This window comes from Neofelis nebulosa, chromosome 11, assembly GCF_028018385.1.
Source record: "Neofelis nebulosa isolate mNeoNeb1 chromosome 11, mNeoNeb1.pri, whole genome shotgun sequence".
NCBI lineage: Eukaryota > Metazoa > Chordata > Mammalia > Carnivora > Felidae > Neofelis > Neofelis nebulosa.
Genome location: NC_080792.1, coordinates 65,869,790 through 66,121,117, shown reverse-complemented (window position 1 = coordinate 66,121,117; position 251,328 = coordinate 65,869,790). Strand labels below are relative to the sequence as shown.

General features: G+C 47.5%; 5 protein-coding genes and 1 long non-coding RNA gene across 16 annotated transcripts; 3 read left to right on the top strand and 3 right to left on the bottom strand.

The window, feature by feature from the left end:
- Positions 1 to 30,808: 30,808 nt before the first annotated feature.
- LOC131490516 (uncharacterized) lies at positions 30,809 to 34,716 on the top strand. The gene is made up of 2 exons (XR_009251115.1): positions 30,809 to 33,385; positions 33,633 to 34,716. It is a non-coding gene; the product is annotated as an uncharacterized LOC131490516 (long non-coding RNA).
- A 28,989-nt stretch (positions 34,717 to 63,705) lies between these two features.
- On the top strand, positions 63,706 to 83,303 carry ZNF74 (zinc finger protein 74). 2 transcript variants are annotated; one of them, XM_058692935.1, is made up of 5 exons: positions 63,707 to 64,199; positions 64,591 to 64,676; positions 76,149 to 76,275; positions 76,705 to 76,800; positions 77,527 to 83,303. In XM_058692935.1, exons 1-5 carry the CDS (start codon positions 64,166 to 64,168, stop codon positions 79,188 to 79,190), a joined length of 2,007 nt encoding a protein of 668 aa, XP_058548918.1. In that variant the 5' UTR covers positions 63,707 to 64,165; the 3' UTR covers positions 79,191 to 83,303. The 2 variants fall into 2 exon arrangements, with proteins under 2 accessions (XP_058548919.1, XP_058548918.1); XM_058692936.1 differs by lacking the exon at positions 76,705 to 76,800 and having other exon boundaries at positions 63,706 to 64,199.
- Positions 83,304 to 103,016: 19,713 nt separating this feature from the next.
- SCARF2 (scavenger receptor class F member 2) lies at positions 103,017 to 114,930 on the bottom strand. 4 transcript variants are annotated; one of them, XM_058692914.1, is made up of 11 exons: positions 114,637 to 114,930; positions 109,667 to 109,725; positions 109,458 to 109,559; positions 108,746 to 109,265; positions 108,421 to 108,639; positions 108,149 to 108,277; positions 107,446 to 107,549; positions 107,245 to 107,362; positions 106,909 to 107,039; positions 105,559 to 105,780; positions 103,017 to 104,741 (listed from the first exon to the last, which is right to left on the bottom strand). In XM_058692914.1, the coding sequence occupies exons 1-11, from the start codon at positions 114,807 to 114,809 to the stop codon at positions 103,840 to 103,842; spliced, it is 2,679 nt and encodes an 892-aa protein (XP_058548897.1). In that variant the 5' UTR covers positions 114,810 to 114,930; the 3' UTR covers positions 103,017 to 103,839. The 4 variants fall into 4 exon arrangements, with proteins under 4 accessions (XP_058548897.1, XP_058548898.1, XP_058548899.1 ...); XM_058692915.1 differs by having other exon boundaries at positions 106,909 to 107,024; positions 114,637 to 114,928; XM_058692916.1 differs by having other exon boundaries at positions 105,559 to 105,711; positions 114,637 to 114,921.
- A 3,738-nt stretch (positions 114,931 to 118,668) lies between these two features.
- KLHL22 (kelch like family member 22) lies at positions 118,669 to 160,790 on the bottom strand. 2 transcript variants are annotated; one of them, XM_058692937.1, is made up of 7 exons: positions 160,687 to 160,790; positions 153,717 to 153,982; positions 143,205 to 143,370; positions 137,324 to 138,042; positions 130,056 to 130,248; positions 122,482 to 122,715; positions 118,669 to 119,628 (listed from the first exon to the last, which is right to left on the bottom strand). In XM_058692937.1, the coding sequence occupies exons 2-7, from the start codon at positions 153,941 to 153,943 to the stop codon at positions 119,263 to 119,265; spliced, it is 1,905 nt and encodes a 634-aa protein (XP_058548920.1). In that variant the 5' UTR covers positions 153,944 to 153,982; positions 160,687 to 160,790; the 3' UTR covers positions 118,669 to 119,262. The 2 variants fall into 2 exon arrangements, with proteins under 2 accessions (XP_058548920.1, XP_058548921.1); XM_058692938.1 differs by lacking the exon at positions 160,687 to 160,790 and adding an exon at positions 160,608 to 160,681.
- Positions 160,791 to 171,854: 11,064 nt separating this feature from the next.
- LOC131490505 (mediator of RNA polymerase II transcription subunit 15) lies at positions 171,855 to 239,569 on the top strand. Of its 6 annotated transcripts, XM_058692932.1 has the most exons (18): positions 171,855 to 172,002; positions 195,179 to 195,266; positions 209,148 to 209,199; positions 210,943 to 210,972; positions 212,468 to 212,680; positions 221,230 to 221,477; positions 222,579 to 222,905; positions 223,981 to 224,106; positions 226,403 to 226,527; positions 234,510 to 234,662; positions 234,760 to 234,887; positions 235,106 to 235,240; positions 235,333 to 235,396; positions 236,274 to 236,340; positions 236,862 to 237,022; positions 237,121 to 237,287; positions 237,747 to 237,845; positions 238,531 to 239,569. In XM_058692932.1, exons 1-18 carry the CDS (start codon positions 171,935 to 171,937, stop codon positions 238,665 to 238,667), a joined length of 2,388 nt encoding a protein of 795 aa, XP_058548915.1. In that variant the 5' UTR covers positions 171,855 to 171,934; the 3' UTR covers positions 238,668 to 239,569. The 6 variants fall into 6 exon arrangements, with proteins under 6 accessions (XP_058548915.1, XP_058548910.1, XP_058548912.1 ...); XM_058692927.1 differs by lacking the exon at positions 226,403 to 226,527 and having other exon boundaries at positions 234,526 to 234,662; XM_058692929.1 differs by lacking the exons at positions 223,981 to 224,106; positions 226,403 to 226,527 and having other exon boundaries at positions 234,526 to 234,662.
- A 713-nt stretch (positions 239,570 to 240,282) lies between these two features.
- LOC131490512 (coiled-coil domain-containing protein 74B-like) lies at positions 240,283 to 246,104 on the bottom strand. The gene is made up of 7 exons (XM_058692945.1): positions 245,771 to 246,104; positions 244,518 to 244,559; positions 242,184 to 242,346; positions 241,180 to 241,357; positions 241,023 to 241,105; positions 240,870 to 240,941; positions 240,283 to 240,716 (listed from the first exon to the last, which is right to left on the bottom strand). Exons 1-7 carry the CDS (start codon positions 246,018 to 246,020, stop codon positions 240,578 to 240,580), a joined length of 927 nt encoding a protein of 308 aa, XP_058548928.1. The 5' UTR covers positions 246,021 to 246,104; the 3' UTR covers positions 240,283 to 240,577.
- Positions 246,105 to 251,328: the final 5,224 nt, after the last annotated feature.

Below are 251,328 nucleotides of genomic sequence, written 5' to 3'. Positions count from 1 at the left end.
ATTGAGGATGCTGCCAACCCTGTTCTTTGGCAGTCCTGGCCCTGGCCACCATGAATGCTCCTAGATCCCCTCTATTATTCATTCATTCATTCATTCATTCGTTGATTGCAGCCTGTCTCTCTGGAAGGTACAAGGAGAGGTGAGAATTTGGCACTCTGTCAACCCCCCAGACAACCCCCCCCCATTCCTGCTGAGTCACCGGGCCCCCTGGGACCTCTAGCATCTGTTTCTGCTGGTCCCTAGAGCCTCGTTAACGATACTCTTGCCCTCTTCCCCTTAGTAATTAAAATACTGCAGGCCAAAATACCCTGGATTCCTTCCCCAGGCCTGCTGGAGTCAAGCTGTGTGACCCAGGGGCTCTGCCTTCTCTGAGCCTCACCTGTGAAATGAAGGAGACCCCTAAGATCCCTGGGAGGGGACAGCAGGAGGGCTGGGAAAGGCTGGGGAGAGCAGAAGTAGACAGACTCCAGATTTGTGATGTGGTATGAGAGCCAGGAAGGGCAGGGCTGGGCTGCCTGGGGAGACAGGGGCTATGAGGTTTTCCCTGACTGTTGAGGCTGATGGAGAGATGTGATATGAACAAAGCCTTTGCTGCGGCGAGGAGTTCACGATCCTACAGGTGCTGCAGGATGAGGTCATGGCTGGTGGTACAGTCCCAGAGTCAGGTTGTGAAGCATGACAGATTGCACAGGAGCAAGTGTAGAGTGGGAAGGGAGGCCCCAGGGACCCCGACGAGCCCTGAGAAGGGCTGCAGAGGTATTGGTGAGGAGTGAACAGGCAGCTGTGGTCAACATGACCCTGAAGCCCCTGAGGTCAAATCCAGCAATGGTCAAGAAATAGGTTGTGGAGACCCCAGCCCGAGCTTCATGGGTGGAGGGACCAGCAGAAGCTGAAGATTAGAGGTGGGGGAATAGGTTGGGGAGCCCTTGCCCCAGGCTGGTTGGTCAGAACAGAGGTAGCTTCAGAAGGAATGGGCCAAGAAGGGACAAAGCTACTGAGCCAAGGGTACCAGCACACAGGCCTGCTTTCTGCTTCTGCTTTCTGGAATATCCTAATAGCCCAGCCTGCCCAGCTCCCTGCACTGTGCAAGGCCCAGCTTCTTCCCCATTCTGGCCCTGTCTGTGTGCCTGGGCCAGGGGCCAGGTCTGCTGGGGGTGAGGAGGCTGGCTGTGACTGTGGGAACACCAGCTCCAGACACTGTCCCCATCTAGGCTCTGTGCATTCAAGTGGGCCCTTCTGCACAGGCAGAGTTGGGTGATTCGTGGGCTTTGCCACTTATTAACTCATTAATGGTTCGGGGCCCCTGCAGGGCCTGTGGAGGAGGGAAAACCCTGAGGCTCTGCCTCTGCCTGGAGAAAGGGGGCGGCCTCCATGGGACTTAACTGTCGTCACCTTTACACTCTGTTGCCATTAAACCCTGGCAGCCACCCAGAGAAGAGATTTTATTTTCCAAAGCCCAAGGACCAGGTGGCTTTGTATGTGGGAGGGGACCTGATAGCCTCAGAGGGGGCAGGGGAACCTCACAGTCATCATGGGAGTGTCTAGAAATGCAGATGCCCAGGTCACCCCCTCCCCTGACCCTGTTAGGTAGAACTGCTTCAAGGCAGGGTGGTATTTGTCTTTTTCCACCACTGTCTTCACACCACGTTCTGGCCCATCTTGGGTCTCAGTGAAGGGGGCACATGGAAATGCAGGTGGGGGTCCGTGAAGCTGGCTCTGAGGGTCTGTGTGGGGAGGGAGACCCCTGAGCCACCAGCCACCCTGGGAGGAAAAGGCTTTGGAGCTGGTCCTGGAGGGGGCAGTGCAGGCACAGGGCCCAGGGTGTGGGCTGCTACTTTCCTTTCTGGTCACAGACCCTGGGCCTCAACATAGACTCCAGAACATAGGTGCCCACCCATTCTCTACTCCAGCCATGCTGCTTGCTCTAGGAGCCAGACTGACTAGGCCTTTGGCTGTGAGCAAGCAAGGCCAGCTTGGCTGGGACCTGGACCTTGGGCCCAGGGCACTTAGGAAGGGAAGGCTGTGGTGCCTTTTCGGCCCCCAAAGTGCAGGCCATGTAGTAGAGGTTCAGTGGACTAAGCCAGCAGGTCTGGCTTGGGCCATTGTTCAAGACACCATTCTGGGCTGGTTTGTTCTGCCTTATGGGCCTCTGGTGGCCCTATTGCCTCGCCTCAGTGTTCCCCTTATCAGAGCCCAGGTAGAGTCTTTCCTGGCCAGGAGATGGTGAGGGTGTCAGAGGTGACAGATGTTGGGAGGTGTGCAGGCACCATGGGAGGCCTGTAGCCTAAAGGGCGTATCCGTCTACTCTGGGGCCCTGCTGCCCAGACCCCTGAGCTGCAGCTGTCTCCTCATTTAAAGAAGGGGCCAGAGGGTCCGGGGCTTCCTGTGGGGACTGGACTTGGGCACACTTTGCCCCTGAACACCCCCTGGCTACCAGGCCCTGGAACTGTGCCTTGGCCTGCTGGTGGCTCTGGCTACCTAGACATTCCCTAGGAACTGTCCTGGGGCAAGTGGCTCTGCAGGGGACAACTCATTACCCAGTAATGACCTTGTCTGACCTCAGTAATGGCTCATTACCTGGTAATGACCTTGTTTGCCTCATCCTGGCGTCAGCAGCCCTAGAATGTCTGGCCTGGGTTGGCTCTGACAAGTCAAGACCGTGGCCTTCAACCTCCTAACTTGCCCCAGATGGGGCATCAGGCCTGCCAGCATCTGTGTGCCCTGCAGGCCCAGGCTTGGCTTCCAGTGGGAAAATTCTGGGTTCCTGACCCTACCCCCACTTCAGCTGCACAACCTGGGCAGGTGAGCCCTTTAACCTCTGCGCCTCACTCACCCACAGGTGGGGCAAGAGGGTCCTCATGGGGCAGTGAGGTGGGCTGCCTCTAAGGGACACTCTCTGCTCACACAGGGCTCCTCAGGGGCTCCCCTTCTGCCAGCTGGCTGGGGGCTCCAGTCAGGGCCATCCTCACAACCACTGGTCCCTGGGATGGCCCCTCGTCTTGCCATTCCTGGTATAGGAGACTATGAGGGGGGTCCGAGGGGTGGGTCAGCCTGCTCCATCAGGGTCCCCTCCACCCCCTGTGGCCAAAGGTCACTTTTCTGTCCTCATCTTTGATCTTTTAGCAGCACTGACACAACTGGCTATGCCCTTCTCATGCCCTCCTGGTGACCCCAGACCCCGGCAGACACCTCTCACTCCCATGCCATCCCCCTGGACTCCCATACCCCCACCTGCCTCACTTCTCCAAGCCTCAGGTTTCGCCCTTGCCTTCTCAGTGGGAGCCTGATCAACCTAAATTCTGGTTAAGACGCGCCTCTGCCCAACATGAGCTCCCACGTCACTCCTGCAGAGCCTGGGGTCCTGTGTGCCCCCAGGGTTTGGACCGGCCCCTCAGTGATCTGCTTCCTCTTGTCCACCCAGCCAGCATCCCACCTCCAGGCCATGCACGTCCTGCTCCCTCAGCCTCAGGTCCCAATTTACACAGCCTCCTAGAAAGGCCTTCCCTGACCCGGGGGCCCTTCTCCATGCTACCCTTGCATCTGTCTAGCTGGCACTCACCAAGCTTTTCAGTTCCACCTGGAATGTTGGGTCTCTGGTCTCTATCTTTCTTTGGGTTTGACTTCCAAGAGGGCAGGGGACACCCTTGCATCCTCAAGGTCCAGAAAATTGCCTGGCACAGTGGGCACAGCATAAATCCACTATCCGTGAGTAAAGGTGTCTGTACTAGGATTGGCTTTGAGTAAGCACTCAGTGTTGGCTTTATTATTTCCAGGCCTGCAGGGCTAGGGGTGCTCATGGCAGTGCCAGCTGTCAGGGCTGGCTGTGTCTCTAGTGTTCCCTGTCCAGGACAGGGTCCTTGCTCAGCCCAATCCTAGGGCCTGGAGTTGGCCCTGACCAGGCTCTCTGCCCTCACCTTCCACATGTAGAGGCTGTGTCCCACTTCTGTGGCATGGTGGGATGGCAGGCGAGGGGATAGGGAGCATATAAGTGGGGGGTTTGGTGTTGGGGAGCAGGCCTGGGACACATAGGGGGAAGCAATTCAGGGTGCTATTCAAGCAGGGAGAGAGTGTCAGGGCAAGGAAGAGTTAGGGGAAACATGAGCTGGAGGGATGAACTGAGGGCAGTATGGGAGGGTGTATGTCACAGGAGGGGAGCCCTGGCTCTCCACCTACCCCACTGAACCCCCTCTGAATCCTTTCACAAGTCTAGCTGAGGGAGGGAGAAATGGGACTGTAGGTATAGACTACTTTCCAAGATTTGAACCGGGTCATGTCTGACATTTATGTGTATCCTTGTAAGTAACACCCACATTAAGATCTTCCCTCCTACACAGTCCTGTCTCAAAATTAAGTTTGAAGGAAATAAATTTTCTCTTTATTATGTGTTTAATGTACTGTATAATAATGCAAAATACCATGTAACGTATATACACTAAAAGCATCATAACAGAGCAACTACCTGTGAATCAACTACCCAATCCAGGAATTGCTTCAGTACAAGTGGCTTATCTCCTTGTCTCCAAAGGCACCTTCTGTCCTGAATTGTGTGTTTCCCTGGATTATATATATATATATATTTTTTTCATGTATGTACGTTTTCATGTATATCATTTCATATGTATACGTATAAACTTTGTGCCACTTGGTTTTGCTTGTCTTTAAATGTCATAAAAATGACATTACACTGGGTGTGCTCTTCTGGGATTCATTACTAACATTACTTCTGAGATCCATTAGGTTGTGTGGTGTGGCGGTCATTCATTCTTTTTCACTGCTGTATAATATTTCAATTGATTTATCCATTCTCCTGTCAATGGATATTTGAATCATTTGTGTTTTTTGCTATTAGTAACTGTACCTCTGTGGACATTTTTGTACCTGTCCCCTGGGACCCATAGACAAGAATTTCTCAAAGGAATGTATTGGAGAATGGACCTGGTGTAGTACCATGCAAATATTTGAGAAAATGTCAAATTGTTCATGAATACCCACCCTCACCAGCCACATGGGAGGATCTCTGTTGGATCACAAGTATCTAACACTTGGCCCTGACAGGATTCTTGTATTTTGCCAATCAGGTGGGTATTAATTGATATTTCACTTTGTGCTTCCTTCATTACTGGTGAAGTTGTGCAACTTTTCATATGCTTATTTGCCATTTATGGTCCCAATTCTGTGAAATGCTTGTTCATGGCTTTTACCAATTTTCCTATTGAGTTGTTTTGGGTTTCTTTTTTCTTATTGAATTATAGTTGTCTTATTTAACTCACTTATTTTAAAAAAATATTTGTTTATTTTTGAAAGAGTGAAAGCGGGGGAAGGGCAAAGAGGCACAGAGGATCTGAAGCGGGTTCTGTGCTGACAGGCTGACAGCAGCAAACCTGATGTGGGGCTAATATGCACAAATTGCAAGATCATGACCTGAGCTGAAGTCAGACACTGAACTAAGCCACCCAGGTGCCCCTTCATTTATTTTTGTCAAAATACGATTTGCAAATAAATAGTATAGTGCACATATCTTAGATGTACAGGTGTGTTTTTGTATTCATGTTCTCTCATTGTCTTAGTCTGATCAGGCAGCTATAACAAAATACCATAGACCAGGTGGCTTATAAACAACAGAAATTTATCTCTCACAGTTCTGAGACTGGAAAATTTAAGATCAGGTGCCAGCATGGTTGCCTTCAGACAAGGGCCCCCTTCTTGGTTCATAGCTCATGCTTTCTGCCTTGTTCTCACTTGGTGGAAGGGGCTAGAGATCTCTCTGGAGCTTCTTTTGTAAGGCACTAATCCTATTCATGAGGGCTCCCCCTTCATGACTTAAGCACCTCCCACAGACTTCACCCCCCTAATGCCATCACACTGGGGATTAAGATTTCAACATATGAATTCGGGGGCGGGGCACACAAATATTTAGACCATAGCATCCATGTACCTAACACCCAGATCAAGATGTACATTTATAGCACCCATAAGTCTCACTCTCAGTACCCCCAAAAAGCAACTGTTTTTAAGTCAATAAACTTTATTTGGAATGCTCTTTTGTCTACTATGTGTACATGTGCAACTCTCTTTTTCTATAGCAAATGATTTTGGAACTTTCTTTGTGGTGGTGTTTGATGAACAGAAATTTTAAGCTTTAATGTAATTATCAACCGTTTTTTTATTGCTAGTGATTTTGTGTCTTGTTTAATAAAATTTTTCTTACCCAACAGCAATAAGATAGCATTCTATATTTTCATTTAAAAATTGAAAGTGTTGGGGCGCCTGGGTGGCTCAGTCGGTTAAGCGTCCGACTTCAGCTCAGGTCACGATCTTGCTGTCCGTGAGTTCGAGCCCCGCATCGGGCTCTGGGCTGATGGCTCAGAGCCTGGAGCCTGCTTCCGATTCTGTGTCTCCCTCTCTCTCTGCCCCTCCCCCGTTCATGCTCTGTCTCTCTCTGTCTCAAAAATAAATTTTAAAAACCTTAAAAAAATTTTTTTAAATAGTATTTTCTACCTGCTGTATAATTAGTATAAAAACTTAGCTTATTTTTATATCATAATATTATAGCCAGCTGCATTATTAAACTCTCCTGTTAGTTCTGGTAATATGTAAATTATTTTAGGCTTCGTAATAACAGTATAAAGGAGAGAAAATAGAGCTGTATGAAAGTTTTTGTGTACTACTGAAATTAAATTGTTGCTGTATGATTGCTATAAATTAAGATGTGAATTATAATCCCCAAGGCAATCACTAAGAAAACAACTAAAATATTTGTGGTAAAAGAAACAAGACCTTAGAAAATATCTGTTTAACATTAAAGAAGGCAATAATAGAACTGAGTAACAAATAAAAACATACAGGATATAGAAAACAAGTGGCAAGATGGCAAATGTAAGTTCTTCCTTATCTGTAATCTCATTAACTGTAAATGGATCAAACACTTCCACTAGAAGGCAAATATTGATAGAATGGATTTAAAAACATGATCCAACCATGTGTTGTCTCTAAGAGACTCAATTTAGGGGCACCAGAGTGGCCCAGTCAGTTGAGCATCTGACTCTTAATTTCATCTCAGGTCATGATCCCAGGGTTGTGGGATCAAGCCCACGTTGGGGTCCATGCTGAGTGGGGAACCTGCTTAAGATTCTCTCTCTCTCTCTCTCTCTCTCTCTCTCTCTCTCTCTTTCTCTCAAATAATCCAAAAAAAAAAAAAAAAAAAGGAAAGAGAGACTCAATTTAGATTCAAAGACACAAATAGGTTGTGAGGAAAAGTAGGAGGAAAAGATATTCCCTGCAAACATATAACCAAAAGAGAACTGAGTGGCTATACTAATATCAGGTAAAATAGACCTGAAGATAAAACTTGTTACTAGAGACAGGACATTATAGAATGATAAAAGAGTCAATCCATCAACAAGATGTAACCATTTCAAATATATAGACACACAATAAATACACCTAACAATAGCCCCCCCCCACCAAATACATGAAGCAAAACTTGACACAGTTGAAGGGAGAAATAGACAATTCAACAATAAGACTTAGAGACTTTGACACCCCACTTTCAATAATGGACAAAATAACTGGACAGAAGATCAGCAACGAAAGACTTGAAGGAGAATAGAAAGCAACTAAACCTCACAGAAAACTATACAGTGCTCCACTCAGCAACAGCAAATGCATATCTTCTCATGTAGACATAGAACAGTCTCCAGGATAAACCATAAAACAAGGTTCCATACATTTAGAAGAAATTAAGTAGGGGCGCCTGGGTGGCTCAGTTGGTTGAGTGGCTCTTGATTTTGGCTCAGGTCATAATTCCAAGATCATGGAATTGAGTCCCATGTTGGGTTCTGGGATGAGTGTGGAGGCTGATTAGGATTCTCTCTCTCTCTCTCTCTCTCTCTCTCTCTCTCTCCCTCCCTCACCTACTCATTCTCTCTCTCTCTCTCAAATAAAAAAAAAATGAAGTAATACAAAATATGTTCTCTGAACACAAAGGGATGGATTTAGAAATAAAACCCAGAAATTTGGAAAATTCACAAATATGTGGAAACTAAGTAACAAATTCCTACATACCCAGTTGGTCAGAGAAGAAATCACAAGGGAAATTAGAAGACATTTTGAGGTTAATTAAAATGAAAGTTCCAGATACCAAGACTTAATTGATGCAGCAAAAACACTGTCTAGATAGAAATATATAGCTATAAGCACCTACATTAAAACAGAAGAAAGCTTTTTTTTAAGATTTAATTTTTAAGTAATCTCTACACCTAATGTGGGACTTGAACTTACAACCCTGAGATCAAGAGTCACACGCCCACTGGCTGAGCCAGTCAGGCACTACCCCCACCAGCAGAAGGCTTTTAAATCAGCAACACAAATTTCTACCTTATTAAACTAGAGAAATTAAATTCCAACTAAATCCAAAACAAGCAAAAACAAGAAAATAATACATATTAGGGTGAAAATAAGTGAAATGGAAAATAGAAAAATAGAGAAAACAATGAACACAAAAATTGGTTCTTTGGAAAGATCAACAGAACTGACAAATCTCTAGCTAGACTGGTTAAGGAAAAAAGAAGACTCAAACTGCTAAAATCCAAAATGAAAGAGGGTACATTAATACTGACCAAATAAATGAAACAGACTAATTCCTAGAAAGACACAAACTATCAAAGCTGACTCAAGAAGAAATAGATCACCTGAATGGACCTAAAATAAGGGATTGAGTTAATGATCAAAAAACTTTATGGGGCGCCTGGGTGGCTCGGTCGGTTAAGCGTCTGACTTCAACTCAGGTCACGATCTCGCGGTCCGTGAATTCGAGCCCCGCGTCGGGCTCTGGGCTGACGGCTCGGAGCCTGGAACCTGCTTCCAATTCTGTGTCTCCCTCTCTCTCAGCCCCTCCCCCGTTCATGCTCTGCCTCTCTCTGTCTCAAAAATAAATAAATGTTAAAAAAAATTAAAAAAAAAACTTTTTACAAAGTCTATGCTTATTGTAATGAGCACTGAGTAATGTATAGAAATCTTGAATCACTGTATTGTACACCTGAAACTAATATCACACTGTATGTTAATTTTAATTTAGAAAGAAAGAAAAAGAAAAGGGTGGAGGGAAGGAAGGAGGGAGGGAGGGAAAAAGAAAAAGAAAGAGAAAGAAAGAAAAAGAGAAAGAAGGGAGGGTGGAAGGAAAGTAGGAAGGAAGGAAACTGGAGGGGGAAAAAACACTTCCTGTAAACACAAGCTCAGGATGAGATGGCTTCACTGGTGAATTCTACCACCTGTTTATAGAATTACTTCCAATCCTTCACAAACTCTTCCAAGGAATACAGGGGAGGGAAACACTTATCAACTCATTGTATGAGACCAATATCATCCTGATACCAAAGTCATCACAAGAAAAGAAAACTATAGACCAATATCTCTTATGAGTAGGACAAGGGGCAGGGGGAAGAGGGTACTATCTTTCCAGAATGTCTCTTAGCTGATAGGGGGAGAGAGAAATGTTAGTTTAACTGGCAAGTGATTATAAGTATGGATGTGTTATAGATTACAAGGAAATGTGTGTGATTTTAAAAGAGACAACAAACACTGGAAAGAGGTTTTAAACTTGCAGACACACATTGCCTATGAATCCTTAGAGGCCTGTGTGCAGCTTTCTTTGACAATAGGGCTAAACAAATGAGGAACCAACTTTCTGTTGTCTATCCAAAATTTGAATACTGAAGCCTTGAGGCCTCTGACTCATGGTACCATATTTTGATGTTCAGAGATCAGAGTCTTCTGCTCCCTGGGACATGTCACCATTCATTCATGTTGTAAAGGGCCTAAAGGCACAAGAATGGAGGCAGGGCCCTGGGCTGACACATGCCACCAGCCCCAATACCTAAGACTCTTGTCTTTCCCTAGCAAGATATCAGGATTCCAGGCCTGATGTGATCTCCTGGTTGGACCAAGGCAAATTTCCGTGGATGGTATGAAAGACATCTCTAGGGGGCCTTCTCCAGGTGAACAGATGAGAAGAAGTTCTGAATACTTACACACAAGGCCGTCCAGCAAACGAGCGGTTTCTAAACATGTGGCCACAGAGCGTTCTTCCAGGGAAATTTGGGGCTGCTTCAGGAACACCAAGTTGCCTCAGCCTTGCCTCTGGGTGCCACTTTTTGAGCATGAAGTTTCTCATGGTCCTATTTGCTCTGTTCTACAATGCACATCCTTCCATCTGTGCTCTATAAATGGTGTCTCTTCCAGCCTGCGCTTTTCTTCCTCTTGCGTTTCTCTCAGGTCCTACTGTCATACCTTTGCAGACTGTCGCAGACTTTGAGTCTGGAGTTCTCTTGTCCAGCAAGAGAGTGGATGCAGAATTGAATATGAGAGAGGCTAATGTCCTTGTCCAAAGTAAGGGTCCTTGCTCTGTATTTATTAGGATCAGAAGGCTTACAAACCTGATGGACGTGCAGAGACAATAAAACAGTGATCATTAACTCATGTTAGAGAAAAGGGCTAACGTGTGAGAGAAAAGGGCTTTCAAAGGTATGCAGTGTCAGGGGTTAGGGTGAATACAAATCAAGGTCCCAGCGCCAAGCAGATGGCCATTTACTGCAGGCACCAGGCACTATGTCTATTTATCTTAACTTTTCTAGGAGCTAAGTCAGATAGAGCATGCTACCTCAGGGTTAACAAGGCATTTTTCTTGCTAATTAGCTCTGGGCATTTTCGCCCTGCTGTAGCGGTTTTTCACCTCTACCTGTTCTCGGACACTTTTGTCCCATGGGACTGGCTTTCCGCTCTATGCTTTGTTCTATGCTGGGGTGCTTTTGCCCTACCTGTTCTCGGACACTTTTGTCCTGTTAAGTGGCTTTCTGCTCTAAGCCTTGTCAACCCATTGGTGCAAGTTCAGGGAATTCTTAAACTTATTCCCCCCAGCAGACTTGCTTAACTGTGCTGTCATCTCTTTTTGTGTTGAGTTGGGCTGTGCCCTTCTCTGCCTTCTCTGTACTTAGTTCTTTCTGCAGTTCCCCTTTCCCCTGTCACAAATGTCTGTTTCCATGGCTCCAATTGTTGCCCTTCAATCCTCCACGAAGTACTATTTTTATTTTCTGCCCCCATCTAATATACTTATTGGACCCTCTGTAACCACTTTTTATCCCTTGCTCATGTATCACAATGGCTCTCACTCTCAGTGCTCAAAATTCCATATGTAACTCATATAGGTTATTATTTGAAAGCTGACAAGTCCCACTAAACTTACACATGTTACAATTAGTTTATGCTTCAGTTTCTCCATAGAAGTTTCTTCCATTACAGAGATTTTGCATGTGTAATTTCTTTCAGGCCAAGAAATAAGAACTTGAACCAAAGATTCAAGTCTGAACTACATTATTTCTAAAGACTTTTCCCCATGGAATAGCAGAAAAATTCAAGTCAGATGGCATTTTGTATTCCCTAAGTGAAGTCTCAGATTTTGGTGATTACTTAGGGTATCACTGGAGAATCCACCTGGTAAGCAATTTTTATTCATAAGAAAAAGCCTGATTCAGAATGTACTTAAATTTAATGAATTTGGGGAAGACTTTAGTCTGAATTCAAACCTTATTTAATGGAAGTGTACACCTAAGGTTACATAGTGCACAACTGTAACAATGATAGCAATAACTTCACACAACCCAGAACCTAATCAATCAACAGAGAAGCTATACAAGTGAAAAACAAATATAGTGAGCATGGGAAACACCTCAGCTGCATTACATATCTTCCTCAAATTCAGAAACATACTGGACTTTCAGAGATATACCGCCTCACACTGGAGACAAAACCTGCAATTGCAGTGGTATAGGTACACATTCAATGATAGTGTATATCTTATCTTACTGAACATCAAAGACTCTCTCTATATATATACTAAGATATATATGTATATCTTATTATTGAAGTATAATTAACATACAATGTTATATTCATTTCAGATGTATAATATATCGATTTCACAATTCTATATATTACTCAGTGCTCACCACAATAAATGTAGTCACCATCTGTCCTAACCATATGTTATTATGATATTATTGTCTATATTCTCTATGCTGTGCTTTTCATCTCTATGACTTATTTATTTTATACCCAGAAGTTTAAACCCCTTAATCCCCTTCACCTATTTTGCCTATCTCCCCAGCTCCCTTCTCTCTAGCAGCCATCAGTTTATTCTCTATATTTTTGAGTGTGTTTCTATTTTTTGGTTTCTTCATCTGTTTTGTTTTTTAGATGCTATATGATTCTACATATAGGTGAAATCATATGGTATTTATCTTTCCCTGTCTTACTTATTTTGCTTAGGATAATACTCTCTAGGTCCATCCATCTCATCTCAAATGGCAAGATCTCATTCTTTTTTGATGGTTGAGCAATAGTACATTGTATATACAGTAAAACCTTGGTTTGCAAACATAATTCATTCCAGAAATATGCTGGTAATCCAAAGTACTTGTATATCAAAGCGAATTTCCCCATAAGAAACAATGGAAACTCAGATGATTTGTTCCACAACCCAAAAATATTCATATAAAAATGATAGCAATACTGCAATATAATGCAAAATAATAAAGAATATACAAAATATAAAGAAAAATGAACAAATTAACCTGCACTTACCTTTGAAAACCTTCGTGGCTGGTGTGAGGGAGACAAGAGAGAGGAGGGTTATTGTGTAGGACAACTTTCACTAACACTAATGGAATCACTGCTGTCTGTTGGCTCAATGGAATGTTTTTCTTTTCATGCAGCTTTAACAAGGAACCCATCCAATGACAATTGCTTTTGCCTCCTTTTGAGGATTTCACAGAAATGTGACATTGCATTGTCATTAAACAGGTTTATGGCTCACACTGCTACAGCCTTATTTGGGTGGTGCTTTTCTACAAAATTTTGCACTGTTTCCCACATTTTACACATCTCCCTAATCTCATTTGAAGTGAGGGGGTCCTCTGCCTTGTTCTCCTCCTCCTCTGCAGATGAGATCTCCTCCATAACCTCTTGCTGTTGCCCATGATGCAGATCCATCAATTCACTGGTGGTCAGCTCTTGGCCATGTTCCTTCACCAGCTTTTGAATGTCGTCCTCATTCACCTCCAGTCCCATGGTCTTCCCCAAGGTCACAATTTCATTGACAACTGGCGGCTCCTGTTTATAAGCAAGCCCTTCTAAGTCATGTCCAAGAACACAATCAGGCCACAGTGTTCTCCAACCACTATGGCCTGAGACCAAGCATCAGAGATGATCACCCACTCTCCTACAGCAAGAGAAAGAGAGAACCATTGGCTTTAGTTGTGATCGTGTAACTTTCGGTGTAATATACGACTTGTATTGCAAGACATCACTCATTTGTCAAGTTAAAAATTATTAGAAATGCTTTCTCGTCTTGCAGAACACTCACAGAACAAGCTACTCACAATCCAAGGTTTTACTGTATAATATTTCCTTTATCTATTCGCTTATTAATGGACAATTAGGTTGTTTCCATATCTTGGCTATTGTAAATAATGCTGCAATAAACACAAGCGTGCATACATCTTTTTGAATTACGGTTTTTGTTTTCTTTTTTATTTTACTTTTTTATTTGAGTCTAGTCAACACATAATGTTACATTAGTTTCAGGTGTAGGAATGAAATCTTATTAATGGAATAAATGTGAGAGAGCCTTCAGTAATAATTTCTCCTAATTAACATCAGAGAATTTGTACTGGAAAAATGTTCTACAAATGCTGAAATGGTGGGAAATCTTTCATAGATTTCACACATTATACAGCACACATGCAAAGAGACACCATATGAGTATAATGTAAATGAAAATCATTCAGCCGGCTGGGACTTATCCTTCATCCAACTTCAGAGTCATAGTAGGGAGAAACCCTATGAATGTAATGAGTGTGGAAAAGCTTATAATCAAAACACTTACATCATGCAACATCAGAAGATTCACAAAGTGAACGCCTACTAATATAATCAATGTGGGAAGGCTCTTAACTAAAGTACCTGTATTTCTGTGAATCACAGAGCTCATACTGGGGTAAAGCTCTATCAATGTCATGAATGTGGCAAAGTCTATAATCATAGGTTATCCCTTATTCAACATAAGAAGATTCATACTGGAGAAAAACTATTTGAATATAAAAAAATGTGGGAAAGCCTTTACTCAGAGCATTCAACTTACTTTATATCTGAGAGAAGTCCTATGACTGAACTGAATGCAGCCAAGCCTATAGTCATAAATCATAGGTCATAGGTCATAGGATCCTCAACTTAAGAGGATCCATACTGGAGAAAAACCTTTTGAATGTAATGAATATGGGAAAGTATTCTGATGGAATACACATTTTACTCAACACCAAGAATTCACACCAAGAAAATCCTTATAATTGCAAAATGTGGTAAATCTTTCAGAAGTACATACCTTAATCAACATGAGAGAACTCATACTGAAGAGAACCCCTACAAGTGAAGTAACTGTTGTAAATCTTTTGGTCAGAGTGCGTATCTGACTCAATGCCAGAGGATGCATACCAGGGGAAAACCCTATGAATGTATGAAATGTGGGAAAGACTTCATCATAAGTGCCACCTTGGGGCACCTGGGTGGCTCAGTCAGTTGAGCGTCTGACTTTGGCTCAGGTCATGATCTCACAGTTCATGAGTTTGAGCCCTGCATTGGGCTCTGTACTGACAGCTCAGACTGCCTGGAGACTGCTTCAGATTCTGTGTCTCCCTCTCTCTCTGCCCCTCCCCCACTCGTGCTCTGTCTCTCCAAAATAAAATAAACATTAAAAATTTTACAAAAATAAGTGCTACCTTATTCAACATCAAGGATTCATAAGAGGAAGAAGTCTTAAGAATGTGCCAACATGAATTCAGACAAGAGAAATTCAACAAATATATTTAACGTGAGAAATATTTTAGCTACAATGCAAACTTCTCAACATCAGTGAAAGATCAATCCAAGAGAGTTATTCTATGAATAATGATTGTGAGAAGTACTTCATAGTATGTCATTTATACAACATTATCTGTTTCTAATGAAGGATTCCTATGAATATGTCAAATTTGTAAAATATTGTAATGAATTTTTATCTCTTACTAAATATTAGGTAATAAACACTGGGAGAAACTACAAATAACATATTTTCACCACAAAAATAATCAATAAAGTGAGCCCTTTCTCCAAGTACTTTTGATTAACTTTCTAGAAAAATGTAAAAATAATGTATTTATATTTTTATAACATCTAGAAACAATGTTATAAATGAGGAGGGAGTTTAATGTTACAGATATGATGCCCAGTTTTTAAGAGAAGTAACTTTGAATTTGACAAATATTAAAACTGGCATGTCAAAAGCCTATACAGTGCCCATCTCCAACATTAATCTAAAATTAATTACTCTAGACACTACAGTGATCAACCCTATTATCTTGGATTTACCTTAATATTACAGTGTACTACATAGAGTTCTTTCCTATTTGGCAATTCCCAAACTATGCTGCAAAAATTAGAGAAGGGATTTTTTTAAAGACAATTTAATTCAGATGTTTTTCTTTGAAAATTATAGGTGACCCTTTGATACCATCTGGAATTACCTTTTCTGGTTTTCTATGCTATTATGTTTAACAAACACAAGAATAAAAAATCAAACTTCCTTTTTTCCAGCTGATTGAAGGGGGTAAGTTTTTGTCCCTTTTAGCTAATCAGGTTAGCATTAGCAGGTGTAGCTCAAAGAGATCAGTATGCAAATTTTATGAGACTTAATAGCTAAGATTCCTTTACTGCCCTTATTTCTTTTTTGCTTATTACTTAACAAATTCAAAACTCTTACAACTCCTACATTCAGCAAAAACAATTCTCTTTCTCATCCCAAGACTTTTTCCTTAAAAATAACATTTCAACTATTTGTAGAACATGGTTGTTTTTCCTTTATAAGCTTTTATTTTTTATATTTTTTATTAAAAAAAATTTTTAATGTTTTTATTTTTGAGACAGAGAGAGACAGAGCATGAGCAGGGGAGGGGCAGAGAGAGAGGGAGACACAGAATCTGAAGCAGTCTCCAGGCTCTGAGCTGTCAGCACAGAGCCCGACGTGGGGCTCGAACTCACGGACTGTGAGATCATGACCTGAGCTGAAGTCGGATGCTTAACTGACTGAGCCACCCAGGCGCCCCTTCCCTTATAAGCTTTTAAAAATTAATGTCTATGAGTTACATTATAAGGTAATTGGAACAATTTTCTTAACTCATACGCTGCATTTTATGCATCCAAATGGACTATATCCTTCCAAATGGCCGAGATAAAAGGGTCTGTGCCAAATCCTGGGTTATATCCATTGCTCAAAATGCCTAAAATTCTCTTTGTTTTTAAATTGCCCTGGAGTACTTTTCAGGCCAGGCAACCAGCTAATGTCATTTCATGCCATGGATGCTTTCCAATGGTGCTTTCCAGATTTTCTCTGCCTGAGTCTCTTGACCCTTTAGCTACTCAGCTGAGGACAATTGAATAATTTCATTTTGTTGGTGTGAATAACGAATGAATTCTCCCAGAGTTAAGTGGAGTTGTATCAGTCAGCTAGGGCTACCATAACAAAATACCACAGATTGTGTTGCTTAAACAACAGAACTTGCTTTTTCTCACAGATCTGGGGGCTGGAAGTCCAGGAGCAGGATGCCAGCGCAGTTGGACTCTGGTGAGAGAACTCTTCCTGGCTTGCAGACAGCTCCCTATTTGCCATGTCCTCACATGTCTGGTGTTCCTCCCTCTTCTTATAAGGGCACTAATCCCATCATAGACCCCACCCCATGACCTCACCTAAACTGAATTACTTCCCACTGCCAAATACCATGTCACTGGGGGCTAGGCCTTCAACATATGACTTTTGGAGGGAACACAAGCATTCAATCCATAGCAAGAGTGCTTCATTGTGTCCATGTCAGAGCTGACTAGCCCAGGCACACAGATTGTTAGTGACTTGTCGACACCACAGACACAGCTTGTGGAGCCCTGAGGGTGTGCATCACCATAAATCAGATTGTTGTGTGTCCTGAAAAAATGAACAATTAATGGACAAGATTTCACAAGGCCCATGTCTTCCAGGCACTTGGCTGCACATTGTCACTTCCTTTTGGCCATAAATTAAAGGGCAACTAGTCCTTCCGGACATTATGCCATAGGGTTTATCATTTTATTATGAAAATGCTTCTAAAATTTGATAAGAAAGTAGTGAGGGGAAGATGATAGTGGAGTAGGAGGACCCTAGGCTTACTTCCTCCCATGAATACAACTAGACAACTATGAAATCATCCTAAATGCCCTAGAAATCAGCCAGAAGACAGGAGAGTAAACTCCACAACAAAAGGTAAAGAGGCCACATCAAAGAAAGTAGGAAATACAGAGACAAAGTTTGAGAAACAGATCGTGGCCCCACAAGGGAAGGAGGTGAGTTCATGGAGTAGGATGAGAGACAGACTAGCACACAGGGGAACACAGGAAGAAAACAAATCCCCACAGCAATTGGCTTGGAAAATGAGAGGGGCTGAATTTTGTGATTCTGGAAACCAGTGGAGCTTAAAGCCTGGAGTTTTAAAGGTCAGCAGAGTTGGCTAGGATAGAGCCTTGAGGGCATTGGAGCTGCTCTTGGGGAGCAGGCAGGCAGACAACCCAGAGATATACAGGGCAGAAACAGCAATCTGAAGAATGCCTTGGACACACAGTGGAAAGGTTAGTTGCTCATCTCAGAGTGTGTCCCAGAGAGGCAGTGTTCATGGAGAGACTCCTCCAGGAACAAAGGAAATAGCCAGTGCCATTTCTCTCCATGTCTCAGCATAAACACAGGGCCACTTGCAAGAACTAGCTACCACTGACACTTGCTACCTATCTTGCTTACACCAAGCCCTGCCCTCCACACTCCAGTGGAATCGCCTTTCCCACACTTGCCTCAGTCCCAGTGTAGTGGGCTCCCTCCCCCAGAAGACTGGCCCAAACCCCTGCCTACACCACATCTCCAACCAGGGAATTTTGTGGGGCCTCGGTCTGGGCAGTGGTGGAAATAGACCCACACAAGCAGACCAGAGCACACCTCATTAAAATGCACCACATTCAGGCCAGGTACCAAACACTGCCCACAACAAGCAAAGAGCTTCTGCAGACGACGGGCCTGAAAGATAAAGTGGCCAGGATAAAACAGCAGAGCACACACAGCACATGTTGGGGACACTCGCTGAAGTGCCAGGCCCTGGGGAACAGGAGACATCACACAGTAGGGTACTACAGGACCTTTTCTCATAAGGTCATTACCCTAAAGAACGGGAGATATAGCTGACTTTCTTAACACAAAGAAACAGGCACAGAGATTAGACAGAAGAATTTGTCACAAATGAAAGACCAGGACAAGGACAGGGCCAGAAATCTAAGTGAAACATATATAAGTAACATTCTTGATAAAGAATTTAAAGTAATGACCATAAAGATATTCACTGGACTTGAGAAAAGAGTAGAAAACATCAGTGAGACCCTTAACACAGAGATAAGAATAACATAGCAGAGAAAGGGCTCAATAAACGAAATGAGAAGGATGCTTGATGGAATGAATTACAGTCTGGGAGAAGCAGAGGAACAAATTAATGACCTAGAAAACAGAGTAATGGAAAGTAATCAAGCTGAACAAAAGAGAAAAAAGAATTATGCAAAACAATAATAGACTTAAGGAACTCAGTGACTCCGTCAAATGTAATAACATTTGCATTATGGGAGTTCCTGAAGAAGAGAGAGAAAGGGGGTAGAAAATGTATTTGAAGAGATAATAGCTGAAAACTTCTCTAATCTGAGGAAGGAAACAGATATCAGATCCAGGGTGCACAGAGGGCCCCCAACAAAATCAACAAAATCAGATCCACACCAAGACATATTATAATTAAAATGGCAAAATATACTGATAAAGAAGTTAAAAGCAGCAAGACAAAAGAAGACAGTTACACACAAGGGACACCCTATAAGGCTATCAGGGAATTTTTCAGCAGAAACCTATCAAGGAACTCACAAAATAAAGGTATATAAAATAAGACACCATATACCTAAAACATGGGGAGAGCTGGAGTAGAGAATGGGTTCAAATTTAAATTACCATAAATTTAATATAGACTTCTATATGCAGAAAAGGTTATATACAAATGGTAACCACAAATCAAAAACCACTAATAAATATGCAAAGAATAAAGAGAAAGAAATCCAAATATACCACTAAAGAAAACCAGCAAACCATGAAAGAGAGAAAGACAAGAAAGGATCAGAGAAAATCTTCAGAAACAACCACAAAACAGGTAATACAATGGCAATAAATACGTATCTATCAATAACTACTTTGAATGTAAATGGACTAAACACTCCAATCAAAAGATATAGGGTGACAGAATGGATAAAAAACCAAGACCTATCCATATGCTGCTTACAGGAGAACTCATTTTAGACCTAAAAACACCTGCAGATTGAAAGTGAGGGGGCTGGAGAAACATTTATCATGCAAATGTATATCAAAAGAAAGCCAGAGTGGCAATACTTATATCAGACAAAATAGACTTTAAAACAAAGACTAACAAAAGACAAAGAAGGGCATTATATAATGATAAAAGAGATGGGAATGCAAGCTGGTGCAGCCACTCTGGAAAACAGTATGGAGGGTCCTCAAAAAACTAAAAATAGAACTACCCTACGACACAGCAATTGTACTACTAGGCATTTATCCATGGGATACAGTTGTGCTGTTTCGAAGGGACACATGCATCCCCATGTTTATAGCAGCACTATTAACAATAGCCAAAGTATGGAAAGAGCCCAGATGTCCATCAATGAATGAATGGATAAAGAAGATGTGGTATATATATACAATGGAGTATTACTCGGCAATCAAAAAGAATGAAATCTTGCCATTTGCAACCACGTGGATGGAACTGGAGGATAGTATGCTAAGTGAAATTAGTCAGAGAAAGACAAAAATCATATGACTTCACTCATATGAGGACTTTAAGAGAGAAAACAGAGGAACATAAGGGAAGGGAAACAAAAATAATATAAAAACAGGGAGGGGGACAAAACAGAAGAGACTCATAAATATGGAGAACAAACTGAGGGTTACTGGAAGGATTGCGGGAGGGGGGTTGGGCTAAATGGGTAAGGAGCACTAAGGAATCTACTCCTGAAATCATTGTTGCACTCTATGCTAACTAATTTGGATGTAAATTTTAAAAAATTAAAAAATAAAATTAAAAAAAATAAAACACACACACACACAAATTTTAGATTAGACACTGTACAAGAAAGCTATAAAATTTCCCGAAATCATATAGCTGATATATGAATGATAGACTTCCCCAGATTTGACCATAAACCTCAATATATACATGACATTACAAATGAATTGAGAAGCTGAGGAAAATTCTTCTCAACTATCACTAGTAAAGAAATTTTATTGAGCCATGATGAAAGAAAATGTGAATTATCTTTCTATTTCTCACATAGAAAATATTACAAAATCATTTTTTATGAAGAGACAAATAATTGTTTAAATGTTGGGGAAAAGTGTTAAAGAGGTGTGTGAGACAGTTAATTAATAAAAGAAAAAAATACTTCCTTTTGAAAAAATAAATAAATAAAGGAGATAATCCAAGAAGATATAACAGCAAAAGTGGTTTTCTGGTTTGCTGGTTTGGGATGCAGCAAAAGTGGTTCTAAAAGGGAAGTTCATAGCAATACCAGCCTGCATCAAAATGTAAATATCTATGCACCCAAATACATGACACAAATAATAACAAACAAAAAGGAACTAATTGATAATAATGCAATAATAGAAAGGGACTTCCATACCCCACTTACATCAATAGACAGATCATCTAAACAGAAAATCAACAAGGAAACAATGGCTTTGAATGACACACTGGACCAGATGGACTAAACAGATATAATCAGAACATTCCATCTTAGCAGAATACACATACTTTTCAAGTGCACATAGAATGAAATAGATTGCAAAGTAGGCCACAAAACAAACTTCAAAAAATTTTAAAATATTGAAGTCATACCATGCATCTTTTCTCTAACCACAATGCTATGAAACTAGAAGTCAAACACAAGAAAAAATCTGGAAAGGCCACGAATACATGGAGGTTAAATAACATGCTACTAAAGAATGGGTCAAGTAGGAAATACAAGAAGAAATTAAAAAGGAAACAAATTAAAATGAAACCTTTGGGAAGCAACAAAAGTGGCTCTAAGAGGGAAGTATATAGCAATACCAGCCTGCATCAAAATGCAAGAAAAATTGTAAATAAACAACCTAATCTTACACTTAAAAGAGCTAGAAAAAGAACAACAGGGGCGCCTGGGTGGCTCTCTCACAGTCAGTCGTGAAATCAAGCCCTGCGTCAGGCTCAGCACTGGGTGTAGAGCCTGCTTAAGATTCTCTCTTTCTCCCCCTCTACCCAACTCCTGCTTGCTCTCTCTCTCTCTCTCTCAAAAAAAAAAAAAAAAAAAAAAAAAAAAAAAAAAAAAAAAAGAACAAACAAAACCTAAAACCTTCAAAAGGAAGGAAACAATAAAGATCAGAGCAGAAATAAATGATGTAGAAACTGAAAAAACAACAATAGAATAGATCAATGAAACCAGGAGCTCGTTCTTTGAAAACAATCAATGAAGGGGCACCAGGATGGCTAAGTCAGTTGAGCATCCAGCTTCAGCTCAGGTCATAATCTCATGATTCATGAGCTCCAGCCCCACATTGAGCTCACTGCTGTTAGTGCAGAGCCCACTTCGGATCCTCTGCTCCGCCCCCACCCCATTCATGCTCTCTCAAAAATGAATAAACATTTATTTAAAAAAAGAAAAAAAAATCAATGAAAATTGATAAACCTCTAGCCAGATTTATGAAGAAAAAAAGAGAAAGGACTCAAATAAATAAAATCACGAATGAGAGATGAGAAATAACAACCAACACCATAGAAATACAAACATGGGGCGCCTGGGTGGCGCAGTCGGTTAAGCGTCCGACTTCAGCCAGGTCACGATCCCGCGGTCCGTGAGTTCGAGCCCCGCGTCAGGTTCTGGGCCGATGGCTCGGAGCCTGGAGCCTGTTTCCGATTCTGTGTCTCCCTCTCTCTCTGCCCCTCCCCCGTTCATGCTCTGTCTCTCTCTGTCCCAAAAATAAATAATAAAAAAAAAACGTTGAAAAAAAAATTAAAAAAAAAAAAAAGAAATACAAACATGAGAATATTATGAAAAACTATATACCAACAAATTAGAAATGCTAGAAGAAATCCCTAGAGACATACAACCTACCAAAACTGAAACAGGAAAAAATAGAAAACTTTTAACAGCCTGATTACCAGCAAAGAATTGAATCAGTAATTGAAAAACTTTCCACAAAAAAAAAATTAAAAATTAAAAAAAAGGGGCGCCTGGGTGGCGCAGTCGGTTAAGCGTCCGACTTCAGCCAGGTCACGATCTCGCGGTCCGTGAGTTCGAGCCCCGCGTCAGGCTCTGGGCTGATGGCTCGGAGCCTGGAGCCTGTTTCCGATTCTGTGTCTCCCTCTCTCTCTGCCCCTCCCCCGTTCATGCTCTGTCTCTCTCTGTCCCAAAAATAAATAAAAAATGTTGAAAAAAAAAATTAAAAAAAAAAAACTTTCCACAAAAAATCCAGGACCAGATGGCTACACAGAGAAATTCTACTGAACATTTAAAGAAGAGTTAATATCTATTCTTCTCAAACTATTCCAAAAAATAGAAAAGGAAGGAAAACTTCCAAATTCATTCCATGAGGCCAGCATTACCCTGATACCAAAACCAGATAAAGACACCACCAAAAACAAAAAAAAAAAAAAGAGAGAGAGAGAGAGAGAGAACTAAGGCCAATATCTCTGATGAATTTAGATGAAAAAATCCTCAACAAATACTAGTAAACCAAATCTAACAATACATTTTAAACTCGGGGAGCCTGAGTAGCTCAGTCAGTTAAGCGTCCGACTTTGGCTCAGGTCATGATCTCGCAGTTCATGAGTTCGAGCCCCAAGTTGGGCTCTGTGCTGACAGCTCAGAGCCTGAAGCCTGCTTTGGATTCTGTGTCTCCCTCTCTCTTTCCCCCTAACCCACCCACACTCTGTCTCTCTCAAAAATAAATAAACATTAAAAAAATTTTTTAAATCATTCACCGTGATCAAGTGGGATATATTCCTGGGTTGCAAGGGTAGTTTGATATTTGCAAATCAATCAGTGTGATACATCACCTCAATAAGAGAAAGGATAAGAACCATATGATCATTTCAATAGATGCAGAAAAAGCATTTGGCAAAGTACAACATCCATTCAAGATGAAAAAAAAAACCCTCAATACAGTAGGTTTAGAGGAAAGATACCTCAACATAAGAAAGGCCCTATATGAAAAACCCACAGCTAACACCAGGAACAAGACAAGGGTGTCCACTCTCACAACTTTTATTCTTTTTTAAAAAAAAAATGTTTTTAAATATTTATTCATTTTTGAGAGAGAGAGAGATTGGGGGAGGGGCAGAGAGAGAGGGAGACACAGAATCTGAAGCAGACTCCAGGCTCTGAGCTGTCAGCACAGAGCCTGATGTGGGGCTCAAACCCACAAACCATGAGATCATGACCTGAACCGAAGTCAGACACTTAACCGACTGAGACACCCAGATGCCCCTCACCACTTTTATTCAACATAGTACTGGAAGTCCTAGCCACAACAATCAGAAAACAAAAAGAAATAAAAGGAATCCAAATCAGTAAGGAAGAGGTAAAACTTTCACTATTTGCAGATGACATGATATTCTATATTGAAAACCCGAAAGACTCCACCAAAACACTGCTAGAACTGATGCACAAATTCAGTAAAGTTGCAGGATACAAAATCAAGACACAGAAATCTGTTGTGTTTTTTTTAATGTTTATTCATTTATTTTGAGAGAGAGAGTGTGCAGAAAGGGGCAGAGAGAGAGGAAGATAGAGAATCCCAAGCAAGCTCCACACTGTCAGTGCAGAGGGCCCAATCTCACAACTTCAAGATTATGACCGGAGCCAATATCAAGAGTCAGATGCTTAACTGACTGAGCCACCCAGGCACCCCAGAAATCTGTTGTATATCTATACACCCATAATGAAGCAGCAGAAAGAGAAATTAAAAAAAACAATTCCATTTATAATTGCACCAAAAATAATAGAACACCTAGGAATAAACCTAACCAAAGAGGTGAAATACCAGTACTCTGAAAACTATAAACACTGATGAAAGAAATTGAAGATGACACAAAGAAATGGAAAGACATTCCATGCTCATTGATTGGAAGAACAAATACACACACACACACACACACACACACACACACACACACACCCCAAAACAATCTACAGATTTAATGCAATCCCTATCAAAAGACCAACAGCATTTTTCACAGAACTAGAACAAACATTCCTAAAATTTATGTAGAACTACAAATGACACCAAATAGCCAAAGCAATCCTGAAAAAGCAAAGCTTGAGGCATCACAATTCTGGACTTCAAGATACACTACAAAGCTGTAGTAATCAAAACAGTATGGTACTGGCACCAAAATAGACACATAGGTCAATGGAACAGAATAGAAAACCCAGAAATGAACTCACAATTATATGGTCAATTTTCAACAAAGCAGGAAAGTATATCCAGTGGGGGAAAAAAAACAGTCTCTTCAACAAATTGTCCTAGGAAAATTGGACAGCAACATGCAAAAAAATGAAACTGGACCACTTTCTTACACCATACTTTCTTACCCCATAAATTCAAAATGGATTGAAGACCTAAATGTGAGACCTGAAAACATAAAAACCCTAGAAGAGAGCATAGGCAGTAACCTCTCTGACATCAGTCATAGCAACTTTTTTCCAGATAGGTCCCCTGAGGCAAGGGAAACAAAAGCAAAAATAAACTATTGGGACTACATCAAAATAAAAGGCTTCTGCACAGCAAAGGAAACAAGAAACAAAACTAAAAGGCACCCTATGAAATGGAAGACATATGACATATCTGATAAAAGGTTAGTATCCAGAATATATAAAGAACTTATTTAAAAAACAACTTATAAAACTCCCAACACCCAAAAAACAAATAATCCAATTTCAAAATGGGGAGAAGACATGAACAGACATTTCTCAAAAGAAGATACACAGATGGCCCATAGACCCATGAAAAGGTGCTCATTATCACTAATTGTCAGGGAAATTCAAATCAAAACTACAATGAGATATCACCTCACACCTGATGGAATTGCTAAAATAAAAAACTCAAGAAGTGAGAGGTGTTGGCAAGGATGTGGAGAAAAAAGTAACCCTCTAGCACTGTTGGGGGAATGCAAACTGGTGCAGTCGCTGTGGAAAATAGTATGGAGTTTCCGCAAAAAGTTAAAAAAAAAGAACTACCCTCCAATCCAGCCATCATGCTACTGGGTATTTACCCAAAGAATACAAAAACAATAATTCGAAGGGATGCATGCACCCCTATGTTTATAGCAGCATTATTTACAATAGCCAAGATACAGTTATAACCTAAGTGTCCACTGATTGATGAATGGATAAAGAAGATATGGTGTATATATAATGAAATATTATTCATCCATAAAAAGAATAAAATCTTGCCATTTGCAACGACATGGATGAAGTTGGAGAGTATAATGCTAAATGAAAGAATTCAGTCAAAGGAAAACAAATACCATATGATTTCACTTGTATGCGGAATTTAAGAAACAAAACGAATGAGCAAAGGGAAAAAAGAGAGACAAACCAAGAAACAGACTCTTAATTATAGAGAACCAAACTGATGGTTATCTGAGGGGAGGTGGGGGGTGGGTGGATGGATTAAATAGGTGATGGGGATTAAGCAGTGCAGTCAATAATGAGCAGTAGAGGATGTATGGCAGTGTTGAATCACTATATCGTACACCTGAAACTAACATAACACTGCATGTTAACTAATTGTAATTAAAATAAAAGTTAAAACAAATAAAATAAAATCTGATAAGAAAAATCACCAGTAGATAAATGGGAAAACCACAAGGTGAACAGAACTCGCAAAACGGAAAACTTGAGTGGATCATGTTTGATAACATGATTGTGAGGCCTTAGTGAGGGTGTTGTAAAAGGGTCAAATAAACCTATATTCCCTATCCAAAAAGTGTTTCTCTTAAATGCAAAAATGATTTATGCACAAAGCTATTCATCAGTACATTATTTATGGTAGTTTCGAATTGGATCTAATGTCACATCTAACTGTAAGAGAGTGGTTCATGTAGTTATTAAACCTTAGGACATCTGGGACACCTGGGTGGCTCAGTTAGTTAAGCGTCTGACTCTTGGTTTTGGCTCAGGTCACGATCTCGCAGTTTCATGAGTTTGAGTCTCATGTTGGGCTGTGCGCTGGCAGTGTGAAGCCTGCTTGGGATTCTCTCTCTCCCTCTGTCTCTGCCCCTCCACCTCTCATGCTGTCTCAATAGATAGATAGATAGATAGATAGATAGATAGATAGATAGATACTTAAAAAACAACCTTAGGACATCCACTTACTAGAATGTCCCAAGGCTGCCATTAGAAATTACATTGATGAAGAGTAGGAAATGGCAGAAATGGCTTATAGGACAAATTAAAAGATTATATATTAAACTCTGCCTATCTCTTAGGTCTTGTGTCTGCTTTGCTAGCTCTAGTTTAGCCAGACTGGCCTTGTTTCTTCTCCTGGAACATACCACGCTCAGCCTCTGAGTAGCTGCATCACAGTCCTTCACTTTATTCAGGGCTCTGCTCAAATGCTACCTCTGCTCTGCCTACCCTGACTAAACTCTCCTCCATCCATCAACTATTTATCTAGTTCCTCTCTGAAGTGCCCCTGACCTTGCTTTACTCTCCTTTATTATCAGACATTACATCGTAATATTTGTTTTTGTTTATTTGTTGTCTGTCTCGCAGACAAGAAGGTAAGTACGTGAAGATGAACACTTGACAAACTAGCGTCTGCCATGCATATCACAGGAGTTTAGTGGGTATTTGTTCTTTGCCCTTTTCTTGCTGAGTTATGTGCTCTTCATAGGTTCAGAATCTTTTCTCCTATGCTGCAATATCCCCAAGTTTATCATTTGACTTTCAACTTTCTGTATGGTTATTTTAGATCAGTATACATTTTAAGTTCAAGAGAGTCTTTTATTCAAGAAATTCCTCTTTAATCTAAAGATGATATAAATATTTGCTTATATTTTTATTGTTTCCATTTGTCCATTTAACTTTTTAATCCATATGGGCTTATGATGTCAGATATTGAGTCTTCCCCCACAAATTTAACAATTTTCATTTATGCTCTGTGGAGAAATTCTTCCTGTTTATTCATCCATCCATCCACCCATCCAATGTATGTCTTATTACCACTATATTTTATGAATTAAAATATCATACTCTTCATTTGGTCTTCTGAAAAACTTTAGAGTCAAATTACCCATCATGACAAAAACATCCCTATGAATTTTATTAGAATTGCTTTATATTTATGTATTAAATTAGGAAGAGTGATGGCCTTTTCTACATAATTCTTCTCATCTACTACTATTTATTTAGGTCCTCTTTTAAGTTTGTGTTGTTTTCTTCCTATAGGTCTCATTCATGTTTTTGTTAAGATTTCTGTTTCTTTGTGTGATAAAGATGTCTAAAGGTGTTATTTTCACTCCTCCTGCTATCACTGCTTTTCTTGCTGTCTTTTCACTCACTTGACCAATAGAACGCAGTGGAAGTGATGCTTTTGGACTTCAGAGATTATTAGTTCATGAGAGGACTTTCAGATGAGTTTCTTAGAATGCTCATTCTTTGGTGTCTCCTCTTGGAAGCCAGTCTTCATGCTGTGAGCAGCCATGCCTCCTGGAAAGGCTATAAGATGATACACCGCCTGTCAACATCTCCACTGAACTCCCAACTGACCAGCAGCATCAATCACCAGTCATGTGAATGTGCCATCTTGGATGTTCCGGCCCAGTAGAAGCCTCAGAATACTGCAGCTGACATCATGTAGAGCAGAGAACTGCGTGGTTCACCACAATTTTGTCAGAAATAATGAGTCATTGTCTTGAGCTGCTAAGCTTTGGCATGATTTATTACACACTAATAGAGTACTAGTATAGTTGGGGTATTTTACATTTCTGGTGCTGTTAATGGAAATACTTTTCTGCATATTTTATGACTGGTATCACTGGAATATAGGAAAACTGTTGCTATCTGGCAAACTCAAGTTATCTGACTGTATTTAATCATTTTAAGGTCATCGTCTTGGATTTTCTAGTTACATAATCACATATCTGAAAGCATAATTTTGTTCCCTTTCCAACGTTAAATCTCATTATTGTGTTTGAGTTTTATTGTAGGCACTTGAAACAATAATGATTTTATCCAGGTTTGTTGTCTGATTTAGAGCTTTCATGGAAATCCCTCTAGTGTTAGATATTCTTCCTCAAGTTAATGAAGAATCCTTCCATGCCTGGCTTATAGGAATGGATATTCAGTTTTATCAAATTCTTTTCTAGAGTTTATTGAAATGATTTAGCAATCAAAAGGAGAAAACAGAACACTAAATGGTGCTGTACTGTTTGAATTATCCAAAAATTAGTGGCTGAAAACAGAGTCCTTTTTTTTTTTTTTTTCCCACCTGTGAGTCTGTGGATCAGAAATTTGAGCAGGACTGAGCAGGGATGGTTTGTCTGCCAACCATGGGAATCAACTCACGCAGCTGTATTCAGCCAGTGGCTGGGTAGGGGATGTAAACTCTAAGTCATCTCATTCACATGTTGGAAGCTTGGGCTAGGCCGGGACCCTTAGTTATCCTCCATGTGGCCTCTCTTTCCACATGCGCTCTCTCTCTCTCTCTCTCTCTCTCTCTCTCTCTCTCTCTTTATATGTAGTTTCTCTCCAGCAATATACCCTGCACTCATTTACAGCTGAACATTCTGTTGATCAAAGCAAGCCACAAAGCCAGCACAGGTTCGGAAGAGGACATAGCCTTACCTGTGTGAAAGTTTAAAAATGGCTGCAAATTCTTTGACACTATTCCCATTGACAGATGGAGGGTCTGTGCCCTCTTTTTGCATCGGGAGGGCTTCAGTGCATAGATAACGTGGAAAGGATGCTATGTGATTTTGGAGGATAGACCGTCTTCTGCCTTGTTCTCTTAGAATGCTCTCTGTTCTGATGCTTCCTGTCGTGTTACTCCCTCTCATGCTGTGAGAAGCTCAAGCCCATGAGGAGGCCACGTATAAATTGTCAAGTTGGCAATTCCAGCTGAACCCAGCCTTTGAGTCATCGCAGCCCAGGCTTCAGATATGTGAGTGAGGAAGCCTCCAGCCCTCCCCTCCCCTGCCCGAGTACCTGCAGCCATTGAGTCATCCTTATTGAAACTCTAGGAGTTGTGGCTGGAGACAAGCCAGCCCTGCTATACCCTGTCCAAATTCCTGACCCACAAAATGCATAGGTCTCCTTCACTGGCAGTTTTACACCAAGAAGTTGAGGGCAGAATGTTATGGAGCAGAATTTGGTATCTGCAAGCAGAGTGTTCCTTTAACACATGAGACAGATGACATGTGGCACTGTGTTGGGGATTGAGTGGTAGGCAGAAGCATATGGGCCTTGAAGAGGCTGCGGCTCAGGACTTGAAGGAAAACAAAGAATGTGTAATTGGAAGCTGGAGGAAAAGGAATCATTATTCTGTGGTGGTAGAATATGTAGCAAAACTGTCACTGTGGCAAAGTGGAAAACAGTAAATATACCAAATGAACCCACGGATCTGGCTAAGGCAATTTTCAGGAAGAGTTGGAGGTGCCACCTGGCTTCTTCCACCTGTGAACAATAAAAGGAGAGAGGAGAGAGATGAAGTGCTAAAGGAGCTACTTAGTTTTCAAGTAGCATTGGAAGGAGATGTAAAGGGCCTAGGCCAGTTTTCCTAGCCAGAAAAGGAGTCCCAAAGTAAGAAAGAGCCTCAGATCAAATCCAGGGTACTGTCAGGAAAACACAATTTCATGGTAGAGATGAAGCCAGGGTTAAGAATGTGGCCGGGATCCCGCCTTCCTAAGGATGTGCTTTGCATGTCTTCCCTTTTAAAAAATATGACATCTAAGATACTCTAAGATCTTCTAAAAGGTATGTTGCACAGGAGCTTCATATGGAGCTCAGGTAGAAAAGGGGTTGGTTGTGTTGAGATTTTTAGGCATTTGGTTTTTGTCTAAAGAAGTGCATTTATTAGTTGATACATAAGAGACCCACAAAGTTTTTACAATAATTCTATCAGTTTGGACTTAAAGAGACAGAAAGACCAAAATGAAAAGGTGCCTTTGGATCCCTAAACTTCTATGGGCAGGAAGCAGCCTGAGAGAGCTAACCAGGTGTGAACACAGGCTATTTCCTATGGAAAACGAAGGATGCCTCAGAGGGCAGAACGAGGGGTATAGGGAATCAGCACCAGGAAGGAGGATTGGACCTCAATCAAGAAACAACAGGGGTTGGGGCGCCTGGGTGGCGCAGTCGGTTAAGCGTCCGACTTCAGCCAGGTCACGATCTCGCGGTCCGTGAGTTCGAGCCCCACGTCAGGCTCTGGGCTGATGGCTCGGAGCCTGGAGCCTGTTTCCGATTCTGTGTCTCCCTCTCTCTCTGCCCCTCCCCCGTTCATGCTCTGTCTCTCTCTGTCCCAAAAATAAATAAAAAACGTTGAAAAAAAAATTAAAAAAAAAAAAAAAAGGAACAACAGGGGCACCTGAGTGGCTCAGTCTGTTAAGCAGCAGACTCTTGATTTCAGCTCAGGTCATGCTCTTGTGGTTTGTGGGATGGAGCCACAAGTTGAACCCTTCGCTGACAGTGCAGAGCCTGTTTGGGATTCTCTCTCTCCCTCTCTCTCTGTCCCTCCCCTGCTCATACATGCATGCACTCTCCCTTTCTCTAAATAAAAATAAACGTTAAAAAAAAGAAATGACAACATGTGTTCAGCTGGATGTTAGAGTCACTATGGTGTGGCTGCTATGGTGAGTGTCGTGACCCACCCTTTACTTTATCAGAATGATAGTGTTGACTGCATTTATCCCATGCCTGTCCCTCCATCAGAAGCTGGGGGGGGGAGGGTACAGCTAACACATCTCTTTCATTTACACGTCTTCAAATCAAGAGAAGTCACACCCAAAGTCAAATGAAGAACTACATCCAAGGAGCCTTACCTGCACTTGTACCTGATTTAGATACTGGATTTAGATTCTGGACCTTGAACCTGAGCCCAGTGCCATAATAGGATAAGACTTGGGGGCAGGGCTTGCAAGGGGTGAGTGTATTTTGCATGTGGGAAGAATGAATGTAAATACTTTTTGGTCAAAGAGCAAACTGTGGTGGTTTTTAAAAATGGTCCCAGGGGCGCCTGGGTGGCTCAGTTGTTTGAATGTCCAACTTCACCTCAGGTCGTGATCTCATGGTTTGTGAGTTCAAAGCCCCATATTGGGCTCACTGGTGTCAGCAAGGAGACTCCTTCAGTTCCTCTGCCCCCTCTCTCTCTGCCCCTCCCCTGCTTGTGCTCTCTTAAAAATAAATAAAACATTTAAAACAATAAAAAGAAAATAAATAAAAATGGCCATAAACTTTCTGACAAACCTCACATTGAGAGGTAGACTCTGTGCCCTGTCCCTCTGAATCTGGGGTGGTTTATGACAGCTTTCACCAACAGAATGTGGAGGGAGTGATGCTGTGTGGCTCCCAAGACTGAGTCAGAAAAGTCTGTATGCCTTCTTGGGATACTTGCTGTATTGCAGGACGCTCCCCAGAACCTGGCCACCATGCTGGGAGGAGTCCACACCACATGAAGAGACCGTGATTAGGTTCTCAAGTTGAAAGTCCAGCTGAGCCCCATCTTTGCATCTTCCCACCCAAGTGCTAGTCATGCAAGCGATAAAGCCTCCAGATAATTCCAACCCCCAACCATTTGAGTCATCTCCAACTATGACAGTCTACCTGGCTGAGACCTCAGTCATTGTGCAGCAGGGATGAGCCCCCATGCCCCATCTTAATTCCTGGTTCACAGAATCCACAAACACAATAAACTGGTAGTTGTTTTACATCACTGAATTCGGGGTGGTTTGCTTATAGCAACAGAACGCCCTCCTGCAGGGAGATGTAGCCTGTACACATGGAGATAGGAGGACTCGTTGGTAGCTGTCTTGATGATCTCCTACAGAGCTCTTTGAGTCTCAGCCTACTTCAAGACAGGCACAGTTCACTGTGGGGGCTCAAGAGAGGATCACAGAATTCAGTGGCAGGAAGTAGAGCCAAGGTACACGGGGGGCTGGAGCTGAGAATGGGGCCTGCAGGAATTAGGGCTGTGCCGACCTGCTCTCTCTGGGACTGCATGGGTTCTCCTCCCCCATGTGCCTTGTGGGAGCCTGTAATGGCTCCTGGCCCCACTGTCCTCTAGGACCCTCAGTCCAACTGGGCACACTGGCTGCTCCCGTGAGAATTCCCAGTCCATGGTTGGGGCAGGGGGGTTGGCTTGGGAACCAGGCCTGGCTGTCTCTGACCAGGGGTCCACTCTGGCCCCCAAAGCCAAAGCCAAGAAAGGGGGTCCTCTCCAGGTGTGGGCAGGGCAGACACTCTGACATATGTCAGTCATCCAGATGGGCGGACATATTTTTGATCAGGGAGAAATAAAAATAGGCATTGTTGGCTGTTAATCGCTTTTTTTGTGATGTCTGAGGTAACTAAACCTTATTCTCCAATCTTTCTCTTCCTTCCTTCCTTCCTTCTTCCCTCCCTCACTCTCCCTCTCTCTCTTGTTTCATTCCTCCCTCCTTTCCTCCCTTCCTCCCTTTCTCTCTTTCTTTCTTTCTTTGTTCATTTTCAAGTTGCTCCCAGGGAGAAGGGGAGTAGAGGCTGATCCCTGAGCCCAGGGAGGATCTTTCTCACATGGGGCTTACTCCAAAGTGTTCAGGTCAATAGGACTTGTGGAAAAGAAGATGAAAGTGGGAACTGCCTGGAGACCTGCCTGCCCCTCACCATCATGTCCTGGCCCTGATGCTTGAGGGACTTGAGGGAGAAAAGCAAAAGACATGCTTCTGACAGTCCCACTGAACTTCACTTGTCCTTGGTCAGTAAAGCAAGGGAAGCACCTTAAACACTGTCTGGAAACTTCTTTAGCTAGATCACCCAGTTTATTAGGTACATTTTCTACTTTTTGAGTTACTGCAGGTGACTGTGTAGCTAAACTTTCTGCCACTATGCAGAATGGATTCCTGTCTCTGACTTTTAAAAGACATTTTCCTCCATTTCCTTTAAGCTCTCATCTGAAGTATCCTTTTTTTATTTTTTTTTTAAATTTTTTTTTCAACGTTTTTTATTTATTTTTGGGACAGAGAGAGACAGAGCATGAATGGGGGAGGGGCAGAGAGAGAGGGAGACACAGAACCGGAAACAGGCTCCAGGCTCCGAGCCATCAGCCCAGAGCCTGACGCGGGGCTCGAACTCACAGACCGCGAGATCGTGACCTGGCTGAAGTCGGACGCTTAACCGACTGCGCCACCCAGGCGCCCCTGAAGTATCCTTTTTTTAAAAAAGTATTTACTTATTTAAGTAATCTCTACTCCTAATGTGGGGCTTGAACTCACAACCCCAAGATCAAGAGTCACATGCTCTTCTGACTGAGCCAGCCAGGCGTTCCATCGTCAGAAGTATCCTTAAAGACCATCAGACTTCATCTAACAGATTCTTCAAAGGCAATCGTGATTTCATTACCACCCATATCAAAGTCCTTCTGGCTTCTGACCTTTGCTGGTTCCAAAACTTCTCCCACATTCCAGTTTTTGTTTCCACAGCATCCTATTTCTAAATAGTAGATATAATTATCTGCATTAATTATACATACAGTAAAACCTTGGTTTGAGAGCATTAATTTGTTCCAGAAACATGCTTATAATCCAAAGTACTTGTATATCAAAGCGAATTTCCCCATAAGAAATAATGAAAACTCAGATGATTTGTTCCACAACCCAAAAATATTCACATAATTCAAAATACTGTAATATAATACAAAATAAAGAAAACACAAGATATAAAAAAATAAATTAACCTGCACTTACCTTTGAAAACCTTCATGGCTGCTGTGAGGGAGACAAGATAGAGGAGGGTTATTGTGTAGGACGACTTTCTTTCTTTCCTTTTTAAAAATTCTTTTAATTTTTTTAGAATTACGTTCATTATGTCTAATGGAATCACTGGTATGCATTGGCTCAATGAAATCTTTTTCTTTTTGCACAACTTTAACAAGGAACCTATCCAATGACACTTGCTTTTGCCTCCTTTTGAGGATTTCGTGGAAATGTGACATTGCATTGATGACCACTCACAATCTCACACAGAGAGACAGAGAGAAGAACCATTGGCTCAGTTGTGATCATGTGACGTTCAGTGTCATGTACTACTCGTATTGCAAGATATCACTCCTTTATCAAGTTAAAATTTACTAGAAATGTTTGCAAGTTTGGGGGAGTACTCGCAGAACAAGTTACTCGCAATCCAAGGTTGTATTGTACCACTCTTATCTGTATTTGTTATCTATTGCTGTACAACACATTACCCCTGAATTAGTGACTTAAAACAATAAACCTGTGTTATTGTACCCCATATCTAGCTATTCCTGTGTTGTTCTGGTTCAAGGTCTTTTATAAGTTTGCAGTCAAGATGTCACCAAGGGCTGGAGGGTCCACTTCCAAGAGCATTCCTTTTGTGGGTGGCAAATTAGTACAGGCTGTAGGCAGGAGGCCAAAGTTTCTTGCCATGTGGAACTCTCCACAAATTGCTCAAGTATACTTAAGATGTGATGTTGGCTTCCCCCAGAGTGAGTGATCCAAGACAGCAAGGTTGAAGTTTCAATCAATGTCTTTCATGACCTAGCTTCATAATCTATATACCAGTATATCCACAATATTATTTTTGTTACATATGTCCGCCCTACTCAGTGTGGGAGGTACTACACAAAGATGTGACTACCAGGAGACAAGATTTATAGAGGTCATTCTGGAGGCCAACAACCACAGCAGGGAGGCCTGGGCACAGCTGTGCTGTGCTGATGCTGGCTGGGTAGAACTTGTGGCCAAAGCTGCAGCTGGGGTTCAAGTCAAGGAGGGTGAAATTGTCAGAGCACTGTGTCAAGGGTGGGCCACCACCCGGACTCCTTCCCCTGCTCCTGAGGGTGGACCAGCATCAGGATCACTGGGCCTGAGAACAGGGCTGAGGATTTCCCTACTTCTTCCCCCGTCCCTTCCTGGGACCCCAGGTTAGGGACAGCAGGGGCAGGAAGCCTAGTAAAACTCTTCAGTGCCCACCCACCACCACTAGTATCCTGAGGGCGAGGTGAATGAGCCTTTCCCGCAAAGATGAACATGGGCCAGGACCTACCCAAATCCACCTGGAACTGACAGGATAATTCCACGTTCCTGGGTACCACCCTCTGGATACCCCTGCAGTTAGACACACAACACATCGGCCCAGCATGATACCGGAACTACACTTCCCAGAAAGCTGTGCTACAAGTTCGTCTGGATCTGGAGGTCAGAGCGGCTCCGGGACCCCGATGCCTTCTGGGAAATGGAGTCGTCTGTCTGCGCAGCACAAAAGCTCCCGGGACTTGTAGTTCGTGTCCGGTCCGCGCAGGCGCACTTTCCCGCGACGGTGTTAGGCCTGTTCCTTTGTGGTGGTCGTTGGATTTCTGTGGGAGGCGGGTCCGCCCAGTCTGCGAGACAGCTCTTCGTACCCGCTGGTTCCAAACCTCTGAGCCCGAAATCGGCCTTGGTCCCCTCACTCGGAGCCCCGGGAGGAGCGCGGGTGATGGGGCGTGAGCGCAGGCTGGAATGTGGGACGCTTGCTGAGCCTACCTGACCCCGACCCTGGAAGTGCGCAGGGGGCTCCGCGTGCGTGACCGTGAAACCGGAAGTGCGTGTGTGACCCCACGGGGCTCCCAGGCAGGCTGTCCCTTAGCCCCAGGAACAGGACCCGTGCCTCTGGGCCTAGCCTGGGGCCGGAGGTTGCAGAGCTGCCCACGCGTCCGGGGAACGCTGCCGAGGGGCGCGATGGAGACCCCTGCTCCAAAGCCCCAGGAGACAGGTACAGCGTCGCTGTCTGTGGATTTGTATTGGAAGAGACCGAAGGTGAATTTTGCTGCTGTGAAATTCTATACAGAGAACCCAGAAACGAGAGCTGTATGAACGTTGATGAATCTTACCTACCCAAAGTTAAGCAAAAAGACTAACAAAATGATTACGTTTATACCAAGTGCAAACACTGGCAAAACAGAAACTATTGTTTCAGATGTGACTGTAAAGTTAAGCAAGGAAAATACTGTAAAGGCCAGAGAGTGTTTAGCTGGGGAGTGTAGGAAGGTGAGGGAGAGAGATGATAATAGAAAAGGTTACCAGGACAAGGGCCCGGGGTGTTTCTGGGACACCATTAGTATTTATTTCATGACCTGTGTCAAGAATTCCCTGGATGTTCTCTTTACAACTGTCCGTTCCAATATTAGGTTCTTGCACGCCCTGTGTGTGTGTATCACAATCAGAATCTTTTAAAGAAAACCACAATCCCATTAGGCTGGCTATTACAAAAAAAAAAAAAAAATTAATAAAAAATAACATGCCAGCGTGAATGTGGAGAAATTGGACCCTTTGCACTGTTGGTGAGAACGTAAAATGGTGCAGCCACTGAAAAACAGTTGGAAAATTCTTTAACTTTTCTTTCAAAAATTAGAAATAAAACTACCATATGATTGCTGGGTATATATCTAAAAGAATCGAAAGCAAGATCTGAAAGAGATACAGACTATGTTTATAGCAGTATTAGTCACAAGAGCCAAGAGGTGGAAGCAACCCAAGTGTCCATCCACAAATGAATGGATGAACAAAACTGGTTTATCCCTACAAGACAATATGGTAAAGCCTCACATGGTGTGACATGGATGAACCTGGAAGGCATTATGCTAATGGAAATGAGCCTCGTCTCAAAATAACAAATGCTGTATGATTCCACTTATGTAAGGTCCCTAGAGTAGTCAGGTTCATAGAAAGTCCAATGGTGGTTGTCAGGGGCTGAGTGGAGGAGGTATGGGAAGCTGTTGTTTAATGGGTCCAGAGGTTTGGTTTTGCCAGATGAAAAAGTTCTGAGATTGGTTCCTCAACCACGTGAATATACTTAACACTACTGAACTGTACACTTAGGAATGGTTAAGATGGTGGATGTTTTGGGGGCGCCTGGGTGGCGCAGTCGGTTAAGCGTCCGACTTCAGCCAGGTCACGATCTCGCGGTCCGTGAGTTCGAGCCCCGCGTCAGGCTCTGGGCTGATGGCTCGGAGCCTGGAGCCGGTTTCCGATTCTGTGTCTCCCTCTCTCTCTGCCCCTCCCCCGTTCATGCTCTGTCTCTCTCTGTCCCAAAAATAAATAAAAAACGTTGAAAAAAAAAATTTAAAAAAAAAGATGGTGGATGTTTTGTTACGTGTGTCTTTACCACAATTTTGAAAAAGTTAAGGAATGTTAATAAAATAATGATTAAGGTGTTAGTGCGAACTGAAGTTGAAAAGACCCTGGGAGTCCAAGGAACACTGAGTCGCATGGCCTGTTCATGCCCTGATGGGTCTGACAAGCTCTCCTTGTCCAGGAAGGGCATCCCTGAGAAGCCTACTCCTAAAACCCCTGCCTTGGGGGGCCTGGGAAGGAGCTCAGATTCAAAAGTGTGTCCAGGTAGTTGGAGCAATGGTCCAAAACTTGGGTCACAGGACACCGTCCGTCCATTTGTCCATTCCCTGAACACTTGTGTGGTGCACTGTGTTGGGGGCCTGCCCTCAGGGCCATGGTTCTGAGTGACCAATGGAAAAAGTGTTTGGGTCTTGGCCTGGCACACACTAGGCCCACAAGGAGAGGGAAGAGCTTGTGCATATCCAAAGACAGTGTCAGCATCTGTGTAACGGCATAAGTAAGGGGGTCTCGTGAGCTGTGATGAAAATATCTCTCCTTTATTGTAAAGAAGCATCCAGTACAAGTAACGCACAGGTGCTAGAGAAGTGTTAGAAAATCGAAACAAGCACAATAAATATTAATCCCCCAAGGGGCACCTGGGTGGCTCAGTTGGTTAAGCGTCCGACTTTGGCTCAGGTCATGATATGGTTCATGAGATGGAGCCCCGCATCAGGCTCTGTGCTGACAGCTCAGAGCCCAGAGCCTGCTTCAGATTCTGTGTCTCTCTCTTTCTCTGCCCCTCCCCTGCTTGATCTCTGTCTCTGTCTCTCTCAAAAATGAATAAACATATAAAAAAAATTTTTTTAATATTAATCCCCCAAGCCCCAGAGAGAGCTCCTCTTAACTTTTTGGCAAACATTCTTGTGGGCTTTCCCAGTCATATTATGCTAATTATTTTAGTAACTATATTATATAATACTTTGAAACTGGTAAGCCCAGTGGAATGTTCACATAGAAACAGTACTAATGGAAACCAATTTGACAATAAATTTCAATATTTATTGAAAAAAAAAAACAATTCCATACATTAAAAAAAAGAAAAAAAGAAACAGTACTAAGCAAGGATCTAAAATGATCTCAGATGTCAGGTTGATAGTTACTAATTTGTAAGTATTATTTCTCCCTATTTTTAACAGATGTTTATTTATTGGTGCGCTTGGGTGGCTCTGTCGTTAAGCGTCCGACTTTGGCTCAGATCATGATCTCACGATCGTGAGTTTGAGCCCCTTGTTGGGCTCTGTGCTATCAGCTCAGAGCCTGGAGCCTGCTTCAGATTCTGTGTCTCCCTCTCTCCCTGCGCTTCCCCTGCTCACACTCTGTGTCTCTCTCTCTCAAAACTAAGCATTAAAAATTTTTAAGAATGTTTATTTATTTTTGAGAGAAAGAGCACACACACATTAGCGGGGGAGGCGCAGAGAAAGAGGGGGACAGAGGATCTGAAGCAGGCTCTGTGCTGACAGCAGAGAGCCCTACGTGGGGCTCGAACTCATGAACCATGAGATGACCTGAACTGAAGTCAGACGCTTAACTGAGCCACCCAGATCCCCTCTCCCTATTAATAAATCCCTCTTGTCCCACTTTCCACCAACCACCCATTCCTTTTTTTTTTTTTTTTTTTTTTTTTTGCCTTTAAACCAGAACTCCTCCAAAGAGTTATTTTTGCTGTACCTAATTACTCTCTTCCAGGTCTGTCTTGAACCCATCTAAGCAGATTTATGCCCCTGCAATGGTAACACAACTATCTTTGTCAAGTCCACCAGCAAATTCTATGTTGTTTGATCTGTCATCACTGTCTTCTCTTGGCCGTGGGACAGCGCCTCTCCTGGTTTTCCACTTGCCTCTCCAGGAACTTCTCAGTCTTCATGTTGGTCCCCCATAGCCCCTAAGATGAGAGACCTCTCTCCCCAAGACCAGAGGGCCTCAGGGCTGGGTCTTCAGAAGCCTCCCCTCTTCTATAGCTGCACTGACTTTGAGGAAGCGTCATCCAGTCTTGCAGCTTTTACTGCCACACATGTGCTGATAATTCCCAAATTTATGTTTCCTGCTCAGATTTCTGCTCTGAATTCCAGGCTCACTACTCGCCTGCCCACTTGGCACTTCCCCTTGGATATCTAATACCCCTGGAACTTAACATGTCTATAAGGACTCCTGCTCTCCACACAGACCTCCTCCTCCCCCTGTACTCTTTCCCATCTTAACAAATGATCATTTCTTTCTTCCAGCTGCTCAGTCCAAAAATCTTGGAGTATTTCTTCACTCTGCGTTTTTTCCTCACATCCTGCCTTGGATCCATTCACAAACCCTGTTGGCTCTTTCTTCACAAGGTATCCAGACTGTGCCCCTTCTCAGCTTCCCCCCTGCTCAGCACCACCCCTCCCTGGATCGTTGGATTAGCCCCTACCTAGTTTCCCTACTTCTACTGGTTCTCCTCTAATAGCCAGATGATCCTGTTCCAGAATGAGCCTCACCATGGCCTGTGAGGTCTTGTGCCATCTGGTCTCCAGTTCTGAGTTCCAACCTCATCTTCTGTCACTGGCTCCTTCACTCTGCTCCGGCCACACTGGCCCTTCTGCTGTATCTGGAACTCAGTAGGCACACTTCTACATGATAGTCTGTCTGCTGGCATGCTTTTCTCCCAAATACCCACGTGGCTTGTCTCCTCATGCTTTGTTACCCTCTCATCAGGAAACCTTTTCTGGGGGCGCCTGTGTGGCTCAGTCAGTTAAGCATTAGACTCTTGATTTCAGCTCAGGTCATGATCTTACAGTTTGTGAGTTTGAGCCCCATGTCGGGCTCCATGCTGATGTTGTGGAGTCTGGTTGGGATTCTCTCTCTCTCTCTGTCTCTCTGCCCCTCCCCTCCTTGTGCTCTCTCTGTCTCTGTCTCTCTCTCTCTCAAGATAAATAAATAAAAGAAAAAAAAAAGGAAACCTTTTCTGAACCTCATCTCTAAAATTGTATCCCCTCCCCCACATTCTTTATCTCTCTACTTCATTCGTCCCTTTCTCTCTTCACGGTGTGTGTTAATTATCCCTGCATAATAAATTACCACAAGATTTAGGGACTTAAAGCAACAACAAACATGTATTATCCCACACTGCTTTTGTGGGTCAGGATTCACGTGGATCAGGATTCACGAGCAGCTTAGTTGTGTGCTTCTGGCTTGGGTCTCATGAGATTGCTGTTAGACCGTCTGCCAGAGCTGTGGTCGGCATTAGTAGTAGGAGGGCCAGGAGGGCCTGAACTGTAGTAGTTCAGGCAAAAGGAGACTCAAACGTGAACTCTGGCAGTGGGGGAGGTGACAGGGAAGAGGGATTTGGGTTGATGAGACTGTAGGGCTTGATATCAGAGCACAGAGGTGAGGCTGAAGACCCAGCCTTGGAACCTCCCATTTCCAGCCTGAGCAGCTGGACAAATGGAGGTGCCATGTCCTGAGATGGGGACACCCAGTGAGTGGATGATGTGGGTGAAATGTAATGAGTCAGATGCTGGCGACGTGCGGAGGGGGAAATCCAGGCCACTGCAGACTCAGAGCACCAGGGAGGGGACTGGGGTGGAGAGAGGATTTGGTAGCTGCCCTAGTACCAGGGAAGGGTGAGGCTGTAGACTCTGATGAGGTTCTTTCAGGAGACGGTGTGACGGTGATGGGTGGGACAGAATGAGAAGAGCAGGTGCAGGAGACAGAGAGGAGCTAATTTCTTTTTAATCTACTTATTGCCATATAATTTAGATGCAATAAAATGGGATGTGATGGGATTTGGCATACAAATCTGTGTACCTACCACCCCAGTTAAGGCAGGGAACATTTTAACACCCCAGGAAGTTCCATTATGCCTCTGTACTCAATTCCTAGTATTCCTCACCTCAGGCAACCCCCAGACTGATTTCTGTCATCATAGAATTTGCTTTAGAACTTCATGGATTGTGCGTCAACTATACTTCAATTAAAAGGAAGGAAGGGAAGAAAGAAAGAAAAAGAGAGAAGGAAGGAAGGAAGGTAGGCCAGGAAGGGAGGGAGGGAGGGAAGGAAGGAAGGAGGGAAGGAGGGAAGGAGGGAAGGAAGGAAGGAAGGAAGGAAGGAAGGAAGGAAGGAAGGAAAAGAAGGGAGAGAGGGAGGGAGGGAGGAAGGAAGGAAGGAAGGAAGGAAGGAAGGAAGGAAGGAAGGAAAAGAAGGGAGAGAGGGAGGGAGGGAGGAAGGAAGGAAGGAAGGAAAAGAAAGGGAGGGAGGGAGGGAGGAAGGAAGGAAGGAAGGAAGGAAGGAAGGAAGGAAGGAAGGAAGGAAGGAAGGAAGGAAGGAAAAGAAGAGAGGGAGGAAGGAAGGAAGGAAGGAAGGAAGGAAGGAAGGAAGGAAGGAAGGAAGGAAGGAAGGAAGGAAAAGAGAAGGAAGGAAGGGAGGACTTCATTGAACCATATTTTATGTACCACTTTTCATCTGGCTTTTTTTTTTAATTATTTCATTCAACTAAGTGTTTCTCAGATTCATCCATATCATGTGTGTGTATTAGCAGTTCATTCATTTTTATTGCTGTGTGTTATTCCTTGTATGAACATGCCACAATTCATTTACCTGTCAATGAGCACTAGTTTTTAGCTCTTATGAGTCAAGCTACTATAGTCATTTGCATACAAGCTTTTCTGTGGGCATATATTCTTATTTCTCTTGGATAAACACCTAATAGTGGAGTAGCTGCTGCCTCATAGGATATGTATATGTTTATCTATGTAAAAAAAAAAAAAAAAAAAAAAAAAAACTCTGAAACTTCCAAAGTGGCCAATCCATTTTACATTTCCACTAACGATGTGTAAGAGTTACATTTGCTCCAGATCTTTGCCAGCACTTGGTATTGTCAGTCCTTTTAATCTTGGCTCTTCTAATGGCATGTGGTGCTTCCTCACTATGTTTTTCATTTGGATTTTCCTGTTGGCTAATGATGGTGAGCATATTTTCATATGCTCATATCACCACTTTTATATCTCATCTTATGAAGGTCTAAGTCCCTTGCTCATTGTTTTTATTAGGTTGGTTGATCTCTTGTTTTGATATATAAGAACTCTTTCTTTACTCTAGATGTAAGATCTTTACCATGTATGTGTTATATGTGTATAGGTATGTGTTATCATGTATGTGTTCTGTATGTGTTATATCTGTATATTTATATGTATTGTCTGCATTACCACATATATAGTGAATATTTCTTTGCAGTCTGTGGCTTACTGCCTTAGGATCCCCAGGGCCACCCTCAGGCTTGACGTTTCACTAGAAGGGCTCTCATAGGACGCAGAAGTTATTGTCTCATGCTTGGTGCCTATTACACCAAGAGAATACAGAGTAAAATCAGCACAAGGAAAAGGTGCATGGGGCAAAGTCTGAAGGAAACTATGCACAACCTTCCATGCATCCCCCACCAGTGGAGTGGCAAGGGATGTCCCTAATTCCCTCAGCAGTGAAGCGTGACAACATGCGTGAAGTGTCACCAATCATGGAAACTTAGCCAAGTCTAGGTGTCCAGTGTCTGTATTGGAGGTCAGCCACGTAGACATACTGCATGACTGACCTGTCACTAAAGCTCTGGCCTCCCAGATGGGAAGTAGGTGTCCACCATGAATCACACTGTGAGTGTAAGCTATCTAGACAATCTGGCAAGGCCAGGGTGCCTGAAGGCCTCAGGCTTGCAAACACTTTTCTTACCCAACAGACCATTTTAGGAGCTCAGTTCCCAGGAGCTATCCAAGGGCCAGTTCTGAAAACATGCCTTCCATGGGAATATGCAGGGTGTGAGCAAACCAGGCCCATAGAGTTAACCCTTTCCTACATGCCCCCCTTTTTATTTTCTTAAGGATGTCTTTTATAGAGCAGACACTTTTTAAATTTTGGTGAAGTCCATTTTATCAACTTTTATAGCTAGTGATTTTTGTGTCCTACTTAAGAATTCTTTGCCTACCACAAGGTCACAATGATCTCCTCCTATATTTTCTTCTAGAAATTTTATAGTTTTAGCTCTTCTGTTTATAGCTACAATATAATTAAAATTAATTTTTTTGTATTTAGTAGAGGTCAAGGTAATTTTTTCTTCTGACAGTTGTATCAGGAAGTATCCAACCAGGAGACAGAAACTGCACAGTAGTATAAACAGGGAAAGTATAGTATAAAAAATTTTAAGTATAACATGGGATTGGAGTATTAAGGTAAATAAGAAATAAGAAGACTGTCACATCCTATGACCTTGCTTAGTTTATTTATTCAGTTTTAAAGTTGTAGCTTTTCTGTGGAGAAAATCACATTGTCTGCAAATACAGTTTTACTTCTCCCCATCTAGTATTTATGCATTTTATTTTTTTCTTTCCTGTTTTATTTCACTGACTAGGACCTCAAGTACAATGTAAAATAGAAATGGTGAGAAGAGACGTCCTTGCCTAGTTCCTAGTTACCCTATCAGGGTAAAAACATTGATTATTTATTTAAACATTATTTATTATGATATGAGTTATAGGTACTTTTTGTAGATGCCCTTTATCAACTGGGTAACTTCATTACTGGTTTGCTGAGCATTTTCATCATGAACTAGTGTTGAATTTTATCTAATGATTTTATGCATCTGATAGTACAATTTTTCTCCTTCATTCTCTTAATACAATCTTAATGTGATTAATGACATAAATGTTCTAATGTTAAACCAACATTTTGTTTCTGGGGTAAACTCCACTGAGAGATGTGCATACATATACACCCACACATACACTCTTATGCATATATATACACCTACTAGTGATTTGCTAATATGTGGTGAGAATTTTTGTATCTATGTTCCTGATATTGGTGTTTAATTGTCTTGTAATGATTTATCAGGTTTGGGTATCAAGGTTATGTTGGCCTCATAAAGTGAGTTAGGAAGCATTCCCTTCTTTTCGATTTTCTGACAGAGTGTATGTATTTTGCCCTTAAGGGTTTGATGGCATTCATTCATCATTGAAAACCGTTTGGGCCTTGAATTTTCTTTATGGGAGGAGAAGGTCCTAAGAGAGAAGTGGTCTACACTATAAATGCCTCGTAGAGATCAGAAAAGGTAAGAAACCCAAGGAAAAAGCCCTGTTGTTTCTTCACAATACAGAGCCACAGGTGCACAAGTGGTCGTGTCCTTTGTGCCCCTGTTGGGGTGCTGGGGGAGAGGTGAGCGATCCTCTCTGGACAGATTTGAGCCCCACAGGAGCAGGCACTCATGTGTCCTCTCTCTCTCTCTCTCTCTCTCTCTCTCTCTCTCTCTCTCTGCAGCTCTTCCTGGAGCCAAGGCACAGGTGACGCTGAGGACTTTGCTTTCTGTGCAAGTGGGAGTCAAGGAGGTGTCTATTCTTTCATGAATTGACTTCTCTGACCTTTGCATGTATATTTATTGGGGTCATAATGTTTATTTAAAACCTACTTTGGCAAGGATGTGGGAAAAGGGGAATATTTTTGCACTGCTGGTGGGAATGCAAACTGGTGCAGCCACTCTGGAAAACAGTATGGGGCTTCCTCAAAAAATTAAAAATAGAACTACCCTACGACCCAGCAATTGCACTATTAGGTATTTATCCAAAGGATATAGGAGTGCTGTTTCAAAGGGGCACATGCACCCCAATGTTTATAGAAGTGCTATCAACAATAACCGAAGTATGGAAAGAGTCCAAGTGTCCATCAACTGACAAATGGATAAAGATGTGGTACATATATACAATGGAATATTACTCAGCGATCAAAAAGAACAAAACCTTGCCATTTGCAACAATGTGAATGGAACTAGTATATTATGCTAAGTGAAATAAGTCAGGAGAGAAAGATAAATATCATTTTTTCACTAATATGTGGAATTTACGAAACAAAACAAATGGACAGAGGGGAAGGGAAGGAAAAAATAAGATAAAAAGAGGGAAGCAAACCATAAGAGACTCTTAATTACAGAGAACAAACAGAGTTGCTGGAGGGGAGGTGGGTGGGGAAGGATTCTTGGTAGCCATTATTAATATTCTCCAGATGAGCCTATAGTCAAATATTTGGAAAAATATATGTTCAACAAAATATTTTTCATTATATTACCCAATTACTGAAAGTTTCTGTTCTTTCATTCCATTTTTTCTTAAGGAAAAATCAACACACAAATATACAATGTCAGTCTCCCTCTGTGATCTTTCCTGAAGAATTTATTCTTCAAGTATATGGTTAAGGGAGTAACCTCTACCTTTAAAAGTGCCTTTCTATTTCAGATACTGAACTTCTGAAAGGAATTATCATGAACATGAAAGCTAGATGAGAGAAGCTCTTACTCAATAAGATCTGGGTAAATTAATTCCCGAACAGATCTGCATTTTCTCATCATATTTGTCTTACATATTCAACCAGAAACAAAGAATCAATTTACAGCCAAACCAAGTGTCTGTGTCTGCATTTAAAACTTTAAATGTATTTATTAACTTTCAAAGCCTCCTGCCCACATGGGTAAGGATTTCATTTGAAGAACAGGTGGTTTTTTATAACGTTTATGTTGTATACTCATCCTTTCTTGACTCATTCCTATTAACTAAAATGATTTAGAACTTTAATAGGCACTGGTAACTTGTTACTTTTGAAAAATCAGGTTGCAAAATTTTATTACAAATTAAAATATCTTTTAAAAATTCTCAAGTTGAGGGGCACCTGGGTGGCTCGGTCGGTTAAACGTTCAACTCTTGATTTTGACCCCGGTCATGATCTGACAGTTTGTGATATCAAACCCCATGTTGGGTTCTGTGCTAACATCATGGAGTCTACTTGGGATTCTCCCTCTCTCTCTCTCTCTCCCTCTCTCTCCCTCCCTCCCTCCCTCCCTGCCTCTCCCACGCTCACACCCTCTCTCAAATAAATAAACTTAAAAAAAGTCTTAAGTTGATTATCTGCAAAATTTTAAAGTTGTAAGTATTTAGTTGAGTTCATTCTCATTACTGGGATTACATTTCAGCTTGTACTTGTTGGATGAACTAAACCAGATGAAGGAGAATGTGGTGTTTACTCAGCCATTGTCTGACTATCCTGGGGGGACATGTTCTCAGCTGGTGAACAAGCTGTCTTTGTTCCTTTGCCCTCGTGCATTTTGGGATTATGTGGGTGTCTACTACAGTGACTGGGGCACTGAGGTAGCTGCTACCCTGGTCAGATCTCTCAGGCTTTGTCCTCTCATGACTTTGGTGAGGATGCCCTGCGATAATGTGGCTCAGCCATCACACCTGGTCTGGCCCCCTGGCTTCTGCTGCCTTGGGCCACGGGCAACATCAGTGGATCTGCTTTGGTGAGGAGGCTCCATTCATGGCAAGGTGGGCACCACCACTTGTAGAGTCTTTGTCTCATGGAGAAGAGACCCCCCCACCACTCATGGGGTCTCCAGCTGTGGTGATGAGCACACTATTACCTGGGGAATTTCTGCCTATGGGGTCTCTACCTCTCTGGGATAGGGCATGTCCTCCAGTGGTGGAAATGATGCTGTTTAGCCCAGCTTTGCCCTTGACCTCCTCTTTCCCTCTCACTCTGTTCTGACAACTCAAGTATTCAGACCTGAAAGCCCACACTGGGAGTTGGGGGGAGGAAGTGGTCCTGAGGTCCCAGGAGTGGATGAGCACAGGGAGACCCCAGGGAGGGAAAGAAAGGGATCTGGGTGGGTGCAGGACAGAGGACTGTGAACCCCAGTTATTCAAGGAGGAGAGAGATGGGGAGGGCCCAGGGGTCTGAGCAGGAGGGGCCAGGAGAGGGTGCTGCATGCAGATGGAAGAGTAAGAAGGAAGATCCACACAGTTGAGGTGCAGAGCCACAAACAAGCTGTCCTTTGGCATCGTTCTGCACATCACAGCACAAAGTCCCCTCTCGTGTGCTGTGCCCTGACCAGCCTTTCTTCGGTAACTTGTCCTGTTTCAAATTATTTAATAGACATACTTCCTCTTTATCTATCGCTTCATCTTAAAAACAACATCCCTCTCCCTCCTCCTTCAAATATAATTTCTACCCTGGAATTTCTAGGAATCTTTTTCTTGATCTTCTTTATGGTCCTACCGCATATGTCCCTAAACAGTAGACTGCTCAATGCACATGTTTCAACTCTGTTAATCTGCCAGAGCTGCCATAACAAAGTACCACCAACTGTGCAGCTTAAACAACAGAAATTCATTTTCTTGCCGTTCTGAAGGCTGGAGGTCCAAGATCAAGATGCCATCAGGGCTGGGTTATGGTGAAAGCTCTCTTCCTGGCTTGTAGATGGCCCCCTTCTTCTTGTGCCCCCACATGGCTTTTCCTCTGTGTGCATATACTCCCAGTGTCTCTTCCTCTTACAAGGACCCATTGGTTTAGGGCCCCAGCCTTATGACCTCATTTAACCTGAATTTTCCCCTTAAAGGCCCCATCTACAAATAGTCACATTGTGGGTTGGGACTTCAACATATGACTTGGGAGGAAGGGACACAATTCAGTCTGTAACACTGAATAAATGCATATTCTATGGATTCGTCTACAATTTGCTGTTTTTGCCCTTGACCTCATAGTCCAGCAATTCTCGCAACTGTCTAGCTGTCATTACTCTCCTGGAATTTCTTACTGCACAGACTAGAACTTCTAGGAGAATATCGTCATAGACTCAGTGTTGGTGTCTTGCTGTTGCTTGAACCAGACTCACTAAATGTCTGGTGTTCACATTCCCACTGCCTAACACTTCCATGTGTAACACCTCATGACCCAGTGACATTCCAGGACGTGGCTGTAGAATTCACCCAGGTGGAGTGGGAGCATCTGGGCACCACTCCGAGGGCACTGTACCAAGAGGTCATGCTGGAGAACTATAGGAGCCTGGCTTCCCTGGTTAAGAGTGGCCCTGGGCCCACCATCTGCACTGGCCTGGGGGGCAGCACCAGGCAGCACCCTGGGAAGGACAGGGGACACAGTTGCCATCTGCTCAGGTTGTCTGCCTAGCTGATGGGAAGAGGGGAGATATCAAGTAATTTAAATAAGTGATTTTTTTATATTAAATAAACAGATATAATGGATTATAATGACAATATGTATGATTTTAAAAGATGCAACAGAGACTAGAAAGGGGTTTTGGACTCTCAGAGGCACAGTCTACTAACAATCCTTGAAGGCCTGTGTGCACCAACTCTGCCAATATGAGTTCGTGGATGAGGAGTGTGTTCTCTCTTCTCTATCCAGACCTGAGGCCTCTGAACCATGGAGCCATATTTTGATGTTCAGAGGACACAGACCCAGGGCATTTCTGCTATGTATCCTCTGCATTGTAGGAAGCAAGAGGCTGAGGCTGCCCCCACCCCCACCCTGGCGTCACCCATCTTTCATGCTGCAAAGTTCCTGAAGACAGGGAAAAGGGGGCAGCCCCTGGGCACACACTTGTCACTGGCCCCAACACCTGTACATCTTATCTTTCTCGGGCAGGGTACCAGGATTTCAAACCTGATGTGATCTCCCAGTTGGAGCAAGGCGAATCGCCATGGATGCTGTGGAGGGACATTCCTAGGGACCCCTCTCCAGGTGAAGAGATGGGAAGGAGGCCTGGGGGCTCACACAGAAGGCTGTCCAGGAAGCTGGAAATTTCTAGAATCACAACAGAGAAATCCCCAGGGGAAATCAGAGCTGCCTCCAAAACAGTCCCTGCACAGAAGCTGCCTCCTGCCCCTCCCGCTCCTCTCCTGTATGAGCCCTGCCCCTTCAGGAGTTTACTTTCTGTCTAGGCCCCTCCTACCCTGCACTGACTTTCTTCTTCCCTCTTCTTGGATGTGCCCCCCCACCCCGCCCCCCGTGCTGCCAGGCATCCTGCCCTCTCAAGAGAAGCCCATCTGTGGTCAGTGATGCTGCTTTCACCTCCCTCCCTTTCCTGTCATCTGTTTGGTCACCATCATTTCCCTCTTAATCTACCTTGAATGTTAGGTAAGTCTACTAGGAATGTCCACCACCTGCCAGAATCCACACCGTGGTTTTCTGCTTCCTGCTGCATTAATTTCAGCAAGACTTTCCATAATCACTCCCCACTTCGCCTGGCTCCTCTGTTTCTTCTCACACCTCCTCACCTGTGTTGGATTCTGCGTGAGTCCTTTTTGCCCATAACTTGCTTACTTTGTGACCTCCCTAGTCAATTCAGCAGTGATCATGTGTTGCCTCTGAAAGCAGCAGGAGAATGGGTGCAAGAGGACCATCCTTACAGACCTGGTGAATTGGTGTTTCAGGGAAGTTAACTGTGGCAGCTTACCAGATGGACAAATAAGGAGAAGAGGCTGAGAGATTAGTGGTGACATTTCATAATGACCCAGGCACACAGTGACTTCAGGTTATACCTTTATCTGCTTTTCTTCTGCTGGTCCTTATTCCCATGATTCCCCTAATTGCTGCCCCCTTGTCCATTCTCAGTCCCAGTTTGCCCCCTTTAGTCATTCCAGAACAGCAGTCCTCATTCATTTCACTTACCAGCACCCCTGTAACCATGTGTGTGTCCCTATTCACTTCTTCCTTGCTCCTGTGTACAGTGGCTCTTGGTTCACATAACATTTGAAATCAGTCAAAGCACCATACCTCTGGAAAATCAAAGTATGAAAGTAATAGTAACATATTATATGTAGCTTTGACTAGGTCACACTTTTTGTCTCTCTAAATAGTCAAGTATCCTCCATTTTTAAAAATTTCTTTCAGGCCAAAAGACCAGATATAGAACTGCAGAGTCAAATCTAAAGCAAGTAATTTCTGAAGAATTTTCCCAGGGCATGATAATCAATAAAAGTAAAAGAAATAGAATCTGTTACTCCACCAGAGAAGTCCCAGAATTGCTTGGCTGCTTAGAAAGCCATCCAGGGCAGATGGCATTTACCCATAAGAAAATCCTGACTCAGGAGACCATTCGTGAAGATAATGGATTTGAATTTAGACAGCTATCAAACTTTGTTACTCAAAGTACAATTCCTTCAGGGAAAGCAATGTGTAAAGATGACAGTTACAACAGTATCTTTTCACATAACCTACATCTAAGTAATCATCAGAGAATCTACACAAGTGAAAAGCCATACAAACGTGATCAATGTGGGAAATACATTAGCTGTGGTTTGGATCTCGCTCAACACCAGGGTGGTCATATTTTATTAGATATCAGAAATTTGATGCTAGAGAAAAGCCCTTCAAATGCAGAAGTTGTGATAAATCTTTTAGCAGGGGAACACAACTTATACAACATGAAAGATGTCACACAGGAGAGCGACCATATGAGTGTAGTGTATGTGGGAAGTTGTTCAGCTGGGACTCATCTCTTATTCTACATCAGAGAACTCATACTGGAGAAAAACGCCATGAGTGTAGTGAATGTGGAAAGGATTTCAGCCAAAGTACACGCCTCACACAACATCAGAGGATTCATACAGGAGAGAAACCTTATGAATGCAATCAGTGTGGGAAGGCCTTTAGCCAAAGTTCACATCTAACTCTGCATCAGAAAACTCATACTGGGGAGAAACCCTATGAGTGTAATCAGTGTGGCAAAGCCTTTATTCAGAGCATTCAACTTACTCTGCATCTAAGAACTCATTCTGGAGAGAAACCTTATGAATGTACTGAACGTGGTAAAACCTATAGTCATAGCTCATCTCTAATGCAACACAAGAGGATTCATACTGGAGAAAAACCCTTTGAATGTAAAGAATGTGGAAAAGCCTTTACCCAGAGCATTCAGCTTACTTTACATCTGAGAACACATACTGGAGAAAAACCCTATGAATGTACTGAATGTGGCAAAGCCTATAGTCATCGGTCATCCCTTATTCAAATAAGAGGATCTATACTGGAGAAAAACCCTTTGAATGTAATGAATGCAGGAAAGCTTTCTGATGGAACACACATCTTACTCAACACCAGAGAATTCATACTGGAGAGAAACCCTACAAGTGTAATGAGTGTGGGAAAACCTTTGGTCAGAGTGCATATCTGACTCAACACCAGAGGATGCATACTGGGGAAAACCCCTATCAATGTAAGGAATGTGGAAAGGCCTTCACTGTAAATGCATATCTTGCTCAACATCAAAGGATTCATAAGAGAAAGGAACCTTTATTATGTGCCAATCACAAAGAAATTCTGACTGGAGAGAAATTCAGCAAATGTTTTTAATGTGGGAAATATTTCAGCATAAACACAGGTGTTCCTCAACTTGAATATATATATAATATATATATATATATATTTATATATATATTTATATTTTTTAATATATTTTTATATATTTTTATTTTTATTTTTAATTTATTTATGTAAACTCAAGTTAGTTAACATACAGCGTAGTATTGGTTTCGGGAGTAGAACCCAGTGATTCATCACTTACATATGACACCCAGTGCTCACTCCAACAAGTACCCTCTTTAATACCCATCACCTATTTAGCCCATCCTCCCCACACACATCCCCTCCAGCAACTCTCAATTTGTTCTCTGTATTTAAGAGTCTCTTATGGTTTGCCTCCCTCTCTCATTTTATCTTATTTTTCCTTCCCTTCCCCTATGTTCATCTGTTTTGTTTCTTAAATTCCACATATGAGTGAAATCATGATATTTGTCTTTCTCTGACTGACTTATTTAGCTTAGCATAATTACACTCTAGTTCCATCCACATTGTTGGAAATGGCAAGATTTCATTCTTTTTGATTGCCAAGTGATATTCCATTGTATATATACACTATATCTTCTTTATCCTTTAATCAGTTGATGGACATTTGGGCTCTTTCCATAATTTGTGTATTGTTGATAGTGCTGCTATAAACATTGGGGTGCATGTGCCCCTATGAATCAACATGAATATATTAATAAAAGAGAGAAATACAATTATGGAACAATACAATTGTACAAATACAATTATGGAAAATATTTTACTTCATGTATTCAATACTAATATGCTCATTATAAAACTAAAAAAGTAGGGGCATCTGGTGGTGGAGTCACTTCAGCTTCTGACTCTTGATTTGGGCTCAGGTCACGATCTCATGGTTCGTGGGATTGAGCTCTGTGTCAGGCTCTGCACTGACAGCATGGAGTCTGCTTGGGATTATGTCTCTGGTCTCTCTCTGTGCTCCTCCCACTTTCCCTCTCTCTCTCTCTCTCAAAATAAATAAACATTAAGAAAAACTAAAAAAGCAAAAAATGTGTGAAATGTTTTAATGTAATATGACCTCTTACTGAAAGCTAAAGGAAAAATACTGAGACAGGACCTTATAAATAATATCTTTAAAACCACAGAGTTACGGGACACCTGGGTGACTCAGTCAGTTGAGCGCCTGACTTTGGCTCAGGTCATGATCTCACCGTTTGTGGGTTTGAGCCCCACATTGGGCTCTGTGCTGACAGCTTGGAGCCTGGAGCCTGCTTCAGATTCTGTGTCTCCCTCTCTCTGCCCCTCCCCCACTCATGCTCTGTCTCTGTCTCTCAAAAATGAATAAACGTTAGGGGCGCCTGGGTGGCTCAGTCGTTGAGTGTCCGACTTTGGCTCAGGTCATGATCTCGTGGTTTGTGAGTTCGAGCCCCGCGTCGGGCTCTGTGCTGACAGCTCAGAGCCTGGAACCTGCCTCAGATTCTGTGCAAACCCCACCTCTCTACCTGCCCCCCCCCCCCGCTTGTACTCTGTCCCTCTCTGTCTTTCAAAAATGAATAAACATAACAAAAAAAATTTTTAATGAATTAACATTAAAAAATATATATTTAAAACCACAAAGTCACACATGAAAGTTAAATCTTTTTATACATCATGCTGAATTTCTAGAAAAGGTGTAGAAGTAATGTCTGTTAAATCTATAAATGATGCTATATTTATTGGAGGAGGCCTCACATTTCAAATCTGATGTCCCCTGTTATATATATGGAGCTTTATTTATTTTTTATTTAACGTTTATTTATTTTTGAGACAGAGAGAGACAGAGCATGAACGGGGGAGGGTCAGAGAGAGGGAGACACAGAATCTGAAACAGGCTCCAGGCTCTGAGCTGTCAGCACAGAGTCCGACGCGGGGCTCGAACTCATGGACCGCGAGATCATGACCTGAGCCAAAGTCGGCCGCTCAACCGACTGAGCCACCAGGCGCCCTTATATATGGAGCTTTAAATACCACAGATCAGGGGACAGCAAACTGTGGCCCCTGGGCCAAATCCAGCCTGCACCTGTTTTTATAAATAAAATTTTATTGGAATACAGTCACGTCTATTTGTTTATATATGGTCCATGTCTGCTTTCGTTGTATGAAGGCAAAGTTGAGTAGTTGTGACACAGCCTGTATAGCTTGTACAGCTTTTAGGGCTGCTATAAGAAAACATCACAAAATGGCTCAAACAACCGAAATTTAATGTCTCACAGTTTGGGAGGCTAATGTCCAAGATCAAGGTGCCAGTGGGTTTGGTTTCTTCTGAGTCTCCTCTCCTTGTCTTGGAGATGGCCATCTTCTTGCTGTGTCCTTACATGGCCTTTCCTCTGTGCACTTATCCTTGGTGTCTCTTCCTCTTCTTATAAGAACACTGGTCCTTTTGGGGGCACCTGGGTGGCTCAGTCAGTTAAGCGTCCGACTTCAGCTCAGGTCACGATCTCGCGGTCCGTGAGTTCGAGCCCCGCATCGGGCTCTGGGCTGATGGCTCAGAGCCTGGAGCCTGCTTCCGATTCTGTGTCTCCCCCTCTCTCTGCCCCCCGCCCCCGTTCATGCTCTGTCTCTCTCTGTCTCAAAAATAAATAAATGTTTAAAAAAATTAAAAAAAAAAAAAAAAAGAACACTGGTCCTTTTGGATTAGGGCCCCACCTTATGACCTCATTTAACTATAATCACATCTTGAAAATTCCTGTCTTTAAATATAGTCACATTGGGGTTCAGGGATTTGTTTTAATTTGTTCAGATTGCTGTAACAGATATACTGTAGACTGGGTGGCTTAAAACAACAGAAATTTCTCACAGTTCTGGAGAGTGGAAAGTCTCAGGTCAAGCTATTGGCAGAGTCAGTGTTTGGTGAGAGTCCATTTCCAAGTTCATAGATGGCCATCTTTTTGTTGCGACCTCACATGGTGGGAAAGATGAGGGATCTCTCTGGGGTCTCTTTTATAAGGGTACTAATCCTATTGATGAGACTTTACTTTCATGACCCAATCACCTCCCAAAGTTCCCCACTTCCTAGTGCCATTACTTTTGAGGTCAGGATTTCTTTTTTTTTTTTTTTTTTATTTACTTATTATTTTGAGAGAGAGCACATGCAAGTGGGGGAGGATCAGAGAGAGAGGGAGAAAGAGAATCCCAAGCACACTCTGCCTGTCAGCATGGAGCCTGATGCAAAGCTTAAACTCATGAACCTTGAGGTCAGGACCTGAGCCAAAGTCAGATGCTTAACCAACCCGAGCCACCGACATGCCCAGAGGTCAGGATTTCAACATGAGTTTTATAGGACACAAACATTCAGACCATAGTAGGCTTCAACATGTATTTGGAGGGAACACAATTCAGATAATAACAAGCCTGTGAAACCTAAAATACTATCTAGCCCTTTACAGAATAAATTTCCTGAACTTGATGGTGTGGATAATAAACTATAATATGTCAACATTCTACACTGTATACAAATATCTTTAAAAAAGCAAAGCTTGTAAATTAGGCAACACAATAGTCCTAAACTGTACCATATAGAGAACTTACTTGTTTTGTAATTGAATTGTTTTGCAAAAACTAGAGAAGGTATCTTTTTCCTGAAAAATAGAAGGCAGAAGTGTTTTTCTGAAGATAATTTTATGTCTTCTCTAATTGATTATTTTTGTAGCAAACGCTGTTAAGGTAACCTCCTATTTCTCCCATTGGTGAGAGTGAAATCCCCCACCCTGCATAATATAAGACAGCTAAATGCATGACACCTGACACTGGCCTGATGCCTGAAAGAAGTTTATTACTCACATATATTCACAGTTGAGGGAAAGAAAGCACATAAACACCACGCGTAGGTTGCACTCAGGAACAGAGCAAACCATTAGGAGTAATGGGAGGCAGCAAGAGAGTGAGCTGTTACCTGGTTTCTACCAGAGAATGTGATTAGCTCCTGTGAATAATTCATGGGCTGGCAGGGTGAGGTGAGTTAGGACAATGATAGTGAAACTACATTGTGATAAACAAAGTTTATCACAACACCTTAAATTCATATTATACTACTTTACAGAAAACAAAGTTATAATTTCATTTACTCCCCTTTACCTGGATTTACCTGGATTAGGAGCCTTTCCTGTAGGGCAAGGAGCATGTTGGCAAGAGCAGAGGAATCCACGTTTTGGCCTGGGGGGCCCTGTGTGGCTCAAAGATGTTCAGGCAATGTGTGAAATTTTAATTCTTACACACAACATTAGAAACCAAGTTTGTCAGGGGAAACTTTCAGTCTTAGATTACCAATCTAATTTGCCTTACTACTAGCAAACCCTCATTACACCAACTTTTTCACATAACTTTTTCAACTTCATTCTTCTTCCAAATAATCCCAACCTTTTTTTTTTCAACGTTTTTTTTTTTTTTTTTTTATTTATTTTTGGGATAGAGAGAGACAGAGCATGAACGGGGGAGGGGCAGAGAGAGAGGGAGACACAGAATTGGAAACAGGCTCCAGGCTCCGAGCCATCAGCCCAGAGCCTGACGCGGGGCTCGAACTCACAGACCGCGAGATCGTGACCTGGCTGAAGTCGGACGCTTAACCGACTGCGCCACCCAGGCGCCCCCCAACCTTTTTTGATCCTTTGCTTTTCTGTTAAAATTTTAAAGTGAGCCTGTCCATGTCTACCCATAAAAAATGTCTTATTTTCTCAAATGATTTTTTCCTTATCGAGGACATTTTTTTCTCATTTACTCTGTTAATTAAGCTAATTACATTGACTGATTTTGAAATGTTAAACTAACTCGCATTCCTTGAATAAACGCCACTTGGTCATGATATATTATCCTTTCTAAAGTATTGCTGGATTGGATTTGCTAATATTTGAAGACTTTCACTTCTGTGTTCTTGCGTCATTGTTCTGTAATTTTCTTTCTTTGCAATGTTCTTGTCAGATTTTGGCATTAGGATTATTAAGCCTCTGAAAATGACCTAGGAAGTGTTCCCTCCTCCCTTTGTTTTGTAAAATACTTTCTGGAAAAACTAGTATAACTTAGTCCTTATATGATTAGTGGAATTCACCACTTGAGTCTGAAATTTTATTTCTAAGAAGGTTTTAAATTATAATTTTAGAGGGTTTCTGTTTGTTTTGTTCTGTTTTATAGGGCTATTCAGATTTTTTTTTCCTCTGTCCGATTTGGTAAGATCGATTTTTCAAGGAATTGTTAATTTTATCTAAGTTGTCAAATTTGTTGGCAATTTGTTGTTAAATTTGTTAATAATACTCCCTTATTATCCTTTTAATGCCGAAAGTATAGGTGTCTCTCTTCTTTCACTCTTTATATTGGTAATTTGTGTTTTCTCTCTTTCTTGGCCAGTTTTACAGGGGGTTACCAGTTTTATTCAACTTTTGAAATATTCTGCTTTGGCTTTGTTGATTTTCATTATTCATATGTTTTGTATTCCATTGATTTCTGCTCTTGTTTTTTACTTTCTTTGGGTTCATTTCTTGTCATTTTTAGTAGCTTAAATTATGTTTTCTAACCTTTTTTTCTTTTCTAATATATGAGTGTCCTCCAAGTACTGTTTTAGCAGCATCTCATGAATTTTGAAATATATTTTCATAATTTATCTTAAAATATCTTATTTCCTGGGGTGCCTGGGTGGCTCAGTCGGCTGAGCGTCTGACTTCAGCTCAAGTCATGATCTCACGGGTTTGTGTGTTCAAGCCCCATGTTGGGTTTGTGCAGATAGCACAGAGCCTGCTTTGGATTCTCTGTCTCCCTCTCTCTCTGCCTCTCCCCAACTTGTGCTCTCTCTTTCAAAAATAAACATTAAAAAATTTATATACAATTTTTTGTCAGGTTAGCTAAGATACAGTGTATACAGTGTACTCTTGGCTTGGGGAGGACATACCCGTGATTCTTCACTTACATACAACACCCAGTGCTCATCCCCAAAAATGCCCTCCTCAATTCCCATCACCTATTTTCCCACCCCGCCAAATTGTTTTAACTAAAAAATATTTTATTTCCCTTATGATTTCTTCTTTGATACATGGTTATTTGTAAGTGTTATTTAATTTCCAAATATTTGGGGATACTTTAGTTATTTTTTTGCCTTTGATATCTATTTTAATTCCATTGTGCTTTGAGAAAATCCGCTGTATGATTTCAATTATGCTGACATTATTAAACTTGTTTAACAGGACAGCATTAGTCTATCTTGATGTATGTTTCATATTAATTTGAAAAGAATGTGTATCCTGCCGTTGTTGGGTATGGTGCTCTGTACATGTCAATTAGGTCAAGTTCATTAATGGTATTATTTAATTCTCCGAATTCTTTTTTATTTGGCCTATGTGTTCTATCAGTTGCTGACAGAATTTTTCAAATCTCCTTGAAATGTTTGCAGATGTGTCTATTTCTTCTTTTACTTGTGTAAAATATTTATTTAATGTACTTATTAAATTTTAATTTTTGATTTAATGTATTTTGAAGCTATATTTTTAGCTGTATAAACATTTAGGATTATGTCTTCAGGAAGAACACACTCTTTTATCATTATTAAATGTCCTTCTCAATATCTGGTAATACTCCTTATCTTTAGGTCTACTTTTTCTGATCTCAGTAGCCACTCCATCTTTCTAGTGATGATTGTTTTTCACAAAATAATTTCTTTGTATCCTTTTCCTTTCTATTTTTCTGTGTCTTTATAACTAGAGGGTATCTTTTATAAAGAGCATATAATTGCATCTAATTTTTCTTGCAGAATGATAATCTCTGCCTTTTAAAAAGATTTTATTTTTAAATAATCTCTACATCCTTTGTGGGGCTTGAACCCACAACCCTGAGATTAAGACTTGCATGCTCTACCAACTGAGCCAGCCAGACACCCCAGTAATCTATGCCTTTTAGAGAGTGTGTTTAGTCCACTAACTTTAATTATTGGAACAGTTTGCTTCACGTTTACTATCTTTGTTATGTCTTTGTCCCTTATCTTCTTTGTTCCCTTTGCTTCACCTTTTATACCTTCTTTGGATGAATTAAGGAATTTTTAAGGTTCAATTTTATCTCATTTGTTGGCTTTTTAAGTATACCTCTTGCATGTTTCTTAACAGTTGCATTACAATATGTGTTTTTAGGGGCGCCTGGGTGGCTCAGTCGGTTAAGCGTCCGACTTCGGCTCAGGTCATGATCTCACAGTCCATGAGTTCGAGCCCCACGTTGGGCTCTGTGCTGACTGCTCAGAGCCTGGAGCCTGTTTCAGATTCTGTGTCTCCCTCTCTCTCTCTGACCTTCCCCCATTCATGCTCTGTCTCTCTTTGTCTCAAAAATAAATAAACGTTAAAAAAATTAAAAAAAAAACCAATATGTGTTTTTAATTTATCACATCTTAAATTAATATTATACTACTTTACAAAAAACAAAGTTATAATTTCATTTACTCCCCTTTATGCTATTATTGCAATTTATTTTACTTCTTCATATGTTATAAACTCAACAATACTTTATTATGTTTTTGCCTTAAACAATTTATAGATTTTTAAAAAACTTTAATTTTCTTTCATCCAAAAGAAATTCATTGACATCTGCATACTGCCTTTAATGAATTCTCTCAGGTTTTGATTTTCTGAAATATCTCAATATGTATTGCTTTTAACTTTTAAATAAGTTTTGTTGAACATAGAATTCTTAGTTGACAAGTAGGGTTTCTTTGTTTTTCTTACACCACTGTGAAGATTTCATTTAATTGTCTTCTGGCTGCCATCATTTCTGATGAAAAGTCATCTGTAATTATTTTTTATTGTTTCCCTACTGGACTGTCCTTTGTTGTTATTTTTGCCTTCCATCCTTTGTTTTCAGCAGTTTCACTAGGTTTCACTAGGTTCTTTTTTTTTAATGTTTTTATTTATTTTTGATACAGAGAGAGAGAGCATGAGTGGGAGAGAGGCCGAGAGAGAGGGAGACACAGAATCTGAAGCATGCTCCAGGCTCCGAGCTGTCAGCACAGAGCCCGCCGCGGGGCTCGAACTCACAGACTGCGAGATCATGACCTGAGTTGAAATCGGATGCTTAACCGACTGAGCCACCCAGGCGCCCCTTCACTAGGTTCTTCTTTATGTTTGCCCTTTCTGGAATTCCTGAAGTTTTTGGATTTCAGGGTTAACGTCTTTCCTCAGTTTGGGGGAGTGGGGAGGAATATGGCTGCTATCTCTTAAGATAATTCTTCTGCTCCATTCTTTCCTCTCCTTCTAAGACTCCAATTACATATGGATTAGATCAATGATTCTCAAAGTGAAATGTGGTATAAGAACTTCTGGAATTCTTCAAGACCCTTTTAAGAGATCCACAGGATAAAAACATTTATTATAAGAATATTCTCATAAGCATTCAATGTAGTTTTCTAGAATCTATATGATGTGTGATATCACAAAAGATTGAATGCTGAAGCACTTTTGAAGATCCAGCTGTCTTCTATTATATTAAGGAGATTTGCATACACACACACAAGTCAAATGGTGCCACTCTTCTCACTACTTCTGTTTTGGAAAATACAGTATTTTTATTTCATTTTTAAAATATGTCATTTATGTTAAAATTTGTTATTGGCTGTGTGCCCCCTCCCCAACTCATGTTGAGATCCTAATGCCTGATCTGTGAGAATGTGACCTTACTTAGAGATAGGGTCTTTGTAGAGGCAGTCAAATTAAAATGAGGTCTTTAGAGTGGGCCCTAAGCTAACATGACTGGTGTCCTTATAAGAAAGGGAAATTTGGAGACAGACACACACACAGGAAGCATGTCATGTGAAGATGAAGACAGAGATTGGAATAATACTTCTATAAGCCGAGAAATGCAAAAGATTGAAGTAAGCCACCAGAAGCTATGGAAGTCATTCAACAGATTCTTCCTCATAATCCTCAGAAGGAACCAGCCCTACTGATAACTTGATCTCAGATGTCTAGCTTCCAGAGCAATGAGACATTATGGTATTTTGCTACAGCAGTGCTAGGAAACTAATACAGCATGTATTTGGCTTATTGTTTTTTAATGAATTAATAAATATTTCTAAAATTCTTCAGTGAACTGAAGAGCTCTTTATACTCTTAAAATTACTGAGAACTCCAAAGTGTTTTTGCTTATGTGAGTTTTATATATATATATTAACTGAGCCAACTGAGCCACCCAGGTGCCCCTAAACATTTTTTTAAAAAATGTATTTAAATAATAGAACCATTCTGGAAGCCCTCAAACTCTGGACTATGTGTCATTAGCCCACTATCTGCTTGAGATTCATTCCTCTGTGCAAGTTTGTAGCTGCTATTGGCAAGAGGATTAGTCTGCTAACAAGCTACCTATACAGGTACTTTGAGAAGGTATTTAGGTTATAACACCAAACATTCATGTAATAAGACATTATTAATGTGTTTTTGTCTGTAAAATTTCCCATTTTAAAGAGTTTTTTAAAATTCAAGTATTATTGACATACAATATTATATTATTTTCAGGCATATAACATAGTAAGTTGACATTGGTATACACTGTGAGATTTTTACTTTTTTTTTTTTTTTAATTTTTTTTTTCCAACGTTTTTTTATTTATTTTTGGGACAGAGAGAGACAGAGCATGAACGGGGGAGGGGCAGAGAGAGAGGGAGACACAGAATCGGAAACAGGCTCCAGGCTCCGGGCCATCAGCCCAGAGCCTGACGCGGGGCTCGAACTCACGGACCGCGAGATCGTGACCTGGCTGAAGTCGGACGCTTAACCGACTGCGCCACCCAGGCGCCCCGAGATTTTTACTTTTAAAGTGGCATATACACCCATATTTCTTTGGAATTTCACATGGCCCTGCTAATCAGCCCTCAGGATTTCACATGGATGACCCTCAGGAGTCAGAAAGTAACCTAGGATATCTCTCTATCTAAGAGTCTTACAGTACCTATTCTCTATTAAATGCCTTTCACAGCTCCAGAATTCTACAGTCAGTAGAAAGCAGCAACTGCATCCTCCAATCCACTTCTTTATTTTAGACTGGACACATCCCTGTAGCTACTGTCTTGTTACTTTTCAGGACTGGTAGGCAGAGATATGAGTGGGCAGCACACTTAATATGGAATCCCTGGGATGGTGCTGATTTACAGTCACACAACCAGATCCATGAGACCCACAGTGACATAAATATGTACACAGGAGCAAAGATACATAAAGATACACACACTGATGAGCACTTCAGGTACACACAGACACACTGAGTGACATACAGAGTAACATATACAGCATACACACACTCATAACTGGACCTGTGAAACCCACAGATTTACAAAGGTGTGTATCTACCCAGACACAAACTAGAATTGTGAGAGAACAGCCACACACATACAGGTTTACAGATTCACCTGTACAAGACATGCACACACTGTTACACAGAACACAGACACAGATGATTCTCTGAACCATCCACAAATAGTTACAGGCAAAAACACACAGAGGGGCACAGGAGCAAATACACACATAGTCATTCACTCAGACCTGTGAGACACACACACATACACGAGCACATATCTATACAGACTCAGACCAGACCTGTAAGTCAACAGCTATATGCCATCACATACAGAATCACACCAGACTCACAAACCCACAAGTGCAAATTACACTTCCATGTACAGAAAGCTTACACACATACACACATCCAGACACATACCAGAACTGTAAGAGAGCAGCCAGATACAGGCCCGCAGACCAGATTGCATGCATACACTCTTTCTCAGAGGCACACCCATATACACACACACATGAGAAATGAGGCAAGAAACACACAGAGTCAAAATGAACATAGGGTGATTGTGCAACAGATACAAAGAAACAAGATCTGAGAGACCCACAGAGACACAAATATATATACACAGGTTCACCTATACACAAGGACTCACACGATAACCAGCCCTATAATACAACAACCACTCACCACCACACTCACAGATTCACAACCAGACTTGTGAGATTCAGATACACACAGTCTCACACCCACCCAGGCTTTTGCCCTGGGGTTGCTATTGAACACTGTCTGCACTGAGCACAGCTCGCTGGTGTCAAATGAGACCCTGTATGGCCAAGCCTACCTGTAGTCAAGGTAGGGGTCTGAAAAGTTTCCAGTCTGCCTCACCCCAAACTAGCTCTCAGGAACCTGGTAATAAACTTCTTTCTGGAGTTACTCGGCCTGGGTTCAAAGCCTGGCTCTTCATCCTCCTGGCTGTGTGAACTGCGACAAGTTACCCCACCACGCTGTGCCCAATTTTCCTCATCTCTAAAACGAAGGTAATAATATTTACCAAACCTCACTGAGCTGTTGTGAATGGTCTGCCAGAAAATACATGTCAAGCTCTTTCCAGGCAAGAAAGGTGCCTGGCATGTTGTTGGTCCTCAATAAATATCGGCATCATCACTGTGATAAAGTTAGGGGACTGTGCCAGAGCTGTACCACAGCCCAGATCCTCCTTCCCAAGCTCCTAAGGGTGGGCAGTCCCACCAGGGCTCGGGCTCTCCCTTCTTCGGGGTCCAGGGTGCAGGCCACCACCTCTAGGGTCCCTAAGACCAGAGGCCTGAGGATTCGCAAAAATGAATGTGGGTCGGAGCCCACCCGACGCCATCTGGAGGCATGGACGAACTGATAGGATATTTCCACGTTTCTGGGTACCGTCCTCTCACATCCCCAATGAGAGAGAGAGAGACACTCACTCCACTCATTCACTCACGCACCCACCCACCGAGACACAAGAGCCTTACGCAGCAAAGAGTGGGAGGAAGAGTGGGGCGGGGCCAGAGAGTTTAGTTGCTGCGCTGGGAACTACATTTCCCAGAAGGCTGTGCTTACAAAGCCGGTTCGCGTCGAGGTGCCAGGCAGCTCCGGGACCCCGACTGCATTCTCTCAACGGAGTCCGCGCCAGAGCGACGCAAAGGCTACCGGAAGTTGTAGTTCGCGTCCGGTCCGCGCAGGCGTACTTTCCCGCGGCGGTCGCTGAGCTGCTCCTTTGTGGCCGTGGGTCCGCTTTTGTGGGAGGCCGGCCCGCTTGCTCGCGCATCTGTCCGAGCGTCGGTCGGACTGTCAGTCCGCGGAGGGGCCGCGTTCTACGCCCGCTGCCTCCGGACGGCTGAGCTTGAGGCCGGCCCTGGTCCCCCGACGCAGTGCCCCAGGTCGCGGGTGATGGGGCGTGAGCGCAGCCTCGGGTGTGTGGCGCTTGCTGAGCCAGCTTGACCCCGACCTTGAGGGGAACTCAGGAGTCTCCGCGTGCGTGACCGTGCAGCCGGGAGTGCGCGTGCAACCCCACGGGGCTCCCCTGCAGGCTGTCCCTGAGCCCCAGGAGCAGGACCCGCGCCTCTGGGCCTGGCCTGGGGCCCAGGAGGCTGCAGAGCTGCCCACGCCTCCGGGGAACACTGCCGAGGGGCGCCATGGAGACCCCTGCCCCGAAGCCCCAGGAGACAGGTACAGTTGACTCTTCTAGTCACTGGGTCTGTGGCCTTGCGCTTGAGACTGACACCCAGAGATGTCAGCCTAGTTTCCCAGAAGCACCTAGCAGAGTCAGGCCACCGTGCGCACCCGTTTACTTCCACGTCTCAAGCATGCTGAAGAGGAAGGGAGTGGCAGTATTCTTCCTTCTTGATTGGAGTGCCTGAGACACTGGCAGAATTAATCCCTGATGCCTATCGGATTGTGTTGGATATTGGGGCTCCCTCCCCACCCCACCTATATGGGCGGTTCCTGACTTCTCTCTAATCCTACCCCATGCCAGGGGTGGAGTGGGCTCTATTTAGTTCAGCCATGCGCCTGGTGGCTATGGGCAGAACAGCCCCTTTGACTCATTTCTCCTCCTCAGCTCTGCCCTCCCAGGAGCCTGCTCTTACCCTCAGAAAGAATCCAGAGGATAAATTGGGTCAGGGTCTCCTGGAAGCCAGGTCCGAGGTGAGTGGTTGTCTTTTTTTCCTTCTGAACATCTCGCTCTTTATAAAGGGGGTTGGCACTTTTCTCCTGCCCGGGATCTTCAAGTCATTCAAGGACCACCTCTCTCCCTCTCCCAATCTGGGGTGCCTGCTCTCCTGTCCTTAGGAAGCTCTGGGCAAGGGAACAGCTCTGGTAGAAGAGTCCAAGTGTGCCCTTGAAATGAGTGTCCCTTCCAGCTTGATTCAGCCCAGTGGGTGGGTCATTTGCCCAGCATTATAGCAGGAGCTCAGAGGAGTGGTTTTAGTGGAACCCAAGCACGCAGATGACAGCTCACACAATCACTTCAGTCACCTTCACATGCAGACCTGGGGGATGGCCCTCCTTGGGGAGAATTTTCTGGGATGGAATCAGGTAGGGGGGTGTGGAACAGTTGAAGGAAAGGCTGCATTGCAGCACCAGGGTAAGAGTGTTGGTAGGGGGGTGCGTCCCTGTCTGCATTTCCACTGTACGGACCCCGAAATGGGGTTATCAAGGAAAAACCTGGAGTTTTAGCAGATTTGGGAGCTCAGCGAGGAATTGGCCCTGGGGCCACTTCTGCAGCTAAGTAGGGCCCAAATCCCTCCTTTCACAGACTTTGGGTTTTGTTTCTCATTTTGTTCTACCACCTAAACCACCCCCATCCTTCACAGTATTTAAAAGGGTACAGTTGATAAAGAGAGTGTTCAGTAGTGAGAAGGGCTGGAGGATGGAGGGTCCTTTGACTTTTTTAGGGTTTTGTGATTCTGTTAACCTCCCACTTGAAAGGGGTCTGATTACGGAAAAATAGAAGTAACTATAAAAACCATGTTATGAGATGTGCCTAGCTTCTGTAATGTGTTAGAATGCTCTTTTGTTCTATAAAAAGCTCAAGATTGAAATGGCTGTCAAATGCTGTATGTGATCTTTGATGGGTCAGAGATCCAAAAAATTCAATCAAAGGAAGTTTGGGACAATTGAGGACATTTGAAAATGGATTTATCTTAGATCGTATAGTATCAACATTAAATTTCTTGGGTGTGATGAAAACACTGTGATTGGGTAAGAGAATATCCTTAGAATATACAAGGTGAAGCATGTGGGGTAAGATACGATGTCTGCAACTTACCTTCGAATGGTTCAATAGGAAGTGTGCATGCACTTGTGAGTGACTCCCTCAAGGTAGTACCTTTCTTGTTCATAGGTGTTATTCCTAAAGAATCAGCTTGTTGGATCCTTGAGTAACTGGTCCTCCTCTCCTGAGTACTCTTCTCTCCCAGCAGTCCCACTCAGACTCACAGTCAAGTGTTTTGCTCTCCTGGGACATCCCCCCCCCCCCCAGCCCCCACAGTCTTTTCTGACTTCCTTGCCAGTTTCAGTACCACACATTTGATTCCCACACCTTCCCCCTGGGATTTGTTTCCTATTCTATTCTACAGAATGAATGCACACCAGACATGGGCTTCTCCCAGTGGGTTGGGAATACCCTCAGATGGGCCTTCACAAGGCTCAGATCCTATCTTGCCCTTGCCTTTTGACACCCTCACACAGAAGTCGTGTAGCCTCTGATAGCCCCCTTTCTCCAACACCACATTCTGTTGTCTCTGGAGCTTGTTTCTGCCTATGTTTCTCCTTTCTTCTGCTAATGCCGTGACCATTATGCTTCATCCCTGCCTGCCTCAGTTATGGGCATGTTCTCAGCATGTGTCCTCACCCCCACTTTCTCATCTCCATGAAATCCAGTGGGTTTTCTGAATCACATTTATTGAGGTATAATTTATATAAAGTTCTCCAATTTTAAGTATAGGATTTGATGAGTTTTGTTAAATGTAACCAGCACCACAATCATAACATAGAACATTTCCATCACCCAGAAAGTTCCTTCATACCCGTTTACAGTCAGTCCTCTCCCCCAATCCTGTGGCAACCACAGTTTTGCATTTTTTAAGAATTGTGTATGGAAATACATAGTATGTAGTGTTTGGTTTCTTTTTAAAAAGATTTTTTTAATGTTTATTTATTTTTGAGAGAGAAACAGAGACAGAGACAGAGCATGAGTGAGGGAAGAGGGAGAGGGAGACAAAGAATCCGAAGCAGGCTCCAGGCTCTGAGTTGTCAGCACAGAGCCCAATACAGGGCTTGAACCCATGAACCGTGAGATCATGACAGCTGAAGTTGGACTCTTAACCAACTGAGCCACCCAGGCGCCCCTAGTTTTGCTTTTTAAAGATTTTATTTATTTATTTTTTTTAAGAGGGAGACCTGTGAGTAGGTAGAGGGGAACAGAGAGAAATCTTAAGCAGGCTCCACTCTCAGCACAGAGCCCAACGTGGGTTGCAGTCCCATGACCCTGGGATCATGACCTGAGCCAAAACCAAGAGTTGGACGCTCAACCAACTGTGCCACCCAGGTGTCCCTAAATATTTTATTTTTAAGTAATTTCTATACCCAACATGGGGCTCAAACCCATAACCCTGAGATCAAGAGTTGGGTCTGCCAACTGAGCCAGCCGGGTGCCCCACGCAGTCTTTAGTTTCTAATTTCATTTAGCATAATGCTTTGAGTTCATATCGTTATGTGAATCAATAGTTTGTTCCTTTTTATTGCTAAGTAATATACCATTTGTATTAGTTTACAAGGGCTGCCATAGCAAAGTGCTACAGATGGCTTAAACAACAAATTTATTGTCTCAGTTCTGGATGTTCAAGATCCAGATTTCAGCAGGATTGGTTTCTTCTGAAGCTGCTCTTCTTGGTTTGTAAAGGTACCTTCTCCCAGTGACTTCACATGGTCTTTCTCTGTACGTGTCTGGGTCCAAAGTTCATTTTATTATCAGGACACCAGTCCTATTGGATGATGGCTCACTATAATGACCTCATTTTGCCTTAATTATCTCTTTAAGGACCCTCTCTCCAAGCATGGTCATTTTTCTGAGGTACTAGGGGCTGGGACTTCAACATGTGAATTTGGAGGGGTCACAACTCAGCCCAAAAGACTGACTGTATGGATATTTACAATTTGTTCATCCATCTACTAGCTGAGGGATATTAGGTTGTTTCCAAGTTTTGGCTATTACAAGTAAACCTGCTATCAATATTTGAGTACAAATACAGATATTTGTACTGTTTTAAATTCTCTAGAATAAATTGTTTTAAATTCTCTAGAATAAATACCTAAGTGGAATTGCTGAGTCAAATAGTAAATATATGTTTAATTATCAATTTTATCGATCATTTCCAAGAGCCATCTTTTGATTTGATTTTCTCTATTGAATTTCTGTTTCCTATTTCATTGATTTTAGATCCATATTATTTTCTTCCTTTACTTATTTTGGTTTCTTTTTTTAAAATTTTAAAAAAATATTTATTTATTTTTGAGAGAGAGAGAGAAACAGAGACAGAGAGTGAATGGGGGAGGGGCAGAGAGAGAGGGAGACACAGAATCTGAAGCAGGCTCCAGGCTCTGAGCTGTCCATACAGAGCCGGATGTGGGGCTCGAACTCATGAACCATGAGATCATGACCTGAGCCAAAGTCAGTTGCTTAACCGACTGAGCCACCCAGGTGCCCCTACTTATTTTGGTTTCTTAAAGTTGAAACTCAGATATTGATTTGGCACCTTCCTTCTTTTCTCATATACCATCCAATGCTATAAATTTCCCTCTTAGCACTACCTTAGCTACATCCCACAAACTTTATGTTGTATTTTCATTTGTATTCAGTTCAAAATAGTTCCAGTTTCCATTGTGATTTCTTCTTCCAACCATGTGGTATTTAGGAATGTGTTGTTTAATTTCCCAATATTTAGAGGATTTTCCAGATATCTTTCTATTATTGATTTCTAGTTTAATTCTGTTGTAGTTAGAGAAGGAACTTTTGTATGATTTGAATTTTTTCAAATTTACTAAGATTTATTTTATTGCTCAGAATGTGGTTTACCATGGGTAAATGTTCTATATGCACTTAAAAAGAATGTGTCTTCTGCTTTTGTCAGCTAGAGTGTTATGTGAATGTTAATTAAGTTGAATGATGTGTTAATTGTTTTATATCCTTACATATTTTTTGCTTATGTGTTCTATCAATTATTGAGAGAGATTATTGTTGAAATTACCAAGTATAATTGTGGATTTGTCTTTTCAGTTCTATCAGGTTTTTGCTTTATGTATTTTGAAGCTCTTTTGGTAGGTACATCTATAATGTTGTGAGCTTTTTAAATTTTTTTTTTTTTCAACGTTTTTTATTTATTTTTGGACAGAGAGAGACACAGCATGAACGGGGGAGGGGCAGAGAGAGAGGGAGACACAGAATCGGAAACAGGCTCCAGGCTCCGAGCCATCAGCCCAGAGCCTGACGCGGGGCTCGAACTCACGGACCGCGAGATCGTGACCTGGCTGAAGTCGGACGCTTAACCGACTGCGCCACCCAGGCGCCCCTATAATGTTGTGAGCTTTTAATGAATTGCTGTTGTGATGATTACAACATTACATAATCACATAGTGATTATTATGTAACATCTCTCTTTATCTCTGATGATGTCCTTTGCTCTGAAATCTGCTTTGTCTAATGTTAATGTAGCCACTTCAGCTTTCTTTTGATTAGTATTTGCAGGATATATCTTTTCCCATTCTTCTACTTTTAAACTACCTTTTTCTTTGTTTTTCTTTTTTTCTTATTTGATGTTTATTTTTATTTATTGTGTATGTGTGGTGTATCTGTCTTTGTTTTTTTAATGTTTATTTATTTATTTTGAGAGAGAAGGATCACGCACAAGCCAGGAAGGGGCAGAGAGAGGGGGAGAGAGAATCCCAAGCAGGCTCCACACTGTCAGCATAAAGCCCAACACGGGGTATGATCTCACCAACTGAACCGTGAAATCATGACCTGACCTGAAATCAAGAGTCGGACATTTAGCCGACTAAGCCACCCACGTGCCCTTGTCTTTGTTTTTATTTAATTTTTTTTTTTTCCTTTTTTTTCAACATTTTTTATTTTTATTTTTATTTTTGGGACAGAGAGAGACAGAGCATGAACGGGGGAGGGGCAGAGAGAGAGGGAGACACAGAATCGGAAACAGGCTCCAGGCTCCGAGCCATCAGCCCAGAGCCTGACGCGGGGCTCGAACTCACGGACCGCGAGATCGTGACCTGGCTGAAGTCGGACGCTTAACCGACTGCGCCACCCAGGCGCCCCTTGTCTTTGTTTTTTTTTGTTTTTTTTTTTGTTTTTTTTTTTTTTCAATGTTTTTTTTTTTTTATTTATTTTTTGGGACAGAGAGAGACAGAGCATGAACGGGGGAGGGGCAGAGAGAGAGGGAGACACAGAATGGGAAACAGGCTCCAGGCTCCGAGCCATCAGCCCAGAGCCTGACGCGGGGCTCAAACTCACGGACCGCGAGATCGTGACCTGGCTGAAGTCGGACGCTTAACCGACTGCGCCACCCAGGCGCCCCTTGTCTTTGTTTTTAAAGTGGGTTTCTGTGGCTGACATATAGTTGGGTCTTAATTTTTTAATTCGATTTGACAATCTTTAATTTTTAATTGGAGTATTAAGACCATTCACATTTATTTATTTGTTTACTTTAAGTTTATTTATTTATTTTGAGAGAGAAGGAGTGTGTATATGCAAGCAGGGGAAGGGCAGAGAGAGAAGGAGAGAGAGAATCCCAAGGAGGCACCACACCTGCAGTGCAGAGTGGTGGCTCAGTTTCACGAACCATGAGATCATGACCTGAGCTGAAATCAAGAGTGAGACACAACTGAATGAGCCACCCAAGCACCTTAAGACCATTCACATTTCTTTTTTTTTTTAATTTTTTTAATGTTTATTTATTTTTGAGACAGAGACAGAGCATGAACGGGGGAGGGTCAGAGAGAGGGAGACATAGAATCCGAAGCAGGCTCCAGGCTCTGAGCTGTCAGCCCAGAGCCCAACGTGGGACTCAAACTCACAGACTGTGAGATCATGACCTGAGCCGAAGTCAGATGCTCAACCGACCGAGCCACCCAGGTGCCCCAAAGACCATTCATATTTAATATAATTATGGCTATGACTGGATTTACATCTGCCATTTTGTTATTTGTTTTCTATAGGTCTTGTGTCTTTTTTGTTTGTTTCTCCTTTATGCATTCTTATGAGGTAAACAAATACTATTTTAGTATACTCTTAATTTCTCTGATTTTGTTAACTTATTTTTTCCTTTTAGTTGCTTTACTAGATGCTAGAGTGAATTTGACTTTGTTGAGTGTTGGCTTTTTTTTGGAATTCTTAAATATTTCTGGAATTTGTTCTGGGCGGGCATTGCTTAGTATTAGTTGGATCTTTCAAGGCTTGCTCTTTAGGTTTTGTTAAGGTGGAGCCAGAGAAGGCTTTAGTCTTGTGCTAATTTTGTCAGACCACTGAAGCTCTTCTCTTCTATGGACTTTTCTCGGTGCCCATTCAGCAGGAGGGCATTCCACTCTGGCTGGTGAGACCATAAACTACCCCCAACCTTGTGTGAGTTTTAATAATTGTTCTACCTACTTCTTTCTGGTGTTTCTTTTCCTGGTTTGGGGTTGTTTCCTCCCAGGCACATGCCTATTGGTCCTCAGTCAGTCTCAAGTGGATCCAGAGTTCTGGGTCCTCTGCTCTGGCATGTAGCCCTAGAAATTTTAATCACCTGGACACCCTAAACTCTGTTCTCCTTCAAGTTGGTGAGACCACAGGTTCTGTCTGGGTCACCACTCCCCACACTCTAGTCTGGAAACTGCTTCCAGCTGGGAAGATCGGGTGGCTGTGGGGCTCATTTTGTTCCCTTCTGTCAGAGGTCTGTTCTGAGCTGCAACTCGTCTAGTGTCTTGAATTCAATCATTGTTTCATACATTTTGCCCAGTTTAGCAGTTGTCTGAGGGAACAGGGCAAACCTGGTCCTTGTTACTTTTTTGTGTCTGGAAGCAGAACATGAAACGCAGTTTTTACCAGGCTGCTTCTTCTTCACTCTGCCAGCCCACACGCAGAATCTGTTCTTGTCCCTCTCTCCTGCCTTCCCTCTGTCCATCCTGCTGCAGAACACAGGCATCAGCACCTCAGAGCACGTGTCTTCATCCTCTGGCCACAGCGACACCTCCCACTGCTCCTCATCCATGACGCCAGAGCTCCGTGAGCGTGAAGTATCAGGACACACCCCCCTGCTGGAGCCTAACTCACCCCATTTCTGGGCGCCAGTGTGCTCTGCTGTGGCCTGCCCCTTCTCTAATGCTTGAGACAGGAGACATCCCTGACACGATTCTGGGCGCGGCACGTGCTGCTGTTTGTTCTCTTCTCATAGAGCCAGGGCAGGGTCTCCAGCCTCTTGGTGTGCCCAGCCAGAGAGGCCGGAGATGGCCAAGCGGGGACTGACAGACGCTGCGCCCTTTCCTTGGTACCTGAGACTGGGATACTTTCACTCTGCTTTATTTTCTCTTCAGCCACAGGAGGCCCCACTGCTCCCAGTCTTTTCCCTAGCTGCAGGAAAACAGGCTCAAGGAAACTGGGTGGCCAGACCAAAATCATACTGCTAATCCCTGCCCTGCTTTGCTTTTCCTTCTTCTTTGAAAAGTAATTTTTTTTTTTAATTTACAAAACCAATATTTGCTGTGTAACAAAGTTAATAATCTTCTCCTTTCCCTGTCCCTACAATCACGTTTCCTTAAGACAACCAGTGTCCTCAGTTTTGATACTTATTCTTCCACATGTCTTTCCTTGTTCACATGAGCAGCTTCCAGCATACGTAGACATAGGGCTTAACCATATTGTTTTAAAAATGGGATCAGACTGTACACATTCCAGTGCTTTCCTTTGTTTTTATGGACGTATAATTCACATACCATAAAATCCGTCCTTTTCAAGCGTACAATTCAGTGGTTTTGAGTGTATTCACAAGGCAGTGCAACTGTCAACCGTAGTCAGTTTTAGAACATTTCTATCACCCCCAAAAGAAGCCCTATATCCATTAGCTATCACTCTAGCCCTCAGCAACCACTAATGTGCTTTTCGTCTCTCGGTATTTGCTTATTCTGGGCATTTCATATAAGTGGGATCATACTATATGTGGCCTTTTTTGGCTTCCTTCACTTAGCATAATGTACAACGCATACCTTTGGATAGCTGCATTATTTTCCGTGGTCTGCCTGTAGGCGCCTACCCTAATTTAGTCAACCATCCTGATGCCTTGGTTGGTTGGTTTCTGGTAAGTACAGTGCTGGCAATACTCAGCCTTGCATTTGCTTCCTTATGTGCAGAAACTTTGTTTCTACAGTGTGAATACCCAGAAGGGTAGAACAATTCCCACTCCCACCAAAAATGCTTCCTCATTGCCAGGATGCCAGGTTTTAATTAGTGCTCCCCTGATAGGTAAGAAGTGTTACATTATTTTGTTTCAGTCTACGTTTTCCTGACCCAAGAAAAAAAAAAAATCATTACTCTTTTTATATGTCCATTGGAAATGTGCAGTTCTTCCTCCTTGAATGGCTTTTTCTTATTTTTAAAATTTTGAAACCTTTAAGCAGAGTAATAACAACCCTCTGTGTACCTACTTGGCAAAATTAATGACTAAATTGTGTCATATTTGTTCCAAATCCTTTAAAAAAGTAAAATATTGCAGGTAAAGGCAAGAGGTTTTTTTGCATCCTCCCTGGCCCCCCATCTTCTTCTTCCCCTGCCCTCCTCAGTCTGTGACAGTATCAGAGGATGGTGACGAACGGCAAACACCAAAGGGTACCTGCCATCTGCCAGGCACTCGAGTGTGTGCTTCACACACAGTAGTAATTCATTCAGTCCTCTCTGTGATTAATGACATAGGTACTGTTAACAGACAAGGAAACTGAGGCACCCCCAATTCATAGAGCCAGGAAGGGCAAGAGTGGGTAGCCCACCCAGGCCATTGGGCTTAGAGCCTGTGCTCTCATCCGCCAGACGGTAGAGCAAGATGCACATCTGAGTATCTGTAAACTCCACACGGTGCTGTGTGTGGTTCTAGACGGTACCGTGTCAGGCATCACACTGGGCATGGTTTCCCTCAGCCTGCTTTTGTGCCCACCACACTGTGCTCTGAAGAGCTCCCCACAGGATGAGTTGCTCCGCCGTGTTCATTTTCAGTGCTGCACAGTTTTCTGTGGTATATTCATCCCTACCGGTTAATGGGCGTTCAGCATGTTTCCAGTGTTTTCTCAGTTACTCGGGCTGGATAGGAATCTCAGAGTGAACTTCTGAGGCACAGGGAACACACACTCTCGGCTTCACTAGAGAAAGTCGAGCAGGTTTTGCTCTCCAAAATGGACGTCCCCCTGATATCTATCCAATGGTGTAAGACCATCTGTTTCCCCACGGACCTGCCCCCACTACTTCCTTTCAGACTTTAAACATTGTGCCTCTCTGCTGTGTGTGAAATGGTATTTTATTAATCATTTCTGTGTATCTAGTGTAGCTGAGCGTCTCCTCATGTGCTTATTAGTCATTTGTCAGTGTTCTGTGAATTGTCTGCTTAAACCCTATGCCCATTTTCTTTTTTCTTTCTTCTTAGTGATTTGCCAGTGTTGCATGCAGAAAATGTAAACCTTCATGGAAGAAACGTAAATCGCCCCCTCCTGGTTTCTGGGTTTCCTGTCATGCTAGCCAGGGATTTAGGGAACTATCTCCCAGCAGCGCCCACATTTAGATCCTTGTCCCACCGAGACTTGCATTTTGTGTGTGTTATAAAGAGTGGCTTTATCTTTCCTACTGTGTTATGTTGGTGTTTGTCCGAAGTCGGGCTGCCGTAACAAAATACCACTGACTTGGCGGCTTAAACAACAGAAATGTATTTTCACACAGTTCTGGAGGCGGCAAGTCTGAGATCAGGGTGCCAGCAGGGTCCGGTTTGCTGAGGCTCTCTTCCTGGCTCTTGCTTCTCGGGATGCGCAGCAGGGAGAGAGATCTCTTGTCCTCTTCAAATGCAGCCACCAAGCTTGTCAGATCAGGGCCCACCCTTATGGCCCCTTGTAACCTCGGATACCTACTAAAGAGACCCTGGCTCCAAATACAGTCATGTTGGAAGTGAGGGTGTCCACATATGATTTCAGGTGGACACAGTTCTGTCCACAGCAATGGTGAAAACTGTCTAAAAATATAAACCACTTTTTAAAAAAAATTTTTTTTAACATCTATTCATTTTTTGAGAGACAGAGCATGAATGGAGGAGGGGCAGAGAAAGGGAGACACAGAATCCAAAGTAGGCTCCATGCTCTGTACTGACAGCACAGGGCCCAAAGCGGGGCTCAAACTCATAGACCGTGAGATCATGACCTGAGCCGAAGTCAGAGGCTTAACCGACTGAGCCACCCAGGCACCCCAAGCATAAGCCACTTTTAGAGCTGTTGGTCAAAGCTCTGGTGGTCCCTAAGGATGCCCCCACTCTTCCTGACCTCCTGGTAGGCAGAAGGCCTCATCTCAGGGCCTGACATTGTGTACCACGGTGCCTGACCATGGGTGCTGATGCAGGTCCAGGGTTTCCAGAGAAACCTGATGACCCCTGGGAGCTTGGTTGCATGCCAGTCACTCCCAGCAAACACTTACAAGATGGGAGTCAGGCCTCCCCTGCTTGGTTTGTTCTTCATTGTTATGTCTAATGTAATGCCCTGTCTATGATTTAAGCCAAGATCCCACAGTACCCGTGTCTTTGAAGAAAGACACACCTTTGCCACCTTAGGTCAGCGCCCTGATGGGTCTGGAGAGCTTATATACTGCTATCAAGGGGGATGCAGAGTGGAATTGGAGCGTGAAGAGCTAGAGGAACATTGGGGATGGCAGCCTGGAGGCTCCAGAGCTGGTGAGGAGCCCCAGGCAGCAGAGGAGCCTGGGGTTCTAGAACAGGAGTGCCTGCACATGTCAGTGACCACTGTTGGGGAGAGTGGGAACAGGTCAGGACATGAGCTGAGGGAGGACAGGGGAACAGGGGTCTGGTGGGAAGGTGTGGGAGGCAGGCAGGCAGAACACAAAGTGGCTCCCTTGGTCCTTTGGGCCTATGCTTATAAGTAGAGTTTACTTCCTTAGGGTGTAATAATGGCTTCCTGCCCAAAGTAGGGTCCTTTTGCAATGGTGAGATTTGAATAGGGCTTCTGGGTTCTTTGTACTAGTCTTTCAAGTTCTTAAGCTTGACATTCTTAAGCCTGGGAAGCATAGCATCTTACCCAGAACTTACAGCAGCCTCCAGCCCACTGAGGCACCTGCACCAGGGCTGGCCAGTTAGCTTGGCCCTCCCAGTCCAGAAGGCCAGGGTCTGCATGGCCATTCCTGGTTCAGACATGGTGTGTATGTTGGGCTGTAGATAGATGGCATCTACAGCACAACCTTCCATACTCAAGAGAAGGTCACCCAAGGTTAACCCTTCATTCCTAAGGTCCTGAGTCGACATGTGGCTCCCTTGGAACCATGAACGAAGTCTGAATCACTCCTGTCCTGAGTGAATGAGAATGTGTGTGTCATTCCAGGAATCGGTGACTTTCAAGGATGTGGCTGTGGACTTCACACAGGAGGAGTGGGGCCAGCTAGACTCCCCTCAGAGGGCCTTGTACCGTGACGTGATGCTGGAGAACTACCAGAACCTTCTTGCCCTGGGTAAGATAGCTCCTCAAGCTCAGCCTGCAGTCTGGGCATTCTGCCATGCCAATAGGTATTCCCAAGCCTCCCTTCGGTGCCAGGCCCAGATGCAGGAGATGTGGTCTCTGCACTCATGCTGGGCCTGGGCAGTGCATGGTAACTGCCAACATCCTTGCCTGGAGGTGGGGCTGGTCCCAGGGTGGGGGCCAGAAGAGAGGGAGGAGATGGACGGGGGCCTGGGAGCCCAGCCTGCCCTGGAGCTTTCCAAGGGAGATAGAGAGGGGAACATTAGTACCCACGGGGTCCTCAGAGTACATGCTTCATTTGAGGTTCTGCATGTGAGACCCCCGTCCCCGGGGATGGCGCACACCTCTTAGTGCTGGGCTGTCCTGCTGTGGGGAGTCACAGCACTCAGAACCACACACACCACTTCCTCCCTACAAACAGGACCCCCAGTCTGCAAGCCAGATGTGATCTCCCACTTGGAACGAGGCGAGGAGCCGTGGTGGATGCCCAGAGAAGCCCCTGGAGGGGCTTGTCCAGGTGAGCAGGGAACACAATGGAAGGATGTACAGACCCTTGCCTCAGTGCTCACACCCCCGTCCCCGTGTGGTCCTGCTTCCTTCCTTCAACACATAACGTTGAACACCAACTGTGTGTGGGCAACTGTGCTGGAAATTCAGCGGTAAGCAAAACAGGCAAAACCTCTGCCTTCTACTAGCGAGAGACAGAAATAATGTCCACATCTCTGGAAACATTCAACAAGTGGCAAATGGACAGGGGGCAGGGAGTGTGTGGAACCGGGGCTTCACTCACCGAGAAGAAGGCAGAGTCAGCCTTGGGTTGGGAAGGGAGGGGGATCAAGGTTCGCAGAGGTGGCTCCAATGGAGATCATCCCCCTGGCATGTGAGGCTGACAGGAGACTGATTTAGCTTTTAAAGAGATGTACGTACATCAGAGATGTACATACATACAGCAGTCGATGTTTCGATAAGTGAATCATGTCCAACCGCCAGACCCCGTGAGCCCTGCCCCTTTCCTGGGTCCCTGGCTCTATTTGGAATTTCCCATCTCCATCTTCCTCTGCCCCGTCTCTTGTGGGCTTGCACCCATCTCACCCGAGATGCATGCCCCGAGCCTTGGCGTGCTCTGGCTGTTGGCCTCTCCTCTCTTCTCTGTGCTCACCCGAACCCCCGGCAGACCACAGCCTGAGTTCTAGTGCCAGTTCTCCGCGTGCTTATGGAAGATTGCATTTTCTGTTTCTTACAGAAGGGGAGCCTGGGCATGAGGTGAAGGATGAGTCGTGTCAACGGCAGGGTGTTCACAAGGAAGAGCCTTACCAGGAGCCCATCACTGAGCCACTGGTAAAGTCTAGCATCCACAGCCCCGGTCTGGGCAATGGGTGGGCTCGAGAGCATCCGGCAGCCTCTCTGGTGAGGGGTGAGGCCACACTGCAGAGGCCAGCGCCCACCAGCTGCCGGGACATTTCCCTGGAGAGGCACCAGCAGGGCCATGAGGTGTCTGAGAAGGATTTCCCCTCTGGGCGTACCCTCTTCACCCCCCAGAACATTCCTGAAGAAGCAGACCCTCCTGATGGGTCCACCGAGGGCTTCCGGTCTGGTGAGGCGGCCACGAAGCACCGGAGAGCAGGCGCAGGGAGAGGCCCGTGCAAGTCCGGTGATCACAGTGAACACCTGGCCCCAAGCAGGAGGCGGGCGGCGGCCTCTGGGGATGGCCTCTTCGTGTGCAGCGAATGCGGAAAAGCCTTCCGCCAGAGCTCGTCCTTGACCCTGCACCGGCGGTGGCACGCCCGAGAGAAAGCCTACAAATGCCATGAGTGCGGCAAGGCCTTCACCTGGAGCACCAACCTCATCGAGCATCAGCGCATCCACACCGGCGAGAAGCCCTTCTTCTGCGGCGAGTGCGGCAAGGCCTTCAGCTGCCACTCGTCGCTGAATGTGCATCACAGGATCCACACAGGCGAGCGGCCCTACAAGTGCAGCGCCTGCGAGAAGGCCTTCAGCTGCAGCTCGCTGCTCAACATGCACTTGCGCGTGCACACAGGCGAGAAGCCCTACCAGTGTGGCGCGTGCGGGAAGGCTTTCAACCAGAGGACGCACTTGACGCGCCACCAGCGCATCCACACGGGCGAGAAGCCCTACAAGTGCGGCGCGTGTGGGAAGGCCTTCACCTGCCACTCGTCCCTGACTGTGCACGAGAAGATCCACAACGGGGACAAGCCGTTCAAATGCGGTGACTGCGACAAGGCCTTCAACAGCCGCTCACGCCTCACGCTGCACCAGCGCATCCACACGGGGGAGAAGCCCTTCAAGTGTGGCGCGTGTGGCAAGGCATTCAGCTGCCACTCGTACCTGGTGGTGCACCAGCGCATCCACAGCGGGGAGAAGCCCTTCAAGTGCAATGAGTGCGGCAAGGCCTTCAGCTCCCACTCCTACCTCATCGTGCACCAGCGCATCCACACCGGGGAGAAGCCCTTCGACTGCAGCCGCTGCTGGAAGGCCTTCAGCTGCCACTCGTCCCTCATCGTGCACCAGCGCATCCACACCGGGGAGAAGCCCTACAAGTGCGGCGAGTGCGGCAAGGCCTTCAGCCAGAATCACTGTCTCATCAAACATCAGAAGGTCCACGCCGGGGAGAAGTCGTTCAGATGTAATGAGTGTGGGGAAATGTTCGGCTGGAGCGCCCACCTTGCCGAACACCAGAGACGACACAGCGAGGAGAAGCCCTTCGCCATTCAGTTCAACAAGCACTTACTGAGCACCTACTACGTGCCGGGCAGCCTGCTGGGCACGGGGGGCACGGGCGTGAGCAGTGTGGACCCACTCAACGCCCTGGACGTGGCAGAGCTCTTGTGCGTGGTGCAGCCCTCGGCCAGCAGGACTTTCCCGCTGGGCAGCAAACCTGGAAATTAGCATGGCGTGCTGGTTGTCATCAGCCTCGCTGCTTCCCCAGAAAGCACTGCGGCTCAGATCCACGTGCCTCAGATACAAGACTGGCCCTGCCGCCTGTGCCCATCTCCCCACGTGCTGGGACACCTCTCTGAGCGGTCGGCACCACCCTGGGAAGGGCTGCCCTATAGGAGGGAAGACGTGAGGGCCATTTGAGGATGTCCCGTCGTCCTGCTTTCCTTGGGCTTACAAGTCACCGACCTGGGAGTAGGTCTTACCTGAGGACAAAAACAAGGTATATTGATCATTGTGTCCTTGGGACCGGCTCCTGGCATGATTTCGATCAGGAATTTATTTCCTTTGTATGCTGTTATGTTTAGAATAATAATAATGGTAATAATAGAAACAAACAGAGTAAGTATGAACGCTATTCTTTCCAAGTGAACATTATTCTGTTCTGGGAGAGGAGAATAATCTTCACTGGTGGGGGTTTGGGAAAAGGCAGATTTCCCGGCCTGGCTTCATTGAAGCAGCTCTACTGCTGGTGACAGCACCTCCATCTCAGAAGCATATGGCCCAGCATCAGCGTAGCCAGGTCCTGACACACCAGCTTCGTCCTGGTGGGAAATGGTGAGCACACAGGCTGGTGCCCGGCGTTCATCCAGGGTGTGGTGTTGGGGATAGATGTGTCTAGAAGCACGCCTTCACCCGGGCTGGCCAGTCCGCCCGCAGGGCCTCCCTCTGCTCACCGGTTCAGCCCTGTGGGAGGAGCCCCTCTGAGGGGACCTGTCCCCCTGCTCTCTTCAGAGGTGGACGGCGTTCATCTGGAATTAATGTTTATTCCACGCAGTCCTAAGCAAATCCAAGCTGCTTTCTCAGTGATAATACTTTATGTTTATAGAGAGAGCTATAGTTTATGAAATGCTTTTTAGTATACTTTTTAAATTATGGCAACAAAATGACCACATTTCGGGAAATGTGGAATTAAGGAAAAGACTCCCATAATTGCTAATAAAACTGCATTTCGCACTTTGATACATTACCTTCTGCTTGTTTCAGAGTGGATTTTTACGTTACTGCAAACATAGTGTATATATCACTTTAATCTTTTTTTCCCACCTACTGCATAGCAGAATTTTTTCCCAAGTAACTGCACTGTCCTTGGAGTTACATGTGTTTTAAATGGAGGCATAATGTTCTATTAAATATTCTTTTATTGGATGTTGTAGTTATTTCCATGTTTTCACTATTATAAATCATTTCACAGTTATAAACTATTCTTCATAGAGCATCTTTTTGGGTTTTGTTTGGTTCTGTTTTTTAAGATTTTATTTTTGGGGTGCCTAGGTGGCTCAGTTAAGTGTCTGACTCCTGATTTTGGCTCAGATCATGATCTCACAGTCGTGGCACTGAGCTCTGCATCAGGCTCTGCACTGACAGCACAGAGCCTGCTTGAGATTCTGTCTCTCCTTCTCTCTCTGCCCCTCCACCGTGCACACCCACACTCTCCCTCTCTCCCTCTCTCTCTCAAAATAAACTTAAGGAGCACCTGGGTGGCTCAGTCAGTTAAGCATCTGACTTCGGCTCAGGTCATGATCTCACAGTTTGTGGGTTCAAGCCCTGCATTGGGCTGTATGCTGACAGCTCAGAGCCTGGAGCCTGCTCAGATTCTGTGTCTCCCTCTCTCTCTCTGTCCCCTCCCCACTCATGCTCTACCTCTCTCTCAAAAATGAATAAACATTTATAAATAAATAAATAGATAGATAAATAAATAAACTTAGGGGAAAAAAAAGATTTTATTTTTAAGTGATCTCTACAGCTAATGTGGGGCTTGAACTCACAACCCTGAGATCAGGAGTCACATGCTCCACTGACTGAGCCAGCCAGGCTCCCCTTAGAGCATTTTTTTGCATTATAGTTCTTTTAGCATTTTCTTAGATTTCTAAAAGTGAAATTTTTGAGGTAAAGGAACAGCCTCAAGAATCACCATTTTTGTATGTTTTTGGTGGTGTGTAAAGTAAGACCATTTCATTATGAAGAAATCCATCAGCAGTAGTGGTCAAGTAGGAATGTCCCCTGCCCAGCCATCTCCAGGGACGGGACTCCCTTTTCAAAGCTGGGTGTCCACACGGTCTTCGTTCAGGCACAGTGACAACACAGCGATGCTTCTGGGCGCCTGCTGCTTCACCACATCCCTCCAGAGTGTAGTCAAGCCAGCCTCCCATTATGCAGTCCCCAGGGCCACATTGTGGCAGTTATGGACCCTTCTGTGACAAATAGGAAGAGTTCTATTTTACAGCCACATTTGTAAAAGACAAATACAATCTGTGCTTGGTTCATCATTATACCCATTTTTTCTCCTTATTTCAAAAGAACTTCAAACAAAAAAATCTCTTTGGGGCCCCGCACACTGTGCCTGCTGGTGGCCCTGCAGTGCGCCTGTGGACTCAGCCAAGTGGTACCTTATTATCCCTTTACTTGGCGCCTCTGTAACTAAAGAGGCCGAATATTGAACACATTTGGAATCTTGGTCTTTTGTCTTGAAAATGATTTGAATATGCCCTTTCTACCTCTTTTCATTGGAGACTTGATGTTTTTCTTTTATTTGCGTATAAACTTTTCTTCCTGATTATATGAGCAATACGTATATACTGAAGACATTTGGGGGAAAAAGTCAAAAAATTGCAAGAATAAAAATACACTCAGTATCAGCTCATCAGCCATTGCTGGAGGTACATTTACTTCTGTTGTTTTTTTTTTTTTTCTGGGCACATATAATATGCTTTTTCTTTTAGAACAAAACTGGATTCATATTTTGCATGTTATTTCTATCCTTTTCCATTTAATGTTTTATGATGAACATTTTCCACATTACAGAATTGTTTTTCAGAAACATTATTGATGGCTGTGTCTTTCTCTGTCTTATCATTGTGTCATGATCGATCTGTTCCTTTATTGTTGAACATCGACATTACCTGTACCTATAAATAATTCTGGAAATAAACCTGTTTTGCCCTTTGGTTATTTCCCCAGAATAAATTGTGAGAAGTGGAGTTCACAGGCACAAGTTACAAACATTGCACAACTGTTTCTAGGTCAAACCCAGCACAACATTCTTAATTCTCCCACATGGGCACCAGGAGCATCCCTTTCCCTGCGTGCACCCTTCCTTGCACACACTTGGCATCAGCTTCACTTTTTATATTTACCATTTTGATACATCGCGAATGTTACTGGCTCATGTTTTTTTACCTTTTTTTTCATATCAATTGTCTATTCCATTCTTTGTTTTTTATACACACAGACATGCAGAAAGCACCTTGGCACATACATTTTTATCTTTGTTAACAGAATCTTTAATGTACAGAGATATTCAAATTCTGTGTAACTGGATCTTTTTGGTTTTCCTGTTTAAATTTTTCCTTAGTCCTTAGGAAGCTCCTTCTTTAAATCCTTTTTTGGTTCCATATTTTGCATTAAACTCTTAAGTCCAAAAAACAAAAAAAACAAGAACTCTGAAGTCCATCTATTTGGGATGTAAATTCCAAGGTCCCCGAATCATTCTAGAATGGCATTCTTACTGTTCCTTAGACTTTTCTGTTTGTAGCTTCATAATTCACTTGAATGCGTAGTAGGACCAGGACTATTTTCAATAGGTGTTTTTTTAAGTTTTTTTTTTTTTTAATCTATTCTTTGAGATAACCCAGGATTCTTCTTCTCAGAGCTCAACCTCTTCTTGCCCCTTCACATCTCATTGGGATTTTGATTATAATTGACTAGTTTGTGAAAAATTACTATAGATTATATATATATATAATCTTCATATCAAAGCAGCAGTCATTCAAATCTGCCTCTAAGCATCAGAAAAGTTGTATAGTTTTCTTCATAGGTATTCTTACATATATGTTCAATACGTATGTTTATTCTTAAATTCATTCTAATTTTGTGGGGTTTCTAGATCAATCCTTTCTGTTATATATAGGACAACTATTGATTATATATATTATATATAATATAATTGTATATTTATTTTATATCTAGCAACTTTACTGAATTATTCTAGTTCTCTAACAACTTATTGTATTGGGCTTTCTAGGTAAATTGTCATTTAACTTGGAAATAAAAAACTTGCCTCTACTTTTCGTATAGATAGCCTTTTATTTCATTTCTTTTTAAAACCCATGTTGGCTAGCACTTCTAGAGCAGCAGTCAGTGTTGGTGGCAGTGGTCATCTGTGACAGACTCTGTTTGGGTTGGGAGACCAATGTGTCTCACCTCAAAACGCTTTGGCCTCTAAAGACTGTGTTGTAGCTGCAGTGACCACATGGCCCAATTCTGAACAACAAGGCTCAAATGGAAATCTAGAAATTTGGGGAAAGTCTTTGCTTTCCTGATAGGAGAACTATTCCTTCCTCCTCCCCTTCTTCCTGTCTGGAAATTAGATGCAATGCTTGGAGGTGTAGTAGCCATCTTGGGACCATGAGACAATTGAGGACAAAAGTCACACGTAATGGAATGGAAAAATAGAAGGATCCTAGGCCTTGAATGAAATTTTTCAGCAGCTGTTTCAGCCCCCAACAGCATTCAACTTCCTGAGTTCTTGTTGTGTAAGAATAAACAATTTAGTCCATCTGTCCTTCCTCACAGTTGTTTTCATTCCTTACTGGCACAGCATCTGGGTCTTTATCTTGACTTGAAGGGAGACAGATCTGGCATTTCACCTAATAGTGAAATGGCCGTGACTGCTTGTTTATCACATTTTAATGAACTGTCTTTATAAGCCTAGCTCGCTAATACTTCAAAAAATCAGGACTGGATGTTGATTTTTACCAAACACCATCTTGGCAGACCTCAAGAATCATTATATGGGTTTCCTATCTTGTTCTGGAGATACCACTGGATTTACAAAAAGATTTTTTAACATTATATCCATCTCTGTGTTACTAAAATAAACCCTGTTCACCAAGGGTGCATTAACATTTACTACATATGAACTCACTTTCCTAGGGCTTTGGGTGCAACAAGCAGAATTGTCCCACAGTGAACCCAAGATTTCATTCAGGTTTTGCCTGGTGGTGAACAACCTGTTATGGGAGTTCCTCCCGCACTCAGCAGGAAGGGTTGCCCCAAACCCCACTCCTTGCAGTGGCTAGATACCACTACTCGGATCATTCTCCCACTTGCTCAAAAGAAAAAGGAAAAGATGAAGTAGAGGTGGGGCCTCCCCAAGAACATGACATGGTGGCTGAGATGGAGCCCATGGAAGATCCCCTAATTTACAGGGTGTCTGCAAGATGTACCAGATGCTGCCAATTTCTAGATGTTGAGTTGGGACTCACTTTTAATCTTCTGAATTGTTAAAAGGACAGACACTACTTCTGTAATTAATACAGTGAGCAATTTCCACTTTGAACAGTAAAATATAGGGTCCATAGCTCTTCCTCTAGCACTACTCCAGAATGACACTGTTGTTCCTATCCTGACAAAAGCTGTGACATGACCAATAGAAATAGGGAGAGCCTAGGAGCGTACACACTGTCCCAGCCAAGCCCACCCCCTCCAACCTGGGGCTGGCAGCAAGCCTCGCTCCTTGCCAGTTTGCCCCCAGGTAGGCAGTGCCAGCAGGAGCCAAAGAGATTGCAAACTGACAGGAGGGCAGAAGGGCAGAGGGCAGAGTCAGGATTCTTGGCACCTTGCCTAGCCCAGAAGTCAAAGCAGTTGTGGTAGTCAGGATGGGGGCAGTACAAAGTTATGTGAGACCCCAGTTAGGGTTGCAGTGCAGGTTGTGCTTGAGGGGTTGGGTATAGGGTGAGGGTTAGGATAGGTTGGGATAGAAGGTAGGGTTAGAATTAGGGTGGGTTATTTTTCATGCCATGAATACCTGCTGGAGCAAGAAAAGGATGCCTTTCTCATGCCTATGAGTGCTGGGGCAGACTGAAATTTCACATCCATTTCCATAAGTCAGTGGGCCCATAATTACTCATTGGAGACAATAGATTTGCAGGACAATCTGCACATCTCAGCCAAAGTTAAAGTTAATTCCAAGCCAGTATCACTTAGGCACAAAAGCCAACTGGTGCACTTTGCATATTCTAATTGTGTAAATCCTTTCAATAAAATTTTAAATTTCCAATTGAGTCAAGTTGGAGATGTCTGTTTCCATTTGTTTCCTCCCATGGTGGAATCATTTTGGGGGTGGTTATGGGGTGTACTCAGGGGGCTCCTCTCCACTGCCCTTGGTAGGTTGCATCTTCCTGCAGGAAGTCCAATCAATAGTATCACTATTAGGGCCCACTCAATGGTGATTACCACCTTACTGGCTTTATTGTCCCTGGGTTGAATCTGGGAGCAGACATGCCCTTTAGCGTGTTTATCTGTAGCTGTACTGCAGAAGACTCATAATCACTGTGGGTCCATTTGCAATGATCTCCAAGTTATGGTGTTGTGTCAGGGACCCCAAGACCACCCACAGTCTTGATACAAAAGAAGGACTCACAAGACTCATAACCGATTGCAATTTATTACCATGAAAGTATACAGATTCAAATCCATGCAAAGGAAAAATGCACACAGGGGCCACATCCAGGAGATACCAGGCACATGCTCCCTGGTGTCCTCTTGCAGTGGAATTGCATGGAACATTCTTATCTCCCAGCAACATGTGACAACAGGGGCAAAGGCTGCCAAATAGGGAAGCACAGCAAGACTTGCTGTCAAGGGTTTTTACTGGGGGGGTAGTCACATGGGCACATAGCACTCACATGACTGACTCCAGCCTCTCTGACTCCAGCTCCCACCTTCCCCTCCCAGTGTAGAGCAAAAACACACTTTCACAATAAATCACATTCTTGGGATAGACTTTTCTGGTCAAATTGGGAAACACAGCTCAAGGCCTCAGGCCTACACAAACACTCTTACCCACAGAATAGTCTATGGGCTCAGAGGTGATCTAAAGACAGGCCTTTCTTTGGAATGTGCAGAGTCTGAGCAACCCAGGCCAGCTGAGTGAATCCTTTCCTGCCCAGGTATCCTCTGGCCTTTAGGAGAGTCCAGGTAAAACATTTGGGGCCTCTTTCCAAAGAGCATGTGCCATGGAACACCTTGCACATTTTCACCTATTATGCTAAAAATCAAGATCCCAGGATAGTAGGTGCAAAGACATTTAGGCTTCAAAAGGTCCCAGTGAGCCATCTGCTCTTAAGACTGTGGCCCTTAGCACATCACCTGGTGACTGCTGGTCCTCATCCTAATGGTCCTGTATTGCACAGGGTATCAGTTTTCTCTTCATTGCCCTGTAGGATGGGAGTCACTGCCTGGTTGAGACATACAAACAATGCTCAACAGATTAAGAGATCTTCCCTTGACCCCTTATACTAGAATTGAAACCCCCCTCAATACAATCTGATAAGAAGGGCCCCAATCTGTACTCTTTACCCAAATGCGACTCAGGTCATAAATCTATTAAAAGAAAGACTCAGTGGGAGGATCCCACATAGGGTATGTACTCCATGACCATGAACATGAGAAGAAAGATCTAAGAAGGTGGTGGTCCCAGCCCAAACCATTCCAACTATGAGGCATTATTTTGTGGTCACCCACAAAAATGTGATGGACTCACCTCTAATCAACAGGCCAGATACGGATACTGATGACATTACAACAGGAACATTTGAAAGAAAGCTTAAGAGCAGATAAGCACAAGCAGTTCCCACCAAGGGTGCATAGGGCCTTCATATTGGCCTGGGGTGGAAGTAGGGCAAGTTCCCAAGTGAAGGCTGAATGCTCGCAAGGTTTAATGTTCCACAGGTGCAACAGGGAACAAGTGGACTTTTGTATCAGCTGCCCTGATGTAGAACAGAGGGAAGGTTAGTCTTGATTGCTGTCCGCAGTAAAACATCAAAAATGAGAGTCAGACTCTTTCAATTCACCCTTGAGTGTAATACTGTGATTTGGTTTTTTTAATGTTTTTAATGTTTATTCATTTTTCAGAGAGAGAGAGAGACAGCATGCATACGCAAGCAGGGGAGGGGCAGAGAGAGATGAAGACACAGAATCTGAAGTAGGCTTCAGGCTCTGAGCTGTCAGCACAGAGCCCCAACGCAGGGCTAGAAGTCACAAGCCACGAGATCATGACCTGAGTCGCAGCGGACGCTTAACCAACTGAGCCACCCAGGTGCCCCTGTAATACTCTGATTTGTAATAAGAAATACATATTTGGTCCTTGTCCCCATTCCAGGTACAAGGCTCCTAAAACTGGGTTTTTAGGAATTTCCCAAGAGACGAAAACCATAAAGGTATCTTTTGTTATGTTTTTGAGATGACTTTTAGAAGCATCTAAAGATGGGAGCTGGTTGCCAAGGGGACCAACCATATGACTACAGGGTTGGGACTTTCAGTCCCAGCTCCCAACCTCCAGAGAGGAGAGAGGGCCTGGAGATTGTGTTCAATCCCCAGTGGCCAATGATTTAACCAATCGTGCCTAAATAATAAAGCTTCCATAAAAACCTAAAAGGACAGGATTCAGAGAGATTCCAGGTGGTGAAGACATGGGGATTCAGGGAGAATGGCACATTCAGAGAACATGGAGGCTCCATGCCCTTGCCCTAGACCTTGCCTTACGTATCTCTTCCATCTTGCAGGTCCTGAGTTATATCCTTCTATAATAAACCAGTAATCAGAGTCCAGAGTGCTATTATACAATGGAATCCCATGTAACAAACCAGCGATCTAGTAAATAAGCTATTTTTCTGAGTCTTATAAGCCACTCTAGCAAATTAACCCAACCCAGGGAACAGGTTGTGGCAATCTTGGTTAGAAGCCTAGGTAATAACTGGACTTGTGATTGGCATCTGAAATAAGGGTGGGGACTGAGACTGAGCCCCCTCATAGGACCAAGTCCTTAACCTGTGGGATCTGACACTATTTCCAGGTAGATAGTATCAGAATTAAGTTCATATATTGGTGGTATTAGAAAAAACACACGGTGAACTGTTGTGACTGTTGATGACTACACATGTAATTTCTCATTTATTGAGGCTGAATTTGCTTGAATATAAATATTAAGAGCCATAACATTATGCAGAAAACTATGGTGAGAATGAGAAGGCCTGGGAAGAATATGTATATTCACAGCCAGGAGAAATGTCAGTGGGTGTTCTCGTCATTTGCTCAAATATCTGAGTGATGTTATTAACATCCTCAACATCTTGTCTCTCTTGCTGGCACACTGAGAAAATTTACCTGAATTGCTTATACAGGTGAAGCAAGAAGTGCCCCCAAGGGAGCAAACACCCTTGGGATGGTCAGTCGATGGTCTAGTTCTGGGTGAGTTTCAGCCACTGTGGCCACCACAAAATGGTGACCCTTTTAGGGCTTCAATGGCCACAGAAGTTTTAATCTTATTTGGATATTACTTTTTGACACTTCCTGGTTGGCATCAATGCTGTATTTTGTTGTCTAGCCTTTTGGCCCCTAAGATAATACCAAAAACCCCCAATGTGGTCATTAGAATAAAGGCAGTTGGCAAGAATGGAGTATGCTGGGTATATGGGAGCAATATTGGTATGAATTGTCTAGAGACAGGAACTCAAAGGTTTTATTTAAGCTCCAAATGCAGAAAGTGCAAGTCAAAATAAGAGAGGAAGTGTGGGAGTAACAGAGGGGGAGTTTAGAGGCATAAAACAAATAATCTCTAAATCTTAGACTTAGCATTTAAAAAAAAATTTTTTTTTAACATTTACTTATTTTTGAGAGATAGAGATAGAGCACAAGCAGGGAAGGGGCAGAGAGGGGGGCGGGGACACAGAATCCAAAGCAGGCTCCAAGCTCTGAGCAACCAGCACAGAGCCCAATGCGGGACTTGAACCCACAGACCATGAGAACATGACCTAAGCTAAAGTCGGATGCTTAACCAACTGAGCCACTCAGGCGCCCCTAGACTTAGCATTTTGTAGGGAAAGCAGGACATAATGTTTCCAGTGAGCCTTTTGATCAGGATGTAACAGGGGACCATCCTGAAGAGTTAGGAGCATATGTCCCCTCTCACCACTCCTTTTCAACATTGTACTGGAAGTTCTGGAACTGATAAGCAAGGTTGCAGGATATTGGGTTAATATACAAAAGTGGGTCCCTTTCCTACATCACAGCATTGAAAAAAATGAAATATAACATTGAAAGCACAGTACTATTTACATCAGTGTCTCCCAAATGAGATAGTTGGCATAAATCTAACAAAATAGGTGCAAGATCTATATGAGGAAAACAAAAAATTCTGATAAAGAGATCGAAGAAGAATAAAATTAATGGAGAGATATTCCATGTTCATGGATAGGAAAATGCAATGTTGTTAACATGTCAGTTCTTCCTAACTTGATCTATAGATTCAATGCAATCCCAATCATAGTCCCAGCAAGTTATTTTGTGAATACTGACAAGTTGATTCTGATATTTATACGGAAAGGCAAAAACCTAGAATACCCAACACAATATTGAAGAATAGTCAGAGGACTCACACTACTCAACTTCAAGACTTACCATAAAGCTACAGTAATCAAGACAATGTGGTACTAGCAAAAGAATACACAAGTAGATCAGTGGAACGGAAAAAAAAGCCCAGAAATAAACCCATATAAATACAGCAACCTGATCAAAGGAGCAAAGGCAGCACAATGGAGCAAAGATAGTCTTTTCAACAAACAGTGCTGGAACAACTGGACAACTGGACATCCACATACAAAAACAAACAAACAAAAATATAGACACAGAACTTACACCTTTCACAAAAATTAACTCAAATTGATTATAAACTTAAATGTAAAACTTACAAAAATCATGGAAGAAAACAACAATGAAAGCCTAGATGAACTTGGATTTGGCAATGACTTTTTTTTAGATTCAACACCCAAGGCACTATCCATGAAAGAAAGAAGTAGTAAGCTGGATTTCATTTAAATGAAAACTTCTGCTCTGTGAAAGACATTCTCAAGAGAATGAGAAGGCAAGTCACAGACTGGAAGAAAACATATGCAAAGGACACATCTGATAAAAAGATTGTTGTACCAAATATATAATGAACCCTTCAAACTTAACAGTAAGAACACAAATAATTGGATGTAAAAATGGGCCAGAGACTGGGGCACCTGGATGGCTCAGCCGGTTATGTATCCGACTTCAGCTCATGTCATGATCTCATAGTTCATGGGTTCAAGCCCCATGTTGGGCTCTGCACTGACAGCTCAGAGCCTGGAGCCTGCTTTGGATTCTGTGTCTCCCTCCCTCTCTGCCCCAAAGAAGATATACAAATGGCAAATAAGCACATAAAAAGACACTCCACATAATGTTATCAGGGAAATGAAAATTAAAACAGTAAGACACAACTACACACCTGTCAAAATGGCTAAAATCCAAAACTCTGATAATACCAAATGCTGGTGAGGAGGTGTTGCAAAATGGTTCAACCACTTTAGAAGACAATTTGGCAGTTTCTTACAAAATTAAACATACTTTTACTCTGCAATCCAAAAATTCCATTCCTTTCCTTGATATTTACCCAAAGGAGTTGAAAACTTATGTCCAAACCAAAGTGTGCACACACATGTTTATGGCACCTTTATTTATAATTGCTAAAACTTGGAAGAAACCAAGATGCCCTTCAGTAGGTGAATGGATAAATAAACGGTGGTTCATTCAGACAATGGAACACTATTCAGCAATAAAAAGAAATAAGCTATTAAAATCATTTTTAAAAACATGGAGGAAACTTACATGCATATTACTAAGTGAAAAGAGCCAATCTGAAAAGACTACTGTATGATTTCAACCACATGACATTCTAGAAAAGGCAAAACTACGGGAAGAGAATAATTACCAATGGTTGCCAGGGATTAGCAGGGAGTAGGGGATGAACAGACAGAACACAGAAGATACTTAGGGGAGTGAAAATACTCTGTATGGTATTATAATGGTGAATACTTGTCATTATACATTTATCCAAATCCATAGAATGTACACACCTCCAACGGTGAATCCTGCTGTAAACTCTGGACTTTGCATGATAATGATGTACCACTATAGATTTAGCAATTGTAACTAATGTCCCACTCTGGTGGGGGGATGTTAATAGTGGGGGAGGCTGTTTTGGGGAGGGGCAGGGGTAGATGGGAATCTCTACTTTCTGCTCATTTTTGCTGTGAACCTAAAACTGCTTTAAAAAAAAAAAATTCTAAAAAAACCAAAACTTGACCTGAATGTTTTACCCTGGGGCATTTCTAAAGGGCCTGATGACACCATAACCCAATGCGGATAATTGTAAAATGGACCAACATTTAGTAATTATGCTAAAGGGCATCTCCACTCCTAACATAGGCGTGGGCCCCTAAAGTCAACAAGATAGTAATCACTGTTGGTGGAGGGAGTGCCCTAATACTGATGATATTGACTGGAAGAGGGAACCCACAACCATGAGCACATCCTTAAGGAACTATAAAAGATACAGGATATCTCTGAAGTATGTCCTAAGACTGCACACACACACTCCACATGCCGGTGGGCTGGGGCTGGGGACCCAGAAGGTGTCCTGCAAGACCAGCCAAGAGGGTCCTTGGCTTTACGCAGGTAGCAAATCAAACACAAGCCAGCAAGAGGTGAGATACAAACAGAGGGTCTGGGAAACTAGGAAAGGAAAGGAGCACGAGTTTTGTATTTTTGGAGGGTCTGGGTTTTTTTGTTGAGGATCATAGTCCAATGCACATGTCCTCTCAAGCATCCAGGAACCAATTAGAACAAAGACCAGGGCCAGGTGTTTTTTCTTGGATCCAGAGGTTCTTGGTGATGAGATGTGTAGGCCCAGTGGTCTGGAATGAGCATAGGATGGCTTTGGTCATTCTTACCTGGTACTTCCTTAGATGTTATCTGTTCGAAAGAAATCATTAACTTCTTGTCCCTTACAAGGACATACACTATTTGCATTGTGAGGCATGTGTCAAGTGGGGGTGCAGGTTCCAGCAAGAATAGAAACAGGAAAAGGAGCAAAAAGCTGGGTTTTGTGGAGTCCTTCAGTTTCCCTGCCACAGGAGAAACTGAAACAGAGGTCTGTGATTTGGCTCCATCTGAATTTCAACATTTAAGAAACAATTTTGGATTTAGGTCATGAAAGATGCACTGACTGGCTTTTGTGCCTGCATTATACTGGCTCTGAATTAACTTTAAACACTGCCAAGATGTCCTGATTGTCCATAATATCTCATGACACACACACACCCCCAAACCCGTCCACCCTCCCCAGTGTTTGTGGCCATGACCTTGGCACTTCCCTTGTTTCATCAGATGATTATGGCCTGGAAAATGGTCTGCCCCACTGCCACAGACATTGATGTATATGTTCTCACTCAATGGGTACTTTAGGGGAGGAGTGTCAATTACTGAAGCAACCTGGCATAGTTCAGTGGACACTTTAGTGAGGACCCCAGGGACTGGAAGTTCTAGCAGGGCCTGAGCCGACACTGTGTGTGTGTGTGTGTGTGTGTGCGCGCGCGCGCACGCGTGCTTCAGTCCAACTTTATTTATGAAAACATGTAACAAGCCAGATTTGGCCCCTGGGCCATAGCCTGCAAACATTTCCTCTGGACCCATGGTTTACAGTTGGAGGTAGAGATGGAAAAGTATGGCAGGTAAAATGGAATGGGAACCAATCCCAAAGATGCTGGAGAAGAAAGATTCTCAAGACAGACACCTGGCACTTATTTGTCAGAAGAGGGTCTATAGTTTCTAAGGCCTCAGAGCAACTGTTGTCAAGTTAGTGACCACTCTTAAGAGGCCCTAGGCAGCTCAAGTTATTGAAGAAGGCCCAAGACCTGGTCTTCTCATCCCATAGCACCAAACCTCTCAACCAAAGAAAGACCACATTTCAGAATTTCCATGACTGCCCCCCACCACCCTTGGTATTGACCAATTTGCGACCTAGGCTTCTTCAATAATCAGAATTTGGGCAAGAACCTAAGATGGGGTGCCTGGCTGGCCAGTCAGTAGAGTATGTGACTTTTGATCTCAGGGTTATGAGTTCCAGCCCCATGTTAGGTGTAGAGATCACTTAAAAATTAAAAAAAAAGAATATATATATATATATGTGTATATATATATATGTATATATATATATATGTATATATATATACACATATATATACATATATATATATACATATATATATATATATATAAAGACTCCAGGAGCTCCAAGCTCTCCTAAAACAAGTTATAAAGAACATCCAAACTTTTCTCTCCAAACCCAAATTTTCAAGATGTAGTACCCTCATTGTAGCCCCTGAACTCAGGCAATCACTCCAGTCTTGACAAGCCCCTGAGTTCTGACCACCACCAGGGACAATTGTACTATACAAATATGGTGGCCTGTTGGTCTGCACACACCAAGCTACCTTCTTGGTCTTAATTGATACTGGATCCATGAAGGCCCCACTGAATTTAAAGGTGGGACTCTCAGTGCCTTGTTGGCTCAGTTGGTTAAGTGTCTGACTCTAGGTTTCAGCTCGGGTCATGATCTCACAGTTTGTGAGATCGAGTCCCTCATCAGGCTCTGCACTGACAGCACAGAGCCTGCTTGGGATTCTCTCTCTCTCTCTCTCTCTCTCTCTCTCAGAATAAATAAATTTAAAACAAATAAACAAACTGCCAAACTGATTGGGACACCTGAGTGGCTCAGTCAGTTAAGTGTCTGACTCTTGATTATGGCTCAGATCTTCATCTCATAGTCATGACATCAAGCCCCACATTTGGCTCTGTGCTGACAGTGTGGAGCCTGCATGGATTCTCTCTCTCCCTCTCTCTCTCTGCCCCACCCCTCCAAAAAATAATAAATAAATATACATTTGGGGAGGGGCATCTTGGTGTCTCAGTGGGTTAAGCATTCAACTCTTGATTTTGGCTCAGGTCATGATCTCATGGTTTGTGAAATCGAGCCCCACATTGGGCTCTTCGCTGACAGTGTGGAGCCTGCTTAGGATTCTCTCTCTCTCCCTCTCTCTGCCCCTCACCCACTCATGCTCTTTTTCTCACTCTCTCTCAAAATAAATGAAACACATAAAAAAAATTTAAATACATAAATGGATAAACAAGCCGTGGTACATCCATAAAGTGGAACATTATTCAGTGACAAAAAGACCTGGCTAAGGCGGAACTCCCTGTGTCTGCTTAGGCATGATTGTGCATAAAATAGAAGGCAAACAAGCTACCTTATTCCAGTGGTTCTGGCTTCCTTTCCTTCAGGATTTCCCATTATCGGATGGATCTTCTAATTGCAATAAAATTTAAAAATTGCCCCTTATTGTTGGCCTTGCCAGATTGGACCTTGAGGTCTTGCCTGGGCCACTAAAATTGTTAATATGGCCCAACACCCATCAAAACAGACACTTCAAGGATGAGACCCACTACACAAGGTGTATTAAGAGAAGAGGTGATTATACCCACTCTTTCTCCATTTAGCAGCCCAATTTAGCCTGTTTTTCAACCCAAAAAGGACAAATGGTACCTCATGGTGAATTGCTGAGACCCTAAGTAGTGGCCAAGTAAGATCTTATCCCTAACACAGATAATCTTCCCCCGGCCAGTACTCTGTTGTTATAACCTACCGAATTTAGTCAATACAGCCCTTTTTCCAATAGGCTCTTGGATACTGCTCATATTCACTTGTTTCTTTAGTTCCTTTATATATTATATATTTTTTAAAAATTGTGACAAAATACAGATAATATAAAGTTTAAATTTTAACCATTTTTAAGTGTACAATTCAGCGGGATTAAGTACATTCATATTGTTGTGAAAACCATCACCGCTATGCTTCCAGAACTTTTTCATCTTGCACAATTGAAAGTCTGTGCACATTAAACACCACTGCCCCCAGCCTCTGGCAACCTCTGTTCGACTTTCTATCTCTGAATTTGCCCCTTTTGTGTCTGGCTTCTCTCATTTAGCATAATGTCTTTGGGGTTCATCCACGTTGTAGCACAAGTCAGAGTTTCCCTTCTTATGATTGTGCACATTCACTTTTTTTTTTTTTTTTAGAGGTGGAGGGAAGGAGTAGAGGGAGGGAGGGAGAGAGAGAGAGAGAGAGAGAAAGAACCTTAAGCAGGCTCCACGCCCAGCTCAGGGCTCGATGCGCACAACCCTGGGATCATGACCTGAGCCGAAATCAAGAGACAGATGTTCAACTAAGCCACCCAAGCGCACATTGACTTTTGAAGGGACACAGCACTCCATTATCTGACTACCTATGGGGTAGCCACTCCTGTGTTTGCAGAACCTTGAGGGGAGGGAGATTCAGTGAACACTATTACATAGAACATGGAGGGAAGATGGGATATTATCCCAAATAAGGGTCAGGGCCCTGTGTCTTAGTAAAATTCTTACACATCAACTGGTCCCCACTATACCCATATAGATCAGTCTGGCCAATGTCTCAAGCTATCCAGCACCCACATGGTATAAAGCTATCACCAGGCCTTCTGGCTTTTCTCACCAGGCTATGTCTACTTTGGGGAATAATCTGGGCCTAGGACCCTGAATCTCATTGGGTGGGCCTCATCTGACAACACCAGAGCAGCTGGGCTCTGTCACCCTCCCTTATTTGGGCTCTTCGCTCTGCTGCCACAACCAACCACTAGATGGCACCATCGTTCCATTTGCACATCCTAGTCTTTGCAGTTTGTAGGCAGTCCTACTGGTTGTTCTAAATTCACTAGGGAGTTGCCCTGAGAAAAGGGAGCACGTGTATTTGTCCAACTGCCTGTAATTGTCTCTTGAATGAATACCCCATGCTCACACCTCGCCTCTCAAAATGCATGTCAGACCATTAATAAAAAGCCACGAGAAGCAACCAAGATGTCCTTCAGTAGGTGAATGGATAAACTGTGGTCCATCCAAACAATGGAATATTATTCAGTGCAAAAAAAAAAAAAAAAAAAAAGGAGCTACCAAGCCATGAAAAGACATGGAAGCACATTAAATTGCATATTACTAAATATGCAATTATATTATATAATAATAAATGAAATAACCCAATCTGAAAAGGCTACACACTATATGATTCCAAGTGTAAGACATCCTGGAAAGGGCAAAACTATGGAGACAATGAAAAGATCGGCAGTTGCCAGGGGTTAGGGGGAGGGAGGATAAATAGCTGGAACCCAGAAGATTTTTAAGTCAGTGTAAAATATTCCATATCATCTATATGATATTATTTCTCTATAATGGCAAATACATGTCATGTTATACATTTGTCCATACCATTAGAATGTACAACACCAAGAGCGAGCCACTGGGACACCTACCTGGTTGACTCAGTCGGTAGAGTGCGTAAGTCTTAATCTTGGGGTTGTGGGTTCAAGCCCCACTTTGGGTATAGAGATGATTTAAAAATAAAATCTAAAAAAAAACAAAAACAAAAACAATGAGCCTTAATGTAAACTGTGGACTCTGGGTGATAATGATGGGTCAGTGTGGGTCTATCATTATAAAAGTTGTCCCTCTTAGTGGGGGATGTTGATAGTGGGGGAGGCTGGGTGGGCAGGGGATACATGGGAACTCTACCTCTGTTCAATTTTGCTGTGAACCTAAAACTGCTCTAAAACATAAAATCTATTTAAAAAATGTTTTACGTTTACTTATTTTTTGAGAGTCAAAGAAAGAGCATGAGCGGGGGAGGGGTAGAGAGAGAGGGGGAGACACAGAATCTGAAAGAGGCTCCAGGCTCTGAGGTGTCAGCACAGGGCCTAACGTGGGGCTCAAACTCACCAACCTCAAAATCAACCTGAGCTGAAGTCAGACGCTCAACCCACTGAGCCAGCCACCCAGGCACCCCAGAATCTTTTTTTGTTTTTACTTTTTTTAATGTTCATTTCTTTTTGAGAGAGAGAGAGGGAGACAGCATGAGTGCGGGAGGGGCAGAGAGAGAGGGAGACACAGAATCCGAAGCAGGCTCCAATCTCTGAGCTGTCAGAACACAGCCTGATGCGGGGCTGGAACTCACAAACCGTAAGATCATGACCTGAGCCAAAGTCGGAAGTTTAACCAACTGAGCCACCCAGGCGTCCCTCCAGAATCTATTTTTTAAAACAAAGCAAATCAAAGTGGAAAGGGAAAAACTCTGGAAAAAAAACTGACCAAGAAAATACGAACTTTAGTCTGTTATGGTATAATGAAAACTGAACGACTAAGTTTGTACTTTGTCTTTCTGCTAAATCATATTCTACCACTTAGCTCTGACCTTGGTGTTGGAAGGACAAAAGCTGAACGTTTGATTCAACATAATTTCTGGCATCCTTGAATTCCTGACTGAATGAAAGTTCTGTGGCTCTAAATTATCATTAAATCTAATCAGCTGAACTCTGTCAATAATACCCTTAGGCAAATCAACTGGATTTTTTGGTTAATACCTGCATATTCACAAATAGATAAACATTACAGTTTTAATTTGAAGTGGAATGAGGGCCAGTCGGTTAAGTGTCTGACTTCGGCTCAGGTCATGATCTTGTGGTTCATGAGTTCGAGCCTCTCTGCTGTCAACAAGGAACCTACTTCGGATCCTCTGTTCCCTCTCTCTCTACCCCTCCCCTGCTTGTTCTCTCTCTCTCTCTCTCATTCTCTTTCTCTCTCTCTCAAAAATAAACATTTAAAAAAAATAAAGTAGAATGAAAAGCCACTGGAACCTCTCACATGGGGCAAAGGTGCCTTTGCCTTTGGGATGACATCATTCCCAGTAGCGGCCCCTCTGTTTCCCACTGCAATCACCACCCCAGCTACAGACACAGACCCATGACTTCCAGACTAACAGCTGCCTCTCGATCCCAGTGTTCAGCTCAAGGCCATTATCAGCCCAGGGAGCTCCTTGACCTGGTTGTAACCAACTTCTTTTTTTTTTTTCCTTTTTTTTCCTGTTGGGTTGAAAGATACAGAACATAAAATTTACCATCTTAACCATTTTTAAATGGAAAGGTCAATGGTACGAAATACATTCATATCATGGTGCAGCCAACACCATTGTCCATCATTAGAACTGTCTGCATCTTGTAAAACTGAAACTCTGTCCTTGTGAAACAAAAACTCCTGATTCTCCCCTCCCCCAGCCCCTGGTACTACCATATTCTTTCTATTTATATGAATTTGACTACTCATGGTGCCTCATATATATGAACTCATGCAGTAATTGTCTTTTTGAGATTGGCTTACTTCAGTTCTTCTAATGTCTTATAAGGTTCATCCATGTTGCAGCAGGTGTCAGAACTTCCTTTTTTTAAGGCGGAATAATGTTCTATTGTGTGAATGGGACACGGTGTGTTTATCCATTCATCCATCGGTGGACACTCGGGTTGTTTCCACATATTAGCTATAGTAAAACTAGCCAACTTCTTGACCAAACCAGGTGACCTCAACCCTGCAGCTGGACTCATCCTACACGGACATCACCCAAAGATGGACTGTCTCTGATGACAACCACAGGTGCAGTCATGCTCCAATCCACGCCCCACTGTGCCCCATCAGAGGTCTCCTCCTCCCCCTGTGGCCTCCTCCTCCTCTTCTGCAGGGGCCCTGAACTCCGTGGATACCTTCACCTGTTTTTGAACTCTCGCTCTGCTCCCAGCCTCTCCTCTCCTAACCCCTCCCCGTAGACCACCACCCTCTCGGGAGGCATTCCCCAGCATGTGGGTGAGTGAACCTCACGAAAGCAAGCTGACTGCTGGGTGTGTCACAAGCACCTGCTTGCTTACCTGTTTCTGTGGCAGCTTCTCTGACCATTCTTAAGGAAACCTTCAGGACAACTCTTTCCATCTATTATTGGCCACATCTCTAAACCATCTTCCCAGAGGGTACGAACTCTTTAACATTTCTTCATTATTGAGAGACAGAGAGAGAGCATGAGCAGGGGAGGGGCTGAGAGACAGGGAGACACAGAATCTGAAGCGAGCTCCAGGCTCCAAGCTGTCAGCACAGAGCCCGAGGCAGGGCTCGAACTCACAAACTGCGAGATCGTGACCTGAGCCGAAGCGAAGTTGGCCACTTAACCGAGAGAGCTACCCACGTGCCCCTCAGAGGGTACAGACTCTTAATTGAGTTAAGCTCAAAACAAATAGACAAAGGGGAAAGCCTAACAGAAACAAGACCAACTGGTCAGACCATGAAACCAAAAGAATCTGGCACCAAAAATCGATGAAGTCCTCAAAAAGAATCAAAATCAAATTCTTATAGCATGCTTCCAATGGACAGGAGCCCAGAGAGACCAGGACCAGAGTGGGAGTCCCTGTGGGGCCCAGGCTGCTAGTCAGGAGTGGCACCCGAGGGCTCTGAGAGGCGTCATTACCTAGAGAGAGTGGACAGGGATCCTAAGATCAGGTCCGATCCACTGAGTCAGGGCACCAGAGCTGTGGGGGGGGGGGGGGGGGGCGGGGAATGGCCGTGGCGGGGGGGCATCAGACAGGGAGACGATTTCACTCACGCTGCAGCGACAAGAAAGTTTGCTGATGAGGAATGTCCACATGGGAAGGACAGGGCTTGGGTTTTTCTAGAGGCAGGTAGACAAGGAGTCATGAGGAAGAGTGGGAGGGTCTTGCACGCATGAGGGCAAAGTGATCCTTTGGAGCCGGCCACTTCTTGGAGCACAGAAGGGTAGGATTTCTCAACCGGCCAGCGCTTGTCTGGAGCACAGGCTCAAATACATTTTGTCAGCCAGTCTGGATGTTCCGTGGGTCTGGTGGTGTGCTTGTGTGTTTGCAGGGCACGAGCAGGGACCATATCTGTGTTTCTAGGGGAGTGTGTTTGCGTGTGCACGTGCGTGCGTGTTAGTGTGAGGCACTGCCTCAGCGTTTAGTTGGGCCTGGTGGGCTATGCGCAGCTGTTACAGGCTGTCTGTTCCTATTTCTGGTTCACTGCAGGGTGTGTGTGTTTCTCGGAGCGTCTGTCTCCGTGTGTGCCCGTGTCAAGTGCTGTGTGTGTGTTTAGAAGGCGCCTGTCTCACGGTTTCTGTGGGTCTGATGGAATGTGTGTGTGTTGCAGTTTGTGCCACCGTGTTTCCGTCTGTACCGTGGCGTGTGTGTTTGTGTCTTAGCGTGTGTCCATGTGGGCGTCTCTGGTAGAGGTTGTGTGTGACGGCAGAAAGAGTGTTTCTTGGGGCTTCCGTGGGTCTGGCGGTCTGTGTGTTGTAGGGTATGGGTCTGTCTTGAGGCTCCCGTAACGGGTGGTGTGTGTTTTTGTGTTGCAGGGTTGCGTCTGTCTCGTGGTGTCTCTGTGGCCCGTGACGTGCACGCGGGTCCCAGGGAGTGTCTGTCCCAGTGTTCCCGTGTGTAGTGGTGTATACTGTGGAACAGTCTCTTTCGGCTTCTGCGAGGTGGCTGGGTTTTGTGGGTGTGACTTCCAGGGTGAGTGTTCTTCCCCGTCGCCCTGTGGGTTAGCTGTGCACGTATGTTTGTTGCAGTGCGTGTGTCTCTTCCGGTGTTTCTGGGGCTCTTTCGGGATGTGCGTGCTGCGTTGCTGCATATGTTTCCCCCATCCGTGTTTCGGTGTGTGTCGAGGTGCATGTTCGTGTTGGAGAGATAGTGTCTCTCTCTGTCAGCTAGAGTGCGTGTGTGTGTACTGGCACATGAACACGTCTTCGGGTCTGGTTGTATGTGCACGTATGTTACAATGTGTGTGACTGTCTCAGCGTTTCCGTGTGTCTGGCGGAGTGTGTGTTGTTCCAGATGACTGTCTTTGTGTGTCTGTGTCTGTGTGTGTGGCAGTGTACACGGGGGTAGCTCTGTGTGAAGTGTGTGTGGAGCTGTGTGTGATGTGCGTGGCAGTATGCGTATCGTAGGATGATTGTCTCCGTGTTTCTATGTGTGTAGCAGTGCGTGCATGTGGACCTCTGTCTGTGATGTGAGCTGCGTCCCCGTTTGAAACCCAGCCTGGCTCAGGCCTTTTCCAGACCCACATTCCTCCCGCTCCTTTGTGCTCTGTGCTACAAAAAATATTTGCGTTTTCCACGACTCATAATTTTTCCTCCTCAATCGCTACCAGATGTGGGTCCTGTGGTCCCCATCCCCATGGCAACAGAGGTTCCAGCCGCCGCGGTTCCCTTCTGTGGCGCCTTCCCTGGAAGCTGGCACTGCCGCAGGCCCGAGGGGGTGGGGAGGAAGCGGGTGTCAGGCAGGGGGTGGCTGAGGGGCCTTGGCAGCTCCCTCCCGGGGCAGCTACCCGGATCATCCTGGGGGGCTTTCTTGGCCTGGTTCCTGCCTGGCCTCCAGGCCACAGCATCCCGCCCAGAGTGGGGGCAGGCAGCAGAGGCTGGCTGCTGGAAGTACGGGAGGTGCCCCTGCTCTGTGAGGCATTCACACAAAGGGGCTCCTGAAGGTCAGGGTCTTGGACACCTGGAGGGTTCCCAGGGCAGAGAGAGGAGGGGCCCCAGGAAAGCCGGGTCTGTGTGACCACTCTGGTTGCCCCACACCATGCTGACTCAGACTGCAGGGAGAGGGAGAGCTGGTAAGGTTTGGGGATCAGGGAGTGGCAATGTGGGTCTCGCTGTGTGGGGGGAGGGGTGCAGGGCAAGACTGTAGCCTGAACTGCTGCACTGCCCTCCCCCACCATCCTGTCATTATCCTGCCCTTGCTGGGCCCAGCTGGGCATCTGCCCTTCCTGGCCAACTTTAAGCCTGTGTTCTCAACCCCAGCAGCCAGCATGGCCCGGTGCCCGAATATATCAGAGGCGGCCAGCCACAGGGCCATGGCTGGGAGGGTGCCTGGCTGGCCAGAGGGAAGCCTGCATTCCATGTGCTGCCCGACCAGGCCAAATGCTGGGACTATGTCCATGCAAACCACATCAGATGTCCTGCCTGTGGCATGAGGCCATCTCCACTCAGGTGGCTGAGCCCCCATATGGGTCACTAAAGTTGACCTCAATGTGGTATCTGGCCAGAGGGCAGGAGACTTGCCAGGTGAGATCCCTGAGCTGCCAGCATTGGTCAGACCTCATGCCACACTGGGAGCTGCAGGGTGGGGTTGGGGAGATTGGAGAATCTTGGCAGAATCTCCTGATCAAAAGAGCTGGGCATCGCGATGAAAAGAGACCTGCTGGGCAGAGACAGGGGGATGGGAGGAGCCAAGATGGACAGAGGCCAGTGGGTGCCATAGAAAGGTAAGGGGTCTGTGGCCTGCCTGAGGGCCAGAAGCAGTGAAGACATTGGGGCGGGGGGCGGCAAATGGTCACAGATAAAAGGCCAGGCCAGAGCAGGGACTGCCTGCGAGGCCAGCCAGGGCTCTGGGCCAGGCACACTCCCTTCCCTCTCCCCCACCTCCCTCAGCCTGGTGGGGAGGGCGGGCGGGTGAGAGTTTCCGGCTGAGGACAAGGAGCCCATTGAGGCAGACAGCAGGGCTCTGTGCAGGGCCAGACCATCTTGTTTGTGCCTGGTGAGGCCCTGCTGGAGCTGTGCCTGTGGCCCACTGCCCCTGGCCCCAGCCTCTGACCTCTCCCAGCCACACCAAACAGCTCGGTGCCCCCAAGTGTAACAGCAGTGGCCACTGGGAGCAGCACAGGTCAGCCCCAAGTACAAGCTCCCTGTAGCCAAGGGACTCCCAGGCTGCTAGTTGAGAATGGAGCGGCCCAAGGTGGGTGCCCAATAAACTTGATAAAGAAATGATGGGCGATTGGACACAACCCACATCCAGCTTAGCCCCTGGAGAGCCACACGTGGGCTTCCAGGTTCTGCTTAGGTAGAGGAGTCTTGTGGGTGAGTGCAGGCTAGAAAAGGTCACACAAATTCTCTGAGGAAGGAATCTTGCAGGAGGAAGGTGAGATAGGAAGCAGGCAAAGCACAGGAGAAAAAAAAAGGCACTTTATTAAGAAAGCTTTGGCCAAGCCCCTGCCGGGAGGAGCCCATCCTGGGGCACCCGGATGGGGTGGGAGCAGCCCTGCCGGGGGCCTATAAATACATCTCCTCGGGCTACTGGAGTTGCCCTTCGGATTCCCGCGGCATGTGGGGTGGTGGGAGGCCATCAAAACCAGCTCGACAGCTGAGGGGCCGGGGTTAGGGAGGCTGGGGCTGGGGGCGCAGGGAGGGGCAGTGGGGGGCCAGGCCGGGCCCCGGGGACGCTGAGCCCTTTGAGGAGCAGAGACCAGCTCTCCTCCCCAGGCTCCAGACAACCAGATGCCCTGAGGCCTGGCCAGGGAAGTATCCCTCGGCTACGATCAAAAGCTCTCCAGCCAGAGGCGCCAGGCCTTGGCCAATGAGGCAGTCGAGACAGAAATGCTTCTGGCCTCGACCAATGAGAAGGTAGCCCCGGCCGAGTGCATTCTGGGCCCGTAAGAGGTGACCTCTAGGCCGAACCCTCCTGTCTCCGGCCTTTGAGACCCTGACTGGTCGGAGCCCTCGGCCAATGGGAAGGAAATCGCCAGCTAAGCTCCTGTCAGGCCTCGACCAATGGAATGGGGCCTTCCCGCCCGAGAGCAGTGCTCCAATCCAGGAGCCGCCGCTGGAGCCTGAGCCAATGAGACCCAGCCTCCCGCCTGGCTGCTCCCGTACGAAGCCCCAGGAGGCCGCCGTGCCCGGGCCGCCGCGGGGCGCGCCGGGCTGGCGCATTACGCGGGGTGGCAAGCAGCGCTTCTAAGCCTGGGGAATCTGCGGGCACGGCCGGGCTGCCGCCTGCTACAGGGTGGGCGCGCCCGCCCTGCCCAGGTCGCCCGCCGCTTCCCGGCTCTTCTTGCGCGGCGGCTTCTGGATGGGGGTCTTCTTCCTGGGGGTGTCTGGCGCGGGCGCGCCGGCTGCCGCCTTCTCGGGCCCCGGGGCCTCAAGCGCGGGGGACGCGCGGGCAGGCGAGGAGGGCAGCACCGATCGCTTGGCCTTCTGCGGCGGCGGCGGCTTCTCTCGGGGGCCCTGCGCGACCGTAGCCCCTTCGGCGCGGCCCAGGCTGCGAGTCTTGTCGCGCAGCTCCGCGGCCAGCATGGAGGCGACCTCGGGCGCTCCGCGCGGGGGACCGCCAGCGTCCGTGGGCTCTGAGAGGCCAGGGCCGCGGCCCCGCGCCCGAGCCCTAGGCGGCGAGGGGGAGGCGAGGGCAGGCCCCTCCTCCGCCAGCCCGGGGGGCCGAGGCGTCGGGTCACGGGCCCGGGGACTGCTGGGCTCATCCGGCCGCGCCGACGTGTCGCTGGGCGTCCGTTTCCTCTTGGTGGGGCTGGGCGCAGCCTCGGGTCCCGAGAGTGGCGGAGAAGGCGCACCGGCAGCGGCGCCGTGCTTGCCGTGGATCCAGGACACCTTGGGCTTGGTGGCAGGGTCGGGTGGAGGCGGCTTCCTGCGCTCGGGAGATGGCGAAAGCGACAGGCCTCCAGCCTCGCCCCGGGCCCGGGCCGGCCGGGCCTCGCGCCGGGCCACGCGCGCATACAGCGCCCCGCCGGGCCCCTCCACGCTGGATGCCGACCGCTCGCTGTCAGAGGACGGGGGGAAGGGCGTCGCCTCCTCTGCGGAAGCCAGCGTGGTCACCAGCGCGGGGGATGACGCCAGTGCCTCCGAAGGGGATGTGGGGGGCTCCGCGTCCCTGCTCTCCGTTGCGGTCTCTGACAAGGGAAGAAGAGCTGGCAGTCACGGCCTCCACAGAGAGCTGGGCCATCCAGCCTTCAAGCAAAACCCTGCCTTTCCTCCTCTTCCCCGCCCCAGCTGATGCTCAGTCGCCCTGGTATCCAGACATGCCTGGCGAAATCATAGCATCAACCACAAACTTAGTTCTGAGACCCAGGGTGTGAGGCCTGGTCCTGGGGAATGAAGGGCACGTTCCTGAGGCTGAAGCCCCAACCTGGGCCTGGCCTTGCATCCCTTCCCACCACATCCCCAAACCCGAGTGGGAGGGGAAGTCGGATCATCAGATATGGTTCTGGAACACCTGCTAGGTGATTCATTATTCCTCATAAAGAGATAAGGTTTCTAAGGCTCAGAGAGGTTAGTCGCCTGCTCAAGGTCACCCAGGGGGATAGGAAAGGAGAGAGCCCAAGGCCACAGCTAGTCAAGCTCCTTCCAGGTGTTTTTGGGCCAAAGCTTCAGGCAAAAGTGTGCCCCCATATCCCATAGACCCCTGCTCCTATCTCCTCTGCCATCTTCTACCCAGGCCCAGAACCTTCTCTATGAACGGTCTCCCAAAGAAGTGAATCTGGGCTGTGGCTAGAGACAGAAGAGCCCACCCACCTCCCCAGACCCTATCCCAGCCCAGCGCTGAGCAGCACAGAACCCCATTCTGCAGCCTCAGCTCTGTGTCCAACCCCTAGCTAGGAATATCACCACGCCCTTCCTCCCGTGCTGCCCGTCCCTCAGAGCACAGAAACCTTTTCAGCTGAAACATTTCACTGGGCTGGAGGGAGGCCCAAGCAGAGCAGTGCTCACCTTCATGGGGTACACAGTACACAGGGCCTTCATCAGTGGTGTCAAAGGAAGAGAAGGAGGCCCGGGAGGACCATGATGGAGAGGGCTGCTCCAGCCCTGAGGGTGGCTCCAGGAAGCTGCAGTTGAGTGTGTTATCCAGGTCGTGGTGGGCCACTGGGGAAGGAGGGAGGCACAGCTGCCAGGGGCCCTGCCCTGTTCCAGCCTGTGCCCTCACTAGCCCTCCTGCAACAAATGACAGAGTAACCAAGAACAGTCCTATCCTAAGACTGTGGGTGGAGCAGGCAATTCACCAGGCAGAGTGACACTAAACCAAAACAAGATGGGAGAATGGGTAGAAGTGAACTAGTAAAAAGAAATAAGGGGAAACAACGTAGTCAAAGGTGCAGGGTTAGTGTGTGCTGCTAGAGAGCTGAACAAGGATGGGCTGAAGCATTGGAAAGAGAGGACTGGAGAGAACACCTGGCTGGGACAGGCCATCAGGGCCTCCAAGCCATGTTTGGACCCTGCCCTGTAGGACCCAGAAAGACATGAGGTTTGTTTTGTTTTGTTTTTTCCCCAGCTCAAATGTGCAGTGGTGAGGCCACCATTTGGCTCAGCCCATTTCAGCAGACTGAACCCCCCAGGGCCTAGCCCCAACAAGTGGGGGAATCTCAGAGGCCGGCTGGCCTATCTGCCTTTCACAGTTGTGATGTGGGGTCCAGCCCCACACCTGTGTCCACAGATCACACTCTGCTGAGTGGGCCAAGGGGTTTTCTCAGCTGCCTCCATCTTTATCTCCCTTCATCTTCAGAAACAAATAGCAAAAAGGGAGTCCACTCCTGGTGTGTCGGTGCAGACGGAGAGAGTCTGCACGTGGAGTCCTGACTTAGGGTTGAGAGTCTGGAGACCAGCCTGCCCACTTTCCAGGAAGGACCCAGAGCACTGCAGGGGATCTAGGTGGGCAGGGGGTGGGGGGGGGGGGGCGAGGAGTGCTCCCTGTGACAGGGCATTTCCATGCACAAGTTTCCCCTGCCCCAACCCCGGTTCACCTGCAGCTACCCACCAAGACTTCTAGTGCACTGCTACAGATTGTAGGGGTTCTGCCCACCGGCATGTCCACACACTCCAGATGCAATCACCGTCACTCACCCAGACAGGGCCCAAACCTCCCACATTTGCCTGCACACCAAGGACTCCGTCCTTCCTCCCCGGGCTCGCCTACCTCAGGAGACCCTCTTTCCATCCCTCCCCAGCCCACCCACACCAACACTCAAGGCCCGCATTTCCTACACCGACTCCTTCACACCCATTTCCCAACAGCCTCCTGCATCGGGAAGTGTTCCCCCAGAGACCCCGTGCGGATATCCTTACCTACAACCTTCGGCAGCTTCTGCCTGCGGAGCGGGATCCGGGGCAGCTTCATGCTGATGCGGCTGAAGCGCCCGCACAGTCGCTGCGGCGCCTTCTTCCTCCCGAGCGTGAGCTCCCTGCGGGGGCGGGGCCTGAGTAAAGGGGTGGGGCGGGGCCTGGATGGGACAGTTTGATCTCTGCTGGAGCCCAGACACAGGAAGGGCGGGGCCTGAGCTAAAGATAGGCAGTGCCACACCCCCGGGCGGAGCAGGGGCCTGGAGCAGCCTAGGGAAGGGCGCGCAGTGCCACTGAGAGTTCGGCCTGAACCCGAGACAGCGGGACGACGTCGGGCCTCACCGGCGCGCCGGGTCCTTGCCGCGGCAGGCGCAGCAGCAGCCGAGCAGCGAGAGCAGCAGGCCGAGGAGCAGGGCAAGCAACGCGCCCGCGCCCATCACGCCCTTGCGCTGGTTGGTCTCTGTATGGGAGGGCACCGGGGTCAGCGTGGGTGCCGGTACCCCTTGCGTCCCCCTCAATACCATGTCCCCCTGGACCACTCACCCAGGCGGCAGGCACCAGTGACCGGGTCACACGAGTCCTCGTGGCAACTGCAGGCGTGGGCGCAGTCCACGCCATGGAGCCCAGGCGGACACGTCAGGTTACAGCTACGGGGACACGGGATCAGGGAGGGCCACAGCCGCCCCCCCCCCCCCCCACCCCGTGATGCCACCTGCCTTCGCCCCTGCCGCGAGCCAGCCCGGGTTCCAGAGCCAGGTTCTCTAACTCCATTCTCTGGGGTTTGACGCCCACCACCACCGCCAGGCACACACTGAACGATCAATGTTTTGGAAATGATATGTTGCACAACCAGCGGGATGGGGTCACCCAGACTCAGTGTCCACTTCTGGGGCTGACTCTTGGGTGGGTGAGAAGAGGGGCTGCCAGACCAGGCTCTTGGCTATAAGTGGAGGTCTCTGCTCTGTCTGCACCAGCTTGGGGTCACCTCAGTCGTGCAGTCCTCAGGAGCCCACTGACCACAGGCCGAACTGGTTGCCAACCCCTTCTCTGAGCACGGGCTACACACCAGAGCAGGAAATGGCCCCAAAGAGTCTGACAGGACTCCCTAGCTGTGGTAAGCGGACCTAGGCTGAAGGGCCTAGTCTAGTCGGGTCTCAGTCGGTCACCATAGCAGCACCTGGGGTGTAGCTGGAGCCCTGTGAGGAGTACATATCCCCTAACCCCCTTTGGGTCCCTGGGCACTCACTGGGGCCCATGGACGCCGGGGCTGCACAGGCAACGCCCCGACTGGAAGTCGCAGTGGCCGCTGCCGCAATCGGCGCACACGAATGCACAGTCCTCGCCGTAAGTGCCATTGCTGCACTTGGTCTCGCACCTCGGAACGCGGGGAGAGAGAGTCAGTGGAAACGGAAGCAAACAAACCAAAAGCCCATAGTGCGCTCCGCGGAGAGCATTCGGGGATTGGCGGGGCTGGGGCTGCGTGCCTGGGATACGTTCGGGCATGGTCTGCTTGCTCACCGGTCGCCGATCCAGCCCGCGTTGCAGCGCGTGCACTTGCCGGTGACGTGGTTGCAGGCATGCCCGTCGCGGCACGGCGGGCAGCGGTGGCCGCAGCCCTCGCCGTAGAAGCCGGTGGCGCATGGCTGGTCACACTTGGTGCCGTTCCAGCCTGGCTCGCATGTCAGGCAGCGGCCCTCGGCCACCGTGCAAGGCTGCTGGCCCTTGCACTGGCCGCATCTGGGGAAGGGGCGGGAGGCTAGGCGGGGCCCAGAGCCACCTCACCCCGGTCCCCTTCGGCGCTCCGCCCCCCTCCTCCCCTCCCCAGCCCGGGGCCCGAGCTTACCGGCGGCGGCAGCCCAGGCCGTAGAAGCCGGCAGGGCACGGCTCCCGGCAGTACTTGCCACGGTAGCCCGGCTCGCAGGCGCACGTGCCGTCCACAGGGTGGCAGCGGCCGCGAAAGCATTGGCAGTAGCGCTCGCAGCGCGCGCCGAATGTACGCTCGCGGCACTGGCAGCGGCCGCTCTGTTGCTCGCACGGCGATGTGTTGCAGGCGCACTGATTGTTGCAGCTGCGGCCCCACCAGCCTGCGTGGCACAGGCACGCGCCCGTCTGTGGGTCGCAGCGCGACGTGGCGCTGCAGTAGCACGCGCTGGCGCACTGAGCGCCCCACCAGCCAGGCTCGCAGCGACACGCGCCGCTCCGCGGGTGGCACACGCCGTGTTGGCACTGGCACGCATGCTCGCAGCGTGCGCCCCAGCGCCGCGCGTGACACGTACACTGGCCTGTCACATCCTCGCACTGCCCATGCGGGTGGCAGATACACAGCTCCTTGCAGTCGGGGCCCCAGAACTGGCGCGGGCACTCTGCAGGAGCGGACGGAAAGGGTGTGAGGCCAGGGTGCTCTCGAGGGAGCCCAGATCCAGCCAGAACCTACCCGCGTCCCGCCCTCCGCCTTTGGGGACCCTCCTCCCATGCTGGATTCCTTTCCCGGATCAGACCGCTCCCACTCACAGACTCTGCCCCACTCCCCAGCGCCCACCCGGATCCTAGCTCACTGGTGTCGCAGTTGGCACCGAAGTAGCCATGGCGGCAGCGGCACTCGCCAGGCCGCACGCACACCTCATTCTCCGAACACGTGGAGTTGCCTTCGCACACCGCTGCGGACAAAACGGGTCTCAGCTGCCGCGTGTGATGCCCCCACACTATCCCCTCCTCCTCTCCGTGCCCCCACCCCCTGCCCAGGTCCCCAGTGTGCCCCACTCACCGACCCCACACTCGTCCCCCTGCTGCTTCCAGCCAGTGCAGCATGTGGGCTCCTGAGAGCTGCAGGCAAAGAAAGAGCTCCTGAGCCTGAGCCCCAACCCCTGTCCTTGCTAGGGCTCCCCAGCAACATCCACCCTGCCCTGGGGAGGTGGTTATGGAGGCCTTGCCATATGCCAGGTACTGTTGTAGGTTCAGATTTCCAGCAAATAAGACACACACTCCAGCCCTGGGGAGCAGACAATGGGAAGCTGCAGAGGGCAGACCACCAAGAGATCTAACTTCCAAGAACTTCTCAGTCCCTTCTATAAAGGGTCTTCCCTCCCCTCCCCATTCCACCTAACTCCTCTGTGATCCACCCCCACTCCAACTAGGCCTGAGAAAAGAACCCCAGGTGTCCCAGAATGGGCTGGTGAGAGAGGTCCGTGAGTCTCCAGGACCTGCTTAAAGTGACATCACTGGAGGTGGGGGTCCGGCCAGATGGGTGTCAGAATCTAGCTGTGACCTGGACAGCTGGGACTGGTGGGGCCTGACAGGCACACCTGGATACCCGGTTGGTGTCCACTCGGTGGAGGGGCAGGGCACACCCTGGGAGTCCTCCATGACAGCAAGGAAAGCAAAACAGTGAGGGCTCCAGAGCACGAGGGCAAGACTTGGAATGGAGGGAGGAGATATTAGAGCATCTACTTATGTGTTTTAAACATCTTATTGTGATTTTATTTGGTTTTACAAGGTACATGACGTTAGCTCAGTAGGAGGTAAATAACAGAACTGTTGCATTTCAGGATAGTACAGCCTCCCAAACCCCTGGGCACAAAAGTTTGGAGGCCCTGCCAGAGTGAAAGGTGCCACTCGAGAGGGCGAGTGGGGGTTCACAGGGGATGTGTCCACATTTGGGGAACAAAGGAGGCTGAGAAGAAGGAATGGACACTCAGGCTGCAGGTTCGTGGGTCCCAGCAGACCTAGAACTTCACCCAGATCCTGAAGTCACAGAGCAGCTATTGCTATTTGAGAAAAGGAGTATGCCCCTTCAGGAGTCTGATCTAGAACCAGGAAGTGGTGTTGGGAGGCAGTAAGGAGGAGGCGTGAGACCCTGGTGGGTGGGACCAGCTGGGAAGGGAAAGGCTGCAGATGTCCGTATTGTGCCCTTCAAAATGCCCCCTATCCTTTCCCCAGCAGAGAACAATGCCACACCTGGGATGCCCCCCCCCCCCAAACAGTTTGATTCTCCCTCAGTCCAAAGATGAGGAACCTTGGGAACAGGAATCATAAAATCCCAGCCTGCAAGGGATGGGCCCAGCTTATTTTCCACAAATGAAACTGGAAACCAGACCCAGAAACACAAAGCAGGCTTGGCTTTCCCGCACCCCTCACCAGGCTTTTCCACCCACCCAGCCTGGCCACAGGATGCATACATGCCCATCTTCAGGGGAGAGCCAGGTCTGCCAGCCTATCACCCTCCTGCCTTTTCTGCCAGTTCTGAGCCCAGGTTTCTGGGTGGGGAGCCTCTGTAGGTGTCCCTTGGGTAGGCGGCCTTGCCAGCTGGCCAGCTGGGATGGTGATGGCCCTGGAAGCACTGACCACTTTCTGCCCTGGCCACATGGCTCTGTGGCTAGGAGTCTGGTGTTAGGGCCACACTAAGCTGGATTTGATGCCTGTGTGACTTTGGGCACAGAACTTAACCTCTCTGACCTTCAGACTCCTTATTTATAGAAAGGGGCCCATGGATCTGGCTGGAGTATTCGGAAAGCACAAACTAAGAGCTCAGCCAAGGCTGTAGTCTGCTCTCCAGTCCATGCTGTGCAGGCTCCAGGAAGCCCCCTGAGTTCACCTAAGTTCACCCCCAGCATGGGAGGCACCCAGGTCCCACCCCAGCAGAGCTAACACCCTCTACCCCAGCAAGGAGGGAGCCCCATGGGAATTCAGCAAGAGCATGAGGAGGAGCCTATGGGATAGCTGCTTTTCCTTCTGGGACGGGTTGGCAGACAAGACAGGTGGCAAGCCCACCCTCTCAAGAACTTACAAAACTGAGATGAGGAGAAAAATGGCCTGGTGCAGGGGACAGTTCCCACACTCAAACTGTAAGTTGGTGAGACCCTCAGGAGCCAGGCTGCAGGTCGGGCCAGGCCCCTTAGCAAGCACGCCTTGCTTCGGGCTGCCCCCTCTAGAGATCACAGTCACTGTAAACAAAACTGCCATGATTCAAACCGTGTGATCTTGAACCCGCAGCAAAGCACCCGTTTCAAAGAACTGAACTGCTTGCTCACTGTGCCAATGTCTGTCCTCATTCTCTCTCCAATCCAGCCTGGAGGCTCCTCTGCCCACCATCACCTGGAATCCCATACTCCCCTGCTTTCCACCTGCCCCGTGGACACCCCTCCTCTGGTTTCTGTCCCCCTCCTTGGCTTTGTCCTTACCTCTCCTCTGTCCACTCCCTCAGGATGCTCCCCTGGGTCACATCTAGATGAGGCACTGCAAATGCTCAGAGCCCTCTTTCTAGTGGGGCCCACCTCCCCAGACTGAACTCCTAGCCTCCCCCCAGAGGAGCCTTCCCCATCTCAGGTAGCTCCATCCTTGCAGGTGGGGAGGCTGAAACCCCAGAGCACCCACTCTGTGGTGACTGAGACTCCACTCACAGCACACACCTGATTCATAGGGAACCATGCCACTCTATTCTCCAAACTGGATCTAAGAAGGGATGAGCCACTTCTCCCTGCTCTGCCCAAGCCTTGTGAGAGCCCACCTCGCTCTCCCTGGTTTCTCCTGGATGACTTCCTAACTGGTTCTCCCTTTTACCCGCCTAAGTAAGCCCTGTTCATCTGCCACCTGGCAGCTGAACATGGTCAGATCCCACCCCTCCTGGGTGTAAAGCCCCTGGGGGCTCCCGTGTCCCTCAGAGAAAAAGACCCACTGTGGCCTGCCCATCCTCATTCTTCCTCCGCTTCTCCTCCACCATCCTCCTCCGAGGCTCTGCCCCGCCCCCATGGCTCTTTTCTGCACTTCCAACAAGCCCTTTGCACTTAGAGCCTTGCCCCAGGCACTGCAGGGCTCCACCTCCTCTCCTGCAAACCTCTGACTACTCATCACCTCCCCATGGGTCTCCCTAGATCACCCTGAAGAATACAGCGCTCCCCAACTGAACACCTCCTACCCAGCACTTGCTAAATATCAGATGACTTTCTGTAAGTCTCCTCCACTGCGAGGACAGTGACATTTGTCCTGGCCGCTGTATGGCTGCTCCAATCACAGTAGGTGCATGGGATTTTACTGGCTGCCCATCCGCTCCCCTCTTCAGGTTCTCCTGCCTCTGGGGAAAAGGAACCGCGGGTGGGAGCCTTGGAAGGGTATTGAAAGAGATGGCCCAGACCCTGAGTGGACAGTGCCCAGAGTGGCCGTCCTTCCCATTAACCAGCTCCACACAAACTCAGTCTTCCCCTCTCCACCCCATGAGGGGGACACCACCACTAACCCCATTTGACAGGGTCAGAGTCAGGCTCAGAGAGGTTAAGCGATTTGTTCCCAGTCCACACAGGTGGGGAGAGGTGGCATCTGGCTCCGAAATTCAACTCCGGGCTCTGGGCTACTGAAACAGGCCGCCTCATGGGGAGGCGTCCAGGCAACCGGACATGGAGCGAAGGGCTCAGGCTCCCGACAGCTTGAGCCTGCCACCGGATCCCCCAGCACGGAGCCCCATCGGGGAAGGAGGACTGAGGCGGAGAGACAAGGCCGTCAGCGATCGCGCCCTCCCCCTCTCCAGGCACGGCCCCGCCCGCCACTGCCACTGCATTCCTGGGGCCGGGGAGGCCCGGGAGGCGGCGGCGGCGGCGGCGGCGTCGATGTGAAGCAGATGGCGGGCCAGGCCGGCCCCCGCCCCGGAGGCGGGGCTCACAGTGGGGAGGGGTCTGTGCGCCGCGGGATCCGAGCTCGGAAACCCCGCGCGGCCCCCTTGCAGCCCCTTGTCTGCGGCGACTGCCAAGCCCCCGGACGCGGCCTCCCATAGCCCTGCGGCTCAGGGCCCCCCGACGGAACCCAGACCGGAGTCCCGAGGCCGCCTCTCCAGCTTCCCACCCGCGCGGCGCCCCCCAACTTGCACCAAGGCACCCCCATACGCCAGCTCCTTGATCCCGAGAGCGGAGTTGTTCTTGACCTCGCTGTGGCCCCTGACCGGCCGACCAAGTCCTCTGACCTCTGCGCCCACTCCTAGCGTCTGTCCTCCGCTCTTTTCCCTCCAGGCAAGATCTTCGGCCCGCCGCTTTTCCGCGGGGCCTGCCCATTGCCTGTCCCACGCTGGCTTCCCCAACCGACACCTCGTGGCGTCCCGTCTGCGCGGCCCTTCCGCGCACCCAGAATCCCCACCGGGATTTCCACATCTTTCCGACCGTGGTGCACGTCATTGTCTTTTTGAATCCCGCTTCTGGTCCACTCTGAGCGCAGGCTCCTCAGTGCGAGCTCCATCACCATCCTCCTCCCACCCGCGCCTGCCTCTAAGATACAAATCTGTCCTTCCGAGTCCTGCCAGCCTCAAGATGCGTCGGCTCCCACCTCTCAGGAGTGCTGCTCCATCTCCACTCGGCCCTCACCCTCCCTCCCGCCTCGAGCCACACTCGTGCCTGGGGCCTTTGCACTTTGCACATACTCTTCCATCTGCTTGGAATGCCCTTCCCCGACTTCTCCCTATGGCCTTCACAACCCGGCCCAAGGGTTCCTTTTTCAAGGTCTGAAATCTCAGACACCGTCTGTCACCCTTCGGGGCGCTTACTGCACTCCGTTCTCCCATCGACTGACTTCTCGTCTGGGGTATCCTCGGATGCACCGTTGTGGCCCGGTGCCCAGGCTCGGCCTGGAGAGGAGTCTGCGTCGGCGAGGGCGGCGAAAAGGTCTAGAGCGTTTAGCTTAGGAAGGTCCCGGGTGCCCCCTCCCCTCGGCCCCTAGCGTCCCCCTCGACCCCCTCCCCCAGCCAGGCCGGGCTCCTACCCGGGAGCACGGCACACGTTGCGGCCGCGCGGGTTCAGCTCCTGGGACGCCGCGGGGCCGGGCAGCAGCCAGAGCAGCAGCAGCAGCAGCAGCGGTGGCAGCAGCGGCGACGGCGGCCCCCCGGCTCCCCGGCGCCGCGCCGGCCCGGCCCCCCGGGGCCCTGCGCCCTCCATGCGGCGCGGGGCAGGCGCGGGGCGGGCGCGGGTGCGGCCGCAGCGAGAGCGGCCGGAAGCGGAGTGCGCGGCCGGGCGGGGGGCGGCAGGAGGGGCGCCGGGCCGGGCAGGAAATTCCACATCGGCTCCCTGATCCCGGGCCAGCCGCGGCCGGCCAGGCGGCAGCGCCCGCCCCGCGCGCCAGACCCCACCCTCCGGCCGCGCCACCGCCCCTCCGCGCGGCCCCCGCCCCCACGCGGCCGCTAGCAAACTTGGGGGCGAACTTGGAGGAGGCCCGCGGAGCTTTGAAAGAGGGAGGGGCCAGCGCGGGGGAGGGGGGGGGCGCCCAAGGAATCCCCTGTCCGCGAGCCTTTCCGCTCCCTCTCCAACCACCCACCAGAGAAGCTGCCCCTGCGCGTTCAATGCGCAGCCAGGCCCGGGTGGGAAAGGGGGTGGGGATGAGGACGCAACTCACGGAAGCTCCCTCGTCCCCCAGGACCTCGGAACCGGCCGGGGGAGGGCGGCCCAAAGAGTGCCCGGGTCAAGGCCGCAAGCCGGCCTCTGCTCCCCGACGCAAAGCCCTTGTAGAGCTGGGTTGTTCTGTCGGCTCCTTCTGCTCACTTCGTGCAAACCTTGCAGAGGACAGCCGAACAGGATGCTTGAGGCCTATGGGTCAACTCGCTCTGGACTTGAGGCCTTGGGCAACGGGTGTCTTCGTAGGTACGGACTGCACACGTACCCGGACGGTAGCATGGCCCAACAGTGGGCTCGGATAGAAGGTGGAGGTAAATGCAGGTGGGGGCAAAGGCAGAGGGAGGAGACGGGAGTATTCCAGGACTGAGACCCTGTAATCCCGTCCAGGGGTGAAAGGTGAGCCTGGTTGAAGAATTCTAGTTGAGAAGGCTATTGGATCACCAGTGGAAAAGTCCAAAAGATGGAGTCAAGGGTGGAGGCCTGGGGGTTCCTGCATCAGGAAGAATGGGGGTGACAGCATAGAATGGAGCAGGGGCAGTTGGGTGGAGGGGGTGAGTTGAGAGGAACAGGGCCTAGGGGGACAGGGAGGAAGAGGAAATCTGGGCCCAGGAAGCAGAGGGGTGACCAGTGCTCTGGGGCACAGACCCAATCACAGGACCCATGGAACAGGAAAGGTAGACAGGCCTGGGGGTGGAATAAAAGGGGGGCATCCTGGTCCCAGCAAAGATGAGCTTGTCTTTTGCAGACTTGGGAGTTGGTGGGAGGACCTGTGCAGGAGGGGGCACCTGTCTTCTCTTGAAGAGCAGGCTGAATACAGACTCCCTAAGGAGGGAGAGGCAGTGTCCTTCCTCACTTATGTGGAGGTGATCCAAGTAGAAGGTGGCCCAAAGGAGGGACTTGGAAACATGGCCATTGGAAGGCCCAAGACTGTGGGCATCACCAAGCTGGCTGGAAGGGAGACCTGTCCAGGGCAGGTCATAGGAGGGTGAGATGGGAAGAGCAGGGTAGGGAGCTTCAGGGGTTGGGGACCTTCCCTCAGCCTTGCTGGTGAAGGAGGGAAGCCAGAGGCAGGTGAGCTGGGTGGACTGGAAGGGGAAGTTGCACCCCTGAGATCACAAACACTTCTTGGAGACAAGTAAACAGGCTGGCCACTTGTGGGCAGCTCCGCCTGGGCACGGCCCTGACCTCAGAAGCACCCTCCCAGTGCTAGGGCCCTTCCCATGGAGGCCCCTGTAGCCTGCCAGCAACAGAGGCCAAAAGAGGCCCATGTGGCTGCAGGGTCTGCCCAGCAGCTTGTGGTAGCCCAGCTCCTGGCTTTAGAGGCACAGGCCCCAGGGCTTTGGGCATTCACCCCAGCTGGGCTGAGTTCATGTACAGATATCTCAAACTCCATCCTCTTCTTTCCCTTCCCTCAGAACTGCTTGCCACCCCCAAATTCCCACCTCTGGGAAGGGCACCAGCTGGATGATGCCCCCAATCCATGCCATCAGCAAGACTTCATGAATGTTTCAAATCTCTACCTACCCATCAGTTTATGACCCAGAATAGTCTTTCTAATCACATCTGACTGCCCCCCACTGCCCGCAGAACTGTCCCTAGCCTCATCTCACTCAAGACCCACAGTCCCCTACATGTGTCCCATCATGGCCACCTCCTAGTCGATGCCAAGTTCAGGTGTCAAGTGCAAGACCCATGTCTGTCCCAGCCACCACATCCCTATCAGGAGATGGAGAAATGCGGGTGAGTGATCATCCCTATGGCTGGCCTGTTGCCCTGTGGAAGCTGTGGGTTCACAGGCACCCACAGACTAACAACCACACAAGACACACCATGGGGTCCAGAGCCTGGGCCTACCCGTTCCAGCCAGGATGGCTTCCCTGGGGTACTTGAGAGGGTGAGGATTTTGCAGACAGAGAGGGATGAGCATTGAGCTGAGTGAAGGTATGAATGCTGGGCCTGAGAGCCTGCCAAGCTGGAGAGCCCAGGCTGCCTAGGTCCTGAGACAGGAGGTAGGGGGGTGGGGGGTGGTGGTGGATAGCCATGAATGCCTCCACATGGGACAGTGGCAAGACTCCTTTCAGGGCTTGCGTCTACCCCATCCCATGCTCCACAGGGCCTCACAGATCCTCCTTTCCTCCCCTGAAGAGCAGAGGTCTCTTATAAAGCTGTGGCCGCAACTTGATGGCTCTGGGTAGGGGGATGGAACCAGCAAGCCCGGGGGACAGCAGAGGGGGGTTGGCATTTCTGGTGCTTCTCCTTCCCAGAAATTCTGGGGTCTGTAGGAACTGCCTCCCTGGCCTGCAAGGTAGTGGCAGAGACAGGAAATGCTGGGTTCCTACTGAGAGCCCCTAAAGGAGCAGGGGAGAGGACACTGAAGGATGTGGCCATCCTGTCCCATTAGAAGTGACCCATTAGGGTCAACACTAGGATTGCCACCCGAAGCGTAAGGGCATGAGATCATGTTGTGGTCAGTGATTGGGGGCATATTTGCACAGGAGTACCCGAGCCCCAAGAGACAGCTATGAAGATCATACATATGGTGTTGAGCAGCACAGCAATTCCCACTGGCCTCACCCCACACCCCAAAGTCTTTAGGGTACCTGGATCCTACCCTCTTCCTTCCATCAAGTAGCACACACTGCCTCTCTGCTCTCTTCCATCCACGACAGGGTGCCAGCTGCCTCAGGCTCTGGGCAAGGCACTGGGGTACAGAAAGAAGCCCCAGTTGTCCCCATGCTCTGCCCGGGAGACTTGGGAAGTCACAGATCACCAGCAGGGTGTTGCTGGCAGGGAGGCCTGCTGTTGGGAGTTTGCAAGTACAGAAACTACAGCAGGAGGAAAGGATGTTCAGGTAGAAGCTCAGCTGTGGAGAAGCCAGGTTGGTGCTGGAAGCTCAGCCCATTCGCTGGTGGCCCAGAGAGGTTCCCATCCACTGTAGCAGCATGACCCTTGAGACGGTGTGCTAAGAACTCAGCTAGCTAGTGAACCTACAGGAAATGCAGCTCTCCCCTTCCTATCCCGGCCACACTCAGATCCAGCAAGCTGGGGGAAGCCTATCGTGACTGGGCTTCCCTCCCCAGGCATGCGGCAGTTTTCTCAATGTCAGGCTGGGCTTTACTTGGGGCCAAGAGATTGCTAATTGAGGTGGACCCAGGTTCAGAGAAGAGCACCTCACCAGAGAAGGTGCTCCAGCAGGCCAAGCGACCACTTGTCAGCAGACCAGGGTAGGTTTCCAGGTTTCCCAGTAACAGCCTCTCTAGCTGGGGGTGTACTGTGCTTCTCCCTCAGAGGGGGGCTCCTGGCTTCCCACTGCCACTCAGCAGCTCTGACCCTGGGAAGCCCGGTGGGGCAGGCTTGCACAGGCTATGAAAGGAGTGTGGCCATGGCCATAGAAAAACAATTCACACCTTTTGTAAGAGGATTTATTTCATTTGTCAACAACATAGGGTCAGAAAAGCCCAGCTGTAGGGGATCTTTTTTATTACTAGAACCAGTCTCGGGCAATTCTATGTATCTCTGTTCTCTCTCCAGGGAGCTTGCAATAGCTCAAACCCCCAGATGCCAGGCAGGCAACGGGCTCACTCCACCCCCTCCCTGCCCACGGAAGGGGGCGCAATGTGCCCGGGCCCCCTCACCCGTGAGGCCAGTTCCCAGGTCCCTTTGGAGAAGGGTGCCGTCTCAGCCCAGCAGGGACTAGAACCAGGGACTGGGGAGGCCAAGACAGCTGGTGATGCCACACCCTGTCCGAGCTGAGGAGGAGTGGGCCCAGTCAACTCCTCCAGAGAACCAGAGCCCTCTGTAAGCATTCCCCAACGTAGGGTAATTACAGCCACAGATCTGCAGAGCTCCCCAAATAACTGCTATGGGCCGGCAGGCAGGCTGGTGTGAAGGATAGGTGGCAGGAGCCAGCAAGCAGGCGGTGCCAGCAGGAAGGACCACTTGAGGACCTGCTGCCCTCAGAGCTCCTGCCACCTTCCCTCTGACACCAGGTGCCGGAGCCCTAGTCCTCACTCGAGTTGTCAAACTCCTCCCAGTCAGACACACTCATCACCTCGGAAGCAAAGTCTGGGTCGGCCTGGCTGCGGTCAGGGGTCCCACGAGGCGGCTCGAGGAGCAGGGAGCGGGGCAGGGTGAGCACACAGGCTGCCAGGCCCGAGATGGAGTTGTCCAGCTGCGGCCCCTCCTCCCAGCAGTCCTTCTCCACATCGTAGATGTGCACATAGCCTGTGCGGCTGCCACGGTTGTGAGAGCGGCCACCCAGCACGTAGATCCTGGTGTCCAGCACAGCGATGCCAGGCTCACCGTGTCCAGCTGGGAGCGGGCAGACGGACGACCACTGCCCAGACGTGCAGCTGTAGCAGGCCACCTGCAAAGCCAAGGTCAGAGTAAAGCTGGACACCTGCTGGGACAGAGCTGCCAGCCTGTCCTGGGCCAGCTGGGCAGGGCGGCACTCTCAGCCAGGCCCTGGATTCAGACCAAGGCTGAGGGATGCAGCCAGGCTATGTGTAAACCCGGCTCCCCTGGAGGAAGAATTTGGGGCCAGCGTCAAAATGTCCTGTCCATGGACCAGGCTCTGCCCTGCCTCCAGGGCCCTCAGCCAGCCTGTGGCCCCAGGTGTGTGGACATCTCCCAGTTGGCACACTGGCATGCTGTTCTTCTCCAAGGTCTTGGGTTCTCTCCCCTCCATAAGACTGAAACTGACTGAGGACAAGGACCCCAAGTAACTGCCCCACAAAGTACCCAACACAGAGGGAAGTGCAGATAAAATGTGGAAATAGTTAACTTGATGACTAGAGATGACCATCAACGTTCTCATGTCTCCAAAATTACCCCAAACAGTAAACAAATACATGGGAAAATGTTCAACCTATTAATAATCCAAAAAATGTAAAATAGGAGTTAAATTTGTCCCTGACAACAGGCAGCCACACTGGGGGAAGAAAAATCACAAGATCCAGTGCTGGCAAATGTGTAATGAAGCCATACTACTGTGCATTTGACACTCCACGACAGCTATTTGGCAATGTGTACTAAGAGCCACAAAAATCTTACTTTTTGACTTAATAATCACACTCGGTTCTCCAGCTGTGGTCGGCATTAAAGTGACCCTCCAAAGATGTCCATGCCCTAAATCTCTAAAATCTGTGTTACTTTACATGGCAAAAGGGACTTTGCCAACATGCTTAAGGGTTTGGATCTAGAGATGGGGAGGTTATCCTGGATATTGTGGGTGGACCCACCTAATTGCACAAGTCCTTGAAAGGAGAGGGGAGAAAGTCTAACACGAGAGAAGTCAAAGGACAACCTGCCATTGCTGGCTGAGGATGAAGCGGTCCCATGCCAGGGAATGCAGAGGCGACCAGAAGCCAAGAAGGACCTTTAGCCGACAGCCAGAAAAGAAACAGGGACCTCAGTTCTACAAACGCGGGTAACTGAATTCTGATAACCTGAGTGAGCAAGGAGCAGATTCTTCCCAAGGGCCTCTATAAAGGACAGATACCCTGATGACACCTGGATTTTAGCCCAGTGAGACCGCATCAGACTTAGGACCTACAAACTGTAAGAATACACTTGCTTATGTTGTTTTAAGTGATTAAGTTGGTGGTGATTTGTCATGGCAGCAATAGGAAACTAATCCACTATAGCCCAGGGGTTCTTACCACTCAAGACCTATTAAAACAGATTTGCTCAGGGGCACCTGAGTGGCTCAGTCAGTTAAGCATCTGACTTTGGCTCAGGTCATGATCTCACAGCTTGTGAGTTCGAGCCCTGCGTCGGGCTCTGTGCTAACGGCTCAGAGCCTGGAGCCTGCTTTGAATTCTGTGTCTCCCTCTCTCTCTTCCCCTCCCTGGCTTGCACTCTGTCTCTCTCAAAAAAAATAAATAAACATTAAAAATAAATAAATAAATAAAAACAGATTTGCTGAGCCCTGCCCCCAAAGTTTCCAATTCAGTGGGTCGGGCATGGGTCTGGCGTGGGTCCTGAGAACCTACATTGCTAACAAGTTCCCAGGTGATTGGATGCTGGTAGTCTGGGACCATGCTTTGAGAAGAATGGCTCTCACCTAAGGAAATAATCCAAAATACCTGAAAAGTTCTACAAAGCAAATATTACTTATGTTACTTGAAATAGTTAAAACTTGAACCAATCCAAATGATGCATCAACGTGACAGAATTCTGCAGAGCCACTGAGGTAGAAGAGGTGGCTATGGAGATCAAGAATTAAACTGGAAAACAGCCATAACAAACTTTAGCCAGAAGCAGAATGGAATGCTCTTTACCTACAATTAGGTGGAAACTATGCACGGGTAGGACTAAAAAATAGTGGCACTGAGCTGGATTATGGGTGCTTTTCCTCACCCTTATCCATTATTCAAACATTTTGCAAGGTGGTTATATTAATTTTATGATTAATGTTTTTAATAATAAAAACAAATGAAAGTACCCTGTACGATACTATAATGGTGGATACATGTCATTTTTCCAAACCCATAGAATGTACACCACCAAGAGTGAGCCCTAATGTAAACTTTGGACTTGGGGTAACAACACGTCACCGTAGGTTCACTGACTGTAACAAAGGTCTCACTCTGGTGGGGGATGTTGATAGTGAGGAGACCATGTGTGCGGGGGTGGGGGTATATGGGAAATCTCTGTACCTTCTGCTCAATTTTGCCAAGAATCTAAAACTGCTATAAAAAATAAAGTCTAGGGGTGCCAGGGAGGCTCAGTCATTAAGTGTCTGACTGGCTCAGGTCATGCTCTCACAGTTCGTGGGTTCAAGCCCCACGTCGGGCTCTGTGCTCACAGCTTAGAGCCTAGAGCCTGCTTTGAGTTGTGTCTCCCTCTCTCTCTGCCCCTCCCCTGCTCAAACTCTGTCTCTCTCTCAAAAATAAGTAAACATAAAAAAAAAAAAAGTCTATTGGGCACCTGGGTGGTTTTAAGTGTCCGACTCTTGATCTCAGCTCAGGTATGATCTCACAGTTCATGAATTCGAGCCCTGAGTCTGGCTCTGCACTAATAGCACAGAGCCTGCTTGGGATTCTGTCTCTCCCTCTCACTACCCCTTCCCCACATCCACTCTCTCTCTCAAAATACATAAACTTTAGTAAATAAAGTCTATTTTTTAAAAAGGCATACACATTACAATTAATTTTTCATCCATAACAATTAAAAGGGATGGGAATAATGTGTAGGTGGGCAGCCCAGCTCTGCTCACCTGATGCACGTCCCTCCTGTAGCCAGCATCATTGTTGCTGCCCCCAATCACATACAGCTTGTCCAGGAGAGTGGCCATGCCGTGCCAGGCCCGCCGCACAGGTCCGTCCGCCAGGCTGTGCCAGGTGTTGCTGTCTGGGTCATAGCAGTGTGTCTCCTTTAGGTAGTCCTCCCCTCTGCGGCCGCAGGTAATGTACATCTTCCCCTCCAGCGAGGCGCCCGCGTGGGCATACACCTGCTCAGGGCCACCAAGAGAACCGGGACAGTGGGAAGGGGGCAAGAGGGCCATGAGGGAGGGCAACCAGGAGCCCTTGCCAAGGCCACTCATACCCCCAAAGCTGCCCCATGCCTCATGGCATCCCAACTTCCACCTCACGTTCTGCAAGCATATTCCCTGATACAGTCCAAGTCATCCACCCCGACCTTACTCCAACAGGGGACAGTGTGTGGACCCAGAGGTAACTCTGAGTTTCTACAAGGTGGAGAATGGAATCTCTCTTTCCCTTGCCCCTAAAGGAGATGTCTTCATGGGGGGCCCAAAGCATTCAAAGCACAGCTTTCAGAGCCAGACACAGGAGAATAGATAGCACTTCTGGGACTGCCTGACCCACGCTCAGTGCCCTCCACCTCCCCCCGCAACCCCACACCCCCACTCCCAATGGCCAGCCAATCCTCCAGGACTGCTGACCCCACTTTCAAAATCTGTTCACAAATAATATATAATGACATGATGAGGAAAAAAGTGAGATGCAAAATCAACACCAAGAATAATGCCATTTTAGTGATACTTATGTGTGGAGGAGGAAAATACACCACCCTGCTTTTGATTTTGGTCTTCAGCCTTATGCATGCACCCTGGCAGAGGATCTCCTCCCTGCCCCGCCAGCTGGACTCCTCACACTGGTCCCTACCACATCCTCCTCTCTCCTACCCACTCACTCCACCCACCCTGAGCAAGGCCCTTCATGCTGGGCCCATGGGCCCCAAGGCAGAGCACTGTGTGTTTTAGGGGTAGAGGAGCCCCATGGGGTGTGGAAGCTCCAGAGTTGTGTTACAGAGCCAGTCACTAACATTCAGGTTGTGTGGGGACACAGTAAAGGGCTGGAGAGGTGGACAGGGTGGAGAACAGGGGAGAGAGCACTGGGCAGGACATATACCAAGGGTCTGGGTCTTCTCCCATCAGTGGTAGGGGTTGGGAGGTTTTGGTGCTTTTTTAAATTAAACTTTTCATTTTGAAGTGTAGATTCACATGTAGTTGTAAGAAATAATACAGACCATATGTACCCTTTACCCAGACTCCCCAGTAGTAAGAGCTACTATAACTGTAGCACAATAAACACAACCAGGACACTTATGTTGACATAGTCAAGACACAGGACATTGCCACTTCCACTAGGATTTGCCAATTTGTAATCCTGTTGCCGATTTGTAATCACACCTATGTCCCTCGCCCCGATTTCTGGTTGTTACCAATAAACCAATACAAATATTTGAGTACAAAATTTTCATTTCTCTGGGGAAAATACCCAAGATATTGGAAGTCAACTTTTTAAAGACACTGTGAAGTTCTTTCCCAGTGTAGCTGTGCCATTTTACATTCCCACCAGCAACGTATGAGAAACCTAGCTTCTCAGCATCCTTGCCAGCACTGGGTGTTGCCATTTTTTAGTCCTCTTTTTTAGTTTCTCTGATAGGTGGTTTTCTCACTATGAATTTAATTTGAGCTTCCCTAATGGCTAATGATGTTGCAAATCTTCTCATGTGCTTGTTTGCCATCTGTACATCCCCTCTGTACTTTTGCTGAAGTCCATTTTATCAATTTTTCTTTTTACGGCTCATCCTTTGGGAAAGGTCAAGTCCAAGTCCTTGTTGCCTAGCCCTAGATCCCAAAGATTTTCTTCTACTTCTCTACTTTCCCCCAATAAATATAGCTCTTTGTTTTACATATAAGCCCATAAGGCATTTGAGTTAATTTTTATATAAACTATGAGACTTGGGTTGATGTTCACTTTCTTTGCCTATGGATGTCCAACTGCTCCAGCATAATTTGTTGAAAGATTATCTTTCCTCCATTCAATTGCTTCTGCATCTTTGTCAAAATTCAGATGGGCATTTTGTGTGGGTCTATTGTGGGTTCTCCATTCTGTTCCACTGATCTATGTGTCTATCCCCCTGCCAATATCATGGTTGTGACTACCATAACTATGTAGTTAAGTGTTGAAATCAGGCAGATTGATTCTTCCCACTTTATTCTTTTACACAATGGAGGTATTCTAGGCCCATATATTGATATGGGAAGAACTGACATCTTTATTATTTGAGTCCTCCAATCCATATACATGGTATGTCTCCCCACTCATTTACATCTTCTTTTATAACTTTCATTAGTATTTTCTAATTTTCAGCATATCAATCCTGTAAGTGTTAAATATATACTTATGTATTTCATTTTTTTGAGCAATTGTAAATAGTATTATCTTCATAATTTCAGTGTCCACGTTTGTTGCTAGTACACAAAAATGCAACTGATTTAAAAAAATTTTTTAATCTTTATTTATTTTTGAGAGACAGAGAGAGAGAGAGACAGAAGGAGCGAGCGAGCATGAGCAGGGGAGGGGCAGAGAGAGGGGGAGACACAGAATCTGAAGCAGGCTCCAGGCTCCGAGCTGTGAACACAGAGCCTGACATGGCGCTTGAACTCACGGACTGCGAGATCATGACCTGAGCCAAAGATGGATGCCTAACTGACTAAGCCACCCAGGCACTGTGCAATTGATTTTTTTATGCTTATATCTTATATGCTTTTATCTTATATCTTGCAATTTTACTGATCTCACTTATTAGTGCTAGGATTTTTTTTTTTGTATATTCCTTTAGATTTTTGACAATTTATTGATTTGTAGGGTCAGTTTTATTTCTTTCTTTTCAAGCTGCATGCGTTTATTTTCTTTTCTTGCCATGTTTCCCTGGCTAGACCCTCCAGAACTATGATGAATAAGAGTGGTGAGAACAGACATCCTTGCCCTGCTCCCCAACTTAAGAAAAAAGCATTCAATTCAGTCTTTCACCATTAAACACACTACTAGCAGTAGGATTTTTATAGATGTTCTTCAGCAAGTCGAAGAAAAGCATCTCTATTCTAAGTTCCTAAGTTTAATCACAAATGGATGCAACATATTGTCAAATCGTTTTTCTGCTTTGACTGACATGTGATTTTTTAACATGGTCAAGTATGCGCTGATTAAATTTCAAATACGGAACTAGCCTCCCATCTCTGTAATCAATTCCATTTTGTCATGTATTTATTGAAGGGGGTTAATTGTATTAGCTAACATTCAGTGAAGGATATTATATGTATATGAGAGATATACATATGAGAGATTTGAGAGATTTGTCTTTTTTTGGTACCATCTTTGTCTGGTTTTGCTATCGATATTAACCCTGTAACATAAATTGGGAAGTATTCCCTCCTTTTCCATTTTCTAGAAAAAAAAATTCATGCAGATTTGGTATTAGCTTTTCTTTCAATGTTTAGAATTCCTCAATACTACTAGGCCTGGACATTTCTTTCTGCGAAGTTTAATTTTCTTACCAGGTATAGGGCTATTCAAGTTATCTATTTACTTTTGAGTCAGTTGTGTTAAGTTGTATTTTGGGGGAATTAGTCCATTTCATCTGTAATCAAGTTTACATGTGTAGAGTTGTTCATAGTATCATCCCCCTTATCATCCTCTTGAAGTTTGCAGGGGTTGTAATTATGTCCCGTTATATTCTTGATATTTTAAATTGTGTCTTCTCTTTTTTCTTTCTCAAACTTACTAGAGGTTTGTCAATTTTGTTGATCTTGTTAATAAGATGCCAGTTCTTTATTTTGTTGATTTTCTCTATGATTTTACTGCTTTTAACTTCTAATTTCTGCTCTTTGATATTTCCTTTCTTCTGCTTGGTTTGGCTTTATTTTGCTCCCCCCCCCCAAATTTTTTTTTTTTTTAATTTTTTAACGTTTATTTATTTTTGAGACAGAGAGAGACAGAGCATGAACGGGGGAGGGTCAGAGAGAGAGGGAGACACAGAATCGGAAGCAGGCTCCAGGCTCTGAGCCGTCAGCCCAGAGCCCGACGCGGGGTTCGAACTCATGGACCCCGAGATCGTGACCTGAGCTGAAGTCGGACGCTTAACCGACTGAGCCACCCAGGCGCCCCTCCCAAATTCTTAAGATAGGAGTTTGTATAAATGATTTGAGATTTACTTCTTCTCTAACATATGCTTTCAGTGCCACAAATTCCCTTCTCTGCACAGCTTTAGCTGGATGCCACAAATTTTGACATGTTGCCTTTCCATTTTCATTCACTTCAAGGTATTTTTATTATTCCCCTCTGACCCATGGATTATTTAGAAGTGTGTTGTTCAGGGGCGCCTGGGTGGCGCAGTCGGTTAAGCGTCCGACTTCAGCCAGGTCACGATCTCGCGGTCCGTGAGTTCGAGCCCCGCGTCAGGCTCTGGGCTGATGGCTCGGAGCCTGGAGCCTGTTTCCGATTCTGTGTCTCCCTCTCTCTCTGCCCCTCCCCCGTTCATGCTCTGTCTCTCTCTGTCCCAAAAATAAATAAAAAACGTTTAAAAAAAAAAAAAAAAAAAAGAAGAAGTGTGTTGTTCAGTTTCCAATGATTTGGAGATTTCTGTTGGTGATTGCTAGTTTGAGTCTATTTGAGTAGGAGAACACACTGTAGGATTTCAATTTTTATACATTCATTGAAGTTTGCTTCCCATCGGTGTTACCAGCTGTCAGCGTCTTTACTTACAAGTATGAGATATATGAGGCAAAAAGAAAACCCAGGGAACACATTAGTGTGTGGTGTTATCCTCAGTTCTTGAGATCTCTAGCTGAACTGCCTTCTCTCAACCATTCCGAGTCTTAAGTTTATGTATAATGCCCAGAGTTTTGAGTTGTACTTAGCACAGAGGAATCAAGAACAATGTATCTACTCTATCTTCCTAGAAGTGTGAATTCTCTTGGAGGGGTTTTTTAAGTGAGTAGAGATCCCTGCAGAGATCTCCTTTTTCTCCTCTGGAACACAGGAAGGCAACACTCTGCCTGCTGCTGGGGCAGAGAGTTCATGGTCTGTTGGGGGCATGTCAGCAACCAGTTCTTAATGATGCCATGTTGGTGGGACTCAGCATTATGAGGGTCCCTAAGAAACAGGTGAGAGGACATGACAAATGGATGGGGTTGTGTGACAGCTTTTTCCTCTCGGCCATTTGCTATGTCTGAATGTGGGTTCTGAGTTGGCAATGTGGACTGCATAGCTGCCTTCTCTGGGACCTGTGGGCCCCCTTTGCTCACAGGAGAAAATCCCCTGTTCTCTGGCAGGCTTCTTGTCTACCTCCTTGGCTGCCCCTCCACAACCTTCTCTTCATCCCTGCTCCTCTGAGCTCATCACAACTGTTCATGTGCACACCATCATGTCCTGACAAATCCCCCACATTTCTATTTCCCCTGAGCTCACTTTTAATGCCAAACTGACATTTCCAACTGCAATATTTATCGTGTCCTAGATGAAACCTTTCCTTTTCTTTTTCATTCCCAAACTCATTTGTCTTCTTGGTCAGCAGCCTGGTCATCAGCACAGGTGCTCAAACCTGGCACCTGGGCATCTTCCATGATCTATCCCCTTTCATTCTCTAACATCTGATCCATCAGCAAGTCTGGTCAGTTTACTTCCAAACTACACCTCGAACCTGCCCATCTCCCTCCTTCCCCATAGCCTCCACCCTAGCACAAGCCACAGTGGTCCCTACCTGGACCACCTGATGGCTCAGGAGCTGCTCCCCTCTACCCTCATCCCTTCACAATCCCTCCTCATGCCAACCCTCTTTATTCAGAACTGGGAAGTCCCCCTCCTGGCCTGGGAGCTTCTTTTCCCTCTCCCAACAGCTGCTTCCTTTAGACCCTGGTCTAATCAACATCTTGCTTGGGTCTTCCCCAGTCTTTTTGGGTTAGTCCTGCCAAAGACCCCTCCCTGAGCAATGCTGAGCTCAACTCTCTCAATTTCCTTCAACACACTTAGCACAATAGACAGTTACTTTAATGATTTGTTTAGAGGTTAAAAGCAGTCTCTCTTAACATGGGCTGTGAGCGCCATGACCTGTGTGTGTGCGCGCGTGCGAAATCCTTTCCCATTTCTTATCACCACTGGATCCCCAGAACACGGTATATGGTAGGTGCTTAATAAAAAGTAGCTGAAATGAACAAACAGTACGAAGGAAGGAAGGAAGGAACACTGACATTCTGGGGAGAAGCAGGTTGAAGATCGAGGCTGCCCCTCTGTGGCCACATCGGAGAACTACAGCTTCACCAGGCAGCCCCAGACAAAGAACCCCAGGAGCCCCCCATTCCCACTCACTCCTTTCCAGAACAGAATTCAGGTGTCCATCAGGTCTCAATGACCCCCTGATCTTTCCCATATGAAATATTTTCCTTTTTCCAGAATGAGGATAGTGAGTACCCCACCAAAGGGGGCTTCCTTCCCCAAAGCTGAAGAGCAAGGAGCAGGCTAGCTTCCTACCTGGGAGAACTACAGTGGGAGACCCCAGTCTCAGAGGCCTCATGGGCCCTGGAAAAGAGCTGGGCCCATCAGGAAGACCCTCAGCCCCCTGAGGTCAAAATCTACCCTGAGGGAATTGGGAGAGAGGTGAGAGATAAAGAGGGGAGGTTTGGAAAGAGGTTCAGAAAGGCAGGAGCTCTGACGGCAGAGCCTGGGAAATAGCCCCATGTGTGTCCCCACACCATCCTCTGCCACTAGAGGCTCAGAGATGCCCAAAAGTAGCCTGGGCCATAGAAGGTGCTCCCCGAGTTATAATGCCAATATGGGAAGGGTGCCTACCCCGCTCTGAGGTAGGACCCAAAACATGGGACCTGGATCACTGAGGCCTCTTCCTTGCTCTAGGAACTTGTGCCTGGTTTTACAGCCAGGGTCCTAATATCCCAAGTCCATAAGATAAGACAGGCACATCCCTAAAACACCACCTTTGCACAATGACCATATTTTAAACATCTTCAAATCGGACCAAAGTACTATGCAGGATGCACATGATTTTAAAAAACAAATGAATAAATATGAAATACGACTTCTAAACTGGTTTTCTGGCTTTTCAAAGGCCCCACCCTCCAGGAGGCCTGTGTAAGTCTGAGGCTCCTGAGACCTCCTCTATGGTAGTGTCCCTTCTGTTTAACATTTTTGGACATGTCCCAGCTCAGCTCCACTGTCCTGAAGGACAGACAAGGGGAAGGCTTCTGTCTACATTTGAACTGCAGGGTTAAAGCAGCTTCCTGGGACAAGGTGGCGAGACCCTTGATGGGCGAGACAGAGGTGAAATTCTGGGGAATGGAGTCTGATGCGTGCTTCGGGAGGATCTCCCCGGGGGTGGCTGAACCTCAGGGGTCCCCCGCCCAATCACAGTGCAGAGTCTTTGGAGGTACCCACTGGGCCTAGTTCCCTGGCCTGGCCACACATTCACTCTGCACACCATCTAAGGAAAGCAGACAGGAGAAGGCCCCACTTGGAGGGGCTTCCTTACCTCCCTCTTGAGCGGAGCCACATAAGCCCAGGAGTTGGTGGTGGGATCATAACGCTCCACAGCATTCAGATCGTTATGGTAGTCGCGACCCGCCACCGCATAGATGTACCTGCCCACAACACACACACACAGGTCGGCGTGTTCCTGCTGCAGGGACTGGATCTGGAACCAGCGGTTGTGCCTTGGGTCATACCTTTTGAGGGAACATGAAGGCAGTGCATCATTGATAGGCCAGAAAGCCTGCCCAGCAGGCCCACACCTCCTGCTCCATCACTGTACCCCAGCTGCCCTCGTGTGAGGGCACAGGCCTACCCACAGCCACACCAGCAGGCCGCTACATGCCTGAACACGGATATGTCCCCAGCATGGAGCCTGGAAAGCATGACCAGGAACTCGGGTTTCTGCCCATGATGCCATCATATTCTAGGGGTGACCTCATGGGGGGTTTCTAGCCCACCTATCTGTCCACCCCAGGCTGCCCCATCTCACCTATCCAGATCCATGGTCCCCACAGTCCCATCCCCATTGAAGAATGCCCATCCCTGGACAGGCACAACAGCCTCCCGGCCTATGGCCAATGCCAACACTCCCTCCAGAGTCGTCTGCCAGCATCCTGTCACAGACCACACCTCCATCACTTCAGGTACCTCTCCTAAGCTGTCCTGTTGCCAGCTGGTGGAATGAGAGCCATCTCCCACATCTCTCTTTCTCCATCAACCTTTTTTTAAAGGTTTATTTATCATGAGAGAGCAAGAGAAAGCACAAATGGGGGAGGAGTAGAAAGAGAGGGAGAGAGAGAGTGAGATTGGGCGGGGGGAGGGGGGATCTCAAGCAGGCTCCACACCGTCAATGCAGAGTCCCACGTGGGACTCATAAACCACGAGATCATGACCTGGGCCAAGTATGATGCTTAACCAACTAAGCCACCCAGGCACCCCGGGGATATGATTTTTTAAAAGGCTGATGGAGAGGGGCGCCTGGATGGCTCAGTCGGTTAAGTGTCTGACTTCAGCTCAAATCATGGAGATCAAGCTCCGCACTGGGCTCTCTGCTGTCACCGCAGAGCCTGCTTTGGATCCTCTGTACCCCTCTCTGCCCATCGCCCACTCTCTCTCTCAAAAATAAACATTTTTTTAAAAAGTCGTATCCCCAAGCAACTTCATTCTGACCTGCTTTGTGTGGCTGCCCCCCTCCCATAGCCCCCCTGAGGTCGTGCTTCCCCTCATCTGCCTTTGAGGGGCCTCACATGCCCAACCCACGGGATCTCAATCACCCCAGGAGACAAGCTATCACCCCTCACTTCCTCCTCCTGCATGTCAGACCCACACTGCAAAGGCCTCCTAACCATCTCCAGCTGGCTGCTCACCGGTCCTGAACGGAACCCCACACTCCCTCTGCCCACCGATCCTACCCTCAGCAGCAAAGCCCCCACTCACACCAAAATCCTCACTAGCCTAGCAGCTGGGGAGGCCCTTACAGCCCAGTCCACACCAACCTTGCCAGCACTCAGCCCTGCCGCACTCCATGCCCCAGGCCTGGCACTCCGTGGGGCACACTGGCGAGTATGCTACTTGGGTCAATACAGACGATTACAGAACCTTGAGGGACCAGGACCCTGAGAGCCCAAGGGCCAAGCCCACTCTTCCCCTGACCTGCATCTGTCCCCTTCCCTTGGACATCCACTCAGGCACCAGCATCTTGAGTGCCTGCTTCTGAAGCCTCCTTGCTCAATAGCTCATGCATAATTACAGCCGCTTTCAGATAAGTGGTTATTTCTCCACAGAAAGACCAACCCCAAGAAGACAAGCTGAACTTCAACTGGCTCATTAGAGAGTGAGCAAAGTTTGCTTTGGTCTGGGTCTGTGCCCCACACTGGTTGGTGAAGAGATAAGTTTCATCCAGATGCGCTAGGCAGCTGCTTCTTCCTGCCTGCACCTTTTGGCCAGCTCTTCCCTGACAGACAGGAATGACAGGAAACAAGGTGCTCAGGGGTTGGGGCCAACAGGAGAGAAAGAACACGCATGTGGGTCACACAGACCCAGGATGGACAGCTGGTCTGCCCCATCCAGCTGGGTGTGTCTAGGCATTGATTTCCCTCCCTTGACATTCACTCAGTTTCCGCACCTGGCCAACAGGGGGATGCCACCAGCCTCCAAAAGCTATTGTGAGGGCTCAGAAAGAGACTTCGTTAAGACTGACTCAAGTCTGTATTCCTAGACTTCGCTGTAACTCAGGGATCAGTGAATTGAACAAAGATTACCATAGGTGAAATCATTCAGTCACTCTGCAAATATTCACCGGCAACCCAACATGGATCAGGCACGGTGCTCAGTGCTGCGAATCCAGAGGCAAACTCCAGACCAGGACCCTTCTTTCCATTGTAGATGGGAAGCAGGCTAAAGAGAACACGTAAGCAAGCACTCCATATAATGACAAACGCCACAAAGGACAAGAACTGAGGTACAGAGAGGGTGATCTACTCAGAGATCATAATCTATTGGGCAGAGGGGGCCGGGAGGTCAGAGCTCTCTCACGGGGACCAGGAAGGGCCTCCCAAGGAGATGGCGGTTAAGAACTCAATGACGAGAGGCCCAGCCAGTTGAAGGTCCAGCTGGGGACTGGAGCCCAAGCCAGTCCAGGGGCTCGGCACTCGTGAGGCCCTGCCAACTGACTGGGATGGCGCTTCCCACTGCCTTTCCTGTGTACAACACTCATTCATGTACATGTTCCCCCAACCCCGTTTCTAGTTAAGTGCAAGTCGGCATCATCCACCAGAGTGAGACAAGCAAGACCCACCTGATGCTTCCGCTTGCTTCCTTCCGGCCCTCACAGCTGCCTCAGATGCATTCATTTGGATTTGCAGTTTCAGATTTAACACACGCACGTGTGTGTGCGTGCGTGTGCGTGCGCACACACACACACGCAATACATACACACACCATACATCAGTAATTTAGACACAATCACAGTTGCACTCATTTCTTATCTCCCCACTGTGTCCTGTATTCCACATTTCTTTCTTGATTTTCTACTTTGTCAGAATAAGTTCTCAAGTAATATTTTTTCTAATAAAAACTAGCTACAGAAGGATATAAACAGTTCTAGTCACTTTAAGGCAGAATTTAGATCACCCTACTGCAAACTCGGAAGCTCAAGCTACAGTGGATACAAAACGCTCTGGAGTCCTTGTTAAATTGAGCAGACCGTTTTTCTTCTGTATTTCCAGAACTTAAGCATTCCCATGGCTATTTTTTTTTTTTAATGTTTATTTACTTCTGAGAGAAAGCATGTGCAAGAGCAGGGAGGGGCAGAGAGAAAGGGGAACAGAGGATCCGAAGTGGGCTCTATGTTGACAGCAGTGAGCCCAATGAAGGGCTCAAAACTTACAAACTGTGAGATCATGACCTGAGCTGAAGTTGGACACTCAATCGACTGACCCACCCAGGTGCCCCAACATTCCTATGACTTTTTTTTTTAATGTTTGTTTATTCTTTGAGAGAGAGAGAGAGAGAGCATGAGCATGAGCAGGGGAGGGGCAGAGAGAGGGAGACACAGAATCTGAAGTTGCTCCAGGCTCTGAGCTGTCAGCACAGAGACTGATGCGGGGCTCAAACTCACAAACCGTGAGATCATGACCCGAGCCGAAGTCAGATGCTTAACCAACTGAGCCACCCAGGCGCTCCAACATTCCTATGACTATTAATGAAGTCCATTACAATCAAAGAAATGTTTAAAATATATTTTAAAATACAAACAGACATGGGAATGCCCCACGTTAAAAACAAGTGGCTATTCTAAGTAAGGTCAGAGGGCAAAAAGCCACTCCCAGGTAAGGCATATCAGTACAGGCTCTGCCCTCTCCCATCTGAAAGTAGGGTGTTCTTGGAAACCTTTCAGAAGTTGAAATGGCATAAAACAGAGCAATTACAATTAGTTTACATGGAAAAAAATTTGAGCATTCCCAGGCCCAAAAAATAACCGTTCTCAGGGCTTTTCTGATACCTGAAGTGACACCTTGCTAATGAATGCACAAAATAAATGGAGATAAAGCACAGATGCTTACAAATAGAGTTCAAAGCTATGGCCACTTGATGCTGAGATGCTGGGTGTCATTCCTGGGGAAGGCACTTGGAAGGGCCATCTCGCTAAGGGTGCAAGCTCCTCTATAAAGGCTCACTGCTAAACCAATGCTGAACATGATCTTCTCTTTTCGTCTTGTTTTTGTAAAAGTGAAAATCCTCTTTGGAATTCTACTGGTTAGTGAAAATAGGCACTAACATAGGTCTTTCATGAAAGCAAAGTGGAATAATGTGGACTTTTGAAAGCGGGGTGGGGGAGGGGTACAAATAAAATTTGCTCCAAGAGAGTTAACTTCCTATATGCAGCTCCTATACCAGTGTTCTGATATAATCTGTTAAATCCTCAAGCCTCAAAATGCAAACTCTAACTGCAAATTTTGTCTTTTCATATTCTGAGAGTCTGTAGACCCTAAGGCTGGTAAATTAAGGAAGGGGAGAGGGAAGAGAACCTAACTCTTAGACCATTCAAATTAAGACCCATCTGGCAGTTTTAAAAGTCTATGAAGAGATTAAAGGAACTCTCACCCTATAGAGAGAACAGACACCAGGGCCCTCACCACCACCCCATCACCCCAGGCAGATACTGCATCCCAACCCTTCTGAGATACCTCCCCTTGCCAGGTAGGCCTCACCAACCCTACCTGCCACAGTGACCTAACCTTCTCACTGGAGTTTGAGGCCATGGTTATCAAACACTGGTGCTGATACTAGCATTTTCCAGAGTTTGGCTTGGGACTCAGAGCACATGTTCACCAATGGGAAATTTAGACTAGTCTTGAGTGCAACGGACATCAAAGCAGTAAAAGGGCAGACTAAGGGCAGGCAGTGGCCCCAACTGTTGCCGGCATGGCCCTCTGGGAAAGCCCCAGGGCTGGCCTCCCAGTGGGCACACAACCACCCCGTTGTATGCTAAAGGCTGGTGACCATAACACCCTGGAGAGGTCTGTTTTGTAGGTCTGTGGGTTGCCTCAGCAGGGAGATGTGGCTTTGGGCCTCCCACTGTGAAAGAAACAGGCCCCTAAAAAGGAAGCTTTGAGGCTTTTCAAGGGAAGGCTGAACCTGGTGCTGCCACACCCACTGTGGAGGGTATTCTGTTAGAGAGAAAATCAAAGTATTGTTTCCTCCTTTCTGTACTCAGCATGTCCTCCTGTTTAACCTCAACTGAGCTGCCAAGCTTTGCGTCTCATCAGTTTAACAAAGGTGATTTCTTCCCAGCAGAAGTGCTGGGGCCCTCATGGGGCATGGCCAGGCCAGATCCCACCTCCACCCCCAAAGATGGAAACATGAACATGAACTTGGTCAGTACCTCACAGCCATGGAAGCAGCTGGCAATCTCTCTCTCTGCAATGCCAGCTTTCCTTCAGCCTACAGAAGATGGAGACTTCCCACATGCACCAAATCCCACGATATCAAGCCAAAGCACAGTGGAGGGGCCCTAGACACCTAATGGTAGCTGAGGCTATGGGGATCTGCGTTGGTTTCTTTGTTCTGCCCTAAAAAGTGGATTTGTGAGATCATAGCTCCATAGACTGACAGAGCTGGAAGCATCCTACAGACCATGACAGCCCACAAAACCCCCTCTTTTGGGTTTCTGTACTCAGTTCCAATGCGTATTGGGGCAGGGCGGTGGCGGGGGGTGGGGTGGGGGGAACCACAACACTTTCTGCACATTAATAAGCAATTCTTGGAACACCAGCTGAGTCCTACAATTCAACTCAATTCTAACACTATCTATCTGGAGAAAGCATCAGATCCCACAGGCTAAGGGCTCAGTCTACAAGATGCCTCCCCACCCCACCTGTCCCCATTTCAGACACTACTCACAAGCTCAGGCTGTTTACTATGCTTCTGACCTACGAGCTACCAGCTGGAGGTTCCAATAACCCCCTCTGGCTCAGAATATCACTCTGAAGCACCAGGTTGTGCCTATGACCAACTGGCTATAAATCAGAGGTTCCCATGAACCCCTACTTGGGTTTCAATTAACCTGCTAGAGCGGCTCACAGAACTCAGAAAAACGTATTTACTAGATTACCTGTTTGTTATAAAAGGATATAAATCAGGAACAGCCATAGCCAGACAGGAAGAGATAGATAGAGCAAGGTCTGGGGAAAGAGTAGGGAGCTTCCTTGCCCCCTCCAGGTGTGCCAATCTCCCAGCACCTCCAACTCGGTGTTCACCAATCCCAAAGCTCTCCCAACCCCCTCTTTTGGGTTTTTATGGAGGCTTCACGATATAGGCATGATTGATTAAATCACTGGCCACTGGTGACTGACTCAGCCACCAGCCCTTCTGCCCTCCCCAAGGTCAGCGGGTAGGCCTGAAATTCCAACCCTCTAAACACAGGGCTGGTTCTCCCAGTAACCAGCACCCCCTTACACTTGGGGTCTTCCAAAGTCACCTCATTAACATAACACAAGACAAAATTAGCACTCTCCTCCCTTAGGAAATTCTGAGTTCTGGGAGCTGTGAACCAGAAACTGTGGATATAGACCTAACATATAGCAAAAACATATATAGTACATCACAATATCCCACTCCTTCTTGAAAAACTGCCTCCTCAGAGGACCTCGGGGGACCCCATGTCCGGCAACACCACTGACGACAGGGCAGGCAAGGGTGGTGAAACCTGGCACGAGGTTCAGCGATGCCTGTCTTTTGGGTCCCGTAGGCTGAGAACTGTACACTGCAGAAGAGGGAGGGAGGACTGGAAGCCATCCTCCACCAACGCCTGTGCTTCAGAGGGCAGAGCTGCCTAGCAGAGGGAGCCCTGGATGATACATGTCAAAGCTGGAGAGGGCGAGATGCAAGGAGAAGCTGCCCTGCCCAGTGTTCCTGGCAACTAGGTCCCCTCCCTGTGTTTGGCCAGTCCAAGTGCACAATCACAACCTAGACCCTCACCAACAAGACAGTGGGTATGACCCATGGTGAGTGGGTTTGAGAGGAAAAGAACAGCGAAAGGAAGCATGCTGGGTCCTCTCTTCCTTGCCTCACCACAGCCCTCACTCTCCAAATTAACCTGGACTTTACTCCACAAAACAGACCTACCCCGACGAGCCACAAGATTAATTTAAAAGGCTATAGCCTCGGACCTTGCAGACCCCACTCCATAAGCAGCCTCCTGGGCCCACAACTCCTGCACCACAGCGTCACCCACAGACCAAGTCTCAGCCAAGCACCCATGCCTACCTCCAGCACCGGGACTCGGCACGAAAGCCCTGGACATTGTTGTCCCCTCCGATCAGGTACACAAAGTTGTTGAGCACCGCAATGCCCTGGTTGGACATGCGGGGGGCCAGGGAGGCGGTAAAGTGCTTCCACTCTCCCAGCAGGGGGTTCAGGTACTTGGCCTGGTCACTCAGGACAGTGGATGGCGTGGAATGAATGCCCCCAAAGCCCACAACACACTGGAAGTCCGACCGCAGCTCTGTCTGAGGGCCCTGCAAGCTGGGCTGCAGGCTCTCATTGCGGTGGTACATGAGGGCATTGGCCACCGTGTCCCTCAGTGGGCTGGGGTCCAGCTTATCGTGCAGCCGCTGGAGGACCTCAGCTTCCATCAGGGGGAAACGCACGGTCTCAAGGAGCTTGGGGGGCTCGTGCAGCGAGATCTGGTCGGCCTGCACCTGCTCCAGGGTGTAATGGTAGAGCAGGGCACCCTCATACACTTCGGTCTCACAGGAGACCTCCAGGCGGTTGCTGCTAAGGAGGGAGTAGACCTTCTCCAGGGGAAGCTGGCGGTACTTGTCAGTCCGAGAGAAGGCCACAAAGTTTTTGAGGATGTAGGTGTCCAGCTGCTCAGTCAGACGGCTCAAGTCAAACAGCTCCGCCAGCCGGTAGACATCAAGGATGTTCTCTTCATCCACCCAGGACATGAGGAAATCACAGCAGAAATGGATGATTTCTGGGATCTGTGAAAAGAACAAGCCCCATTCAAGCCTGGGCTGGGAACAGTGTCTGAGTGAGAGAGACAGAGGATAACTGTGGACGCGAAGCTATTGTTTACAGCTGGCCCCCTTCCACCACCCCTGACCTTTCCCGAAGTGGAGGCCTGGCGCAGCTGCTCTCCCCCAATAGTAGAGATGATTGGGGCTCACTGCAGACTGACTGGGTTTAAACCTGGGCTTCAAAGAGATCTGTAGCACATTCTTAACCTCTCTGAGCCTCAGTTTCCTCATTTATAAGAGAAGCAATTAAAGTAGAGAGCAGTCCTGGATTAGAAGAATAAATATTGTTAAAACATCAATACTACCTAAAGCAATCTACACATTCAATCGATCCCAATCAAAACGCGCTGGCATTCTTCTCAAAGCTAGAACAATCCTAAAGTTTGTATGGAACCACAAGAAGATCCTGAATAGCCAAAGTGATACTAAAAAAGAAAACCAAAGCAGGAGGCATCACAAGCCCAGACTTTACCCTCTACTACAAAGCTGTAAACATCAAGACAGTACGGTATTGGTACAAAAACAGACACATACACCAATGGACTAGAATAGAGAACCCGGAATTAGACCCACAAATGTATGGCCAACTAATCTTTGACAAAGCAGGAAATAGCATCCAATGGAAAAAAGTCTCTTTAGCAAATGGTACTGGGAGAACTGGACATGTAGAAGAATGAAACTAGATCACTTTCTTACACCATACACAAAAATAAACTCAAAATGGATGAAAGACCTAAATGTGAGACAGGAAACCTTCAAAACCCTAGAGGAGAAAGCAGGCAACAAACCTCTTTGACCTCAGCTGCAGCAATTTCTTACTTGACACATCTCCAAAGGCAAGGGAATTAAAAGCAAAAATGAACTATTGGGACCTCATCAAGATAAAAAGCTTCTGCACTGCAAAGGAAACAATCAACAAAACTAAAAGGCAACCAACGGAATGGGAAAAGATATTTTGCAAATAACATATCGGATAAAGGGCTAGTGTCCAAAATCTATAAAGAACTTACCAAACTCAACACCCAAAAAACAAATAATCCAGTAAAGAAATGGGCAGAAGACATGAATAGACACTTTTCCAAAGAAGACATCCAGATGGCCAACAGACACATGAAAAGATGCTCAATGTCACTCATCATCAGGGAAACACAAATCAAAGCCACACTGAGATACCACCTCACACCAGAGTGGCTAAAATTAACAACTCAGGAAACAATAGATGCTAGCAAGGAAATGGAGAAACAGGAACCCTCTTGCACTATTGGTGGGAATGCAAACTGGTGCAGCTGCTCTGGAAGTGTGGAGGTTCCTGAAAAAATTAAAAATAGAACTACCCTATGACCCAGCAATAGCACTACTAGGAATTTACCCAAGGGATACAAGGGTGCTGATTTATAGGGGCACATGTACCCCAATGTTTATAGCAGTGCTTTCAACAATAGCCAAATTATGGAAAGAGCCTAAATGTTCATCAACCAATGAATGGATAAAGATGTGGTTTATATATATAATGGAATACTATTTGGCAATGAGAAAGAATGAAATCATGCCATTTGCAGCAACATGGATGGAACAGGAAGGTATTATGCTGAGTGAAAAAGTCAGTCAGAAAAGGACAGATATCATATGTTTTCACTCATATGTGGATCTTAAGAAACTTAACAGAAGACCATGGGGGAAGGGAAGGGGAAAAAATAGTTACAAACAGAGAGGGAGGGAGGCAAACTGCAAAAGACTCTTAAATACTGAGAACAAACAGGGTGGATGGGGGGGTGGGGGAGAGGGGAAAATGGGTGATGGGCATTGAGGAGGGCACTTGCTGGGATCAGCACTGGGTGTTGTATTTCAGCCAATCTGACAATAAATTATATTAAAAAAATAAGAAAACAAAAAAAAAATAATTAACTCAAAAAAAATAAAAATGAAAAAAATAAAGTAAAGTGGAGAGCAGTAAGTTGAAGATGAGATGGTACCCAGGAACTACCTGGCACAGAGTAAAACCTTTCAGATCAGAAGTACTGAATCTCCAGAGAATCAGGAAGCAGCACACTGGCCACTGTATCAATTACCCCTGGTTTGGAAGGCACCTAGGACTCATGCCCCCCCTACCCAGGCTCTCTAGAAACATCCAGCTCTCTTGTCCTGCCACAACCCCCACAACTGCAGGCTCAGCCAAAGATGCAGGCCCAGGGAACCCACCCCCTTCCCCAGGAGATGGCCCTGAAGCACCCACGCACTAAGAACTGCCAGCAGAGCGTTCCAGACGCTTGCCTAGCACCCATCCTGGGAATCCCACTAGGTTCTTAAAAGGCTGGGAGCCACCCTGACTGGGCAGAGGCCCGCATGACTCCAGCTAGCACAGGGGTCACAGGTGGCTGGCACCTGCCCGTGTCCAATCGTGCAGAAGAACGAATGAGATGGAAGGAGAGCGAGAAACAACACTGCTGAGGTGGGAGCTGAGAAGTGAGCCACAGGCTTAGAGGCCACTTGGTGATTAAACAACCAGAGCAAGGCAGGGCGGAGACAGAGGGGAGGGCTCTGGGGAAAGCTGCCCAAGCATCGCTAAGTTCTTTAGGAAAACAGGATTTTAGAATAGCCCTAAAAGCGGAAATGCCTTGAGGTGCTGGGTGGCTTAGTCGGTAAGCATCCGACTTTGGCTCAGGTCATGATCTCACAGTTCGTGAGTATGAGCCCCACATGGGGCTCTGTGCTGACAGTGTGGAGCCTAGAGCCCGCTTTGAGTTTTGTGTCTCCCTCTCTCTCTGCCCCTCCCCCACCCCCACTCACACTGTTTCTCTCTCTCTCTTTCAAAAATAAACATTAAAAAAAATTTTAATGTGAATATCTCACTTATCATCAACAAATTAACCATTGCACATACAATAATTCTGCTGGCATGTGAAGCTTATTAATAAACGTTTAAAATCTTTTTACCTTTATTTTTTTCACATTCACAAGATACTCAGTGCTTGCCAGGTCACAAGATGAGAGCTGAAGGAAAACCTGCCAAGTGCCAGGAATGCGTCTGCCCCACATGGAGCATTCCCACTGTGCTTTGTTAAGCCCTAAAAGTTCACTTGACCACCTGTTTTCTCCCTTGGCAGGCACTTCTGCTTTGCCTTGTCTTCCTAAAATACTACTTCTGATCTGTCACAGACCAGGACACTGAGGACCAGTTTCAGGATTGAAAGTGAGAGCAAACAGCTCTCAGTGGGTCGGAGAAGCAGCTCCTGAAGAATCCAGGGGCCATGTCATTGTCTCCTTTCCATCCTCATGGTCACAGCAGTGGACCCTCTGCTGGGGAAGCTCACAGAGGAATCACCCCAGGCTTGCCCAGTGCAGGAGCCCACAAGAGGCTCGGAGAAAGGAGTCCTTGCTAGAGGTTACCCAGTGGTGACAGTCTCACTGAGATTCAAATCCAAGTCTCTGGGGACACCACGAACAGTGTGATCCTGAATTAGTGCAAGGCACAGTGCAAGGGGAGAATGTGGTCACTGGCTACATGAACAAACAGGACCCTGGTGGGCCTATGGACTTGGAACTCTTATGCCAAGTCAAACTTGCTTTAAAAACCACATTGCAGGGGCGCCTGGGTGGCGCAGTCGGTTAAGCGTCCGACTTCAGCCAGGTCACGATCTCGCGGTCCGTGAGTTCGAGCCCCGCGTCAGGCTCTGGGCTGATGGCTCGGAGCCTGGAGCCTGTTTCCGATTCTGTGTCTCCCTCTCTCTCTGCCCCTCCCCCGTTCATGCTCTGTCTCTCTCTGTCCCAAAAATAAATAAAAAATGTTGAAAAAAAAAAAAATTAAAAAAAAAAAAACCACATTGCAAGGCACTTGTTGGGATGAGCACTGGGTGTTATATGTAAGTGATGAATCACTAAATTCTACTCCTGAAACCATTACCACACTGTATGTTAACTGGCTGGGATTTGAATAAAATTAAAAACAAAACAAAAAACAAAAAACCCCAAAAACACACAAATAAAAAACAAAAAACAAAACTGCAGGGGCACCAGGGATACTCAGTTGGTTGAGCATCTGACTCTTGATTTCGGCTCAGGTCATGATCCCAGGGCTGTGGGATCAAGCCCCTCATTGGGCTCCACATTTACAGTGCCTGTTTGGGATTCTCTTTCCTCTCTCTCTTCCCCTCCCACGTGCTTGTTCTCTCTCAAAATAAATGAGCATTAAAAAAAAAAAAAAGACCTCAGAGACACTAAAGTGCTCAGGAGCACTGGCTCTACCTACTCATGGCATAGGAAGAGCTGTGGTCAAACCAACCCAACAAGTACGGGCCCCCCACCCGCCCATGTGTGAGTGAATGTGCAGGGAACTGCTGGGGCCCTGCCACGCAGGGTGGGGCCTCCTGACACCCCTAAACAGGTTGGTTTTCCAGAACTGCATTCTTTCTGATGGCCCCAAACATGCTCTGACCTGAGAAAAGGTCAGGATAATAAACTCACCATAGCATTTCATTTTCACTTTCAACAAATGTAAGGCGAGAAGTCTCTCCAGCCAGAGGAAACCATCTGATGATGGCTCCTGAGAGCAAAGGCACAGGCAGGCCCACCCCTGAGTGACTGTACCCACACTGCCGAGCTAATACAGCCTTCTAAAATATAAGTCACACTGTCAAAGCCTCAGAAAACTTTCGGCGTTCTGTAGGAAAACAACTATTCAAAGTTCAATGACAAAAAGGAAAGTGGTTTCAAACAGACTGACAAAGCCAAGTGGGGGGACGAGCAGAAAGGGCCTGGGCAACCATGGGAGCTCAGCTTTGTCGGACGCTGGGGCACAAAGGACATCACGTACCCACCTCAGGGTCGGCCCCCGTGTTTACATGCAGGATCTTCTGAGTGGCAGAGGCCAGGTAGAAGGAAAGTAACCAGCAGAAGAGCAGAGGGCAAAGGCAGAGAAGGAGCCTGGACCTGGAGGCATTTGGAGCAGCTATGCTTCAGCGCCCAGAACTGGCTGAGCCATGTACCACCCAAGAGCCTCTGCCCGACCTGTAGGCTCTTTTGCTGCCTGGCATCTTCGCCTGCTGATCCTCCTCATACCACTGCCCTGCAGATACCTGCAGAACACCCCTGGGTTTGGGTCTGCCTTGCTGGAGCGAGGGCAGCCTCACCTGCAGCTGGCAGGCAGCAACCAGCGTCTCCTGAACATTGCTCAGGCTGAGCTCCAACTCAGAGGTATAAATGAAATGCAGGATTTGGCACATGGCATTGTAGGACACGCCGTGGATCAGGACTTCTTCCTGCTCCATCTCCTTCAATCCTCCAGCAAACATCCCTCTGCAAAGTAAAAACATGAAACAGTGTTGTCGTATCAATGTATTATCAATCAGAATGCCAGCCCAGGCCGCAAAGAGTGAGAGCATCCAGAACAGGAGGCAGGCTGACCCAGCAGTGACGTGCAATAGAGTATCAGCTCACTCTGTGCTCTGGGCACTGATGCTTGCCACAGAAGGTGCCCACAAACTCCTGACCAAATTTGGATAGCCATCCTAGAAATCACCATCATGGGCTGCAAGGTGTCATGAATGAGCTTCTTAGGGACAGGGACAATGTCCAGCTTGCTTTCTGCTGTATCCATGATATACTTCCTGGATCACAGCAGCAGCCCAGGGCATGTCATGAAAGAATGGATGAATGGGAAACAATAAAACTCATTCCATTCAAAATATATTAACTGAGCGCCTAACTATACCAATCGGAGTCAAAGGTGTAATAGTCAAGTAAAGTGTAAGATTCCTACTTACATGGAGTTTGATGCTAGAGAGAACAGCAATTAAAGAACAAGGCATTTCTGAGTGAGGAAATGCTAGGAAGAAACACAACTGGGCATCTGATCTAGGAGCACCAAGCTGGGAGAGGGGAGCGGTGGAGAGTGATGAGGAGCAGAGACAGGCTAGCTCTCAGGAACCAAGATGGGGCTGGGTGGCACCTCACCAGCCAGCAGACAGCATTCCAGGTAGAGGAGACGGGTGCCAAAGTCCTGGAGCAAGGATGAGTTCAGTAAACAAGGCAGCCAGGCCAGGGCAAGGAAGAACTGAACAGGTAAAACAGGGCCAGGTCCTGCTTCCCCCAGGTCAAGACTGAGCCAGGATTAAAATCCAGGCACTGTCAGGGAACTTTACACAGGAGAGTGGTATGAGTAGACTTTGCAGGAGGGAGGGTTCCTGCAGGCCTGGGAAGGGCCCCGTGGCAGGGAGAATATGCTGAAGAACCAAATCTAGGAGAGCACTGGAAGAATCAGGGCCCTTGGCTGGGTTAGCTGGGCTGATGGGGACTTGAGAGGAATGGGGCCAGAGAGCACAGTTACCATCAGTGAGATGCCTCTGAGGCATCCCAGTGGGGAGCCACTTAATTAGTTGTTCAGAGGGAAGAAGGTTGGGGGAGAAAGGGGAGGCAGCAGGGCTGAAATATGACAGTCAGCAACATACAGAGGACAGAGTAGCTATTTTTTACCTTTTGTTTATTTTTCAACTAGGTAAATTATATGTGCAGTACATGACTTAAAATATACAACAGGGTGAAAGTCTCCCTCTAGCCCTTCCTCCTCTGCTCCAGGCCATCAGTTCCTCTTTCCAGGGCAGCACTATACCCAGAGACACTCCATGTATGCACCTTGTATTCTACATCACGTTTTGACTTAGCAATGCATCTTGGAAATGGCTCCTTACTGGTATACATAGGGCTGCCCCTCTTCCTGTAAAGGCTATCATGGTTGATTTAACCCCCTGCTGCTGGGATATACCTGGGTTACTTCTAATCTCCCATTATTTCACCAGACAGATGGTCTTACATTTTGCTTAAGTGCTTGCCAGGATTCTTATGAAAGCAATTGCTGGGACACAGGGTTTATATATATTTATACTTTGATAATACTGCCTACATACTAACAATCTTCTAAGGGAGAAATCTTATAATGAACCAGACAGATAATCTTGTCAAGTGTTTAAGTGCCATTATTATTATTATTTTTTTTTTTCTTCTTCTTCTTCTTCTTCTTCTTCTTCTTCTTCTTCTTCTTCTTCTTCTTCTTTTTTAATAAGCTCTACACCCAATATAGGGCTTGAACTCACGACCTCGAGATCAAGAGTCACATGCTCTTCTGACTGAGACAGCCAGGTGCTCCTTAAAGTGTCATTTCTATATTCTTTCTGAACAGTCCAGATTCTTTGTCCATTTTCTATTAGACTCTGTCTTGTTAATTTGAAAAATCTGCCCTTTTTTGGATGAGTTGAAATTTTTTCTTCTACCTCAGATCTTTTGATTTTATGATGCCTTTTGTCATGGAGAAGTCTGTCTGTTTTGAATGCAAATTTCTCATTTTCTTTTTTTGCCTGTGAGTTTTACGCCAAACTTAAAACAGCTCTTCCCTATGAGGGAAAAACATCAAAAACATTTATCCAGGGGGCACCTGGGTAGCTCAGTCAAACATCTGACTTTGGCTCAGGTTATGATCTCACAGTTTGTGGGTTTGGGCCCCGCGTTGTGCTCTGAGCTGACAGCTGGGAGCCTGGAGCCTGCTTCGGATTCTGTGTCTCCCTCACTGCCCCTCTCCCATTTGTGCTCCCTCTCTTTCTGAAACAAACAAACAAACAAACATTTTTTTTTTTTTTAATTTTTTTTTTCAACATTTTTTATTTATTTTTGGGACAGAGAGAGACAGAGCATGAACGGGGGAGGGGCAGAGAGAGAGGGAGACACAGAATCGGAAACAGCCTCCAGGCTCCGAGCCATCAGCCCAGAGCCTGACACGGGGCTCGAACTCACAGACCGCGAGATCGTGACCTGGCTGAAGTCGGACGCTTAACCGACTGCGCCACCCAGGCGCCCCCAAACAAACATTTAAAAACAAAAAACAAAAAAAAAAAACCAGGGGCACCTGGGTGGCTCAATCGGTTAAGCGTCCAACTTCTGCTCAGGTCATGATCTCGGAGCTCCTGACTTTGAGCCCCACATCAGGCTCTGTGCTAACAGCTCGGAGCCTGGAGCCTGCTTCTGTGTCTCCCTCTCTCTCTGCCCCTCCCCGGCTCACACTCTGTGTCTCCCTCTCAAAAATAAATAAACATAACAAAAATTTTAAAAACAGTCCAACTTTATGTTTTTCAAGAGGACTACCCCATCATCACCTTCCCCCACTTGGGATGCCATCTCTACCACATACAAAGTTCGTGGTAGGCTTGTGTCTGTGTTCAAACCTCTCATCTTTCCCAGTAACATTCCAACATTTCTTCAGGCACCAGGAGCCTGGATTACTGCAGCTCTGTTACATGCATTAACTAACGTAGGGTAGGGCCAGTCTCCTTTCATTACCTTCTCAACAATTTCCTGGCCTTGCTTGCTTTTGAAAATTTGGACTTTAGAATCAGTATGTGCAATTCCCACCCCCATAAAGTCTCTTGATTTAAAAAAAAATTTTTTTTTATGTTGGGGCGCCTGGTTGGCTCAGTCGGCTGAATGTCTGTCTTCAGCTCAGGTCAAGATCTTATGGTTTGTGAGTTGGAGTCCAGCGTTGGGCTCTGTGCTGATAGCTCAGAGCCCAGAGCCTGCTTCAGATTCTGTGTCTCCCTCTCTGCCCCTCCCCTACTCGTGCTCTTTCTCAAAAATAAACATTAAAAAAATAAAATAAAAAATTTTTAATGTTTATTTACTTTGGGGGGGAGGGAGGGGCAGATAGAGAGAGGGACAGAGGATCTGAAACAGGCTCTGTGCTGATAGCAGAGAACCTGAGGCAGGGCATGAACTCACAAACTGAGATCATAACCTGAGCTGAAGTCAGATGCCCAACCAACTGAGCCACCAGGTGCCTCAAGTCTCTTGATGTTTTTATAGGGAATGCATTACACATCTAGACTCATACAGAGAGAGCTAGCATCTTTGTGATGGACACAATGGACTCTATCTCACAAGCCAGCCTCTGGGTCTCTTTGCAGGTCTTATAGGTCACCTGCTCACAGACTTGACACTCGCACGTTATGTCTAATTCCTAGATATTTTACTCCATGCATACACTCTCAGGGGGTGCTTTCCCACTCTGTGGTACCCTGACTCACTCTTTGGGGTATCCAAGCATTGCATGGACCTTGACTAGATCCTGAATGGGGAGGGGTGGGAGGAGACAGAAAACATTTTGAGGAAAACTAGGGAAATCTAAATATGAACATCAGATAAAATTATGGAATGACTGTAAATGTTCTTAGATTTATAATGGTACTAAAGATATACCAGAGAAGGCCCTTATTCTTAGAAGTGCAATAAAGTATTTCCAGTAAAACTGTCATATCTGCAACTTACTCTGAAGTGAATATGCAAAATGTTAACCAATGAATCTAAGTAAAGGTCACAGGTGTGTTCACTCCACTGATCTTGCAGCTTTTCTATAGGATTGATATCTTTCAAAACAAGAGTTAGGGGGGCGCCTGGGTGGCTTGGTCGGTTAAGCGTCCGACTTCAGCTCAGGTCATGATCTCACGGTCCGTGAGTTTGAGCCCCGCATCGGGCTCTGTGCTGACAGCTCAGAGCCTGGAGCCTGTTTCAGATTCTGTGTCTCCCTCTCTCTCTGTTCCTCACCTGTTCACGCTCTGTCTCTCTCTGTCTCAAAAATAAATAAACGTTAAAAAAAAAAACAAAAAAAAACAAAAAAAAAACAAGAGTTAGGGAGGGAAAAAAAAGGCCAAAAGAGGGGCGCCTGGGTGGCGCAGTCGGTTAAGCGTCCGACTTCAGCCAGGTCACGATCTCGCGGTCCGTGAGTTCGAGCCCCGCGTCAGGCTCTGGGCTGATGGCTCGGAGCCTGGAGCCTGTTTCCGATTCTGTGTCTCCCTCTCTCTCTGCCCCTCCCCCGTTCATGCTCTGTCTCTCTCTGTCCCAAAAATAAATAAAAAACGTTGAAAAAAAAAAATTAAAAAAAAAAAAAAAAAAAAAGGCCAAAAGAAAAATAAAATATGCAGGCACTCCTTCTGGTTTTGTTGTTTTTAACCAAAAATGGGTGCTTAATTCTTTATCATAGTCTTACCCCTTTTCTGTAACACTGAAATTATGTCAAAATAAAAACTTTAAAAGGGGAAAAACTTTTGAAATGATGTCCATACCTCATACCTATTAGGATGGCCCACTACCAAAAAAAAAAAAAAAAAAAAACCCAAAAACAAAAACAAAAACAAAAGAACCAAAAACAAAGTAACAAGTATTGGTGAGAATACAGAGAAAATGGAACTCTTCTGCATTGTTGGAGGGAATGTTAAACTGATGGCAGCTGCTGTGGAAAACAGCATGACAATTCCTCAAAAAATTAAACATGGAATTAACATATGACCCAGCAATTCCACTTTTGGGTACATACCCAAAAGAACTGAAAGGAAGGTGTTAAGAAGGTATTTGTACATCCACATTCATAACAGCATCGTTCACAATAGCCAAGAGGCAAAACAACCCAAGTATCCATTGAGAAATGAATGGATTAACAAAATGGTATATTCATACAATGAGACATTGTTCAGCCTTAAAGAGGAAGGAAATTCTGACACATGCTACAACGTGAATGAAACTTGAGATTATGCTAAGTGAAAGAAACCAGTCACAAAAGGACAAATACATAGGATTCCACTTATAAAAAGTTCTAGAGGGGTGCCTGGGTGGTTCAGTAAGTTAAGCATCAACTCTTGATTTTGGCTCAGGTCATGATCTCAAGGTTCATGGGGCTCCACGCTCAGTGCGGAGCCTGCTTGGGTTTCTCTCTCTCCCTTGCTCTCTGCCCCTCTCCCCGCTTGCATGTGTATGCACATGCACACATGAGCTCTCAAAATAAATGTTAAAAAAAAAAAAAAGTTCCTAGAAACAGAAAGTGAAATGGTAGGGCTGGGAGGAGGGTATGGAAAGTTGTTGTTTAATGGGTGCAGAATTTCAGTTTTGCGAGATGATAAAGTTCTAGAGACCCCTTCCACAACAGTGTGAATACACTTAACACTATTCAGCTGTACTCTTAAAAACTCTGGGTGGCTCAGTTGGTTAAGCGTCTGACTTCAGCTCAGGTCATGATCTCTCAGTTCATGGGTTCAAGCCCCGCGTTGGGCTCTCTGCCGTCAGCTCAGAACCTGCTTCAGACAGTCTCCCTCTCTCTGCCCCTCCCCTGCTTTCACATACATGTGCATACTCTCTCTCTCTCTCTCTCTCAAAAATAAACATAAAAAAATGGTTAAGATGGTAAATCTTATCGTATATGCTTAAAATCACAGCAGGGGACCAACAAAATAAATGCAGGGCATGACCACCACAGAACACTGCAGAATAATAATGAGGGCTGCCTCTACTGCTAGAATACCATAACCAGATGTCCAGTAAGCTCCCTCTGATGTCCAGTGAGGAACATTCCCTACATGAGCTTGTTCAGGCCCCCAATCCCTGGTCCAAATCCTAGAGGCCCAAGTGTGTTTCAGAATTCAAAAGGCTTCGGGGCGCCTGGGTGGCTCAGTCGGTTGAGCGTCCGACTTCAGCTCAGGTCACGATCTCGCGGTCCGCGAGTTCGAGCCCCACGTCGGGCTCTGGGCTGATGGCTCAGAGCCTGGAGCTTGCTTCTGATTCTGTGTCTCCCTCTCTCTCTGCCCCTCCCCCGTTCATGCTGTGTCTCTCTCTGTCTCAAAAATAAATAAACGTTAAAAAAAATTTTTTTTAAATAAAAAAATAAAATAAAAAAAAAAAGAATTCAAGAGGCTTCAACTGGAAAAACACTGCACCCATGCCATGTATGATGTCACACCCCTGAAGGGCCTAGGTCAGTATCTCATATCCAAACTCCTTAATATTTCCAAGTATATTGAGTGGGATAAAAATAAAATAAAATTAGGGAGGGAGCCAAACCATAAGAGACTCTTAAAAACTGAGAATAAACTGAGGGTTGATGGGGGGTGGGAGGGAAGGGAAAGGAGGTGATGGGCACTGAGGAGAGCACCTGTTGGGATGAGCACTGGGTGTTGTATGGAAACCAATTTGACAATAAATTTCATATATTAAAAAAACAAAACAAAACTGAGAATAAACTGAGGGTTGATGGGGGGTGGGAGCGAAGGGAAAGGGGGTGATGGGCACTGAGGAGAGCACCTGTTGGGATGAGCACTGGGTGTTGTATGGAAACCAATTTGACAATAAATTTCATATTAAAAAATAAAATAAAATAAAATAAAATAAAATAAAATAAAATAAAATAAGCCTCCTATGAGTTTAGGGCAGGTTTTGTGGTTCAGTAAATTTGTACCAAAATTTAAAAACAAAAAAACAGGGGCGCCTGGGTGGCGCAGTCGGTTAAGCGTCCGACTTCAGCCAGGTCACGATCTCGCGGTCCGTGAGTTCGAGCCCCGCGTCAGGCTCTGGGCTGATGGCTCGGAGCCTGGAGCCTGTTTCCGATTCTGTGTCTCCCCTCTCTCTGCCCCTCCCCCGTTCACGCTCTGTCTCTCTCTGTCCCAAAAATAAAAATTAAAAAAAAACGTTGAAAAAAAAAAATTAAAAAAAAAAAATAAAAATAAAAACAAAAAAACAAAAAAACTTCATAGAAAAAATGGCAATGTGGGAGAACCCACCTTTCCCTATCCCCCACAAAATCAACCACTAGACAGCTACCAACTAACAAAAATAGCTCTAAAGAGACCCCCTGAACACATTTATGACATTTTGGCAATGTGGTACAACAACAAAAAAACAAAACAATTTGTCAATTTCAGGACCAGTATTTGCAAAAATAAACAGTGTACGGATGAATAGGAACTTTTGAAAATAGTTACCATGGGGGGTGAGGGGGAGGTGGGGAGATGATATGGAAGGAAGGGCAGGGGTAAAGTGGTGCTTTCAACTTTTTTCCCACATATTCAAAAAGTATTTTAGCTGTGGGAATGGATGCTGATGTCTGTGGAGGGCTACAGACAAGGTCCCCTTTGAGCGATTAAGGACGACTTGCATTATAAAAAAGATTCTCTGACATGGAAACAAAGCCTCCCTGGGCTAGGGTCTGCTGCTTTGCAAGTAACATTAGGGACAGTGGTGCTCTGGAGCTCTGTACTGAGGTCTCACTGAACACGTCATGCTGTCATTCACAAACAAGCTGAAGTTTTCTTGTGTGTTGGCTAATCTCTCCAATTTTGATACCTGTGTTATATAACTCTCTTTTTTAAAAATTTGGAAACTTCTGGGACGCCTGGGTGGCTCAGACGGTTGAGCATCCAACTTCGGCTCAGGTCATGATCTCGCAGTTTGTGAGTTCGAGCCCCGTGTCGGGCTCTGTGCTGACAGCTCAGAACCTGGAGTCTGCTTTGGGTTCTGTGTCTCCCTCACTCTCTGCCCCTCCCTGCTCGCACTCTCTTTCTCTCAAAAATAAATAAACGTTAAAAAATTTAAAAAAATAATAATAATTTGGAAACTTCCTTTCTCTTTATCTGCTATGAAAAAGCTTAAATGGCATTAGAGTTTGTTCATAAAAGGGATAACTCCCCAGGATGTGTCTGGGTTTCATGCTTTCGTGGAAAATAGAACTTTCTGTTTCAGACATGAAGTTCTATCAATACACACTTTGTAGAAAATCATCAGTTTTATTCAAATTTTCAAAATCACAGACATTGAGTTAAGTTGACTGTCTTACAATTCACAGTATGAAAACAGGGAGGGATACATGATCCAGAGAGGCCACATACAGTACAGAACACTTGAGCCACCTGACACACAGCCCAGGAGTAGATAGGGCAAAGCAGGAGAGGGTTACAGGAGCCAAAAGATTAGTACAGTGGACAGTTCTTACCACAAACCAAAAAACCAAGACCCAAGATCACGGTTTAGTCAATCCCTAAACACTGCAGAGTGCATACCAAAGGAGGCTTCCTGTAGGGGGCGCCTCTTAAGAAAACTGCCATCCAGCTCTTTAACCCCAAGAGGTCAGCAGCCGCCTGCAGGGAGGAGCTAGCCCTGAGAGGCAGGGGCTGGGAAAAGGTGCAAGATAAGAAGAGCAAGCTCCCTAGAGGAAGATGCACCTCAGCTGGGCCTGGAAGATATCATTGCAGGGCAGGAAAGGCAGAGAAGGGCAGCACTGCTGAGTAACAGCAAAAACAGGGGCAAGAGAGCCTGCCCATGTCTGCCCTAGGCCACCACTGGTCATGTTCTGTATAAACTCTTTCGGGAAAACAGGAGGCCGACACTTATACCATGAAAAAATATTTCACTCAATCTGGGGCGCCCGGCTAGATCAGTCAGAGGAGCATGTGACTCTTGATCTCAGGGTCATGAGTTCAAGCCTCACATTGGAATAGAGATTACTTAAAAAACAAACAAACAAAAAAACCCAAGAACTATAACCAATACTTGAAGACAAAACAATCAGAATCAGAACTGGAATGGGAATCAGGCAGCCATGGCTGGGGCTCACTCCTGAGCCTCCTCCCACAAGCATGCAATGAGGGCAGTGGCACCAATTCTTCCCAATGTGCCAATGGCTGGGATGGGGTCATGCAGGAAGCCATGAGAAACCCCAAGGGACAAAGAATCCAGGGAGGAAGGAAGAAGGTCAGAGACTTAGGCCCTCAAGATGAGAAGGTGTGGGCCAGAAGGTCGACGGCCAGGGAAGGGGCACAAAAGGCACAATTCCTCACACCACATGGCTATGTGGACACTACATATACAGGACTGACCACTCAGCCTTGGTCTTGGCACCCGCTCGGGTGGGCTTCTAACCAGCCTTACAAGAACACCACTGGGGGAGGGGGGGCACTAAAAGACTAAGGTATAAAGTGCCACAATGTCTTAAAAAAGGCGTGTATGGGGGCGCCTGGGTGGCTCAGTCAGTTAAGCACCTGACTCTTGATTTCGGCTTAGGTCATGATCCCAGGGTCATTAGATGGGGCCCTGTTGTCAGGCTCTGCACTGTGTGTGGAGCCTGCTTAAGATTCTCTCCCTCTCCCTCTCTCCTTCTCCCTCTCTCCCTCTCTCCCCCCTCACCCACCCCTCCCTACTGGCATGCACACGAGTGTACTCTCTCAAACAAAAGGGGGAGGCATGTATGTGTGTGTGTCTGTGTGTGTGAAGAGAAAGGAAATATGACAAAATGTCAACAACTGGTATTAAGATGTTCGTAATATTCTTTCAACTTTTCCAAAGATCTGAAATTTTTCAAAATGAAATATTGGGGAAACCAGAGTAAAATAGAACAAAAATGTGTTTTATACCAAGATATAGAAAATTCATTTTATAAAACACAACAAAGTCTAGCATTGACTTTTTAAAAAAACAGGAAGAAAGGGGGGCGCTTGGCTGGTTCAGTCAGAAAAGCATGCGACTCTTGACCTTGGGGTTGTGAGTTCGAGCCCCTTGTTGGGTATAGAGATTACTTAAAAATAAATAAAAGAGAAATAGGAAAAAAGAGAAGGTGCCCCAAAAACAAGACAGCTGGAAGAAAAACAGATTCAAAAACCCCTCAGTCCGACTCACTGTTGGGGAGTCATCACAACAAGCAGTGGGAGAAGCTCGGGGAGAAGCAAGGGACTTGGCAGCTTCTGGCTGGTCCCTCCCACCAGATCACTGTGGGTGCCAACACAATACCTAGTGGAGCCAGGACTACCTGTTACCTTGCTCGTAAGAACAGAACACGTGACGTAACTCACCTGAAGTAATCGCAGGACGCAGCCAGCAGGATTCGATGGGCCTCAATGTGTCTCCCCTCCACCACCAGGACCACATCAAAGAGGATGCCACTGTCTCGGAGAGCCAGCAGCCCCCGGAGCAGAGCCTGGGAGTGCTGTGCACTCCGGTAAGTGTTGTTGACACAATGAGGGTGTGAGGGCTGCACAGGCAACTTGCACAGCTGAGTGAACTCCTGCTCCTCTGCCATCCTGACCACCACACCAGACCTCACCACTGCGGCTGTCAGCTGGCAAGACAGAGGGGACACAGAATAAGCCAGGGAAGTAACACCACACAATACGCAGACTGGCCAGCTCTTCTCCCAAGTGGCACCTACTGCTCCTGGCACTTTTGTTCCTCCCACCAGCACACCTGTGCTTCCTCTGTGGGTTTTTTTTTTTTTCTTTTTAAACATTTATTCAGTTTTGAGAGATAGAGAGAGTGAGAGTAGGGGAGGGGAAGATACAGAGGGAGACACAGAATCCGAAGCAGGCTCCAGGCTCTGAGCTGTCAGCACAGAGCCCGACTCAAGCTGGGCTAGAACTCACCGACAGTTGAGATTGTGACCTGAGCCCAAGTCGGCCATTTAACTGAATGAGCCACACAGGTGCCCTGCCCCTATGGTCTTAAACCCCTGAATTTCCTCTTCCCTCCCACTGCTCATCTGAACCTGGAGCCTCCTTCCTGATGACCTGCGTGTCCCTTCATCTCTAAGATTCTTCATTAAATTTTATCTCCTTTAGCATCTCTGGGAAACAAAAGGTTGTGGAAACAGACTGACCTTGGTTGGGGCCCTGGCCCTACCACAGATTCACTGCATGACCAACCTGAGTTCAGGATCCTCAAATGAAAAAAGGGAAATAAAAATCACCCCTCCTGTTGGGAAAGTCTAAAACTGGTAAACAATGAATATAAAGCATCAGCACAGAACAGGTTCTCAAGAGCTCTTCCTCTCTGCCATTAAGAAAGAACAAACCTTGGGTGCCTGGTGGCTCAGTTGGTTAAGCGTTCAACTTTAGCTCAGGTCTTGATTTCAAAAGTTCGAGCTCCACATCAGACTCTGTACTCACAGTGAGGAGCCTGCCTGGATCCTCTGTCTCCCTCTCTGTCTGCCCCTCCTGTGGGTATGCTCTCTCTCTTTCAAAAATAATAAACATTAAAAAAAAAAGAGCCTGAGTATCACAGTCAGCTAAGCATCTGACTTCAGTTCAGATCATGATCTCAAGATTCGTGAGTTTGGGCCTTGCTTCAGGCTCTCTGCTGCAGAGTCCGTTTAAGATCCTCCATCTCCTGGTCTCTCTGCCCCTCCTGCAGGTGTGCACCCTCTCTCTCTCTCAAAAATAAAGAAACATTTAAAATAAAATTAAACAAATGAATAGATAAATAAAAGAACAAAACTGGGGTGCCTGGCTGGCTCAGTCAGTAGAGCATGCAACTCTTTAATCTCGGGGTTGTGAGTTCAAGCCCCACATTGGGTACAGAGTTTACTTAAAAAAGAGAGAGAAAGAGAAAGAACAAAATTGGGTTCCATCATGTAGAATGGATGCATAAAAATGACAAGAGACCTGAGTGGTGACCAGGAGACCCAGAGAAGGGTCCAGGACTTGTCTTCTTTTACCAAGATTCTGAGTCAAGCACAGTAACTTCAACTAGACCTGCTGCATTCAAGATATCTGCATCATGTTTTTAATTCAAGGTTACTTTGTAATAATTGAGTCAGCATGTTTAAAACATGCACACAATATGAGTTGGAGCCTCAGAAACCCAGTCAGTAAAACAAACCTACCTCAAACACACTTGGGTCACTCACTCTGAGTTAGGGGATTACCCAGTCCTGCACTGCACTGTGGGACTGAGCTACGCACTCTCCAGGCCACAATACTGTCACACCCAGCCAGCAGGCAATAGCCCAAGGGGCACCTGCCTCACTGCCTGTGAACATCTGCCTCCCCCACCTACCACCATTCCACTATCCCCTCCCCCAAATTAGTTTCTTCTCCAATTCCCTTGGACTGTATCTTTAGGAGAAAAAATTATAGGGGGGCCTGGCTGACTCAGTGGGCAGAGCAGGCAACTTTTAATCTCAGGGTTTTCAGTTCAAGCTCCACATTGGGCATGGAGTCTACTTAAAATTAAAAAGAGAGAGACAGAGAGAATAAAAAAGAAAAATAGATTCTACTATAAAACTTGCCAAAAGCAAGAGGCCTCCCTCCTCACTACTAGAGCTCAAGAGCACCCCTTGCTACTGCCTCCCCCTTCCCCTCCCCCTCTTCCCCACTCCACCTGATTGCTTTGGACTCATTGTTGTTTCCCATCCAACATATTCAATTCCCCTCTGTGCTGGCCCCCTCAATGTACCTCCTGGATTTGGGACCTTCACCCATCCACTTCTTCCTTCCCACCCCAGACTGGCTCATACACAGACAGCCGAGGCCAAGGGATATCCCCCACTAACCACTTCTGACCTGATATGCTGCTGCATGGCAATGCCCTCTTTTCTGATCCCTTCCCTTCAGCCAACACACTCTGTCCCAGCCCTCGCCCTCTTTCCCAAGAATCTCCCCTATATTCCCAAATGCAATACTCCAGTTTCTCTTCAGATCATATAAATCTTTTGCCTTTTAGCAAATGCACCTCCAGCTCAATGCCTAATCCAGCCAGCAGCCCTCTCCATTGGTCTAGTTTTCTTATTCACACAGCCACCATTTCCATGTCAGAAACCTCATGGTTTCAATGTTCTCTGATCTCTTTTCCTTTTTATACCTTGTGTCCTATCAGACCCTCTAGTTCTGATTCATTCTCTCCCATCTCAGACGCCCATCCACTTAGTCCTCCATGGCCACCACTCTGGGTCAGAGACCACAGTAGTGACACTCCAACTGGTTTGCTTCCTCCTATCCCATCCTCCTGAGTTCCCCTGCTGAGGCTGCAGGGAGTCCCCAGATGCCCAATGAGTATACCACCTGGCTTCTCAAGCACTAGCTCCCTACTGCCTTCTGCTTAGATCTCCCCGCTATCTGGCTCAAAATGTTCCTTCCCCTATACCGTCACTAGCCCTAGGACCAAAAGGGACATGAGTCATCCTCTGAACACCTTCAGACTCCCACCTAGGCCTGTTTCTTTATAACCCCATATTGGTCAAGGTCTAGCTCAATCACTTCTCCCTCTGTCACTGTATCAAGAACATGACAGGTATGCTCCATCAATGCAGCTGTTCTAGCTACTCACCAGCTAAGGCTTTACCTCACCCACATCGCAGAACCCCATGGCTGTCTAATCACAGTCCTGCTAATCACAGGACTCTGGGCACTTAGCTCATCTCCAAGCCTCAGCTTCCTCCTCACTACCATGACCATTAGGGAGTCAAGAGGGCCTCCGTCTCTAGTGGTGGCAATGGCGACTGACTACTCCAACAGACATCAGTCCCCAGTGAGTCCCCACACTCTGTGAGCACATCAGCACTTCTGCCCCTTTGGGAAGGGATCAATGGTAGCTACACTTACTACAAGTCCAGAATACAGTACAATGAGAAGACTGCCTCCTTGGGTAAGCCAAGCACATTCACCAAGCACAATTAAGGAACTAAGCTAGGTGCTGAGTGCAGTGTGAAGAAAAATGAACCGACTTCCTGCTCTGAAGGAGCAAAGCTTGGAGCACAACACATTCACAGCCTTGTTCATATGCTAGCAAGCACTGGCCACGACCAAAATGTCAATCCTCAGAGGAACGGATGCTGCACACAGTGAGCTGACAGAACACTAGATATCAGTTAAAATGAGCAAACTAGAACTCATGCTATAGTCATGACCATGGAGAAATCTCAAAGCCGCACAGAGGAACAAGCACACCACAGCATATAGTACAGGAAGTTTGAAAACACCCAACAAAATGCCGTTCAATTTTACTTATAGATAGGTGTTATGGTATAAGATAGTATAGACACGTTAAAGGAATTCAGGATCATGATTATCTCCAGCACGGAAAAAGGGAATGTTTTCTTTCTTTAAAACAAACAAAAAACAAGTAAGACAAAACATCAGGATCTGATAGGGAGAGGCGGTGAGTAACTTTTCTGTCAGTATGAAATATTTAAAAATTACATTCTCTGGGGCGCCTGGGTGGCTCAGTCGGTTGGGCGTCCGACTTCGGCTCAGGTCATGATCTCACGGTTTGTGAGTTCGAGCCCCGCATCAGGCTCTGTGCTGACAGCTCAGAGCCTGGAGCCTGCTTTGGATTCTGTGTCTCCCTCTCTCTGCCCCTCCCCTGCTCACGGTCTGTCTCTGTCTCTCAATAATAAACAAATGGTAAAAAAAAAATAATAATAATAAAAATAAAAATTACATTCCCAAACTTATTTTTAATATGTTCACATGATTCAAATTCAAAAGGCACAGAAAGGCATATTGTGAAACTTAAGTCTCCCTCCAAATTATGCCCCAACCAGATCCTCTCCCGGAAGAAAACTACTATTCTACCTTCCCTTCAGGGGGCATCTAGATTCGAAGGCAAATCTGTAAATCTACACCATTTCACCCTTTATTAACTTTTGCATATGAAAACTTAATATCCCTCCCACAGTCTGTTGTATGGATAAAGCATATTTAACCAGTTCTTTTCAGAGAGACATCTGGGTTTCCTCCAATTGTTTGCTTTTGCAGTTACATACTGAAAATCCTTTAGATGTATGTGCCACACATGCAGCAGTGATCTGAGGAAAATGTTCTAGATACAGAACTGTTGGATCATATTAATTTTAATGTATATTTGTCATTGTAAGGCATATGGCCAAACTGCCCTCTATAGAGGTTATACTAACTTATTCTCCCACCAGCAAAGTATGAGAACCTGATTCCAACCACTGTCTTGCCCACCAACAGCATTTCTTTTCACTCTTTGTTGACTTAGAAGAAAACATCATTTCAGGGGTGCCTGGAGTGGCTCTGTAGGTTAAGCACCCAACTTGGGCTCAGATGATCTAGCAGTTTGTGTGTTTGAGCCCCCAGTCAGGCTCTCTGCTGTCCTCTCTTCCCCTCTCTGCCCCTCCCCCACTTGTGTAAGCCCACAGGCGCTCTCACTCTCTCAAAAATAAACATTAAAAAAGGACAAAGAGGGGCGCCTGGGTGGCGCAGTCGGTTAAGCGGCCGACTTCAGCCAGGTCACGATCTCGCGGTCCGTGAGTTCGAGCCCCGCGTCGGCCTCTGTGCTGACAGCTCGGAGCCTGGAGCCTGTTTCCAATTCTGTGTCTCCCTCTGTCTCTGCCCCTCCCCCGTTCATGCTCTGTCTCTCTCTGTCCCAAAAATAAATAAAAAACGTTGAAAAAAAAATTAAAAAAAAAAAAAAAAAAAGGACAAAGAAAAACAGCATTCCACAATATAATTATACTTCAGTAATTGACAAAGCTTCAAAAAATAAAAAATTAGGTCAAATGCAACACTTCTTTTGGGATTCCTTTCCCATGTCATTCTTTATTTGAAATGTTCTTGGGCGCTCACTTGGTGTCACCTTTTTCGATTCATTTTACAGAAGTTATTCTATCATGAAGCTCTTCCCTAGATTAAGTTCCCTCTGGCTCCAGAGCATTTCTGATTCTACTCATCACAAGCAAGGCCCCTCCATTTTGTGTTGTTAAAAGTTTTTGAGGTGAGTAGGAAGGAAGCTTTATGTCCCAAATTGAAAGATGTAAAATGCTTTTTTATGAACTCATGGATGAGAGTCAAAAGCATTTTCAAAGAATTTTCAACTCAATACCATTCAAAAAAAAATTTTTTTTAATGCTTATTTATTTTTGAGAGAGAGAGAGAGAGAGCGCGCGAGAGCTCGGGCCCACCAGCATGCGGCCGCACACACGAGCAGGAAAGGGGCAGGGAGAGTAGGAGACACAATTGGAAGGAAACAGGGTCCAGGCTCCAAGCTGTCAGCACAGAGCCCAACGTTGGGCTCGAACTCACAGAACTATAAGATCATGACCTAAGCCCAAGTCGGATACTCAACCGACTGAGCCACCCAGGTGCCCCAACTCAACACCATTCATTGCGCAGGCACCCCTCAGGTCTCTGTAGAGCCCCAAAACAGCGTCTGCACTCAATGAACCCCAATCCTTAGCAGCATGAAGCAAGGTCTGCAATACAGGGAAAACGACAGTCGGGAAGAGGAGACGAGGGAGTGGGTACTAATTTCCAGAGTGTGGAGCTATCACAGAGGTTCCAACTGAGGTGCTCTCTGGCATAAGTCTTCCAGAAAGCTGAGTTGGGGCATCTTGGCGCGCCAAACCTACGGCCCAGGCCCGGCCCCACGGACACCTAGCGCGAAAGGGACCCTGGGCATCAGGCGATGGCAACTCCGCGACTCCAGCCCACCCAGGCTTGGAAATAATTAGAACCCGCAGCCGACGCTTCGGGGCCTGAGATTTTGCAATGACAGCGCGATCTCCGGCTTTTCTTGGGAAACCTCGCCAGCCAGCGAGGTTGGACTCCCTCAGCTGCAACCCGCGGGCCCCCGACCCTGGGCCTGGGTGTGCCGCTGAGGAAACTGAGGCAGGCAGGCCGAGGTCCAAGGTCACACCAGGTGGCAGCAGCCCAGCCCCGCCCCGCCCGCCTGTTGCAGAACCCGCCCGCGCGCAGCGCGGAGGGTCGCGGCTAGGAAGGCCCGCCGCAGGTGACAGGCCTTCCCGAGAGCTAGAAGGCCGGCGGGTCCCTGCCTACAAGCGGAGGCCGAGTACTTCTGCGAGCGCCAGCTCCCCACCCCGGGCCGCGCCCGGGGGTCCAGCCCGCCGCGCCCCCGCCACGTCAGGCCGAGGGCTAGCCTCAGGCCGCCACTCCCGCGCCTCCGGCCCGCGCCTGCCCCTGTGTTCCCGCGCCTCCCGAGCTGCTCGCCCAGGCCCAGCGGCCGCCCGCCGCCTACCACCCGCGCTCTCTGCCACTTGGCCCGCCCTACCCGCGCTTCGCAGCTCACCTGGTGCCGCCGCAAGCCGAGGCCGCACTCGCGGGAGGCGGGGGCGGGGCGGACGGGCGGCCGCAGGGCGGGGCCTCAGCGAGTCACATGGCCGCGCTGCGCAGGCGCCGACAGGGTGCGCACGGAGACCAGGGGGCGCCTCACTAGGGGGCTGGGGGAAGGGCGCCAGGCCGGGGCAGGAGGAGGGGCGCCGCCCCAAGCAGCTCTTGTGAGGTTGCGGCTCCGGTCTTGGCTCAGTGGAGAAGGGCTACAGCCGCCCGGGTGAACGTGCGTCTCTGCATCTGGCTTAACTCTTCACACCTAGTGGGGCTGAACAAATGAATAAGTGAATAAATAGAGCAATGCCTTTTGGGGAGGATCGCGCCCGTAAATCTATTTCCTCCTTTCTTCTCTCGTTTCATCTCTCTTTCGCTCTCACTTATTCATCCCTCACTCATTCATTCCTTCGATCCCTTCCCTCCTTTATTCCTTTTCTCCTCATTATCTCTCTCACTCATTCTCATTCAGTCCATCTCTCACTCATTGCTTCCTTCCCTCCTGGTCCCTTTAGGCCACAGTGCCCCTGTTGATCGCCTGCCCTCTGCTGGATCTTGGAGAGAAAAGATGAACACGGTCAGAGTGAACAGGTATTTTCCTGTTTACTAAGATTCTGGAGTAAGTCCAATTCCCATTCCAAAGACCCCAGCAGTCTGCCAGGAGGCTCTTGGCGTTCATTTTTCCACACCTCACCTACAAGAGGATCTTGTCCTCCGAAGCTCGTTTGTAATTGCCCTGTCCAGAGGTTCCAGCCAGCAGAGCCTCCTGATAGATAAAGTTGGGGTGTTCCACACCGCTGTTGATGAGAGGTGTTATGGAGAGTGGTGGAGCTGTGGTGGAAGGATGTGGCTAGGGATGGCTCCTGGTTAAAAAGAAAGGTGTAGGGGAATGTAGAAGAGGAAGAGAGGCACTGTCCTGGCTGAGCCCACACAGCTGCCCAAGAGTCTAGACAAGGGTCAGGAGAGTAGGACCAGACTCCAGGACCGGAGGTTCCCAATAGGAGTGGACTTCTGGGAAGGCTTTCTGGAGGAGGTGACCCCCTAGCTACACAACAAATTAGAATTTGGGGGGAGTGGGAAAAGCATTCCAGAATGAGGAGTGTCAGCAGAGGCACGAAGATGAGATCCAGAGGAATGAATGGTCCAGAGGCCACCAGGAGTTTCTTACCTGAAGGTAAGACGAAAGCAGACACTACCTCTGGAGGTGCAGGTGGATGTGACTGGGAGGGCAGCCTTCAGCCAGGGATGGCAGATGCCAAGGTGGGTTGCAGACTCTGGACTAGAGGATGGGAGGAGGCCAAGTGTAAGGGCAGCAGTGAAGCTATAGCCTCAGATGGGCAGGGAGTGCAGACAGGTTGGCGCTGGCTGGAAACCCGGGAAGGACACAAGTTCTCCACTGCACATGAAAGATGTGGGAGGAAGAGTGAGCCCAAGAGATGGTGCAGAACAATGAGGCTACCCACATCACAAGGACATTGGAGCAAGAGCAGGTTTGGGGGAAGACTAGGCTCACTTTGGCCCCAGGCAGGGTAAGGAAACTACACATGTCCAGCTAAGGACCTTTCAGCCTAGAGGTAAAGTCATGGACATATCATGCGCTTTAGCCAGAGGTGATACACCGAACTAGTATATGTGTGATGAAAGGAGAGTGAGTTGAAGACAGAGCATGAGGCACATTGATGTTCCGGGGGACACCCAGAAAGCAGGAACCCATAGAGGAGACAGGGGAAGAGTAATCTCAAAGGTCCAGGTGTGAGGGTGGCCCCAGAGGGGACAGGAGGCAAAGCCCCTGGATCTGCTACGGGGAGGCCTTTGGTGTGTTTACAGGAGCCCTTCCCTTGGCGTGGCAGAAGCCAGCCTTCAGTGACTGAGGTGTGAAAGGAGGAGAGGACAGGGGGCGGGGGAAGACCGGAAGATGGCAGGGATGGGTCTGGCCTCCGACATGAGGACAGATGGGACCACAGCTTGAGAAGAGACTGAAGACAGCACCTTCAGGATGGAGGGAGGAGCTGGAGGGTAGAGAGAATGAGAATGAGTGAAGGGGAGCAGGCCAGGAGCAAAGTGGGATGCTGGCCAGGACTGAGAAGAGAGGACATTCCCAAGTCTTCTCAGAGCTAGAGCGACCATCATCTCAAAATGTACTCAGGTCAGGGACTCCTGGATGGCTCAGTTGCTTAAGTGTCCAACTCTTAATTTTGGCTCAGGTCATGATCTTGTGGTTCATGAGTTAGAGCCCCACATCGGGTACTCCACTGACAGTATGGAGCCTGCTTGGGATTCTTTCTCTCTCCCTCTCTCTGCCCCTTCCGCACTCTCTCTCTCTCTCTCTGTCAAAATAAATAAATAAAACTTAAAAGTTAAAAACAAAAAGATATTAGGAATTTCCAGTTAAGTGGAAATGGACATGAATGGAGAATACTCAAAAGAGGATAAACAAATCATTTAATGCCTGAGAGAATCATCAACATCAGTGAAAGAAAAAACAAAAACACAAATGATACAATAAATATATCAGCGAATGTTTTTTTGCAACATATATAACAGACAAAAGATTATTATCCAGAATAAATAAGGAACTTCTAAAAATTGAGAATGAGAAAGTCAACCAGCCAGAAAAATAGTAAAAGATATTTACTAGAAACTCACAGAAAAAGAAGTCCCGGTGGCTATAAACAAAGGAAGTCAAGTTCAATTTCATTAATAATCAGGAAGTGCAAACAATATACCACATTTTCATACATTGTTAATGAAAAAATTAATCTGACAGTTGTTAAAACAGTAAGGAAGACTATTCAGGAAGGCTATTGTAATAGGGGTATGTCAATAGGGAAAGAGATCAGGCTCCACCCTGAATACAGCAAAGAGAGCTGGGGATTTATAGCCAAAGAGCAGACTGAGAGGATCAGTAGATGTAAGAGTACTAAAATCAGGCATTAGGATAGGGAGATTCTTGCTAAACTGGCCCACCAGGGTTATCAGAGCTGGGGGATGAAGAACTTGACTAGATATCAAAGGTGGGGGATGGGGGATGGGGGATGCTCCCTAAACTGACTTAGTAGAATTCTTTGCTAAGGCTGAGCTAGGTAGGCCAAGGAGGCCAAGGCTGAGGCCTGGTTGAGAAGAGGGCTCAGAGAAGCCTGACTAAAGTTCGGTCAAGGAGAGTCTCTTTGTCAACATCAGCAAGGCAAATATAAAATAGGATGAGATCCAGTGTTGGTTGGTGTGGGTAAGAATACAAACATTGCTGATAAGAATGTAAATCAGAATGACAAGTTTGGAGCACACGGTGGTTTTAAAATATATCTGCAAATTCTTTGACTCTCCTCCCTTCAAAAAGTAAAGCCCAAACTTCCTCTCCTTGAATATGGGCGGTACTTAGTGACTGCCTTCCAAGGAATGGAATGAGGCAGAAGAAAAAGCCTGTGGTTTTCAAGACCAGGTCTTGCAGCTTCTGTCTTGTTGAGCTTTTGCAGCTTCTGTCTTGTTGAGTCTGCAGCAAGTGAGCCACCATGTCCTGAAGACACTCAAGCAGCCCTAAGAAGAGGCCTCCACAGAACGAACACCTCTGTCAAAGCCAGCTACTAGCTTGCTGAACATGAGTGAACTGTATTGGAGGTCGATCCTCCAGTCTCTCTGCCAGACTATAGTCTTCTGAAGTCCCGCATCTACCTGGAACTTCAAGGGAGACTGAGCCAGGACCTGGCTAACCTTCCCCAGAATTCCTGACCCCTAAAAACTGTGAAAAATAGGAGGGGGACCTGGGTGGCTCAGTCAGCGTCTGACTTCGGCTCAGGTCATGATCTCACGGTTTGTGAGTTCGAGCCCTGTGTTGGGCTCTATACTGAGAGCTTAGAGCCTGGATCCTGCTTTGGATTCTGAATCTCCCTCTCTCTCTGCGCCTCCCCCACTCACTTGCACTCCATCTCTCTCTCTCAAAAATAAATAAATGTTAAAAAAAAAAAAAACTGAAGGGCGCCTGGGTGGCTCAATTAGTTGAGTGTCCAACTTCAGCTCAGGTCATGAACTCGTGGTTTGTGAGTTCGAGCCCCACATGGGGCTCTGTGCTGACAGCTCAGAGCCTGGAGCCTGCTTCGGATTCTGTGTCTCCCTCTTTCTCTGCCCCTCCCCTGCCCATGCTCTGTCTCTCTCTGTCTCTCAAAAATAAATAAATGTTAAAAAATTTTTAAAAAACCTGTGAAAGATAGTAAATGTTTATCACTGCTGTCATAAGCTGCTTGGCTGTGGAGTAATTTTTTATGCAGTAGCATTAGATAACTAATACCCTAAAACAATTGGCAGCAGCTATTACCATTTAAATAAAATGTAAAGCGGCTCTCTGCAACCAATGATTCCACTTCTGGGTGTCTGTATTGGAGAAATATCCCCAGAACGATGTAAGACAGCATGGCAGAGGATGTTTTCAATTGTGAAAAAGCAGAATCAAAGTGAATGTCCATCAATAAACTATGGTGCATTGGCACTGTGGAATGACCTATAGCAGGCGATCTAGAGGTGGTGATGTAGCAATAACTTTCAGTAAGTGACAAGGACAAATTGTGAAAAGATTCATATCCTAACATTTGTGCAGAAAACAACAAGAGCTTTGAGGATTAAAGCCATCCTAAACTTTAGCTCCTTGTCTCCATCAAGATGACTTCTTATTATGCCCCACTGGGTGAACAGGACTTTATCCAGAAGGATGAGGTTGCAAATAACTGTATTGTTTCTTTCAGGAACTTCCTGAGAATCTATTTATCTGAACAATAGGCTGTTCAACTAGCCCTAGCCACCATCAGAAGGAATAGTCCCATGTCAGTACAGCAGATAGCTCAATGTGTAGCAGATAGCTCATTGGGTGAGATAGACAGGGTGCCTTCAAGACTTTTTACTCCTCAGGGCTGTTTCCAAACCCTCCTCTAGCTGTGCCCATCACCCCCCAAACTATTATATATCAGGAGTTCTGCCCAATTCTACTCTGGCTCCAACACTAAAAGACCTGCCCCCACCAAGCCTTATAAATTCAGTTGACCTTGAAACAACTTGGATTGGAACTGCACAGTTCCACTTACACATGGACTTTTTACAGTAGAATACTGTAAATGTACTTTCCTCTATGATTTTCTTTTAAATAAATAAATAAATATATTATTTATTTAAGTAGACTCCATGTCCAACGTGGGGCTTGAACTCACGACACATGCTCTACTAACTGAGGCAGCCAGGTGCCCCCTCTTACAATTTTCTTAATAATAGTTTCTTTTCTCTAGTCTACTTTGTTGTAAGAATACAGTATATAATAAGTATATAAAATAGGTGTTAACTGGCCATGTTATCAGTAAGAGTCCCAGCCAATAGTAGGCTATTAGTAGTTAAGTTTGGAGGACTTAGAAATGATTTCCAGATTTTCAGCTTCGTAGGAGTTGGCAATACTAACCTCTGAGTAGCTCAAGGGTCTGCTGTGTAAACATCCTGCCTTTGACCTCTTCCACCCACACAATTCCATTCTCTCACACACACACAATTAACAATAATTTCTTAATATCACCAAGTAGTCAAGGGATCACATTTCCCTATTATCCTATACACGTTCTTCTTTGTTGCTTTTTGAAGTTTATTTGAATCAAGATCCAAACGAGGGTCTCATACTCATAGTTCATATAGTTGGGGTACCTCGAAAGTCTCCTTTAATCTTTGAGTTCCCTTTCATGTTGTATTTTTCTTCTTGTTGAAGAAACCAGGTCCTTTGATCTGTAGTTTCACCCAGACTGAATTTTGTAATCTACAATGTGACAACCGCTGGTGGGCATGCAAAGTGCTTTCTTCTTGGAAAAAAGTAGAAAATTGTAAAAATTATGTGATAGGCACTTAAGGAAAATTCATGCTTCAAGGGGTACTGTGCATTGTGTAGAATACACCCTTCTCATTTATCGGATTCTAGTCTTTCCTTACCCTAGCTGATTTACAACTCTGTCCAATGTAGATAATAGCAATGCAAAATAATTCTTGTCCATAGACATGCAAATCATATCAGGTGGAGATTCAAATGGTTTCTCTCGCCCACTGCAGAAGAGGCCAGTTTTATCTCGTTTACATATTCAGTGCAATATTCTCAAATACTAAAAAGCTGGTAATATATTACCAGCTTCCTCTTTCCTTCCTTCCTTCTTTCCTTCCTTCCTTCCTTCCTTCCTTCCTTCCTTCCTTCCTTCTTTCTTTCTTTCTTTCTTTCTTTCTTTCTTTCTTTCTTTCTTTCTTTCTTTCTTTCTTTCTTTCTTTCTTTCATGTAGCCACCACACCCAACATAGGGCTTGAACTCAGGACCCTGATCAAAAGTTGTATGCTTGGGGGGCGCCTGGGTGGCTCAGTCGGTTAAGCGGCCGACTTCAGCTCAGGTCATGATCTCGTGGTCCATGAGTTCAAGTCCCGCATCAGGCTCTGTGCTGACCCCTCAGAGCCTGAAGCCTGTTTCAGATTCTGTGTCTCCCTCTCTCTGACCCTCCCCCATTCATGCTCTGTCTCTCTTTGTCTCAAAAATAAACGTTAAAAAAAATTTCTTTAAAAGTTGTATGCTTGGCAGCTTAGGTGGCTCAGTCCTTTGAGAGTCTGACTCCGGCTCAGGTCATGACCTCATGGCTTGTGGGTTTGAGCCCTGCATCGGGCTCTCTGCATTCATCCAAGAGTCTGCTTCAGATCCTCTGTCTCCCTCTCCCTCTCTCTCAAAAATAAATAAACATTAAAAAACAAACAAACAAAAAAGACTTGCATGCTCTACCAACTGAGCCAGCCAGGTGCCCCTAACAGCTTTCTCTTCAATAAGTTAATATCTGCTTGAAAGTTATGATTTTACCTATTTAAAAAAATTATTCTTTAATATGCTTAATGCATGAATTTAGAGCTTACAAATGTATGTCCCCAGGACCCAGGACTCAGGTCTGGGCTGCGGAAATTTTCTGAAACACTAACAGAGATCTGTGCACAAAGATGTTTGTCACACATTATCTGTAATAGGAAATTAAACATCCACAATCTAAAGGTCCAAGAACAGGGGAATGACTGAGATGACAGATTTCATAGTCGGTATATGATACTATTACTAAAATTGTATTTTACACCGGTTACAGTTGATTGTTTATAGGTTTTCCCATGATGTAGTTTTATAATCTAAATTATAATTAGGGACGCCTGGGTGGGTCAGTTGGTTGACCCTGGGTGGGTCAGTTGGTTGAGTTCAGCTTTGGCTCAGGTCATGATCTCATGGTTCATGGGTTTGAGCCCTACGTCGGGCTCTGTGCTGGCAGAACAGAACCTGGAGCCTGCTTCAGATTCTGTGTCTCCCTCTTTCTCTGCCCCTCCCCCACTTGCACTCTGTCTCTGTCTTTGTATCTCTCTCTCTCCCAAAAGTAAATAAACTTAAAAAAAGTTTTTTTAAAGAAAAAAACAATAAATAAATAAATTAATAATTAAAATTCCAATTGCTAAATATTTGTTAATCCTTGGGAGATGCTTATTCTACAATGTTAGGTTTACAGCACAGGATCAAATGGCATCTACACCATGATTTGTTGTATTTTTTAAACTAATAGAGGGAGAGAGAAAGAGAGAAAAGGAAAATTTATCAAAATATAAATAATGGCTGCCTTTGATAGATGGGATTTATGTTTGGTCCTTTCTAAAGTTTTCATGTATTGTTTGTAGAAGCAATAATCACCGCCACCTCCCCCCACCCCCATCCACATACAAAAAGGTGATTGGAGGCTCCAGATTAACACAGTAGAGGGTGCTAGGGTGGAAAGAGGGGCAGCTGAGTACCTTCCATGGATTGAGCACCAAAACAAGGTGGGGAATCAGAGGGGTCCTCACATGAGGCTGAAGGGAGACAGAGACAAATGCTCAAAGATCATGTGCAAGGCTCCCTACAGGAAAGTTTCATCTGCCCCAGAAGCTTCCAGCTCCCAGTTCCTGCAGGGCCCAGGATCATATTCATAAAATGTGTGGCCAGTGACAGAATCCAGCAATGGCAAGGTAGCCTGCAGGAACCAGGAGGGCAGAGACTTTACCTTCAAGTGGTGTGGGATATTGGTCAAGGCTGGGAATGGCTTCAGCTTCCTCCATCATTTCCTTTTCAGGGTCTAAACTACCCACTTTCACACTGAGGTCCCCAGGGGGGTCTGCAGGTGCTGAGAGAGTACAGGTCCATTTCAGGATCCACCTTCCCATGGACTTCCTGTCTCCCTGAGGCTAGGTAGTCTATGGTTGTCTCTACCTCCTCTCCTTCCCTGGCCACGCATCCAGATTCTAACCAAAGACCACTGCCCTAGGAGTTACCACCTCTGGGCCACAAAGGGACAAGTAGAAATAGAGCTCTGGAGCAAACAGCAAAGGGGGTAGCACTTAATTTTATCCCAATGACAAACTCTTGACAAGCTCCCAGTCTCTGTCTGTGAATCTCTGTGTCTATCAGCCTTCCCAAAACAGAGTGCAGAAGGGGGAGAAATGTCAATGCTCATTTTGGTTAAACATGATAGGAAGTTCACTCTCTACTTTCAGAACCCTAGGGAGTCTCAGTCTCATTTGCCCAAGAATTTGACAGTGAGGACTGGCTTTACCAATGAGGTTATGAGGCCAATGTTTTCCATAAACTGATGAATGGAATGTGCAGGCCCAAGGACATGAAGAACAAATGCAGGGGTGGTTGAGGCACCTGGGTGGCTCAGTCGGTTGAGCGTCCCACTCTTGATTTTGGCTCAGGTCATGATCTCACAGTTTGTGGGATCGAGCCCTACATTGGGCTCTGCACTGACAGTGTGGAGCCTACTTGGGATTCTCTTACTCTCTCTCTCTCTCTCTCTCTGCCCCTCCCCTGCTCTCTCTCTCAAAATAAATAAATAAAATGCAGAGGTGCTTGGGTGGTTCAGTTAGTTAAGTGTCCACCTCTTTTTTTTTTTAATTTTTAATGTTTATTTTTGAGAGAGAGACAGACAGACAGAGTGTGAGCAGGGGAGGGGCAGAGAGAGACACACACACACAGAATTCAAAGCAGGCTGCAGGCTGTGAACTGTCAGCATGCGGGCTTGAACTTGTGAACTGTGAGATCATGACCTGAGCTGAAGTCGGATGCTTAACTGATTGAGCCACCCAGGTGCCCCAAGTCCAACTCTTGTTCTAAGCTTAGGTTTTGATCTTGGGGTCATGAGTTCAAGCCCTATGTTGGGTTCTGCACTGGGCATGAAACATACTTAAAAAAAAAAAAAAAGAAAAAAATGCATTTGGAGCCCATATACAATATAGGATACACTGCAGTCATACCTTTCCAGTGGTGCACAGAAAAGTATTTAAATGTCAACTTAAAAATATGCAAGAGTGGGATACCTGGCTGGCTCAAACAGTAGAGCATGTGACTCTTGATTTCAGGGTCATAAGTTTAAGCCCTATGCTGAGTGTGAAGCCTACTTAAAAAAATTAAAATGTGTAAGAGAGTGGCGATGGTTGTCCAACCTCATGAATGTGTGAATAATACTAAAAAACACTGAATTATACACTTTAAAATGGTGAATTATATGGTATGTGAATTATGTCTCAACTTTTAAAAAGTGCTTATTTATTTTTGAGAGAGAGAGCGAGCACATGCGTGCACACAAGTGGGGGAGGGGCAGAGAGTGAGAGGGAGACAGAATCCTAAGCAGGCTCCAGGCTCTGAGCTGGCAGCACGGAGCCTCATGCAGGGCCTAAACCCACAAACTGTGAGATCATGACCTGTGCCAAAGTCGGATGCTTAACCAACTGAGCCACCCAGGTGCTCCAAATTATATGTTTTTTTAAAATGTGCAAGAGGAAAACAAATGTGCAAGAGGGATATAGATAGGGTCATCAACTATGCCAGTTGGCCTAGATTCAGGGAGTTGCAGAGATGCAGGAATCTCAGAACTAAAGTCCACAGAGTCCTAGAGAAACCAGAACAAGTTGATCATCCTAAATACAGAGTTTTAAAACTTATTTTCAGGAGAATGAGCAAAAAAAGTTTGAAGATGTGAAAAGCTTTCTTATAGACTCAAGACCTGAAACCCTGTAGGCAAGAGGGGCCTTTCTGGGAAAACTGTCACGATTTCCTCTCTCAATTTCCACCCCACCCTAAGCTCCTGCCTGGGACACCCAGACAGGGGGTGTACCCAGCCTAGCCTGGGCCTGGCACTCAACAGTCAACAGTAGGTGCCAGCTCATACTCTCTGAGGCTCATGTTGGTGATTGTCCACTTGGCACTTGTGGACCATTTTGGCTCAGAATTTTTGCCACTTATCCTCCCTTCCCTTTGGCACTGACAAGGGCCACATATATCCTACCCAGCAGAACTTTTATCCTTCTAAAAGCGTCCTCAGGCCCTCTCACTCCCTTGCATCCTACCTCCAGCTCACTTGCCTCCACCCAACAAGTCTGTGTGATATCTGGCCACCAGCGAGGATCTGGACTGTGTTCTCCATGAACAGGACATGGCTCTTGGGCCAAGCAAGATTTCCCATGTCTAAAACTTAATAAATGTGATTTAGTTTAGGCTCCTTACATCCCCACCCCTTACAAAATACAGTGGGATATGAGATTCTGCAAGTCTAACAGAAGCAGTAACAGAAGTCTATCTGGTCACGCTTTGCATGTGGCGCTGCGAGGTAGTGGCAGGAAAGCAGAACCTGGATCATGTTGGCACAGTACTCGGCTCACAGTAGGTGCTGATAAATATTTGACAGATAAACAATCTTTCCATTTCATCTGTAGACTGCTAGCAGCTCTGCCCAAAGGTGCGGATCTCATTGATTTGGTGAGACTAGCACGCAGTAGGGTCGCAAGAAATGCAGGTGGCCAGCGTGGGCCTGCTAAGGGCAGTATCAGGACTACTATGCAGCCATGTTTCCCGCACACCGGCTCTCGTCAGCCCAGAGCATGTGGGCTCAACGTCCCGCGCGACAGCCGCGCTGGGACAGAGGCCAGCGATTTGGGGTACGCGGGATGGGGCGCGCGCCGAGAAGTTGCCCGGCTGGGCCTTGAAACTCCATTTCCCATAGGCCCTCGCGCGCGACTCCATTTCCCACAATCCCCGTTCGGCTTCCGGCGCGGCAGAGGCGCCTCCAACGGCTTCCGGGTTTAGGCCTGGCGCTGCGGTAGAGGCGGCGGCAGCGGCAGCGGCGGCAGAGCGGGACGCGGGCGGTGGGAGCGGAGGGACCGGCATGGACGTTTCGGGGCAGGAGACCGACTGGCGGAGCGCCGCCTTCCGGCAGAAGTTGGTCAGTCAAATGTGAGTAGGGGCCGGTCTAGAGGCCGAGATCCCCGGACCTTTCCCCCCTCAAGCCCCCCTGCGCGCGGAGGGCGAGGGCGAGGCCGAGCCCGACCCGTGGGAGACCTAGGGCGGCCGGACCCGCGGGGGCTTGGGGGTGCCGGGAGGCCGAAGGCGCCAGGGACTCGCGTGAGCCCCGCCAGGGCGCGGCCGAGCCTTCGGCTGTCCCTTCCGTTCTTCGCTGATACGGACTGTTCGTTAGCTTTCCTGGGGCCGAACTCTGCAAACCAGCGAGTCCTGAGTTATGAGTCATCGTCCTGAGCTTTCTCATTCGTCATTTGTGTGCTTTGGTTGCAGACTTTCCCCTGCTTTGAATCAACACTGAATTCGAAAAAGGAAAGGGGCAGCCCGTGGCGGCTTTAGCAGATCTGGGTGTTTTGTGATTCCTCTTTAAGAAAAGCGCATCAGAATGAGAGAAAGAAATTGGAAGAGGGTGGCTGGAGGATGACGTTCGGAGGCTAGGTGCTTGGGGCTGAGGGCGGTAGGGGATGGAGAATCTAGGGGTAACCTGCCTCCGCCGCCCCCCCAGTCCCGCCCCAGTGTGGATTTCTCGAGGGGTGGCAGGAAGAGGTTGTCAGGAAGCGACCTTTGGTTGGGAGGACGGAATGAAGAGGTGGGGTTAGTGCTTTGTCCTCAGTTTCAGCTGCTGAACCCCTCCATGCTGCCAGTGCGCCCTAGGCTTCACCACCGACTACTTGTTTCGTTTAGCAGTCTTTTGCTGAGCTTACTGGTGTGGTGATAGCCACAAATTTACCTGAGACAGCTTCTGCCCTCAGGGAACGCGCTACCACAAAGGAGTAGTTACAGTGCCGTCTTTCTTCTGGGAGGAATTGTCAGTTTGCGTGAGCAGACCAAGAGCAGTCTGTGGAGTAGGTAACGAATAAACTGAGCCCTAAAAAAACAAGTAGGAGTGTGAAAGGCCATCGTTCCAGGCTGAATAGTGGAGAAGTGTGAATGCTCACTGCATGGAGGACATTGCTGTAGGCTGGTTTCTGGAGTTTGAGGAGTAAGGAGGTTCAGGAGATGGTAATGGAATGAGGGTGAGCAGGTGCTGACATGTTAGTGGTGGGAGTGCTGTGCTAAGGAGTTGAGCCTGTATTTGGCATGTGGCCTCCTTTGAGGTGGTGAAATGCCAAAGTTGGGAAGATTCCCTGAGTCCCTGGAGATGGATCAAGAACAGAGGAGAGAGAGAGAGAGAGAGAGAGAGGGGCCAATTAGGCCATTATGAGTTTTGAACTCTTGGGGTTTGGGGACCTTTCATTTTTCATCCCTATATTCTTACTGCTAGATCACTGCCTGTCACGTTGCTCCATAAAATGGTTGTGGAATGACCTAGTCGGCAGGAGATTATAAAGGTCTGCAGTAGACAGTGGTGGAAACTGAAAGAGGAAGACCATTCCAGAGATAGGGGAGAGCAAGCATAGACAGTTCTTGATGACTAACTGGAGGGGGTGGAATGCAGCAGTGTGGAAGGAAGGAAGTGGGATGGAATGCTGGGAAGCCTCTTAGTACAGTGGAAGGCATAGGGACTGTAGAGTTAGTGGCTCTGGGCACTGCCATGGAGTAGTCTGGGGACAATTCTGCAGATATTGCAGAATCCGATAATATTGGGTTTTTTTTGTTTTTTGGCTTTTGGGGTTTTTTGGATGCCCTGGAGTTGTCTATAGCTGAAATCTTGATGGATGGTCCACTTCAGAGCTCCTGCAAGAAAAGCCCCCAGGGCAGTGATTTCTCTTTGGGGAGAAAAGAACCAGAAGGATGAGTTGTCATCAAAGGAAATTGGGGAGGGTGGGGGGAGAGTCAGAGGTTAAGGAGGGCGATTGAAGAGTCTCTGGGTGTCAAGGACTGACTGTATACTTCATGATTCAACTTCCTTCTGCTTCTAGGGAAGTTGGATTCTTTCTTTTCTTTTCCTTTCCTCCCTTCGCTTCGCTTCGCTTCCCTTCCCTTCCCTTCCCTTCCCTTCCCTTCCCTTCCCTTCCCTTCCCTCCCCCTCCCCCCTCCCCCCTCCCCCTCCCCTCCCCTCCCCTCCCCTTTCCTTTCCGCCAGATAGCTGCTTGTGTGTTAGTTTTTCCCTAGTTGCCGTAACAAAATACCACAAATACAGTGGCTTAAAACAACACAAATTTATTACCTGGCAGTTTCTGTAGATCCGAGATCTAGGTGGGCTCAGCTGAGTCTTCTGCTTAGGGTCTTACAGAGCTGAAATCAAGACGTTGGTTAGGTGTGCATTTTTTTCCCCCAGAGGCTCTGCAGTAGAATTTGCTTTTCAGGCTCATTCAGGTTGTTGGTCAGATTCAGTCTATGCAGTTGTAGGACTGAGGTGTTCTTGTGCCTTACTATTTGTTAGCCAGTGGTCAGTCTTTGTTCCTGGAAGCGGCCTGTATTCAGTCTCACACTTTGTATTTTGGCCCCCTCCATTAGGTGTGGGTTCTTCTACTGCATCTTTCTGACTTCAGCCAAGAAAATTCTCTAGTAAAGACTCAGATTAGATTGGAGCCGCTCAGATAATCCAGGGTGATGTTCCTATTTTAAAGTGCATAACTTTAATTATCTCTGTAAATATAACGTAGCGTGTTCATGGATTCCCATGGACATCTTTGGGAGCCCTTCTGCTACCACTGCTGGGATGAGCAGTTTCAGAGGTTGTCTGCCTAACATGATGTGGTGTTCTGAGTTCGCAGATTTGTCTGTTTTATCTCTATGGTTCACTTTGAAAATCATGATTCTTGGTACCTTGATTTGTTGTGTTCATGGGTTTAATTCTGACTTCCTCTGGTGTTCATGCTGTTGGTTGAAGGTGGATATCTTGGGAAATGTTTTGAACCCGAGTAGTTTATAGATGAGTGAGGGAGTAAAGAAAGCATAGTGAAGAGCTGGGGAGTTTCAGCAGAAGGAGAAGCATCTGATAGCTCGTTCACTTTCTCCATCTTGCTCTTGAGTATCTACCAAGAGAACAGTGCTTCAGATCACAGGCCCAATAATCTAGTCTCTTGTCCATCATGAGAAAAAGCAGTTTTGAGTTGGGGCTGGTTAGGAGAGCCCTTGCAGGGACTCTGTAGTATAGCCTCTTCTTAGCCCTCCACCGCCTCTACCTCATTTGGGCCCATTCTGGACTGCACCTCCCCTTGCTCTCTGCTGCCCTGCTGAAAACCTTCTGTGACTTCTCTTAGCATTAATAAGACTCCAGGTGGCCTGGCCTAGCCACCTCTTCTCAAACCCCCCAGCTTGCTCCATTCTCTGTGGTTTTTCAGCTTCTTGAACATTCTAAGGTTTTTTTTTTTTTTTTTTTTCTCTTTTTAAACAAGTTATTACCAAGTATTTAGGGTATTTGACAATGGGTAGACCCCCCCCCCCCCCCCCCACTTATGACCAGTTTCTCTTCCTTTCCTTTAAATGTCTGCTTAAATAACAAATACTCCAGATCCTTCCCTGCCTACCTGGCCAAAGTGGGTCACCTCCTTCGATGTGTTGGATCTCAGCCCCTTGTAGTTTCTAGTGGGACCCCAGTCCTATGAAACATGGCACCTGGCAAATAAAACACTTATTGAGATGTGCAAGAGTAAGTGTTTTCCTAGAGGCTGCGTGCACCGCTCTCTCTACAGTGGTCTTCTTTACCTGTGCCAGTGTGCATTGTGAAGCTCTGGAAACCCCATTTTCTCTACTTGTTAGCCCAAGTGACCATGCGCAGGATACTTAACCTTTCTGGATCATCATCTTTATCTATGAAATGGCTGGAGTCCAGTCTGTCTTAACAGGAAAGGTGGAGGGAAAATAAAAAGACCTCCACCTGAGCCCTAGCAGATGCCTCCTCCTTAGGCTCTTGCAGGAGTAGGAGCCCTGGAAGGTGAAGGTGAAACCCCTAAGGCTGGTTATGGGAGTTGATGACACTTAAAGGAGCTCGTGGGGAGGGTAGTTGTGATGTTGTTGGTGAGTTCAGATCATTTCTTCATTGAACATCTACCGTCCCCGCAGCACTCCAGGAGAAGCCCCCCTTAGAGTTCTCAAGCTGGCCTTTGTGGACCTTGGGCCTTCCTGGGGGAATTGTTGGATTAGTGTTGACCATGGGTCTGGTCTGTAGGATCCCAGAGAACAAGCATGTATTTGTAGTTGCCGGCACTGTGCCTGGAATGGAGTAGGTAAGCAGTGAATGAATGAAAGGACCTCGTCAATCACTTCTTCTGGTTCTTCTAAATTTTTCTTCCATCTTATTCTTGAGACTTTTTATGCCTCCCACTTCTTAGTACAGCATGTTGCACATATAGACATGAAATAAATAAATGTCTGTTGGGTTGAACAGATTGCAGAGGGGAGGAGATACGGGTGGTGGGGGAAGGGCAGCGTGTATCAGGGCTCTCTACTCAAGTGCCAGGAGATTAGGGAGCATGAAGCAGACTCAGGGCAGACAAGGCAGCCTCTGAAAGAGATTTGAGCTCCAAGTTGGGACCTAGGAGATGGAGAGCTTTCTGCCTGTACCATAAGGAGAAAGTTGAGTGCTATTTAGCCAGAAACGTAATAAAACAAAGCAAAACAAAACATAAGGAACAAAGAACAAACAACTGAACAGCAACTTCCAAGGTCCTGGAGAGGCCTTAGGAAGAAGGATGGGGAGTGCCCTGAAACTTGCATGTCTAGATTCTGCCTGTGGGTTATGTTTTATCCTCCAAGCAGAAGTGAGCGAGTCTTGGGTGAGCTTTTTCTGTGGCTTATTGCGTTCAGGCATCCCAACAGCCTGGTACCCTCCTGGTGCGATTCTGGCCCTTGTTTTCCAGTGGGGAAGCTCCTGAGCCCCTCTGCTTTCTTGATAGCCTGGTCGGTATCTCAACAACTGGGCTGGCTTGCAGGCTTCTGTGTATAAGCCACCACTAAAATGTTCATTCCCTGAGGCCAGGGGCCCATCTGTCTGACCACCTTAAGCCTTGCTGCCCCTGACAGCAATCAGGAAGTGATCGTGGAGCCATTGACTTCAAGAGTCTTGACCCTTGGCCCTACTGCCTCTAGACCAGGAGTGACAGTAACCTGAAGGGATGTGAGCCCTCATCTGCTCAGGGGTCCAGGGCTTCCTTAACAGCAGCAACACAGCAGCTGACATGAACCCCTGATGCAGGAGGTGACCTATGTTAGCCCATTGACTTCATGCCTGCAGAGTCATTCGATGCACTTGTTACTCCTGTTTTTAAGGGGAAGAAACTGAGGTGTAGAGGAGAAGTCACTGCTGCTTATAGTTATGCTCTACATATTACAAATGAATGTTTGCTGAACCATGGCAGGACAGGAGAGGCAAACTGCCTTATAATCTGAAAGAGAGGTCATGCCTTTTTTAGGGGTAGAGGGGAGATGGCAGCTCTGGAAATTAACCCAAGCCAGTGCCAGTGGGCATCCGTTTTAGCAACTCCCTGTGAGTCAGTGCGACCCAAACAGTGGCGGAAGGGCCAGCCAGCAAGCCTCTGATGATCTTTGGCCTCCACACAGGCTGTAGCCAGCCTCCCAGCCTCACCAGCTCCCTTTTGTAAGAGATCCCACCCACCTGCCACACCTGCAGCCCTTAACATCCATTCCTGACCAGAAGTCTTCCGACTCTTACTACCATTTGTGACAAGGTGGGTGGTTAGCCCAGGCTCCATGTTTGGCATTCCCGGTGGTCACATGATCATCATGCCACTGTCATGCAGGGCAGGGGAGTACCCTTTAAAGCATTCCTCAGGGCAATAATGTTGGTTCCATACTAGAGGGCACATTTTTAAAGGAATTCTAATGAATTTTTAAGAATTCAAAATGGAATGTTTAAATCCAGAAACCAAGTAGTATAAAGACCCCATGCCCATGTACCCATATTCAGCTTCAGGCTCAGTCGGTTGAATGTTGACTCTTGAATTTGGCTCAGGTCATGATCCCAGGGTGATGGGATGGAGCCCCACATTGGGCTCTGCGCTGAGCATGGAGCCTGCTTAAGATTCTCTGTCTCCCCCTCTACCCCCTCCCCGGCTTGTATGCTCTCTCTCTCTCAAAAATAAATTAAAAAACAAAACCAAACCCTGAGGTCAAGAGTCACATGCTCTGCCCATTGAGCCAGCCAGGCGCCCCAAGTTGGAGAAAGTGAACCATGAACAGGAAGACACAGACAAACCGACATTCCTCACAAGCTGCTGCTGGAGGCACATAAATGAGGCCATTTTTCTGGAAGGCCATTTGGCAATACCGTTTATTCCCGTAAGCTTAAAATGTCTACTTCCTTAGGCATTTCCTCCAAGGCTATAGGGAGGAGAGTATTCAAAATCTGTTGGCAGTGAGGATGCTCATGTCCATATCAAGTCAGGAGTGGGACAGGGGAGATTAGCCAGCAGTGGAGCTGGATTAGATTTGTTGTGGGAGCTGAAGATGGCAGGTTCAGTGCTGCTGTTAAAAATGACATGGGAAGGGCACCTGAGTGGCTCAGGCAGTTAAGCTCCGACTTGGGCTCAGGTCACGATCTCACTGCATGTGGGTTTGAGACCCGTGTAGGGCTCTGTGCTGACGGCTCAGAGCCTGGAGCCTGCTTCAGATTCTGTCTCCTGCTCTCTGCTCCTTCACCACTCATGCTCTGTTTCTCTCTCTCTCTCTCTCTCTCTCTCAAAAATAAACATTAAAACAATTTTTAAAAAATGACATGGGAGAGGGTGTCTGGGTGGCTCAGTTAAGCGTCAACTTTGGCTCAGGTCATGATCTCATGGTTTATGGGTTCGAGCCTCTGCTGTCAGCACAGAGCCCACTTCGGATCCTCTGTCCCCCTCTCTTCACCTTTCCTCCACTTGTGCGCTTGCGCTCTCTCTCAAAAATAAATAAACATTAAAATTGCTTAAAAAAAATGATATGAGACGGGGCGCCTGGGTGGTTCAGTTGGTTGAGTATCCGACTTCAGCTTAGGTCATGATCTCACAGTTTGAATTTGAGCTCTGCCTCGAGCTCTCTGCTGTAAGTGCAGAGGCCACTTTGGATCCTCTGTCCGCTCTCTCTCTGTCCCTTTCCTGCTCATTCATTTTCTCTTTCTATTTCTCTCCCTCTTCCTGTCACTCCCTCCCTCTCCCCCCCAATGAATAAACTTTATTAAAAAAAAAAAAAAAAGACATGGGAGGGGCACCTGGCTGGCTCAGTCGGTAGAACATGTGACTCTTGATCTTGGGGTTGTAAGTTTGAGTCCCACTTTGGGGTGCAGAGATTACTTAAAAATCTTTTTAAAAAAATGACACGAGAGATGTTCATAACCCAATGATACTGAGAACAGGTTAGCAAGCAGAACATGTGGTCCAGATGAAGTGCCCTGTGTGCACATGAGGAAGATGGAGCCATGGTCACAGATAGCTACCATAAGATGGAAAGTCACATGTGTTCTGCCTTCAGTGTGGATGTCCTCCCTCATCTGGGCCCTGAGTGCCACCACAGCCTTCCTAAGACGCTTCTTTCCACCCCTTTTAAGAAGCATTCTCCTTTCAATCTGAAACTGTCCTTCCAGATGGCTTTCCCACTATGCTGGTATGAGAGGCCCAGCCAGATGCTCCCTCCTCCATGCCAGGCCCTCTGGTTTCATACTTCTCTGTTCTTTCTCTTCCCTATTGGAGGTTTGGCTTTGGCATCATCCCCTTCTCATGAGCCCTGATGGCTCAGACCATGGCAATTCTTACTTCCTCTTGAGTTTGTAGGGCCCGCACTGGGTGCACCCTGGCATGTACTAAACAGATTAACTCTTTTTTGCTATTTTTACACTCATTATTATTATTTTTTTGCCTTGCCAACAGTATTATGAATTCCTAGAGTGTAGGATCTGGTCTTGTACCTCTGCATCTCATTGAGCTCCTGGCATGATGCCTTGGCTTAGATAAGAGGTGCATAATAATCACAGGTAGGATGGTGGAAAGCAGTGCTGGCTTCTCTTCTGATGGCCTTCCAGGGCTTTCTCTCCATCAGTGCTACCTAAACATTGAACCACTTCGCATTCCGAGCCTTTTTTTAAAAAAATCAAGACATTTATTTAAAGATGGAGAGTTCAGGGGCACCTGGGTGGCTCAGTTGGTTAAGCATCTGACTTCGGCTCAGGTCATGATCTCGTGGTTTGTGGGTTCAGGCCCTGCGTCGGGCTCTGTGCTGACAGCTCAGAGCCTGGAGCCTGCTTCAGATTCTGTGTCTCCCCCTTTCTCTGCCCCTCCTATGCTCATGCTCTGTCTCTCTCTGTCTCTCAATAATAAACGTTAAAAAAAAAAAAAAAATTAAAGATGGAGAGTCCAGGTGGTTAGTAGGTGGTTCTGTTTAACAGGTAAACAAATGAGTATCCAATCCTGGAGAACAAAGAAGATACATTAGAAGCCCAGGCATAATAATCTTGAAACCTATACTGTGATGGAGATGCTCCCTTCCATTTTAATAACAAATCACTTGCTAACATGGTGAGGGTTAATAAAGATCACTGATTGAATGAGTTAAGTATCTTGAGGTGGCATAGCTGTTACTTAGAGCAGTGAGCCTTTGGAGAAGACATTTGACCTCTTGAAGTCCCTGTTCTCCTTACTTTGAGCTTTTTATTTTGAGAGTGTTTCAAACATGCAGAATTGTAAGGATAGTATAGAGTGCTTGGGTACACCCTTCCCTCAGGTTTACCCATTTTCTCATTTATACACATCTTGGAGCTCATGCTTGGTGAATAACAGCCAAGTTCTGTCTTGCTCCCTCCTCCTTCTGGACCCTGTTTTCTCTTTGCCCTTGGCCCCACAGTCTTCTCTAAGTTCCCCACCTGGGAATCTGCTGGGGGGGGGGGGGCGGGTAGGGTGGGTAGGGAATAGGAGTGACCCAGCTGCCTTTGAGCTGACCCACTCGCATCCAGTCCAGGAGAGGGACAGGCAGGTGGGCACATCCAGGCTAAGGGGCCTGGACCAGAACTCCCCCCTCTCCACACCTCCAGAGGCTCATCCTTCTTTTCTGCCCCCTCTCCCCTTTCTGACTCCCTCTCAATCCTCATCAGAGGTGATGTTTTATTGAGTGATCTGGCCACTGTGTGTGGCATGGAGCACCTGTTACAAAGAATGCCAGATTTGCTCTGAGAAGCCCTGATGGAACACTCTGTGCCCTCCAAAAGCCATGGGTCTGCTCTGATTCATGATGGAGGGATTCAGGCCTGTGAAAATGCAGAGCAAATCCTCACCAGGTGCTGTGTACTAGGAACTCAGGCTCAAGGCCAATCCAGTCCAACCTGGGGATGGGGTCAGGGCTTAGGAGCTCTGGTTGTCTCACATGGTGCCTCTCTATATTGAAGTATAACAAACCTACTTCAGTGAATGACACAAGGACACATCTTCAGCATGACGCTACCAGATGAATGTTCACACATGAAAACACCCCCTTAGCCACAGCCCAGGCCTGCATCTGGAACAGGCCCAGCACCCAGCAGGCTCCCCCCTGTGCTTCAGCCAATGTGCCCCCACTCTTCTGGCTTCCCAGGCCAGGGAGACTTTTGTTCCTAAACTTCCCTGTCATTGGAGTCACACCATGTCTGGCTTCTTTCACTCAGCAGCTTCTTTCAATTAGCATGTCTGTGATGGGTGATCAACCTTTTAGGTAGCCATTCTTACTTATGCCATGTGTCATCCATTGTGCAACTCTACCCCAGATCACTTTTCTGTTCTGTTCTACACTCGATGGACGTTGGGGTGCAGTCTGCCAGACAGTTTTCCCAGGTGGTATGTATCCATTTACTTTTCCCACCAGCCACGTGGGGTGTTCCCCTTGTCAGACATCCTTACCAACATCTGACATTGTCAAGGAACCTGCCTTTATAATAAGCATCCTTGTTGATTTTGAATGCATACTCAAATTTGAGACCCACTAGGTGCCACAACAGTGGGAATGGAGAGGATGATTTAGGAGGGAGAGACCCTATATGTAAGGAAGCTTTGAAATTTGGCAACTGTGTGTACATGCAGGAGGAAGGGGAGGAGAAAGACACAGATATGCACCCCTGAGGGAGATGGGCCCTGATTCTGTGCTGCTTCTGACAGGTGGGGTACAAGGTGATGGTGTATAGGGACACCTGGGTGGCTCAGTCAGTTAAGTGTCCAACTTCGGCTCAGGTCATAATCTCTCTGTTCATGGGTTCGAGCCCTGTGTCAGGCTCTGTGCTGACAGCTTAGAGCCTGGAGCCTGCTTGGGATTCTGTGTCTCCCTCTCTCTCTGCCTCTTCCCTGCTCGTGCTCTGTCTGTCTCTCTCTCAAAAATAAATAAACATTAAATAAATGAAAAAATTTAAGGTGATGGTGTGTGGAGTGTGTGGGGTGTCAACCCTTCCAAGGAGAGAGTCTAGCGGCCAGTGGGTGATGCAAGGAACAAACTTGGAAGAGCAGTTAGCTGCAGTTGTGAAGTGGGTGGGAGTTGCAGAGGAGGCCAGGCAGAAGGCTCTGGCGGTGGGTGTGGTGGGCAGAGGAGATGTGCGGAGAGACTGGGGTGGGGCGGTGTGGGCACGGGAAGCCAGTCCCAGCAGCTTGGGCCTGCCTCTGTCTCCTGTTTTGGTCATTGTGTTCAGGACTGATGGGTGCAGTACTTAATTCCCTTTCAGATAACATTGTAGAGGATTTCAAAACAGGAAGATGTTTTCCATACTCTCTCTACCCAGAGATGGCTATTGCTGACAGTTTAATTTTTTCTCTTCAGTCCTGCTTCTGTGGGTGTATGCTTTGATATGTATGTATTTTATTTATTTTTAAAATGTATTTATTTTTTAATTTTTTTAAATTTACATCCAAGTTAGCATATAGTGCAACAATGATTTCAGGAGTAGGTCCCTTAATGCCCCTTACCCATTTAGCCCATTCCCCCTCCCACAACACCTCCAGTAACCCTGTTTTTTCTCCATATTTAAGGGTCTCTTATGTTTTGTCCCCCTCCCTGTTTTTATATTATTTATGTTTCCCTTCCTTTATGTTCATCTTTTTTGTATTTTAAAGCCCTCCTATGAGTGAAGTCATATATTTGTCTTTCTCTGACTCATTTCACTTAACATAATACCCTCCAGTTCCATCCACGTAGTTGCAAATGGCAAGATTTCATTCTTTTTGATTGCCGAGTAATACTCCATTGTATATAGATACCACATCTTCTTTATCCATTCATCCATCGATGGACATTTGGGCTCTTTCCATACTTGGGCTATTGTTGATAGTGCTACTATAAACACTGGGGAGCGTGTGTCTCTTTGAAACAGCATACTCGTATCCTTTGGATAAATACCTAGTAGTGCAATTGCTGGGTCGTAGGGTAGTTCTATTTTTAGTTTTTGAGAAACCTCCATACTGTTTTCCAGAGTGGTTGCACCAGCTTGCATTCCCACCAACAATGCAAAAGAGATCCTCTTTCTCTGCATCCTCGCCAACATCTGTTGTTGCCTGAGTTGTTAATGTGAGCCATTCTGACAGGTGTGAGGTTGTATCTCATTGTGGTTTTGATTTGTATTTCCCTGATGATGAGTGATGTTGAGCCTTTTTTCATGTGTCGGTTGGCCATCTGGATGTCTTCTTTGGAGAAGTGTCTATGCATGTCTTTTTCCCATTTCTTCACTGGATTATTTGTTTTTTGGGTGTGGAATTTGGTAAGTTCTTTATAGATTTTGGATACTAACTCTACCTGATACGTCGTTTGCAAATATCTTCTCCCATTCCGTCGGTTGCCTTTTAGTTTTGCTGATTGTTTCTTTTGCTGTGCAGAAGCTTTTTATTTTGACGAGGTCCGAATAGTTCCTTTTTGCTTTTGTTTCCCTTGCCTCTGGATATATGTTGAATAAGAAGTTGCTGCAGCCGAGGTCAAAGAGGTTTTTGCCTGCTTTCTCCTTGAGGATGTTTATGGCTTTCTGTCTTAGGTCTTTCATCCATTTTGAGTTTATTTTTGTGTATGGTGTGAGAAAGTGGTCCAGGTTCATTTTTCTGCATGTCGCTATCCAGTTTTCTTGGCACCACTTGATGAAAAGACTGTCTTTATTCCATCGGATATTCTTTCATGCTTTGTCAAAGATTAGTTGGCCATACATTTGTGGTTCCATTTCTGTCTGGTTCTCTATTCTGTTCCATTGATCTGAGGGTCTGTTTTTGTGCCAAGATATGTATGTATTTTAAATATGTGAATATATATATATATATATATATATATATATATATATATATATTTACACACACACACACCTCTGTTTGTTTATTTATACCTGTATATTTTTATACTTGAACTCTTTTTTTTTTTAACTTTAATTTTTTTAAAATTTATACTTGAACTCTTGAGTTTGGTTTGAGTTTTGGCTTTTTCACGGCTCAGATTGTGTTCATCTCCTGGGGGTGACTCTGGCTGGGACCTGTGTGCTATGGCCCCAGTTTATATGAGGCATGGACAACAGCAAAGCTTCTGGCCAATGGGACTCTTCCCGTGGTTGGGTTGTGAGGAACTGGACTGACCTCTGGTGTGGGAGCAGATTTCTTAAGACATTTATTGGTTGCTGCCTTCTAGAGGGCCATGCTTCCCTAGGCTGAGGGGGACTGTGCAGCCAGGGTGACTCAGAGTGCATGGTCACTCCCTGTGTGACAGCCAAGATGGCCTCACAGTGAGGCAGTCTTGGGAGTAAGCCTTCTCCAAGCTCCTCTGCGCAGTCATCCTGCATGCTTGACACGAGCTTTTTATTTACTATCTTGTTAAAAGTTCCATTATGGCCTTTTCCAAATATTTGCAGAAGTAGAGATAGAAGAATGTTCTCTCAGGTACTTGGAGAGTTAGCAACATATGGCCAGTTTCACCCATCACTCTCCACCCACTTCTGGACTATTTTCAATCACATTCCAGACACCATATGATGTCAACTGCTAGTCCTTGAGTGCAGATCTGTAGACGATAGGGCTTTACTCTCCAAATACCACAAAATCATGTGAGATAAGCATTTTAATAAATTATTGGCTTGGCAGAGAGAATCCTCAGCACGTGGTTGCAGGCCTGGAGCCCAGAGGCCAGTGCCTGAACAGGGATCTCGAGGACTCTCCTGGACCTGTTGAGGCCAAACCAGCAGATTGGAGTAAATGACAAAGGTTGTAATGATATTCTCTCTAGGAGTAGTTCTTCTGTTGATCCAGTTCGTTGGGGATTGAGAAATCTTGAGGGCAGAATTTGGAGAGCTTGATCAAACAAACCAAGAGGAATGTGAGAAGAAAGTGCTTTCAGTCTCTTGTGTTTGTATGATTAAGAAATTTCTTTCTGCAAGACTAAAATATTCTTTCCTTACATGTAGGTGGCTGGCTAAATTCTGAAACACAGATTTTTATCTAGTTAGAAAACACTTTATATTTCTTCAAAAAGTCAGAGAACCAGAATGCAGAAGGATGGCAACAAAGAAAAGGAAGCAGTTGTATTCTGCTAATGGCTACCTGTGAGGTCAAGAAGGCCCACTCCCTGTTGAGGCCAGGTGTTTGCATTGGTTACTATTGGTGATTGAACAATTGGTGTCTAGTCATTGCCTGCCTCCTAGACAAAACCACCTGGGGCAGTAAACTGCTGCCACGGAACTGAGAGGAGAGGAGACCAAGAGAGGCACGGGAGGCTGCTCTGGAGCTTCCTAAGGACTTGGTGAAGGTTGAAGACCCAACCGAACAGTCCTGTGCTTTGGGGGGTGGGGTGGACAGGAGGGGGCTTTTTCAGCTGGATGGGAGGATGCAGGGGACTGCTTTGCTCAGGACTTCTCTGACTGAGGGGCTGTGGAATGTGTGGTAGGCTTTTCGGGATGCTCCTGGGGTCAAAATTGGCAATGAAGTGTGAGCATCATGTCTCCGTGTTGTCTGAGTCTGGAAGGATTAGAAAGGTGAAGGAGGGACGCCTGGGCGGCTCCGTTGGTTAAGTGTCCAACTCTTGATTTTCAGCTCAGGTCATGATCTCACAGTTTGTGTGTTCGAGCCCTGTGTTGCTACAATGTCAGCACACAGTTTGCTAGGGATTCTGTCTCTCTGCCCCTCCTGAACGCTCACGCTCTCTCTCAAAATAAATAAATGATGATAAAAAAAAGAAAGGTGGAGACCCCCCCCCTTTTTTTTAAGTAATCTCTATGTCCCACATGGAGCTTGAACTCAAGAGTCACATGCTCTACCCACTGAGCCAAGCAGGTGGCCCGAGGAGACCCTTATTAACAGCTGGTGTTCACTAAGTATTTCTTTGTGGCAGAGTCTGTGGCACACTCTTTTTTTTTTTTTTTTTTTTAATTTTTTTTTTCAACGTTTTTTATTTATTTTTGGGACAGAGAGAGACAGAGCATGAACGGGGGGAGGGGCAGAGAGAGAGGGAGACACAGAATCGGAAACAGGCTCCAGGCTCCGAGCCATCGGCCCAGAGCCCGACGCGGGGCTCGAACTCACAGACCGCAAGATCGTGACCTGGCTGAAGTCGTACGCTTAACCGACTGCGCCACCCAGGCGCCCCTGTGGCACACTCTTTATGTGGATTTTGTCATTGAACTTTCAATTCTTATTTTATCAAATAATATATGCACATTCAGTTTTAGAAGTCAAGGAGTGGTAAAAGACAAGAAACCGTGGTGTGTCCCCACTCACTGAGTACTCCCCTGTGACTCTCTGCTCTTCCTTCTGGCATGTGCCCGTGATTCCGTGTAACGTGCATGTGCCTCTATCTCAGGTCATCACGTTTATGAGTTTCATAAATTATCTATTGACTTTCTCTGTAGCTCCCTTTACACAGCCATTATCTGTGCTTCTCCCTCATTCTGCCAGTATTTTACCTTCTGGGTAAATCCGTAAGGAATACTTAACGTTTTATGCCTATACAAATGATATCCTACAGATGACCATTATTTTTTTTCTCCAGAATTAAATTGCCTTCTTAAAAATGTGCCCAGTTTTCTGTGTACCTGTGGCTGACTTTTCCTGTATCTTCCAGTCACCGCTCAGTACGGTCATCCCCATGCTCAGTGCTGCCAGGCTGTCTGTCAGCTCTGGCTTTTTCCCTGGACTTCCTTCTGGAGCTCTCATGGGCACAGGCCAGAGGCAGTGCTAGTCTCTTGAGCTGCACAGCTCCATTGTTGGGTTTCTTGTTTCCTGTATCCTGTGGTGTGTTCTTTTTGATTCACTCCCTCATCCCACTAGCTTCTAGAGAAAGAACTCAATTTCTGGAGGCCATGTCCATTGGGTGCACATGGGCTTCTGGTTTGGAAATACTAAGTCAAGGATTGAGAAGTGCATCCCGCTGTTTTCTTGTTTCTCGTGCTGCTTGTGCGGGCCCAGCACTTCTCCCAGTGAGCTTCGAGGCGACTTGTCTCACTGCCACAACTCATGTCTGGTGCTTCAGGGAAAGTTCCTCCAAATCATGTCGTGTCACGTTCCTTCTGCTCCCTGTGTTCCCTCTGCCCCCCTGTGTCTGAATGTTGGCCCTTTGGTCCTCTTGTAATTTATCTTTTATCTTCTATATCCATCTCTTTGTCCTTTTGCTGCGTTCTGTGGGAGATTTCAGTTTTATCTCTGACTTTTCATTGCTAACATGCTTTTAATCCTAAGAACTCTTTGCTTTGCTTTTTGTAACCTGACTTCCTGTTTTGTAGACTCCTGTTCTTGTTAAATGGATGCAATGTCTTATCTTTGGATAGTAAAGATAGTTTCTTGGCATTTTTTCTCATGGGGTCTTCATCTGCCACGTAAGGGTGTCTTGGGAAGCCCTTGGTTGGTGGCTCACCTCAAGAGGACAGGGGTACCAGGAAGGCAGGCAGATGCTTTTAGCAGGAGGGGCTTGTCCACTGGGAGCTTCCCCAGAGGTTCATTTAGCTTCAGGCTCTGTGTCTTTCCTCCAAAACATGGTCTTCTAAACACTGGGCTGTAGAGTGAAGGCCTGGGTGCTACACTGGAGGAAGCCACGGGTGGGCAGAAGGGAGACAGGTGGGCTTCAACAGTTAGTGTGGATCTAGACACTCAGTGGCCACATAGTTCACTTTTTTCATTATCCTCCCCTTGCCCTCTCACCTGGGTGGGTTGACCCCTCCCAGTCCAGTGACTCTTCTCCAGAGAATAAATCTCTGGTATCTGCTGGTGTGGGAATGGTTACCCAGCGGTGTGAAGTGGAGGAGGGGATGTGGGGAAGGCTTTCACACAGGAATCTTTCCATTTACCCTTGGTTCCTGAGTGCCTGGCACACCCTGTCCTGAGCTTTGCCAAGATCTGGAGCTGTCACTGCGTTGGCCCTCAGCCCTCCTCACTGTCACTTACTTAGGACTCTGCTTTCTTAGCTTGCCGTGTCTATCACCACTGGACCATCGGCTTTCTAGATTCTAAAATCCTGTTGTTGGAGCCATTACTCCTGTCCTTCCTGGCTTTGTGAGTTTGTGTTAAAGAAAAACAAAATCCTCCTTTATCGGTAGTTTTAGTGGGGTTTTAAGACGGAACAAAATTAGACGTGCAGGTTCAGTTCCTTATGCCAGCCTGGAGGTTCATATTTAATTTTATTTTTAAATGAAATTATTGCAGGGGACATGTTTATTTGCACTGTAGCTTAAGCTAGCTTAATTTAAGTCAAAACTGTGTTTCCTGCTCAGGACCAGTGTAGTGATTTGCTTTCCTTCTGGTCTGTCTTCACTTCCTGGCCCTTCTAGGGGTGGGCTCATAGGATTCCTCCTCTGAGGCAGGGCAGAAAGTTTGGGACAGGCCTCAACCATGGGCAATGCTTAGACCCAGCCGGCATTTAGAGAGGGTGGGACAGCTCTCTCTTGTGCTGGCCTGAGCTCTGCTTTACCAAACAGAGCATTCCTGGGCTGTGCCACAAGTGCTGGGAGCTTACTCCCACACATACACGACAATTGCATAGGCATGGGGTGAGGGTGGGGTGGGTGCTGTCCTGAGCACCTGATAGGGAAGCAGGGATGCCAGAGCCTTGCTTCTCTGGTATCAGCGGCGGACTTGAAGTGCCCAGGGTCTGGAGTATCAGGGGCACCTTTTCCTTATCTCTTTGGTAGATGGTTGGTAAAATTTTGGTAGGATTCTTTTTTAACTTGGCAAGATCTTTTTCCCTATATGGTGTCTTTTGATGGTGTGCTTAGGAAAGCCTTCCTCATCCCAGTGTTATGTAAGTATTCTCCTGTTATCTTGAGGTTCATAAAATTGGGGCTTTTACACAAACAGGGTGAAGGGTCACCCATGTAAACTGCAAGGTCCTAGGTAGTTGAACAGACTCTTTGCACATGCAGGTGCCACTTCATCTGGAGGCTTCTCTTGTAGGGTGGGGAGAGGCGGGGCTGGCAAAATTCCTGCCCTGTGAGAGGTCAGTTGCTTGATGGTTGTGTGGTTCTCAAATGAGGAGAGGTTTCCTCGGGGCAGAACAGAAGCCTCACACAGGGGCGCCTGGGTGGCGCAGTCGGTTAAGCGTCCGACTTCAGCCAGGTCACGATCTCGCGGTCCGTGAGTTCGAGCCCCGCGTCAGGCTCTGGGCTGATGGCTCAGAGCCTGGAGCCTGTTTCCGATTCTGTGTCTCCCTCTCTCTCTGCCCCTCCCCTGTTCATGCTCTGTCTCTGTCTGTCCCAAAAATTAAAAAAAAAAAAAAAAAGAAGCCTCACACAGATAGATGGGCATCCTGTCCACCTGAAGCTAGGAGGGTGAGTGACTGAGAGAGGAAAGAACCTTCCTGCTTTAGACAGCAGCAGGAGACCAGATGGGCTCGCTCTTCTGTGAATGTGAGCACACGTTCAGCAATGGCAGAGGTGGTTGAGTCTGGAGAAGCGTGTGGCATTGAAGAGGGTGCTGTCAGGAGAGGTGGAAAGACCGTTGGGTGTGAACCAGGGCCCTTTGGAATGGAGCATGATGGGAGGGTCAGGCAGCCGGAGAGCAGGGAAGGCCGCTTAATGTTTCTCATCAGCACACCCACTCAAAGCCCCTTCCTGAGAAGTGTGCAGCTGCTGGGGCACACTTCCAGGTGGCTCGGCTTCAGTAGGAGAGCAGCTCTGCCTGAGGGAGACTGCTGTCATCTGCTAGGAAGGGAGCGACACCAGCATCATCGAACGTTGGAGGTATTTTGGGATGCAGTCTTACTGCGCAGTTAGGCAGACTGCTTTCTGATTTCTGTAACACACCCTAGTGCTTCCTGTGTGCCAAGTGCCTGACATCATTACTGTAATCCTCAGACCAGCCCCATGAGGTAAGGACACACCGCGTCTGTATCCAGATGCTGTATCCAGGGTCACCGGCTGGCGGGTGGAGTCGCAAGGGGCAGGCTGGAGCATTAAAACACTTGGAGCTTACATCCATGCATACCTTCCCAGGACACAGTTTGTAGTTTTTTTGCCTTATCCTGCACTGATTTGTGTTACAAAGAATATGAACCAACTCCAGTTGACAAATTGAGTTTCCCAATTTGGGGACAGAAAAAAATGTAGGCCGGATGCTGGACAGGAGCTGTGCAGGCTGTGCCAAGGCTGGGCCTGTCCTCACACCCTGACTCTTCTGTGCACCTGCCTTCATTCTAACCACAGCCCTTTCAGAGAGCTTCTTTATGAGGAGCATGTGTGTGTATGTGTGTGGGGGAGATGGAGTGCCTCTGCCAAGACCCAGAGCTGGCCAGTGACCAGGTTGGAATTTGAGCCCCCAGTATGTGTGATTTCTGGGTGATTCTGGAGCCCAGGCCCTTCTTCCTCTGTCTGCTTCCTGCAGGTCCAGTGCCCAGCACTTCCACCCATCTTGGCACATACCTTTCCTGTCACCCTGGCTTCTGCTGCCTGGGTGTGCTTATTCGAGGATTGATTTCTCCTGTATCTGCCACACTGATTCTCAATTCTGTATATTGTGACCTGTCAAAATGCATGGCATTACCACTCCTTGTGTTAAAAATAGGCAGTTATGTGGTACTGATTACTGCCTGCTGCATACCAATCTCTGCTCTCAAGGTGTTCATAGGACAAGCAGGGCTGACCGACAGGGAGCTGACAGTTCCCACAGGAGCTGCCTCGGGTGTGGCCAGGGTGACCATGAGGTTTCTCTGAGGCAATGAGTGGGGGTGCCTCGGTAGGAGCATGGTTGGAGGGCCCAACAGGCAGGGCTGGGGGGATGGTTGGCAGTATACTTGGCAGCAGGGCTCTGGGGGGCTGAGGGAGTGGGCTCCACAGTGTCTGCCTTGCTGGTAAGGAGCGAGGCCCTTGAGGCAGGTGGGGACAGAGCCTGGGTCACTTCCCACTCCCACTGGCAGTCATGTGGCTTGGGAAGCTGGCAGAGGTGGTAGGAGTGGGACCGGGAGACAGAAGCCTATGAAGAAGGACCACCAAAGGTACAGTGAGAGATGGGGTGAGGACTTGGATTTTAAGGAACAGAAGTCAGAATTAGGAAGTGAAGAGGGGGTTCCCAGGTTTCCAGTGTGGGCAATTGGTGGACATAGAGCTGAGGTTACAGGGTTTTTTTTGTTTTGTTTTTTTGTTTTTTGGTGTGTCACTGCCCTCTGCTCAGGCAGGGTCTGGACAGGAAGGGCCTCCTCTGACCTCCTGGTAGGGGAGTTCACAGGGCCTGTGGGGTGGATCAGGTCCTCCCCCAGGAAACTCTGGTCTAAACCAGATACCAGTTGAACCCTGACCAGGCCGACTGGTGTAGCCATGGCAAACAGGAGGAAGCTATACCAGGGGAGCTGTGGAGCCCAGCTTGAAAGGGGGGACTGCTTGCTCCTGAGCCAGTGTCAGTCCTCCATCCATCTCAGAGGCCTGGCATGCCCAGGCAGTGGCCACCAGACAGGCCCCTCTGTTATGGTGCTGCCACCTTCCTGTCAGCCTCAGGGTTAGGAACGGCTGCCTTGGTATCGGAACTGGGGCAGGACCACCGATTCGGGTCCACCCTTGTGAGCTGATCCTAGTTTTGCTCCCTGACCTCCCCCAGCTGGGCAGGCCCTTGGCTTCCCCGCACTGACCTCAGGCTTGATCGTGTGTGGGTGGAGCTCACTAAGACTTGTTTGTTCTTCTAAGTTGTTTTCTCTGAGGCTGTAACCATCACTCTGTCTTTAGATCTATTTTCTTGTGTGCTAGTTTGACTTTGTTGAGTGACAGTTGCTGGAAGGGGTATGTCTTCTGGAGACAGAGGCTGAGGAGTGGCCATCCAGGTTCAGCTGCTTCTGTAGGCATCGTGGGCAGAAAGGCATCCCCTTTCTGTGGAGAGCAGCTGGTCCTGCATCTGCTTGGGGGCTGCCCTGAATGTGGGGCTGGGACCCACGGCAGCCTCATGCAGTGAGCACGTTGGTCTTTGGTACAGAAGGAGGAAGGGACACCACCCTTAAGCACTGATGTGAGAAACTGTTCCCTGTGCAGTTAGAACCAGATAATGGACGGCAAGATGCTGAGCTGGCTGAAAAGGGAAGGACAGGGCCTCCTTGGGGAAAGCGTGGGGTGGTAACAGAGAGCAGAACTGCCTGGTTTCTTTTTTGCCTCATCTTCTATTCTGTGGAGCATGATCTGCAGACTAGAAACAGGAGCAAAAACATTTTAAAAAATATGGTTTGCAGAACTGAAAATAGTGCTCAGGGCCCTCTTCACTCTTTAGCCAACAAACATGCAGGGCCTGTTTGGACAGGTGTTGTGTGCAGCAGTGGAAACGACACGTACGTGACATGGGCCCATTGCTGCCTCGCAGAGCCCTGGCTCCCGGCTGAAGAGTGGCCTTCGTCCTTGGCTCCATAGCTGCTCAGCCCCTTTGGTGGACGTTTATTCTAGTTCTGTTTGCTCTTGTTAAGGTGTGTGTTCTAGCTTGTCAAGAGAGGCCTGTTACTGGCCTCCTGTCTTGATGATGCTCGTCAGGTTCTTTGAGTTACAGCCAATGACCACACTGTCTGTGTCCTCAGTGGTGTCGCCCTGACCAGGATGGGGCAGGGCTCCTCCCTCTGCACATCTGGGATCTGGTGCCTTTGGACCTGGCAAGGTCCCCCCCGCTTCAAAGCTATTAAGCTGTTGTCTGTGTCTTGTCTCTGTGGATGGTGCCAGGTGTCTTTGCTGCGGTCAGAGTGCACGGAGTTTGTGTGGGGCCTGTGAGTCTGCTGACTCCATTAAAAGTGGCCAGCCAGCAGCTTGGGAGAATTGCTTTCAGCCAGCCAGGAGCCTGCCTAAGCCCTTGGAGATTGCTTGTCTTGGGCACAGAGCCCATCTGCGTAATCGAGTCCCCCTCTCAGAGCCCTCAGCCCTTCCTCTGCCTTTCTGTGCTTCACACCTTGGTTTCTGGCTCCACCTTCTATCCATGGCCTCTCCACTTCTTCTCAGCCAGCCTCCAGCATGTTCCACTGACCAGCAAGTACCCTCTTGCTCTGTCTACTCCTCTCCCCTCACCTCCTGCGGCTCTGTGGCCCTCAGCCCTGGCAAGTCTCCATGGCAAGGTTTGCCTCACACTGCTATTGGAAGGTGGGGAAGGGAACAGGTATGGCCTTGGGGGCTTGGGGGCACAGGTGAGTTGTCCTTCTGAAAGCGGGTTTGCTCAGTCAGTTCTCTTGTTGGCAATGCTCAGTGACTTAGAGCCTAACTGGGTGACGACTCTTGATCTCCACATATGGATGCCTGCCTCATGCTGGTTCAGTCCTCTGAGCCTGCCACCCTCACTTCCCCACGAGTTTGATCTCGTGTTGTCCTTCTGCATTGTTCCTTTTACTCCATTCTTGTGGCCCTGATCACATTGCCCCTCGTGCGTGTGTCTGCTCCATCCTGGCTGCCTTGTTAACAGGAACATGTTGTTGCTTCTTTGCCTCGGTGGAGGTTGGGGAAGCAGATGGGGGTAGGGACTCTGAACCCATGTGTTTAATGAGTTACCCAGCAGTGTAATGGGTCAGTGTCATTTTATGCTTCTTTTACACATTAATACAGATTTGTCCAAGTCTTAGAATCTAGCCTCCTTTCTGAATTTAAGGATCACAAACATGATCCTGCAGCTCCATTTGCATACTCTTCCAGTACCCTGGGGTTTGCTTGTTTGTGTGGAGCAGTCAGTAGGCTTTCTAGCACCACTGGACTGGGCATGTTTATGTTTATTTTTATTATTTTTTTAATGTTTCATTTATTTTTGAGAGAGAGAGGGAACGTGCACGAGGGTGAGTGGGAGAGGGGAAGAGAGAGGGAGACACAGAATCTGAAGCAGGCTCCAGGCTCTGAGCTATCTGCACAGAGCCCGATGCGGGGCTCAAACTCATGAACCATGAGATTATGACCTGGGCTGAAGTTGGACGCTTAACCGACTGAGCCCCTCAGGTGCCTCTGGATCAGGCTTTTTTTTAATTCTCCTGGGGTGAGTCTGCAGAGCCCTGACGTGCTCGTTCATGTGTTTATCAGCATGCCCAACGCTGGGAAAGAGGGCAGGCTCTCAGCAGATGGGCCAGTCCCTGGGACGCAAGCCTAACATGCCCCTTCCTTTCTAACAGACACACACAAATGTTTTCTTAGCTTTGTGTGTGTTCGGCAGGGTGTGTGCTGCCATTCACAGGGAGCTCAAGCTTAGCTGGTGTACGTGGCTCTATCCTAGCAGAGCATTAGCCAGTGAAAACCTATGATAGCATTCTGTCTCTGATTGGGCATTTTTTGGCAAATGTGTTTTTAAGTGTTTGCCACATTTGTGGGGTTTATTTCCTTTGTCCAACCCGGAGAACTTGCACATCCCACGTACTTTGGGAGGAACTAAGAGTTGACTTTGTGTGCCTCCTTTGTTTTACAGAGGAGGAGACTGGAGCCAGGGCCCCACGGTTCTTAATGCCAAAGTTGAGTGGGGACCCAGGCCACTCAGAGGGTAGGAAATTGAGGGTGCTGGCTACTCAGCCATCTGAATACACTTGATTTTGTGTGGGTTGTGAGTGACTCCTAGGGCCTAGATCCTCTGGTTCTTTGTGCTGGAGGTAGCTCCTTTGCTTTGTGGTGTCTGCCTTTACTGTTTTTTCCTTCTCATGGCTCTGCCCTCTTACTCCCTTGCTCAGCTTGCTTGCCTTTTATCGCTGTGCTGAGAGTCCCTCCCTTGATGCCTCTCCTGGACCTTAGCTAGGCTGGTATGCCATGGGACAGTGCCTCTTCCGTCCAGGGGCAGTTGCTGTGCAGGGCCTGCTGGCCTGGAACCCTGCAGGAGCAGACTTATAGGCACATGTCAATATCTCTTCTTCTTCTTCTTCTGTGTTACAGTGAGGATGCCATGAGAAAAGCTGGTGTGGCCCACAGTAAATCCAGCAAGGATATGGAGAGCCATGTGTTCCTGAAGGCCAAGACCCGGGTAAGGCCTTGGTGGGTGCAGTCACCCTCCCTGGCAGCGAGGCTTAGGAAGGGGAGGGTGCAGGGCAGAATCTGGAAGCTATCTGCCTATGGAGTGGGGGCGGGGTGGTTGCTCACTGATTGACCGTGGGCACTGTCACCTTTACCGTCAGTATGCTGTCAGTCTTCCCACGTGTCCATGGTATACGGGCGGGGGGGTGGGGGGAGACATGCAGGATGTAGGCCTGGCCTGTGACTACAGCCCTATTGCCAGTACCATCCATTCATGGTGGGCAGAGCCCAGCTCTTGTAGGGTGTTCAATGGGGTCCAGCTGTTCCTCTGAGTAAGAGTGCTCCCCATAGTGCTCACCGAAGCTCCACAGGGCCCTGACACGTGGGCCCAGAAGAGTTCTTGTCATCTTTTGTTTAGTGCTAAAGGTGATGCTTGTGGAAGTTGAGGCCTTGAGCTAGGATCCAGGCCGAGGAATGTCACAGGTGGAGTAGTTGGGGAGGATTTCCAATGTATGAGCTCTCGTCCTGGGCCAGGTGCCATGGGCTTCATGTGACTACCTCCTTTCAATAGAGTGTTCTCCCCAGGGCAGAGCTGTTTTTGTAGAAATGAAGCAGAACAGGAACAAGGAAGCCAGCGGCTTGTCTAGTGTTACCCAGCTTATGCGAGAAGGGGCTGATGCCCAGCCAGGGCTTTTGTTGCACCACTGCACCTGCCCTGCCTCCCTCTCAAATCCTGACTGTGCAGACCCTCAGCTGCACTGGGTCTGCGTTGAGCACTTTGTTCCTGAGTGTGGTATTGGGAGTTCTAGAACATCGTTTCATGTCAAGAATTAAAAGCAGATGCTGTTAGGGGGGCCTGGGTGGCTCAGTCGGTTGAGCATCCAACTTTGGCTCAGGTCAGGATCTCGCAATTTGTGAGTTCGAGCCCCATGTCAGGCTCTGTGCTGACAGCTCAGAGCCTGGGGCCTATTTCAGATTCTGTGTCTCCCTCTCTCTGCCCCTTCCCCGCTCATACTCTGTCTCTCTCTGTCTCTCAAAAATGAATAAACGTTAAAAAAATTAAAAAAAAAAAAAAAGTAGATGCTGTTTGTGGCCCTCAGTGGGATACTGGTTTGGATAAACCAACTTTTAAGACATATAGAGGTCAGTTCGGGAAATTTGGACATGGTCTGTGTGTTTAGATGAGGTGAACGTTTTTCGAAATGGAAAGATCAAGATTATCGGCTGGAGAAAGCAATTTCCAGAAGAGAAACCACCTGTATGATGTGTTTGTGACCACATGTAAGTGTAAGGAAGAGCTGAGCACTGAGATGTGGAGGGGTCTGCACTCTGGATATACATAATAAACATTTTCTTGGGACACCTGGGTGGCTCAGTTGGTTAAGCATCTGACTTTGGCACCTTTCGTGAGTTCGAGCCTCACATCAGGCTCTGTGCTGACAGCTCAGAGCCTGGAGCCTGCTTCAGATTCTGTGTCTCCCTCTCTCTCTGCCTGTTTGCCCGTGCATGCACGTGTGCGATCTCTCTCTCTCTCTCTCTCTCAATAACTAAACATTTAGAAAAATGTTTTTAAATAAATAAAAAATAAATAAAATCTTTAGAAAAAAACACACACATTTGTGTAGAAGCTTTCCTGTTGACATACCATTTTCATTTCTCTTGGGTAGATACTGAGGAGTAGAATTGCTGAATCATATGGTAATACTGCCAGGCTGTGGGTTTTGTTTTTTGTTTTTTGTTTTTTTAAATAAAGATTTTATTTTGGGGGCACCTGGTTGTCTCAGTCAGTTTGTTAGGTGTCTGACTTCGGCTCAGGTCATGATCTGGGTTTGGGCCCCATGTCAGGCTCTGTGCTGACAGTTCAAAGCCTGGAGCCTGCTTTGGATTCTGGTCTCCCTCTCTCTCTGCCCCTTCCCCACACATTCTCTGTCTCTGTCTCTGAAAAATAAATATTAAAAATTTTTTTAAATTTATTTTTAAGTAATCTCTGTACCCAATGTGGGGCTCAAACCCACAACCCTGAGATCAGGAATTTCATGCTCCACCTACTGAGCCAGCAAGGCGCCCCGCCAGACTTTTTGAAAGCAGTTGTGTCATTTTGCGTTCCCATCAACAGGGTATGAGATTCCAATACCTCCACTCCTTATCAACACTTGTTATTGTTTGTCTTTTTTTTATTATTATTATAGCTGTCATAATGAGTGTGAAGCAGTATCTCACAAAAATTGTGGTTTTGATTTGCATTTCCTGGTGACTAATGATATTGAGCATCTTTTCATGTGCTTGTTGGCCGTTTGTATATACTCTTAGGAGAATTGTTTATACAGATCCTTTGCTGATTTTATTTAATTTTATTTTTTTAATTAAAAAAAATTTTTTTTATTACGTTTCTTTATTTTTGAGAGGCAGAGAGAGAGAGAGAGAGAGAGAGCGTGAGTGGGGGAGGGGCAGAGAGAGAGGGAGACACAGAATCTGAAGCAGGCTCCAGGCTCTGAGCTGTCAGTGCAGAGCCTGATGCGGGGCTCGAACTCATGAACTGTGAGATCATGACCTGAGCCGAAGTCGGATGCTTAACCGACTGAGCCACCCAGGCGCCCCAATTTAAAAATTTTTTTTTTAACATTTATGTATTATTGAGAGAGAGAGAGAGAGAGAGAGAGAGAGAGAGAGAGAGAGAGAGAGAGAGAGCATGAGCACAGGAGGGGCAGAGAGAGGAGGAGACACAGAATCCGAAGCAGGCTCCAGGCTCTGAGCTGTCAGCACAGAGCCCAACATGGGGCTCGAATTCACAAACCGTGAGATCATGACCTGAGTCAAAGTCGGATGCTCAACTGTTTGAGCCACCCAGGTGCCCCATCCTTTGCCCATTTTAAAATTGACTTCTGGTGTTTTTTTTTAATTGATTGTTAGAGTTTTTATGTATTTTGGATCTAAGTTTCTTATTAGATGTAGAATTTGCAAATATTTGGGGGGACGGGGTGTTATTACTGGTCTTGTTTGTATTTTCTTTGCATTAAAAGATATTGATTAGGGTTTGTTGAACTATTTCAGCTTTTGAAATGCAGAACTTGTTGGTTCAGTATTGTTTGTTATCTATTGTTTGATAAGGAACCATCCAAAAGCTTAATGATCTAAGCAGTGAGTTATTTCTCCTGATTCTGTGGGTCAGCAGTCAGGGCAATTGGAATTGCCTGGCTGACCATTCTGCTGGTCTCCTGTGTGACCTCTCATACAGCTGTATTCAGCAGGCAGCTGTGCTGACCTGGAAGGTCCATAAAGGCTTTACTCACATTATCTGCACATTGGTTTTCCTGACATGGCCTCCACATGGTGTCTCCAGCAGTATGGCCTGGACTTCCTTACTACGTGGCAGCTAGCTTCTGAGGAGGAGGAAGTAGAAGCTGCCAGTCCTCACAAGTCCTAGAACCTCTCTCAGATACAGGAGATCCTGAGGCCAGTGCCAATCCAGGGCAGTGGGAATTGCCTCTGTCTTTTGAAGTGAGCAGTGGCCTGTTTGTACAGGGAAGCCAGGGATTGTTGGTGGCCCTCTTGGAGATTGGCTGTCACAGATATTCTCTGATCATCTGAGGAATAAGCTTTCCATCCCAAAGGGGGTACCTGGAGGCAGCACAAAAGCCCCCTCACCTTCTTAGCCTCTGCCTCACTGCAGCCCACACTCTGGATCTTAACAACAGCAGTCCATTTCCTTTGACCAAGCTCGTCCTAAATCCCTAACTCCAAGAGGAGGCCCCAGCTATTTGGAAGAGGTTTTTGTTGTTGTTGTTTTTGTTTTTTTAACAGGTGTTGGAAATTTCCTGTCTTTTTTACAGAGACAGACCTGCTCCTTAGGCACTGTTGTCGAGTGGCCAGCTTTTTTCTACTGCTTAGGCTCCTCATAGAGCTGGCGCCAGTCAGTGCAGTGAGGCCCTTCTGTGAGGACTGGTCAGATGGCAGCCGGGGCACTCTTGTTACCTGCACCTCTGACCTGAGATTCCATTAGAACAACTGTGAAAGAATTGAAAAAGTGGAACCCCAGAGCAGAGAGAAGGATGAAGGAGAGTAATTTCTCTGTTTCTGGATTCTAGGAAGGGCTGGGAGGTGGAAGAGGCCACAGAGAAGGGACTGACCTTCCCTGGGAATCCTGACAAGCTGGCCGGTCCAGAGGTGTCCACCCTGAAGGGAACTGGGGCACTAATGGGCACCTCAGGTTGCCTAGTGTATCTCTCAAGGCAAGGAAAATCTTGAGTGCTCTCATTTAGAAGAAGTTACCAGGGACCCTTGGCTGGCTCAGTCGGAGGAGCACGTGACTCTTGATCTCCGGGTTGTGAGTTTGAGCCCCACGTTGGGTGTAGAGATGACTTACATAAATAAATACTTAAAAAAAATAAAAAGAATTCACCAAATTGCCTGGCATGGGCTCGTGCTTCTAGTGTGGATGTTAGCACCCCAAGTTAAAGCCCTGCCCATTCTATCATTGGCTGGATCCAGGTTTAATGGCCAGACTCCATTTGTTCCCTGTAAAGTGGTGTCCCCTTGCAAGGTTCACGTGTGAGCTCATGTGATCCCACATCAGCTCTATGATGCAAATATAGTACCACTGTCCCCAGTTTCAGAGAAGGAGTCTCTGGCATACAGATGCTAGTTAACTTATCTAGGAGGTCACAGATCTAGGTGAGGTAGAGCCAGGAATGGAGCCAGATGGTCTGGTGTCACCACACTCTTAGCCACTTCTCTTACTGCTTCCCATCCGTCAAGGCGAAAGATACCCAAACAGCCACTTTAATTCCTTAACACCTTTAATTCCTACAGATGGGACTACTCTCTGCCTAAAGGAGGCTGATGGAAGCAAAAATAATTGTACCCGGGGATGGTGGGTTATTGTGATAGTTTCATCTCCAAACACTTGAACCAGCCTCTGAAGGTTTGGGAAGATTGGCATCCACTGGATGAGAGCACAGTCAGGGGTCTGGGGACCTCTGTGTCGACACCTACAGCAGCAGCATGTAGAGATGCTTACTACGGCTGGGTGCAGTTCTGAACACTTGCTTGTTACTTGGTTGTTTTTAAATTAGTGTAAAAGTTAAACACTCATTTACTCACTTGCATTTAATATAGTATTATGCAAAAGTAGTCCGTGTTTCTGGTTTACAGTGTAGAAAGGACTAGTACAGAACTAAACCCCCACCGGGAGGCCAAAGTGAAATGCGGGGACCAGGGAGGCTGTGAGCATCAGAAGTGGGAAGCTACCTTAGGAGTAATCAAAGAGGAGGGCCTGAGCTGAACAGCCAACCAGCTGGAATAAATAGGGACGAGCACAGCCTGGGAAATAGAGTCAGGCCCAGTCACACTCCCAGCAAGAGAAGAGGAGGATGCCTATGTACATCTGATAAAAGGAGATGCTTTCCTACCTTTAGCCTTTTTGAGGGACTTCACAAGCCCAGAGTCTGGCTTTGACTGAATCTGAATATACCTTCTGCTATCCATGGGCACCTGTTGGACTGCCCAAGAATTCAGGCATTAGAAGCGCTGCATCTTAGGGCTCAGAAAAGCACAATTGTGTACATTGAAAAATGTGAACACATGAAAAGACTAGCATTTTCTTCCTTCTTTCCCCCTTTTCCTCCTACCCTTCTTCCCTTCCCCTTTTGCTTCCTCCTTTCCCTCTTCCCTCCCCTCCTTTTCCCCTCCCTTCCCCCCCAGGCTCTACACCCAATGTGGAGCCTGAACTCATGACCCTGGGATCAAGAGTCGCATGCTCTACCAACTAAACCAGCCAGGTGCCCCAAGATAAGCATTTTCTTAACAGCTACTGAGATCTGCTAGGAAAGCCTAGCTGGGTGTAGCTGGTTCATGAGGAAGGTCCTGTAGGCAGTGCTCCTTTACTCCATTCTGTCTAAATGCATGATAGTCAGGATTCCTGCACCATCCTTAGTAAACATATTTGTTCAGAAGCTTAACTGTCACTTTTGATTGTTTGATTTTCACCAGATATGTTTGCAGTAGCATGTATTGAGGCACTGAGAGAAGTATTCTCTTGGTCTAGTCCGTGTGACATTTTTCTCCAGTTCACCTGTGAAGAAACTGAGATGTAGGGTGAGTCAGTGGTAGCATGGAGGGCTAGCTCATTTGCTTACTTGCTTTTTTTCTGTCTTATTTTTATTTTTTGGTCTGTCTGTATTTATTTTTTAAAGTAGTCTCCACACCCAACGTGGGGCTTGAGCTCATGACCCTAAAAGTGTTTATTTTTGAGAGGGAGAGAGAAATAGAGTGAGTGAGCACACATGTGAGCAGGGGAGGGGCATAGAGGGGGTTGGTACAGAGGCTCCGGAACAGGCTCCATGCTGACAATAGAGAGCCCAACATGGGGCTCAAACTCACAAACCATGAACCATGAGATCATGACTTGAGCCAAAGTCGGATGCTCAACCAACAAAGCCACCCAGGCACCCTTATGTATGTATGTATGTATGTATGTATGTATGTATGTATGTATTTATTTTGAGAGATAGAGCAGGGGAAGGGCAAAATGAGAGAGAGAGAATCTCAAGCAGGGCTCAGTTTCAGGAACTGCAAGATCATGACCTGAGCTGGATGAAACCAGGAGTTAGACACTTAACCAACTGAACCACCCAGGTATCCCCTGTGTCTTATTTTTAAATTTAAGCTAGGTAAGGAGACCACTGGCATTTGTTTAATTTTTCACTTTTTGTACATCTAAAATATTTCAGAATGTATAAAAATAAAATGTTAAAATATATGACTCACAATGCAGTACTTATCAAAGGCTTCCTGTTGCCAAGAACACTGGCTCTGGAGCACCTGCTCTGGGATTTGATACACTTCTTGGTATCTGAGGAAAACTTTCAAACAGACATTGTAGAAGTGGACAGACTGATCCTGTGGAAACTCAAGGGATTCAGAATACCCAAAACAATTTTGGAAAAGAACACAGAAGACTCATACTTCTGAATTTAATTTAATTTACTTTTTAAAGTTTATTTATTTATTTTTGGGGGGGTGTGCACATGCGAGCGAGGGAGGGGAGGGGGGGAAGAGAGGGAGAGAGAATCCCAAGTGGACTCCATGTTTGTTGTCAGTGCAGAGCCCGACATGGGGCTCAACCCCATGGAATGGGAGATAATGACCAGAGCCAAAACCAAGAGTCAGACACTCAACTAACTGAGCCACCCAGGCACCCCAATACTTCCAGATTTTAAAATGTACTACAAAGCTATAGTAATCAAGACCATGTCATACTAGCATAAGGATAAACTTACAAATCAATGAGGTAGAATTGAGAATCTGTAAGTAAGTCTTTGTGTTTACTCTTAACAGATTTTTTTTTTTTTTTTTTTTTTTTGGACATGGGCACTGAAAGATTTCAGTGGGGAAAAACAGTCTTTTCAACAAATGGTGCTGGGACAACTAGATGACTGTATATGAAATATTGAGGTTGGGTCCCATCTTCACACCATACACAAAAATTAGAATGTGTGTGTGAAAGACTTAAATATAAGAGCTAAAACTATAAAACAGAAGAAAACTCAGGCATAAATCTTTGTGACCTTGGATTAGACCACAGTTCCTGACATGTGACACCAAAAGCACATGCAACAAAAGAAAATCTGTTAGTTTGACTCATCAAAATGAAAACTATTAGAAAAAAATTTAAAACTATTGTGCATCAAAGGAGTGAAAAGACAACACATGGAATGGGGGAAAATATTTGCAAATCATTTATCTGATAAGGGACTGGTATCCAGAGTATATAAAGAATTCCGTCAACTCTAACAAAAAAAACCTAATTCAAAGAAAAAAAAAGGTAAAGGACTTGAATAGACATTTCTCCGGAGAAGATACACAAATGGCCAAGAAGTACATGAAAAGCTCCTCAGCATCATTAGTCAGAGGGAAATGGAAACCAAAACCGCAGTGAGATACCACTTCACACTCATGATGACTGGAGACATTGGGACCTCCTGCGTTGCTGGATGGAATGTGAAGTAGTGCAGTCACTGTGGAAAACTGTGATGATTCCTCAAAAAATTAAACAGTTACCAAATGTCGACAAAAGCTTGTACATAAGTATTCATAGCATTATTCATAATAGCCCAAAGTAGAAATAATCCAAATGTTTATCAGTTGATGGATGGATAGAGAAAAAGTGGTATCTCCATACAGTGAAATATTATTTGGCCATATAAAAAAATGAAATAACTGAAACATGCTATAACATAGATGAGCCTATAGAAAGAGTGTATTAGTTTCCTGTAGCTGCTGTAACTAATTACCAGACTTTGGAGACTCCAGTCTCTGGGCTGTTGGCTTTGGCCTCTTGGCCTAAAACTCTGCCCTTGTGGTCATCTTTCCTTTTCTTAAGGAATAGCACATGTTTGCAGCTGAGTGATTTTATCAGGCTATTTTCTGCCTGTAGAATTTTGGGAGTCTGACACCCTTCTTTGATTTCTTCTAGTCTCTCTCCTTTTCAGGCCAACCTGGCACTGTTTTTGCTGGTGTAACACTCAAATGCCTTCGTGGGTCTCCTGTATGTGTGACAGGATTCACCCCATTAGACCAGGGATTTCTCCACCGGTCTTTCCTGTATGATTTCTTCCCTGGCCTTGGCTTCTGTGAGATAATTGAGGGGATTCGTGAATCCTGTGCCCAGTCTCCTTGGCACTAGCAAAATTGGTGTCAAGCCACACCCTTGGCCTTTTCTCCAGAGCACACCTTCCTAACAGTGAATCTCCTCATTTTAGCAATTTGGGTAGCCTGGGAGTTTCCCAAACCACCAAGTCCAGGTTCCATTTTGCTTGATAGTTCTTCCCTCAGTTTCTTTCTCTTCTCGCATTTTACTCTGAGCAGCAAGAAGAAAGCAGGCCAGAACTTCAACATTTTGCTTGGAAGTCTTCTCAGCCGAATATCCAAATTTGTTGCTTACAAGTTCTGCCTTCCCCACAAGTAGGATACAGCTAAACTTCCTGTCACTAGCTAACAAGGATTCTCTGTTTCTCATTTCCTCTGAGTCCTCCCCAGAAACATCTTTCACATTCATCTACCAACATACTATTTTTGATGATAACGTGTCTTCTCCAAGATGATACAGAGCTTTCTCTGCCAGGTTCCTCACTTCCCTGTGAATCCTAAGTGGCAGAGTCATTGGCATGCGTGTTTGCCTGACTCACTCTTTTTTACCCCTTATTTCTTATAAACAGAGTATTAGATGGAAAGAGCCCAGGGTGCAGTGATTTCATTAGCAAGAATATGTCCGAGATGGTGCCATGTATTTGTATTTCCCCACGAGACAACAGCTGGTCAGGAGTTCAGAGAGTGACAGCCTGACTCTTCTCCTAAAAGTTCCCTATCCACTTATCACCTCATGTTCCACCATTTAACTGGGTATTGCAAAGTGGTAATTGTCCTTAATTCTGGCTTTCCTTACACATTTATTACAAGGAATTTTGCTGCGAAGAAGGGTTTTCTTTCATCAACCAGGGATCCTTGGTTGCTTGAAACACAGCCAATTCTGAACCCCCCAGGGATGCTTTCTAGTCCATTGTCCCTTTGGAACCCAAGGACTTGCTACCCTTGGTTTCCCCCCCACCCCCCCCACCCTGCCAGGGGGGAGGTGATCAATAGGGCTTGGGAATGGGAATGAGGGTAGATTCTCTTCCTGTGACTATTAGGAGCTTGGGGCTGTGCATTTCGTGTATTTCAGTCCATTGCAGTGGTTCATTTTGATGCTTCTGTGTTCCCTTCCTCATGGAGGGGCAGCCCCCAAGCTCCCTCCTGTCCCTCTTAGGGCCCCTTATCATGACTTCTTTCATCTTTTGCAGCTTACTTGCGTCTTGGTCCCGGAATGGGCCGTTCCTCTATGGAGCCCTGGTTCCTTTTTGAGGCTGAAATGGTATTTAGAGCATGCCGTGTGGGCACTGGTGCTGATGGCTTCTGCACCTATTTGCGAAGAGAGCTAAGAAGTAATATGTTTTTGTGATAACAGCGACAACCTCAAAAACCCCGTAATTTCACACTGATATTTCCCATTCCAGTTTAACCTTACAGGGTTTTACTTTCATTTTAAACATGTATCTTTTCTCTTAATGTGAACATCTTGGCTTCTAATATTAGCATAATTACTTGCTTTACTCTAAAATACTTTTGGGGGCGCCTGGCTGGTTCAGTCGGAGGAGCATGCAACTCTTGATCTCGGGGTTGTGAGTTCGACCCCCATGTTTGGGGTGTAGAGATTACTAAAAAAGTTTTAAAACTTCAAGGTAAAATAAAATACCTTTGGAATAAACAGACTAATATTACCACTAATATTGGTAACATAATAACAAAATGTGGAATGAAGTTTAAGATTTCTTTGCAGCTCTGTTTGCCCTTAAAATGTATCCCTTACACTAAGGACATGCAGTTTTTTGTTTTGCTTTTTCTTTTTTAAAATGATCTCTCAAGGGGCGCCTGGGTGGCGCAGTCGGTTAAGTGTCCGACTTCAGCCAGGTCACGATCTCACGGTCCGTGAGTTCGAGCCCCGCGTCGGGCTCTGGGCTGATGGCTCAGAGCCTGGAGCCTGTTTCCGATTCTGTGTCTCCCTCTCTCTCTGCCCCTCCCCCATTCATGCTATGTCTCTCTCTGTCCCAAAAATAAATAAAAAACGTTGAAAAAAAAATTAAAAAAAAAAAAAATAAAATGATCTCTCAAAAGGTTCTTTTCACTGTATGATTTTGACACCATCTTGATAGTTAACTCATATGTTTCAGTTTATTTTGAATTTTTAGGAATTGTACTTTTTCTTTTGGTTTAGTATTATCTTCAATTTGATTTTTTTTTTTTTAATGTACATGCTTCCAATGTGAAAACCATATAACAAGGTGTGAAGTCTCATTTCCAGCCCAATCCCTGATACCTCTGGGAGTAACTGTTAATCTTCGATTTTGGTTTATCCTTCCAACATTTCTTTTTGCAGATACAAGCATACATATGTATTCAGATTCCCCATGTCTTATACAAAAGGTAGTGTATAGCGTGTAGGGTGTGGTGTCTAGAATTTTATATGGAGCCTGTGTGTGTCCCTGCTCCTGCTGCTCCCTCCACATCCCTGTTGGGGAGACACCTTTACCCTTGTCGTTTGGGCCTTCATGCTAGACTTGCATGGGTCAAGCTGGGGTTTGAACTGTATAAAGCTTTTCTCCCCACATTTCTATCTTCTCATTGGCAAACCGGACACCACGCACCTGCCTCAGTAGGTGGTTGGAAGAATTAAAAGCATTGATATATGTAAAGGTTTAGAGCTGTGCCTGGCACCATGTAAATGCCAGGTTATTAGCTGTTACTGCCTTGGTCTGGTAATACCCAGCCTCACGTGCAGCCCTGACACTTAGATTTTTGATGTTGAGCGGGACAGATCATAGAGACTGAGCGAATGTAAGGGACATCACACACTCTTCAGCCCTTTCTCTGTAATAGTCCTGGAGAGGTGGGGTGCTTTGGAGCAGAAGGGAGTAGTAGAATTTGAGAATTCTCACGCCGGGAAGGTCAGTCAGCACCTATGACTTAGGAGCCATGGGAGTAAAATAGCCCACCCTGGGGGACGTGAGCGGTGCAGTCTCAGACCCCAGGGTCTACTGAGGGAGGAACACTGGCAGCAGATGTGCAGTGCTCCACTCCTAGTGGTTCCTGGGTGGCCTGGGTTTGCGAGAAATTTGGAGATGTATTTAACCTGCAAGAAAACCTCTTGGCAGCCGCGTGACTGCTTTCTGTGCCCATGTCTACTGTGAGGTGGCCAGATCTGTGCCCCAGGCCTTCTCAGGCTGGTCTAGTCTGGTCCCCAGAGCCTCCACTCTACTCACTTGGCAGTGGGGTGGCTTTAGCCAGGAACAGACCACTCTGGCCATCCAGCTCTGGGCCAGGGACCGCAGTAGGGCTTTGAGTACCCAGTCCTGGTTCTGTATTCAAGGCTCTGGGGACATGCTCCTGAGCCCCATTTTTATTGTATCTTGTGTCTGAGTAAAGTATCTAGTTGCTTTTTCAACCTGCTTCCTCATTTTATCTTTTCTTTTTTAATACTTATTTTTGAGAGAAAGAGTGAGAGTGCATACAGGTGGGGGAGGGGCGGGGAGAGAGGGGAGACAGGATCTGAAGTGGGCTCTGTGTGGGCAGCTTCAGCACTGACGGCAACGAGCCCAATGCAGGGCTCGAACTCACAAACTGCGAGACCGTGACCAGAGCCAAAGTTGGACATTCAGCCGATTGAGCCACCCGGTCACCCTTTGTTTTATCTTTTATGGAAATAGATAAAACTCAGCAAGTTCTTTTAAGGTATCCCCAATTTAACAGATGGCCCAAGGCCCTAACAAGATGTCAGACATTGACCTGGCAACCTCCCAATTTTTGTCCCCTTGTACTTGGCCGCCTTACTTCCTGAGCTTCCTTCAGGCCCGCCACCTCCTTGCTCCCTGCTCACCACACTGCTGTCCTTCAAGGACCAGGTGATCCATAGGCAGGAGTTCCCGGCTCTAGGGGGGCTCCCTTTACCCTCAGCATATTGTCTTTCCTACTGGAAATTGGTGGGAGGAGTTGGAAATTGGGAGTGTTGACAACACCCGCTAAATGTCCCTTTGCTCCAGGAGAGGCTCACTGTCCCTCTCTTTGTACCTGCCCCCCTTTGCACGTTCTTATCCCAACTTTGCCTTTCCCCCAGGCCTTTTCCCCTCGTGTTTGCCTCTGCTGATTCCCCTGGCCAAAAAAGAGTGGTGGGGTGAAGTTTGGGGGTGAGTGAGGAGTAATGAAGATTTAGAAAGTGTGCTTATATTTTTTCATTCACTTGAGACCACTTTTCCCCAAAGGTGTTCTTAAGACAGTGGGTTTACTCTTGTGCCTGAGTTCACTGGCATGTGTTCCCAGGGTAGTACCTCCACAGGTGCTGCGCGCAGCTGGGTTCTGGGTCGTGTGGGTGTCATCCCATCAGCCTGCTGTCTAGTGGCCTCTCTGTGTCACAGTGACTTAGGAGGGTCGTGCAAGCAGGATGGAGAATGAAGGCTTTGCCTTATTGGGGCTGCCTTGCCAGAGGAACGGGTATTTCAAGGAGGGGAAGGATGGGACAGCTTCGCTGAAATAAGAATTTAACTCAGACATTCCTTTGTTGACCACAGGACAAACTCACAGTAGTGATTTCCCCAAAACACCTGGGAGCAAGTGTCCTTAGTCGCAAAGAGGTCAATCAGTAGAAGGCAGGCTCTGCTGTGCAGTTCCAGAAACCTGGCAGCTGGCAAAAAGCAGGCCCTCGGCAGTGGCCTTCACTTGCCACCCTTGAGTGGCACTGTGCCTTCTCCCTTGCCTGTGCAGTAAATTCAGATTAACACAGCTTCTCTGAAAAGTGCAGCCAGGGGCGCACAGCCAGATTTGCATGCAAGCACGTCAGCAGTAGAAAGAGCAACAGGCCGGGTATTAAAAGCGAAAGTACTTGGATACAAATAGTGCAAAGACAAAAGCGGCCTGCCTATGTCGACTGCTGATGTGCCTTGTGACCTCAAGCTGGCCCCTCATCCCCTCTGGACTTGCCGTCCCCCCTGTGAGAGGAGGGGCGCCTGAGCTGGCTGGCCGTCCTCTCCGTTGAGCCTTTGCAGCAGAGTGGAAGGAGCAGCGGTTTGACGCCTCTCGGTATCCCTCTTGGCTTTTTCTTTGTGCTTTTTGTTGGCCTGCCATAGCTGAGCATTGACAGCTCTTCTCTGAGAGATGGATTCCAGAGGAGGCCGCGCCAGGCGAGAGCCGGCAGCCTTTCAGGAAGAACCCTCAACTCAGTGACACAGCAGTGTAGGGGGTGGGAAGGGGCGTCACATGACTTCACTTCTTCACCTGGGATTAAACTGCTTCCTGTTTTTGCTTTTAGGACGAATACCTTTCTCTCGTGGCCAGGCTTATTATCCATTTTCGAGACATTCGTAAGTAAAATTTTACATTTCTGGGTGGTTTTGATTGCCAGGAGAGGCTAGCCCTTTCCTGGGGTGGTGGGGGCTTTCTTGGCCACAGTGCCTGAGGCAGAATGCCTGTGTAAAAAGCTCCTGCTTTCTGGGAAGTTCGACATTGCTTTGCATTTGATTCCGTCTCCCATCCTCTTCAGAGCTTCAACCTCAAAAATGCTGATTTTGGCATAATGGAAATGTTAGCCTCCAAGTGGTCTGGACTGCTATTTTTGCTTGTCCATTTAATCTTCTTTTTCAAAAGACTGTGGCTTTTGTCTCTAAGCAGTTCTTAAAGAAGCCAGGTTTACCCTGGAAAAGAAACTTCCTTCCCTAGGAGTTGGCTTTATTGGCCCATGGGGGTCTGACCCAAATGTGTGTTCCTGTCAGGCAGGAACTTCATAAGTCTTGCCTCTGGCTCCCTGCCCTGGTGAGGGTCGCCTGGTGCCTGCTGCCTTCCACCCGCTCTGCTTCCCAGGGTCCTGCTAGGGTCCTGTCAGCCCAGCCTGGCAGCAGCCATGGCTCTTTAAAAGTGTGTGTCCTCGCAGACTGGGCTCAGGGGTCTTGGTGGTCTTTTGTGTGTTATGCATAAGCATGGAGGACAGTGACTGTTCCTGGATGGTCACCATATCTAAAGTCTCTAAAGGAAACCAGGCTGGTTCAGCGCTCTGAGGTTTCAGCCAGCAGTGCCTCCTACCTCCCTGCAGTTGTGTGACCACAGGAGATGGGCTCCTCTTGACACAGCTTGTCTTTGCAGCACACAGTTGGCGTGTCTAGTGACTTCTCTTCGTGCTTGTAGAGGTGACTATGGTGTTAGTAATCTCAGAAAAAAGGAGATGTTGTGAACCGCAGAGCCCCTGTGTGGCCCGTAGATTTTGCTTCTTTCCACACTTTTTCCCAGAATGGCCGGCCAGATGAACTTCACTTGATTCCACTTTCTTTGCTGTGTTTGGGAAGGCCCTGTGTTGTTTAGAACAAGCTGTTGGAACCAGAAGCCTAGGGAATGAGCAGTCTGGATGAGATGCCTTGGTCTGTCCTGGCAAGCGGCTCTGCTTGTCGGGACTGGGCTGGCCTGGCCTGTTTGGGAGGCAGCCTGGCATAGCAGCACACAGCCCTGGGGCCAGGCGTGTCCCTGGCCCACTTGCCCGCTCCTGCCTCACCCAGAGAGGGTAGCCCTGTTGCAGTGCTTTCCCCCTGGTGCTAGGGCCAGCTAGGTGGGGCTTTTAGCCAGCCTTGGCCAGACGCAGTTTCCTCATAGTAGAAAGTGGAGATGCTGCCTCCTCATCAGGGCAGGCTGAAAAAGGAGGTGTTGTGGAGGTCTGGATACCATTCTGGGCCCATTGTGGATCCCTACAGTTCTTGTGTTTGTTGCTCAGGGGCCCAGCTGAGACCCTGATCCCGGGAAGGATGGAGGACCAGAGTAGGCCCAGGGCAAGCTTCTACTGGGGGCGGGGGGGAGGGTGGAGGACAGTTCTCTGAGGCCCCAGGTCGACCATGGGCAGTTCTATACCTTCTTCCCTCAGACCCCCTTGAGTGTCAGCTCTGCCTGGAGTGGATACAGACATGCACACACAAACACACGTGTGCTCTGAGGTATCTTATCTTCTGTTTAGTTTCAGCAAATGACCTCTGGGCAAATGCCTACAAAGCTGGCTTACTGTGGAAATATGTGGTTATGTAAAATTTTGTTTACTTTGTTTTTTGTTTTTGTTTTCTTAAATACAGATAACAAAAAATCTCAAGCTTCCGTCAGTGGTAAGAGTTTTTCCTGTTTCAATTAAAGTTTTATCCCAACCTTGGGTTTGGGGGATCAAGAATGCAGTTGTGGATGCTGCGTGGGTCTGGGTTAAGCTGTTATGAGAGGAGAAAATTCACAGAAAGAACTCTGGCTGGCCGTGAGAACTTTGAGCCACGCCCGCCCCTCCTCCATGCTTCCTCTTCCTGGCAGACTGCAGTCAGATGAGACCTCTCCATCCCATGTCACTCAAATACTGTTTTTGTCCAGCAAAAAGATGTTGAAAAACTCACACAATAATGGACACATTACCTAAAATGTTGAGCTCTCTGGAAGAAGACTATTATGGTATATCTAGTATAATAATTGGTAGTATATTTTTTAGAGAATAGCTATGAATTCACTTCCTTAACAAAGTTTCATGGGAACTGTATTGCTTCAGCCCTGGTCTTGCCGACTGAGCTGCCAGTGAAGGGGTTTAGCGAATCCAGGATTGCCGACGGAGCTCTGATCTGTCACAAAGGGAGCCAGCCTGGCATGCTATTTGTCTTACTGCAGGCAGTACAGCTGTAAATGCTGGGTGCCCATGCTTGCCTCAGCCAAGCTGGCTGCACCTGTCTGTGTGGGCCCTGTTTCCCTGCTGGGCTACCCCTCCTGGCATGTGCAGTGATTCTCAGCCACCCAGGGCTAGATGGGATGAAGAGCGTGTGGCCAGGAGAATGTCTCAGTTCTTGGCATCAGAGCATAGGGTTCTTTGGCATTCAGTTCTGCGCAGGCTGACCTGGCTGGGGCATACCTGTCTGTAGGTAGTTGTTTGCTGTGAGTCTATACTGTTCTGACAAGAGCCCTGGGCTCCTTGTTCCAGGTCATAGCATTGCTCACTGAGCTGAGTCCCCTGCCTACTGGCAAGCATCACTGTGCCTGGTGGCACTCTGTGGATTCTTCCTGCACGCCTCCCTCACACCTTAGCTTGTTTTAGTGTGGTGTCCTGAGAACTTCTTAGTGGGGTTTCTGCACAGACTTAGTAGAGGTGGACTTCTGGTGTGCAAGGAGACTTGTAATCTCCCTGGGAGAACATCTGTCTGTGCCCCCCCTCAGTTCTCTGGCCCCCAGGCTCTTTCTTACTGTGAAGAAGGGCCTGCTGTCCTTTGCTGTCTTTGGAGTTCCCAGCTGTGTCTCACCCAGCAGTAGGGGTATACAGCCAGGAGGGGTGGGGACTGCTATATACCTTAAAGGGCTTGTTTATCCCTCAACAATAGGACCCTGGCACAAGCCAGGCTAGGGTTTGAGATGTGCTCCCTGTTCAAGAGCAGTGGCAGAGATACTGATATTTTGGCCCCTCCGCGGTTGGAGGCCTAGAGGCTCCCAGGACTCTGGCCTTTCACTGCTTGGGGCTTCGAGGGAGTTGTGCCTGGAGGTGGGAGGAAGTGTGTGCTCTGTGAGGCCTCATAACCTTCGGAGACTTGCGTTTCAGCAGGCACTTGGCTGAGACGCTGTGCCCTTGTGTTCCCACAGACCCTATGAATGCACTACAGAGCCTGACTGGTGGGCCTGCTGCAGGAGCAGCTGGAATCGGCATGCCTTCTCGGGGCCCAGGACAATCCCTGGGCGGGATGGGTGGCCTTGGCACCATGGGGCAGCCGATGCCCCTCTCAGGGCAGCCACCCCCTGGCACCTCGGGGATGGCCCCCCACGGCATGGCTGTTGTGTCTACAGCAGCTCCACAGAGTGAGTACTGTGCTTCTCAGAGAATCTGCCACCTTCTTTGCAGGCGATGTACATTTTTATCCCTTTGCTTAGGATGGTATTGAGGAAAGCGTGGAGAAACTCCCCAAGTAGCTCTGTCTTTTTATCTTTGTTGTGTATGGAGAGAAAAAGTTCCAAAACTTTTTCAGACTATCAAAAGGGTTAAGTGACACTGAGGCCCTCCTCCTACCCCTGGGCAGGAGTGGAGGACTCAGAAGAGGTCAGGGTAGTCTGGGACTCCATCCGGGGGGATTGTGTTTTGTAGCTGAAATAGACACAGTTATGTCTCAGGCTGTTCTCAGCCACAAAGTGGTGCTTTCGGCACCCCACAACCCCCAGAAGACCTCCATCTCAAGAGCCATCCCTTCCAGTGTTGCCCTTGCCCTCCTTCCCTGAAGGATGTGCCTTGCCGCCCTCCTGGCGCTTCTCTACAGAACACAGCCCCTTGTCCCCTCCATGCAGCTACTCCAGCTGGGAATGGGTGCATAGTGCGGGTCTCCCTCCTCTTTCCAGGGCCTGTCTTGTTGGACGTTTGATTTTCATAACCAGTAATTCAGTATGCAGAGTGTACTTCAGTACTGCAAAGTGCTTTGTTAATTTTTTCCTTTTTTATTTTTGAAATAGTCTAAGAATCATAGGAAGTTGCAGAATGACACAGAGAATGCCTGTGTGCCCTTCACCCAGCTTCCCCAATGCTGACATCTTAGTACATTGTCAAAACCGAGAAATGAATCTTGGGACAATGCTGATAACTCAGGTGGCCTTTTTTCTGACATCTCCAGTTTTTACATGCATTCTTGCCCGCGAGCTTATGTGCGTGTAGTTCTATGAGACTTTATCATGTGTGATATCACTACCAGGGTCAGCATGCAAGGCTGTTCCATCACCAGTAGCAAGCTATTGTGTTATCTCTTAATAATCACACCCTTCCTCTAACTTCAAGCCCTGGCAACCGCTGATCTGTTTCCTATCTCTATAGTTATGTCACTTCGCAAGTGTTACATCGATGGAATCGCACAATGTTTGACATTTTGAGACTGACTTTTTTCCCCTCAGCGTAATGCCTTTGAGATTCTCCCAAGTTGCCTCAGTAAGTCGTTCCTGTTCATTGCTGAATTGTATTCCATGGACTGGGTGTACCACGGGTTGCTTATCCACTCACCCTTGAAGGGTGTTCAGGTTGTTTCCAGGTTTGGCTGTTGCAAATAAAGCTTCTGTGACCCTGATTCATGTACAGGTTGTGATGTGTCGATGTATTTTTCTCATGCATCACTCATAGTAACCCTCAAAGAGGGCAGTGTCCCTGCTTCTGCTTTGCCCACTAGAGCTGGGGTCGAGCCCAGGCTGCCTGACCCGAGCACCCCCATTCTTTGTTCAAGTTTCCTGTACGAGCATCACTTTGCTCTTCACAGATGCCATGTGGAGGCTCATTCTGCCCACTCTTGGACTGGAACCTTCCATCCCCAGACATCCCCTTCTTTCTTGGATCATTGTTCTATTCCCCTTATTGACACCTTGCCATCTGACTCTTAGCTCTTTGCTTGATTCTTCTTCTCCAGCTTCCGTGTCCCCTCTTGTCTTGTCAGCATACCTGGTACGTACATGGGGCGGCTTATGGAAGGATGCTCAGGAGAAGTACTGGTTCTGACTCCTTTTTATGTTACAGAGTGGTTGATTTCTTCTTATCACAGCTTACATTTTATAATAAAAAATCATTTTTAATGTGTAGGAGTTTAGAATGCTACCATTATTTGCCTTGCAGTTTCACTCCTAAGACTTTGTCAGTTCACTGGCAAAGTTTGGGGATCCTGCCCACACCCTCCCCAGTCTGACCTTGGCCCACATCCTGTTTTCAGCTTCAGAGGGACCTGGTCTTTCATGTGGGTTGATGTGATGTGACTTCTCTACTTTCATGTCCTGCTGCTGCCTGTCAGCATCCCTCTCTCTCTGCCTTGGACCTCTTGTCTGCCTGGTCTATGCGAAATAGGTGTTGTGGCCCAATGGACATTTGTTAATTCCTTTCTCACAGTTTCTCCAAATGGCACTGTGTGGTTAAAGCAGCTTCAGGACAGGGCCTGGGTCAGAGATTTTGCGAGGATTCTCAAAGGATAGTCCAGAACACGCTGTGATAGTCTCCACGTGACCTGAATTAGTCATGGAAACAAACTGCTGACTGTAGGTGAGGCTGGGGGCTTGAGTACAGCATTAGAAGGGAGACAGACTTTTCACTCTGTACATTTTTGTTCCTCAGTGAATTTTATATACCTGTAAAACCAGCTTTAAAAATGAGTCCTATTTCTGTCTGTTTGACAGACTGGATGCTGAGGAACCCTCGTCCTTCTAGACAACTAGATCCTAGATGCATTTTGGATTGTTGGGCCAGCAGAAGGTAGGGGAAGTTCTTTGCCCGGCCATGTCTTGGCCCACTGCAAGATTGGGGAAAGCAAGCCTCGCATCCCTCTGAGTAGTGGGATTTGTGCCGGACCCCTTGGCATCCCTAGTTCCCCCAGGAGCAAGGGCAGATTGGAGAATGCTCCCAGTTTAGCCCTGTGGCAATTGCAGATCAAGCATTGAGCACCACAAATAAAGACCAGCAGTCCTGAAAGGAAGAAGAGATACTATGAGGAGGAACAGAAACAATAAACAGATGTGGAGATGCTCAGGGACCACACACATAATAATTGTTAACTATGGGCTTGGCCTGATTAAAGAAATAAAGGATGGAATTCCAACTGAACAAGCACTGGGATACCTGGTGGAGTGATGAGGCAGCTTTGAAAAGGAACCAAGTAGGGGCGCCTGAGTGGCTCAGTCGGTTAAGTGTCTGACTTCGGCTCAGGTCATGATTTTGTGGCTTGTGAGTTTGAGCCTCGGGTTGGGCTCTGTGCTGGCAGCTCAGAGCCTGGAGCCTGCTTTGGATTCTGTGTCTCCCTCTCTCTGCCTCTTCCCCGGCTCACACACACACTCTCTCTCTCAAAAATAAATAAACATTAAAAAAAATTTTGAAAAGGAACCAAGTAGAACTTGTAGAAACAAAAGTAAAATTATTGAGGGGCGCCTGGGTGGCTCAGTTGGTTAGGTGCCTGACTTAGGCCCAGGTCATGATCTCGTGGTTCGTGAGTTCAAGCCCTGCATTGGGCTCTGTGCTGACAGCACAGAGCCTGGAACCGCTTCGGATTCTGTGTTTCCCTCTCTCTCTGCCCCTCCCCCACTCGCTCTCTGTATCTCCCTTTCTCTCTCAAAAATAAAAACATTTTAAAAATTAAAAAATGAAATTATTGAAACGAGAAGGTAGAGATGAATGAATAGCAGATTTTTTTTAAAGTTTGTGTGTGTGTGTGTGTGTGTGTGTGTGTGTGTATGTATTTATTTTGAGAGAGAGAGAAAGAGGGAGAGAGGGAGTGCACACATGTGCAGGGGAGGGACACAAAGAGAGAATCCCAAGCAGGCTCTGTGCTGTGTGGGGCTTGATCCCACTAACTGAACCATGAGATCATGACCTGAGCTGAAATCAAGAGTCAGATGCTTAACAGACTGAGCCACCCAGGTGCTCCTGAGCAGCAGATTAGATACAACTGAAGAAAGAATTTGTGAACTAGAGACAGCATTTGAAGAAATTACCTAGAATATAGCCCAGAGAAGAGGAAATAGAAAATAGGAGGGTAATGCGTCTGGGTGGCTCAGTTGGTTGAGTGTCTAACTTAAGCTCAACCCATGATCTCACAGTTCATAAGTTCGAGCCCCACATCAGTCTCACTGCTGTCAATGCAGAGGTTGCTTTGGGTCCTCTGTGCCCCCCCTCTGCCCTTGCCCCCACTCACATGTACTCTCTCTCTCTCTCTCTCTCTCTCTCTCTCTCTCTCTCTCTCTCTCTCTCTCAAAAATGGATAAGCATTTATTTAAATAAAAGAAAGAAAGAAAATAGGACGGTGTGGGGCACCTGGGTTCCTCAGTCGGTTGAGTGCCTGACTTCAGCCACTTCAGATCCTCTGTCTCCTCTCTCTTTCTATCTTAAAAATAAATAAACATTTAAAAAGTACTAAGAAAATAGGAGGGTAAGAAATGCAGAGGATAAAATCAGAGTCTAACAACTAATAAAAGGACCAGATGGAGAGAGAACAGAAGCCAACCAGTATATGAGGAGAGATGGTAGCTGGAAAAGTCCTGCAGTCCTATGCAGGTTAAATAAGGCATCCATGCCTTAACCTGCTTGGGGAAAGCCACAAACACCATAGGCCAGAAGAGTATGTTAGAAATAGCCAGTTTCTAGAATGGAGCAAGATGTAGACTCAGAGCACTTGGTGATGGTGTCACGAAGAAAGTAGGAAGTTGTTAGAGCCCTGGGGATAGAGCTGCTGACCACAGTTGTATGCCAGCAAAACTCCCAATGACTGGGGGGAAGCAGACATTTTAGATAAACAAAGCTCAAGAGACCTTCACTGAAAGGTTTTTTATTTGTTCACCATTTCCTCTTAACTCTCATACCATCTTTCTTGTGATGCCAGGTGTAAAATGGGAGAACAGACTTTTTTTTCATATAAGGTAGCAAGCGTGTGTGAATCTAAACCAGTGATTCTCATCTGTTGTACCCTGGAGGCTATTTGGCAATGTTTGGAGACATTTTGGATGTCACAACTGTGGGCGCACTCCTACCATGTAGCATAGAGGCTATAGATGCTGTTAAACCTCTCGTGCGGAGGACAGCCCCCCACAACATAGAATTGTCTATCCCAAAATGTCGGGAGGAACAAGGTTGAGAATCCTTGGTGTAAACAAAAATCACCTCTCTAAAATAATAATGCTTCCAGCTAACTCCATACAGACTTGCTGCATTCCAAGCACTGTTTTGAGGGTTTTACCTAGAACAGATTTTTAATTCTTCATTCAGTGTAGGTACTATTATTGTCTCTTTTCCACAGCTAAGGAAACTGAGGCACAGAGCAGTGACAGAGTTGGTATTTGAGTCCAGGCAGTCCGGCTCAGAGGCTGTACCTCTAGTCATTATTCTGGCCTGCCTCCCCCTGCCCCCCTTTTTTAAAGTAGGCTTCACGTCCAGCGTGGAGCCCAACACAGGGTTTGAACTCACAACCCTAAGATCAAGATCTGAGCTGAGATCCAGAGTCAAATGTTTAACTGACTAAGCCACCCAGGCACCCCTGTTCTGCTTCTTAATAGAAGTGTGCTGTGTGGGTGTAAAAAGATAAACAAGGACCATACTAAATGGAAGTCAGGAGGTGTATTGAGGATAAATACCAGGTCTATCAGTACCTGAAACCTACTTTTATTTTACTTTTGAGAAAGAGGGAAAGAGAGCGCACGCGCGCGAGAGAGCGCTCACGAGTAGGGGAGAGGGGCAGAGAGAGAGAGAATTTTGTTTTTGAGAGAGAGAGAAAGAGCTTGTGTGCATGCAGGGGAGGTGGGGAGGGAGGGAGAGAGAGGGAGAAAGAGAAAATCCCAAGCAGGGTTCTAAGGTTCTTGTATTTGGTAATGAAGTTAAAAATATGGATAAATTTTAAGTTTGGAGTTAAGTATGGTAAGTTAAGTATGCCTGATGAAATTGAAAAAATAATTGCTTGAAAAAAAGGAAAAAGAGGGGCACCGTGGTGGCTCTGTTGGTTTAGCATCCAGCTCTTGATTTCAGCTCAGGTCATGATCTCATAGTTCGTGAGATCAAGCCCCGCATCAGACTCTGTGCTGACAGCATGGAGCCTGCTTGGGATTCTCTCTCTCCCTCTCTCTATGCCTCTTCCCCACACTCTCTGTCTCAAAATAAATAAACTTTTTTTAAAAAAAGAAAAAAAAAAGGAATTGCTGAAGCAGTATACATAGTTTGTACATTCCAAACCAGTAGGAAAAAATTGAGTAAGAAAAAAGTAAAAATCCAAACAACATGTAAAATTCAGCTCCAACCATCCAACAAAAATATAATTCAGGGGCTGCCTGGCTGGCTCAGTTGGTAGAGCATGTGACTCTTAATCTTGGGGTTGTGGGTTCAAGCCCAGCGTTGGGTGCAGAGAGTACTTTAAAATCTTTGAGGGGCGCCTGGGTGGCTCAGTCGGTTAAGCGGCCGACTTCGGCTCAGGTCATGATCTCGTGGTCCGTGAGTTCGAACCCCGCGTCGGGCTCTGTGCTGACAGCTCAGAGCCTGGAGCCTGTTTCAGATTCTGTGTCTCCCTCTCTCTGACCCGCCCCCGTTCATGCTGTGTCTCTCTCTGTCTCAAAAATAAATAAACGTTAAAAAAAAAAATCTTTGAAAATGTATATATTTCAGAAAAGGAAAAAAACTTTGTCAGTTATACTTCAGTAAATCTGGAAAACAAAAATAGAGGGAAAGAAGCTTAAAAAAGGGAAGACAGACACAAATAAGTTGAGAAATACAAGTGATCACAATAAATGTGAATGGACAAAACTTTCCTGCTGAAAGATAGGAAATGTGAGATTGAATGTAAATGAAAGGCAGTGGTACAGCTGTAAGAATAAACCATAAAGCAAGCCTCACTCTACACTCCCACAGTATTGCTGGATATACATCAAACCAAAAAGAATTGGACATCTGTGGGGGCACCCGGCTAGCTCAGTCAGTGTAGCATGCAACTCTTGATCTCAGGGTCACGAGTTTGAGTCCCACCATTGGACTGAGACTACTTAAATACATCTTAAAAAAAAAAAAAAAAAAGTTATAACAAAAAGATTTAAAAAATTGTATACCAGTAAAATGGCTAAAATAACACTCTGAAATGCTGGCAAGGATGAGAAGAAACTGGATCACTCATACATTGCTAGTGGGGATGTAAAATGATATAGCTTCTTTAAAAGTTAAATGTATAGGGGTGCCTTAGGTGGCTCAGTCAGTTGAGCGTCTGACTCTTGGTTTCAGCTCAGGTCATGATCTCACAATTCGGGAGATCGAGCCCTGCGTCGGGCTCCGTACTGGCAGGGTGGAGCCTGCTTGGGATTCCCTCTCCCTCACTCTCTGCCTTTCCCCCACTCTTTCTCTCAAAATAGGTAAATAAACTTAAAAAGATTAATAATAAAAATTAAACATACAACTCTGCGGTCACACTCTTGGGCATCTATCCCAGAGACATGAAAACTTACCTTCCCGCAAAAACCTGTACACAAATGTACATGGTAGCAGTCACTCCCAAATGTCCTTTATGGTATGAATAGTTGAACAGAGATAGGTATACCATGGAATACGACTTGGCAGTAAAAAGGAAAGCAGTAATGATATTCGTTACATCCAGGATGATCTTCGGGGAATTATGTTGAATGAAAAAGCCAGTTATCCTGTATAGCCCCCACTTACATAACATTTTTGAAATGACAGAATATTAGAAATAGAGGACACCTTAGTGGTTGCCAGGGGTGCTGAAGTGGGTGGCATCACAAGGGATCCCTGTGGTGTTGGAACTGTTCAGTATCTTGACTTCGATGGTGACTGAATCTATCCTGGTGAGGAAATTGTGTAGAATTTAATGTACACACCCACACAAATGAAAATGCATCCTGATTGTGTTATGTTATAATTTTCCAAAATGGTACCATCAGGGAAGCTGGGCAATACAAAGGGTCTCTCTGGATTATTTCTATTTATTTGTTTTTTAAATAACAACTTCATTGGGGTGCCTGGGTGGCTCAGTCGGTTAAGCATCCAACTTCGGCTTGGATCATGAACTCACCTTTTGTAGTTCAAGCCCTGCATCAGGCTCTCTGCTTTTAGTGCAGAGCCTGCGTCAGATCCTCTGTCTCCTTCTTTCTGCCACTACCCCGCCTGCACTGCACTGTCTCTCCAAAAATAAACATTAAAAAAAAAAAAGAAAACTTCATTGATATATAATTCACATATTTATGGTTTACCCATCTAAAGTGCAATATTCAGTGATCTTTAAGTATATTCACAGAGTTGTGCAACCATCACCACAGTCCATTTTAGAACATTTTCATCTCCCTAAAAGAAACTGCACCACAGAAAATCTTGTAGATGTTTGTTCATGTCAGCATGACTCATAACCACCAAAAGGCTTAGAAGCAATGCCTGTCAGCTGGTGGATAAGCAACATGTAGGAAATCCATACCATGGAATACTATTTGGCAATAAAAAGAAATGAAACACTCATGCAACATGGGTGAACCTTGTAAATATTACCCTCAACAAAAGAATCCAGTCACAAAAGATCACATACTGTGAGATTCCATTGATAAGAAATGTCCAGAATAGGCACCTCCATAGAGACAGAAAGTAGCTCAGTGGTTGCCAGAGGCTGGGCTTGTTGGCCCTTTTCTTTCCTCTATTATTGTACAGAAATTCCTAAGAAGGTCCGTAATCAACACAAATGCTGCCCGTCACATCTGTCTGTCTTTCCCAAATGGAGTGTTCAGCTCCAGCGGCTGTGGGCCCGCTGTGGGCGCAGCGGGCCGTCTCCCCGCCCTCCCTGTCCGCAGAGCTGCGATAACAGCGGCCTCTGCTCTGGCCTCCCCCGCCCTGGCCTCCCCCGCGTGCCCCGCCTGATTCACCACTCTGCCTCCAGCCCAGCTGCAGCTCCAGCAGGTGGCGCTGCAGCAGCAGCAGCAGCAGTTCCAGCAGCAGCAGGTGGCGCTGCAGCAGCAACAGCAACAGCAGCAGCAGCAGCAGCAGCAACAGCAACAGCAGCAGTTCCAGGCCCAGCAGAATGCCATGCAGCAGCAGTTCCAAGCGGTGGTACAGCAGCAGCAGCAGCAGCTCCAGCAGCAGCAGCAGCAACACCTGATTAAACTGCATCATCAAAACCAGCAGCAGGTACTAGGTGCCGGTGCTCAGCCTCTTCCCGTGGTCCTTGAGCCCTGGATGTGCGCCAGCCACAGTGCTGGGTGCGGGGGTCCAGAGGCAGCTGCAGATCCTTCTGATGCCTGGTGCCCGGGCTTCCTCCTCTGTCTGGGGGCTCCCCGCAGGGCCTGGTGCAGGGAGGAGGGATAGGCCCCGACTTGTTAGGAGGGTGCTGGGATCGCACAAGGAGGTCCTCTCTATTGGGCTTGGCGTCTGGCCGCGGGCCTACTGCGTGCCGGGGGTGGAGGGCTAGATCTGTGGAGGCTTCTGGGTGCAAGCGATTCATGTAAGAGTTAACTGAAGCAAGAAGTGAGAAGAACACTCCACAATGCAGGAATGCCTGAGCCGTCCTGTGAGCGTGTTTCTTTTGAGTACTTGCATGCCTCCTGTTTTGTCTCTTGAGTGTTTTGGTGCCTGGACGCAGCTCTAATCGAGCCTCATTTCTCTGTGGGGGGGTGGCAGTGTCACATTAGAAGCCCTGCTTATAAAGAAACTGTTTTCTTCCTCCCGTTGTTGGCAGGCAGCATCTAGACGTATTAAGCATCTAACGTCAGGTCTGCTCTTGGTTGAGGGAGGGAAGGCCTGAGCGGATCTCTCCACTTTCCCACCCTCCCCAGGCCTTGGCTTGCTGCCTCCATTTCCCAGTGGCCACCCTCCTGGGTCTTGGAGGCCCCCTTCCCCAGAGCCAACTTTTCCCTCAGCCTCACTTTTTCTCCTCATCCTGAAAAGCATACACTGGCCATCTTCCCAAGGCTTGTACAGTTTCCCACTCTAGTGACCAGACAAGCATCACTGGAGAGGCCTCAGGGATTTGCAGCCACCCGAGCATTTATCCCAGCTTCGATGGGGCCACACCTCTGTTACCCTTCCTAAACCCTCTGGATACTTCCCTGGAACCTTCGTTCTCTTAGGCTCAGGTGCAGCTGGTGTCTGGTGACCAGGGCACAGGCACACACTTGGGTGTGTCCTCGGTGTCCTGTGAGAGCAGCCCGGACAGGCTTCCTGGGGGCAAGGCTGACACAGGGCCCAGAGGCAGATGGATAACCGACCAAGTACTGCTTATTCTGCCCATAGATACAGCAGCAGCAGCAGCTACAGCGGATGGCACAGCTGCAGCTGCAGCAGCAGCAACAGCAGCAGCAGCAGCAAGCTTTGCAGGCCCAGCCGCCACTACAGCAGCCACCAATGCAGCAGCCCCAGCCTCCCCCTTCCCAGGCCCTGCCCCAGCAGCTGCAGCCGATGCACCACCCACAGCACCACCAGCCGCCACAACCCCAGCAGCCACCAGTTGCTCAGAACCAGCCATCGCAGCTCCAGGCGCAGTCACAGACCCAGCCTTTGGTGTCACAGGCTCCGGCCCTCCCTGGACAGATGCTGTATGCCCAGCCACAGCTGAAACTTGTGAGTACACGTGGCCTTTGGTGGGCGTGTGGCCGGCAGCTGTTTCTGGGGCTTCTTTGGACATAGGTGGGGAAGGCCCCATGCTGGCTCCCGCATCCAGCTTGGCAAGGGGGGAGTGCATTCCAAGAGCTGCTGTACCCTGCACAGAGGCACTGCCTCTGTGGGCGACAGTTTTCTTCCAAGTAGCATGGCTGACTTCAGCAGTGGCCATGGCATTCTAAGACTGGGTGATCAGGTGGACAGCAGCACGCATATTCTCACTGTGCGAGAGGGTGTGCGGCCTCATTGAGCATTCACTGTGGGTTTGCTAACTGCTTAGAATTACGTTTTGAGCAAAGATCCCTGTCATTACCAGATTTTGGGGGAAGGGGATTAATAGGAAATCATGTAATTGTCAGTCTTATTGTGCATCTCTGTACAAAGCATATCTAGTTGGTGACATTGACATGGAGGACACAGTATTATCATCAAGTCAGGCGGAGCTGTGTCAAGGGGCCATTTTAATAGTTTTTTTTTGCTTACTCGTTTTCATGGCCTTTTCTGTTTTTCACTTATTGAGTGGAAAGGGATGGGCCATGTTGAACTGAGTGGCGGGCAGATAGGAGACCCACAGGGCCAAGCTGGAAGCTGGGGAGGATCTTGAGGAACAAAGTATGGTCACACTTGTCACCTGGGGACTAGCCCCTGGTTTCATAGGTGGGGCTCTTGTAGACCATCAGCATGCTTGGCCCAGAAGTCAAGCAGGTTGGGCTGTGCACTTGGCCTTGGGAGTCATCGCTTTGCTTGCAGCAGTAAATGGTAGTGGTGGCTGTATGGTGACATTCCAGTCGGAGGGCCATGCTTCTCATCATAGTCAGAGGAGGTGGGGCTTGGCTCAGAGCCAGACTGGTGTGGGACATTTCTAATCAGCTATGGGATAACGTAAAGCCAGTGAGGTGATACCACAGCCAGTGAAGTCGTGACAATCCCATCCCTTCTCATGATAAGCTGCAAGATTCAAAGCTCCCACCAACGTAGTAGGTGCTCCACCACGTGCCCGGATGGCTCCAAATCGCATTCTCCCTTCCTCCCTCAGGTCCGCGCTCCAATGGTGGTGCAGCAGCCGCAGGTGCAACAGGTGCAGCAGGTGCAGCCCCAAGTGCAGCAGCAGACAGCGGTGCCGACAGCTCAGGCTTCCCAGATAGTGGGTTCCGGAGTGCAGGTGAGGGCTTTTGGAACCCAGGTGAGGGCCTTTGGGGCCAGGGGCTTCTGTAGGCACTGGCAGGTGCATGTCCACCTGTGCATGGAGCTGGATTTCAGGCACTCTACAGTGAGGGTCCTGGTTGTTTGGATCATGGGCAGTCTAGGAGCCAGCCCACAGGGTCTTCAAGGTGGCCAGCCTGGCTTGGTGTTACCGGATTCCCCCCACCTCTCTTCAGACACCCTCATCTTCCCCCTTCCCTCCTCCTCTGAGAACACACGTTGGAGAGGGTAGCATTGTGGCCTCAACCTCTCCTCAGCTTGGAGTGCAGGGCTGGTGGCAGGTGTGCACTAGCATTCTGGACACGGAAGAGCACAAGTATGGTGGTGCCTGGCTCTAGTGGACTGCGTGGGTTTGTGCTGCAGCCCCTTGCCCAGCACTTTCCCAGTGCTTGCCCCCTGCGCTGAGAAGTGTAGCTGAGGCCCTTCATGCCCACCCTCTGTGTTTTGGATATTGATGGGATGGAGTAGGCCTTGCCCAGCCTTTCCTGGTAGAGGCCAGATTCTTAATGATGTTTGGGGTTGGAGATTGGGCCTCATGATTTTCCACAGATCCCCCATCCTGCTGGTGCCAGGGAGAAGAGGCATCTAGTCTGGGGCTTTGGTTCTGTCTCCACCTGGCAGTGGGAACACTGGCTCAGAAGAGAGTATTGGCTTTAGATAGAACAGACCTGTTAGGTGAAGTGCCACCTGCCCAGGTGCTGCCCTGAGCTGGGGTGCCACGCCACTGCCCCTGCTGTGCTCCCCTATCCTGCTCATTACCAGCGAGTCAGCCAAGCTCCCTGTCAGGTGCACAGCACCACATGTTGAGCACTTCTGGGATGCTGCGTGTTCTGTCAGTGTCTGATGACATCTCACTGTGAGGGAGGCTCAAACTGGGTCCTGTCTGGTCTCAGCCACGTTGCTCCAGTCCATGGGAAGCTGCCTGAGAAGTGTGCGAGTGGAGGGACCTGAGGTGTTTGCACAGAGCTAAGACCTAAAGCAGATGTATTCTCTGCACTCAGTACCCTGCACTGAGCCCGTGGATAGGGCTGTTCTTCTGGTGGTTACTCTCCTCTCTGCTTCTGCTTGGGGAGGACCCAGCCCAGCCAGCGTGGGAGCTTGACTGTGGGCTCAGTCACCCATAGAGTAACCTTGATACTTTCTTTCCCCCTCATTGGAGTGCAGAGGGCTGCTAAGGCACAACTAAAGTAGGCCCAGGACTCTTCTTTTTCACTGGGGACACTGGGAAGATTGTGACACTGATTGATAGCTGGGGAGGAGGAAGGGGTCATTGCTTGAGTGTTTATGGGTGGGTTTGCTTTTATGAGGCACGTGCCTTCAAATTTATCAGGAGTGGTATCCACCTCCCTCCCATGCATCACAGATCAGATCTTCCCCACTTGCTATCTCTCTCTCTCTCAAAAAAAAAAAATCCTCAGTTAATGCTATTTTATGCTGTGTGATGTATATGTGTACGTACATACATGAATGCTTATTATAAACATATCCTGCTGTCCTTAATTGCCATCTTGTTTTTGGACCTTGAGATTATTTGCAGTTTTTTGCTGTTACTGATAATGTGTGTCCTGATGTGTGGTTCTGTGAAAGAAGTGCTGGCTTTGGGAGCCTGAGCACACAGTCCTCCATTCCTGTCTCTCAAGTCCGCCCTCTCAGAGCAGAAAAGAGATGTCCTGTGGCGCTCGCCAGTGCTGTGGCCCTGATGGATGGCTGAGACTCTTAACTTGGGGCGAAGTGTGGTAGTTGGTGTTTCAGGAAAATTAGTAAGCCCTGAGCCTTATACATCAGGTTCGGTTTTTTCTGACATTACTTGTGTAAATGAAAGGTGAGGGGCGCCTGGGTGTCTTGGTCGGTTAAGCGTCTGACTTCGGCTCAGGTCATGATCTCACAGTTCGTGGGTTCGACCCCCATGTCAGGCTGTATTCTGAAAGCCCAGAGCCTGAAGCCTGCTTCAAATTGTGTGTCTCCCTCTCTATCTGCCCCTCCCCCACTCTGTCTCTGTGTCTCTCAAAAATAAATAAACATTAAAAACAAAAACAAAATAATAATAAAGTAAACTCTTTGGGGTGCCTGGGTGGCTCCCTGGATTCGTGATGCCAACACAGGCCTCCATGCTGTGAGCTTGAATACGTAGGCCAGGCTGCTCTCGACCCCCACAGCCCAGTGGGCACTCCTGTCTCAGGTTGCACGCCCCTTTCCACCCACCCATGCACTGTGTTTGTTGCAATCACCTTGTCTGTTATCCCTCTGACCTCAAGATGATCACTGCAGCCTTGGCCCAAGGTGTGAGGGAAGTAAGAGCCCAGTTCCCGTTCACCACCACCACCTCAGCTGCCGTCCATTCAAGTTCTACCGCTTTGGGTGGACAGCCCTCTCAGCACAGGTACTTATGGGGCAGTGCCCAGGGCCCCCGGAAAGCTCAGGGCCCTATGAGTACCTTTGTGAGGCACATTGTAATCGTCAGTGACTTCCTTTGCTGTGGTCCTGGAAGTGCCTAACCAAGCTCACATGAGCCAAGCCCAGCTTCTGTTTCTTGAGGGCATAGGAGTAAACACCTGTGTTTATTTGCATTTCAATACTTTGGGTAGCTCTGGTATTTTCATTTGGTGGAGAAGATGGGAGCTAATTTTCTTACGTTAAAGTTTAAGGTTTTGGGGGTGCCCTGCTGGCTCAGTCAGTGGAGCATGTGACTCTTGATCTCAGGCTCGTGAATTCGAGCCCCACATTGGGGATAGAGTTTACTTAACAAAAAAGAAATGAAGAAATTTAGTGTTTTAGATAGTTATGGTAGTGCCTCTTTTTGTGGTAACATAAAACTGAAGCTAAGCAGATAGTTTTGCTTTCTTGAGCTGTGCGGATAGTCACCAGCCATATGTATGTATTTACATTTAAACTAATAAAAATTACATTAAAGTAAAACTCCAGTTCCTTAAGTTGAAATTCAGTTACATATCAAGTGCCTGGTGGCACCATGGGGAAGCCGGTGGCTATTATACTGGACAGCACAGATTGTAGATCAAGTCAAGCTTGTGGAAAGTTCTGTAGGACTGTGCTGTTCTAGAATTTCCTGTGTGGAGTGTAGAATTTACTACACACTTTCCTTTCTAGGTATATAAAGACTTCTGTGTACATCACACGTTTTCAGAGATATGAATTCCTGGCTTTCCATTACTGTATGACATCTGGAATTCTTCCATGGTGTATTTGTTTGTTTAACAAATTGTCGCAATGTGCATTCTGTGGGCCAGGCCCTGTTCTGAGATTCTGAGAATAAAATGGTAAGGAGGTTCCCTCATCTTACGGGCTTTCCATTTTAGTGGGTTTGCTGTGAAAACTTCAGACTTGCCAAAACTGTAAGATTCCGTTTCTATCATAAGGCAGATAGATGCATCTCTAATCCTAGCAGACAATCCTGCCCTTCCCTGACGGCGCATGTGCAGACACTGCCATTGCTGCAAGTGAGGGAGGTAGTCTGTGCAGGACACTGCCATCGTCTGTCTGGCCCTAGGCCCTGTACCATACTGCCACATGCCACAGAAACAATGGCACGAGCTTTCCTGAGATCATGGCCTTGCCATTTGGCAGCATGGTCTATCGTCACTCTTCCTGCCTCCTGACCCCTATGAGTCACCCCAGGTGTGCCAGTAGCAATTGCTCATTGACGAGTGTGAGTTCTTTGGCATCGGCCTCCCATTTGGTAGTTGTTGCATAACAGGAGGCAGAAGTAGCTAGAATCTGCTGGTAAAAAGGCCTTATGACAGAGCTTGCTAGAGGAACAGAAGTTGTGGGGCAGGAAAGTAGGCCTGTAACCTAGGTGGCACGGAGGGCTGGGCAGGGCAGAGCCCGGGCACAGCTCCTCGCGACCCAACGCTGCATAGGGTCCTCCACATGACTCTTGGCTCGGGGCTCCATCCCTTGGAGCATCAGGCACCTGCAGCCCCCAAGCCCTAGTACCTGCCCACATGCCACTATTGAGTGTCTCCCATCCTGGTTCCTTTGATTCTCAGCTCTTTGACCTAGAGCTGCTTGTTTTCCTTTCCCGCAGGCTCTCAGTCTCCATTGGGTTGACAGGTTGGGTTATTGGGTGTGGGGAAATGACCTTGGCATCAACATGCAGGGCTGACTTTTGTAAGACCAATAAAATCCCTAACGTTTTGAGTATGTGGTATATGCCAGGCCTTGAATTACTTCTGTGTATGGACTTGTTCGTTCTCACTGCAGTGGGTCTCAGTTCACGCGTTTAGGAGAAGTCCTTGTAGTCACCCCTTCAGCAGTGGTAGGTGTCCACTTCTGTCTGGCCCTCTAACAGTGCTTGAAGCTGGAGGAGCCACTGCCACCTGCAAAACAGACCCAAGACGCTCAAATTAAATCCTCGGCCCAGGCTCCGCATCCTTCCCTCTTCCCACCCTGACCTCTCAGCAGGGTCCTGGCTTGCAGGCTCAAACCCACTCCCCCAGCCTCCTTCTTCCACCCCTGCAACAGTGGCAGACACACTGTGGGCATTTGGCCTGCCACAGACCTGGCTCCAGAATTGGTGTGCAGCTGTTTTTGTGTCTGTGCCCTCCCAATCTAGTCCCTCCTGAGAAAAGCTAGTTTATTCCAGAAATGCATCATTACAGTGTAGCCAGAAGCCAACCCTGCCATCCAGCAGGCGCCCCAACTGAGCCCTCAGCAGCCACCAGCACCTTCAGACCTTGACACAATGTGCACAGTGCCTATCTGGTTTATTCTTTCCTTGCGGCAACAAATTGGGTTCAGGAAAACAGGCAGAATAGAAAGTCTGTTCTTCTGTCAGCCCTTCAGGAGACAGGGCTCTCTCATCTCAGCCTCTTCTTTGCCCCCCGACCCTGCACTGTGTCCCTTGACTGCATCTTCATATTGTGGGGGAGCACTTCATGATCCTGACAACGACAAACCTGGATTCTGTGCTGGACACATGCTGGACGACGTGCCTAGCACAGGAGTCCAGAGGGTACTTGGGATCCCTGGCAATGTAAGCAGATGGTGCCATAGTGGAGTCCATATTCCTCTTTACCCTGTAGAGTGACTCCTGGGGATGTGTCATGTACAGGGGCCAGGAGTATGGGGCAGTTCCAGGGATGTCCGGTGGGCATGGGTGGTCCCAGGAGGGTTAGAGTATATGGTGCCACCAGCCTTTCCACAGGTTATTTCATAGCACATAGCTCCCCAAACCAGTCTTTCTGCCCTGCAGCCCAGCAGCCTGGCCCTGCCGCCCACCTGTGCTCTGGCTGTGTCCCCTCTGCTTGAACTTTGCCTTCCCTTTCTACTCCCTTTGGGACATTGTGCAGGGTCCCTTCCCAGATACTTTTCCTTGCTCCGTAGGAAAGTAGATGATGCTGAGGTGCCTGGACTCCTCCACTAGTCATGTGACCTTGAGCAAGTCACTTCCCTCTGAACTCTCACTTACCATGTGTGACATGCATGTGACAGCAGGCAGGCACTCAGAGCTCCCTCCCCGAGCAGGTGCAGCACTAGTGTCCAATGGCGTGTGCTAGCTGCTGTGACAGACCTACCTGTGCCGCTTGCAGAACGTGCCTAGGGAGGGAAAATGCAGAGCTGGGTCAGCAGTTTTCCCTTCTGGAGGACTTGATACGTCATTAATGGGACACAGCCATCTTGCTCCCCTCTGCCCCAGAAGCTGGCTAGACCAGATGTAAACCTGAAGACCTGGGGGGGGTTCTATCTCATTAGCCACCTTGCTAGGCCATTTCTTTCCTTCCTCCCTCCCTCCCTCCCTCCCTCCCTTCCTCTCTCTCTCTTTCTTTCTTAAATTTTTTTTAAAAATTTTTTTTTTTAACGTTTATTTATTTTTGAGACAGAGAGAGACAGAGCATGAACGGGGGAGGGGCAGAGAGAGAGGGAGACACAGAATCGGAAACAGGCTCCAGGCTCTGAGCCATCAGCCCAGAGCCTGACGCGGGGCTCGAACTCACGGACCGTGAGATCGTGACCTGAGCCGAAGTCGGACGCCCAACCGACTGAGCCACCCAGGCGCCCCTTAAATTTTTTTTTTAACATTTATTCATTTTTGAGAGAGAGACAGAGCGCAAGTAGGGGGAGGGGCAGAGAGAAGGAGACACAGAATCCGAAGTAGGCTCCAGGCTCTGAGCTGTCAGTACAGAGCCCAACATGGGGTTCAAACTCACGGACTGTGAGATCATACCTGACTGAAGTCAGATACCTGACTGAGCCACCCAGGCGCCCTGCTAGGCCATTTCTTTCTTGACGGAGGCCTTTGCATAGCCCCTCATCCTGGGTGTGTCCGCGGGATTTAGGAGGCCTGGGAGCCTTGGGCTAACCTGGAAGGCCTAAAGGCCTGGGAAAGGGAATATGCTGCCAACTGAATTAGGTATTTTTCCAGTGGAGTTGTCAGATGCAAAGAGATCTGGATTGGATATAGGGAGCCTAGAGGTTTCCTATGGCGGCCTGGAGTGTGGATGTGGGGAGCCTGAAGCTGGACACAGAGGCAGGCTCAGGAGAGGAAACGGAAGCACTGAGCTTGTGCCCCGGGCCCGGGCAGGCCTCTTTTCCCTGTGTCTTGTGGACTTGTGGACTGTAATGCCCAGGGGAGCTGTGTGCAGTCAGTGGCTCCATGGAACCCAGAAGCAAACGGTGTGGGGAAAGTGTGACCTGTTTCCCCATGGTATGAGTGCTGAGGGTACCTTTTATTTTTTCAAACAACTTTTGAAAAATGTTTTTTTTAATTTAATTTATTTTTTTAATTTACATCCAAGTTAGTTAGCATATAGTGCAACAGTGATTTCAGGAGTAGATTCCTTAATGCCCCTTACCCATTTAGCCCATCCCCCCTCACACAACCACTCCAGTAACCCTCTGTTCTCCACATTTAAGAGTCTCTTAAATTTGTCCCCCTCCCTGTTGTTATATTATTTTTGCTTCCCTTCCCTTAAGTTCATCTGTTTTGTATCTTAAAGTCCTCTGTGAGTGAAGTTATATGATATTTGTCTTTCTCTAATTTCGCTTAGCATAATACCCTCTAGTTCCATCCACGTAGTTGCAAATGGCAAGATTTCATTCTTTTTGATTGCCGGGTAATACTCCATTGTGTGCGTGTATGTGTGTGTGTGTGTGTGTGTGTGTGTGTGTGTGTGTGTGTACACACACGCACACACACACACACACACACCACATCTTTATCCATTCATCCATTGATGGACATTTGGGCTCTTTCTATACTTTGGCTATTGTTGATAGTGCTGCTGTAAACAAAAAGAGACCCTCTTTCTCTGCATCCTCACCAACATCTGTTGTTGCCTGCGTTGTTAATATTAGCCATTCTGACAGGTGTGAGGTGGTGTCTCGTTGTGGTTTTGATTTGTATTTCCCTGATGATGAGTGATGTGGAGCATTTTTTCATGTGTCGGTTGGCCATCTGAATGTCTTCTTTGGAGAAGTGTCTATTCATGTCTTTTGCCCATTTCTTCACTGGATTATTTGTTTTTTGGGTGTTGAGTTTTATAAGTTCTTTATAGATTTTGGATACTAACCCTTTAAATGATATGTCATTTGCAAATATCTTCTCCCATTCTGTCAGTTGCCTTTTAGTTTTGCTGATTGTTTCATTTGCTGTGCAGAAACTTTTTATTTTGATGAGGTCCCAATGGTTCATTTTTGCTTTTGTTTCCCTCGCCTCCGGAGACGTGTTGAGTAAGAAGTTGCTGCAGCAATGTTTATTTATTTTTGAGAAAAAGAACACAAGCAGGGGAGGGGCAGAGAGAGAGAGAGAGAGAGAGAGAGAGAGAGACACAGAATCTGAAGCACGCTCTAAGCTCTGAGATGTCAGCATAGAGCCTAATGTGGGGCTCAAACCCACAAACCATGAGATCATGTCCTGAGCCAAATCAGATGCTTAACTGACTGAGCTACCCAGGCATCCCTATTTTTCTTTTAATGTTTTATTTATTTTTGAGAGAGAGCAAGAGCGAGCATGAGCACAAGCAGGGGAGGGGCAGAGAGAGAGGGAGAGAGGATCTGAAAAGGCAGAGACACCATTGAAGGGCTCAACCTCACGAACCATGAGATCATGACCTGAGCCAAAGTCAGACATTTAACTGACTGAGCTGCCCAGGTGCCTTTTAAAATACAGTTTCAGGGGCATCTGGGTGGCTCAGTCTGTTGGGCGTCCTACTTCAGCTCAGGTCATGATCTCACGTCTCATGGGTTTGAGCCCCGTGTCCAGCTCTGTGCTGACAGCTCAGAGCCTGGAGCCTGCTAAGGATTCTGTGGCTCCCTCTCTCTCTGCCCCTTCCCTGCTCATGCTCTGTCTTTCTCTCTCTCAAAAATAAGTAAACATTAAAAAAATTTTTTTAAATATAGTTTCATACATTTAGGTGGGAAGTGAACTAGGCAGTGGCCTTCTCGTTGCGGTGGTTTTGCGCCAGCCGTGACACCCTGCAGATACCTCATTTCCCTTCAGAGAAGCACCAGCTTTAGACTAAAGACAAGAGCCATATATACCTTCTAGAAGGGACATGTGCTGGAGCAGAAGCTAAGGCTAAGGCTCCTCCCTGGGGCAGGTGGGGGCAGGAGAGGCCAGGGGAGTTTGAGCTACAGGCTGGAAGAGGGCATATGGCAAGAGGCAGTTTCAGGGAGTGCAGGGCAGTGTGTGGCAGTAGGTCCAGATGAGGAAAAGAGGAGGTGACAGCAGGGGCTTTGCAAGAAACCACTACAAGGAGAGTTCCCATACCTAGCAGGCCAGGCCCAGGGCCTTCTTCCTCTTGGCACCATCCATTTCTCTACCTGGGCTCTTCCAAAATGGCCTGTTCACCTTCCTAGTCCTGGGAGTTTGTTGGCACCCGAGTGGATTCTAGAGCCTGTTTTCCACCGCTGGGCAGGGGCCATGCTGCTTGCCATGGGATTCAATGTATCCCAGCACTGTGAAGGCGAGTCCTGCCTAGGAGAAATCTGCTGCATTTGGTTCAGCTCAGCACACTAAGCTGCCCTAGGCCCCGTTTCTGATGTTGCTGACATCAGTGTGAATCACCTGGGACCATTTTGCTTCACTTGGCAGAGCAACTGGGCCCAGCAGCTGGAGGCCTGAGCTTGTGTGTTCCTGTCCCTCTGCTCCCAGGCCTGGGGCCTAGTCACAAGTGGTGGGACAGCTCATTCTGTTTGCAGATGTGCTGGTGGGCCAGTGGCTTGGGTTTGGTGCCGCTCTGACCCAGCTGCGTTAGAAGTGTGATAATGTAGCTTCCGGGTCCCCTACCATGCCAGCGTCCCATGTAGCTTCTCTGGCCTATACACCCTGTGGGAGGAGAATGATGTTTGACTCTAGGAGCTTTGTCTGGTATACTGGAAGAAAGGTCAGGGCCCCTTGCCCAGCCAGGAGAATGGGCAGGCAAGGAGGGCGGGCATCCTGTCTTCCTGGTGGGATCTGGGTTCTTCTAAATGCTTTTTCTTATTCCCTGATTCAAGGACCAAGAGACTAGCAACCCCCAGAGTGATCCCCACCCAGTCCCCCTAGCACTGTGGCAGAGGAGTGTGTGGGAGGGAGGCGTGGAGCTGTGGCCCCAGATGTCACCAGTGTCTGGAGTGCCCTGGGAGAAGTGCCAGATTTCATCTGCAGAACTGGATGGTCCAAGAGTTAGGGTTGGGGGTTGTGGGCTGGGCTACAGGAAGCAGGCTCTGAGGGGATGCTCAGGGGCTTGACTAGGGTGTGGAAGAAGCCACCACCTCCAATCCTTGGAAGCTCTGAAACTGGCAGGGCCTTTGGATTGGTCCTGGGCGAGGCAGCTCTCTGTGGGACTCACTCAAATGTCAGACCGAGGATCCTCAGGCCACCTGTGCTGGCAAGGGCTGACACAGGGGCCACTTTGCTCCCATTAAACCTGAGACACAGCCTCCCACTGTGGCCTGATGGCTGAGGGGGTTCATGGAAGCATGTAGGAAGACAGTCCCATTTGTCACAGAGCACATTCCTCACAGGCACACAGATGAGAGAATCACAGGCTGGGGAGGCCAGGCAGCACCATCCAAGGCCATAAGTTTCTCTGGCTCCCACACCTGTGAGGTAGAGACATAGGAATGTCCTGTCCCAGCTTAGAAGCCTGTAGACTTTATGGTCTCCCTGCCAAGGAGCAAGGGCTACCCAGCATGGCCTTTCGGCCAGCACTTCAGTGATCATGGACTTGTGTCCATCCTTGGGGTGGGGAGCTGTACCTATGTTTGTATTCACAGGGTAGGGCATCTGAAGGAAGGTGTGCGGGTGAAGCTGAGAGGGAGAGGGGGCTTGTTTGTGCAGATGGAATCTGTGGGCCTGGGGTGGGGGGAGGGAGCAAGGGTGCAGCAGGAGTGAGAGTGTGTGGCAGGCAAGAGCAGGCTGAGCCCCCTCCACTTCCAGGTCAGCCAGAACAGCCTCACCATGCTGTCCTCACCATCGCCGGGCCAGCAGGTGCAGACCCCGCAGTCGATGCCCCCTCCCCCCCAGCCGTCCCCGCAGCCTGGCCAGCCCAGCTCGCAGCCCAACTCCAACGTCAGGTAGGCCTGGCCGGGGTGGCCCTCCCTGCCTGGCTCCCAGCGCGGGCCCCACCTCGTGCCCCAGCTCACAGATGCATCTGCTTTTGCTTTGCTGCAGCTCCGGCCCTGCCCCTTCCCCCAGTAGCTTCCTGCCCAGCCCCTCACCGCAGCCCTCCCAGAGTCCAGTGACGGCACGCACCCCGCAGAACTTCAGTGTTCCCTCCCCGGGACCTTTAAACACCCCTGGTAAGTCAGGCCTGGGGTGGGTGTGTGATCCAGGGACCAGAGCCCATCATGTAACCCATACACAGCCCTGTGGGTTGAGGTGCTGAGATTCACCCCCTTACCCTCTGGAGGCCTCGGCTTGTAATGGCTTGGGTGAGCCCTAGATCCCCCACCTTGAGGGTTTGCAGAGAGCCCGGGCTTGTGGGCTGAAGCCGCATTCACCACATTGTGTTCTGCAGTGAATCCCAGCTCGGTCATGAGCCCAGCTGGCTCCAGCCAGGCTGAGGAGCAGCAGTACCTGGACAAGCTGAAGCAGCTCTCCAAGTACATCGAGCCCCTACGCCGTATGATCAACAAGATCGATAAAAATGAAGGTGCGGCTGGGCCAGGGCAGGGGTGCAGTGGAGGGGGCGGGTGGGATGCAAGTACCCCTGGCACGTGTCTTAGTAGCCCCTCTCTGTCCCAGACAGAAAAAAGGATCTGAGTAAGATGAAGAGCCTTCTGGACATTCTGACAGATCCCTCTAAGCGGTGAGTTTTGCCCCTAGTCCTGGGGGCAGGACAGTGGTGTGCCCATGTCTGGCAGCTTGGTTAGCCCAGCCTTGGACGGGCATTTGGTGGTGAGACGAATTTTAAAGAAGGGGCCTCGGGCCTCCACAGGTGACTCCAAGCCCTTGGCCCCTTTCCTGTGCCAGTATCCAGCCCCTGCCCTGCCCCTGACTTCCCAGTGGCCTTGGGCAAATGACTGCATCTCATTTACTCCATTGCAAAAGGAGTGACTATGGCTCACCCGGGTTGGCTGTGAAAATGAAACAAGACATCGCCTTGAGAAGCACTTGTAAGGCATTGGAGCCCTGGTTCACAACATGGCACACGTGCCCTGCCCCCACCTGCCAGCTGTGCTGCTCTGAACGCCAGAGACGGGCCAGCTCTGCAGAACTGTGTACATGGACTGGCCTTTGGGTTCTGTCCCTATTTCTGCATCAGTTTGGCTATGCTCCCTTCTAGAAGATCTTCTCTGTTCTATGTACTGTGCAAAATGCTAGAAACTGCAGAACTAGATGTATTGGAGCTGGGCAGCACTCAAGCCTCTAGGCTCGATCCCTCTTTGGGTCTCTAGGGCCTGGGGCAGGGACCTGGCCTCTGTCTCTCCCCCTGACCCATCACCTTTATGCCCTCTTCTGATGAGCAGGACCGGACAGCTCCTGGACGTGGGACCATCTTGCCTTATACTCTGGGTCTAAGAATAGTTCAATGACTGGGGCTCCTGTGGAGGATTCTGGTGGCCAAGGCTGGTTCCATGCACACCAGGACAAGCTAGGCAGGGAGCGGTTGGGATGAGTGCTCAAGAGCCGCTGACACCTCATCCTTGAGCACCCAGAATCAGTCACATCCCCTCTCCCCATAGGTGCCCCCTGAAAACACTCCAGAAGTGTGAGATTGCCCTGGAGAAGCTCAAGAATGACATGGCAGTGGTGAGTGGGGCACCATGGCCTGGTGGTGTCCAAAGGGCCACAGGCATCTGTGGGGAGAATTCAGAACCACAAGCTGAGAGAAGCCTTCACAGTCAGGAGTGGGCAGAGGGGCCATGCTGCTCAGCCTGGGGACCTTGCCCAGGAGTCTTTTGCCAGGTCAGGTCTGCTGTGCGGAAGGAGAGTATATGTGGGAACATGGGAGAAGTCACCCTGTGGCTGTGGTCCTGGGGTGCTTTCTGCAGCCCCCAGGTGCATGGGCTTTCTTGTATGCCCATCTCCACCATCAGGCCTCCACCCAGCCCTGCCCAGCCCCAGTCCAAGCCCTGGGGGAAGGGAACTCTGGGGAAGGTCAAGGCTGCAGAAGGCAGGAGAATGTATCCAGGATCAGCCGTATTTGTCTCCAGGGGGCAGAGGTTGTGGGGAAGCCACAGAAGTCTGGCTGTGAAGGATAAGGACTTCAGGGTCTGGAAAGCCTCCCCAAGAGTGGGCTGCTAACGTCCCCACTCCCCATCCTGTCACAGCCCACGCCCCCACCACCCCCGGTGCCACCAACCAAGCAGCAGTACCTGTGCCAGCCACTCCTGGATGCCGTCCTGGCCAATATCCGCTCACCTGTCTTCAACCATTCCCTGTACCGTACATTCGTGCCAGCCATGACGGCCATCCACGGCCCACCCATTACGTACGTACAGTCCAGGGTTCAGCCTCGCAGTGGGTGGTGGGCCGTGGGCCACGGGCCACAGCCTAGTGTGGTGTGGTGACCATGGTGGTCTCTTCCAGGGCCCCGGTGGTATGCACTCGGAAGCGTAGGTTTGAAGACGATGAACGGCAGAGCATTCCTAACGTGCTCCAGGGGGAGGTGGCCAGATTAGACCCTAAGTTCTTGGTGAACTTGGACCCATCTCACTGCAGTAACAACGGCACCGTCCACCTGATATGCAAGTTGGGTGCGTACAGGGGAGGGCGGGGCTGGTGCTGTGGGAGAGTGAGTCCTGAACTACAGCCCAAGGCCCTGGAGCAGGCCCAGCACAGGCCCGCATGATCCATGTGGACAGGCACTTGGCCTCCCACAAACAGGCATGCTCACACCACACCCTGAAGCCCACCATCCCTGTGTCCTCCTGGATCCTCACACATACCTGGCCCAGGAGGTGCTCTGAGGGCAGAGCCCTGAGCCCACAGACTCTTACCTCTCACCGGCCTGCCGGGCAAGCCCCTCCCTCCCAACCAGACATGGCTGTGCTTGCCTGAGGCCTTAGGGAGATGTGGAAGTGGGAATCAGAGTGACCTCCAGACTGCAGCAAGCCTCACCAGAACCTTTTGGGATATGAAGAGCCCTGTTTAGAGCAGGGCTATGAGGCAGGGCAGCCTGGGCCAGGTCACAGGCATAGACACATGTGTTGCAGATGACAAGGATCTCCCAAGCGTGCCGCCGCTGGAGCTCAGTGTGCCTGCCGACTACCCCGCCCAGAGCCCACTGTGGATTGACAGGCAGTGGCAGTACGGTGAGCCAAGAGGACAGCCTTGGGGAGGCCTCACGGCTGCCGTCTAGGGACCCTGGTAGGGGGCATCAGCTCAGGGCAACCGAGATTTGCTCTGTGCCCCGCAGCTGAGGCCCCTCCTCCCCTTTCTCTGCTGCCCCTTTGTGGGCAGGAGTGGGTTGCCCAGAAGTCACTTGGGAAGAAAGGGGTCCATCCTGTGTCTGCAGGGCGGTCACCTATAGTGAGAGAGAGGCGAGCAGGTCCAACCGCCTTTGTGGGCCTCTGCAAGGCTGTTACGGGAGTACAGAAGGAGCTTGGGCTTATGGAGACCCACCTGGGTGACATGGCTTCAAACCAGAGGCCCGGAGAGACCCCTGTTGATGGTGGCCAGTCCCCCTGCAGTGCAGAGCTGGTGCATAGGGCTGGGATCCCAAGGCTGTCCCTGAGAGAAAGCCCTGGGCTCCAGACCTGTTCACATTCCAGTTCTCCACTGACGCATGGGCCTGGGAGGGGACCGTGTTGGCCACCCCACTGTGTGCGGGAGATGGCATCCTGGTCATGTTGACTGGCTTCGATGCCCTAGACGCCAGCCCTGTGTCTGTGGGGTGGCCTTTCATAAAGAGTTGCTTGTGCAGCCCAGGGTCAGGCCCAGCACTGGCTGTCCCGGCGGAGGTCACAGCGGCACTCATGGCCCATTGCTCTGTTGCAGACGCCAACCCCTTCCTGCAGTCAGTGCACCGGTGCATGACCTCGAGGCTGCTGCAGCTCCCGGACAAGCACTCGGTCACAGCCCTGCTCAACACCTGGGCGCAGAGCATCCACCAGGCCTGCCTCTCCGCCGCCTAGCCACCCACCCACTGGGGACCACGGGGATAGCCGGCAGCCTTGTCGGGGCCACAGCGGACATGCACCTCACGTTGGACATTTCTAGGTGTTGGCTCCCTTAGAGAACCTGGGCTTAGATTAGCTTTCCTGCTTTTATCTTCTGCCTTGGGGACCTGCCAAACATTTTCCCATACTTGTACGTGACTGGGGCAGGTGGCTGTGGAGCTGGCTGCTTCGTGGTGGGGTTGGGACTCCCCCACCCCCACTCCCCCCCGGGAGTCGGACATGCCTCAGCCCTGTGTGCTCCTCCTTGGGCTGCTGTCCCCTTGGCTTCTCCAGGGCCCATGTCCTTCCTCAGCAGCCTGGGGGAGAACTCCAGGTCTCGTTAGAGCCTCTTGTGTGCCAGAAAACTTTTTGTTTCTGTAGGGGAACATGGAGAGCATAGGAAACCCTGAAAACACACACAGAATTCTCTGGTCACGGTTTTGGGTTCAGACCCTTCCACCATTGCCGTGGGGGGCACGCCACTGGGAAGCTCCTGGATCCAAGGGCGGCTGGCTGCGTCTCAGAAGGAAAGTCGGCCAGCAGGCAGTTGTGAATCCCCTGCCATCACCTGGGACTCATACCTCATGGCATTCTCCCTTTAAGAGCCATGGGGGTCTGCTCAGCACTGTGGGGGTGCCTAGGGAGCAGGGACACCTGAGTGGATCCTGTACCTGGCACCGTGCCCACTCACTGGGCACTTGGGCCTGTTCTTGGGTCAGGGCAGCATCCTCAGGACCTGGCGTCATCAGAGCTGCTCCAGCAGAGAGTGAAAGCTCCCTGACAGGGCATCAGCCCTCTGGCAATGAGAGGTTTCCCCTTTTGTATGTGCACTACCGTGTCATCTGTGGTTCTTATAATAAATTTATTATTCCTGTGTTTGTCATGAGTTTGTCACTGTGTCCCCTCCCACAAGTCTGGGACCACTATCCAGTGAGGTACGCTTTCAGGGCTGAGCCAGATTCCTCACCTTGGAGACGGCCGTGGATGCCCAGACCTTAGTTCACCCTTTTTTGACAGTATCAGTGCCTCATCCTGGTTTACCCTGAGGTTTCTGGCAAAGCTCCTGCTGCCCAAAGAAGAGGCAGAGATCAGCACTGAGGAAATGGCCAGTGGGGACAGTAGCCCTGTCCTGCCAGGGGAGGGTCGACACTAAACTGACCACACCCATGAGACCTAGGAAGCTTCGGTTCTGGTGAGTAAGGGGGTGGTGAGGCTCTTGGGTGGGAATCTCAGGGTGGGGCCCCAGCGCCCTGGAGAGGACCATTCTCCCATGGCCGTGGCCCTCCACAGCAGAAGGCAGGCTCGGTAGGATGGCTCGTTAGCTGGGATTGTCAGTGTGGAGGCTGGACGGCGCTGTGGCAGGGGGGACGGGACTTGCCCTTGTGCCTGGAAGGCAGTCCCAGCCCAGCCAAGGGCCAGGAAACCCCCTGCACTCAAAGAAGGGTGCATGCTGTGCCTGCCCGTGGCGCAGGGCACCCACCAGGCCCTGGACAAGTCCTGGTGACTGCCCCAGTGGGCCCCTCCCACCGCAGGGAGCAGAGCTGGGGGCACATGGCAGGGCAGCCATGTCAGAGAGCGGTGAGGGATGAGGTTCACAAGTGGAGAAACGAGCTTTATTTCCAGTCTTCAACAGGTAGGGTAATACTCATTTAATGTGTTTTTGTGTAAATGCAGAATAGCAAAATACCGAGCAAGAAAATAGTGTCTCGGTTCTGAGAGCAACCAAGTACTTTATCTGCCATGAACTTTGCTTATCTGGAATTTCGCGCGGCCTAAACGTGTTCGAATTCTTTTGAAGTGCTATCTAGAGAGGGTTAGCGTCTCCAGCTGTAGGGCACTGGCCTGGCCCTGACCTGGCATGCAGACGCCGACACGTGCCGCCCGCCTCAAAGGACAGAGCGGTGCAGCCGCCGGCGCTGCACCACCTGCAGCCTTTTCTGCCGCTCAGCAAAGTTACTCTTCAAGGTCTGCTTCAGCGCGGGCAGGATGGGGCGCTCTGCCACGGGCATAGGGCTCAGAATCAGGCTGGTAGGGCAGAGGGAGGTCACTACAGGTGCCCCCGGGAGCAGGAGCGGAGACTTGGCTGGCAGCAGGGCCCCAGGCAAGGCACTGAGCTGTCCCTGCCCCTTATGTACTGGGCTCAGACCACCCCACCCTCCCCCTGCCGGTGGGACTCACCATTTCTTGGGGATGCCCTTGGTGGGGACCTTGGGGAGCTGCATGGCTCCCTGGTGAAGGGCCTCCTGGTCCCTGGTGAAAGAGGAGTCGGTAGTGAGCCCCAAAAGAGCAGACCTCACCGGGATGCGGTGGGGGCCACGCCGAATCACTCACTTGGGAGAGCTGGGGCCGGCCTCCTCAGATGCAGCCTTGGGCCTCCTCCGGTTCCCTTCCAGGAGGGCCTTGAGGTGCTGCAGCTGGAAGGCAGGGAGAAGAGGGGCAGTGGGCGGGGTCTGCGGAGGCACTGGGGTCCCCGCTGCCTGAGCCTCACCTCTTGGGCCTGCAGGAGGTTGGCGTTCCACAGCTGGCGGATGACCACTTCGCACTGCTGAAGCGTGGTGGGCTTGCGCAAGTGCAGGGGCAGATTCATCACGGGGGGCTGCTTGCCCTTGTGCTGGCTGCCTGCCACCCAGGGGGCTGCTGAACTGGACGTCTCCACTTCTTCATCTCTGGAACAGGCACTACAGCAGCCCAGAGCTAGCCTGCCAGGATTGGTCTAACCACCCGCCACCTCTCTTGAGGGCGGCATCCACACCAGTGTGCGGCTGGTGTGGGGAAGAAGGGTGTGTCTACACAGCCTCCTCGGGGTCTGGTTCCCTTCTGCTGACCAGGGTGCTCCAGACGCCAGGTGGCGGGGGTGGGGGGCCACTCTGGTGCCAGCTGTGACCTGGGCGTATCCCTTCCTCTCCCCTCAAGGTGCACTGAGGGTCAGATGTGGTTCAAGCTGTGTGACTGCCCTCAGTCCTGACCCCACACCCGTGGGGCTGGTTGAGAGGGACTCTCAGTAAGGACCGTGCAGAGAAGCAGGACCCCGTCCTGCTGGCTGAACTACCCAGGGGACAACAGGGTCTCTTCGGATGCAAAGTCCAGGTTCACTGCTGCTTTCCAGGAAGTCCCAGAAACAGGTGTCAACCCGGTCTTGCTCTGGCCTGCTGGCTCTGTGCCTTGCGGAGGCCAAGCACATTTCCCAGGGTGAGCCCAGGAACCCAACTTACTGTTGTTCTTTTGCTTGTTGTCTTGGTGAAAAGCAAACTAATGTAAAGGCCAAGTTACTTGGTTCCATTTCTGTGAGAAATTAGTTTCTGGGCTGCTGTTGGCACCCTCGTGTGGGCTCAGGTCAGCACAGGGCATTGCCCGCCAGATGGGCCTGCCTGGAGTGAGTCTGCTTTCACTCTGGAGACTGACCCATTTGGAAGGGCAAGGCAGCTGGCTGCTTCCAGAATGTGAACCTACGAAATGCAACGCTGGGCCCACAGGGTACAGGTGAGCCCTTACTTGGCCTGCCCCTGCACCCCTGGAGCGTTGTCCCGCTTGCTCTTGTGAAACAGGGCAGCAGCTGGGGTCTTCTCTTCCAGGTCCGTCTTCGGAGGAATGTCAGTTTTTGAGTCTTGCTTCTTGGAGAAGCTGGGCCGGGGCCTGGCCTTTCCTTGAGAGTTGGCTGTAGATCAGACCCAGACAGGGCAGTCACTGTGGGTGGGCATCAAGAGCCAGGGCCCACGTCCTCCAGGATTGGCTGTGAGTGCCCAAGGAGCGCCTGCCCTCTGCCTCGGTTTCCTCCTTGTAAAGGAGAGATGGTAACAGAGTCCCCATTGTGGGGGCTGCCAGGTGACCCAAAAAGGGGGTCTGTGGGTGGTGCCTGCTGAACGCTCTAAAACTACTGCTGCTGTAGAAGCTGGCCTCCCCCTACTTGTACTGGGTCAGTCTCCCATGCCTCGGGGAAGTCCAGGGGTCAGGGTGGCCCCGCAGCTGTTCCCTGACTCTGAAGCAGCACCCCATTTGGGGCAAAATGAAACTGTATGAGAGTTCTGGGACCCGGCCTGCACAGACTTCCTTTCCACGGACAAGGCCCACGGCCTGCCTAGGCCCTGCGTGGAAGGGGCAAGGGCCACACCCGGGGAGGATGCCTGGCCTCTCAGGGAGGCCGAGTGCAGAGAAGGGGCTATTAGCTCCCCTCACTCTGCAGAGGACACCACAAGCCCAGAACGCTAGGCAGGGCTGTCCCACCTGTATCCACCTGCTTTCAGGTGTTTGTCGTGTTTGACAAGCAGGGCTTCTGCCAGGCTGCCCTTGGAAGACCACTTAGGAAGGCTCAGGGGCTCCTCTCTTTGTATGCAGGCAGGGTGTGCCTGCCACAGGACCTTGTGCCCCACGTTGATCTGACGTTCACTTCCTTTGTAGCCAACCCCGCTTTCGCTTTCGTAGTCTCCCTCTGGCCAATCCATGGTCCTGTCACACCCCGCCTCGGCTCCTTCCTGCTGGTGTCAGCTGACGGCACCTGGCGGCCACCCTCTCTGGCTCCCTTCAGCTACTCCTTAACCCTTAAGTCCACAGAGCTTGGCAAAGGTGCAATCTGGTCAGCACCCCACACTGGCCATCGGGGCCCAGGGCCCCAGTGGGGCACGTGCCCCTCCCCTGACCCTGAGTTCACAGAGGGTGCTGGCATGCCACCTGACAAGGTCGAGTTTGAGACGGACTTGATGGACTGAAAGCTGGAATTGGAGGTGCTGCCTGTGGGAAGTGCACCGGGTTAGTCTGAGATGGTGGCAGCACCACCTTGGTCCCAGCTTTCCCGGACACTTCTGTGCCCCGCTGTTGGGAGGGGCCAGGCCACCCGTACCTTCCTCCTGGCCCTGCAGGCCTGTGTGTTTGTGTTTGTGTTTGTGTTTGTGCAGAGCCCTCCCCCCCTGCTCTGGTGAGGCAGAACCAAGGCCAAGGGGAAGGTGATTTCTGGAAGGGCCATCCAGAAAGCAGCGGGCTTGGGCCCGAAGAAGCAGGCCCTGAATGGGAGGATGGCCTCTTCTGATAGCCCACTGGGGACCCCCGACCCTGCAGGACTGGGACCATTAACAGGCCCTGCCACTTGCCCAGGATAGCTCACTGGAACTGCTCTGCTCCGCTCGAGGAGGGCCCACCACCACTGTTCCCATATTCCATGTCCCCTAGGAAGGGAGCCCCGGGACATCCCCAGACTGGGGCATACCAGGCTAACACCTCTCAGACCACCTCTTGATGTCAGACTTGGCCCCAAAGGTATGTGGGGGGAACAGGCCCAACACAGCCTGAGTCTCCCTGGGCTGGGCTGGAGGACAGGCAAAGAGAAAGGGGCTGTCACGATGAGGAAGGGCCTTAGACGAGTGACTGCAGGTCTCTCTGTCTCTACACTTGGTCACAGCAGACATGGCAGGGAGGATCCCCAGAAGGACTGTGCCCACAGCCGTCTGTGCCAGAGGCACAGGGCTGGGGGCTGCCATAGCAGCAACCCAAGTAAAAGAATCCAGCAGAGCAGCAAGGCTGGGGGCCCGGGGGCAGGGTGGTGGTGGCAGGGGTGGGGTCTCGGCAGCCCCACCCCAAGCTGCTCTTCCTGCTTCCTTACTGCAGACTTCAGGCCTTGGGATCCCCGAGAGCCCCACCTGCTGTGCTTGGGTGCACAGTCACCCACACCATGCCGGGGGGTGGGGGGCAGTGGTGTCTGTCCAGGTCCCCCAGGATTCCTCCCCACTGGGATAGTACATGGGCCAGTGCAGCTAGCTGGGTAGACACAAGCACTCTGGAGGGGCTACTCCTGACAGAAGTAATTTCCCATCAGGCACCCAAGGGCCTCAGTCTTACCTTTCTTTGGCTTTTGATTCATTATTAGCTTGTAATGGAGATCTGAAAGCAAGCATGTGCACTGGTCATTTTTGAAACTGCAGCCATTTGGGGAGAAGAGGTTTTGGCTTGCCCTGTGCACTCCCCGCTGAACCCCTGAGAGACCTCACACATGACCTTAGCAGCCAGGACACTGCCCCATGGGCCAAGCCTTTACCCTGGGTGTCTTAGGGCCAGCAATGCCTCTAGCTGTTCCCTGAGCCAGAGCCCTTGGGTGAGAGCCTCGCCAGGAGTCCATTCCTCTGCCCATGACATCTATAGGGCACCCTCTGCTAGGTGGAGCCCCAAGCTCCAGAAGAACAGAGGTGAGTGAGTCAGGATGACCCAGTCCTCCAGGAGCCCCTAGTCATGGATGAGCAAATGCGGTCAGAGCAATGATCAAGTGACACCCAGAACGTGGGCTGGCCACATCCAGCCTGGGCATCAGGGAGGGACAGGGGTGAGACTCAAGACTCCTTATGTCAGGAGGAGGGAGTCCTGACATCATGGTGAGCCCTTGATCTAATAGCACTTCAGGTAAAGGCAACAGGAGAAAGGTGGGGAGAAACTGAGACAGGGCTAAGAATGTGGGGGCAGGAGTTCCAACTAAAGCATAAGGGAGAAGAGAGGACAGCAGTGTCCCACCGTGATAGGCCTTAAGTTCTGCTTCAGGCCTGGCCCATGGCGGTGAGGAGCCACCAGCGGGGCAAAGTTAGGAAGGACCTGCCCTGAGGAGACGCGGGGGCAGGGGGAGGTGTCCAAGGAGGGGCTGGATGGGAATGGCAAGTCGGCTCTCGATCTGTGTTTAGTTTGTGAAAATCACTGAGCTGTACACTCGCACTTTTTACTTCCATGAAAGTTTTTAGAACAGGCGGGCCCGACTTGCCTAGAGAGGAGACTGCGACCCGGCTTACTGTGGGAAACGCTACACAGCCAGACCACCCTACCAGATCACCAGATGGTGGGGCGGCCCCGTCGACCCCGCCCACGAAGACCCAGGTTTGGGGCCCGGGGGTGCGGAGGAGGCAGGGAGTCCGAGACCCACGTAGCAGGACCCGGGGTGGGGCTTGCTGCCCTGTGTCCTCCTTATACCCTGTTTAAGGGTTTCTAAACCTCGTGTTCTAGAGTCCACGAGTGTTTCGGTACTAGAGGCACCCGGGAGCGGCAGGTCTGCCTCTCCCTCGGGCCCCAGCCGCGGAAGACGCCTCACTCGCGGCCGCGGCGCCCGGACTCACCCTTGTTCTCCCGCTTGAGGTGCTCGATCTCCTCGTGGAGCTTGACCAGTGTCTCCGAGTGCTGCTGCTGCAGGAACTGCAGGCTCTTCTCCAGGTCCACGACCCGCTTCTGCGCCTCGATGAGCCCAACCTGCGTGCTGTGCTGCGCGGGCTGGAGGATGGCGGGCGGGCGCAGGCGCGACGTGCCCCGGGAGCCCGGGAGCCCCGAGCTGGGGGGCCGCTGCCCGGCCGCCGCCACCCCCGCGCTCATGTCGCCGCTGCCGCCGCCTCTGCCGCCGCCTCTGCGGTCGCTGCACTCCCACTTGGTGGCTCGACTGCCCCGGCCTGGTGCCGCGTCGCCATGGAAACGGGCGCCAGCGGGCGAGGGGGGCGGGGCGTGCGGCGGGGCGTCGTCTGTGATGCCCGAGAGACCACGCTGCTGGTGGGGGTGGGGCCTGCGTCAAGTTTGCCTGAGCTCGTACACCCTGACTTTGAAAGGCATCCTCTGAATTAAGGTCAGATAATCGTCCGCCTTTACAGTAGGTCTTACTGTCCAATTTTCTATGCTTGTTTATTTTAATAGTTCGCTTCTGGAATAGATGATATGGATTACATATTCAAAAATCCAAAGGTAGAGGACTTTCTGCTTTATGAAATGTGGACAGAATATATGAAACAGCCACCTGGAAACAACGAGAAGAACAAAAAGCAAAGTGGACGAAGGCAGCTCTTGAAAGAAGAGCTGCTTGGGGCGCCTGGGTGGTTCAGTTGGTTAAGTACCCAACTCTTGAGTCTGGCTCAAGTCACAACTGCGAGATGGAGACCCGTGTCAAGCTCTGCGCTCTCGAGAGCAAGGAGCCTGATTGGGTCCCTCTCTCACCCTGTCTGTCTCTCTCTCTCTCTCCCTCTCTCCTCTCTCTCTGCTCCTCCTCCGCTTGCCTGCTCTCTTTCTCTCAAAATAAATAAATAAAACTATTTTTAAAAAGAAGAGCTGCTTTTTCCCTGAGCTCTCTCTTCTGGTCAGTCAGACCTCAAACAGGAAGCCACAGTCCTATTGGCTGCAGAAGGCAGAGGATGGAGTTTGGGAAGGACACTGCAGCTGGAAACTGAGGGGGCAACACAGTGAAGTTTGGAGCCTCTGCAGGTGAGGAGTTGAAAGCAATAAACTTCAAATATGTGGCTGGCCTGAACTGCCCACAGAATTCCAGGGATTCCAGGGAAAGAGAAAGAGCTGGAAGGCCAAAAGCTGAGAAGAGATTCATTTGCTGCTAGCTCCAGGGGAGACAGAATTTGGAGTCTGACAGAGGAGCTTGGTAAACGCCTCAGTTTTTCTTTTAAACCCCAAAAGGATCACACCTTGGTAATAAAGACTATGTTCTAGAAATAAGAGATTTGCCTTAGAACTAAGGGCAAAATCAGAAAATACCCACCCTCATAAAACTTAAAAGCCCAGCCTCCGCAAGGTTTTGGTGATGTTCCAATAATTCAACCCCCTGGAGAACAAAACTCAACACTCTTCAGAGAATTATAACAGAACCCAGAGTCTCTGTGTCCTGTCATCCATGATGTCTGATATACAATAAAAAATACCAGACATGCCAAGAAACAGACAAATGTGACTGAGTCACGAGAAAAAAAATCCAGATTCAGTCAATGGAAATAGATCTGCAAATAATACTAGATAAGAAAAGTTACAGGAAAGTATTTTATAATGAATGTGATTAAAACCTACAGAAAAAGATGGCTATAGTGAGTGGAATCATAGAAAACATTTTAAATGATTGATAAAGCGTTAAAAATGAAAGGAAAAAAAAAGGAAATCCTACAACTACAAATGTACCTGGATTTCTGGTTTCCTGGTCCAGCCTTGGCAATCATCACTGCCATCCGCACAAAAGAGAAAGTCGCTGACAAGCTGAAAAATCAATGAACTCTTCTTAGATCCATCAGAGAACTGAGATCACAGGACAAACGGCTGCCCCCACATTGGAGAGACAGAGAATCACAACCCACTGGAGCATCAATCTCTGTCTGAACCACTACCAGGGGAGGAAAAGCTAAACTGTAATTGATGAATTGCTGGTGTGGCCAGTGTAGACAAGGGTTAAAGAGTTCAGGGGGCAGAGGTCCAATCTTAAGGGGCCCCGCACCTTTGTGAGTTTAACCTCCAGGAGCCCTACCAGATTCTCATGAGGAAGAAAGATGGAAAAATCCCCTTGTGGTCCCAACAGGAAGAGGGTGAGGCAGCCATTTTGAAGTATTGCCCAGAGCTTTCTGTTTCAGGGATTTCCCTCAAAACAAACTAAGACAGCCCCAAATGCCAAACCGGCTGGGATTTTAATAGAGCCTGACAGACCTGGAGGAAAAGAAATACCTAACTCTAGCCGCTTCTAGCCTTCCCCTCTCTCCACATCTTTCCACCACATCAGTGGGGGCCTGTGTAAAAATGGGATACAAGCGAAAGAATTGCCCATCTCAGAACTAATTTAAGAAGTGTCTAGGGGCATCTGTGTGGCTAAGTTGGTTAAGCATCTGACTCTTGATCTCAGCTTAGGTCTTGATCTCAAGTTCACGAGTTCAAGCCCTACATTGGGTCCCATGCTGGGCATGAAGTCTACTTTAAAAATAATAATAATAATAATAATAAGTTTCTAGGAAAACCCAAAGATAACAAGGAAGACAAATTGAGGGCACCGGAGGAATATTTTGCCTCTGACACCTATGGCTGCAACAAGCAATAAACATGGACTAAACCCTGGCAAGATAAACAAAATCTCATGCTACAGGCCTGTTTACCTCAGTTTCTTCTACACAACACATCATATCGAAATTTCAACAAAAAATTACAAGGCATACTATGAGGTGCCTGGGTGGCTCAGCCAGTCAAGTGCCCAACTTCGGCTCAAGCCATGATCTCACAGTCCATGAGTTCAAGCCCCACATTGGGCTCTCTGCTGTCAGCACAGAGCCTCCTTTGGATCCTCTATCTCCCTCTCTCTCTCTCTCTCTCTGCCCCTCCCCAGCTGGCTCGCTCTCTCTCAAAATTAATATACCTAAAAAAAATTACAAGATATACTAAAAGACAAAAAAAAAAAAAAAACCCACATAGTTTGAAGGGACAGAACAAGCATCAGAGCTAGACTTGGATCTGGAGAGATGTTGGAATTATTGAATTGAAATTTTTATTTTTTCACATTTTATTTTATTTTATTTTTTATTTTAAAGAGAGAAAGAGAGTGCAAGCAGGGGAGAGGGGCAGAAGGAGAAAGAGAGGATCTTAAGCAGGCTCCATGCTTAGCGAGGAGCCTGACACGGGGCCTGATCCCATGACCTGAGCTGTAATCAACAGTCAGACTTCAACTGACTGAACCACCCAGGCGCCCCATCAGGTTGGGAATTTTAAACAACTATGATGACTATGCTAATGGCTCTAATGGAAAAAGTGGACAATATGAAAGAATTGATGGATAATGTAAGCAAAGAGATGTAAACTCTAAGAAGGTAAAGGAAATGTGTGAAATCAAGAACGCTGTAACACAAGTGAAGAATGCCTTTGATGGGCTTATCGGCCGACTGGGCAAGGCCAAGGCAAGAATCAATGAGCTTGAAGTTATGTCAAGAGAAACTTCCAAAACTGAAATATGAAGAGAAGGATGAATGAAAATGACAGAACAGAATATCCACAAATCCCGTGACTGTTTCAAAAGGTGTAACATATGTAGAGTGAGAAGACCGGAAGGAGAAGAGAGAAAGGAACAAAAAGTATTTACAGCAATAACGACTGATAATTTCAAAAATTAACGAAAGACAACAAATCACAGATCCAGGAAGCTCAGGGAACACCAGGCAGGAGAAACACGCACAAAAAATCTCCTCCTGGGCATATCACATTCTCATTGGAGAAAATTAAAGACAAAGAGAAAATCTGGAAAGAAACCAGAGGAGGAAAAAAGAAAAAGAGCTTTCATAGTAAGAAGTAAAGATAGAATCACATCGGATTTCTCCTCAGAAACCACGCAAGCAAGAGAGTGAAGAAAGATATTCATGTTGAAAGAAAAAAGCCACAAACTTAGAGTACTGTATCTAGCTACATTTTCCTTCAAAAGTAAAGAAGAAATAATAAAGACCTTCTCAGACAAACAAAAATTGAGGAACTTCGTTGCCTGTAGACCTGCTTCGTGAGAAATGTTAAAAGAAATTCTTCAGAAAGAAGAAAAATGACATAGGTCAGACACTAAGATCTACATTAAGAAAAGAGCATTAGAGAAGGAATAAATGACGGTAAAAAAAAAATTGCTGTTTCATATTCTTAAAACTTAAAAAAATTGTGGGGCTCGAACTCACAACCCCAAGATAAAGAGTCACATGCTCCACCGACTGAATCAGCCAGGCACCCCTTCTTTTTCATATTCTTGTTTTTAAGTTTATTTATCTATTTTGAGAGAGAGGGAGAGAAAAGTGCAGGAGGGGCAGAGAGAGGGGGAGAGAGAGAATCCCAAGCAGGTTCTGCACTGTCAGCGCAGAGCCCCATGTGGGGCTCAAACTCACAAACCGTGAGATCATGACCTGAGCCAAAATCCAGAGTTGGATGTTTAACCGACTAAGCCACCCAGGCGCCCCATCATATTCTTAATTAATCTTACAGATAACAGTTTGTTTAAAATAACCATAGCAAAAAACAATCATCATCATAGCAACAATGCATTTGGTAATTATAGTTTATCAATAAGTGAATGACAGCAATGCTATCAGAGATGGGAGGGAGAAATCAGAAATATTCTAAGGTGAGGTGCTATGGTGTTATTCTAAAGGGAACTTGGATTCACTGTAAGTGTATACTCAAGGGCAAACACTTAAAATAATTTTAAATCAAAAGTATAATTGATATGCTAAGAGAAGAGAGAAATGGGATAATATAAAAGGTTCGGTTAAAGGGGTGCCTGGCTGGCTCAGTCAGAAGAGCATGCAACTCCTAATCTTGTTGGGATTGGGAGCTCAAGCCCCACGTAGAGATTACTGAAAAATAAACAAACTTAAAAAAAAAAAAAGTCTGAGTTAAAGCCAGACAAGGTGGGAAAAGAGTGGAAGACAAAAAGAGAAACAAAGAGCAATAAATAGAAAACAGTAACAGGGGCGCCTGGGGGGCTCAGTCAGTTGAGCATCCGACTTCAGCTCAGGTCACGATCTTGCAGTTCGTGAGTTCGAGCCCCGCGTCGGGCTCTGTGCTGACAACTCAGAGCCTGGAGCCTGCTTCAGATTCTGTGTCTCCCTCTCTCTCTGCCCCTCCCCTGCTCATGCTCTCAAAAATGAATAAATGTAAAAAAAAAAAAAAAATGGTGTCAGGAACCTGAGAAAAATCACTTCTTACTGAAGCAACATCACAGTTGACTGTTTAACATTACAGTTTTTTGACAAGGCAAAAGGAAAAGTCACTGTGGAATAGAGTTTTCATTCTCTGGCAAAGGAAATATGTACATTCTTCAGAAACAAATTTCTCTGGGACCCATATGGAGGGATTGAGCATTTTGGTGGCTTGGATACGAAACATTGAGTAGAATGGATGATGTTTTCTAGAGTAC

Excerpts from the sequence above, each read along its gene's own strand:
- LOC131490512 (XM_058692945.1), bottom strand. The coding sequence starts at position 246,020 with ATGAGCGCGGGGGTGGCGGCGGCCGGGCAGCGGCCCCCCAGCTCGGGG. Across the intron at positions 244,560-245,770 it reads CCTCAAGCGGGAGAACAAGG|ATCTCCATTACAAGCTAATA; the intron begins GTGAGTCCGGGC and ends GCTTGCTTTCAG. Across the intron at positions 240,717-240,869 it reads AAGGGCATCCCCAAGAAATG|CCTGATTCTGAGCCCTATGC; the intron begins GTGAGTCCCACC and ends CTGCCCTACCAG.
- LOC131490505 (XM_058692932.1), top strand. The coding sequence starts at position 171,935 with ATGGACGTTTCGGGGCAGGAGACCGACTGGCGGAGCGCCGCCTTCCGG. Across the intron at positions 210,973-212,467 it reads ATCTCAAGCTTCCGTCAGTG|ACCCTATGAATGCACTACAG; the intron begins GTAAGAGTTTTT and ends GTGTTCCCACAG. Across the intron at positions 234,888-235,105 it reads GGGACCTTTAAACACCCCTG|TGAATCCCAGCTCGGTCATG; the intron begins GTAAGTCAGGCC and ends TGTGTTCTGCAG.
- ZNF74 (XM_058692935.1), top strand. The coding sequence starts at position 64,166 with ATGGAGACCCCTGCCCCGAAGCCCCAGGAGACAG. Across the intron at positions 64,200-64,590 it reads CCCGAAGCCCCAGGAGACAG|CTCTGCCCTCCCAGGAGCCT; the intron begins GTACAGTTGACT and ends TCTCCTCCTCAG. Across the intron at positions 64,677-76,148 it reads TCCTGGAAGCCAGGTCCGAG|GAATCGGTGACTTTCAAGGA; the intron begins GTGAGTGGTTGT and ends GTGTCATTCCAG.
- KLHL22 (XM_058692937.1), bottom strand. The coding sequence starts at position 153,943 with ATGGCAGAGGAGCAGGAGTTCACTCAGCTGTGCAAGTTGCCTGTGCAG. Across the intron at positions 122,716-130,055 it reads TGGCTCCGCTCAAGAGGGAG|GTGTATGCCCACGCGGGCGC; the intron begins GTAAGGAAGCCC and ends GGCCCTGAGCAG. Across the intron at positions 119,629-122,481 it reads ACAGGAGGGACGTGCATCAG|GTGGCCTGCTACAGCTGCAC; the intron begins GTGAGCAGAGCT and ends TTGGCTTTGCAG.
- SCARF2 (XM_058692914.1), bottom strand. The coding sequence starts at position 114,809 with ATGGAGGGCGCAGGGCCCCGGGGGGCCGGGCCGGCGCGGCGCCGGGGA. Across the intron at positions 109,560-109,666 it reads GGGGGACGAGTGTGGGGTCG|CGGTGTGCGAAGGCAACTCC; the intron begins GTGAGTGGGGCA and ends TTTTGTCCGCAG. Across the intron at positions 108,640-108,745 it reads GGCCTGGGCTGCCGCCGCCG|ATGCGGCCAGTGCAAGGGCC; the intron begins GTAAGCTCGGGC and ends CCCCTTCCCCAG.